Below are 265,785 nucleotides of genomic sequence, written 5' to 3'. Positions count from 1 at the left end.
CCACAGCCCCCTCCTTTGTGAGAATCGCAAAAGCACTAGTTGAGGGGGGGGTCAGTAGACCCAGGAAGTGGGAGAGAGAGAGACGTGCCGAATAGACACAGGAAATGGGAGAGACGTGTCGAATACTGCGTTCCACCGGGATGCAAAATAAGGCGACATTGACTATTGTCTCATGGAGACCACATGTAAAGCCCTCGGGCAAGGTGGGCTGGTTGAGAGAGAGATTGCATCATCCCAACCTGATTGACATCTGAGACCCCGTGAGGAGGTATAAAGGAGGGTCTGGGGGGGACAACCCCTTCAGACGCACCAGGAGACACACTAGTGATCCCGTCTCCTGACGGGAAGCCATTTTGAAGGAAGCCAAGTGTGTTAGATTCCGGGCCTGGAATCTGTGGCTGGAATCACGGAAAACCGCTTTTAGCTAACAACGGGGAAACCCGCTCCCCTGATTCAACGGATTTGCTTCATGAAGACCCGGGCAAGTTTTTCTTTTCTCACCAATCTCTCTCTCTCTCTCTCTCCAACAAGTGAAAACCCAGTGCCCCCCCCCCAAAAGCCAGAAGCCTGCAGGAACTGAGTGACTTTTGTACTTCCATTGGACACTATATTATCCCCGAGACAAACGATCAAGCTGTTTCTTATTGATGGTTATTATTAGACCCGCGCTTTTAGATTAAGTAGTGACTACGTATATTTGAGTGTTTGTATTAATCTTACATTTGTGCCCCTTTCATAAATAAAGACTTTTTAAAAATAGTACCATCAGACTTCAATGGACCTCTCTATCTTTGCTGGTAAGTGATCCCGTAACTGGATTTCATAACAATATGCTGAATCTGTACAGACTTCTAAGAAAGTAGAAGTTCCGTCATGCCTTCTTTGTAATGGCACTTAGGTGTAGGTCCTGGTCCCTCAGATATTATAACACAACAAAATTAAAGGTACTGATCCTCTCCACCTCCAATTCCCTAATGAAGACTGGCTCATGGTCCTCCAGTTCCCTCCTCTTGGAAGTCAATAAACAGCTCTTTAGTTATATTGATGTTAAGTGAGAGGTTGTTGTTGTGGCACCACTCAATCAGATGTTCAATCCTGCTCCTATATGCCGATTTGCCATCACCTTTGATTCAGCCAGTGTCAGTGATGTCGTCAACAAACTGAATATGCTTTGGAGCTGTACTTAACCACACAGTCATAGGAATAAAACGAATACAATAGGGCTTATGCATACAGCCTTGTGGAGTACTTGTGCTGATGGTGATTGTGGAAGAGACGTTCTTGCCAATCCATACCGACTGGTGCCTGCCAGTGAGGAAATCAAAGGTTCAGTCGCACAGAGAGGTACCAAGGGTTAAGTCTTCAATTTTGAGGCAATGATAGTTTTGAATGCTGAACCATGATCATTAATGGAGAATGTGTGGAGCAGGTTAAGACCTACAAGTATCTGGGAGTGCAGTTAGACGAGAAGCTAGATTGGACTGCCAACACAGATGCCCTGTGCAGGAAAGCACAGAGTCGACTGTACTTCCTCAGAAGGCTGGCGTCATTCAATGTTTGTAGTGAGATGCTGAAGATGTTCTATCGGTCAGTTGTGGAAAGCGCCCTCTTCTTTGTGGTAGCGTGCTGGGGAGGCAGCATTAAGAAGAGGGACGCCTCATGTCTTAATAAGCTGGTAAGGACGGCGGGCTCTGTCGTGGGCACAGAACTGGAGAGTATGACATCGGTGGCAGAGCGGAGGGCGCTGAGTAGGCTACGGTCAATCATGGAAAACCCTGAACATCCTCTGCACAGCACCATCCAGAGACAGAGAAGCAGCTTCAGCGGCAGGTTGCTGACAACGCAATGCTCCTCAGACAGGATGAAGAGATCATTACTCCCCAACGCCATTCGGCTCTACAATTCAACCACCAGGGGCAAGACATGTTAAAGTGCCGGGGTTAGGACTGAGCTTAAGTTACCACTCAATGCACTTTAGTAAACTATTTAAGAACTTTTTAAAAGCTGTTTATTAATGCTTTTTGGGAGGGTGATTTTAGATGCATATCATATTTATACTGAGTTAAATACTGTATGTAATTAGTTTTGCTACAATAAGTGTATGGGACACTGGAAAAATGTTGGATTTCCCCTTGGGGAAGAATAAAGTATCTATCTATCTATCTATCTATCTATCTATCTATCCGTAGTCAATGAAGAGCACCCTGGTGTACGTAGCTTCACTGTTCAGATGTTCCAGAGCCGAGTGAGGAAGCCTCTTCCGTTGTGATGGTAGGCAAGCTGAAGTGGATACAAGTTGTTTCTCATGCAGGAGTTCATATAACTCTATGATTCTGTACTCATCCTAGTTTATGAATGCCTAATAAATGCACAAAATGAGCATTTAGGAGACCAGCAGAATGGAGAGGGAAGGATGCTCTGGTACCTGTGGGGCTGCTGACATCTCTTGCTGAGCAGGACAGATCATTTCCTTGTGGATTTATCTAACTGCTGAGGCACAACAATTGGGAGTGGGGTTGAATTGAGCAGAGCTGGGAGCACTGAGCAGTCTTACTTCTTCACTTAATGAGTCATGGGGCCAACTGGAAGCAGCCCTCCTGTACTAAGTCACTCTTGTAACAGATGTTTATATCATCTTCTCCCACACATCGTTTCTGTTCATGTTTGATTTATGGAAAACAACATGATTATGTTTTTTTTAAGATGTCTGTTTGCTAGTTCTACACTCTGTAAAAAAAATGCAGCTGTAAAACGGTCATATATTACATTTTGATAATCCAGCAGTCAGTCTACAGATGCATTGCTGCCATTTGCTTCCTAGTTTAAATACTATTTTCTAAATCAATGCCAAATATAAAAAATAGTGCAGAATTTAAAAACAATTATGAGACAGATTACGTCTTTATTTCCCCAATGTTGTCATATTGGAATTCCAAATAAAACCTACAGCTCAAGATCAGGCCCTTTGCTTCAAAGTTTGTGCCAAGCACTGAGCCAAGTTAAACAAATTACTTCTGCCTGCACATGAAGAAAATTCATATTTCTCCATTCTCAGAAAATTCAGGAGTCCAACTAAAACTTTTTTGAATGCCACTATTGTATCTGCTTCTTCTATGACTTGGCAGCATATTACAGGCCCTTATTACTCATTCTGTATAAAACAACTTATATTGCACACATCTATTAAATTTTCTCCTTCTCGCCTTAAAGCTATTTGACATTTCTAACTTGAGAAAATATTTCTGGCTGTCTACTTTTTCTATACCTACCTTAATTTATAAACTCCTATCAGTTCTCCATTCAGCCTCCAAAGCTTTAGAGAAAATAACCAAAGAGGGTATTGGCTGTAAGGAGTGGTGTATGATTAGCATAGATAAACCCGTACCCATAGTAAATATCCTCTAATCCAGGCAACGTCTTGATAAACCTCTTCTTTACCCTCTCCAGAGGCTCCACATCCTTCCTGTAATGGGGCAATCAGAATTGCTGACGATGCTCTGAGTATAGCCTAAGCAAAGTTTAAAACAACTGCAAAATGACTTCCGGCTGCTTATATTCTATTCCCATAGCGATGAAGCTATGTATATAACCATTTAACTGTATCAATTACAGCACAGAAACAGGACATCTCGGCCCTTCTAGTCCGTGCTGAACGCTTACTCTCACCTAATCCCACTGACCCGCACTCAGCCCATAACCCTCCATTCCTTTCCTGTCCATATACCTATCCAATTTTACTTTAAATGACAATACTGAACCTGCCTCTACCACTTCTACTGGAAGCTTGTTCCACACAGCTACCACTCTCTGAGTAAAGAAATTCCCCCTCATGTTACCCTTAAACTTTTGCCCCCTAACTCTCAACTCATGTCCTCTTGTTTGATTCTCCCCTACTCTCAATGGAAAAAGCAGATCCACATCAACTCTATCTATCCCCTTCATAATTTTAAATACCTCTATCAAGTTCCCCCTCAACCTTCTACGCTCCAAAGAATAAAGACCTAACTTGTTCAATCTTTCCCTGTAACTTAGGTGCTGAAACCCAGATAACATTCCAGTAAATCTTCTCTGTACTCTCTATTTTGTTGACATCTTTCCTATAATTTGGTGACCAGAACTGTACACAATACTCCAAATTCGGCCTGACCAATGCCTTGTACAATTTTAACATTACATTCCAACTCCTATACTCAATGCTCTGATTTATAAAGGCCAACATACCAAAAGCTTTCTTCACCACCCTATCCACATGAGATTCCACCTTCAGGGAACTATGCACGATTATTCCCAGATCACTCTGCTTTATTGCATTCTTCAATGCCCTACTATTTACCATGTATATCCTATTTGGATTATTCCTACTAAGATGTAGCACCTCTCACTTATCAACATTAAACTCCATCTGCCATAGCTCAGCCCACTCAACTAACTGACCTAAATCTCTCTGCAAACTTTGAAAACCTACTTCATTATCCACAACACCACCTACCTTAGCATCATCTGCATATTTACTAATCCAATTTACCACCCCATCATCCAGATCATTAATGTATATGACAAGCAACATTGGATCTAGTACAGATCCCTGAGGCACACCACTAGTCACCGGCCTCCAACCTGACAAACAGTTATCCACCACTACTCTCTAGCATCTCCCATTCAGCCACTGTTGAATCCATTTTACTACTTCAATATTAATTGCTAACGATTGAACCTTCCTAACTAACCTTCGATGCAGAACCTTGTCAAAGGCCTTACTGAAGTCCATATAGACAACATCCACTGCTTTACCCTCATCAACATTCCTCGTAACCTGCTCAAAAGATTCAATAAGATTTGTCAAACATGACCTTCCACGCACAAATCCATGTTGACTGCTCCTAATCAGACCCTGTCTATCCAGATAATTATATACACCATCTCTAAGAATACTTTCCATTAATTTACCCACCACTGACGTCAAACTGACAGGCCTATAATTGCTAGGTTTAGTCTTAGAACCCTTTTTAAACAATGGAACCACATGAGCAATATACCAATCCTCCAGCTCCGTCCCCATATCTAATGACATTTGAGATATTCCTGTCAGAGCCCCTGCTATTTCTATACTAACCTCCCTCAAGGTCCTAGGGACTATCCTGTGAGAACCTGGAAATTTATCCATTTTTAGATTCCTTAAAAGCACCAGTACTTCCTCTTTTTTAATCGTCATAGTTTCCATAACTTCCCTACTTGTTTCCCTTACCTTACATAATTCAATATCCTTCTCCTTAGTAAATACCGAAGAAAAGAAATTGTTCAAAGTCTCCCCCATCTCTTTCGGCTCCACACATAGCTGTCCACTCTGATTCTCTAAGGGACCAGTTTTATCCCTCACTATCCTTTTGCTATTAATATAATTGGAGAAACCCTTTGGATTTGTTTTCACCTTACTTACCAAAGCAACCTCGTATCTTCTTTTAGCTTTTCTAATTTCTTTCTTAAGATTCTTCTTACATTCTTTATATTCCTCGAGCACCTCATTCACTCCATGCTGCCTATATTTATTGTAGATATCTCTCTTCTTCCTAACCAAGTTTCCAATATCTCTTGGAAACCATGACTGTCCCAAACTTTTAACCTTTCCTTTCAACCTAACAGGAACATAAACATTCTGTACCCTCAAAATTTCACCTTTAAATGACCACCATTTCACTATTACATCCTTCCCGTAAAACAAATTGTCCCAATCCACTCCTTCTAAATCCTTTCACATCGCCTCAAAATTAGCCTTTCTCCAATCAAAAATCTCAACCCCAGGTCCAGTCCTATCCTTCTCCATAATTATATTGAAACTAATGGCATTGTGATCACTGGACCCGAAGTGCTCCCCAACACATACCTCTGTCACCTGACCTATTTCATTCCCTAACAGAAGATCCAACACTGCCCCTTCTCTAGTTGGTACCTCTAGGTATTGCTGCAAAAAAGCTATCGTGCACATGTTTTACAAACTCCAAACCATCCATCCCTTTTACAGTATAGGCTTCCCAGTCTACTTGTGGAAAATTAAAATCTCCCTCAATCACAACCCTGTGCTTACTACAAATATCTGTTATCTCCTTGCAAATTTGCTCCTCCAATTCTCGCTCCCCATTAGGTGGTCTATAATACACCCCTATAAGTGTCACTACACCTTTCCCATTCCTCAATTCCATCCAAATAGTCTCCCTAGACGAGCCCTGTAATCTATCCTGCCAGAGCACCACTGTAATATTTTCTCTGACAAGCAATGCAACACCTCCCCCTCTTGTCCCTCCAAATTTATCACACCTGAAGTAACGAAATCCAGGGATATTTAGTTGCCAATCACACTCCTCCTGCAACCATGTTTCACTAAAAGCTACAACATCATATTTCCAGGTATCAATCCATGCTCTAAGTTCATCCATCTTTCTTACAATGCTCCTAGCATTAAGATAAATACATTTAAGAAATTCTCCAACTCTTCCTCTCTGTTTATCTCTAACAGTTCAAAGAACTTTACTTTTTCTTCCTTCTCCGATACACCTGTTCCTACACTCTGGTTCCCCTCCCCCCTCATGTCTAGTTTAAATCTACAGGACCCTCTCTAGCAAGCCAACCTGCAAGAATATTTGTCCCCCTCTAGTTCAGATGTAAACCATCCTGACGGAACAGGTCCCACCTTCCCTGGAAAACTGCCCAATTATCTATAAAATCTAAAGCCCTCCCTCCTGCACCATGTCTTCAGCCACGTGTTGATCTGCATTATCTTACTATTTCTAAACCCACCTGTACGTTGCACTGGTAGCAATCCTGAGATTGCTATTTTGGAGGTCCTGTCCTTTAACTTAGCACCTAGTTCCCTAAACTCACCTTTCAGGACCTCCTCACTCTTCCTACCCACGTCATTGGACCACAACATCCAGCTGCTCACCCTCCTTCTTGAGAATACTGAGAACCTCGATCCGAGATATCGCAGACCCTGGCACCAGGGAGGCAACAGAAAATCCAGTATCCTCGATCTCTCCCACAGAGCCTCCTATCTGTCCCCCTAACTATCAAATCCCCGATCACTACTGCTCTCCTCTTTTCCCTCCTTCCCTTCTGAGCTGAGGGTCCAGTCTCAGTGCCAGAGACGCAACCACTGTAACTTGTCCCAGGTAGGTTGTCCCCACCAACAGCATCCAAAACGGTATACTCTTTGTTGATGGGAACAGCCATGGGGGTGCTCTGCCCTTCCTGTCTACTCCCCTTCTCTCTCCTGACAGTCACCCAACTACCTGTCTCCTGACTCCTAGGGGTGACTATCTCCCTGAAACTCCTGTCTATTTCCGCTTCTGCCTCCCGAATGATCCGAAGTTCATCCAGCTTTAGCTCCATTTCCCTAACACGGTTTGTCAGAACTTCACAGGCTTTCTTTACTTTTCTATCTGTGTGTGTTGCCACTTTTGGGGATGTATGGTCTTCAGTCCTTAAATGTCTTGTTATATCAATCCCCATTAAAGGCCCTGCAATTAATTGTATACTTTTTCCTTACATTTGCCCTCCTAAAGTGCAACACCTTATATTTGGCTGGGCTAAACTCCATCTGCTGTTTCTCGCCCCTTAGTTGTAATTGATCTATGTTCTGCTATATCCTTTGGCTAATCGGTAGAGCTTGTCACTCTCACTTTCAGCTTCCACTGCTGGCTTACAGTCTTGTGAAAAGGAGAGCTGAATGTGCAAGTCTCTCCCTGCCAGTTCGTAGCCTGTAACAGCAACCCTCATGTAGTCCCTCCTCGCTGGCGGCACATGGAAGCTGAACTCTTTTTGGACTCAGGCTAAACTACAAAGCACGGGGAGGAGGTCTGGCCCCTGCTCATATAGCACGCAGTGCCACTGGTGTGTGGACACACCCTGATGCTCGTGAACCAGATCCCCAGCTATGGGTAAATAGCCCCACTGCCTTGTGGGCTGCCTCAGGAGAGATGAAGGCCACAGGAGTAAACCTGGACAGTAAATCTGGAGTGAAGCCCCTAAGGCGACTGGCCATCATTGAACATCCTTCCAGTGGCTCCTGCAGCCAAGCTGGTGCCAAACATATTGTTTCAAAAGTTTTCCTTTGGACTACACTAGTTAGGCCGAGAGGGTGATCTTGACAACAGGGCATCTCATGATCTCCATACCTTCCACCCTGGCTTGGGATTTTGATCATCCATTGTCCTTCGAGACAGATGACAACCATTTATCTATTATGTATCACAACAGCAGAGGCCCAGTACTGATCCCTGTGGAAATGATTTTGTAGTATGGTTAGAAATTGGCAGGTATGACATTGTGGGCATCACTGAGATGAAAGAAGACCAAAGTTGGTAGCTTAACTTCAAAGGATACACACATTGTATCAAAAGGACAGGCAGGTATGCATAGTAGGTAGGTGCCTCTGTTGTTAAAATCTAAAATAAATCCTTAGAAAGAAGTGACATAGGATCAGAAGATGTAGAAACCTTGTGGATAGCATTAAAAAACTGCAAGGGTAAAAATATCCTGATAGGAGTTATATAGTATAGGCCTTCAAACAGTAGCCAGGATGTGGAGTACAAATTACAACAGCAGATAGAAAAGGCATGTGAAAAGGTCATTGTTATGATATTCATGGGGATTTCAATATGAAGGTACATTGGGAAAGTCAGGTTGGTACTAAATCCCAAGAAAAAGAATTTGTAGATTGATTACAAGATAGCTTTTTAGTGCAGCTTGTGGTCTAGCTCTCCAGAGAAAAGGCAATTCTGGATTGGGTGTTGTGAACCAGCTTTGATTAGGGAGCTTAAGGCAAACAAATCCACACAAGGTTGTGATTGTAATAGGATAGAATTCACCGTGCAGTTTCAGAGGGAGAAACTAAACCTAAATGTATCATTATAATAGTGGAATAAATGGAACAACAGAGGTGTGAGAGAGGAGCTGGCCAAAGATAATTTGAAGGGAACACCAGGAGGGTTGACAGCAGAGGGAACAATGGCTGGAGTTCTTGGGAGCCATTCAGATGACACTGGATGGGTTCATCTCAAAGAAGTATTCTAAAGGGAGGATGAGATCATCATTGCTGACAAGGGAAGTAAAGGCAGCATAAAAGCAAAAGAAAGGGCATATAATATAGCAAAAATTAGTCGGAAGCTAGAGATTTAGGAAGCTTTAAAAAACAACAGAGGGCAACTAAAAGGGCAATAAGGAGAGAAAAGATGAAATATGAAGGTAAGCTAGCAAATAATCTAGAAGAGGATACCAAAAGCTTTTTTTCAGATATATAAAGAGTAAAAGAGAGGCAAGAGTGAATATCAAACTGCTGGAAAATGACACTGGAGAGGTAGTAATCGGGGACAAACTCATAAGTATTTTGCATCTGTCTTCACTATGGAAGACACCAGGAGAATGCCAGAAATTCAAGAGTATCAGGGGAACAAATGTGTGTGGTTGCTATTACTAAAGAGAAGGTGCTTGGGAAGCTGAAAGGTTTAAAGATAGTTAAGTCACCTAGACCAGATGGACTGCACCCTAAGGTTCTGAACAAGGTAGCTGAAGAGATTGTGGAGGCATTTGTAGTGATCTTTCAAGAACCACTAGATTTTGGAATGGTTTTGGAGGACTGGAAAATTAAAAATGTTGCTCTTTAAGAAGGGAGGACATCAAGGGTTACAGGGAGAAGGCAGGAAGATAGGATTGAGTGAGATAATAAAGTAGCCACAGTGAAATGGCGAAGCAAACTTGATGGAACAAATAGCCAGGTTTTTTTCCTATGTATCATAGTCTTAATGAACACTGCTCTTCACAGACCTTGTGCCAGGATAACACTTACACCTATATCATTTGTCATCAACAGGCAAGCATATTCTGAATCCAGACTAGCTAGCCCCTGTGGATCCCCTGCAACTTAATCTTCCTGACCAACCAAAACTGAGGGATTTTGTCACGTACCTTAATAAAATCATGTGGACAACATGCATTGCCCAACCCTCATCAATTATCTTCACCACTGCCTTAAAAAGCTCTATTAAATTTGTGATACATGACTGCCCTGCACAAAGCACAAGCCACGCTGACTGTTTCTAATTAGCCCCTGTTCTGCCAAACATGAGTAGATCCTATCCCTAAGAATCATCTCTAATAGCTTCTCTTGTACTAGTGTGAGGTTTGTCAGCCTTTAATTTCCTGGATTATTACTCTTTCCCTTTTTAAACAAAGGAATAACATTGGATACTCTCCATTCTTCTATGACCTCACCTGTGGTTAGAGGATGTAGAAAGAACTCTGTTAAAGCTTTGGAACTCCTGCCTCTTGCTTCTCTGAATTATCTGGGATAGAACCCGTCAGCTACTAGGGATTCATCTATCTTACTATTAGTGTTAATGTGCGAGTGGGTTGACATAGAGGTGATAAGCTGAAGGACCTGTTCCTATACTCAACAACTCTCTGACCATCTCTGCACTTCACTTCATTAGCCTTGGGGTGTTGTGGGACCTTCTCAAAAAGCAATATAGAAATGCAAGTCTTGGACTATCTGAGGAAAACTCTTCATACCATCCTGAACTTGAGAAGCCTTTCTCACAGCATGAGTTGCTCAAACAGCCAGCCGTCCCCAGCCTCAGGTGAGGTGCATTCACATGCTGGGCAAATCCACTCCCTGCCTGGTTTCTAAATGGATTTCAACTCCTGGGTGAGTACAAATTACAGATTCAGAAAAGTCTTGCTTCTATTTGGATGCTTGATGTCAATCTAAAGCAGAGGATGGCTAATCTGTGGAATTCGTTGCCATAAATGGCTGTGAAGATCACGTTATTGGGTATATTTAAAGTGGAGGTTGTTAGGTTCTTGATTATGCTTGGTCGGCATCGTCCATCCAATGGAATCCTGCCGAGGTCTTCTTGGGGAGTGCATTAATTGGAGATGTGATAGAGCCGAAATTCCAAATGAAGCTGCGATAAAAATTTGTAAACCCCATGAAGCACCATACCTGTTTAACTGTAGGCAGTTCTGGCCACTCTGCAACTGCCCGAACTTTACTAGGATCCATTTGAACATTGGATGGGGTAAACATATAGCCCAAAAATGACACCTAGTCTTTATGGAATTCACATTTTTTAGGCTTGGCGTACAAGCTGTTTTCAAGAAGGCATCTGAGTACTCTCCGAATATGCTGGACATGCTCCTGATGAGAGCAGGAATAGATACGGATGTCATCTAAATACACAAACACAAACTGGTTCAACATGACCCTGAGCACATCATTTACCAAGGCCTGGAACACAGTGGGGATATTAGCCAGACCAAAAGGCATCACGAGGTATTCATAGTGCCCATTAGAAGTGTTGAAAGCCATTTTCCATTCATCCCCTTCTCTTATGCAAATCAGATTGTAAGCATTACACAGATCAATTTTGGGAAATATGGTTGCTCCCTGGAGATGTTCAAATGCAGACACCAGCAAGGGAAGAGGGTAATGGTTCTTTACAGTGATGTTGTTCAGGGGCCGATAATCGGTGCAGGGATGGAGCTTGTCATCCTTCCTGCTCACAGAAAAAGAAGCCCAATCCTGCCGGCAAGATTGATGGAAGGATACACCCCATGCTCAATGCCTCCTTGATGTATTCCTCCAGGGTGACTGCTTCAGGAAGAGAGAGAGAAAAGAGTAGGCCTCGGGGAGGACTGGTGCCAGGTAGGAAGTCTATGGCACAGTTGTATGGCCAGTGTGGGGGCAGAGCGGTGACCTTTCTCTTACTGAAAACCTCAAGGAGATCTGCATATGCAGACAGAATCGCAGAGAGGTCCATATTAGCTGACACAGAAGGTGATTCATGGAATGGAGCTTAAGCTGGACCCAGACAGGTAAACAGGTATGCCGGACCCCACTCTTGGAGTACCTTCAGAGACCAATCAATCCGTGGGTTATGTCGGGATAAGCAGGGGAGACCAGGTACCAGTGGCAATTCAGGTGAATTAACCAGAAAGAAAGATATTTCTTCATGATAGTTGCCTTCGAGCACCATTTGTAGGGGTTGGGTGGAAAGGTGGATCTGGCTGGTTCCCAGAGGTCAACTGTCCAGCCCATTGACGTTAATCTTTTCTCTCAATTCCTGAATTGGAACTCCCCATCTTTGAATGAGAGAGATGTCCATAAAATTCCTGGCTGCACAAGAGTCAATAGCCACCTTGGATCTGAGTTCATTGAGATCTCAGCCTTGTAAAAGAACCTTGTAAAAGAGCCTTGTAAAAGAGCCTTGTAAAAGCCTTGTAAAGTGATGACAGCAGAGCAGCAATGGATGGAATATCTGGGAGCAATTCGTAAGGCCCAGGATATATGCATCTCATCGATCACGGCTGGTTTATGTCACAGTAAGTGTCAATTATACCTGTTCATTGAAAGCTAGGAGTAGGCCCCTTTAAGGAGTATTGCAGCTGCTATGTGGCCAGCAACAATGAATATAGAATTGAGTTCTCCCAAAAGGAAGAACATTATGTTCATATAACCCAGATGGGGTCACAAATGCAGAAATCTCTCTACCTCTATTCATCAATGGAACACACCAATACCCTTTTAACAGATCAATCTTCGTAAGGAACTTTGCTTGCCTGACTTTGTCCACACAATCATCCAGTCTTGGAATTGGATACACCTGTTTTTGTTACAACATTCATCTTCCTGTAATCAGTACAAAACCGAACACTACCGTCTGACTTAGTCACCACAATGCAAGGTGAACTCCAATTCAAAATAGAAGGTCTAATAATATTATTCTCTGACATATACTTAATTTCTTGTCCAGCAAGTTCACACTTTTCCATGTTCATCCCAAATGGATATTGCTCTATGGGTTTGATATCTCTAACATCAACATCATGAGAAGCTCCTGTGGTTCTTTTAGGAATATCTGGAAGTAAATCCCTGTATTTCAAAAGTAACTGCTTCTGCCTCTGCTGCCTCTGCTCTGACTGTAAATGAGCTAATTTCTCATCAATATTTTCCAGAATTGTTGAGTTTGGTAATCTGACAGAATTAATATTGGGTTTAAAATGAATGTCAGATGAATCATTCATTAATTTCCCAGTGGGATCAGACTCACTATTATTAACCACAACAGTCATAGTAGAAGACTGTTTTACACAACATGGTTTTATCATATTTATATGACAAACCTGTGTTGAATTTCTTCGATCTGGAGTTTCTATCACATAATCCACATCATTAACTTTAGATATAATCTCATAAGGGCCATGAAATTTAGCTTGGAAAGGGTTTTTTTGCACTGGGAAAAGAACCAACTGCTTATCTCCAGGCTTAAATGGCCTCATTCTAGCTTCCTTATCATATCAGATTTTTGTTTTCTCCTGAGCTGATTTTAAATTTTCACTGGTTAAGCTACAAGCTTTATGCAATCTATCCTTAAATTTCAAACCATAATCCAGCAAATTAGAATGTACCTCCTTATTAATCCATTGTTCTTTTAATAAGGCCAAAGGACCTCTAACCTTATGCCCAAACACAAGTTCAAAAGGACTAAAACCTAAGGATTGTGCACTGACTCCTGTACTGCAAATAAAATCAAAAATATGCCCTCATCCCAATCCTTTTCATTTTTCACACAGTAATAGAGTAACATTTTTCATCTAACAATAGAGAAACATCATTCACAGGTAAACTGGATTGTAGTCCTATTTTAACAGGTCCTGTAACTAACCCTGACTTTAAATTTACTCTGTGCAAATGTACAGGCATGAGGACACTCCCAACACCTCATATATAGTTTACCTCACCAGTGTCAGACTCATCACTAAACTTTAGAAAACTGTCTAACGTAAGTGACTGAGAAGCTCTGGTATCCCTAAGGATTTTTATTGGCATTGGAGGTGATCCCTCGTTTAAGCATACAAATCCTTTGGTTATAAAATGATCATATCCCCTCTTAACTTGGCGAGACTCTGACAAAGCTTCATTTGTATTTCTTGAACTCTGCAGATTTACAGGTTGTTCAATATGTTGAACATAAGCATCTGGAACTGCATTCTTCTCCTTCTTCAGTCAGAAACAGCTGTCAGGACCAAACTGTCTTTCCTTCACATGTTTCCCTTCATCCTTACCTTTCCCACTAACTTCTGATTTAATTTCTGGTTTACCTTGACTCTGTGTGCCATTTTCCCTTTTAAAAGTTCTACCCAGAGGAAATTTACTCTTATGGATTAAAGCATACTCATCTGCTAATTTAGCAGACTCCTGCAATGCAGCAGTGACCCTCTCATTTAAGTATGTTCTTACATCAACAGAGATGCACCTTTTAAATTCCTCCAGTAGAATCAACTCTTTTAAGTTATCATACTTCCCACTCACATTTTTAGAGGAAACCCATCGCTCAAAACACACAGATTTATCGTAGGCAAATTCCATGTAAGTTTTGTCCATGGATTTATTTAAATTTCTGAATCTTTCTCTGTAAGCTTCCGGATCTAGTTCATACGTTTTCAGTATACGCTGCTTCACAATATCATAATCAAGTGCTTGCTCAGCAGTTAAAGCTATATAAACTTGTTCTGCTTTACCTTGAATTACACTTTGTAACAGCACTGGCCATTTATCTTTCGGCCATTCAGAAATCAGAGCAACAGTTTCAAAATGCTTCAAATATTTATCTATCTCTGCCTCAAAAAAATGGAGGAACCAATTTAATTTCCTATCTAAGAACAAACGATTTCCTAGAACTAGAAGCTTGAGTCTGGGACCTTAACTGCTCTATCACTAAATCAAATTACCTCTTTTTATCTGCTTTTCTTTCTGTCATTTTCGCTTTATATAGCTCTAAGTCAGCTGCCAACTGTTTTTGTTTCTACTTAGCTTCTACTCTAATCTTTCCTAAAGCCACCTGTTCCAGGTGTAACCGAATCACTTCCTTACTTACAGGGAACCTATCTAACTCCACTTCATCAACATCTCCAGAATTTATATAGTGTTCTACGATTTTCCTCTGAATTACTGGCTTCATTGTAACCTTCAAAATTTCTTTCAGGTCCAACCTTCTTGCAATCTCGTATACATCATTTTTTCTCACCTTCACTAATACCGCCAGGTCTGGCGATGCCAGAAAGTCATCAATATTCATTGCTGCCAATGAATATTGTTGACTTTCATTGCTGCACTTAAACTCAACATTGATTCAGATCCCAGACAAACCCCCAATTTTTATTATTTGACTGGCAACAAAGAATATAGAATTGAGTCAGGTTTTATAAACAAGCATAAACATTTATTAAACTCCACTCAACAAAAGTGAAAAGTAAACAAATGACTAACTTAACCAGAAGTTAACTGCTGCACAGCAACTTAACAAACAGCCGAATTCTGCAATAGTTCTTAAAGTGGTAAATTCGAACAGTCTTAAAGTGATAAATCTGAAAGTCCGGTCAGTAAGGACAGACTTCACTGCAACAATAATTTCTCTGAAGAAAATGACAAATCTGCTGATCACAGCAAAGAGATGCCTTGTCCAAAGGATTCACGATGAAAGAAATAAAACAGCTTAAAGGAACTGACCTTTTGCCGCTGGAAAGTGAACACTGCACAAACCTTCCTGACCTTGCAGGGGTTTTCTCAGATGCAGGTCACTATTCTTGAATGAAGATTCAATAAGGTCGCTCCTTCATAAAACCACCGAATGACACCAACTTTACTCAATCCTTCGGAGTCCCATACTTTGGTAAGGTCTTCACTCTCCAACTTGACTGTAAAGATAAATCAAGGATGCAACAAACCAGAACCGGCAAGGATTGGTGAAATTGCTGGCACAACGGTATTTGCTCCTTACAATGGAAGGTAAAAACTCAACTTTAAAAATGAAACTGCGTCATGAGACGAATACGCGGCAAAACTAACTAACGAACTCACTATCGAACTAACCGCTGAACTAACTGCGTCACAGCTGCGGTTTCCCCTTATATACCTGTTGGAACATTACATCATGTGACCTCACACTGGTGGAAAAATTACATCACCCCACCATCACAAGATAATTACATCGTGCTCACGTTCAATTACATCATGGTCATAAGACAGTCACGAGATACCCACGGGGTATGTAACACAGGCTTTCCACTGGCTGCCGTTTAGCTCCTGCACTAGCCGATGATGTCACAGCACAGATAGAATATAAGTCTGACGTGCAGAGAGCATCCAGTCTCCTTTGCTTCGGGGGTCTCCGCTGGTCCAGGTAATGACTGGTGCCATGGGAATAGTGAAAGTGTGCTGTAGCGAGAGAGGGTCCAAGTGTGCACTTTAGACTAGTATTGGTAACTCCCTAATCTCTTCTACTACACTTATTGCTTAGTGTCTGTCTTGTCCTGTAAGCAAATTGTTATCTTACTTACGTAGTGTCTTCTGTCCCTACTCACCAAACCCGCAAACCCGATTTCACACAATAACTGGCACTGCAAGCAGGATTCAGTGAATGAACAGAAGATTCATATTTTTAAAGGCAAAAATGAGAGAGAGAATCCCCGCCCATGTGAGAGGTGCTGGCTTCCAAGGTGGACCAACAACAGTGCAGGATTTGGAAGTCTCGGCAACCAACTTGCAGGCCACATGATGTAAGTAGACTGGTCAGACAAGCTGGATTTCCGTGGGGTGAAACTGAGATGCCATTTTGTTTCTTATTTTTTATTTTAATTGGTAAGGTATTCACAAGTATTACACAAACCTTTTTACATATAAAACCTGTGTTGCCTTTATGGCAGTTATTTAGTTTATAATATTTTCACTTAGTAATTCGTTTGTTAGCATTCTAGTTAAAGTTAGGATTGTTTAATGTAAATTCATTGTCTGTGAGATATCGCGGCATGCGATGATGTCACATCCAGTTTCGCCGCGTCTTGTGGGAAAATACCGGTTTGGAGAAACAGGAAGGTGGGGGTCGAGACATGTGCGAGTGCAAGCAGCAGCAACGTTTTCTCTCTACACACCAGAAACATTGTGAGGGCAACGCTGTGAGTTATGAGCTAGTCGATATGTTGAATTAAAATGTTAACGCCGATCCTGTTAAAAGTAACGATGGTCGATAATGTTTATGTTTTTGTTAGTTAAAGAGTTGTGGATAGTTTGCAATGAAGTGTATTTAAAGCAGTCAATGGCATAGGTAGATTCTGACTGTATGCTGCACTTTAATGTAATATAGTTGTTGTAGTTTTACTTTTGCAAGTATTTACAATGTAAATGTAATATCAAGAATGAAACAAATGCTGTACAAATCTTGTATTGTTTTATCAACAGTTTTCACCATACGTTAATGTGGAAGAGTGAACAGTAAATGGTTAGTCTTACTATGATCCTGTCGTCATTGACAAAGGTTTAACTTGGTGTTTAGCTCAGCGTTATCTTAACACGCCGAGCGAGAACACTACAGTGAAAAAGCGGCATTATCAGGTGTTTCAAGTGCTGCAATGACAACTCGATCTAGCGTCAAGTCGTTGTCGCCCAGAGAGGGGGGGCAGTAGGACATCATCAAGTAAGGCCGCCCATGCAAGAGCTAAGGCAGAAGCCGTCAAGGTGCGACTGCGCTACGCCAAACAAGAAGCAGAATTGAAAATGGAAGCGGCTGCCAGAGAAGCTGAAAACCAGAAGGAAGCGGCTGCCAGAGAAATGGAAAAGGCTGCCAGAGAAGCCCAAAACCAGTTGGAAAGAGCAAGGATAGCATCAGAGTTAGAAGTGCTGACGCTGGAACGAGAAGAAGAAGCTGCCAGGGTGGAAGCAGAGTTCATAGAAGATGCTGAAGAAATGCAAGATCTGGTTGACGTAAAATCTACTTCAGAAAAGACCAGATTGGAACGCACAAGCGACTATGTCCAATCTCAAACAGACTGGAAGATTCATTCTTCCACTCCATACTTATTTGATAACGCCCCACGTCATGAGGAGTCTCCAAGAGACCCAATTGCATCACGTCCATCCGAGGAAGACAATTTACCCTTGCACCTCCGCGATGAAGTCAAGAATGAAAGGGCTGATGACAAATACTACTCAACACCACACTTACAAGATTTGGCGAGAAGAGAGGCAAAGGCTGAATTCAGAACAGCAAAGTCCATAACAGAGGTACGTCATCGGTCATATACCCGCCCACATACTTCCCCAGGCCGCATGCCACTTGCAATTGAACCCCTGGCACAGTATTTAGCACGACAAGATCTCATCACTTCAGGACTGTACCAGTTTGACGATAAACCTGAAAATTACCGTGCATGATACTCCACATTCACCAACGCTATCGACAGAATCCAGCTCAGAGCAACCCAAGAGTTGGATCTTATGGCGAAATGGCTGGGAAAAGAATCATGTGAACAGGTGAGACGCATATGTTCAGTGTACATCAACAAACCCGAGCTTGCCTTAAGCAAAGCATGGGAGAGAGTTCGGGAGGGCTATGCGGCCCATGAAATTATTGAAGCGGTGCTATACCGACGTCTGGAAAATTTTCCTAAGGTGTCAGCCAAGGACCACATTAAGTTAAGGGAGCTCAGAGATTTACTCATGGAGATTCAAGGTGCCAAAGAAGATGGCTACTCAACTGGTCTAGTATACCTAGATACTCCATCCGGGATTAGACAAATCGTGGACAAACTTCCATTTGGGCTGCAGGACAGGTGGGTGTCTGTTGCCTCAGAGTACAAAGAAGACCACAATGGTCGATTTCCTCCCTTTGAGTATTTCACTAGGTTTGTGTGCAGGGAGGCAAAGAAGTGAAACGACCCCAGCCTCATGGGTCAAGGAAGCAGTATAGTTTACACCAAGCCAGATAAATCCTCTTCAAATAATTTCAACATTAATAAACCCGTCTCAGTGCTTAAGACTGAAGTCTTTACAACTAGCCACGACCCTAGCAAGAATTGCCCATCGCATAACAAACCCCACCCCCTCAGAAAATGCAGAACGTTTAGGGAAAAACCCCTTGAAGAGAGGATGGCCCTTCTCAAGGAGAAAAGAATATGTTTTAAATGCTGTTCATCCACCTCTCACCTTGCTAGAGAGTGTACGATCTCCGTGAAGTGCCTGGAATGTGATAGCACTAATGTATGATCGGGCCATGCAACCCGGCCCGTTACCACAAATCGACAACGCTCCTTCACCCCCACAACAGGACGGCAGGGAGGGAGAGGCTCACTCCAGGACAACTGTTGTCAGCTTGAGCTGTACAGAAGTTTGCAGTCAAGCTCAGTCAAGCCATTCTTGTTCAAAGATCTGCCTCACTAAGGTGTACCCTAAAGGAGCCAAAGACAAGGCCCCAAAACCTATGTAATTCTGGACGATCAGAGCAATCGCTCACTAGTCAGTCCAGAGTTCTTTAAATTGTTCAACATTGAGAGTGAGCAGTTCCCATACTACCTTAGAACTTGCTCAGGCAACGCGGAAACTCATGGAAGGAAGGCAGAATGCTTCCAGCTCGAATCCCTGGATGGTAAAGTTATCATCTGTCTCCCTCCACTCTTAGAGTGCAATGAAATTTTGAAGAACCGCACTGAGATCCCGACGCCAAGTGCGGTGCTACACCAGCCACATTACCACATCGCCAAACACATCCCAGAACTGGATCCAAAAGCAGAAATACTCCTATTAGGAAGAGATTTCCTTCAGTTGCACAAGGTTAGGCAGCAGGTCAATGGACCACACGACGCCCCCTTTGCGCAACGCCTGGATCTGGGCTGGGTGGTGATAGGAGAGGTGTGCCTTGGCAAGGTACACAAACCGACGGTTAGCACACTCAAGACCAATGTGCTAGAGAGTGGCCGCCATTCAATTTTTCAACCCCGCACAAGTTTCATGTGTATCAAGGAAGCACGACAAGGCTTTAACAAATGTAAAGTAACCATCAAGACGTTGGGTCAGTCAGTCTTCGCTCAAACCGAGCATGATAATAAACTTGCTCCATCAGCTCAAGATGCCATTTTCTTAAGAATAATGGACACCAAGGTCTTCAGAGACGAAGCAAATAATTGGGTCACCCCACTGCCTTTCAGGGAACCATGCCAGTGCTTGCCAAACAACAAAGAGCAGGCGGGCAAACGGTTCACCCTGAAAAACCCTGAAAAGGAAACCTGAGATGCAGCAACAATACGTAGCATTTATGGAGAAGATCTTCGCTAACGTTTATGGAGAAGATCTTCGCTATGCGGAAGTAGCGCCGCCACTGAGGGAAGTTGGGGAGTGCAGGTACCTCCCAACATTTGGGGTTTACCACCCGCAAAAGCCCAATCAGATCAGGGTGGTCTTTGACTCCAGTGCTCAGTGCGCTGGTGTCTCCCTTAATGATGTGCTCCTTACAGGCCCCGACCTTAACAATACCCTTCTCGGGGTCCTGCTGTACTTCCGGAAGGAGATGGTCGCAATTTTAGCGGATAGCCAGCAGATGGTCCATTGCTTCTTAGTACAGGAGGACTATCACAATTTCCTCCATTTCTTATGGTACAAGGACAATGACATTACCAAGGAAGTCATCGAGTACCGGATGGAAGTCCACGTTTTCGGCAATAGTCCGTCACCTGCTCTGTCCATCTATGGGCTGTGAAGATCCATCAGAGCACAGGAGCACGGCGACGACACCGTTAAGTTTGTAGAAAGGCACTTCTACGTTGATGACGGCTTGATATCGCTACAGAAAGAAGACGAAGCAATCGATCTGCTCCGTCGTACGCAAGCCTCACTCGCAGAGTCAAACCTCTGCTTGCATAAGTTCGCATCAAACTGTCTCGCAGTAATGGAGGCCTATCCATACAATGACTGTGCTCCGGCAATCAAAGACCTTGATTTAGATGGAGAAACCATACCCACACAAAGGAGCTTGGGTCTCCTCTGGGAGATTACGACCGACACATTCACATTCTCGGTGCCGACCGTGATCAAGCCATTTACCCGCTGTGGAGTTCTCTCCACCATCAACAGTGTTTTTGATCCCTTGGGTCTACTGGCACCAGTTACGATCCAAGGAAGAGTCCTTCTCAGAGAACTTACCTCTGAGCTCTCCAACTGGGATACTCCCCTACCAAAAGACAAGCTAAGCAAATGGGAGGCTTGGAGAGATTCACTTCAAGATCTAAAACAACTTCATATCCGACGTAGGTACACTGCGACCTCACCCACCGAGGCAGCGCACACAGAATTGTGTGTCTTTTCCGATGCATCTACCAAGGCCATAGGTGAAGGAAGGCCAAGTCGAAGTAGGATTTGTAACTGGTAAAGCGAAGCTCACTCCCCAGTCTGAGCCAACAATTCCAAGGCTTGAACTGTGTGCAGCTGTCCTGGCTGTGGAAATGGCAGAGCTTATCCAGGACGAGCTAGACCTGGAGTTCGACAATGTCAAGTTCTACACGAATAGCAAAGTAGTGCTTGGTTATATTTATAACGAATCAAAACGCTTCTACGTGTACGTTCATAATAGAGTTCAACGTATCCGCCTGTCTTCAAAGCCCGAACAATGGCATTATGTACGTACCGAGGATAACCCTGCAGACCATGCATCGAGATCCTTACCTGTATCCCACCTGGCTCAGACATCCTGGTTCACCAGACCCCCCCTTTCTGTATCAGCCACCAATGGAAAAGACTCAAATGAGACAGCCATTTGAGCTGATCGAACCAGAAAGAGACTCGGAAATTCAGCCACAAATACAAACAGGAGCCACCTACCTCGAAGAATCGATTCGTATTAACGAACGCCTTGGACGGTTCTCCACTTTGCACTCTTTAGTGCGGGGACTTGTGTTCCTCATTCACATGACCAGATCACACAAGCATTGAACCCGAGACAGTAAATGTAGGGGATGGCACAAATGTAACTTACCTCGCACTGCGGACAAATTGGCCCAGGTGAAGGACGTCATCTTTAAAGCAACTCAAAGATTTGCTTTTGCAGAGGAGTTTTCAGCTCTCCAAGTTAATAAACCAATACCAAAGGACAGCCCTTTGAGGAAATTCAACCCGATCCTGAAGAACCATATCATCTGCTTTGGAGGTCGGTTAATACACTCCCAACTTCCAGCTGCAGAAAAGAGCCCAGTAATCCTGCCCAAAGACAGCCATGTGTCCTTACTGCTCACTCGCCATCACCATGAACAGGTAAAGCATCAGGGCCGTCACCTGACAGAAGGAGCAATTAGGGCAGCGGGACTGTGGATCTTGGGAGGTAAAACACTGATCAATTCAGTACTTCATAAATGTGTAACCCGCAGGAAACTGCGAGGCATGTTGGAAGTTCAACGTATGTCGGACCTCCCACCAGAACGCCTCGAAGCCTGTCCTATTTTTACATATGTGGGGCTGGATGTATTTGGTCGGTGGACTATCACTATGAGACGTACCAGAGGAGGACAAGCAGAGAGCAAGCGGAGGGCCATTATGTTTAGCTGCATGAGTTCAAGAGCAGTGTAAATTGAGGTCATCGAATCTTTGGATACATCTAGCTGCATTAACACTCTCAGGCACTTCTTTGCACTAAGAGGCCCTATGAAACAGTTAAGGTCTGATTGCGGCACGAACTTCATGGGAGCATCAAAGGAGCTGGGGATGAACAAAACGGTGCAAAGGTACCTCAGTCAGCAGGGATGCAACTGGGAGTTCAACACACCACACGCCTCTCACATGGGAGGCGCATGGGAGCGGATGATTGGTATCACCAGAAGAATGCTTGATTCGATGTTTCTGCAGCAACCCACCCGATTGACCCACGAGGTACTGTGCACACTAATGGCAGAGGTCACAGCCATTATAAATGCACGACCACTCCTACCTGTGTCTTCTGACCCGGAAAACCCCTTCATACTCTTGCCATCAATGCTCCTTACGCAGAAGGCAGGAGATCCCCCTCCACCAGGGGACTTCTCCGATAAGGACCTGTACACAAAGCAATGGAGTCAGGTCCAGGCTCTGGGAAATCAGTTCTGGTCTCGTTGGAGACAGGAATATCTACCTCTGTTGCAACACAGACATAAGTGGACAGAACCCTGCAGGAATCTTCAAGTTGGAGATTTAGTCCTGCTCAGGGACAAGCAAATCGCCCGCAATGGCTGGTCAATGGCCAGAATCACTGTTACATTCCCTAGTAGGGATGGACATGTCAGGAAGGTTGAGTTGAAAACTACCAACCAAGGTGATGTGAAAATATACCAAAGGCCAGTTACAGAAGTCATTCTACTTATACCTAAGGACTGATTTAGAGACTGAAGTTTTGTATTATGTTCATTGTGACCTTACGTAGCTCAAGCAGGGAGTGTGTTGCCTTTATGGCAGTTATTTAGTTTATAATATTTTCGCTTAGTAATTCATTTCTAGCATTCTAGTTAAAGTTCGGATTGTTTAACGTAAATTCATTGTCTGTGAGATATTGCGGCATGCGATGATGTCACATCCGGTTTCGCAGCGTCCTGTGGGAAAATACCGTTTTGGAGAAACGGGAAGGTGGGGGTCGAGACGTGTAAACGCAAGCAGCAGCAACGTTTTCTCTCTACGCACGAGAAACATTGTGAGGGCAACGCTGTGAGTTATGAGATAATCGATATGTTGAATTAAAATGTTAATGCTGATCCTGTTAAAAGTAATGACGGTCGATAATGTTTATGTTTTCGTTAGTTAAAGAGTTGCGGATAGTTTGCGTTGAAGTGTATTTAAAGCAGTCAATGGCGTAGGTAGATTCTGACTGTATGCTGCACTTTAATGTAATGTAGTTGTTGTAGTTTTTACTTTTGCAAGTATTTACGATGTAACTGTAATATCAAGAAGGAAAGAAATGCTGTACAAATCTTGTATTGTTTTATCAACAGTTTTCACCATACGTTAATGTGGAAGAGTGAACAGTAAATGGTTAATCTTACTGTGATCCAGTCGACATTGACAAATGTTTAACTCGGTGTTTAGCTCAGCGTTATCTTAACACGCCGAATGAGAACACTACAAAGCCTTTTTTCATTTTTTATGTACTCATAAATCTATATATATTTATACATTCACAAGTACACACTGAGGTGATAATAAAAGAAAAATAATTAGGCACTTAGATAGAAATTTATGTGCAATTATAATTAAATACTATTAAACTAATTAATATAATAGTTGCTAAAAATTAGTAATAATAGTGGTTGAATAATGATTTCCATGTACCTCTTCTGGCCCATTTCTTTCTCGTCCAAAATAATGTGTGTAACCCGATGTAACTTTCATTGTAGTTGTTTGTATCTTAACACGTTCCTGTTTGCTCCTACCCATAAACATACTTATCCAATTCCTGTGTTCTTACTTACTTCATTTTATCATTTTTTCCCCAAATCTTTTTCTTTACCTGTGTTGATTCCACATTTTCCAGAAATAAAACAGTGAACATTCAAACCAAGGGAGCTTACATTAACACTATCACTATGTTGATGAGGAAAGCAGTATGAACCATTAGGAGAGTCATCTAAAGTATGTTTGCATTGGGGTTATAAATTCAATCCATTTATTCCAAATTTGATAATTTTTTTCTTTTTGAATTCTCAGGGAGTATTTCCAAAATAATTTCATTCCAATCTTCCAAAGTAGGTGATAATGGTTTTAGCCACTTTCTGGTGACTGATTTCTTACTTGCTGCTAAAAGGGCCTGCAGCAACTTTATATCTTTCTTCTGTTCCAAAAACAATACATGCCCTAAAAAGGGAGTCATGAAGTCCAGAGGTATTTGCATCTTAAATACACTAACTAATGTTCTGTGAATTCCTTTCCAATATAAACTTAATTGAGGACAATCCCAAAATATATGGAAATGACTTGCCTTCTTGGAGCCTCTCCTTTTCCAACACACCACATTTGTGTCTTTATATTTTTCCTGGTATTGGGTCTTGAAGTATCTTATAATATTTTTCCAGCAATGTTCTCTCCAAAACAAAGAGTTAGTTGAAGACTACTGAAAGCTGCATATTTATCCTCAAACCTCCTCTGAAAGTACCAACCCCGTTTCTTTCTCCCACTTCTCTTTAATATTAAATGTGCTTTCATTTCTGGCATGAGAGAGGGCATTATATAGTTGAGAAATATATTTACTTGATATTGAGCTGTAAGCTGAATTCAAAATCTTGAAAAATTCTAATTCTACTGTTGTTAAGTCTGTATAGCTACAATGCTGGTTAAAGTAGTGTCGTACTTGAAGGTACCTAAAAAAGTTATTGTGTTAGAAAACTTTGTAATGCACTTTTAAGTGAATGAGTGTGAATTAAGTGAAAAGTCTGAATGACAGGTAGGTTGTAAGACCTTTCTTTATCCATAGTTCAAATCTTTTATCTCCACGGCTGGGAAAAAAAATCGGTATCATAAGCACACCATCTAAAAAGTTTTAACATATTGTAGATTTTGCGTAAATTAGCCACCTTCTTTCTGCCATATTTTAATGTGAGATTTATCCAGCTGTTTTTAACCTTTTCCAATTGGGCCATCAATTCTTTGTCCGCAATTAAGTCCTCTAGAGGAAAACTGTCAATCAATCCAAATTCTATTGCCTCCCATCAAGCCTTGTATTCCCCATTACACCAATATAACAGAGGGGTTATCTGTGAAGCATAAAAATCGTTTCTCAAGCAAGGAAGTGCCATACCTCCTCTTTCCTTTCCTAATTGTAAGGTGTTAAATCAGATTCTTGGTTTCTTTCCTTGCCAGATAAAGCGGGAAATCCATTTGTCCCATTCCCTGAATTGATTATCATCTACCTCCACGGGTAAAGTCCGGAAAAAGTAAAGTAACCGAGGGAGAATATTTATTTTTATGGTATTTATCCTTGAATTTAAACTTAAAAAGGGGATAAGATCCATGTATGTGTATCTGCTTTTATCTCTGAAACTAATGGCCCACAATTTACCTGTGACAACGTTGAAAGATCTTTTGGCAGGGTTATTCCTTAATATTTTAATGCATTATCTTCCCACTTAAGTTCATATGTGTCCTGCAGTTTTTCAGATGCTGTATAATTTTGGGACGCAACCTGCATTTTCTTTACATTAATTTTATAACCTGATATTTTCCTGATCTCATCCAACAGTGTAAACAATCCTACGAATTATTTTTCTGGTTCACTCAGATACTGTAGACTAAGACATCATCTGCGAATAGTGCTACTTTCTGTTCAATCCCTGCCACCCTTGATACCTTTTACGATTTCACTCTGTCTTATTAATTGGGCAAGAGGTTCAGTGTATAGTGCAAAGAGGAGAGGGGAAATTGGGCACCACTGTCTAGTTCCTCTCCCTACAATATTAGTCAGAGAGGTCCCTATTTATCTTAATTCGAGCTGTAGGGCTGTCATATTACTTTGTCTGGATTACTTTAATAAACTTTTCTTGAAAGCCGAATCTTCCTAACACTTTATAGAGGAATACCCAGCTAACTGAATCAAAAGCTCTCTCGGTGTCTTATCCCACTACCATTGTCTCCGTCCGGTTTTGAGTGATCTGTTCTAGTATGTGTAAAGTTCTCCTTACGTTGTCCTGAGTTTGTCCTTGCTGGGTGAATCCAGTCTGGTCTAAGTGGATGAGGCCAGGTAGAAGCTTTTCCAGTCAACGAGCTGATAGAGATGTAAATAATTTGTAATCCAAGTTAAGTACACTGACTGGCCGATAATTACCACATTCTAGTTTATCTTTACCCTCTTTAGGAATAACTGAGATAATCGTCTCTCTCCAGGAAGGTGGAATTTCTCCTCTGTAAGATCCAGTTAAAGATGTTGAGTAATAATGGAGCTACTGTGACTTCAGAAATTTGTACCACCCTGAGGTGATCCCATCAGAGCCTGGGGACTTTCTGGCCTTTAATCTAGAGATGTCCACTTTCAGTTTTTGGCAGTTACTGGTACTAATAAGCATTCATTTTGTAAATCTGTGAGCTAGGGTAATTCTAAAGAATTCAGTAAAGAGTCTATATGGGACTCATTGGAGGCTCGGGGGTTGAGAGTACAGCTCTCGATACTATGTTTCAAAACTCTCTTGAATTTTCCCTATAGTACTCCCAACAAGTTTTGTTTTTGGATTCTTTATTTTATGAATTGTACTGTCTGCTTGTTGTTTACTTAATTTATATGCTAATAATCTAGCTGATTTGCCTCCTACTTCATAATTCTTTTGTCTCAGGTAAAGAAAATTTCTTTGAGTTTCCATTGTGTAAATGTCATCAATTTCACTTTGCAATTTCTTAATTCCCTGTTTTAAATTACAATTAATTTTCTTGCTATCTGCAACTTGAAGTTGTTTTGATTTTCCTTGAAGGTCTGCTAAGTTTTGTGCTTTGAATTGTTTCATGTGACTAGTAATCAAAATAATTTTTCCTCTCAGTACGGTTTCAATGTATCCCATAAAATCACTGGTGATGTTTCTCCCGTATCATTAAGGTCTAGGTGTTCTTCAATTTCTCCCCTTAATCTCTCCATTACTTTTGGGTTATTGAGTATATGTGTTTTCCTCATTTTCCTTTCCAGAATCAGAGGCATAGAGACTGGGCTATGGTCTGACAGATAAATTGTTGCAATATTACACTATTTTATCATGAATCTATCTATGTTAAATATAAAAAAATTCTATCATTGTATAAGCTGAATGAGGGGAAGAGTCTCTACTAGTGGGGTGTAATTCCCTCCACACATCTATTATTCCCAATTACTCCATCAATGATTGCACTTTCCTAGTCAAAGGTTTATTCTGAATAACTGATCCTGAAGAATCTAATACGGGGTTTAACCAAATTTTAAAATCTCCTCTGCAGATTCATACCCCTTGAGAGCTGGCCTTTAGGTCAAAAATGTGTCTATAGAATGACCATTCACTACCTGGTGGAGTATAAACTTTCAGAAATGTTATTTCAGTCCCTTCTATTCCTCCTGTAATCTTTACAAATCGTCCATCCTTGTCTTTAGTCTCTGAAATATGTTCATAGTTAAGAGCACTTGATATTAAAGTAGCTACTGGTCTTTTGTGGCTCAGTTTATATGATGAATAAAATACATGCTTGAAGCCCATTCTTTTTAAATTTTGCATGTTTGCTTTGGCTCATGTGTGTTTCCTGAAGGAAAGCTATTTGTGCCTTCTCTTTTTTCAATTTAGAAATAATCATATTTCTCCTAATTGGATTCAAAACCTCATTAACATTGTAGGAAATTATTTTTAGGGTATTTTAGAAAAGGAGAGTGTTTTCTTTTCTGCTACAGAAAAATGCAAATTTTAACCAGTAAAAATAATTTCCTACAATGTTAATGAGGTTTTGAATCCAATTAGGAGAAATATGATTATTTCTAAATTGAAAAAAGAGAAGGCACAAATAGCTTTCCTTCAGGAAACACACATGAGCCAAAGCAAACATGCAAAATTTAAAAAGAATGGGCTTCAAGCATGTATTTTATTCATCATATAAACTGAGCCACAAAAGACCAGTAGCTACTTTAATATCAAGTGCTCTTAACTATGAACATATTTCAGAGACTAAAGACAAGGATGGACGATTTGTAAAGATTACAGGAGGAATAGAAGGGACTGAAATAACATTTCTGAAAGTTTATACTCCACCAGGTAGTGAATGGTCATTCTATAGACACATTTTTGACCTAAAGGCCAGCTCTCAAGGGGTATGAATCTGCAGAGGAGATTTTAAAATTTGGTTAAACCCCGTATTAGATTCTTCAGGATCAGTTATTCAGAATAAACCTTTGACTAGGAAAGTGCAATCATTGATGGAGTAATTGGGAATAATAGATGTGTGGAGGGAATTACACCCCACTAGTAGAGACTCTTCCCCTCATTCAGCTTATACAATGATAGAATTTTTTTATATTTAACATAGATAGATTCATGATAAAATAGTGTAATATTGCAACAATTTATCTGTCAGACCATAGCCCAGTCTCTATGCCTCTGATTCTGGAAAGGAAAATGAGGAAAACACATATACTCAATAACCCAAAAGTAATGGAGAGATTAAGGGGAGAAATTGAAGAACACCTAGACCTTAATGATACGGGAGAAACATCACCAGTGATTTTATGGGATACATTGAAACCGTACTGAGAGGAAAAATTATTTTGATTACTAGTCACATGAAACAATTCAAAGCACAAAACTTAGCAGACCTTCAAGGAAAATCAAAACAACTTCAAGTTGCAGATAGCAAGAAAATTAATTGTAATTTAAAACAGGGAATTAAGAAATTGCAAAGTGAAATTGATGACATTTACACAATGGAAACTCAAAGAAATTTTCTTTACCTGAGACAAAAGAATTATGAAGTAGGAGGCAAATCAGCTAGATTATTAGCATATAAATTAAGTAAACAACAAGCAGACAGTACAATTCATAAAATAAAGAATCCAAAAACAAAACTTGTTGGGAGTACTATAGGGAAAATTCAAGAGAGTTTTGAAACATAGTATCGAGAGCTGTACTCTCAACCCCCGAGCCTCCAATGAGTCCCATATAGACTCTTTACTGAATTCTTTAGAATTACCCTAGCTCACAGATTTACAAAATGAATGCTTATTAGTACCAGTAACTGCCAAAAACTGAAAGTGGACATCTCTAGATTAAAGGCCAGAAAGTCCCCAGGCTCTGATGGGATCACCTCAGGGTGGTACAAATTTCTGAAGTCACAGTAGCTCCATTATTACTCAACATCTTTAACTGGATCTTACAGAGGAGAAATTCCACCTTCCTGGAGAGAGACGATTATCTCAGTTATTCCTAAAGAGGGTAAAGATAAACTAGAATGTGGTAATTATCGGCCAGTCAGTGTACTTAACTTGGATTACAAATTATTTACATCTCTATCAGCTCGTTGACTGGAAAAGCTTCTACCTGGCCTCATCCACTTAGACCAGACTGGATTCACCCAGCAAGGACAAACTCAGGACAACGTAAGGAGAACTTTACACATACTAGAACAGATCACTCAAAACCGGACGGAGACAATGGTAGTGGGATAAGACACCGAGAGAGCTTTTGATTCAGTTAGCTGGGTATTCCTCTATAAAGTGTTAGGAAGATTCGGCTTTCAAGAAAAGTTTATTAAAGTAATCCAGACAAAGTAATATGACAGCCCTACAGCTCGAATTAAGATAAATAGGGACCTCTCTGACTAATATTGTAGGGAGAGGAACTAGACAGTGGTGCCCAATTTCCCCTCTCCTCTTTGCACTATACACTGAACCTCTTGCCCAATTAATAAGACAGAGTGAAATCGTAAAAGGTATCAAGGGTGGCAGGGATTGAACAGAAAGTAGCACTATTCGCAGATGATGTCTTAGTCTACAGTATCTGAGTGAACCAGAAAAATAATTCGTAGGATTGTTTACACTGTTGGATGAGATCAGGAAAATATCAGGTTATAAAATTAATGTAAAGAAAATGCAGGTTGCGTCCCAAAATTATACAGCATCTGAAAAACTGCAGGACACATATGAACTTAAGTGGGAAGATAATGCATTAAAATATTAAGGAATAACCCTGCCAAAAGATCTTTCAACGTTGTCACAGGTAAAGTGTGGGCCATTAGTTTCAGAGATAAAAGCAGATACACATACATGGATCTTATCCCCTTTTTAAGTTTAAATTCAAGGATAAATACCATAAAAATAAATATTCTCCCTCGGTTACTTTACTTTTTCCGGACTTTACCCGTGGAGGTAGATGATAATCAATTCAGGGAATGGGACAAATGGATTTCCCGCTTTATCTGGCAAGGAAAGAAACCAAGAATCTGATTTAACACCTTACAATTAGGAAAGGAAAGAGGAGGTATGGCACTTCCTTGCTTGAGAAACGATTTTTATGCTTCACAGATAACCCCTCTGTTATATTGGTGTAATGGGGAATACAAGGCTTGATGGGAGGCAATAGAATTTGGATTGATTGACAGTTTTCCTCTAGAGGACTTAATTGCGGACAAAGAATTGATGGCCCAATTGGAAAAGGTTAAAAACAGCTGGATAAATCTCACATTAAAATATGGCAGAAAGAAGGTGGCTAATTTACGCAAAATCTACAATATGTTAAAACTTTTTAGATGGTGTGCTTATGATACCGATTTTTTTTCCCAGCCGTGGAGATAAAAGATTTGAACTATGGATAAAGAAAGGTCTTACAACCTACCTGTCATTCAGACTTTTCACTTAATTCACACTCATTCACTTAAAAGTGCATTACAAAGTTTTCTAACACAATAACTTTTTTAGGTACCTTCAAGTACGACACTACTTTAACCAGCATTGTAGCTATACAGACTTAACAACAGTAGAATTAGAATTTTTCAAGATTTTGAATTCAGCTTACAGCTCAATATCAAGTAAATATATTTCTCAACTATATAATGCCCTCTCTCATGCCAGAAATGAAAGCACATTTAATATTAAAGAGAAGTGGGAGAAAGAAACGGGGTTGGTACTTTCAGAGGAGGTTTGAGGATAAATATGCAGCTTTCAGTAGTCTTCAACTAACTCTTTGTTTTGGAGAGAACATTGCTGGAAAAATATTATAAGATACTTCAAGACCCAATACCAGGAAAAATATAAAGACACAAATGTGGTGTGTTGGAAAAGGAGAGGCTCCAAGAAGGCAAGTCATTTCCATATATTTTGGGATTGTCCTCAATTAAGTTTATATTGGAAAGGAATTCACAGAACATTAGTTAGTGTATTTAAGATGCAAATACCTCTGGACTTCATGACTCCCTTTTTAGGGCATGTATTGTTTTTGGAACAGAAGAAAGATATAAAGTTGCTGCAGGCCCTTTTAGCAGCAAGTAAGAAATCAGTCACCAGAAAGTGGCTAAAACCATTATCACCTACTTTGGAAGATTGGAATGAAATTATTTTGGAAATACTCCCTGAGAATTCAAAAAGAAAAAAATTATCAAATTTGGAATAAATGGATTGAATTTATAACCCCAATGCAAACATACTTTAGATGACTCTCCTAATGGTTCATACTGCTTTCCTCATCAACATAGTGATAGTGTTAATGTAAGCTCCCTTGGTTTGAATGTTCACTGTTTTATTTCTGGAAAATGTGGAATCAACACAGGTAAAGAAAAAGATTTGGGGAAAAAATGATAAAATGAAGTAAGTAAGAACACAGGAATTGGATAAGTATGTTTATGGGTAGGAGCAAACAGGAACGTGTTAAGATACAAACAACTACAATGAAAGTTACATCGGGTTACACACATTATTTTGGACGAGAAAGAAATGGGCCAGAAGAGGTACATGGAAATCATTATTCAACCACTATTATTACTAATTTTTAGCAACTATTATATTAATTAGTTTAATAGTATTTAATTATAATTGCACATAAATTTCTATCTAAGTGCCTAATTATTTTTCTTTTATTATCACCTCAGTGTGTACTTGTGAATGTATAAATATATATAGATTTATGAGTACATAAAAAATGAAAAAAGGCTTTGTAGTGTTCTCATTCGGCGTGTTAAGATAACGCTGAGCTAAACACCGAGTTAAACATTTGTCAATGTCGACTGGATCACAGTAAGATTAACCATTTACTGTTCACTCTTCCACATTAACGTATGGTGAAAACTGTTGATAAAACAATACAAGATTTGTACAGCATTTCTTTCCTTCTTGATATTACAGTTACATCGTAAATACTTGCAAAAGTAAAAACTACAACAACTACATTACATTAAAGTGCAGCATACAGTCAGAATCTACCTACGCCATTGACTGCTTTAAATACACTTCAACGCAAACTATCCGCAACTCTTTAACTAACGAAAACATAAACATTATCGACCGTCATTACTTTTAACAGGATCAGCATTAACATTTTAATTCAACATATCGATTATCTCATAACTCACAGCGTTGCCCTCACAATGTTTCTCGTGCGTAGAGAGAAAACGTTGCTGCTGCTTGCGTTTACACGTCTCGACCCCCACCTTCCCGTTTCTCCAAAACGGTATTTTCCCACAGGACGCTGCGAAACCGGATGTGACATCATCGCATGCCGCAATATCTCACAGACAATGAATTTACGTTAAACAATCCGAACTTTAACTAGAATGCTAGAAATGAATTACTAAGCGAAAATATTATAAACTAAATAACTGCCATAAAGGCAACACACTCCCTGCTTGAGCTACGTAAGGTCACAATGAACATAATACAAAACTTCAGTCTCTAAATCAGTCCTTAGGTATAAGTAGAATGACTTCTGTAACTGGCCTTTGGTATATTTTCACATCACCTTGGTTGGTAGTTTTCAACTCAACCTTCCTGACATGTCCATCCCTACTAGGGAATGTAACAGTGATTCTGGCCATTGACCAGCCATTGCGGGCGATTTGCTTGTCCCTGAGCAGGACTAAATCTCCAACTTGAAGATTCCTGCAGGGTTCTGTCCACTTATGTCTGTGTTGCAACAGAGGTAGATATTCCTGTCTCCAACGAGACCAGAACTGATTTCCCAGAGCCTGGACCTGACTCCATTGCTTTGTGTACAGGTCCTTATCGGAGAAGTCCCCTGGTGGAGGGGGATCTCCTGCCTTCTGCGTAAGGAGCATTGATGGCAAGAGTATGAAGGGGTTTTCCGGGTCAGAAGACACAGGTAGGAGTGGTCGTGCATTTATAATGGCTGTGACCTCTGCCATTAGTGTGCACAGTACCTCGTGGGTCAATCGGGTGGGTTGCTGCAGAAACATCGAATCAAGCATTCTTCTGGTGATACCAATCATCCGCTCCCATGCGCCTCCCATGTGAGAGGCGTGTGGTGTGTTGAACTCCCAGTTGCATCCCTGCTGACTGAGGTACCTTTGCACCGTTTTGTTCATCCCCAGCTCCTTTGATGCTCCCATGAAGTTCGTGCCGCAATCAGACCTTAACTGTTTCATAGGGCCTCTTAGTGCAAAGAAGTGCCTGAGAGTGTTAATGCAGCTAGATGTATCCAAAGATTCGATGACCTCAATTTACACTGCTCTTGAACTCATGCAGCTAAACATAATGGCCCTCCGCTTGCTCTCTGCTTGTCCTCCTCTGGTACGTCTCATAGTGATAGTCCACCGACCAAATACATCCAGCCCCACATATGTAAAAATAGGACAGGCTTCGAGGCGTTCTGGTGGGAGGTCCGACATACGTTGAACTTCCAACATGCCTCGCAGTTTCCTGCGGGTTACACATTTATGAAGTACTGAATTGATCAGTGTTTTACCTCCCAAGATCCACAGTCCCGCTGCCCTAATTGCTCCTTCTGTCAGGTGACGGCCCTGATGCTTTACCTGTTCATGGTGATGGCGAGTGAGCAGTAAGGACACATGGCTGTCTTTGGGCAGGATTACTGGGCTCTTTTCTGCAGCTGGAAGTTGGGAGTGTATTAACCGACCTCCAAAGCAGATGATATGGTTCTTCAGGATCGGGTTGAATTTCCTCAAAGGGCTGTCCTTTGGTATTGGTTTATTAACTTGGAGAGCTGAAAACTCCTCTGCAAAAGCAAATCTTTGAGTTGCTTTAAAGATGACGTCCTTCACCTGGGCCAATTTGTCCGCAGTGCGAGGTAAGTTACATTTGTGCCATCCCCTACATTTACTGTCTCGGGTTCAATGCTTGTGTGATCTGGTCATGTGAATGAGGAACACAAGTCCCCGCACTAAAGAGTGCAAAGTGGAGAACCGTCCAAGGCGTTCGTTAATACGAATCGATTCTTCGAGGTAGGTGGCTCCTGTTTGTATTTGTGGCTGAATTTCCGAGTCTCTTTCTGGTTCGATCAGCTCAAATGGCTGTCTCATTTGAGTCTTTTCCATTGGTGGCTGATACAGAAAGGGGGGGTCTGGTGAACCAGGATGTCTGAGCCAGGTGGGATACAGGTAAGGATCTCGATGCATGGTCTGCAGGGTTATCCTCGGTACGTACATAATGCCATTGTTCGGGCTTTGAAGACAGGCGGATACGTTGAACTCTATTATGAACGTACACGTAGAAGCGTTTTGATTCGTTATAAATATAACCAAGCACTACTTTGCTATTCGTGTAGAACTTGACATTGTCGAACTCCAGGTCTAGCTCGTCCTGGATAAGCTCTGCCATTTCCACAGCCAGGACAGCTGCACACAGTTCAAGCCTTGGAATTGTTGGCTCAGACTGGGGAGTGAGCTTCGCTTTACCAGTTACAAATCCTACTTCGACTTGGCCTTCCTTCACCTATGGCCTTGGTAGATGCATCGGAAAAGACACACAATTCTGTGTGCGCTGCCTCGGTGGGTGAGGTCGCAGTGTACCTACGTCGGATATGAAGTTGTTTTAGATCTTGAAGTGAATCTCTCCAAGCCTCCCATTTGCTTAGCTTGTCTTTTGGTAGGGGAGTATCCCAGTTGGAGAGCTCAGAGGTAAGTTCTCTGAGAAGGACTCTTCCTTGGATCGTAACTGGTGCCAGTAGACCCAAGGGATCGAAAACACTGTTGATGGTGGAGAGAACTCCACAGCGGGTAAATGGCTTGATCACGGTCGGCACCGAGAATGTGAATGTGTCGGTCGTAATCTCCCAGAGGAGACCCAAGCTCCTTTGTGTGGGTATGGTTTCTCCATCTAAATCAAGGTCTTTGATTGCCGGAGCACAGTCATTGTGTGGAAAAGCCTCCATTACTGCCTGACGGTTTGATGCGAACTTATGCAAGCAGAGGTTTGACTCTGCGAGTGAGGCTTGCGTACGACGGAGCAGATCGATTGCTTCGTCTTCTTTCTGTAGCGATATCAAGCTGTCATCAACGTAGAAGTGCCTTTCTACAAACTTAACGGTGTCGTCGCCGTGCTCCTGTGCTCTGATGGATCTTCGCAGCCCATAGATGGACAGAGCAGGTGATGGACTATTGCCGAAAACGTGGACTTTCATCCGGTACTCGATGACTTCCTTGGTAATGTCATTGTCCTTGTACCATAAAAATGGAGGAAATTGTGATAGTCCTCCTGTACTAAGAAGCAATGGACCATCTGCTGGCTATCCGCTAAAATTGCGACCATCTCCTTCCGGAAGTACAGCAGGACCCCGAGAAGGGTATTGTTAAGGTCGGGGCCTGTAAGGAGCACATCATTAAGGGAGACACCAGCGCACTGAGCACTGGAGTCAAAGACCACCCTGATCTGATTGGGCTTTTGCGGGTGGTAAACCCCAAATGTTGGGAGGTACCTGCACTCCCCAACTTCCCTCAGTGGCGGCGCTACTTCCGCATAGCGAAGATCTTCTCCATAAACGTTAGCGAAGATCTTCTCCATAAATGCTATGTATTGTTGCTGCATCTCAGGTTTCCTTTTCAGGGTTTTTTGCAAGGACGTGAACCGCTTGCCCGCCTGCTCTTTGTTATTTGGCAAGCACTGGCATGGTTCCCTGAAAGGCAGTGGGGTGACTCAATTATTTGCTTCGTCTCTGAAGACCTTGGTGTCCATTATTCTTAAGAAAATGATGTCTTGAGCTGATGGAGCAAGTTTATTATCATGCTCGGTTTGAGCGAAGACTGACTGACCCAACGTCTTGATGGTTACTTTACATTTGTTAAAGCCTTGTCGTGCTTCCTTGATACACATGAAACTTGTGCAGGGTTGAAAAATTGAATGGCGGCCACTCTCTAGCACATTGGTCTTGAGTGTGCTAACCGTCGGTTTGTGTACCTTGCCAGGGCACACCTCTCCTATCACCACCCAGCCCAGATCCAGGCGTTGCGCAAAGGGGGTGTCATGTGGTCCATTGACCTGCTGCCTAACCTTGTGCACCTGAAGAACATCTCTTCCTAATAGGAGTATTTCTGCTTTTGGATCCAGTTCTGGGATGTGTTTGGCGATGTGGTAATGTGGCTGGTGTAGCACCGCACTTGGCGTCGGGATCTCAGTGCGGTTCTTCAAAATTTCATTGCACTCTAAGAGTGGAGGGAGACAGATGATAACTTTACCATCCAGGGATTCGAGCTGGAAGCCTTTTGCCTTCCTTCCATGAGTTTCCGCGTTGCCTGAGCAAGTTCTAAGGTAGTATGGGAACTGCTCACTCTCAATGTTGAACAATTTAAAGAACTCTGGACTGACTAGTGAGCGATTGCTCTGATCGTCCAGAATTACATAGGTTTTGATGGCCTTGTCTTTGGCTCCTTTAGGGTACACCTTAGTGAGGCAGATCTTTGAACAAGAATGGCTTGACTGAGCTTGACTGCAAACTTCTGTACAGCTCAAGCTGACAACAGTTGTCCTGGAGTGAGCCTCTCCCTCCCTGCCGTCCTGTTGTGGGGGTGAAGGAGCGTTGTCGATTTGTGGTAACGGGCCGGGTTGCATGGCCCGATCATGATTAGTGCTATCACATTCCAGGCACTTCACGGAGATCGTACACTCTCTAGCAAGGTGAGAGGTGGATGAACAGCATTTAAAACATATTCTTTACTCCTTGAGAAGGGCCATCCTCTCTTCAAGGGGTTTTTCCCTAAACGTTCTGCATTTTCTGAGGGGGTGGGGTTTGTTATGCGATGGGCAATTCTTGCTAGGGTTGTGGCTAGTTGTAAAGACTTCAGTCTTAAGCACTGAGACGGGTTTATTAATGTTGAAATTATTTGAAGAGGATTTATCTGGCTTGGTGTAAACTATACTGCTTCCTTGGCCCATGAGGCTGGGGTCGTTTCACTTCTTCGCCTCCCTGCACACAAACCTAGTGAAATACTCAAAGGGAGGAAATCGACCATTGTGGTCTTCTTTGTACTCTGAGGCAACAGACACCCACCTGTCCTGCAGCCCAAATGGAAGTTTGTCCACGATTTGTCTAATCCCGGATGGAGTATCTAGATATACTAGACCAGTTGAGCAGCCATCTTCTTTGGCACCTTGAATCTCCATGAGTAAATCTCTGAGCTCCCTTAACTTAATGTGGTTCTTGGCTGACACCTTAGGAAAATTTTCCAGACGTCGGTATAGCACCGCTTCAATAATTTCATGGGCCGCATAGCCCTCCCGAACTCTCTCCCATGCTTTGCTTAAGGCTAGCTTGGGTTTGTTGATGTACACTGAACATATGCGTCTCACCTGTTCACATGATTCTTTTCCCAGCCATTTCGCCATAAGATCCAACTCTTGGGTTGCTCTGAGCTGGATTCTGTCGATAGCGTTGGTGAATGTGGAGTATCATGCACGGTAATTTTCAGGTTTATCGTCAAACTGGTACAGTCCTGAAGTGATGAGATCTTGTCGTGCTAAATACTGTGCCAGGGGTTCAATTGCAAGTGGCATGCGGCCTGGGGAAGTATGTGGGCGGGTATATGACCGATGACGTACCTCTGTTATGGACTTTGCTGTTCTGAATTCAGCCTTTGCCTCTCTTCTCGCCAAATCTTGTAAGTGTGGTGTCGAGTAGTATTTGTCATCAGCCCTTTCATTCTTGACTTCATCGCGGAGGTGCAAGGGTAAATTGTCTTCCTCGGATGGACGTGATGCAATTGGGTCTCTTGGAGACTCCTCATGACGTGGGGCGTTATCAAATAAGTATGGAGTGGAAGAATGAATCTTCCAGTCTGTTTGAGATTGGACATAGTCGCTTGTGCGTTCCAATCTGGTCTTTTCTGAAGTAGATTTTACGTCAACCAGATCTTGCATTTCTTCAGCATCTTCTATGAACTCTGCTTCCACCCTGGCAGCTTCTTCTTCTCGTTCCAGTGTCAGCACTTCTAACTCTGACGCTATCCTTGCTCTTTCCAACTGGTTTTGGGCTTCTCTGGCAGCCTTTTCCATTTCTCTGGCAGCCGCTTCCTTCTGGTTTTCAGCTTCTCTGGCAGCCGCTTCCATTTTCAATTCTGCTTCTTGTTTGGCGTAGCGCAGTCGCACCTTGGCGGCTTCTGCCTTAGCTCTTGCATGGGCGGCCTTACTTGATGATGTCCTACTGCCCCCCTCTCTGGGCGACAACAACTTGACGCTGGATCGAGTTGTCATTGCAGCACTTGAAACACCTGATAATGCCGCTTTTTCACTGTAGTGTTCTCGCTCGGCGTGTTAAGATAACGCTGAGCTAAACACCAAGTTAAACCTTTGTCAATGACGACAGGATCATAGTAAGACTAACCATTTACTGTTCACTCTTCCACATTAACGTATGGTGAAAACTGTTGATAAAACAATACAAGATTTGTACAGCATTTGTTTCATTCTTGATATTACATTTACATTGTAAATACTTGCAAAAGTAAAACTACAACAACTATATTACATTAAAGTGCAGCATACAGTCAGAATCTACCTATGCCATTGACTGCTTTAAATACACTTCATTGCAAACTATCCGCAACTCTTTAACTAACAAAAACATAAACATTATCGACCATCGTTACTTTTAATAGGATCGGGGTTAACATTTTAATTCAACATATCGACTAGCTCATAACTCACAGCGTTGCCCTCACAATGTTTCTGGTGTGTAGAGAGAAAATGTTGCTGCTGCTTGTGCTCGCACATGTCTCGACCCCCACCTTCCTGTTTCTCCAAACCGGTATTTTCCCACAGGACGCGGCGAAACTGGATGTGACATCATCGCATGCCGCGATATCTCACAGACAAGGAATTTACATTAAACAATCCTAACTTTAACTAGAATGCTAACAAACGAATTACTAAGTGAAAATATTATAAACTAAATAACTGCCATAAAGGCAACACAGGTTTTATATGTAAAAAGGTTTGTGTAATACTTGTGAATACCTTACCAATTAAAATAAAAAATAAGAAACAAAATGGCATCTCAGTTTCACCCCACGGAAATCCAGCTTGTCTGACCAGTCTACTTACATCATGTGGCCTGCAAGTTGGTTGCCGAGACTTCCAAATCCTGCACTGTTGTTGGTCCACCTTGGAAGCCAGCACCTCTCACATGGGCGGGGATTCTCTCTCTCATTTTTGCCTTTAAAAATATGAATCTTCTGTTCATTCACTGAATCCTGCTTGCAGTGCCAGTTATTGTGTGAAATCGGGTTTGCGGGTTTGGTGAGTAGGGATGGAAGACACTACGTAAGTAAGATAACAATTTGCTTACAGGACAAGACAGACACTAAGCAATAAGTGTAGTAGAAGAGATTAGTGAGTTACCAATACTAGTCTAAAGTGTACACTTGGACCCTCTCTCGCTACAGCACACTTTCACTATTCCCATGGCACCAGTCATTACCTGGACCAGCGGAGATCCCCGAAGCAAAGGAGACTGGATGCTCTCTGCACGTCAGACTTATATTCTATCTGTGCTGTGACATCATCGGCTGGTGCAGGAGCTAAACGGCAGCCAGTGGAAAGCCTGTGTTACATACCCCGTGGGTATCTCGTGACTGTCTTATGACCATGATGTAATTGAACGTGAGCACGATGTAATTATCTTGTGATGGTGGGGTGATGTAATTTTTCCACCAGTGTGAGGTCACATGATGTAATGTTCCAACAGGTATATAAGGGGAAACCGCAGCTGTGACGCAGTTAGTTCAGCGGTTAGTTCGATAGTGAGTTCGTTAGTTAGTTTTGCTGCGTATTCGTCTCATGACGCAGTTTCATTTTTAAAGTTGAGTTTTTACCTTCTATTGTAAGGAGCAAATACCGTTGTGCCAGCAATTTCACCAATCCTTGCCGGTTCTGGTTTGTTGCATCCTTGATTTATCTTTACAGTCAAGTTGGAGAGTGAAGACCTTACCAAAGTATGGGACCCCGAAGGATTGAGTAAAGTTGGTGTCATTCGGTGGTTTTATGAAGGAGCGACCTTATTGAATCTTCGTTCAAGAATAGTGACCTGCATCTGAGAAAACCCCTGCAAGGTCAGGAAGGTTTGTGCAGTGTTCACTTTCCAGCGGCAAAAGGTCAGTTCCTTTAAGCTGTTTTATTTCTTTCATCGTGAATCCTTTGGACAAGACATCTCTTTGCTGTGATCAGCAGATTTGTCATTTTCTTCAGAGAAATTATTGTTGCAGTGAAGTCTGTCCTTACTGACCGGACTTTCAGATTTATCACTTTAAGACTGTGTTCGAATCTACCACTTTAAGAACTATTGCAGAATTCGGCTGTTTGTTAAGTTGCTGTGCAGCAGTTAACTTCTGGTTAAGTTAGTCATTTGTTTACTTTTCACTTTTGTTGAGCGGAGTTTAATAAATGTTTATGCTTGTTTATAAAACCTGACTCAATTCTATATTCTTTGTTGCCAGTCAAATAATAAAAATTGGGGGTTTGTCTGGGATCTGAATCAATGTTGAGTTTAAGTGCAGCAATGAAAGTCAACAATATTCATTGGCAGCAATGAATATTGATGACTTTCTGGCATCGCCAGACCTGGCGGTATTAGTGAAGGTGAGAAAAAATGATGTATACGAGATTGCAAGAAGGTTGGACCTGAAAGAAATTTTGAAGGTTACAATGAAGCCAGTAATTCAGAGGAAAATCGTAGAACACTATATAAGTTCTGGAGATGTTGATGAAGTGGAGTTAGATAGGTTCCCTGTAAGTAAGGAAGTGATTCGGTTACACCTGGAACAGGTGGCTTTAGGAAAGATTAGAGTAGAAGATAAGTAGAAACAAAAACAGTTGGCAGCTGACTTAGAGCTATATAAAGTGAAAATGACAGAAAGAAAAGCAGATAAAAAGAGGTAATTTGATTTATTAATAGAGCAGTTAAGGTCCCAGACTCAAGCTTCTAGTTCTAGGAAATCGTTTGTTCTTAGACAGGAAATTAAATTGGTTCCTCCATTTTTTGAGGCAGAGATAGATAAATATTTGAAGCATTTTGAAACTGTTGCTCTGATTTCTGAATGGCCGAAAGATAAATGGCCAGCGCTGTTACAAAGTGTAATTCAAGGTAAAGCAGAACAAGTTTATATAGCTTTAACTGCTGAGCAAGCACTTGATTATGATATTGTGAAGCAGCGTATACTGAAAACGTATGAACTAGATCCGGAAACTTACAGAGAAAGATTCAGAAATTTAAATAAATCCATGGACAAAACTTACGTGGAATTTGCCTACGATAAATCTGTGTGTTTTGAGCGATGGGTTTCCTCTAAAAATGTGAGTGGGAAGTATGATAACTTAAAAGAGTTGATTCTACTGGAGGAATTTAAAAGGTGCATCTCTGTTGATGTAAGAACATACTTAAATGAGAGGGTCACTGCTGCATTGCAGGAGTCTGCCAAATTAGCAGATGAGTATGCTTTAATCCATAAGAGTAAATTTCCTCTGGGTAGAGCTTTTAAAAGGGAAAATGGCACACAGAGTCAAGGTAAACCAGAAATTAAATCAGAAGTTAGTGGGAAAGGTAAGGATGAAGGGAAACATGTGAAGGAAAGACAGTTTGGTCCTATTTGTAATTACTGTAAGAAACCTGGTCACACGACCGCTGTTTCCGACTGAAGAAGGAGAAGAATGCAGTTCCAGATGCTTATGTTCAACATATTGAACAACCTGTAAATCTGCAGAGTTCAAGAAATACAAATGAAGCTTTGTCAGAGTCTCGCCAAGTTAAGAGGGGATATGATCATTTTATAACCAAAGGATTTGTATGCTTAAACGAGGGATCACCTCCAATGCCAATAAAAATCCTTAGGGATACCAGAGCTTCTCAGTCACTTACGTTAGACAGTTTTCTAAAGTTTAGTGATGAGTCTGACACTGGTGAGGTAAACTATATATGAGGTGTTGGGAGTGTCCTCATGCCTGTACATTTGCACAGAGTAAATTTAAAGTCAGGGTTAGTTACAAGACCTGTTAAAATAGGACTACAATCCAGTTTACCTGTGAATGATGTTTCTCTATTGTTAGGGAATGACTTAGCAGATGGACAAGATTTTCCTGAGTTCCATTTGATTATTAAGCCCATCTCTGATGAACCAAAGATAAGTTCTAACATGAGTTCCTCCTGTGTTGTAACCCAAGCTATGGCCAAAAAGATGGATATTATTTGAGGAGTGGATTGTTAATTAGGAAGTGGAGATCACCTACGATTCCTGCAAGTGAGTGAGGAATGGGAAATTGTTCATCAGGTAGTAGTTCCTAAAGTTTATCTGAATGAGATTTTAACTTTAGCTCATAGTGTGCCCTTGGGTGGACATCAAGGTGTGAAGAAAACTGTGAACAAGGTTTTTAAACACTTTTACTGGCCTGGTTTATGAAAAGATGAGGTGACATTTTGTCAAACTTGTCATACTTGTGAGATTGTGGGCAAACCTAATCAAGTTACTTTTGTAATCAAGTTGCTATTGTCATTTTTTAAAAAATGGATAGGTATATGGACAGGAAAGGAATGGAGGGTTATGGGCTGAGTGCACGTAGGTGGGACTAGGTGAGAGTAAACGTTCGGCACGGACTAGAAGGGCCAAGATGGCCTGTTTCCATGCTGTAATTGTTATATGGTTATACTCTGGTGGTCCCACTGCAACCTATTCCTGCATTTGGTGAGCTGTTTTCCAAAATTATTATAGATTGTGTAGGCCCATTGCCAAAAACTAAAAGTGGCCATCAATATTTGCTGACATCATGTGCACAGTGTCTAGGTTTCCACAGGCAATACCACTCAGGAATATAATGGCTAAAACTGTAATAAAGGCTCATAAAATTCTTTACTTATTTTGGGTTGCTTAAGGAAATACACTCTGATCAAGGTTGTAATTTTATATCTGGATTGTTCAGCAGATTGTTTATAAACTGGGTTCTAAACAGATTACCTCATCTGCATACCATCCAGAATCACAAGGAGCCATGGAGAGGTTCCTCAAAACCATGATTAGGACCTACTGTGTGAAAAATGAAAAGGATTGGGATGAGGGCGTATATTTGATTTTATTTGCAGTACAGGAGTCAGTGCACGAATCCTTAGGTTTTAGTCCTTTTGAACTTGTGTTTGGGCATAGAGTTAGAGGTGCTTTGGCCTTATTAAAAGAACAATGGATTAATAAAGAGGTACATTCCAATTTGCTGGATTATGGTTTGAAATTTAAGGATAGATTGCATAAAGCTTGTAGCTTAACCAGTGAAAATTTAAAATCAGCTCAGGAGAAAACAAAAATCTGATATGATAAGGAAGCTAGAATGAGGTCATTCAAGCCTGGAGATAAGCAGTTGATTCTTTTCCCGGTGCAAATAAACCCTTTCCAAGCTAAATTTCATGGCCCTTATGAGATTATACCTAAAGTTAATGATGTGGATTATGTGATAAAAACTCCAGATCGAAGAAAGTCAACACAGGTTTGTCAAATAAATATGATAAAACCATGTTGTGTAAAACAGTCTTCTACTATGACTGTTGTGGTTAATAATAGTGAGTCTGATCCCACTGGGAACTTAATGAATGATTCATCTGACATTCATTTTAAACACAATATTATTTCTGTCAGATTACCAAACTCAACAATTCTGGAAAATATTGATGAGAAATTAGCTCATTTACAGTCAGAGCAGAGGCAGCAGAGGCAGAAGCAGTTACTTTTGAAATACAGGGATTTACTTCCAGATATTCCTAAAAGAACCACAGGAGCTTCTCATGATGTTGATGTTAGAGATACCAAACCCATAGAGCAATATCCATTTGGGATGAACATGGAAAAGTGTGAACTTGCTGGGCAAGAAATTAAGTATATGTCAGAGAATAATATTATTAGACCTTCTAATTTGAATTGGAGTTCACCTTGCGTTGTGGTGACTAAGTCAGACGGTAGTGTTCGGTTTTGTACTGATTACAGGAAGATGAATGTTGTAACAAAAACAGGTGTATCCAATTCCAAGACTGGATGATTGTGTGGACAAAGTCAGACAAGCAAAGTTCCTTCCAAAGATTGATTTGTTAAAAGGGTATTGGTGTGTTCCATTGATGAATAGAGGTAGAGAGATTTCTGCCTTTGTAACCCCATCTGGGTTATATGAACATAATGTTCTTCCTTTTGGGAGAATTCATTGTTGCTGGCCACATAATAGCTGCAATACTCCTTAAAGGGGCCTACTCCTAGCTTTCAATGAACAGGTATAATTGACACTTACTGTGACATAAACCAGCCGTGATCGATGAGATGCATATATCCTGGGCCTTACGAATTGCTCCCAGATATTCCATCCATTGCTGTTCTGCTGTCATCACTGCTAGTGTTCTTTTACAATCAATTTTGGCCAGCTCTTCTCTCATGCCTCTGTAGTTTCCTTTACTACACTGTAATAATGATACACCTGACTTTAGTTTCTCCTTTTCAAATTTCTGGGTGAATTTTATCATATCACGATCACTTTTCCCTCGGGATTTCTTTACCTCAAGCTCTCTAATCAATTCCAGTTGATTTGTACATCACCCAGTGCAGAAGAGTTGATCCCCCAGTGGGCTCAATCATGGGCTGCTCTAAAAATCTATTTCATATGCATTCTAGAAAGTCCCCCTCTTGGGATCCAACACCAATCTTACTTTTGCAGTCTACCTGCATATTGAAATCCCCCATTGTAACATTATTGTAACATTTCTATTGTAACATTGTAATATTTCCCCTTTTAGCATGAATTTTCTATCTCCCATTGTAATTTGTAGACTACATCTTAACTACTGTTAAAGATCTGGGTCTACTTACCTTTGCTGTTCCTTGGCTCTACCCACAATTATCCTAGACCTTCCGACCCTATGCCACCTCTTTCTAATGATTTGATTTCATTTTTTACCTATAGATTTACACCAACCCCTCTGCCTACCTGCCTGTCCTTTAGCTTCAGAAATTCAGCTCCCAGCTGTAACCTTCTATTAGCTATGATTCAGTGATGCCAATCTGTAACTGTGCTATTTTCATCCGTATACTGCATGCATTCAACTGCAATGCCTTCAGTCTGTGTTCAACCTTTTCAATTTTGTCTGCTTTTTACATTGAAACTCATACTGTTGACTGTAGCTTTGCCCTATCATCTGTCTTTCCTGGCAAGCAGTCTCACTACACACTTCCTGTATTTGTAAACCAACTACCCCAACCAACACTATCACTGCTGTTCCCATCTACCTACCAAATTAGTTTAAACCCTGCCGGACAGCTCTAGCAACCCCGCCTGCGAGGATATCAGCCCCCCCCCCCCATGTTCAGGAATAACCTGTCCCTTTTATACAGGTCGTAGCATCCCCAGAAGAGATCCCAATGATCCTGAGATCTGAAACCTTGACCTCTGCAACAGTTTCTCAGCCACGCATTCATCTGCCAAATCATCCTATTCTGGCCCTCACTGGCACATGGCATGGGTAGCAATCCAAAGATTACCACCCTAGAGGTCCTGCTTTTCAGCTTTCTACCTAGCTCCCTAAAATCTCTGTTCAGAACCTCCTCACCTTTCTTACCTAGGTTACTGGTGCCAATATTTACCAAGACTTCTGGCTGCTCACCTCCACCCTCCCCTTTAGAATGCAATGGACCCAAACCAAGACACTCCTTATCCTGGCACTTGGGAGGCAATGTATCTTCTGGGTGTCTCTATTCCTCTGACAATGGAATCTTGTATCACTACTGCAGTCCTCTTCACCTGTGTCCTCTTCTGAGCCACAGTGCCAGAGACCCAGTTGCTGCAGCTCCTCCCTTACAGATCGCTTCTACCCCCCCCACCAACCCCTATAGTCTCCCATATGAGCCAATGGTCATCGAGCTGCAGCTCCAGTTCCTTAACACATTCTCTGAGGAACAGCAGCTTGGTGCATCTGGTACCAATGTGGTTATATGGGAGGCTAGAGGTCTCCCAGAATTCCCACATCTCACGAACAGAATAAAACACTGCCCTGGAGCCATTTTCACCACACTAACAGCTGAGAAATGAAGAATAAAGAACAATAAAGAAGTCCAAAAAGATACCAACATCTCTTACTTGAGCTGAAAATGTACTTCTTAAACACTTCTGAAATTAATGTGGATTTGGCATTTTCCTCCGAAGTGCAGGAATCAAAATAATCTGGGATAAGAAAAACAGAAAAGACCCAAAACAGAAAGTAAACATTTCACTCTTTCGGGTGAACTGTACATTGGCGCCTGCAAATCATATTAATTGATTTGGCTTCATATTAAAGTGCAAAGTGATTTCAGATGTAAATTTCCACATTTGTTTTCCTTTCCTGTCTCCTTCTGATGAATGTACTTGACACTAAAAAATGTGCTGAGGCTAGAGATATTACCAACCAATTATGATTGTTTTGGACCTTGGATTCGGGGATTTTGGAGCATGTTTAGCACTGGAGAATTAACAACTTAAGCAACAAGCTTAAGCGTTGGAGTAACTCAGTGGGCTGAGAAACATCTCTGCGAGGGAAGTATTGTTGACGTTTCAGGTTGAACTCCCGCATCAAGCTTGAGAATGGAGAGGTGGGTTCAACAGGTTTAAAGATGAGAAGGTCGGTGGGAGTTGTTGGGACGGAAGTCTGAGATGATATGGTGGACTGAAGAGGAGTGTATGTTGATAGGCAGGTTGTGCTAGGTAAGGGAGGAGAGTGGGGAGATCCCCTTCTCATCACTGCCATTCTCATCTTAATATTGGCCAACTCAGTTCTGATAAGGAACTTTGACCTGAAACATTAATAGTCCCAAGATATGTCATACAACAAATTACATTAAACAATCTTGAAACTTAAACTGTCAGTGCTATCTCACTAATTAAAGTTGAAATGATTTTACTTTTTAATAATGTTCCATCTTATGAACTATCGACTGTGCGATAATAGAAGGGCTACAGGAAAAAAATATTTAACTTCTTCAAGTAGTATCTACTTACTGTTAAACAAAATATCTCTTTTGATATTAAGAATTCTCTTTTGTATCTCTTTTGATTGCTCATAATGCATGATGAATGGTCCTTTAATATTTTAATATTATTTTAAATTTATTATTTCTTAAATACTGTCATTAAATTTAGACTCTCAGTTCTTCTTACCACCTCCTGAGTTTGGAGGCCTGATAAATATAATATTCATTCTGAGTTAGGAAAGCGTGTTTTAAACTTTCCGGGAGTCAACTAATTAGGAATACTATGAGTATCAGTTCTAACTGCTAACTTAGTTACTTTAATAAGATATTTAACTTTTCCAAGTAGATTAACTCAGCAAAGTTTGTTTGCGTGCAATCATTTGAAAACCTTCTTTCTAAACTGTTCAATTTTTTCATGTACTGTTTACAGAGGGAATTTAAAACTTTTATGTGCTGTACATCTGAAGGCATTTAATTCTGCACAAAAGATTTGACTTACAAACAACCCCTGCCTTCAACTCACCTAATTACTATCAACCCACTGCTATCCTTACATTTCTTAATACTTGTGTTTCTTTGCAAGTTTTTCCAATGGTCATTTACATGTAAAACAAAGTATTTTGCAAATATAGTGCCTGAAGTTTTAAAGAAGTTCTCCAACTAAGTAATTCCATAATGTAGCCTACACAATCAGGAGGTATCAGTCAGGTCCAGTTTACAACTAGAGGTATACTTGATTTCAAAGTTAAAATAAATTTATTATTAAAGTACTTCTATGTCACCATATACAACTCTGAGATTCATTTTCTTGTGGCCACTCACAGTAAATACAAGAAACACAATAAATTAATGAAAGAGCATCCCTAACAGGATGGGCAAACAATTAATGAGCAAAAGACAACAAACTGTGCAAATAGAAAGAAGAAAGAAATAGTAATAACATAAATAAGCAATAAATACCAAGAACATGAGATGAAGATCCCTTAAAAGTGAGTCTATTGGTTATGGAAACAACTCATGATGGGGGAGTGAAGCTGAGTGAAATTATCCCCTCTGGTTCAAGAGCCTGATGGTTGAGGGGTAATAACTGTTCCTGAGCCTGGTGCTGTTGATTCTGAGGCTCCTGTACCTTCTTCCTGGTGGGATCAGCCAGATAAAAGCATTGTCTTTTCCCACACAATAAGGGTCCTTGATGATGGATAATGCTATTCTGTAACAGCCCTCCATGTAGAGGTGCTCAATTGTGGGGAGGGCTTTATCCATGATGGATTGTCCATATCTGCAGTGTACTCAATATTATATGTTTTATATCTGAGAATACATGAATGGCAAACGTCATTATGCCACCACGTTATATGCCTCACTAAAGAACACTCAGTAGACATGTTTTCCCATTCCAGTGTTTCTCTTTTGATTAATTTCTGGAGTTACAAAATGTAATAGTATCCACAAATTTGTGTAGGCTTTTGCATTCAAGGGCATTGGTGTTTCCATACCAGACAGTGATGAAACCAGCCAATACACTCTCCACCACACATCCATAGAAGTTTGTCTAAGTTTTCGATGACATGTCAAAAGTTTCGTAAACTTCTAAGAAAGAACTTACTTTATTATGGCATTTATATGCCGGACCCAGGACAGATCCTCTGAAATAGTAACCCTGAGGAATTTTGCTTACAAGACACAAAGAGACAAATTTCTTCTGTTACAAATGCATAGAAGTGTGCTGAGTTTTTCAAACTACAATACCTGGAACTATTGGAAAACTGTCCAATCAACACAAAGTTTGCCAGTCACAATTGCAAACAAAGACACTAAAAAATCCATTTATTGTTTCAGCCATGTAGATGTGAATTTATAGTTATTCAGATTATATGCTATATATAAACTGTGATATTTTCACTTGGACTATTTACCCATATTTTGTCTATCATTACATTAGATCACCTGAAATCACGCTTCAATTCTTAAATGTGGAGATGTCATAAAAATTTCTATAAAAGTCACTACATATAATCATAGTAGAAGGTAAATTGTAGAATTTGGAAAGAAGTGATGAGAATGTTGGGAGACTAAATGAAAGGACAATATAAACTTCATTATGCAAAAAGGATTTTGAATAATGCAGAAAAAAGGATTAAGGATAGGATTATGTAAATTGGTGGTTGTTCTAAACAACCTTCACTTACTTTTCATAAAGATGTTAAGGCCCTACTTATCTTTCCAAATAAGAGTCTGTCAATTTGCTAACAATGGGTATGAAACTTGAAAGAGATCCCAACAATACTGGAACCTAAACATAAGAATTCATTGGATAAAACTGAAATAATGAATCAATTAAATTATGCTAAATCCAAAAGGCTACATAAGAATAACATCCCATATCAATTAGTGTCTTCCAAGTAAGACCTTTCCACGGTCTTATAATCAGAATTTTATTTTTACAGTTGGCACAATTCAGAATTGCAGAGGACGGCCAAGGACAGACTATAGCGACTCAATGCATAATTGAGAAATACATTCCAGTCTGTACTCAGGAAAACAGTAATGAGAGATACTGTTGCTTTAGTGAGATGCCAGAATAGGTCTCATCTGTTCCTTCAGCTGGATGCAAAGTCAGAATCTAATTTATTATCACTGACTTTCATGGCATGCAATTTGTAACTCTGTGGCAGCAATTTCTCCCATCCACTCAGTAATGTACTGATTAGGCACAGGAGTACATTCAGCCAGAGATTCATTCCACCGAGATGCAACATTGAGCGTCATAGGAAGTCATTCCTGCCTGTGGCCATCAAACTTTACAACTCCTCCCTTGGAGTGTCAGACACCCTGAGCCAATAGGCTGATCGTGGACTTATTTCCACTTGGCATAATTTACATATTATTATTTAATTATTTATGGCTTTATATTGCTATATTTCTACACTATTCTTGATTGGTGCGACTGTAACGAAACCCAGTTTCCCTCGGGATCAATAAAGTATGCCTGTCTGCCTATCTGTCTGTCTGTCAATATAGTGCAAACTTACAAAATTAATAACAGTTAAAAATAAATAAATAATGCAATAGAAGAAGTAATATAGTAATATTTGTCGGGTCATGGACCATTCAGAAATCTGATGGAAAAAAGGAAAAAATTTGTACATAAAATGTTGCATGTGAGTCCTCAGCTTCCTGTGCCTTCTCCCCAAAGTGAAAAGAGCACCATGATAAAAGATTTTATGGTGTCAGAAATCATCTTTTCTTTATCCAGTAAGTATAGATCAGCATCCAATTAAATAGAAGATTTGATTTTTTTCTATTTTATTATTTTCTCAGTTTATAATATTAATATTACTATTATTACAGAAACATTATTGACCTTCCAGTCAAGATGGTGCCTGCATACAATGTTCCTTTGGTCCACATCTTCCGGACAGATCATGAAATCATATGTTGCACTTCCTTTATCTCTTTTACATTTGTTTTTCATCTTGACTCTGATTCTGGAACTGCTGGAGCTCATTTGGAGGTTGTTTAGGTGTTCCAATGCTCTGTCGTCTCCAAGAGAATTCCGGGAGGCAGAAGCAACGTGCCGGAACTTCATGGAGAGAATGCTGTGTGCCAATGTTTGACTTCATTTTAGCAATTAAATCTTCCACTGTTTGCCAATTAAAGTCATGATAGATATTGAAATGATGGCTGCCTGTCTTTTTGTCACTGGTGAGATCGCTCAGTACAGAGAGGGAAGACTGCCTTTTTATCGCTGGAGAGGGAGAATGTTGCCAAGATTTTCTGCACTTTGGATGTGGACAGACTTTTTTCAGTCTTATGGGTTTTTTTTTTTGGTATTCTGTATTTCTTGCTCGATCTTTCTCTTTTTTTGTGAGTGTGGGGGAGGAGGATTTGGGGGTCAATATGCTTGTTCCATTTTTGTTCATTTTGTGTGGGGAGAAGAGATTTGGGGGTTGATGATCGTGCTACCTTTCTTTTCTTTCTTGGTTTCATTGCTATCTGGAGGAGAAGAATTTCAGAGTTGTATACTAAATGAAACTTTGAAACATGGTCTTAGGCCCACAAATCTATGCTAACCATCTTCCTTGCTTTAATGCCATATCCCTCACCTTACTCATTGAAGTATCTGTCTAGATGTCTTTTACAGTTCTAGCCACTATCATGTCCTCTGGCAGCACATTCCAGATCCAAATTACAATTTGTGTGAAAAATTTATGTCTTGGATCCCTTTAACCCTTTTTCCTCTCATCTTAAACCAACCATGGGATGGAACAACCACAACCTCAAAGGCATGAAGTTGATGAATCTGTTTTGAACTGTAAGATCAAAGCTACCCACAACAATTTAATGTATGGATGTAGACATTCTCTTGCAAGTAATAAATGTGTTTATAATTTGATCTACTCTGAGGCTACATCCACACTAGACCAGATAAATCTGTAACCGAAGCTTTTTCTCTTCATTTTGACCCTCTGTCCACACTAAAACAGCATTTTATTGCACCGAAAACAGAGCTTTTCTAAAACACCCTCCAGAGTGTGTAATTTTGAAAACGCCGGATTGGCCAGAGCAGTGTGGACGGGGTAACCAAAGAAATCTAAAAACACTGTCATGACGTGCCTGAACAGATGGTGACAGCAGTGTGCTATTTCATTGTTTTCTTGAACGCAACCTAACAATTTCAGAACAGATGGCAATGAGACTGAAGCCAGAAGAGTTAGAAATGTATTCACCAAATACTTTGACCCATAACTTACTGAATAAATAAGTATACTCACTTTGCCATTTTTTGTCCTTGCTTGTATGAAGGTGGTTTACCTATTTATGCAAGTACTTCTCTGACAGTAGATGTGTAACAGCCTAATGGGTAGCATTGTATGGAAATACAAGATAATACTGATGCAGACATGTTTTATACATTTATCAAGTGGCTTTATTAATGTAATAGAGTTAGTCAGTTTTTCAATGTTCGTCATCAGCCAGGTCATACTGTCCATGAACTCCCTGTCAGTGCCTCCGCACACTCCAGTATTTGTTTTTTTCAGTCTTAAGTCCTCCTGTGTGAGAGCCAACAGCTGTCAGTCGTTTAAGTTTTTCTGGTCTGTAACTGGACAAACGTGCACTTTCACTGTGAGATTCAACACAAAACATGTCACTTATTTTTGGTAGATGTGTCCTGCACATGCCCAGTAGGAGGAGGTTCACTGAAATATCCGTTTTAATGTGGACAGAAGTATTTTCAAAAATGCTTAGTGTGGACGCCAATCGTTTTTACGCAAAACCGGCGTTTTCAAAATTATCCGGTCGAGTGTGGACGTGGCCTGAATCTGTTGTTGTTTGTTACTGTATATTAGAAGACCCAGCTGAATGGTACATGACAAGATAATTCAACTGCTGATGACTGGCTTTTATTGACAACAATCGTTTCCATTTGTACTTCATAGCTGATCTAAAGACTTGCTAATGGTGTTAAATATTCCTGTGCTATGAATTCCCAAAGAACCCAGGGAATGCCTCACCATTCTTCTGGTCCCTGGATGTTTTTCCCAACAGAAGAATGATAAGTAGTAGGGCATTCAATAATAGATAAGGAATCATGGACTTTCGGTAAGATGGCGATTGTGTAGCCGCTTCAAACTTTTGCTCCGTTACACTTCTTACCTTTGCACTATGTACCTCCCTTTTTTCTATTTCAGTTTGTTAATTTATTTGTCTTTCTTATCTGCCTGCAAAGACATCTATTTCACAATGGCTACAAAGTTGCCTAAATCTGGGAAATAAGAAGCTTCTATGTCTCTGTCTGCCGAGATTCTCTCTGTTCTGGAACAGAATTGACAGGACATTATAATCGATATCAAGACTGAACTTAGGGCTTCTATCAGTCAGCTGGAGTCAAAATTGGATCAGATTAATGCCAGAGTGGATGACCAAGCAGAACAATTATCTCGCGCCAACCTAACTTCCGAAGATTTAAAGCGCCGCGTTCAGCAGCTGGAAACTCTGTGCTCCAATTTAACGGAACAAAACAGTAAACTTACTTCCAAAGTGGCGGATCTCAAAAATCAGAGCAGACACAATAATTTACAAATTCTCGGTTTGCTAGTGGCCACTGAAACGGGCTCTCCCGTCGAATTTTTCTCTTCTTTCCTATGTGAGATCTTCGGGAAAGAAATTCTTCCGACTCCACCTGAGTTAGAAAGAGCCCATAGAATATTTATTCCTTGAGCTGTTTTGGGTTCTAGAGCACGCCCAATTATCCTGCGTTTTTATTGATATCCGGTGAAAAACCTTCTGATCATGGAGGCACGCCGGAGAGGTACTTTGACTTACCGAGGCAATACCATTTGTATCGTTGAAGACTATGCCCCCCAGGTTTTGAAGATGCATGCCGAGTTCAAAGGTGTTATGAATGAGCTCTTTAATCGTGGATTCAAACCTTCCCTCCGTAATCCTGCCAATGGTCAAATTACTCTTACTACTGGGGATTATAAATGGTTCAAGTCGGTCAAGGAGGCTGAGAAGTTTATTGAAGGTCTCCCAGCTATTTCGACTTCTTTGGACCCGGTTTGACTTTCTAAAATGACAGATAAGTACTTTCGAAATAAAAGCTTTTTTGTGGACTCAGAACTTATTTGAGTATCCTTAAATATCTTTTGAATATCCTTAATTACTAAGAACCATAAATGGTTTTAGTTGGTTTCTTTTCGGACTTGGTGTGATTTTCTTAATTGGTCAATTAAAAAAACTTTCCTGTGGACTCAGATTTAATCTGTGTAACTTTGTTTACTTTTGAATAACGTTATCTACTGAGAACCATAATTGGCCTCAGTTTATTCAGGAGGCTTAGAGTTTTTACTGAAGGTCACCCTGCCAATTTATTATATCTGACTTGTTTTTTCAAACGGCTACTATGTACTTTCTTTATATGTAAAATTTCCCTTCTCTTTTTTCCCCTTTGTTCTTTTTTTTCCTCTTAAATTTACCCTTTTTTCACTTTTCATTGTTTCTCACAGGTAAATTATTTTTCGATTATTATTTCGTATTAAGTCTTATATTTTCTCCGATGATACTGTTTCTGTTTGCAATTCTGATTTGTAGTGCATAAGTTAGCTAGTTTTTGCTATATTATTTAAACAGAGCTTATGTCAATGTACGGATCTGGAAGTTGGTTTTTGGGGTGTCTTTTTTTTCTTGTAGAGCTAGCTGCTTTTTTGGGTAGCCACCTAGTTTTGAGTTGCGAGGGTGGGGTGGGTTCTCCAGTACCAACACTACCTAATGTTTTTGTTGTTTTTCCTTGTTATTCAGGACTTGTTTGCATCCTGATCTTACTGATTTATGTTTATATTTTTGCTCCCAAACTGTTATTTCAATGTCTGACCTTATTTATACCTACTACCTCTTATGTTTTAACAATTGATCATGGTTAGTCCATTGAAATTTGTGAGCTGGAATGTAAAAGGATTGAACCATCCTGTTAAAAGAAGGAAGGTCTTTTCCCATATTAAATAACTTAAAGCTGACATTGCCTTTCTCTAAGAAACTCATATTCATAGCTTCGACAATTCCCGTCTTATGTCAAGGGTGGGTGGGTCAGCATTTTCATTCATCCTTCCCGGCCAAAGCTGGGGGGGGGGGGGGGGGGGTTCTATTCTTATTAATTCAAATGTTCCTTTTGAACTCCATAGTAAGCTATCTGATACAAATGGCCATTTTATTACTGTTTCTGGTAAATTATATAACACTAAGGTGGTACTAGCTAACTTGTATGCTCCTAATTCCGATGATGTTAACTTTTTTGAATGCTTTTTTTCTTCATTACCAGATCTGAATTTATTCTTATACTGGGTGGTGACTTTCATTGCTGGTTAGATCCTGCTTTGAATCGATCGTCATCTGTTCCTAGATTACCTACTAAATCTGCTTTAGCTATTCATTCTTTTCTTTCTAATTATGGTATCTCCAATATATGGCGTTTCCTTCATCCTACTGAGAGAGATTATTCTTTTTTTTCACATGTTCAACATACTTTTACTAGAATTGATTATTTTTGAATCGATAATCAACTTATTTCATTTGTTCACTCTTGTGATTATCAGAGTATATTGATTTCCGATCATGCTCCAGTCACTTTGTCTTTAAATCTTCCTGGTCTCCCTCAGAGGAATAAACATTGGTGTTTTAACCCGACTTTATTATCGAATGATGATTTTGTAAAATTTATTAAGGATCAGATAACTTTTTTCCTAAACACCAATACATCATCTGAAGTTTCTTCCCAGATTGTCTGGGATGCTATGAAAGCTTATTTGAGGGGTCAATTAATTTCATATACAATAAATCTTAATAGGAAGTCCCATTTAGAGCGATTAGATTTGATTAATCAGATTAAAATATTAGATTTGATTTGATTTTTAAAGTAAAGATTAGATTTGATTAATCAGATTAAAGTAGATCAACTATACACCCAGACTAAAAACCCTGAATTGTACAAGAAGCGTGTAGAACTCCAAACTAAATTTGACCTTCTCTCTACTGAACCAGTTGAACGTCAGCTTCCTGAAAGTAAGAGTCACTTTTATATTCATGGTGACAAATCTGGCAAGTTTCTAGTTAATCAGTTGAGACGTTCTAAAACTAAGCAACACATTACAAAGATTCGGAAGGAGAATGGGGATATTACATCGAATCATTCTGAAATTAATGACCTATTTAAGAATTTTTATTCTCAGCTTTATTCCTCTGAATCCCTAAATGATAATATTTCTGTTGACCTTTTTTTAAGTAGATTGAATATCCCTTCACTTTCATCTGATTTTAAAGCAAAACTTTATGAGCCTATATCACTAGAAGAAGTATCTTTTGCTATTTCTGCTGTTACGTATTCAGGCAACAATAAATATATGAGTTCGGCAAGGGTTTTTTACAACAAACAACATGTTTATTAAACACAGAAAACAAACCCCCCAAAAGTAAACAAACACCAACACAACCAGAAACAGCTGCTGTGCAGCAGCCCAAACAGTTCTTAAAGCGATATTGCAAAAACAGTTCTTTAAAGTGGTATTGCCAAAAGTTCAATATGCTCACAGTCCATTTAAAAGGAGAGACTTTATGAGACGATTTAAATTCTCTTTCACGTCGCTTGGCTTCGATCCCCCGGCGTCGAACTTCCCACAAAGATTTTATGAAACGAAACAGCTTAAAGGCACTGACCTTTCTTTCCTCACTATCCTCAATCCTTTCTGGTAAACCCAGGGATTAACGCGAGAATAGTCAACGAAATCCTTCCAAATAAGGATCAAACAAAGGTCGAAACCCATTTCACCGTAGAAAGCGATTCTCCTCGATCTTTAACTCCCGAACTTCGATCTTCACTCTCCACTGATCTCTCAAACTAGCAGAATCATAAAGAACCTGCTGGCAATGACCTTTTAAACTTTAGGCATTAGATAAAAACTTCATCCTTCAACTAAACTGCGTCATCACTTAAATCATGCAGTGGCATGAAGTCAACTTGGCAAATCCAGCCACGAACTGCCCCTCCTCACAGGGTGGGGTTTTCCTCTTATAACCTGAAAAAAAACCTGTCACATGATCTCTACTGGTGGGAAAATGACGTCACTCCACCATCACAAGACCATTACCTCAAGTCCAGTATAGCTTCAACCCCAGTCACGTGACAAGGGTACCACTGTCATGTGTCACAAGTACATAACACCTCCCTCCAAAAAAACATTTTTAGTCTGACAAGAACAAAAATTTTTAACAATTGCTTACAAGAAAAAACAAAGGTATAAATTTTATAACATACACAATATACAATACCATCATATAACTGCTTATAACTCACAATACAGTAGGAGTGTTACAATTGAAAAAAAACACTCCAAAAAAAATTGCATTGTACATTCAACATCGAGATAGACAATCAGCAACCACATTATCTTTACCTTTAGTATGAGTTATCACAATATTGTACTCTTGTAACATCAAACTCCAATTTAATAATCTTCTGTTTTTGTTTTTCATCTTACTCAGAAAAACTAACGGATTATGATCAGTGTAAACAATAAGTGGTTTTTGAGTTGTACCAACATATACCTCAAAATATTCCAAAGCTAAAACAAGAGATAACAATTCTTTCTCTATTGTCAAATAGTTTCTTTGATGTTTATTAAATTTCTTAGAAAAGTAAGCTACTGGATGATCAACTTCATCACCCTCATTCCTTTGCATTAATACTGCTCCTACAGCCTCATCACTAGCATCCACAGCCAATGAAAAAGGTTTTCCAAAGTCAGGTGCTTTAAGCACAGGTTGTTGACATATCATTGTTTTCAATTTTTCAAATGCTTCTTGACAAGGCACCGTCCGTACAAACTTCTCATTCTTCTGCAGAAGGTTAGTTAATGGAAGGGCAACATTAGCAAAATTCTTACAAAATTTTCGATAATATCCTACCATTCCCAAAAATCTTCTGAGAGTTTTTTTCCCCATTGGAGTTGGAATCTCTAAAATTGCCTGAACTTTTGCCTGAACAGGAGCTACCTTACCTTGACCCACAACATAACCAAGGTAAGTCACAGTGGCATGTCCAAATTCACTCTTAGCTAAATTAATAGTTAAGTTAGCTTTTGAAAGCCTTTCAAACAATTTCTCCATCGCAATAATGTGTGCTTCCCAAGTATCATTTCCTGTCACTAAATCATCAATATAAGCATCTGTATCTTTCAATCCCTGAATCACAGAGTTAATCATCCTCTGAAAAGTACCTGGGCCATTCTTCATCCCAAATGGAAGAACATTATACTCATATAACCCAGATGGAGTTACAAATGCAGAAATCTCTCTACCTCTGTCCGTTAATGGAACACACCAATATCCTTTCAATAAATCAATCTTTGTAAGGAACTTTGCTTTTCCAACTTTATCTACACAATCATCTACTCTAGGAATTGGATATGCATCTGTTTTTGTTACAGCATTCACCTTCCTATAATCCATACAAAACCTAATATCTGGTTTTGGCACCATAACACATGGCGAACTCCAATTCGAGTTAGAATGTCTAATGATATTATTCTCTAACATATATTCAATTTCTTTCTCAGCAAGTTCACATTTTTCTATGTTCATCCTATATGGATGTTGTTTAATAGGTTTGGCATCCCCAACATCTACATCATGTGAAGCTATAGTAGTCCTTCTCGGAACATCTGGAAACAACTCCTTATATTTAAAAATTAACTCCTTCATCTGTTGTTTCTGCTCTAGCTGTAAATGTGCTAATTTCTCATCAATATTTTCCAGAATGGTTGAATTTGGTAACCTAACAGAAACAATGTTGGATTTAGAATGAAAGTCAGATGAATCATCTATCATGTTCCTAGTTAAATCAAACTCATTCTCACTAACCACAACAGTCACAGTATCAGATTGTTTCTTAAAATATGGTTTTATCATATTTATATGGCAAAGTTGTGTTGACCTTCTACGATCTGGAGTTTTTATCACGTAATCCACATCATTGATTTTAGACACAATTTCATAAGGACCATGAAATCTAGCTTGTAAAGGATTTGTCTGCACTGGGAAAAGAACCAACACCTTATCTCCAGGCTTAAACATCCTCATCCTAGCTTCTTTATCATACCAAGTTTTCATTTTCTCCTGAGCCAACTTTAAATTTTCCTTAACTAAGCTACAAGCTTTATGTAACCTGTCCTTAAATTTCAAAACATAGCCCAACAAATTAGTGTGTACTTCCTTACTAATCCACTGTTCTTTCAATAAAGCTAAAGGTCCTCTAACTCTATGCCCAAACACAAGTTCAAATGGACTAAAACCTAAAGATTCCTGTACCAATTCCCTTACTGCAAATAAAAGTAAGTTTATACCCTCATCCCAGTCACTTTCATTTTCCACACAAAATGTCCTCATCATATTTGTGAGGGTAGAATGAAACCTCTCCAAGGCACCCTGCGATTCTGGATGGTATGCAGATGAAGTGATTTGCTTAGCTCCCAATTTATAAACTATCTGTTGAAACAATCCAGACATAAAATTACTGCCTTGATCAATTTGTATCTCCTTAGGTAATCCAAAATAAGTAAAAAAATTTATAAGGGCTTTTGTCACAGTTTTAACTTTTATATTCCTAAGTGGTACTGCCTCTGGAAACCTAGGCGAAGTACACATGATAGTCAACAAATACTGATAACCAGTTTTTGTCTTTGGTAATGGACCAACACAATCTACAATAACTTTAGAAAATGGTTCACCAAATGCTGGAATAGGTTGTAATGGAGCTACTGGTGTAACCTGATTTGGTTTACCCACAATTTGACAAGTATAGCACGTTTTACAAAACATCGCCACATCTTTTCTTAGACCAGGCCAGTAAAAATGTTTTAAAATCTTGTCCACAGTTTTCCTTACCCCTTGATGTCCACCTAAAGGCACACTATGAGCTAAAGACAAAATCTCATTTCGATAAACTTTCGGGACAACTACCTGGTAAACAACATTCCAATCCTCACTTGCAGGAATTGTAGGCGATCTCCACTTCCTCATCAACACTCCTTTTTCCAAGTAATATCCTACTGGCACCTTCTCAATTTCACTATCTAGTAAAGCCTGCTCTCTTAATTTTATAATCTCAGAGTCTCTATTCTGCTCTGCTATCATCTCCTTCTGAGACAGAGATAAATCTTCATAGTCAGACTTACTCCCAGAATCTTGTTCAAACAACGAAGATAAGAAAGTCTCTGACACATCCTCAAAACTCGATTCCTGAGTTGAACAGTCCTGAGTAACAACCTCATTCTGCGCATCAATCTTTTTAGCCATAGCTCTAGTCACAACACAGGAAGAATCTGTGTTAGAATTCAACTCTGGTTCCTCTGACTCCATTGTCAAATGCACTTCAGGAAAAACTTGTCCACCTGCCAAGTTATTACCTAACAATAAAGAAATACCCTTCACAGGTAAGCTATGCTGTAATCCTACTTTAACAAATCCTGTAATTAACCCTGACTTTAAATTTACTTTATGTAAATTTACCTGCACTGCCGTGAGGTAAATCTCCCGGACCTAATGGGTTTCCCATAGAATTTTATAAATCATTCTCTTCACTTCTTTCATCTCAGTTACTCTCAGTATTATCTGATTCGTTTAATCATGGCAAATTGCCACCTTCATTTTATGAGGCATGTATTATTCTTCTACCCAAAAAGGTAAAGACCCAACAGAGTGCTCCTCTTACAGGCCGATTTCTTTGCTAAATGTTGATGTCAAAATTTTGGCCGAAGTCCTGGCCCATAGACTAGAAAATGTTATACCCTCTATTATTTCTGATGATCAAACCTGTTTTATTAAAAATCATCTTCCCTTTTTTAATATATGGCATTTATTCAATATCTTATACTCACCTTCAATTGGGACTCCTGAATGCGTTATTTCTCTTGATGCAGAGAAAGCGTTCAAACGTATAAAGTGGAATTACCTCTTTGAAGTTTTAGAAAAATTTAACCTCAGTCAAAATTTTATCTCTTGGATTAAATTGTTATATTTATGTCCTACTGCCTCTGTTCTGACTAACTCACAACAATCCTAGTCATTTAGCCTTAAACATGGCACCCGTCAAGGATGCCCCTTAAGCCCCTTCCTTTTCAATTTGGCTGTAAAGCCACTGGCGATTGCATTCCGAAGCTGTCCTGAACTGAGGAATCTGGAGGGGGGTGTTGAGCACAAAGTTGCTCTTTACGCTGACGATTTATTACTTTTTCTTTCAAATTCATCCACATCCTTATCCCCAATGTTTTCATTTCTTGATCAATTTAGCCAGGTTTCTGGCTATAAACTTAACCTACATAAGAGTGAACTTTTTCCAATTAATAAAGAAGCACAAGCATTAGCATTTCACAACCTCCCATTTAGTCGATAAGCAATTTATTTATCTTGGTATTACAGTTACAAGGAATTTTAAGGATCTTTTTCATGAAAATTTTGCCAATCTTTTGAACTCTACAAAACAGAGTTTGTCACAATGATCACCTTTATCTATGTCTTTGGTAGGTCATGTTAATGTTATTAAAATGTATATCCTCCCTAAATTTTTATATTTATTTCAACCTATTCCAATTTTTATTACTAAAACCTTCTTTGATTTCTTAGACTCTATTATTTTATCCTATCTATGGAAGGGTAAGCATTCTAGACTTAATAAAGCATATCTTCAAAAATCTAAAAAAGAAGGTGGCATGGCTTTACCTAATTTTCGTCTATACTATTCGGCAGCTAATATTTGTTGTCTTACCTTCTGGTCCTTTTTTCATAGGCAGTCTGACTGCCCTAAATGGGTAGCAATGGAGCTGAACTCTACTAAGGATCTCTCTATTTCTGCTTTTCTTGGTTCTGCACTCCCTTGTAATTTGCCTAGACTAATTGTTAACCCTCTTGTCAGACATACTCTGCGAATATGGGTCCAGTTTAGGAAATTTAATGGTTTCCATGGTTTTTCCCTTTCTAGTCCTATTTTACATAAACATCTTTTTTCACCTTTGATGCACAATTCAACATTTTATGATTGGTACAGAAAGGGCATTAGGCATTTCAAAGATCTTTTCATTGATAATCATTTTGCATCTTTTCAGCAACTCTCTGCTAAGTTTAATCTACCTAATGCCCATTTGTTTAGCTATCTCCAAATCAGACACTTCATTAATCCTTTATTACCCAACTTTCCTGAGATGCCTGAGAAAAACGCTGTGGACTTGTTTCTTTCTATTAATCCACTGGGTAAGGACTTAATATCTTTTATTCATGATAAATTAGTGCCTTTACGGCGTGCCCCCTTTGATAAAATTAGAATGGCTTGGGAGCATAACTTAAATATTTCCTTATCTGATGTAGTCTGGTACTCAATTCTCAAGTCAGTTAACTCAACTTCTCTTTGTGGGGGGGTGGAGTTTCAAGATGGCGACGTAAGCATCTGCCTTTTAGGCGCTCTTTATTTTTTTAACTATAATCACCCTTTAATTAGACCTTTTCGAACTTAATCATATGAGTTGCTACCTTTGATTGACCCTTTTTTCCTAAAATAATAGTTGATCTAATCTTGTCAAACCTAAAATGGCTACAAGTAAGAAATCGGCTAAGGATCCTTTATCCATCGACGCAATTGTTGGTCTTTTGGACACTAAACTGGATGTTAGATTTGCGGCTATGGAAAGTAAATTGGACAATAAACTGGATGCTAAATTTGCGGCTCTGGAAGGCAGACTAGAAGGTAAATTGGACAGTAAACTGTTAAGTTTGGAAAGGAGGATTACTTCGAAAATATCCGATCTTGAAGGAGTTGTTAAATCGCTTGAAACTAAGTTTCAGTCGCAGGCGTTAGAGGTTCAACAGCATGGAAATAAGATCGCGACTCTTGAACAATCAATTTGTGAAAAAGCACGTACAATTGAAGTGTTAGAGAAGAAGATAGAGTCGACTGCTAAAACTTTAGATCAGTACAAGTTTAAAATTACTGATCTTGAAAATCGTTCTCGCAGACAGAATTTGCGCATCATCGGAATTCCCGAAAAAGTTGAGTCCGGTGATTTAACTGAATTTTTCTCTAAATTACTGTGGGAAATTTTCGGTGGTGAAGGTTTGAAAAATGAACCTGTTATTGACCGCGCTCATAGAGTTGCGAGGCTTTCGTCTGTGTCTGATAAACCACGAGCGGTGATTGTTCGCCTTCATTATCCTCGTGAGAAAGAGCTTCTAATTCGATTAGCTCGTAAAAAAGGTATGATCTCCTACAGAAATTATTCATTTCGAATAGTTGAAGACTATTCGTATGAAGTTATGAAAGCCAGGATCGCTTTTAAACCAGTGATGGCAGAGATTCATTCGCTTGGTTTTAAACAAGCTTTAATGTATCCAGCGAAACTTAGAATGGTGCTGCCCGACAACAGTCTACACTTTTTTATCACTCCTGAAGAAGCGAAGAAATTTGTTGAAGAATATCGATCCTCTAGTGCAACTTGAACTATGAGTTACATTGAAGATTTTTTTTTTGGAGAGAGGATGTTATTTCATTTTAAGTTTTAACCCTGGAAGTTGGGTTATAACTTCTTATTTTGAACTATGGGTCTGGGTCTTTTTTTTTTACTATTATTATCGCTTATAGATGCTGTTTTAATCTTTATAATATCCTTTTTTTATATACGTTTGTATTTTGTAATAATGAATTATTTTTTTCAAAATGTCGTTTCTTCTTCCCATAAGTCTTTACTTTTTATAAGCGTTTACTTGCTTGCCTGTATTTAGAAATGGAACAAAGGTTTTGAATTCTTTTTCTTTAGTTTTTTTTTTTAAATATGTTGTAGTGTCTGTTAAATCTTTTTTTTATATAAAAATATGCTATTTTGATAACTTTTTTTACTATATTTTCTCATTAGATTGCTGAATTTATATTCATATTTTGTAATATGGCTTTCTCAAAATGTCGTTTCTTCTTCCCATAAGTCTTGGCTTGTGAAACGTCATCTTTGTATCTGAATATGGAAATTCTTTTTTAAAGGTGTATCACATTTTTAAACTTTAATGTGCATTTTTTTTTATTAATGATCTTTCTGGTTTTACTATTTTAGTTTTTTTTTTGATTTGTCTGATATGGGTGTGTATGTGTATGTGTATGTATATATATATATATATATATATGTAGGTATATATATATATATATATATTTTTTTTTTGCAACTCTATATTTTAATTGGGGTGTTATATAGTTTTTTCTTAAAAAATTTTCTTATGGAGCTGCCATCTTGAAATGGGGGTAATATTAGTATTAGTTTATGCGCCTGCCGCTTGGCTTTCTTTCAAAGGGTGGGGGGAGGGGGGAGGGATCTTTTTTCATGCTTTTGCTTTTTATTTTTTTGCTTTTAGTTTATGGGCTGACTTTAAATTGTTAATATTGTTGAGGTGTCAGGATCTCCGGTTGCTCCTGAATCAATTTTCCTTCTTCCTAAATTGTGGGTTATGTGTTTTTTTAACCTTTTATGATACACACAATTAATATTGGTATGATGGATAAATCTATTAACTTTATCTCGTGGAATACTAATGGTTTAAATCATCCGATTAAACGTAAAAAAATATTTAAAGTATTCCATAGATTGAACGCTAATATTATTTTTGCACAGGAGACCCACATTAGGAGGGAGGATAATCAACGTTTTTTTAGGTTCTGGAAAGGTCAACAATTTCACTCAAATTGTACCGCTAAAATTAGGGGTGTGTCTATTTTTATAGACGCCTCAATTTCGTTTACACATTATGAAATTATTTCTGATCCACAGGGTAGATTTTTGTTGATAACTGGTTCACTTTTTAATCGGAAAGTTGTTTTAGTTAATATTTATGCTCCAAACTTTGATTGTCCTGAATTTTTTAAACGGTTATTTACTTCTCTTCCTAATTTGAATGAATATATGTTGATTATGGGTGGAGACTTTAATTGTTGTTTGAATCCTTCGATGGATAGATCTAAACCTATTCGAACTCTTCCGAATAGATCAGCTTTACTTATTAATTCTTTTATGGTTGATTCTGGAATTACTGAAATATGGCGGTTTTTGAACCCTAAAGGTAAAGAATTTTCTTTTTTTTCACATGTATATCATAGTTATTCTAGAATTGATTACTTTCTTATTGATCATCGTTTATTAACAGATGTTATTGATTGTAAATACGATTCTATTGCTATTTCGGATCATGCACCTCTGAAGTTATCTATCAAGATTTCGGATTCTTCTATCAATACTAGATCTTGGAGACTTAATGCTACTTTACTTCAAGATCCAGAATTTATTACCTTCATAAAACAACAAATTGACTTATTTTTTTCAACAAACTATAATGAAGAGATTGATAAAGGAATACTTTGGGACTCTTTCAAGGCTTTTATTCGTGGACAAATTATTTCATATTCCGCTGGTAAAAGAAAACAAAGATATTCAGATATAGCTTTATTGGTGGATAAAATTAAAGAAATTGATAAGATTTATTCTGTTACTCCTACCAAAGAACTTTATAAGAAGAGAGTTGAGCTTCAAATGGAACATAGTTTATTATTATCTTCTTCAATTGAGAATCAATTAATTAAGACTAGGGCTCAATTTTATATTCATAGTGATCGAACTGGTAAATTGTTAGCTAATCAATTAAAAGCTATTTCGACTAAGCGACAAATTATTAAAATTCGTAAACAAGACGGTAATTTAACTACTGATTATAAAGAAATCAATAACACTTTTCAAGATTTTTATAAATCTTTATATCAATCAGAATTTGACGGTGACCGGTTTACGATGGATAATTTTTTTAATAATTTGAATATTCCTAAACTGATAGATGAAGATTGTAGCTTGCTTGATGCTCCTATTTCTATGGATGAAATAAGAGAGGCTATCTCATCAATGAATTCAGGGAAAGCTCCTGGTCCTGATGGTTTTATTGTAGAATTTTTTAAAACTTTTTCTTTATTGCTTTCTCCTTGGCTATGTGAAATCTTTAATGATGCGTTTGTTAAGAAGAGATTACCTCAATCGTTTTATGAAGCTACTATCTCTCTAATTCTTAAAAAAGATAAAGATCCTACCTTATGTGCATCTTATCGCCCTATATCATTATTAAATGTAGACTCTAAGATTCTTACAAAAATTTTAGCCATTAGATTAGAAAAGGTATTACCACAGATTATTTCAGAAGATCAAACTGGTTTTATTAGGAATCGATATTCCTTCTTTAATATTAGAAAATTGATTAACATAATTTATACTTCATCACCTACAACCCCAGAATGTGTTATCTCATTAGATGCTGAAAAAGCCTTTGATAGAGTTGAATGGACATATTTATTTAATGCATTGAGAAACTTTAATTTTAGTCCTAATTTTATATCATGGATTAAATTAATATATTATAAACCTGTTGCTTCTGTTCTTACAAATAATTATAGATCCTCTTTTTTTCAATTATCTCGTGGTACGAGACAAGGTTGTCCTTTAAGTCCTTTATTATTTAATATTGCATTAGAACTTTTAGCTATTGCTATTCGTGAGTCTCCTAATATTTTTGGTATTACCCGTAATGAGAAGTTATACAAATTATCGCTTTATGCTGATGATTTGTTGTTATATATTTCTAATCCTAGTAGGTCTATTCCTGCTATTTTATCCTTGTTGGCTCAATTTGGTAGTTTTTCTGGTTATAAGTTAAACTTAGATAAGAGTGAGTTATTCCCTTTAAACGCGCAAACTTTATTGAGTGATAGGATGCCATTTAAAGTTGTTACTGATAACTTTATCTATTTAGGTATAAAAATCACCAAGAAATATAAAGATTTATTTGGACTGAATTTTTTACCTATGCTTCATCAAATTCAGCAACTTACTACTAGATGGTCTCCCTTATTTTTATCATTAGTTGGTCGGATTAATGCTATTAAAATGATGATTTTACCGAAATTTTTATATTTATTCCAAGCTTTACCAATTTTTATTCCTAAATCTTTTTTTGATAATATTGATTCAAAGATTTCCTCATTTGTTTGGCAAAATAAAAATCCTAGGTTAAGCAAAAGGCAATTACAAAAGTCTAAAAAAGATGGTGGTCTAGCTTTACCTAACTTTAGATTTTATTATTGGGCGAATAATATTCGTAACCTAATGTACTGGAAACTAGATTTGGATTCACCTGTGTGCCCACAGTGGGTAAATTTGGAATGTAGTGAGGTTAAGGGATATTCTATATTTTCCGTTCTTGGTTCTTTTCTTCCTATTGATTTAGCCAAATTCAATAAACAGATATCTAACCCTGTTGTTAAACATACACTACGAATTTGGTTTCAATTTCGCAAATTCTTTAATCTGAAAAACTTTGCTTTGGACAGCCCTATTTTATGTAATTTTTTTTTTAAACCTTCATTGACAGATCAAGCTTTTAGTATATGGAAAAGGAAAGGTATAAAATGTTTTCGTGATCTTTTTTTTGAAGGTACTTTGATGTCCTTTGATCAACTATCCAACAAATTTGAATTACCTAAATCTAATTTTTTTAGATACTTACAAATTAGAAATTTCTTACATAAAATTCTTCCATCTTTTCCTAATTCAACTCCATCGGATTTTTCAGATTTGATTTTTACTTTTAATCCTTGTCAGAAGGGATTAGTAGCTTTTATTTATAACATGATTATGAAGATACAGCCAGAAATATCGGATAGAATTAGACAAGAATGGGAAAAAGAACTTCGATGTAATATATCAACAGATAAATGGGAAAAAATTTTACAAATGGTTAATTCCTCCTCTATTTGTGCTAAACATGCTTTAATACAATTTAAAATTGTACATAGAGCTTATATGTCTAAAGATAAACTTGCCCGATTTTATTCGCATATCAATCCTCAATGTGACAGATGTCACTTAGAAGTGGCTTCATTGACTCACATGTTTTGGACATGTCCCACTTTACATAACTATTGGAAGGACATTTTTGATGTCATTTCCTCAGTATGGAATATCGATTTACAACCCCATTTTATTACTGCAATTTTCGGTATACCAAATGAAGATGGCAATCAACTTTCCCCTTCAATCAGACGAATGATTGCCTTTGTAACATTAATTGCCAGAAGGTCTATATTACAAAACTGGAAAGAAGTAAATCCTCCTACTACATTTCAGTGGTTCTCCCAAACTATTTCTTATTTGAGTTTGGAAAAAATCAGAAGCACTATCTTTGATTCTTCAATTAAATTTGAAGAAACCTGGGGACCATTTATTCGACACTTTCATATGAATTAATTTGGCTTATTTCAGATCCTTTTCTCTACTTATACTTGTTCAGGTATGGAGTTCTGGAGTTCTTTTCTTGACACCTTTATATATTTATAAAGTGTTATTATTGCCCATGTTAGTGTTAGTTTAGTATTTTTTTTCATTATATATTTTTTCTCATATATAATTTCAATTTTTTTTTTTCTCTTTTTTCGACGATTATTTTTGTTTTTCATATATATTTACATAGACTTGATTGATTTATGTACCTTTTGTTGATGGATGTTTTAATAGGATATTATTATCCTATTACTAATGTAATCTCAAGTTTATTGAATCTGTAATCTATTCATTATTTTGTGTTGTTTTTTTTTTTATATATGAAATTTAATAAAAAGATTGAAAAAGAAAAGAACTTCTCTTTGTGCTCGCCAATGTCTTTTACAGTTTAAGATTGTACATAGAGCTCACATGTCCAAATCTAAATTGTCCCGATTTAACTCTAACGTAAGTTCTGCTTGTGACAAGTGCAAAAGTGGCGAGGCTTCTCTTATTCATATGTACTGAACCTGCCCTAGTCTAGAGAAACTTTGGAGAGAAGCTTTCCTAACCTTATCCCATATTCTGAATTACCACTTAGAACCTAACCCTCTGATTGCTCTTTTTGGTTCCTTGGCTAAGACAGATACACATTTGAGTCCAACTAAACGTCGAACATTATCTTTTGCTTCTCTTCTGGCTAGATGTTTAATTCTTCTAGGTGGAGAGATGTTGCCCCACCTACACATGCTCAATGGCTTAACGATATTATGTCCTGTTTAGACCTTGAAAAAATTCACTACTCACTTCTTAATTCAGACATAAAGTTTCATAAGGTGTGGGGACCTTTTCTTGAATATTTTCATAACTTTTCCTTAAACTAAGCTTTTTTTCAGTCCCTTTCTTTCAGCTTTTTTTTCTTGGTAGTAGGCATCATTATCTTTTGCTCTTACTTTCATGTACAGTTTTAGGGGTTTGAATGTTCTGATTTATATTTCCTACATTTTGCTGTGGTTGATCTGGAGTTTTTTTTTGCAGGGGGTGTGGGTACTAACTTTACATTACTTTAGTTTGGGTGCTTTTTTTAATCATTATTTTGAATCATATTATCATTGTGTGGTTATCATTGTGAGCGAGCAGGTAAGTGGACATGAGGCTAGGTTTAGATCAGCCATGTGATCTCCTGGACCAGTTTTCATCAGCCTGGATGGGTCGCAGAGGAATTTTCCAGATTTTTTCTCCTCAATTGGCAAATCAGTTTTTTTTTCCCCAGGTGATCACATGGGTTTGGGCGGGATGAATAATAAAATAAAATTGGCGGCATGGTGCCCTGTTGGTTGGCACTGTTGCCTTGTGGGATTCAGTGAAAACTAGAGTTAAGATTGGATCAGCCATGATCTTGTTGAATGGCGGAGCAGGCTTGAGGGGCCAATTGGCCTACTCCTGCTCCTATCTCTTATGTTCTTATGTATGTTCTTATGTTCTTATATCTTGCACTGTATTAATCTCTTATTTTGGTCTTGGGGTTTTCTTTTGCAGTAGTGTTGTAGAAATGCATAAAAAAATCAACTAAAAAAAGGAATCATGAAGAGGCTGGGGAGGACGGGATATAGACAAAACTTGAGTCTCCCTTCAAATCTTTTTATGATTAGTTTAAGGGATAGTATTTGAGGGGCCTATAAGCTGCTCACTCCTTTCCATAGACCATGAATGATATGTAGCATAGACAGAGTAAAGGAAAGAGACAAAATGTTTGTTTGTAAAGGGAATTTCACCATTTTAAAGGGAATTTTGTTTTATTAACTATGCCCAAGAGAATATAGAAACATAAATGACTGTAGAACTTTCAAACATTATGCTTGTTTCTTCATTTAAAAGTTATCAGGCTATCAGGACTGAGGCCTGGACTAAAAATCTAGAAACATGAGTTCAAATCCTGCTGCCACAATTCCAGTATTCAAAATATCAGACTTACTAAAGATCACCATAAACTATTCGATTGTCCCAACAAAAACAGCCTAGCTCACTAATGTCCTTCAGGAGAAGAAACTTGTCCTCTAACTTGGTCTGCTTACATGCAGCTTAAAACTCATAGCAATAAGGTTGACTCTAAATTAGCTTAGCAGGTTTTTCACATGCATCTCAAACTGCTGTATTAAGGCAGAAAAAGAATAAAACCATGCTAGTCATTCAACGTAAACATAGGCATTGAGTTAAATCATGACAATGACATTCTCAATCCAGTCAAATCTTCTGCTCATAATCATATGGAGACTGGAATTTTAGTTAGAAGAACTCTGCCAGGGGTGTAAAGGAACTTCAGTGAAGCGACACTTCTATCGTAGTTGTGATCACAGATTCATGCCATACAAGCATGTGCTAGGTTTCTCCATCTCAGTCCTTGGGATTCCATGGCATTTGGGTCCAACATGGAGAAAGAATCCCATCTACCATGTTGACTTAAGCGACTCATGTTGACTTTCTACAGTAAGTGTTCCTCTATCTTGAATAACCAGAAGCAGTCAGAGCACCTAATATATTTTCAGTGGGAGACTTCAATGTCTAGTCGCATGAGTGGCTCACTATTTCTGTCACTGAGTGAGTTGGACAAGTCCTGAAGGATGTATTTGCATCATTGATTGCAAAGCCAACTCTCATGGTGGTCAGGATGTTACCAAACACTCTAACAAACTTTGGGGTCCTGAATGGTCAGTGAAGGAGAAGGTGTAGGGGCAGGTATGAACTTGTTCTGCTTGCACGGATAAGTGCCAGGAGGGAGATCATTGGGGAGGAATGAATAGACAAGGGATTCATAGAGGGAGCGATTCCTAGGGAAGGTGGGAGGAGGGAAAGATGTGCTAGGTGGTGGAATCCCATTGGAGATGGAAGAAGTTGTTGGGAATTATGTGCTGGACATGGAATCTAGTTGGGTGGTAGGTGAGGACAAGACAAGAGGACCCTATCCCTGGTAAGGCGGTGAGAGAATGAGGTGAGGGCAGACATGTGGGGCACTGTGATTTGCAGTGTGAGGGCACTAAGAAAGCCCCTTTCTTTGAAGAAGGAGGACACCTCATTAGTTCTGGAATGAAAAGTCTCATCCTGAGAGCAGAAGCGGCAGAGATGGAGGAACTGAGAGAAGGGGATGGCATTGCTGCGTGACAAGGTAGGAAGAGGTATAGTCCACTTAGCTGTAGGAATCAGTGGGTTTATAAAAGATATCAGTAAATAAGCTACCTCCAGAGATAGAGATAGAGAGATTGAGGAAGAGGAGGAAGGGGTTGGAAATGGATCAGATAAATTTGAGGACAGGGTGGAAGTTGGAGGCAAAGTTGATCAAAGGTATTCTTCAAAGAAAGGGGCTTCCTTCTTCCTCCATCAATGCTGCCTTCACCCATATCTCTTCTATTTCATGTATGTCTGCCCTCACCCAAGCCTCCTGCAACCCTTCCAGTGATAGGATTCCTCTTGTCCTCACCTACCTTCCACATCCAGCACATAATTCAACATAACTTCTGCCATGCACATCTTTCCCCTCAACCTCCCCCGAACTTTCCACTTTCTACAGGGATTGCTCCCTTTGCGACTCCCTTATCCAATCATCCCTCCCCACTGATCTCCCTCCTGATATAGTGCTCATCCTTGTAAGCAGAACAAGTGCCATACCTGCCCCTACATATTTTTCCTCACTACAATTCAGGGTCCGAACAGTCCTTCCAGGTGAGGCCACACTTCAGCTGAGAGTCTGTTGGGTCATCTACTGTATCCAGTGCTTTCTGTGTGGACCCCTGTAAGTTGGGGAGACCCAATGTAGACTGGGAGACTACTTTGCTCAGTACCTGTTAGAAAAAGTCCACCAGAGAAAGCGGGAGCTCCCAGTGGCCACCCCTTTCAATTCCAATATGTCAGTCCATGGCCTCCTCTATTGCCGTGATGAGGCCACACTCAGGATGGAGGAACAACACCTTATATTCACTCTGGATAGCCTCCAGCCTGATGGCATGAACATCAAATTTTCAAACTTCTGGTAGTTGCCACCACCCCCTTCACTATTCCACCATTCCTGTTTGCCTTGCATCTTATCTCCTTACCTCTGGTGCTTCTCTTCTTTCCACTTCCTCCATGGTCTTCTAACCTCTTTTCTCAGAGTCCCCCTTCTCCATCCCTTTATTTCTTCCATCAATCAACTTCCCAGCTCTTTATTTCACCCCACCCCACCTACCAGTTTCACCTCATCTGCACACCTTGTGTTTCTTCCTCCACCGTTCCTCCCCCCCACCACCACCTGTTTGTTCTGACTTCACATCCTTTTTTTCCCAGACCTGATGAAGCATCTCAGCCCAAAACATCAACTGTTTACTCTTGCTCTTTTCCATAGATGCTGCCTGGCCTGCTGAGTTCCTCCAGCATTTTGTGTGTGTTCTCTAAAATCAGTTAAAAGTTATCAAAGAACTTCAAAGAGCTATGAACTTCAACCAAACCACTTTTCCGATGGACAAGATTGCTATGACAGTACCCTCATTCTTACAAAAAGCATGCCAGAACAAAAGGTGCCTGCGAATAAACTTGATATATTATCATGTTCTTAAGAGAGAACTTCATCCTAGTTCGCAAAGGATATACCACCTGAGCTGGATAAATCTACACAAAATGAAGAAAAATCTTCAATAAGAAAGCCATCTGTAAGGAGCATGTACATGGCATAATGGATCAGAAGTGCCGGTTCCATGCTATATCTATAATGTAAATAAAGAAAGAACAAAAGAAAGAATGGTTAACAACTACCAATTTGGAGAAGTAAGTTTATGGTCTAAGGCCATAATCCATATCTGGATTAATCCCAATGTTACTGTATTAATTATCCCTCTATACTTATCATGCATTTGTAATGTTTTTCCTTGCCAACTGTTAAATTTTTTATTAGCTTTGAATTATATCTTCTGACTCTTTTCTAGTTTCCTTTGAAATCATAATCTGGGCAGATAAGATCTGCTTTTCATTATTTCTGCACACACCATTCCCCTTGTAATCTCCTTAAAATATGTAACTTTTACAACCAGAGCAATGGATCTTTTCATCTCCTTCCCATATGCTCCTCCGAGACATGCAGCTGGCATGCATATGATATTATGCACCATTCCGATTCTTAACTATAAAGATGCCCTTCTCCCACTTATCATTCTACCTATAACATTCCAAGATCATACTTTGGAAAAATAAAGAAGAATTTCTGATTTAAATTTTTTGTTGGGGAGAACTCCTCTTCCTGGGAGAAGAGGCACACTGTGGCAATAGGGGATTTGTTTGTTAGGGGAATGGACAAGAGGTGCTATGGGCAAGAAAGAAATTCTCTGGTGGTATGATGCTTCCCAGGTGGCAGGGTCCGGAACGTCTCAGATCGAGTCCTCAGCATTCTAAAGTGGGAGGGTGAACAGCCGGAGGTCATTATCCAATAACATGGGTAGGACAAGTGCATAGGGAGTCCAGGGAGTTGGGTGCTAAGTTAATGGGCAGGACCCCCAGGGTTGTGATCTCTGAATTGCTCCCCATGCCACGTGTTTGTGAGGCCAGAACAATATAGATTATACAGTTTAATATGTGGCTCAGCAATTGGTGTAGCAGGAAGGGCATAAGATCTTTGGATCATTCCAGGGAAGGGAAGGAGTCTGTACAAAAGAGGCAGTTTGCGCTTGAACTGGAGGGGGACTAATATCCTAGTGGGAAGGTTTGTTAATGCTGCATGGTTGGGGTTTAAATTAGAGTTGCAGGGGGATGGGAACCAGAGTGTCAGAACAGTTAGTGAAGATGTTGTGGAGACAGGGTGATAAGACCTCAGACAAAGTCAGGAATCAAAAGGTTGAGCATGGTGCGATTAGTTTCCTAAGCTGCGTATATTTCTACACAAGAAGTATAGTAGGAAAGGCAGATGAGCTTAGGGCATGGATAAATACCTGGAATTATGATATTGTAGCCATTACTGAGACTTGCTTGCAGAAGGGGCTGGACTGGCAGCTCAATATTCCAGGGTTCCATTGTTTTAAACGTGATAGAGCAGGGGGAAGTAACGGGGGGGGGGTGGCATGACTGGTCAGGGAAAGTGTTACAGCAGTACTCTGTCAAGACAGATTGGAGGACTCATCTAGTGAGGCATTGTGGGTGGAATTGAGAAATAAGAAAGGTACAACCACATTAAAGGGCTATATTACACACCATCCAACAGTCTGAGGGATTTACAGGAACAAATAGTAAATAGATCGCAGACTTTTGCAAGAAACATAAGGTTGTTATCGTAGGTGGTTAACTTTCCACATATTGACTGCAAATCCCATACTGTAGTCAAGTCGTCAAAATTTTATTGTCATTTTGACCATAACTGCTAGTACAATACACAGTAAAAACGAGACGTTTTTTGCTACATGAACAAAACAAAAACTATACTGAACTATGTAACCAACACAAAATCTACACTAGACTACAGACCTACCCAGGACTGCATAAAGTACACAGAACAGTGCAGGCATTACAATAAATAATAAACAAGACAATAGGCACAGCAGAGGGCAGTAGGTTGGTAGTCCAATGGCTTGGGGAAAATCTGTTACATAAATAAACAGCTGAATGGCAGCATCCGGGATTCCATCTGTTTCTGTACTCCTGCCGAGTATTTTGTTGCCACAGATGTAGTCCAATTTAATGTCCATTGGAGAGCAGAATGGACGGGAGAGCTGGACGGCGAGGGCTTGCTTTTTTCCTGGCTCAGACTCCTGCCCACTTGCCTCTCTTCCGCTTCCTCGCACACCGCTTACGACGTCCCCACCTCCGGCCACCGGCATCAGGCGACTCCCAGGACTGCAGGCCCGAAACCCTCAGCTAGCAGACATTGGAGAGCAGAATGGACGGGAGAGCCAGCCAGCTAGGGCTTACTTTTATTCTGGCACAGACTCCTGCCTGCTCGCCTCGCTTCTGCTTCCTCGATGGGATAGAGTTTCTCAAATGTGATCAGAAATGTTTCCTTCATCAGTAAGTAGAAGTCCGAATGAGAGAGCATGTGATACTGGATCTGCTATTAGCAAATGAGATAGGCTGGGAGTCAGACCATGTGCACCTGCGTCAGACTCAGAGGTAGATAGTTCCATGGAGTTTCCAGTGCTGAGACAGACTACTGTGGGAGCATGTCCACCAGTGACTTTGCCAGAGAGAGAGATGCTGGCAGAGGGGGCAGAGTCCCCTGAAGAGGATGGACATTGTCACACGGACACACAGACCACTCTCATGCCCCCAACTCCAGATCCACTCAAAACACCCTCACCAGCGGATCACAGCGCCCTCACAAACCCTCTGATAGACTGAATCTTTGACTGGGCAGTTTTCCTGAATGTTGAATCTGCCATCTTTTTTTGTTAAGGTGTTTGTATTGTTAAACTGTTGCTGAGACACGAGTATACCCTTCAGGGGATACACAAGCTAATGGCACCACTGTTTTTATTATATTCTATTACATTTTATTACAGTTCTTTTACATTTGGGGAAGGGTAGATTTTAAAGGGGGAGAAGTGTTGTAATGTGAGCATTAATTAAAGTAAGTTAATACTAACCGGGAAGCTGTTTAAAATTTAAAACAAGGCTGGTTCTAGGGTCAGTGGGATTTCACTTCTGTTCTTTTTACTCCAGGTATGCATTGTATATGGTTCATCTCCGGTGCCGCACGAGTTACCCAAAGGCATCTGTATATAAATATTGATTTGCCATTCCTGATAAAGTTGTTCTTTTGGACATGAAATTGTCGCGTGGTCCTTTTTCAAAGTAGAAGTTACCACAAGTAGTTTGATCAATTATTTGGAGACTAGAATTTGAGGGTGTCTCCTCATCTAATGCACTCGTTTCATTTATCCAAGTAACTGGGTAATCCAACCTGTATGGACATGTGAGCGTAATGTTTGTAGTGTGAGAAAATTTATAGAATTAAATAAACTGACTTGGTGTAGACACATTTAGTGGTTCTGAGTTGTTAATAGCCAGGGGAATCCTCCAGACTGGGTGTAAGCTGGAGACAACCTGTCCTGGGGTTGGAAGCTCGTCTGTGTGTGCGGGTGGGGGTGGGAAAGTGGTTTGCTTTTTTTATTGTACCTTGTTGCATGTTGGTCGTGCATTGTTCCGCTGCACGTTATGGGCATGCTAAATTGGCACCTGAATGTGCAGACTGCACCCAGCACTTCCTCAGAATGTGATGGTTGTCAATGCAAACCACTGATTTCACTCTATGCTTTGACATACGTGTGATAAATAAATAAATTTAATTGTACAAATAGCTTCAAACATAATTCTCACTCCATGCTGTTTTCTTTTTGAGTTGTGCATCATTTGAGCTGCACCTTTTAATTGCTTCCCTCTCTGCTGTTTCCCTCTTTCACACCCACCTCCCAAAAATATAATTGCTGCTGTTACTGTTCAGAGCATGTCCGTAATATTTGATTTATTTTAGTACCTTTAAACTTAAAGTTTAATCCATGGACGAACACCTGCAATTTTTAGCCATATTTTAAAAATTTTAAGAGTTATTGAGTCATAGAGAAATACAGCACAGATACAGGCCCTTTGGCCCATCCAGTCCATGGCAAAACCATTTAAACTGCTTACTCCCATTGACCTACACAGGACCCATAGCTCTTCAGACCCTACTATCCATGTACCTATCCAAACTTCTCCTAAATATTGAAATCAAGCTTGCATGCACCACTCTCATGACCCTCTGAGTGAAGAAGTTTCCTCTCACATTCCCCCTAAACTTGTCACTTTCACTCTTAACACATGACCTCTGGTTGTAGTCTCACCCAACCTCAGAGGAAAAAATCTGCTTCTATTTACCCTATCTATACCTCTCATAATTTTGTATACCTCCATCAAATCTTCTTCAACCTTCTACATTCTAAAGAATACAGTCCTAATCTATTCAATCTTTCCTTATAACACAGGTCCACCAGACCCAGCAATATCCTTGTAAGGATACTCTTTCAACTTTTCAACTTTACTCTTTCAACTTTATTTACATCTTCCCTGTAGGGAGGGGACCAGAACTGCATGCAAACATCTAAAATAGGCCTCAACCAGTGACTTATGCAACTGCAACATTACATCCCACCTCCTGTACTCAATACAAGGAAATCTGTAGATGCTGGAAATTCAAACAACAATCCTGACGAAGGATCTCGGCCCGAAACGTCGACAGAGCTGCTCCTTATAGATGCTGCCTGGCCTGCTGTGTTCCACCAGCATTTTGTGTGTCCTGTACTCAATACTTTGATTTATGAAGGCTAGTGTGGCAAAAACTTTCTTTTCAAACCTATCTATCTTTGACACCTTCAAAGAATTATGGACCTGTATTTCCAGATCCCTTTGCTCTACTGCACTCCTCAGTGCCCAGCTGTTCACTATGTACGATCTACCCTGGTTGGTCCTACCGAAGTGCAAAATCTTGCACTTGTCTGCATTAAATTCCATGTGTCATTTTTCAGTCCATTTTTCCAGTTGATGCAGATCCTTGGCAAGCCATGATAGCCTTCATCACTGTCCACTACACTCACAATCTTGGTGTCACCTGCAAATCTGCTGCTCTAGTTAACTACTTTATCATCCATATCTTTGATATAGATAACAAACAACAAAAGATCGATCCCTACGGCACTCCACTAGTCACAGGCCTCCAGTCAGAGAAGCAACCCTCTGCTACCATTCTTTGGCTTCTCCCACAAAGCTAGCATCTAATCCAGTTTACTACCTCATCCTGAATGCTGAGCCACTGAACCTTCTTGACCAGCCTCCCCATGAGACCTTATTGAAGTCCTAACTAAAGTCTATGTAGGCAACATCCAATGCCTTGCCTTCAACCACTTTGCTGGTAACTGGTAATTGGTTAGACATGACCTACCACACACAAAACCATGCTGACTATCCTTAATCAGTCCATATCTATCTAAATACTTGTATATCCTGTCCCTTAGAATACTTTCCGATAACTTTCCCACTACTAATGTTAGACTCGCCAGCCTGTAATTTCCGGGTTTATGCTTGGAGCCTTTTTTAAACAGTGGAACAACATTGAATACCCTCCAATCCCCCGGTACCTCTCCAGTTGCTAAGGCTAACTTAAATACCTCTGCTAGGGCCCCAGCAAATTCTGCATCTGCCTCCCAAGGGTTCGAGGGAACACCTTGTCAGGCCCTGGTTTGCCTCAAGACAGCAAACACCTCCTCTTCTGTAATCTGTAGGAGTTCATGAAGTCAATGCCACTTTGCCTAACTTCTACAGACTGTATCCGTCTTCTCAATAAATACAGATACAAAAAATTAATTTAAGATTTCCCCCATCTCTATTGGCTCCACATATGGATTATCATTCTGATCTTCCAGAGGACCAGTTCGTCCCTTGCAATCCTTTTGCTCTTAACATCTCTGTAGAATTCCTTAGGATTCTCCTTCAGTGTATCTGCAACTTTGTGCCTTCTTTTAGCCTCCCTCTGTTCTTTCTGAAGTGTTCTCTTGCATTTTGTATGCTCCATATGCTCCTCATTTATTCCTACCTGCTATGCACCTCCATTTTTTTCTCTTAACCAGGGCCTGAATATTTCTTGAAAACCAAGGTTCCCTACACTGATTATCTTTACTTCTTATACTCATAGGCATATACACTCAGTATTTGTACTCTCAACGTTTCATTTTTGAAGGCCTCCAACTTACCAAGTACACAATTGCCAGAAAACAGCCTGTCCCCATCCAAACTTGCCAGATACTAGAATGACACTAGACTGCTACAGCACAGTATAGGCCCTTCAGCCCTTGACGTTGTGCCAAACCACATATTCCTTAAAAAAAAGTACTAAACCCACATTACCCCATAACCCTCTATTTTAGTTTTATCCATGAGCCTGTCCAAGAGGCTCTTAAATACCCCTGATGTTTTAGCCTCCACCACCATCCTTGGGAAGTCATACCAAGCACTTACAACCCTCTGTGTAAAGAACTTACCCCTGCTGTCTCCCCTGAACTTCCCTCCCTTAACTTTGTACATATACCCTCTGGTGTTTGCTACTCATGCCCTGGGAAACAGGTACTGACTATCCACCCTATCTATGCCTCTCATAATCTTGTAGACCTCTATCAAGTCCCCTCTCATTCTTCTACGCTTCACAGAGAAAAGTCCCAGCTCTGCTAGCCTTGCTTCATATGACTTGTTCTCCAAACCAGGCAACATCCTGGTAAGTCTCCTCTGCACCCTCTCCATAGCTTCCATATCCTTCCTATAATGAGGTGACCAGAACGGAACACAATGTGGTTTCACCTGAGATTTGTAGAGTTGCAACATGTCCTCTCTACTCTCGAATTCAATCCCCCTAATAATGAAGCCTAGCATCCCATAGGCCTTCTTAACTATCCTATCAACCTATGTAGCAGAGGGAGTGTCCTCTGAGTCGGTGTGGGTGGAAGTCAGAAATAGGAAGGGATCAATCACTGTGCTGGGAGTAGTCTATAGACCCCCAAATAGCCCTCATGGTCCTGATGTCTGCGGAAAAAACGCCCATCAGTCAGCTTAACAACACAGGAGACTGGACCACTCTGCTTAAGAATAACCCCAGGTAGCCATTGCTGATTGTTGCTACTGCTTAAGTTTCTCACATAGACATTGTCATCTGGTTTAAGCTGTCTCTCTCACGCATGTTGATCACGTCCCTCCTTCTGCTCTTTCTGTTTTCTGTCCACTTTTGCCTTCATGTCTGGGCGCAGCAGGTCCAATCTTGGCTTGGGCCTACGCCCCATCAGCATTTCTGCTGGAGTGCGTGAAGTCATAGTCTGTGGCATAAGGCAGTATTTGAACAGGAAACGTGAAAGCCGGGTACTAAGAGAACCCCCTGTCATCCTCTTCACACCTTCCTTCACTGTCTGAACAGCCCGCTCAGCCAAACCATTTGAGGCTGGGTGGAAAGGGGCAGTCCAAATGTGACGAATGCCATTCTGCTGCATGAACTCACCGAACAGCTCTCTGGTGAATGTTGGGCCATTATCAGTGACCAGAGTGTCAGGCAACCTGCGGACTGCAAACATTTGCCTGACTTTGTCTATAATTGAGGGGGCTGTGATGTTGCTCATGATGTGGGCTTTGATCCACTTGGAATGCACATCGACCATTACAAGAAACATCTGTCCCATAAAGAGGCCAGCAAAGTCCAAATGTAGCCTAGACCAGGGGTAGACCGGCCACTCCCATGGGTGCAAAGGAGCTGGTGGTGGCATGTTCTGATTGGTCTGACATTGCGTGCATGACTTTACCTTGTTCTCCAGATCCTGATCCATTCTTGGCCACCAGACATAGGATCTTGCAAGGCTTTTTATTTGAGACACCCCTGGGTGAGTCTCATGAATTCCTTCTACAATCTGTGAACAGCCAGGGGGATGCACGATCACCCTCACCCCCCAGAAAATGCAACCATCCTGCAAACTCAGTTCCATCTTGCGTTTGGCATGTCTTAATTCCTCTCCTTCCATGACTCAGGGCCAACCTTGTAAAAGAAAAGTCTTGACTTGAGACAGGACTGGGTCCCTCTCTGTCCATTGCTTGATCTGGGTTGCCTTTACAGGTGTCTCTGACAGCCTCTCCAATGAAAACACAGTCTCTGGAGGCACATATGTAGTATCAGGCATCTCAGGTAAAGGTAGTCGACACAGCACATCGGCATTTGCATTATCCCTACCCGCTCTGTACACGATAGTATACTGGTAGGCTGACAATGTGAGAGCCCAATGCTGTATCCTGGCTGAGGCATCTGGTCTCACTAAAAAGGCTCATCAGTGGTTTATGGTCCATATAAATTGTGAATACACGTCCATAGAGGTACTGATGAAAGCGTTTGACCGCAAGAACAATGGCCAGACCTTCTTTGTCTAGCTGTGAATATCCCTTCTCAGCAGCCATCAGGGTACATGAAGCAAAACCAATAGGCTTCTCTGAACGGTCCTCCATTACGTGTGAGAGAACTGCCCCGACTCCATAGGGTGAAGCGTTGCATGAAAGGGTAATCTTTTTGTCTGGTTCATAGTGAACGAGCAGCATCGCTGAGTGGAGGAGTTCTTTCACTTCCTTGAAAGCTTTCTCCTGCTCTTCACCCCACTGCCACTTAGTGTCATTGTGAAGCAGCTTATATAGTGGGGCCAAAACCTTTGAGAAGTCAGGAAGAAACTTGCCATAATAATTCACCGTGCCCAAAAATGATCTGAGTTCAGTGACGCTCTTGGGGCTCTACTTAGTACTCCACTGGGCAAACCCCCTCAGCTGTAATCTTGTGTCCCAGATAGGCCACACTCAGAGCCAGAAACACACATTTTCCGCATTTCAATTGCAGCCCTGTGTCTGAGAGCCTCTTCAGCACCTGTTCTAAGTTAGCCAGATGCTCCCCCTCCGTGGCTCCTGTGATCAAAATATCATCAAGATACACTGCTACGTGCGGAATCCCCTGCATCAAAGAGTCCATTGTCCTTTGGAAAATGGCGGGGCTAGACACCACTCCAAACTCCAGGCGATTGTATTTGAATAATCCCCTGTGCGTATTAATTGTGACATACTCCTTTGAATCCTCCTCAAGCAGCAGCTGTTGGTAGGTGAGGCTGATGTCCAGCTTTATGAACAGCTTACCCCCGACAGGGTTGCAAACAGGTCATCCGCCCATGGTAATGGGTACTCCTCCAGCTTAGGGACCCGATTCACTGTAAGCTTGTAGTCCCCACATATCTTCACCATTTTATCTGCCTTCAAAACTGGAACAATGGGAGCCGCCCACCTTGAAAACTGGACGGGCTCAATGATGCCCAGCCCCTGTAAGCGTTTCAGCTCCTCCTTGACTTTGCCTTTCATGGCATAGGGCATCGACCTAGGCTTAAAAAAACGTGGTGTGGCCTTAGGGTTGACATGGAGTTTCACTGTCACACCCTTCAGTGTGCCCAGTTCGTCCCTAAAAACATCACTATACCACTGCAGAATGTCCTCTATCATGCGTGCATATTTAATTTCATGCCAATTGAGCCGGATTTTGCGAAGCCAATCACAGCCCAAAAGACTGGGCCGTCTGCCCTTAAAAAACCAGCCTGGCTTCAGCCTTCTGACCCCCAGCTGAAATATCCATATATCACATCCATATAGGTCCTGAGTTTGAGCTTAGATGGTCTGATGGGAGGCAGTTTGGACCCCCATGTCCTCCTGTAGGTCTCCTCACTAATGACTGATGCAGTAGCCCCTGAATCAATGTCAAGCTTAATGTCCTTTCCCCTGACAGTAACTGTGGCATAATATGTTTCAGGTGGTTCCTCATCCGTTTCCGCTCCAAACATGTTGTAGGCACACGTTGCCTCTTCGTTGGCTTCTTCTAGGTGGTGTGTGGCTGCCTGAGCTTGTTGAGCTTAACCTTACCCTTTAAACTTTTTAGCTAAATGTCCCTTTTTGCAACAAGCATGGCAAACAGTGTCTTTGAATTTGCAAACATTTGCATAGTGCGTTCCTCCACACCAAAAACATTCCACCCGCTTTGCCTGATTACCAGTCTCCCTCCTGACTTGGAGTACTGCCGCCGACTGCGGCCCCCCCCCCCCCCCCATGTCCTTTCTGGATATCCTTAGCATTATTAGCAGCCATCTCAATACTTTGGGCGATCTCTAGGATTTTCTTGAACATCAACGGTGGGGTTTCCCCCAACAGGCGGCATTGTACGGCATCATTACCCCATAACCCTCTATTTTATGCAGTTGTTCACAGAAATTCCAGGAGTAGCCAGGACACTATTGTCCTGAAGCTGTTCAAGCTCTTGCTGCGTTTAAGCTTACATTGTTTGCAACACGTTGCGGTACTTCTCATTCCTAGACTGATACCTTGCATTTTCACTTGCTTGACGATAATTGAGAAGAACTGAATCATTAAAGACTAATAAGAAATGTGCTGGGGGTGATTACAACATAATAAAAGCAGAGAAAGACCATTCAGTACCTCAGCACTACCCCTACTCTGTATGAGTAACCAGATGGCTAGGCAGTGTCTCCCCTTCTGTGCCTAAATTCCCTAACATTACAAAAAATTATCGATTTCTTCTTTAACTATCATTAATGATTCGGTTGCCACAATCTCTTGCAGACAAAATTCCAGTAATTCACTGTTACCAGTGAGAAGTTCCTAGGCACTACAGTTTTAAATGACTCGCAACCACTTCCCATCATATAAGATTCTCCCATCTGTGTAAGTATTTTGACATATACCCTGCCACACTGCCATACAATCTTTAACGTTTCAGTAATGCTTTACCACTACTTTGTACTTTGTTTCAATTACATAGTTGCAGAAAGAAAGATTGGCTGTTGCATTTGACTTTGATATTGCTCAACTAGCTACTGGATTGTTTCCACTAAAAAGGAAATCCCTAATTCCACTTGGGATTATTTGTAATTTGATATTACACTTTTATTGCCAGTTTCATTCTATCTTCTTCAATCTCTGCAATAGTTTTATGACAGACCACACGCAAATATTCAGAGCTCTTCCCTGCCAGAATTACAAATCCTACTACTGTGACACACATACTGTTCTACTAATCCCATCTCATATGTCATATCAAAACGTCTGGGCAGCTTTTCATCTCAACAGAAAAAGAAAACTATATAGAATTTTAGATACTCTCTAGCTATGCAAACAACTTTATGACCAATGAAATAATTTTTAACTGAAAGCAGAAAGCTTTGGAAACAATTAGCAAACCTTACAACATTCAGTGGAAAGAGAAGTGTGTCAATGGTCAGTGAGCATCTTGAGAATTGGAAAAGGGAAAGTGCAATTGTCATAATTTCAGATTCCTGCAATTAATACAAACAAAAATTATGAAAAAATTCAATGAACTTTCCCATTGCTAACGGGTAAATCACCCTCTTACTTCTCAGTGCTTTATTTCCTGTTAAAATCTTATTGTGATTGGCAGCCTGGTTCTTTAACTCTCCCATGGGCAGTACCAAATCTGGCTGTGAAAGGAGGAGGCATGGCCAAGCAGCTAGCAACCCCATCCTTTAAAAACCATGTGCTATAGAAACACCATCAGAAGCTCCAACGACCCCATCCCTGGGAGTAGAGGGATCTTCGCTGAAAAGACGTATGAAGTCATGTGGTGAAAGCAGAAGCCACAGGGCCAATCAATCTTCAGTCTAGGTCAGAGGAGTCTGAAGTGCTGAGGTTGGTGGCCTGTGCTCCAGTAGGGGTGTTAGGCTTAAGTAGAAGGAAAATCTGGCACTTCTGACTTTTCATGTAATAACTACTTAAATAAAACAACAAAGAGAGATGCTGAACTACAAAGATTGCAGCAGACCATAAGACCATAACAGACATCCCACCCTGCAAAAACTCATTTCAGGGAGGTAGTGCCATCAATTTGCGGGAGACTCCCGTGAGAGGTGGGATGTCTACAAAAGAGTGGCTCCTTTGCAGCTACCCAGCTAGTTTAAATAATGTAGCTACGCTAATGAACGAATGACGCCTGTTAAACTCATCGCTCCTGCTCCCGCTCCCTCGCTCTCACTCTCCCAAAAATCGATTTAAGGGATATTGTATATCATTTGCGGGTGTCAGGGAACCGCTATTAATTTGCGGGAGACTCCTGGAACTTCCCAGAGAGGTGGGATGTCCGCCGTAAGACAGAAGCAGAATTAGGCCATTTGGCCCATCGAGTCTGCTCTGTCATTCAATCATGGCTGACCCCTTTTTCCCTCCTCTGCTCCGTTTCCCAGCCATCCCTCCGTAGCATTTGATGTCATGGCCAATCAAGAACCCATCAATCTCTGTCTTAAATATACCCAATGACCTGGCCTCCACAGCTGCCTGTGGTAACAAATTCCACAAATTCACCATCATCCGGCTAAAGGAATTTCTCCATATCTCTGTTTTGAATGGACTTCTCTCCATCCTGAGCTTGTGCCCTCTTGTCCTAGACTCCTCCACCATGGAAAACATCCTTTCCATATCTACTCATCCAGGCATTTCTAGATATCAATGAGATCCCCAATCATCCTTCTAAATTCCAGAGAGTACAGGCCCAGAGCCATCAAATGTACCTCATATGATAACTCTTTCGTTCTTGGAAACTTCCTCTGAACCAACTCTAATGTCAGCACATCTGTTCTTAGATAAGGAGCACAATAGTGTTCACAATACTCAGGGTGAGGCCTCGCCAGTGCTTTATAAAGCCTCAGTATTAAATCCCTTCTCTTATATTCTAGACCTCTTGAAATGAATACTAATATTGCATTTGTTTTGCTTACCACTGACTCTTCCTGCAAATTAACCTTCAGGGTGTTCTGCACAAGGACACCCAAATCCCTCTGTATCCCAGATATTTAGATTTTCTCCCCATGTAGAAAACAGTCTGCACATCTATTTTTTCCACCAAAGTGAATGACCATGCATTTTCCTACATAGTATTTCATTTGCCACTTTCTCCTTATCTGTCTAAATCCTTCTGCAGCCTTCTTGTTTCCACAAAACTACCTGCATCTCCACCATTCTTTCTATCATCTGCAAACTTGGCAACAAAGCCATCTATTCTACCATCTAAATCATTGATATACAGAGTAAAGAGAAGAGGCCCCAACACCGACCCCTGAGAAATGTCACTCGTCACTCATAGCCAACTAGAAAATGATCCTTTTATTCCCATTGCTGCCTCCTATCAATCAGCCAATGCTAGTAATTTTCTTGTAATACCATGGGCTTTTAACTTGGTAAGCAATCTCATGTGTAGCACCTTGTCAAAGGCCTTCTGAAAGCTGAAATTACAACATCCACTGTATCCCCTTTAGCTATCCTACTTGTAATCTCAACAATTCCAATAGATTTGTCAGGCAAGATTTTCCCTTAAGGAAACCATGTTGACTTTGTCCTATCTTGCCCTGTGTCATCAATTACTCCATAAACTCATCCTTAACAATAGACTCCAACACCTCCCACTGAGGTCGGGCTAACTGGTCTAAAATTTCCTTTCTTCTGCCTCCCTCCTTTCTTAACAAGTGGAGTGACATTTGCAAATTTTCCAGTCCTCCAGAACCATGCCAGAGCCCAATATTTCTTGAAAGATCATTACTAATGACTCCACAATCTCAATCGCTACCTCTTTCACAACCAAAGGGTGCAGTTCATATGGTCTGGGTGACTTATGTGCCTTCTGGCCTTTCAGCTTTTTGAGCACCTTCTCTCTTGTAACAGTAACAGCACTCACTTCTGTTCCTTCACTACCTTCAACACCTGACACACTGTTAGTGTCTTTCCCAGAAACTCAAACCATTTCTGTTCTACTGTCAAACTGCCAGTATCTCCTTCCAACTCCTCTCTCATTCCACTGTGATTTCTTTTACTCCACTGAAACACTGCTACATCAGACTTTACTCCCCATCAAATTTCAAGTTGAACTCAATCATGTTGTGATCACTGTCTCCTAAGGGTTCCTTTATCTCGAGCTCTCTAATCGCCTCTGGTTCATTACATAACATCCAATCCAGTGTAGCTGACCCCGTAGTAGGCTTAACAATAAACTGTTCTACATCTTACTGGAATTCAACAAATTCACTCTCCTGAGATCCAATCTACCTGTATGTTAAAATCTTCCATAACTATCACAATGTTGCCCTTGTGACACACCTTTTCTATTTCTGATTGTAATCTGTGATCTACATCCCAGCTGTTTGGAAGTCTGTACATAGCTGCATTCAGGGTCCTTTTGCCCTTGCAGTTTCTTAACTCAACCCACAAGGATTCAACATCTTCCGATCCTATGTCATGTCTTTCTAATGACACGATGACATTCTTTACCAGCAAAGCCACACCACCCCATCTGTCTACATTCCTATCACTTCAATACAATGTGTATCCTTGGATATTCAGGTTTTAACTACAACCATCCTCAGCCACTTTTCAGTGATGGTCACAGCATCATACCTGCCAATCTTATTGTAAAAGTACAATAAGATCATCCACCTCTTTTTCTTATACTTCATGCATTGAGATATAACACTTTGAGTACTGTATTTGTTACCATCTTTGATTCTACATCCCAAAAGCCCTGCTGGCTGCAAATTTGTCTTATTAGCTGCCTGCGCTTCCTGACAGTTTGACTGCATGCTACCTTTGCTTTTTTTACCATCTGTCCTACCATGAGTCCTTCATTCCAGTGCAACCCATCCATTTTTTACAGGTCATACCTCCCCCAGAAGTGATCCCAATGATCCAAGAACCTGAAGCCCTGCCCCCTGCATGGCTTCTCAGCCACGGATTTATCTGCCAAAGCATCCTATTTCTATCTTCACTGGCGCATGGCACAGGCAGCAATCTGGAAATTACTACCCTGGAGGACCCGCTTCTCGGCTTTCTGCCTAGCTTTCTAAACTCTCTCTTCAGGACCCCTTTGGTTTTCCTTCCAACATTATTGGTATCAACATGTACCAAGATTTCTGGCTGCTCTTCCTCCCCCGCCACTCCAAAATATTGTGAACGTGATCCAAGACATCCCTGACCCTGGCACCTGGGAGGCAATATACCATCCGGGTGCCCTGTTCATGTCCACAGAATCTTCTGTCTGTTACTTTGACTATTGAGTCCCCTCTCACCACTACTCCCCTCTTTCCCTTCTGCACCATGGGCCCTTACTCAGTGGCATTCCTCTGCAAGGTATCCCCCACAACAGTATCCAAAATGGTATACATATTATTGAGTGCAATGGCCACAGGGGTGCTCTGCTCTAACTGCCTGCTCACCATCCCACTCCTTCTCCTGACAGTCGCTCAGCTACATGCCTCCTGCCACTGACTACTAGGGGTGACAACTTCTCTGTAGTTCCGATCAGCGATCTCCTCACTCTCCCATTCAAGCTGAAGGTCATACAGCTGCTGCTCCAGATTCCTAACACAGTCTTCAAAGAGCTTCACACAGAGGTAGTTCCCTGGGAGACTCCGGGTCTCCCAGGACCCCAACATCCGGCATGAAGAACATACAATGGCCATTTAAATGACACTAAGTTCCCCTGACACTGCAAGACAAAAGGGATACTTAACAGAAACTTAACTGGACAACTTAGCCAGAACCAGCGCCTCTACTGAGCTGAAGCCTCCTTTGAGCCAAAGCCTGACACTCCCACTCTCACCTGTGGCCCAATCCAAACAATGGCCACTCTGCTTGTTCCTTCCAATATTTTGTTTACTCCTCTCTCTGCCACTCTTGCCACTGATTGAACCGCCAGAGTGACTCCAAATGCCCATGAAGCTCTCCTTTTAAATGAGTGCCGCCGACCTGTGAGGAAACTCCTCACTGCGTGCTGCTCTGTTACCAGGTAATTCCAAAACTGCTATTCTACTAAGTACACAAGTAACAGTATTGTGCAGCGATACAGGTGGACAGGGTAGCGAAGAAGGCATTTGTGAAGTTTTTCCTTGAGTGAAGAAGGCATTTGTGAAGCTTTCCCTCATCCGTCAAGAAATTGAGTACAAGAGTTGGGACATAATGTTGTATCCGTACAAGATATTGGTGACTTGGAATACTATGCACAGTCTTGGTCACCTGGGTATAGGGAGGATATCATTAAGCTGGAGAGGGTGTAGAAAAGAATCTTGATGATATTACAGGGACTGGAGAGCTTGAATCATAGGCTTTTTCTCCTGGAGAGATGTCTTTATAGAAATATAAGGTGGATACATCTTTGATCAAATGGTGAAAGACCTCGAGAATGGATGTGGAGAGGATGTTTCCTATGGTGGGAAAGTTTAAAATCCGAGGCCACAGCCTCAAAATAGAGGTGTGTCCTTTTAGAACAGAGATGAAGAGGAATTTCTTTTGGCAGAGAGTGGTGAATCTGTAGAATTTATTTCCACAGCCAGCTGTTGAGGCCAAATCTTTATGTATATTTAAGGCAGAGGTTGATCGAGTCTTGATTGGTCAAGGCATGAAGAGGTAAGGGTGGGAAGGCAGGAGATTGGGGCTAAGAGGAAAAATGGATCAGCCATGATGAAATGGCAGAGTAGGCTCGGAGGGCCAAATGGCCCAATTCTGCTCCTATGTGTTGTGGTCTTATAAGGTGGATGGTCATGATCTCAGTTTATCTCAGGAAACTCAAACTAAAAGATTTGGATTTCAGAGGAGAAATATTTAAGAAGGACCTGAGTGCAAAAGAAATTAGGAGGGCTAAAAGAATACATGAGATAGCTTTGGCAGTCAAGGTGAAGGATAATCCAAAGAGCTTCTACAGGTATATTAAGAGCAAAAGGATAGTAAGGGATAAAATTGGTCCTCTTGAAGACCAGAGTGGTCGGCTATGTATGGAAACAAAGGAAATGGGGGAGATCTTAAATGGTTTCGTTGTGTCTGTACTTACGAAGGAAACTGGCATGGAGTCAATGGATATAAGGCAGACAAGTAGTGAGGTCATGGAACCTATACAGATTGAAGAGGAGGAGGTGCTTGCTACCTTGAGGCAAATCAGAGTAGATAAATCCTCAGGACCTGACAGGGTTTTCCCTCGGACCTTGAAGAGACTAGTGTTGAAATTGCTGGGGCCCTGGCAGATGTATTTAAAATGTCGGTATCCACGGGTGAGGTGCCGGAGGATTGGAGGATAGCTCGTGCTGTACCGTTGTTTTAAAAAGGCTCTAAAAGTAATCCGGAAAATTATAGGCTGGTAAGTTTGATGTCGGTAGTAGGTAAATTATTGGAAGAAGTACTAAGAGATAGGATCAACAAGTATTTAGATAGACAGGGACTTACTAGGGAGAGTCAACATGGCCTTGTGCATGGTAGGTCATGTTTAACAAATCTATTAGAGTTTTTTGAAGAGGCTACAAGGAAAGTGGATAAAGGGAAGGCAGTGGATGTTGTCTACATGGACTTCAGTAAGGCCTTTGACAAGCTCCCACATCGGAGGTTAGTTAGGAAGATTCAGTCGCTAGGTATACATGGTGAAGTAGTAAATTGGATTAGACATTGGCTCAATGGGAGAAATCAGAGAGTGGTAGTGGAGGATTGCTTCCCTGAGTGGAGGCCTGTGACTAGTGGTGTGCCACAGGGATCAGTGCTGGGTCCATTGTTATTTGTCATCTATATCAATGATCTGGATGATAATGTGGTAAATTGGATCAGCAAATTTGCTGATGACACTAAGATTGGTGACGTAGTGGACAGTGAGGAAGATTTTCAAAGTTTGCAGAGGGATCTGGACCCGCTGAAAAATGGCAGATGGAGTTTAACGCAGACAAGTGTGAGGTATTGCACTTTAGAAGGAAAAACCAAGGTAGAACATACAAGGTAAATGATAGGGCACTGAGGAGTTCAGTAGAAGAGTGATCTAGAAATACAGATACAAAATTCCCAAAAAGTGGCGTCACAAGTGGATAGCGTAGTAAAGAGAGCTTTTGGTACATTGGCCCTTATAAATCAAAGTATTGAGTATAAGAGTTGGAGTGTTATGGTGAGGTTGTATAAGGCATTGGTGAGGCCAAATTTGGAGTATTGTGTGCGGTTTTGGTCACCGAATTAAAGGAAAGATTTTAATAAGGTTGAAAGAGTGTAGAGAAGGTTTACAAGGATGTTGCCAGGACTTGAGAAACTGAGTTACAGAGAAAAGTTGAATAGGTTAGGACTTTATTCCCTGTTGCGTAGAAAAATGAGGGGAGACTTGATAGAAGTATATAAAATTATGACGGGTATAGATACAGTGAATGCAAGCAAGCTTTTTCCACTGAGGCTAGGGGAGAAAAAACCAGAGGACATGGATTAAGTGTGAAGGGGGAAAAGCTTAAAGGGGGGGGGGGGCTTCTTCACACAGAGAGTGGTGGGAGTGTGGAATGAGCTGCCAGATGAAGTAGTGAATGCGGGCTCACTTTTAACATTTAAGAAAAACTTGGATGAGAGGTGTATGAAGGGATATGGTCCAGGTGCAGGCCAGTGGGAATAGGCAGAAAAATGGTTCAGCACAGCCAAGAGGGGCCAAAAGGCCTGTTTTTGTGCTGTAATGTTCTATGGAAGATTTTTTTTCCACACAGAGAATGGTGGATATACGGAACAAGCTAGCAGATGTGGCCTTAGAAGCGAGTACAATTACCAGGTTTAAAAGATATTTCAAGAGCTAGATGGATTTAAAAAAAGGCTTCGGAGTGCCATGCATTAGCAAATGGGACAAGCTCAAACAGCTCTGAAGAACTTGAGAGCAGTTTCAGGCTGGTTGGCAAAACCTGAGCCCACAGCAAGTCACTAAGTGGCATGATCTAGGCCTTGAGACCTTTGCAGTAGCCAGGTCCGAATTTAAATGTCAGCCCAGATCAGAGGCGAGAGATGATTTCACCCACTCTCTGCGATGGCCTCTCCTCTCTACATGACGCTGAAGCAATGAAGACTGTCCCGGCTGCTCTGCTCCGTGCCCGCTCATATGATGAACTGATAAGCAAGGCTTTGAGCCTATTCCAGGGTTTAGATCTGAGGACCCAATTTGGTTGGAATGTTGCTGGTTGGTCTTTTATTTATTTCTTTAATTGGGTTCTTTCAGGTTTATTGCTTTGTGGCTACCTGTAGGGAAACAAACCTCAAGGTTGTATAATTTACACGTTCCTCGATAATAAATGTACTTTGAATCTTGCCTGGTATGGACAAGTTGAGCTGTAAGGCCTTTTCTGTGCTGTATAACTCAATGACTACGTTGGAATTTGTGCTTCATACTGCTCAGGCAGCATGGAAATAAATACTTGAATATACATTGGGAGGCATTCACATACCATTTGAAATATCCTATATCCTGCAATGAAGCAGTTCCCTATTGGAAACATTGTTGACAATTTGCGCACAGCAAGCGACAATTTCCAAAATATTATAATGACTAGATATTCTGTTTCAGCATTGAACCGTAGGCAACTTCTCTTCTTTGAGGGTGTCAGATCTTTCAAGATTACTTAAGGCATTCGGGCCTCGGCCTAAAGGGAAAGCCGGCACGGAGAGTTCACGGCCGAACCTGGTGCTCAAGCCTGTTCCATGAGACATGAGAGCACAGTTCTCGGCACCAGCAGAGATAATGCGACCACCTCGGGCAAGGCTCGGAAATGCGAACCCACGGAACCCGGAAGCGGAAGTAGACGGAACGTGAGCGGCGCGGCGCCGGATGCGGAAGCGCCTGTGGGCCGGCTGTCGGTGGGGAAGGTGTCTTTTCCCTGGGCTTCGCCCCCCGGTCCAGCATGGACCCTAGTGCCCTGGAGCAGGATGCTGTCAAATTCGCACAGATGGCAGTGAGAAACGACCAAAACGGCCGGTTCACCGAGGCCGTCTTCTACTACAAGGTGAGGCCGGGGCGCGCATCAGCCTGGCCTCTGTTGCGGGATTGGGGGTCCCAGGGTGTGGGGAGGTCGAGACCCGGTAATGTCGTGCACGGTGTCTTTCCCACCTCCGGGCACTTCCCTGCCTCTCACAGTCGCCGCAGCCTGCTGTCCTGCACCGGCTCTATTTCGCCGGAGTTGTAAACATCAGTGCAGCTGTCTGATGAGGTGTGAGTGCAGCATCGTCCTAATGCAGATACATCGGCAAGAAACGTTTGTTTTCCCTTTCCGCAAATGTTGCCTTGAACACTTGGGTATTCTCAGCGTTCTCTGTTTTTGTTCACATCTTTTGTTTTCCGAATACCTTTTGCTTTCCGAATACCTTTTGCTTTGGGGTTACTTACTTACTGGTCGTTGCAGTTCTCACAGTGGTAGCGTATTTTTTTAAAAAAAAACAGGAGTGATAGACAGCTTTCAATCTGCAATTCAGATACGTCAACAGTTGATAAAAAGCTGCCTGATTTAGATATTTTTTCAGAATCAGAAAATAACCAAGGGTCTTATTGGATTTAGTTAAGTGTCACATACCTGACTGCATATATTTACCTGTGCAATACCTTTAATTAATCTAATGAAAAGTCCACACACAGGTGCCCTTTTGGTTTTCAGAAGCTCAAGCTCAGAGTACCATGTTTGAGTGCTCTAAATTCATAAAGTGCATTCATGTAAATTGTCCTATAGTGCTTCACGGAAGTGTTATTAAATGCTATTTCACAAGGCCCTGCATAGAAAATTCGGAGGGTCAGCAATAAAGCTTTAACAACGACAGAATTTAAAGGATAAAAATTGCAAGAGGTATAATCAAGGTATTCCAGATGATAAACCAGATGGAAGGACAGTTATTGCAAAAGTGAAATGTTTTAAAATTGTGGTGCTTTGCAAGTCAGAACTGGAGGATTCAGATATCATAAAGATATTGGGTTACTGGGAACAAGGACAACACAGTGCATCAGCTTGTAGAGCTACTTGTATGTTACTAATGGAAATGTTCACTGAGTTTGCCCTGAAGTTTGACAATTTGCTTGCTTACTCACTTTTCCAGTTCTGAAAAAGAGTCATTGACTATTGACTCAATTCTCTTTCCACTGAAAGTTGCAAAAATTTGCTAATTGTTTCCAAAACTTTCTGCTTTTAGTTCAAAATTATTTCATTGGTCATGAAATTCATTAGGATATCCTGAGATCATCTAAAGTGCCATTTGTGTTTTTTTCCGTTGAGAAGAAAAACTACCCAAACCTTTTGATTGTGGCGGGACTACCGCAGTGCAATATCATACAATAATAAAATCAAATTCGTAATATTGTTATCTATACCTGTTTTGCCAGATTTGAATGAAGCCAGTGGGTGATGATGCAGTATGCTGGGGCCAAATTTCACTCATATCTTTTTGGATATTACTAATTAAAAATTATTATCATAAAGTTGGGAATCTGGTGAGGATTCCTTTATATTATTTCTTTTTATCTTTTATGTGGTTCATCTCAGTAATTGTGCAGGAAATGAATTGGATTCATGCAGCAATGTTGAATATTTTGCAAAATTCAAAGTAAATTTATTATTAAAGTACATATATGTCACCATATACCACCCTGGGATTCAATTTTTTGCAGGCATTCGCAGTAAAATACAAAGAAACACAACAGAATCGATGAAAAAGCACACAAGGAATATGGACAAACAACATTGTATGAAAGATAACAGACAAATACAAAAAAGAGACTACTAATAATAATAAACAAATAAGTAATGAGCTGTAGAGTCCCTAACAGTCAGTCCATAGGTTGTGGAATAAGTTCAGTGTTGGGGTGAGTGTATTCCTCTCCGGTGCAAGAGCCTCATGGTTGAGGAGTCAAGCATTCTGAGAGAGGTTTGCATGAATAAACATAAGGCTATGAGTGGTATAGAGGGCTATGAGCCAGGTACAGGTCGACGGGACAAGGCAGAATAACAGTTTGGCTCTGACTCAGTGGGTCTGCTGCGCTTTAGAGTTCAATGACTTTATGACTCTATTCCAGAAATGTGCGGATTAACTGGTTTTGTTAATTGCTGGAAGTGTGTGGGTGAGTGAAAGAATCTGCGGGGGTGGGTATGGTTTGAAGTGATGGGAATGTGGGAAGAATAAGGCATTGTAAAAATGAATTCTGGAAGGTGGCACAGACTCAGTGAGATCCAAAACCTGTTTTCATTGTGTATTTATTTATCATTCTATAAAAAATAGGGAGGAGTGAGAACAGAATAAGATTTGAAAGCTAGATTGACAAATTTTAAATTAATCCTTGGGCTTTGACTCATTTAAAGAAGTATACTGAAATGGCCTATTGGAGATAGGTAGTTCAGACGTGTCACCAAAAGGATCAAGATGATTTATTTTGATAGATAAGATCAGTAAGAGGTAGTAGGAAATCTACAGAGAGTTAGGGAGCAAAGTCCTGAAGATTTATCGACAAAGATCATTGGTTGTGGTAGTACAGATTGAGAAATCTTTGTATCAAGTTTTGAATGAACTGGTGGAATCACTTTAAGAACAATTGACTTTACCTTGAGTTCATGACTAATGTTTATTCCTCATCCTAATAACAGATTATTTTCTTCCTAAATTTTAATAAAATGAACTGCTAGAGGACCTCAGCATCTTTTTGGAGTTGGTGGGAGAGAATTGTCAGCTCTTCAGTTTGAGGCCATGCATTAGTCCTGTATACAAGGCACTATAAATTTCTAAATCTGTTTGTCCCTGCTGAAGGTTTGATTCCTACTTAAATGGATATTTTTCTTTTAGGAAGCTGCACAAGCTTTGATTTGTGCTAGTATGGCTGGATCAAAACTGGATGCTATACAGGAGAAAATAAACGAATACTTGGATCGAGTGCAAGCTCTTTATACAGCAGGTTTGTGTTGTTTACATTCGGATTAGTTCGTGTTACAGTGGCCACTAAAATAAATCTAAATATATTACACTATTATATATTACACTATTTACATTGCTTGGTTTTTTTTTAAGTTTTTTAAATTATAAGTTTTAGAAGTTGGAAGGAACATTCACAGTTAAAACAATTGCTGAATTTACGTAAATGTTCAGTTCAATCACAGAACTGCAAGGGTGTCCCCCTGAAGACAAAACAGCAGATGGATTTGGAACGTGCTCACTTCCTGGTCACCCAAGCATTTGAGGAGGATGAGAAGGATAATAGTGATGAGGCAGTAGAACTATACACTGAGGCTGTTGAATTATGTCTGAAAACAGTGAGTAAATGCCATAAAATAAATTAGCACCAAAAGAAAGCATATTAACTTGTTTGTGTGTGACTAGATTAGTGGATCAAGTGCACTGCAGAAGTTTAATTAATCACTATTTTCCATCCTAGGCAAATGAAACTTATGATCAAACTCTGCAGGCGAAATTGAAACAGTTAGCCCGACAAGCCCTTGATAGGTGAGTCACTGACTGTGATCTAGCAGGACAAGATCTGGCATTTGAAACGTAATTATAGCGGCAAGCACTTTTTCTGAAAAAAAATGTGTAGGAAACTTTGTGAATGTTATGCAAAGTTTCATGTCAGATATACCTGCCGATCTATTCCATGACATGTAGTTAAAGATCAGCTTCACCTTCCTTCATCAGCTGGGGCATCGAGTACAAGAGTTGGAATATCATATTACAGCTGAACAAGACTTTGGTGAGACTGCATTTGGAATGCTGTGGCTGTTCAATTTGTCTGTCTGCAAAGCACGGCTGTAAGTTGGAAAGGTTCACCATTATGGTTACTGGGACTTGGAGAGCTCGAGCTATAAGCAAACCCTGGGTAGGTTGAAATTTTTTTCCCCAGGCCATGGGTAACTGAGGATTGAACTTAGAAATGTATAAAATCATGAGGAGAATGGTCAGTCTTTTCCCCAAGTCAGAAGTGAAAGGGAAAGAATTTGAAGCAAATCTGACAGAGAGGATGATGGGCATAATGAATGAGCTGCCAGAGGAAGTGGTAGGAATGGGTACAATTACAACATTTAGAATACATTTACACAGGCACATGGATGGGAAAGGTTTGGAGGAAAATGAGCCAAACACAGGGAGATGGAACTAGCGCAAGGAGACAACTTGGTCGACATGGACAAGTTGAGATAAATAAGTTTCTGTTCTGTATAACTCCATCACAAACTCTTTTACAATTTCATCTGAGTGAGGTGTTAATGAATGCTGAATTAACTATCTGTGCTGCTGTTCCAAGCTTGAACTGCCCATTTAGACCATAAGACCAGAGGACATTGGAGCAGAATTGGGCCATTCAGCCCATCAAGTCTGATCTGCCATTCAGCCATGGCTGATCCCTTTTCTCCCCCTCTTCAAGCCTAATTCCTGGTCTTCTCCCCATAACCTTTGATGCCCTGGCCAATCAAGAATCAATCAATCACCCAATGACCTGGTCTCCACAGCTGCCTGTGGTTAGACATTCCACAAATTTGCTATCCTCTGGCTAAATAAATTTCTCCACATCTCTGTTTTAAATGGACTCCTCTCTATCTTAGAAACATAGAAAATAGGTGCAGGAGTAGGCCATTCGGCCCTTCGAGCCTGCACCGCCATTCAGTATGATCATGGCTGATCATCCAACTCAGAACCCTGTACCTGCTTTCTCTCCATAACCCCGATCCCTTTAGCCACAAGGGCTATATCTAACTTCCTCTTAAATATAGCCAATGAACCGGCCTCAACTGTTTCCTGTGGCAGAGAATTCCACAGATTCACCACTCTGTGTGAAGAAGTTTTTCCTCATCTCGGTCCTAAAAGGCTTCCCCTTTATCCTTAAACTGTGACCCCTCGTTCTGGACTTCCCCAACATCGGAAACAATCTTCCTGCATCTAGCCTGTCCAATCCCTTTAGAATTTTATACGTTTCAATAAGATCCCCCCCCTCAATCTTCTAAATTCCTCAAAATCTTGAGCCTGTGTCCTCTTGTCTTAGACTCTCCACTATGGGAAACATCCTTTCCACATCTACCAAGTCTAGGTCTTACAACATTCGAAAGCTTTCAATGAGATCTCCCTCTCATCCTTCTAAATTCCAGTGAGTACAGGCCCAGAGTCATCAAATGTTCCTCATTTGATAGCCCTTACATTCCCGGAATCATCCTTGTGAACTTCCTCTGAACTTTCTCCAATGCCACCAGATCTTATCTTAGATAAGGAGTCCAGAATTGTTCACAATATCAAGGTGAGGCCTCACCAATGCCTTATAAAGCCTCAGCGTGACATCCCTGTTCTTATATTCTAGACCTGTTGAAATGAATACTAACCTTGCATTTGCCTTCCTCACCACCGGCTCAACCTGCAAGTTAAACTTTAGGGGGTTCTGCACAAGGACTCTCAAGTCCCTTATATTTTTGGCTTTTCTCCCTGTTTAGAAAATAGTCTTCTACCAAAGTGCATGACCTCGCATTTTCCAACATAGTACTTAATGCTACTTTGTTGCCCATTCTTCTAATCTGTCCAAGTCCTTCTGCAGCCTTCCCATTTCCTCAACACAACCTGCCCCACCACCAATCTTCGTATCATCTGTAAATTTGGAAACAAAGCCATCTATTCCAAATTATTGATATACAGCATGAAAAGGAGCCATCCCAACACTGACCCCTGAGGAACACCACTAGTCACTGGTGGCCAATCAAAGGATCCTTTTATTCTCACTCGCTGCCTCCTACCAATCAGCCAATGCTCTGACCATGCCAGTAACTCTCCTGTAATACCATGGGTTCTTAACTTGGTATGCAGCCTCATGTCGTACCTTGTCAAAAGCGTTCTGAAAGTCCAAATATACAACATACACTGCATCCCCTATATCTATCCTATTTGTAATCTTCTCCAAGAATTCCAACAGGTTTGTTAGGCAAGATTTTTCCTTAAGGAAACCATGAAACTTTGTCCTATCTGTGTCACTTAGTATTCCATAACCTCATCCTTAACAATTGACTCCAACATCTGCCCAACCACTGAGATCAGGCTAACTGGTCTATAATTTCTTTTCTGCTGCTTTCCCCCTTTCTTAAAGAGTGGAGTGACATTTGCAATTTTCCAGTCCTCTGGAACCACACCAGACTCCAATGATTCTTGAGAAATCATTACTAATTTCTCCACAATCTCTACCACAATCTCTTTCTGAACCTTAAGGTTCAGTTCATCAAGTCCAGGTAACTTATGTACCTTTAGTCCTTTCAGCTTTTTGAACACCTTCTCCCATGTAATAGTATCTTTGCTCATGCCCTCCAACTCCTGGCACACTGCTAGTGTCTTCCTCAGTGAAAATTAATACAAAATACTCATTTAGGTAATCCATGTCTTGTCTTGTCCCCCATTATTATTTCTCTGACCTAATTTTCTAGAGGTCCTATATCCATGGTCATCTTTCTTATATTTTTTCACATACATGAAAAAGCTTTTTCTATCCACTTTGATGTTGTTTGCTAGTTTGCATTCATATTTCATCTTTTCCTTCCCAATGATTTTTAATTGCTTTCTGCAGATTTTTAAAAGCTTCCCAATCTTCTCTCTTCCCGCTAATATTTGCTTTGTTGTATGCCTTCTCTTTTACTTTTACATTAGCTTTAATTTCCCTTGTTTGCCAAGGTTGTACCATTTAACTACTTCTTTGTTTCTGGAATACATCTATCCTGCATGTTCCTCATATTTCCCAGAAATTCAAGCAATTCCTGCTCTACTATCATCTTTGCCAGAATCTCCTTCCAATTTACTTTGGCCAGCTCCTCTCTCGTATCACTGTAATTTCCTTTACTCCACTAAAGTACTGCTACGTCAGAGTTTGCTTTCTCCCTATCAAATTTCAAGTTGAACTCAAGACAAGTCAAGTCACTTTTTATTGTCATTTCGACCATTACTGCTGGTACTGTACACAGTAAAAACGAGACATTTTTCAGGACCATGGTGCTACATGAATAATACAAAAACTACACTGAACTATGTAAACCAACACAAAAACTACACTAGACTACAGACCTACCCAGGACTGCATAAAGTACACAGAACAGTGCAGACATTGCAATAAATAATAATCAAGACAATAGGCACTGCAGAGGGCAGTAGGTTGGTATTCCGATGGCTTGGGGGAAAATCTGTTACATAAATAGCGACGTTCAGGATTCCTTCCATTTCTGTACTCCTGCTGAGTATTCCATTGCCACAGATGTAGTCCAATTTAATGTCCATTGGAGAGCAGAATGGACGGGAGAGCCAACTAGCTAGGGCTTGCTTTTTTCCTGGCACAAACTCCTGCCCATTTGCCTCACTTCCGCTTCTTTGCACACCGCTTAGGACATCCCCACCTCCGGCCACCGGCATCAGGCGACCTGATTTTCCCAATCTACCTGCATATTCAAATCTCCTATGACTATCATAACCTTTCCCTTTTTACATACCTTTGCTATTTCCCTTTGTAATCTGTAGTCCACATCCTTGCTATTTCCCTTTGTAATCTGTAGTCCACATCCCAGCTGTTTGGAGGCTTGTATATAACTGCCATCCGGGTCCTTTTACCCTTGCAGTTTCTTAACTCAACCCACAAGGATTCAATTTCTAATGATTTGATGCACTTCTTTACCACCACCCTCTGTGCCTACCTTCCTATCCCTCTGATACAATGTGTAACCTTGATCATTTAGCTCCCAACTACAACCATCTTTCAGACATGATTTCAATAATGGCCACAACATCATACTTAATCTGTAAAAGTGCAACTAGATCATTCATCTGATTTCTTATACTCTGTGTACTGAGATATAACACTTTGGGTACTATATTTATTACTTTTTTTGATTCTGCATCCCTAATGCACTGACACTCACCCCGTTAGCTACAATTTTGTCATGTTATCTGCCTACCCTTCCTGACAGCCTGACTGCACTCTAATCTTTTTTAGTTTTTGTAACCATCCATCCTGTCCTTAGTCCCTTCAGTCCAGTTCCCATCCCAGTGCCAAATTAATTTAATCTTCCCAATAGCTCTATAAAACCTCCCCACAAGAATATCGGTCTCCCTTGAGTTCAGGTGCAATCCATCCCCGTTTCCCAGGTCATGCCTTCCCCAGAAGAGGTCCCAATGATCCAAGAACCTGAAGCCTTGCTCACTGCACCACCTTCTCAGCCATGCATTTATCTGCCATATCATCCTGCTTCTACCCTCACTGGCACGTGGCGTTGTTAGCAATCCGCAAATTTCTACCTTTGAGGTCCTGCTTCTCAGCTTTCTGCCTAGCTCTCTAAATTCTCTCTTTGGGGCCTCATTGTTGTTCCTTCCTAAGTCTTTCGTTCATTGGTACCAGTATGTAGCAAGACATCTGACTGCTCTTCCTTCCCCCCCCCCCCCCCTGCCACAAAATGCTGCGGATGCGATCTGAGACGTCCCTGACCCTGGCATCTGGAAGGCAAAATACCATCCCGGTGCCCTGCTCACATCCACAGAATCTACCTTCTGTTCCTTCGGCTATTGAGTCCCCTATCACTACTGCTCCCCTCTTCTCCCTCTTCCCCTTCTACACCACGGACCCATGCTCAGTGCCAGTAACCTTATCTCTGTGGCATTCCCCTGGGAGGTCATCCCCCACAGCTGTATCCAAAACAGTCATTTAGGGCAATAGCCACTGGGGTGCTCTGGGCTATACTGCCTATTCACCTTCCCATTTCTTCTAATAGTCACCCAGCTACCCGCCTCCTGCAATCTAGGGGTGACTACTTAACTGTAGCTTGATCGATGATCTCTTCCCTCTCCCAGTCAAGCTGAAGGTCATCCACTTGCTGCTCCAGATCCCTAACACAGTCTTCAAGGAGCTGCAGCTAGATCCACTTCACCCAGAAGTACTTCCCTGGAAGATTCTGGGTCTCCCAGGACTCCAACATCCGGCATGAAGAACACACAACGGCCATTTAAGCTACACTAAGTACCACTGACATAGTAACTAAGAAGGAAAACTCAACAGAAAATTACAAGGACAATTTACTCAGAGCCAGCGCCTCTTCCAAACTGAAACCTGACACCCCCACTCCCAACAATTTATTTCAACTCAAACTGCCACAGGCAGCAATATTGAAAGAACATTGGCGCAAAATGTTAAATTTTGTTTTTCTCTCCAACATATGTTGTTTTTATTAGTTGCGTTACTGTAGTTTGCTCTTGCATAAACAAAGACGCAGAAGTACAATGCACTGACATCCTGAGCTGCAGTGCACCAACACCATCTTCCCACCGCCCTTTTTTCAAATTTATGAAAATGTCTTTAGTTGTGCTTTGTTGCATCTTGATATGAATAAGTGATATTGTTTAGCAATTTTTGTTCTTGAGATCCTTTTGCCGTCTAGAGATATTGTGATGAAGTCCCTTAATTGTTATTTTATTTTGACAGTAGTATTGCATTTAAAAGAAATAGCAGAATACTTTCCTGCAAGTAAATAGAGTTTTTGAAAAATAAAAATTACTTTTTTCTATGCAACTTACGCAGAGTGGCCTAAGTGATTTTATATTGCCTTTATGATGAATTGATCTCCATGGAATAAAAGTTGGACTGGAGCTTTGACTGCACTTAGAATGTTGTGAATAGCTTTGGTCACCACAGTGGCAGAGTGGTGTCAATAAAGTGTAAAAGTGATTCACTGGAATGGTGCCTGGAATAGAGTGTTGTAGTGAAACCAGGTATTGAATAAACTGGGTTAATTTTCACTGGAACTGGAAGGCTTCATGGGTTTATAAATTGATAAGTGACATTAAGTTACGTGCACCAAACTCCTGGGAGTTCACATCACAGATGACCGCACTGGTCACCTTCCTGAACAAGAAGGCACAGCAATGCCTCTCCTTCCTAAGGAGTTTGAGGCAAGTGAGGTCACCCCACCCCCCCAACCTCCACCTTCACTGAATTTTACAGGAACAACGTTGAGAGGGGTCCTGACAAGTTGCATTCCCATCAGGAATGGGAGCAGCCGAGCTGCTGGACTGGAAGTCTCTGCAAAGTCCTGTGAGAATGGCTGAGAGGATCGTCAGGGACATTTATCAGGAGCACTGTGTACGCATGGCCCTTGCTATTATCAAGGATCCCACCCATCTATACAGCATCCTTTCTGACTTTCTACCATCAGGCAAGAGAGTCCGAGGCACAAAAACAAGAATGGTCAGGCTGGGGAAATAGTTTCTTCCCTCAGGCCATTAGGTTTCTGAACTCCCTGCCGCATCGCATTCAAAATGTCACTGGCTAATATGTTCTGTACCTTACAATGTTTAATTTATGCACTTTGTTTGTTTTTGTGTAATCCATCTGTAGATTTTATCCTTACTTTTCGAAGTTACTGTGGGTTATACTTTGTGTGTATGAGTACTACTGTGCTTTCCACCCTGGTCAGGAGAAACATCTCGCTTGACAGTGTACATGTATAGAGTTAAATGACAATAAATTTGACTTGACGAAAAGGTCAGATAGTCAGAATCATTTTTCTCCAATGTATGGCAGTCTAAAACTTATGGGGAATTAGTGTAAGTTTAGAGGAAAGAAATTCAAAGGAGATCTGAGGGGTAAGCTTTTCACCCAGAGGACAGTGAATATCAGGAACAAGCTGCTAGAGGAGATTCTGGAGGCAAATACAGTTACAACATTGAAAAGGCATTTGGTCGGACACTTGGATAGGACCAGTATATAAGGACATGGACGTATTGTAGACAAGCCAGTTACCAAGGATAGGTATCATGCTCAACAGAGATGAGTGAAGCAAAACTGAGCTGAACACATCTAAGATTCCATGAAAACTTTAGAGATAAGAGTTCTTGTATTTTTATAAGGTGGTCTATTATGAGTACAGTTGGCCCTCCTTATCTGCGGGGGATTGGTTCTGGGACCCCCGCGGATAGCGAAATACACAGAGCTCCGGACCTTATTTAACCTGTTTTAGTGCGGTGGACTTTAGGACCCGGCAAAGCTCGGGACCCGCCACACGCAGTGTTTCTGTTCCGTTGACGGAAAACGATCATGATTGAAAATAAAATGGAAATAATAAAGTGATCAGAAAGAGGTGAAATTCCAACGGTCATTGGAAAAGCGTTAGGCTAGTCGGTCAACAATCGGAACAATTTTAAAGGATAAAGTTAGTATAATGGAGCACGTGAAAGGCCCTGCCCCGATGAATGCTATAATTATTACTAAGCAATGCAGTGGTTTAATTATTGAAATACATTTGTTTCTTAAAGTGTTTTATATGCATAGAAAGGTAAAATATATACTATATACTGAGACAAACATTTGACTAACTGAAGCTAAATAATACCGGACGTACCTGTTCTGACTTAGAGAACTTCCGTTTTATTTCAAATTCTGATCCGCGGTAACCTATGCACGTCCTCCTGTATAATTTAAATCATCTCTAGATTACTTATAATACCTAATACAATGTAAATGCTATGTAAATAGTTGTTATACTGTATTGTTTAGGGAATAATGACAAGAAAAAAAAGTCTATACGTGCTCAAATGACAAGTGCTGGAGAGAACTTCTGGGTTTTCCCGATCTGTGGTTGGTTGAATCCGCGCATGTGGAACCCGCTAATAAGGAGGGCCAACTGTATAACATCTGGTGGTTTTCACTATAAAAGCAATGGGGCTGTGACAAAATGTCAATAGGCTAACCAAGGAAAGTTGCATAGTTTGGATGTGGATACATTTCACTCAATTATTGTTGAACTGGAGAGTTAAAGAATATCCCTAGCAAGTCCAGAATTTATTAGTATTCCCTAATTGCTCTTTCAACAGTGAATGGGACACTTCTGTTTTTAAAGCTGAATGCTTGAGTGTCAGATGTACTCAAGACTGCTGTTAGGTCATGAGTTTAATCTCACTGACAGACAAACATCAACAATAAATGTCCAAGATGGAATGATAAGTGATACAGAAACTTGGAGATTTTGATGTTCACATGCATCTGTTTCCTTGGTTCTTTTTTAAAAAAAAAACATGGATGTCATGAATGTGTGATACGATTTATAACTAACTTGGCCTTCTGTTCTCATTTAGAGCCGAAGCACTAAAGGATTCAATGTCCAAGATGTCTCAAGAAAGAAAGCATACTGCAGCAAAAGCAAGTCAGCCGATTCGAGCTTTCCATCCTTTGGGATCAGATTTTTCTCTGAATGATAAACCACAGTTGTCTAGAACTCAAGGCAGTGACTCGTCAAGTCAGGGTCAGCTTTACTCTGCAGAAGAAATAGAAGTCTTGCGGTGAGAACATACAACAAATTGATAGCATGGCTCCAGCTGTAGAATAATGTCAGGAAATGCTTTACATTAAGGTTAAATAAAAGTCCTTTCACCTTTTGGAGCATGAGAATATCTTGAAGAGCATTTTCATCACATCAGTATCCTAAGTAACAGGAAATAAAATCATTGGACACCATCAGGCCAACTTTAGTCAGTGGTTCAGAGAAAAGCCCAAAGTCCCAGGGCTGTTTAAGATTTCGGTTATTCTTGGAAATCTGTCTCTGTGACCCTACATCAGCCAGGAACTGGCATTAGATCAGAGACTCTTCTCATCTGAATGGGGACTTATGCTGTGGAGATTAAGAAGAAAAAACAAGTGCAATTTATTTTTGTCTTCAAATATTTGTGGTTTTCTACTGATTGCAAGTGTTTTTTATTTCTCTTACAATAAAGCTAATATTTTTTAAATTAATAAAAAACACTAAACGGTCATCAGTAATACATATCAGTAGAACGAGAAACAGAGTGCATTTCACGTCAAAGGCTCCTCATCTGATGAAGGGCTCTGGCTCCTCTTCCTTCTGCCAAAGTCTATCGGAACCTTCACTGGGCAAGACCTTGTGTTTTGCTACCTGCCACTCAGGCTGCCCCACATTTCACTGCCTTACTCTTGGGTTGGAGAGGCAACTTATTTAGTCCATTGCGTCAGGCTACCTTCTGTCAGGCAGGTGGGCTCCTGAGTGACATGGCTGAATCGTAAACTGAATTTACCTTGGTTCAGCTCAGGGTTTCCCATCAGTCAGCTGTCATCAGAACTATCCCACACTTATTAATGTTAAAGGCTTCTTTCTTTGTCGTTCATACTGAAAGCCTGGACCAACACTGCTCTGCATTGAGTCCTACTTTGATTGCTTTTCATACCAAAGTGCTTGGATCCATCCACTGGATCCAAAAATATTTAATTTTGGGAAGCAACTAGATTTTCAGATATGCGCATTATGTAATGTTTGATAATGTGAACATTATCACATTTTAAAAGTTATCCTTTTATTCAATGGCTTTTTATGTTCTTTCTTTTTGCAGGAAAACTTCCAAAATCAATGGAATTGAGTATGTACCTTTCATGAGTGTGGATCTTAAGGAGCGGTTTGCATTTCCAATGCCATTCTCGTAAGTTGCTTCTGTTTCTGATTTCAAACCAGTGTTAGAAACTTGAAATATTTTGTGATCAGCGTTTAGAATATCATACATTTGTGAATGGTCAAAGACAATTGATAATAATTATGGCTGGAATTAGGTATAAACAAGTTATGGTCAATGTTGGAATATAAAAAATATGAATATTGTATTCTTTGTGGTGATTTCTATCCATGATGCTGCATAGAGTAATTAAATTTAGTATTCAGAAAAATAAGAAGCATCAGATCATTTACATTTAAAATAAAGATGTAATATTAAACTTCTGGAATGTGTTAACATGAGGGGAATATTTCATAGAAACATAGAAGACCTACAACATGATACAGACCCTTCAGCCCACAAAGCTGTGCGGAGCATGTCCTTATCATAGAAATTACCTAGGGTTACCCATAGCCAACTATTTTTCTGAGCTCTATGTACCTGTTCAGGAGTCTCTAAAAAGACCCTATTGTATCCGCCTCCACCACCATTGCCAACAGCCTATTCCACGCACTCACCGCTGTGTTAAAAAAACAACCATCTTACCCCTGTTATCTCCTCTGTACTTACTTCCAAGCACCTTAAGACTGTGCCCTCTCGTGTTGGGCATTTCAGCCCTGGGAAAATCCTCTAACGATCCACATGATCAATGCCTCACATCATCTTATACACCTCTATCAGGTTACCTCTCATTCTCCGTCGCTACAAGGAAAAAAGACCGAGTTCACTCAACCTATTCTCATAAGGCATGCTCCCCAATCCAGGCAACATACTTGTAAATCTCCTTTGCATCCTTTCTATGGTTTCCATATCTTTCCTATAGTGAGGCAACCAGAATTGAGCACAGTACTCCCAAGTGGGGTCTGACCAGGGTCCTATATAGCTGCAACATTACCTCTCAGCTCCTAAACTCAATCCCACAGATGATGAAGGACAATGCATCGTATGCTTTATTAACCACAGTGTCAACCTGTGCAGCAGCTTTGAGTGTCCTGTAGACTCTGACCCCAAGATCCCTCTGATCCTCCGCTCTGCCAAGAGTCTTACCATTAATACTATATTCTGCAATCATATTTGACCTATCAAAATAAACCACCTCACGCTTATCTGGGTTGAACTCCATCTGCCACTTCTCAGCCCGGTTTTGCATCCTATCAATGTCCTGCTGTAACCTCTGACAGCCCTCCACACTATCCACAACACCCCCAACCATTGTGTCATCAGCAGATTTACTAACCCATCCTTCTACTTCCTCATCCAGGTCATTTATAAAAATCACGAAGAGTAGGGGTCCCAGAAAAGATCCCTGAGGCACACCTGTGTTGACCGACCTCCTTGCAGAATATGACCCGTCTACAACCACTCTTTGCCTTCTGTGGGCAAGCCATTTCTGGATCCACAAAGCAATGTCCTCTTGGATCCCATGCCTCCTTACTTTCTCAATAAGCCTCGCATGGGATACCTTGTCAAATACCTTGCTGAAATCCATATACACCACATCTACTGCTCTACCTTTATGTTTGGTCCCATCCTCAAAAAATTCAATCAGGCTCATAAGGCACGATCTGCCTTTGACAAAGCCATGCTGATTATTCCTAATCATATTATACCAAATATTCATAAATCCTGCCTCTCAGGATCTTCTCCATCAACTTACCAACCACTGAAGTAAGACTCACTGGTCTATAGTTTCTGGGCTATCTGTACTCCCTTTCTTGAATAATGGAACAACATCCATAATCCTCCAACCCTCCGGAACCTCTCCTGTCCCCATTGATGATGCAAAGATCATTGCCAGAGGCTCAGCAATCTCCACCCTCGCCTCCCACAGTAGCCTGGGGTGCATCTCTTTCAGTCTCGGTGACTTATCCAACTTGATGCTTTCCAAAAGCTCCAGCATGTTCTCTTTCTTAGTATCTACATGCTTTTCAGTCCACTCTAAGTCAGCCCTACAATCGCCAAGATCCTTTTCCCTAGTGAATACTGAAGCATAGTATTCATTAAGTAACTGCTATCTCCTCCGGTTCCATACACACTTCTCCACTGTCACACATGATTGGTCCTATTCTCTCACGTCTTATCCTCTTGTTCTTCACATATTTGTAGAATGTCTTGGTGTTTTCCTTATAAGGCTAAAAGGAAGGAGCTTAAGAAAGAAATTTGGAGAGCCAGAAGACACCATGAGAAGGTGGACAGGATTAAGGAAGTCTAGATCTAGATCTCTATCATTACCTAGTTTTTGGAACTTTTCGTAAGCCCTTTTCTTCTTGACTAGATTTACAACAGCCTTAGTACACCGCGGTTCTTCTACCCCACCATCCTTTCCCTGTCTCATTGGAACGTACCTATGCAGAACTTCACACAAATATCCCCTGAACATTTGCCACATTTCTTCTGTACATTTCCCTGAGAACATCTGTTCTCAATTTATACTTCTAAGTTCCTTCCTAATAGTCTTGTATTTCCCCTAACTCCAATTAAGCGCTTTCCTAACTTGTCTGTTCCTATCCCTCTCCAATGCTATGGTAAAGGAGATAGAATTGTGATCACTATCTCTAAAATGCTCTCCCACTGAGAGATCTGTCACCTGACCAGGTTAATTTCCCAATACCACATCAAGTACAGCCTCTCCTCTTGTAGGCTTATCTATATATTGTGTCAAGAAACCTTGAACACACCTAACAAACTCCACCCCATCAAAACCCCTCGCTCTAGGGACATGCTAATTGATACTTGGGAAATTAGAATCTCTCAACATGTCAACCCTATTATTATTACACCTTTCCAGAATCTGTCTTCCTATCTGCTCCTCCATGTCCCTGTTACTATTGGGTGATCTATATATAAAAAAAATGCAGTAGAGATATTGACCCTTTCCTGTTCCTAACTTTCACCCACAGAGACTCAGTAGACAATCCCTCCATGTCTTCCTCCTTTTCTGCAGCCGTGACACTATCTCTGATCAACAGGGCCATGCCCCCACCTCTTTTGCTTTCCTTCCTGTCCTTTCTGAAACATCTAAAGCCTGGCACTCTTTCAGTAACCATTCCTGCCCCTGAGCCATCCAAGTACTTATCCACACTCTAAGCTCATCTGCTTTGTTCATTAGCACTAAAATAGACACATCTCAAACTGGTCTGAGCGAATCCCTTCTCTATCACCTGCCTATCCTCCCTCTCGCACTGTCTCCAAGCTTTCTCTTATTTGTGAGCCAACCACCTCTTCCTCCATCTCTTCAGTTTCCTCCACCCCCCCCCCCCCAGCAAACCTAATTTAAACTCTCCCCAGTAGCCTCTGCAAACCTCCCTGTTGGATATTGGTCCCCCTCAGATTCAAGTGCAACCCATCCTGTTTGTACAGGTCACTCCTGCCTCAAAAGATGTCCCAATGATCCAGAAATATGAATCCTTGCCCCCGTTCCAATCTCTCAGCCATGCATTTATTCTTCACTGCACTCTGTTCCTATACTCAGTATCGCGTGGGACAGGCAGTAATCCCAAAATGACTACCTTTGAGGTCCTGCTTCTCAACTTCCTTCCTAACTCCCTGTAGTCTGCTTTCAGGACCTCCTCCCTTTTCCTGCCTATGCAGTTGGTACCAATATGTATCACAACTTCTGGCTGTTCTCCTTCCCACTTTAGGGTATCGTGGGCATGATCAGAAACGTCCCGGGCCCTGGCACTTGGGAGGGAAACTACCATCCGTGCTTCTTTCCTGCGTCCACAGAATCACCTGTCTGACCCCCTAACTGTAGAGTCCCCTATCACTGCTGTCTTACTGAGCCACAGGGCAGACTCTGCCAGAGTCATGGCCACTGTTGCTTCCCCCAGGTAGGCCATTCCCCCCCCCCAAATAATTCTCAAAAAGGAGTACTTATTGTCAAGGGGTACAGCCACAGGGGTGCTCTCTAGCCTCTGACTCCTGCCCTTCCCTCTGTAGATTGTTACCCACTTACCTGTCTCCCCTGGCCCCAGTGTGACTACCTGCCTATAGCTACCTATCACCCCCTCACTTTCCCTGACCAGACGGAGGTCATCGGGTTGCATCTCCAGTTCCCTAACATGGTCCCTAAGGGGCTGCAGCTCAACGCACTTGGCGTAGGTGTGGCCATCCAGGAGGCTGGGAGTCTCCGGGACTTCCTACATCTGACACTGAGCACAGAACACCGGTCTCACACACATACTGTATTCTACACCGGCAACCTACCTCGCCCCGACCCGTTATTGCCAAAGCCCTCCTCCTCTGTCTCCCTGTACTCAGTTGCCTGCTCCTCTCACACCCACTCTATAAAGCTGTCTCCTTTTAAATTCTTCTTGCCTGAACGTCCCCTCAACATGAAACAGCAACATTTCTCATATTCCTACATAAAGTAGGAGACCATTCAACTGATCGAATTTTTTCCAACTCTCAGAGCAAGCACATGAACATCATTGCCCACTCACTTCCCTGTAACCCATACTCTTTCATTTACCCCTCAACTTCATCTGTACTTTCCTACCGACTACGTAAATTAAGGAAAATCTGAAGCGTCCATGTCTTCACATATCCTTGGGATATGTGAAGATATCAGAGCCCCTGGACGGAAAACGTGCAAAAAAAGAGGTCAGAATTGAACCCAGATCATTAATATGGACGTGTCTCTAGCAAAGGAGGTATAAGGTGTTCTTTCCCTCTGCTAGCCTGCAGGTCATCCTTGGGCAAGGTGTAGCACCTGCTTAGCCCCCCAATCAGGATCACATGAAGCCATGGGAGCAGGTTGTGGATGGTCGTATGAGTAGCTGGCGAATATCACAAGTACCGCTTATGTGACCACTGACGCCAGGCAGGCAACTTCTGAACATTATTGATAATGGCTGTGGTCACCCCATCTTGTAAAGACACTGCCCAGAGGAAAACAAGGGCAAACCACTCCTGTAGAAAAAAGACCACGATTGCCTGTGTCATACGACACAGTGCGTAAAGAACAAACAAGCAAATCAGGTCAGGTATCCAAGTTTTATTTGTTTTAATAAGTAACTATTGGCTTTTCCGGAAGTATTTCAGGTTTTTTGTTGGGCATGCTGAGAAAGACATTTGCTTGCTTTTCAGAAATAGATCTGCTTTTTATTCCTCAAGTCATACAAAACAAATGGGAAATTTAGGTTTTCCCTGTCTTCCAAGAATTGGTGGGCATTTTCCTTTTACAGGAATTGGAATTGATTTAGAATTGTCACATTTGCCAATGATAACTTCTCTTGCATACTGTTCGTATAATACAAATCAATACACAGTGCATTGAAGTAGAACAAGGTAAAACAATAATTGCAGAATAAGGTGTAAAAGCTACAAATGTAGTGCAGGCAGTCATAACAAGTTAGGTGCTGAGATCAGGAGTCCATCTAATTGTATTGATGTTCTGGCACTTGTAAAAACAGTCCTTGAGGCTGGTGATACACACTTTTCAGGCTTTTGCTCGATGGGAGAGGGGAGAAGAGAGAATTTTAATTTGGATTCCTGCCATAAGCAGTGTTCACATAGCAGTAGAAGGGATAATAAGTTATCTAATGCATGCTCTAAGATTTATATTGCATATTTTACAGTGCTAAAACTCCAGAAAACTAATGAAATACTTCTTGCATGTATTTACATTTTTGATTTGGTCTAAGGATCTGGATTTGACTGGCAACAACTATTTAAGACTAGTCCGGAAAGCCCTACTACAATTCATGGGGTGAGGGTATCAGTGTTGTGCTTAGTGGATTTTTTTTTAAAAACTGCAGATAACTGCAAATTGAAATTTAAAAAATAAAATAAAGTACTGGAAACCCAAGGCAAGTAAAGAAGCATTTGTGGAAAGCAAAAAAGAGGTAACATTTTTCCAAGTTACCAACCTGAAGTGTTAACTCTTGCTCTTTCTACAGACTTTGCCTAATTTATTGTGTGATTCAGTATTTTCCATTTGTAATGGAATTTCATGCTGCTGTCTGACACACACAAGCAATTCAGAGGGGAGCTGTTTGTATGTGAGGAGCTCATTATGTAGAAAGTATAAAAATTGATTTGTATGTAACTAGCCTAAGAACCACCATAAATAATTTGAAAAATTATTTGTTTTCGCCATGCTGACATTTGAATATTAGCTAAGGAATTGTTCCTCCCTTTTTTAATCACATCAGGCAATATTTTATGTCTAGGTTAGAAAGCTAGTGTTTGTCTTATAGACTGTTGGCAATGCATTGCTTTTTTAGTGCCCAGCTGTCAGCCTAGGTTATGTACCTAGTGTTTAAGTGAGTCTTGAAATTAACTCTGTCAAGTAGAATTACTGCAATAGTCCTAAAGAATGTCTTGTACTTACAAAAGAAGATGTCTGACTTGTCATGGCACTAATGCTAATGGAGATTTTGCTTTAAGAAAGAAAAGTAATGCAAATGAAGCTTTCCTACAAACGTTTGTACTTTTAATTGATGTTAATTTTCAGTTGAAAGCTTAATTTATTTTCATTAATGCAAGGACTATAACTTGTGGAGAAGTCGACTTTATTTAATTTGTTATGTTTTATTTGAAACAAATCCTGAGAGCTTCACACTACATCCATTCCATAAGACAAGGGAACAGAATTAGACCATTTGGCCTATTAAGTCTGCTCTGCCATTACGTCATGGCTGACCCATTTCATTCTCAACCCCATTCTCCTGCCTTCTTCCTGTAACCTTTCATGCCCTGACTAATCAGGAAGCTATCAATCTTCGCCTTAAATATATCTGACCTGCGTCTGGCAATGGATTCCACAGATTCACCACCGTTTGGTGAAAGAAATTCCTCTTTATTTCTGTTCTAAAGCTACATCTCTCTATCATGAGCAACACGAGTGAATCTGCAGATGCTGGAAATAAATAAAAACACAAGATGCTGGCAGAACTCAGCAGGCCAGACAGCATCTATGGGAGGATAGTGACGACGTTTCGGCCGAAACCCTTCATCAGGAGTGAAGTAACATGGGATGGTCGAGGGGGGATAAGAAGTTGGGGGAGGGATGAAGTAGAGAGCTGGGAAGTGATAAGCTGAAGGGAAATGGGCTGGGGGGTGGTGGAGAATTACGGGAAATAAAAGAGAAAGAAAGTTAGGGCTGGGGGGAGATTATAGTGAGAGGGGAAAAAGAGAGAGAAAGAGAACCAGACTGAAACTATAGATAGGGATGGGATTAAGGGGGGGGGGGGGCAGGGGTATCAACGGAGGTCTGTGAGTTGAATGTTCATGCCGGCAGGTAGGAGGCTACCTAGGCGGAAGATAAGGTATTGCTCCATCAACCTGTGTGTGGCCTCATCTTGACAGTAGAGTCAAGATGAGGCCTCTTTCCGTAACTTCCACCACCGCCTACGTGATCCCACCACCAGACACATCTTCCCCTCCCCCCCACTCTCGGCTTTACGCAGGGATCACTCCCTACGCGACTCCCTTGTCCATTCATCCCCCCCATCCCTCCCCACCGACCAACCTCCAGACACTCATCCCTGCAAACGGAAGAAGTGCTACACCTGCCCCTACACTTCTTCCCTCACCACCATCCCAGGCCCCAGACAGTCCTTTCAGGTGAGGCACCACTTCACCTGTGAGTCAACTGGGGTGATATACTGTATCTGGAGCTCCCAATGTGGCCATATATACTTTGGGGAGACCCGCCGCAGACTGGGAGACTGTTTCACTGAACATTGGCGCTTGGTGCTCCAGCAGTTGCGGGATCTCCCTGTGGCCACACACTTCAGTTCCACAGACCACTCCCACTCCGATATGTCTGTCCATGGCCTCCTCTACCGTCAAGATGAGGCCACACGCAGGTTGATGGAGCAATACCTTATCTCCCGCCTAGGTAGTCTCCTACCTCCCGGCATGAACATTCAACTCACAGACCTCCGTTGATACCCCTGCCCCCCCCCCGCCTTAATCCCATCCCTATCTATAGTTTCAGTCTGGTTCTCTTTCTCTCTCTTTTTCCCCTCTCACTATAATCTCCCCCCAGCCCTACCTTTCTTTCTCTTTTATTTCCCATAATTCTCCACCTTCCCCCTAGTCCATTTCCCTTCAGCCTATCACTTCCCAGCTCTCTACTTCATCCCTCCCCCCACTTCTTATCCCCCCTCGACCATCCCATGTTACTTAACTCCTGATGAAGGGTTTCGGCCCGAAACGTCGTCACTACCTCCTCCCATAGATGCTGTCTGGCCTGCTGAGTTCTGCCAGCATTTTGTGTTTTTATTCTCTCTATCATGAGGCTGTGCCCTCTGGTCCTCGGCACTCCCACCATAGGAATCAGCCTCTTCGCAACAACTCTATCTAGGCCTTTCAACATTTAATGAGACTTCCCCCCCCCCCCCCCCCACCACCACCAAATTCCAGCATATATAGTGCCAGAGCCATTAATCATTCCTCATACAATAAACATTTAATTATTGAAATCATTTTCACAAAATTCCTCTGAACCCTGTTCAATGTTATCTTTCTTAAATGTTGGGCCCAAAAGTGCTCACATTACTCCAAGTGAGGCCTCGCTAATCCCATATAAGGCCTCAACATTACATCCTTGCTTCTATATTCTGATCCTCTGAAGATTCAGAATCAGAATCAGGTTTATTATCACCGGCACGTGATGTGAAATTTGTTAACTTAGCAGCAGCAGTTCAATGCAATACATACCTAGCAGAGAGAGAGAAAATAAATAAATAAAATGAAATAGTGATAAATAAACAATAAATGTATTAAGTATATTGAATATAATTTTAAAAATGTGCAAAAACAGAAATTCTGTATATTTTTTTAAAAAGTGAGGTAGTGTCCAAAGCTTTAGTGTCCATTTAGGAATCAGTTGGCAGAGGGGAAGAAGCTGTTCCTGAATTGCTGAGTGTGTGCCTTCAGGCTTCTGTACCTCCTACCTGATGGTAATAGTGAGAAAAGGGCATGTCCTGGGTGCTGGAGGTCTTTAATAATGTATGCTGCCTTTCTGAGGCACTGCTCCCCCGAAGATATCCTGGGTACTTTGTAGGCTAGTGCCCAAGATGGAGCTGACTAGATTTACAACCTTCTGCAGCTTCCTTGGTCCTGTGCAGTAGCCCCTCCATACCAGACAGTGATGCAGCCTGTCAGAATGCTCTCCACCGTACAGCTATAGAAGGTTTTGAGTGTATTTGTTGACATGCCAAATCTCCTCAAACTCCTAATAAAGTGTAGCCTCTGTCTTGTCTTCTTTATAACTACATTGATATGTTGGGACCAGTTTAGATCCTCAGCAATCTTGACACCAAGGAACTTGAAGCTGTTCACTCTCTCTAATTCTGATCCCTTTATGAGAATTGGTATGTGATCCTTCATCTTACTCTTCCTGAAGTCCACGATCAGCTTTTCCGTCTTACTGACGTTGAGTGCTAGGTTGTGCTGTGGCACCATTCCACTAGTTGGCATATCTCTCTCCTGTACAGCCTCTCGTCACCACCTCTGTACCAACAATAGTTGTATCATCAGCAAATTTGTAGATGGTATTTGAACTATGCCTATCCACACAGTCATGTGTATACAGAGAGTAGAGCAGTGGGCTAAGCACACACCCCTGAGGTGCACCAGTGTTGATCGTCAGCAAGGAGGATATGTTATCACCAATCCACACAGACTGTGGTCTTCCGGTTAGGAAGTCGAGGATCCAATTGCAGAGGGTGGTACAGAGGCCCAGGTTCTGCAACTTCTCAATCAGGATTGTGGGAATGACTGTATTAAATGCTGAGCTATAGTCAATGAACAGCATCCTGACGTAGGTGTTTGTGTTGTCCAGGTGGTCTAAAGCAATGTGGAGAGCCGTGGTCTGCCATTGACCTATTGTGGCGATAGGCAAATTGCAATGGGTCCAGGTCCTTTCTGAGGCAGGAGTTCAGTCTAGTCATAACCAACCTCTCAAAGCATTTCATCACTGTCAATGTGAGTGCTACCAGGTCATTGACATACATCATAAAGAGAAGTGGTCAACACTGACCCCTGCAGGATACCACTAGTCTCAGGCAGCCAATCAATCAGAAAAGGCTCCCTATATTCCCACTCTTTACCTCCGGCCAATCAGGCAATGCTCTATTCATGCTCGTACCTTTCCTGTAATACCATGGGCTCTTGTTAGGCTCATTCATGGTACCTTGTCAAAGGCCTTCTTAAAAATCCTAAGTACACAACATTCCACCAATTCTTTTTTTGTCTAACCTGCTTGTTATTTTTTTTAAGAATTCTAACAGATTTGTCAGACAAGATTTACCCTGAATAAAACCATGCTGACTTTTGCCTATTTTACCATGTCGCTCCAAGTACCCCGAAACATCCTTAATAATAGGCTACAACATCTTCCCAACCACTGAAGTCAAGCTGACAGGCCTGTAATTTGCTTTAGAAACATGGAAAACCTACAGCATAATATAGGCCCTTCAGCCCAGAAAGCTGTGCCAAACATGTCCTTACCTTAGAAATTACCTAGGGTTACCCATAGCTCCCTATTTTTCTGAGCTTCACGTACCTATCCAGTAGTCTCTTAAAAGTCTCTATTGTTTCCACTTCAACCACTGTCACCAGCAGCCCATTCCACGCACTGTCTACTCTCTGCATTAAAAAAACTTAGCCCTGACATCTCCTCTGTACCTACTTCCAAGCACCTTAAAACTGTGCCCTCTTTCAGCCCCTGGGAAAAAGCCTCAGACTATCCACACGATTAATGCCTCATCATCTTGTACAGCTCTATCAGGTCACCTCTCATCCTCCGTCGCTCCAAGGAGAAAAGGCTGAGTTCATTCAATTTCTTCTCATAAGGCACACTCCCCAATCCAGGTGACATCCTTGTAAATCTCCTCTGCACCCTTTCTATGGTTTCCACATCCTTCCTGTAGTGAGGTGACCAGAACTGATCACAGTACTCCAAGTGGGGTCTAACCAGGGCCTATATAGCTGCAACATTACCTCTCAGTTCTTGAATTCAATCCTACAATTGATGAAGGCCAATGCACCATATGCCACAGAGTCAACCTGTTCAGCAGCTTTGAGTGTCCAATGGACTCTGACCCCAAGATCCTTCTGATCCTCCACACTGCCAAGAGTCTTACCATTAATATTATATTCTGCCATCATAGTTGACCTACAAAAATGAACCACCTCACACTTATCTGGATTGAACTCCATCTGCCACTTCTCAGCCCAGTTTGCATCCTATTGATGTCCTGCTGTATCTCTGACAGCCCTCCACACTATCCACAACACCCCCAACCTTTGTGTCATCAGCAAATTTATGAACCTATCCCTCCACTTTGTCATCCAGGTCATTTGTAAAAATCACAAAGAGTAGGGCTCCCAGAACAGATCCCCAAGGCATCTGTCACCACTGGTGACCGATCTCCATGCAGAATATAACCCGTCTACAACCATTCTTTGCTTTCTGAGGGCAAGCCAGTTCTGGATCCACTAAGCAATGTCTTCTTGGATCCTATGCCTCCTTACTTTCTCAATAAGCCTTGCATGGAGTACCTTATCAAATGCCTTGCTGAAATTCATATACATTTCTTTTACCTTCCTCCCTTCTTCCAAAATGGAGTATCTTTTGCAATTTTCGAGAACCATTACAGAATCAAATGACTCTTGAAAGATCATTACTAACGCCTCCACAGTCTTTTCAGGTATCTCTTTCAGAACTGTAGGGTGTAGTCCATCTGGTTCAGGTGACTTAACTACCTTAAGACTTTTGTTTCCCAAGCATCATCTCCCTAGTAATAGCAAATGTACTCACTTTAGCCCACTGATACTGTCAAACTTCCAACATACATCTAGTGTCTTCCGCAGAGAAAACTGGTGCAAAATATTTATTCAGTTAGTCCGTCATTTCCTTGTCCCTCATTACTATCTCTTCAGTGTCATTTTCCAGATGTCCATTATTTTACTCTTTATATACAGTTGCAAGAAAACATTTGTATATGCTTTGCAATTACCTGGTTTTCTGCATTAATTACTCATAAAATGTGGTCTGATTTTCATCTAAGTCACAATAATAGACAAACACAATCTGTCTAAACTAATAACATATAAGCAATTGTACTTTTCATATCTTTATTGAACACACATTGTTTAATCATTCACGGTCCAGGATAGAAAAAGTATGTGAACCCTTGTATTTAATAACTGGTTGAATTTCCTTTAACAGCAATATCCTCCACAAAGCATTTCCTATAGCTGCTGATCAGACTTGTACAATGGCAGGAAGAAATTTCAGACCATTTCTCCATACAGAACTGTTTCATTTCATCAATATTTCTGGGTTACCTTGCATGAATAGTCCTCTTCAGGTCATGACACAGTATCTCAGTTGAGTAAGGTCTGGACTCTGACTTGGCCATTCCAAAACACATATGTCCTTCTTTTAAATCCAAACTGTTGTTGATTTACTCTTGTGGTTCAGATCATTGTCTTGTTGCGTCATCCAATTTCTGTTATGCTTCAGGTGACTGATGTTCTGTAAAATGTCTTGATACAATTTTGAATTCATTGTCCCCTCAATAATTGTGAGCTGTCGGGGCCCTGAAGCAGCAAAGCAGCCTCAAACCAGGATGTTCCTTCCACTATGCTTCATAGTTGTGATGAAGTTTTTGTGTTGGTCTGCAGTGCCATTTTAATCTAAACGTAGTAGTGTGTACTTCTGCCAAAAAGTTCATTTTTGTCTCATCTGTCCACTGAACATTGTCCCAGAAGCTTTATGGAACATCCAGATGGTCTTTTGCAAACTTGATGTGCAGCAGTGTTTTTCTTTTGAGAGCAGTGGTATCCTTCCATGAACACCATTCTTGTTCAGTGTTTTTCTTACATTGGAAACATGAACAGAAACTTTAGAAAGTTCTAGAGATTTCTGTAGGTCTTTTGCTGTTACCCTTGATTTTTTTTTCCAATTTCCTTCAGATTTGCATTTTGAGTTCTTGGTGCAATCTTTGCAGGAAGCCCACTCCAAGGGAGAGTAGCATCGTTCTGTATTTCCTCTATTTGTAAACAATTTCTCTTACCGTGAACTGATGAACATTCAGGCCTTTAGAAATGCTTTTGTAACCTTTTCCAGCTTCATGCATCTCTACAGTTCTTCTTCTAAGGTCATCTGAAAGTTGTTTTGATCAAGCCATGGTGCACATAAACAGATCTGTCTTGGGAAGTGCAGGGCACCTCTGCAGCCTGTACCTTAAATCTCATCTCATTGATAGGAATACCTGACTGCAAATAGCTTTTGTGGAAGGCATTACCCTAGAAGTTCACATACCTTTTTGAACCTAGACTTTGATTGTTTAAATGGTGTACTCAGTATTGATGAGTAAAAGTACAATTGCTTGTCTGTTACTAATTTAGGCAGATTGTGTTTGTCTATCCTTGTGATTTAGATAAAGATCAGACCTCATTTTATGAGTGGTGCCCCTTCCAAACAACTTTGGCCAGCTTCTCTCTCGTGCCTCTGGAATTCCCCTTACTCCACTGTAATACTGGTACATCTGACTTTACCTTCTTCCTTAAATTGCAGGGCAAATTCTATCTGTTATGATCACTGTCTTCTAGGGGTTCCTTTACCTTAAACTCCTTAATCAAATCCAGTTCATTACACAACAACCAATCCAGAATAGTTGATCCCCTCGTGGGCTCACCACAATCTGCTCTAAAAACCTATCTTATAGGCGTTCTATAAATTCTCTCTCTTGGAAGAATTTGCACCCACTTGATTTTTCCAATCTACCTGCATATTGAAATACCCCATGGCCATTGGAAGATTGCCCTTTGACATGCCTTTTCTGTCTCCAATTGCAAATTGTAGCCTACATCCTGGCTTCTATTCAGACACCTTTGTATAACTCCCATCTGAGCCGTTTTACCCTTGCACTACCCACAAGAATTCTACATCTTCCAACCCCATGCTACTTGTTTCTAAGCCTCCATTCTACTCCAGTGTGGTTAAAATCTTCGCTTGAGTTCAGGATGGACCTTTAGTCATGAATCTCAAGCGCTACATCGAACTGTTCCAAAGATCCCGCCCACTGTGGAAGATTAGCCGTTTTAATACCTCTTTTCTTTCCCTAGGGACCGTGCTGGCAAATTAGTGTTGTCACCAAAACAGGAAACGTTGTTTTCCAGGTGGGTCCGTCCAGATGACCTCTGCAGCAACCCTACAATGATCTACACTGTTTCTAGTTTCAGTATAAAACAGGTCAGTCTTTTAAGGTCAGCTTTGTCTGCTTGATTTTAATGCCAAAGTTTAAGTTCATTATTGGCCATTAATGAGGCACAGCTCTGATAGAGCAATTCTAGCAAGGTAGGAAATTCTCTCCTCCTACGTCATTGTACAGTGCCCTGTAAAAGTATTCAAAATTGTAAAGTATGTAAAACTAAAAATTCAAAAACTGAAACGTCAGCATTCAGAAATATCCATTCTCCTTTGCTTGGTACTCAGTTGAGCCAGCTCTCACAGCTATTACAGCCAGTAGACTTTTTGGGTAAGTCTCTTTTAGCTTTACACAACGTGATGGAGCAAGATTTGCCTATTCCTCCCTGAGAAATTGCTCAAGCTGTGCCAGGTTAGTTGAGGAGTGGCAGTGGACAGCAAACTTGAGGTCTTGCTAGAGATGTTCATTTGGATTAAGGCCAAGACTCTGACTAGGCCACACAAGGACATTAATTTTCTTCATTTGAAACAACTCCATGGTTGTTCTGGCAGTGTCCTTTCAGTTGCCCTGCTGAAAGTCCAATTTTAAACACAAAGTACACTGCAGATGCTGTGGTGAAATCAACATGTACAAACACGCTGGAGGAACTCAGCAGGTCGGGCAGCATCTGTTGAAACGAGCAGTCAACGTTTCGGGCCGAGATCCTTCATCAGGACTGAAGAAGGAGGGGGCAGGGGCCCTATAAAGAAGGTGGGGGGAGGGGCGAAGTTGCCAAGTGAAAAACCAATCAGAGGAAAGATCAAGGGGTGGGGGAGGGGAAGCAGGGAGGGGATAGGCAGGAGGGGTGAAGAAGGAATGTAAGGGGAAAGCACTATGGGTAGTAGAAGAAGGCGGAATCATGAGAGCTGATAGGCAGCTGGAAGAGGAGACAGAGTTAAGTGGGATGGGGAAGGGAGGGGGAGGGAATTACTGGAAGTTGGAGAATTCGATGTTCATACCAAGGGGCTGGAGACTACCCAGATGGTATATGAGGTGTTGCTCCTCCAACCTGAGTTTGACCACTGTGCGGTTTATCTTCCCATCAATCCTGGCAAGATTTTCGATCCCTGCTGCTTAAAAGCATCCCCGTAGCAGGATGCTACCTCCACCGTACTTGGCAGTAGGGATGTTGTTATCTGACTGATGTGCAGTATTAGATTTACACCACATGTACCTCTCAGTGTTAAGCCAGCCAGTGGTGTAGTGGCATAAGCACCAGACTTCGAGGCGAGTGCTCCCAGGATTGAATCCGGCCGAGTCCTTGCATGCTTTCCATTTGTGCTGGGCTGAGTGTTAAGCTAGCAACTTGGCCTCCTTCAAAAAACCCAGACAAAATGCTGAAGAAACAGAAAAGTTGCTGCCCAGTGGGCCACAAGGCGTGCGGTAGAATAAATGTAATAACCATTGAGTGTTGAGACCAGAATATTCCACTTCAGTCTCATCTGAATACAAGATCTTCTTCCACATCCTTACAGTATCTCCTAAATGACAGTTTACAAAATCTTTACTGACAAGGATATGCTATTTTTTAACCAGGGCTTCTACCTTGCCACTCTTCCATATTTTTATTAGAGACTGGGGAGCCATGAACTTTATCTCCAGTAACAGCCATTGGCTTCTGCAGCCCACTCAGAGAGACCGTTGGCGTCACAGTAGCTTATCATAACAGTGCCATTCTTCTCTGGGAACTAAGTTTGGGGAGGGGAGTGTGGCCTGACACTTGGCAGTGTGGCTGTGGTTTCATATTTTTCCACTTTTTCACTCTGGAATGCACTGAGCTCCGAGGTACTTTCAGTGCCTTTGAGATGGTCTTGTACCTGTCCCGGACTTGTGCTTCTTTACTATCATTTCTCTGCCTTGTCCTACATGCTCTTTTGCCTTCATTTTGGTTTGACCTGTTGAAAGCCAACCATAATATTGCACCTTACAGATAGAGTGGGTATTTATTTTAACGAATTAATTGAAAACAGGTGATGCTCCAATTTTCTACATCAAATTAGGTGGGTTGGTAAAATAAGATACAGTTGCACCTGAGGGAAGGTAGTGTAGTAATTACAAAGGGGATGAATAATTTTTGTCAGCCTCACTATTTTGATTTCTAATTTTTAGTATACTGTTGACTGTTGTAGGTTTTTTTTTTAATTTTACTTTGATATAATACTCAACATTTTGTAGATTAGCTCAAAAATCCTACTTCAATGTATTTTACATTTAGAGAATGAGAGTAAGTCATCAAGATGGTTGTGGGGACAGAATACTTTTGCATGGAACTGTAACATTTTAGAAGAGTTTCATAATCTTTATCTGATAAAGGTGTTAAGTAATATGGAATCAAGGGCAAAAATATTGTTCAATATTTAATTCAAAAGCAGGGCGATAGAGAGGCAAATTGACTTAAGTACAGCAAAGTACTTTTTAAAATTTAAAATCTTTTTAAAATTTACCAATACCACATTTTCAACTTGCTGTATTTTGCATAAGGTTTTGTTGTGGATAGACTGTTCCTCTGGTTTATAATTTTAATGCTAGTTATTCAATAAAAAAATTCCAAAGTCCACAAATAATAGCAATGACTGGCTGCCCTCTGCTGTACGTGTTTGAGAAAGCATCTAACTTGAAGGAAGTGGAATGTACTTCTGCTCAAACACGGCAGCATCTCTTTTGGCACTTACCACTCTAAAAGTTATTTCAAATACTCTGTTTTCCAGACTGTCGTATCGGACTGCTCCTTTGTGGCCTCTCTCGCTATTGGTGCTGCATACGAAAGACGTTACAATAAAAAATTAATCACAAGGTTTAGTATGTTCATTTTAAACTTGTACAGATCTCTGGTAATTGGGCATGTGTTGTGTAATCCTCTTAGCTACTGGGTAGCTTAGATGCTACTGTTATTGTTGAGCACCTTGCATTTTGAAATGGCTTAAAATTGCATATATTGTAGTGTATATTATTGCAGAATGCAGTTTGATGTTTATGGGGATGTGGGCTCTATTTTTTAAGGGCAGTTATTTATATGAAGGTTGGAGGCACAATAATGTAGCAGCAAATGGTTCTATATAGAATTATAGTATGGCTCTGTACCAGCCGTCCGGTATTTTCCTAATTCCTAACTTAAGCTGTGGGATGTAGTGAAAATCATAAACAGATATTTGATAAACAGATGTATTGAAGGATGGTTGGCAGGAATGACTCCAGTTTGCTCATCAAATCCTGCTAATTGCAAAATAGCAAAAGTAGATGCTTTATTAACCGTTAATACTATTTCCTCTGGGCTAGTATTTTAAGTGGTTTAAAAAGGGAAAGGAAAAAGATGATGGAGAGTTGAACATTTGCGACCATGATCATACCCATTCACTACAATTTTATTTTCTCGTTATCATTTGCTCTGCAGCATTATTTATCCTCAGAACAGGAAAGGACAGCCAGAGTATAATCCTTGTGGAAAATACATGGTAAAACTTCACATCAATGGCGTGGCTAGAAAGGTAAGTTGGTTTATAAGTTTAGTCACTCTCCACTCTGGTTCAAGAGCCTGACAGTCGAGGGGTAATAACTGTTCCTGAACCTGGTGGTGTGAGTCCTGAGTTTCCTTGGGTATCTTCTTTGTGATGGCAGCAACGAGAAGAAAGCATGGCCTGGGTGGTGGGGGGTCCCTGATGATGGATGCTGCTTTTCTGCAACAGCACACCATGTAGATGTGCTCAATAGTGGGGAGGACTTTACCCATGATGGACTGGGGCGTATCCACTACCTTTTATGGGATTTTCTATTTGAGGGAATTGGTGTTTCTGTATCAAGCTGTGATGCAACCAGTTAATATACTCTTAACTACACATCTATAGAAGTTTGTCAACATTTTAGATGTCATGCCAAATATTTGCAAACTCAAGGAAGTAAAGATACTGCCTTGCTTTATTTGTAATTGCACATACATGCTGGGCCTAGAATAGGTCATCTGAAATGATAACACCAAGGAATTTAAATTTGCTGACACTGCACCTCTGATGAGGACTGGCTCGTAGGCCTCTGCTTTCCTCCTCCTGAAGGGAATAATCAGCTCCTTGGTCTTGCTGACATTGAGTAAGAGGTTGTTGTGGTGCCATTCAGCCAGATTTTCAGTCTCCCTCCTATATGCTGAATTATCACGTAATATAAAGTATATCTGGTCCATTGCATTATTTCTATTCCCACCTCACTCCAAAATGTTCTAAGGTGTTGACTAAAGCCAACAAACTCAACACAGATCAGGTACTTTAACTGCAAGCAGAGTCACAAAGAACATGTGTGAAATCTGAAACACAGATTTCAGAAAACCTCAGCAGATTAGTCAGTATCTGTGACCTTTTTTTATCTCTGTGGCTAAATAATTCTCCAGCTATAATCCAAGTAACTGGACAGAGGGCATTCTTATACAGTGGCACACAGTGAATTTGTAGGAGTCAAAGACACTAGATAAATTCTAAATAAAGTTTATAGTTGTGTACTGAATTTACAGCTCACCAAAAATATAATGTTAAGTTTATTTTGTGATCAATTTGAACAAATGGCAGTTACCGAACAAGATTCATAATAAAAAGAATCCTTGTGTTATAAATATTGTATGGCCCAAAATGAGAGCATTGAACAGTTCAGCACAGAACAGGCCCTTCATGCCAGATTAAACTGCATATCCACCTGTACGTAGTCCATTCCCTGCCTGTTGAAGTGGTTGTTTTAAATGCTCTTGAACGTTGCAATCATTTTTGTTTCCACCACCTCCCCAGCAGCCCAATCTAAGTACCTACTACTCTTTCTGTAATTGTCTTTAAACTTCCCGCCTATCAACTTAAAACTATTGGTATTTGACATTTCTATTCACTTATAACAGACAACAGAGGTCTCAGCACTGATTCCAGTGATATGCCATTGAGTGCAAACCTCCAGTCAGATTAACACCTTTTCACCACAATCCTGTGACTTCAATGGCCAAGACAATTTTATATCCAACTTACTAATTCACCATGGATCCCACCTTCAGAACAGGCTTGTCACGAGGGACCCTGTCGAATGCTTTGCTAAAATCCATGTAACAATTTCTATTGCATTACCATCATCAAAATCTTTGTCACCGTCTCAAAACAAAACTCAACCAACCATACATCACCTTCCCCACACAAATCTATGCTGACTAATATACCTGTTTTTCCAAATGTGAGTAGAATCCTTTTTCAAAGAATCTTCTCCAGTAGATTGCCTACTACTGGTTTAAAGCTCCCCAGCTTATAATTTCATTATTTGTCCCTGTTGCCCTCCCTAAACAATGGAATAACACTGGCTATTCTTCAGTCCCCTAGGACCTCACCAGTGGGTAAAGAGGATGCAAAGTTCTCTGTCAAGACCCAGCAATATCCTTTCTTTCCTCTTTCAATAAACTGGGATAAACCCCTCCCTCTCTGATCTTACTGTACTTCATGTCCTTCTTGGTCAATACCAATCCAAAGTACTTGTTTAATATCTTATCTAAAGTTCAAGTTTAATTATCATTCAACCATATATAAGTACAGCCAAATGAAACATGTTACATAGAAAATGTAGAAACCTGTTCTTCTGGGGCCAGGGTGCAAAACACAGTACCAACAGTCATACTGGTCTCAAGGCACATATCAGATAGCAAGTAACCATACAGTCTCACTAAGAAGTATATAGCCCACGTCCCTAAGCGATGTGCCCTGTAAATTGATGATATATGGGTGTTATCATCAAGAACAAGTATTTTTCAGCAGTCCACAGTCAAATGTACACACGCACACAGCCTGGCTTGGCTCCACCAAGTGAACACTAGATGGCAGCACCCAACCCAGCATGGACGCCATGCCACACCGCCTCTGGCTTCTCCTCTCCTGGACTGCTGCAACAGGTAAACCCCTAGTCCTTGCTACAGACGAGGCCACACAGCTCCCCTACCATTTATGGTGCTAGTAAGCAAGGGAAAGGGACTTGCAGCATTTTATATTACTGATGTTCTGCAGGATCTTGTGATCAGAGTAGAAGCATCCAAGGTAGTTACTCATTGTTGACTGCATAAAGTCCAGCTGCCCCACAAACAAGCACCTCATTGTGGGGTAGACCTGCTATGCATGAAGTTCTTTACATCCAGCCTTGTCTTGTGATTGCAAAAAAAAACCATTTAAAGAAGACTTTTGGTTGGATGCTGAGAAGCCACTGCATCCAAACGCACCACCATCTTACTGGAAGATTGCTGGTTCTGGCCATTATTCCCTCCTTTGTTCTTGACTGTTCCTATCCTCTCTCTGGTTATCTGTTTGTTTTCAATGCGTGGATAAAATGCATTCGGAGTTTCCTTTATCCTACTCACTAGCAGAATTTCAGGGCCGCCTTTTTAGCCGCCCTAATTCCATGTTGAAGTTCTTTCCCATTTCCGTATTCCTCCAGGGCACCGTTTCAGCTTCCAAACTTACTAAAGCTCATCACTCCTAGTGGGCCATAGGCTGCCGACAGCAGCTTGCCTGCTTTTTGCTCAACTTTATACTCTGATTATTTTGTTTCTGTGTTGCTGTGCTTTCTGAGCCATCACCACTTTCCATCATGCACCTACAACTAAAGGTTGTTGGACAAAAGAGCCCTGGCTATTCTGATTTCAACCTGGAGAAGAGACTTTTGATAATGAGCTCCAGTTAAAATAATAATGCTGAATGTTACACTTTCAACAGAGAAACAAGCCATCTGTTCCCCTCTCACAGCCTCTTCTAGCCCTTCAGCACATATTCTTTCTATCCTTTCACCTTACATTTTTTTTCTTAGTTTATGCTGTTCATGTCAATTTTTCCTTATCAAAGTGGTTTCCATTTCTGACCCCTCAATAGATACAAAAATGTCTCCTGGATAGTTTATTCAATTTATTGGTGATCATTTTGTATTTTTAGCTTTCTAGTTGTGGATTTCCCAAAAGTGAATAAATTTACGTATCTATCCATTTAAGCATCAGCACTACTTCTTGGTGCACCTCTGAAAGGAAATTCAGTCTTTCCTTATAGTTTCACTCTCTGGCATGTGATTTTTGTACAGTCTGGTTTTGCTTCTGTGTAATTGTCTTTGTGCAAAGAGAAAACATTACTTTTGTTTCCCTTCAGTCCATTATAGGATGTAGCCATTAGTTTTGTAGTATGATTTGGATTAACCAAGTTAACCGGATACTTTATGCTTTTGTCATTGATAACCAACTAATTGGTAGGAGAGCTGTGAATCTATATTATCATAGTATCATATAGTAACATCGAACTTCAAATGCTGTGGCTGCCTTTGATTAAGTCAGCAATTGTGTAACTGAATCAATTATTTAATAATTAAATATCCCAGATGTGGGTGCTTCCATTCAACTCTGTGTTTAGTGATGAGTGTTATAGTTGGTGCCAACTGGGGCTCCTGGAGACAATTAGCACTTTTGTGAAGAACTTGTCTATCTTTTGATCTATTGATTTGCGATACATCTCTACAAGAAAATGATAATTATTATATCTTCTGTACCTTGTGTCCTTAAACACAGCTGTTTTTATTTGTCATTATTTCTCATTTTTCTCAGTTAGCGTAGATGAGCTGAGAGGGTAGAGGGTGCTTCTGACTTTGGCTGTTTATACGTTTCTTCCACCCATGTATAACTAATGCATAACCCAATGACTATACCTGCCAGCTTATAACTTTTGCAGGGTCTTGGGAATCAAGTCACATGCTCATGGTCATTGTACCTCCTAGTTATTGAATGGCTGGTGGTTACGTTTATCTGTTTGCAACCACAGCATGACCTGCAGTTTGTTGACGTATGTTTTAAATCATTGACCTGCAATCTAGTGTCATTTTCCCAAATGTACTTGGAAAACAGGTAATCATTGATGACTACTTGCCAGTGGATCATAACGGTGAGCTGCTCTGTTCCTACTCCAACAACAAGAATGAACTTTGGATCTCACTGATAGAAAAGGCCTATATGAAGGTCATGGGAGGATATGATTTCCCAGGGTCCAACTCTGTAAGTATTAATTGTGAATAATATCTTAATTTTACTCTTCCCCATTACATGATGAGGAAATAAAAACATTGCTTATTCTTAAACTGGTGTAAAATTTCTTATGCTCATTACCAGAATAATTATAAAATAAAAGTTCTGACTTACTCAATCTGCAATTTTTTTATGTGAAATACAATTATTTTTCTTTTTCAATTATTAATTTTCACATCCTTGGAATATAATTCACACTTTAGCCAGTCTTTTTTTTTCCCCAGGGAGGAAATAGCTAAAATTTGAGAGCATAACTTTAAGATGATTTGAGGAAAGTATGGGGGGGGAGGCGGGTGATACCAGAGGTGAGTATTTTACAAAGAAAGTGGTAGGTGCATGTTACAGCCTGCCAGGGGTGCTAGTAGAGACAGCTTAAGGACATTTAAGAAATTCTTAGATGGGCACATGAATGATAGAAATATGGAGAGCTATGTAGGAGGGATCTTGGAGTAGATTATAAGCTCAGCTCAACATCATGGGCCAAAAAGGCCTGTATTGTGCTGTAATGTAGGAAACACAACTTCATAAGAATGGCAATAATTTCCAGTTAATGCTGTGACCACTTGTTTTTGGGTTTTTCCAATTAAAGATACTTGGATTGAGAATTCATTTTAAAGTATTGCCTCTATATTGCATGGTGGTGGTGATTCCCTTTCAGGAACGTTCTGTGAAATTTGGGACCTCTTTTATGTTCCTATTCATAAATAAGTACTGAAGTGATCTCACTCTTATGTTAATTTTCAGATGTGAAATAATTAGATAAAAGCACAGTTGTATCAATGTATCAGGTTTTAAAGCTTTGAAGTTCACTGTTTGTCTCACAATTGATTATGCGACATGATATATATAATTAAGTGTTTTCTCAACACTGTAGAACATTGATCTTCATGCCTTGACTGGCTGGATACCAGAGCGAATAGCAATGCATTCAGACAATCAGAAGTTCGACTACGAGGGCACGTTCAAAATGCTTTATCAAAGGTAAACCATTTTTAGTGCACCAGTAAGTAACTTAAATGGCTTTATTCAACAGTTTAAGAACATTGCATTTGTTCAATATCCACATCTACTAGGTTTCACAAGGGAGATGTTCTAATTACCACAGCGACTGGTATAATGAGTGAGGAAGAAGGAGAACGTTGGGGTCTGGTACCTACACACGCATATGCTGTCCTTGACATCCGGGAGTACAAGGTAACAATGTTTGTATGTGAGATAGAAGGGGCAGCCCTTACCATGTACAACTGGATCCTAAATGCAAACTACCCGTGTTAATGACTAGTCATTAATGTTAAGTATTCAGGCAACAATAAATATATGAGTTCGGCAAGTGTTTTTTATAACAAACAACAGGTTTATTAAACACAGAAAACAAACCCCCCAAAAGTAAACAAACACTAACGTAACCGGAAATCAACTGCTGTGCGGCAGCTCAAACAGTTCTTAAAGAGATATTGCAAAAACAGTTCTTTAAAGTGGTATGGCCAAAAGTTCGATATGCTCACAGTCCATTTAAAAGGAGAGACTTTATAAGACGATTTAAATTCTCTTTCACGTCGCTTTGCTTCGATCCCCGATGTCGAACTTCCCACGAAGAATTTACGAAACGAAACAGCTTAAAGGCACTGACCTTTCCTTCCTCACTATCCTCAATCCTTTCTGGTAAACCCAGGGATTAACGCGAGAATAGTCAACGCAATCCTTCCGAATAAGGATCAAACAAAGGCCGAACCCGTTTCACCGTAGAAATCGATTCTCCTCTATCTTTAACTCCTGAACTCCGATCTTCACTCTCCACTAATTCTCAAACTAGCAGTATAGTAAAGAAACTGCTGGCAATGACCTTTTAAACTTTAGGCATTAGATAAAAACTTCCTCTTTCAACTAAACTGCGTCATCACTTAAATCACGCAGTGGCATGAAGTCAACTTGGCAAATCCAGCCACGAACTGCCCCTCCTCACAGGGTGGGGTCTTCCTTTTATAACCTAAAAAAAAACCTGTCACGTGATCTCTACTGGCGGGAAAATGATGTCACTCCACCATCACAAGACCATTACCTCAAGTCCAGTATAGCTTCAACCCCAGTCACGTGACAAGGGTACCACTGTCATGTGTCACGAGTACATAACACTTCCCTCCAAAAAAAACATTTTTGGTCTGACAAGAACAAAAATTTTTAACAATTGCTTACAAGAAAAACAAAGGTATAAATTTTATAACATATACAATACACAACACCATCATATAACAGCTTATAACTCACAATACAGTAGGAGTGTTACAGTTGAAAAAAAAACCACACCATAAAAAAAATTGCATTGTACCTTCAACATCGAGATAAGACAATCAGCAACCACATTAACTTTACCTTTAATATGAGTTATCACAACATTGTACTCTTGTAACATCAAACTCTAATTTAATAATCTTCTGTTTTTGTTTTTCATCTTACTCAGAAAAACTAACGGATTATGATCAGTGTAAACAATAAGTGGTTTTTGAGTTGTACCAACATATACCTCAAAATATTCCAAAGCTAAAACAAGAGATAACAATTCTTTCTCTATTGTCGAATAGTTTCTTTGATGCTTATTAAATTTCTTAGAAAAGTAAGCTACTGGATGATCAACCTCATCACCCTCATTCCTTTGCATTAATACTGCTCCTGCAGCCTCATCACTAGCATCCACAGCCAATGAAAAAGGTTTTTCAAAGTCAGGTGCCTTAAGCACAGGTTGTTGACATATCATTGTTTTCAATTTTTCAAATGCTTCTTGACAAGGCACTGTCCACACAAACTTCTCATTCTTCTGCAGAAGGTTAGTTAATGGAAGGGCAACATTAGCAAAATTCTTACAAAATTTTCAATAATATCCTACCATTCCCAAAAATCTTCTGAGAGTCTTTTTCCCCGTTGGAGTGGGAATCTCTAAAATTGCCTGAACTTTTGCCTGAACAGGAGCTACCTTACCTTGACCCACAACATAACCAAGGTAAGTCACAGTGGCATGTCCAAATTCACTCTTAGCTAAATTAATAGTTAAGTTAGCTTTTGAAAGTCTTTCAAACAATTTCTCCATCGCAATAATGTGTGCTTCCCAAGTATCATTTCCTGTCACTAAATCATCAATGTAAGCATCAGTATCTTTCAATCCCTGAATCACAGAGTTAATCATCCTCTGGAAAGTACCTGGGGCATTGTTCATCCCAAATGGAAGAACATTATACTCATATAACCCAGATGGAGTTACAAATGTAGAAATCTCTCTACCTCTGTCCGTTAATGGAACACACCAATACCCTTTCAATAAATCAATCTTTGTAAGGAACTTTGCTTTTCCAACTTTATCTACACAATCATCTACTCTAGGAATTAGATATGCTTCTGTTTTCGTTACAGCATTCACCTTCCTATAATCCATACAAAACCTAATGCTACCATCTGGTTTTGGCACCATAACACATGGCGAACTCCAATTCGAGTTAGAATGTCTAATGATATTATTCTCTAACATATATTCAATTTCTTTCTCAGCAAGTTCACACTTTTCTATGTTCATCCTATATGGATGTTGTTTAATAGTTTTGGCATCTCCAACATCTACATCATGTGAAGCTATAGTAGTCCTTCTCGGAACATCTGGAAACAACTCCTTATATTTAAAAATTAACTCCTTCATCTGTTGTTTTTGCTCTAACTGTAAATGTGCTAATTTTTCATCAATATTTTCCAGAATGGTTGAATTTGGTAACCTAACAGAAACAATGTTGGATTTAGAATGAAAGTCAGATGAATCATCTATCATGTTCCTAGTTAAATCAAACTCATTCTCACTAACCACAACAGACACAGTATCAGATTGTTTCTTAAAATATGGTTTTATCATATTTATATGGCAAAGTTGTGTTGACCTACGATCTGGAGTTTTTATCACGTAATCCACATCATTGATTTTAGACACAATTTCATAAGGACCATGAAATCTAGCTTGTAAAGGATTTGTCTGCACTGGGAAAAGAACCAACACCTTATCTCCAGGCTTAAACATCCTCATCCTAGCTTCTTTATCATACCAAGTCTTCATTTTCTCCTGAGCCAACTTTAAATTTTCCTTAGCTAAGCTACACGCTTTATGTAACCTGTCCTTAAATTTCAAAACATAGTCCAACAAATTAGTGTGTACTTCCTTACTAATCCACTGTTCTTTCAATAAAGCTAAAGGTCCTCTAACTCTATGCCCAAACACAAGTTCAAATGGACTAAAACCTAAAGATTCCTGTACCGATTCCCTTACTGCAAATAAAAGTAAGTTTATACCCTCATCCCAGTCACTTTCATTTTCCACACAAAATGTCCTAATCATATTCTTGAGGGTAGAATGAAACCTCTCCAAGGCACCTTGCGATTCTGGATGGTATGCAGACAAAGTGATTTGCTTAACTCCCAATTTATAAACTATCTGTTGAAACAATCCAGACATAAAATTACTGCCTTGATCAGTTTGTATCTCCTTAGGTAATCCAAAATAAGTAAAAAAAATTATAAGGGCCTTTGTCACAGTTTTAGCTTTTATATTCCTATGTGGTACTGTCTCTGGAAACCCAGACGAAGTACACATGATAGTCAACAAATACTGATAACCAGTTTTTGTCTTTGGTAATGGACCAACACAATCTACAATAACTTTAGAAAATGGTTCACCAAATGCTGGGATAGGTTGTAATGGAGCTACTGGTGTAACCTGATTTGGTTTACCCACAATTTGACAAGTATGGCACGTTTTACAAAACATTGCCACATCTTTTCTTAGACCAGGCCAGTAAAAATGTTTTAAAATCTTGTCTACAGTTTTCCTTACCCCTTGATGTCCACCTAAAGGCACACTATGAGCTAAAGTCAAAATCTCATTTCGATAAACTTTCAGGACAACTACCCGGTAAACAACATTCCAATCCTCACTTGCAGGAATTGTAGGCGATCTCCACTTCCTCATCAACACTCCTTTTCCAAGTAATATCCTACTGGCACCTTCTCAATTTCACTATCTAGTAAAGCCTGCTCTCTTAATTTTATAATCTCAGAGTCTCTATTCTGCTCTGCTATCATCTCCTTCTGAGACAGAGATAAATCTTTATAGTCAGACTTACTCCAAGAATCTTGTTCAAACAACGAAGGTAAGAAAGTCTCTGACACCTCCTCAAAACTCGAATCCTGAGTTGAACAGTCCTGAGTAACAACCTCATTCTGCGCATCAATCTTTTTAGCCATAGCTCTAGTCACAACACAGGAAGAATCTGTGTTAGAATTCAACTCTGGTTCCTCTGACTCCATTGTCAAATGCACTTCAGGAAAAACTTGTCCACCTGCCAAGTCATTACCTAACAATAAAGAAATACCCTTCACAGGTAAGCTATGCTGTAAACCTACTTTAGTAAATCCTGTAATAAATCCTTTAATAAATCTGCCTTCACCAGGGAGGACACAAGCAATCTCCCAGATGTATGGATGGGCCAGGGTCATAAGATATCAGAGGAATTGAGACAGATTGACATTAGGAAAGAAACTGTGATGAGTAGACTGGTAGGACTGAAGGCTAATAAATCCCCGGGTCCAGATGGTCTGCATCCGAGGGTTCTAAAAGAGGTGGCTCAGGAAATTGCGGATGCATTGGTAATCATTTTCCAATGTTCCTTAGATTCAGGATCAGTTCCTGAAGATTGAAGAGTGGCTAATGTTATCCCACTTTTCAAGAAGGGAGGGAAGGAGAAAACGGAGAACTATCACCCTGTTAGCCTAACGTCAGTCATGGGGAAGATGCTGAGTCCATTATTAAGGACAAAATAGTGGCACATCTTGATGGCAGAAATAGGATTAGGCCGAGCCAGCATGGATTTACCAAGGGCAAATCATGCTTGACTAATCTGTTGGAGTTTTTTGAGGGTGTAACAAGGATGTTAGACGAGGGTAAGCCAGTGGATGTTGTGTACCTAGATTTTCAAAAGGCATTCGATAAGGTGCCACATAGGAGATTGGTGAGTAAAATCAGAGCTCATGGCATTGGGGGCAGGGTTTCAACATGGATAGAAAACTGGTTGGCAGATAGAAAGCAAAGGGTAGCAGTGAATGAGTGTTTCTCGGACTGGCTGGAGGTGACTAGTGGGGTACCACAGGGCTCTGTATTGGGACCACAGCTCTTTACGATTTATGTCAACGATTTAGATGAGGGCATTGAAAACTATATCAGCAAGTTTGCTGACGATACTAAACTGGGTGGCAGTGTGACATGCGAAGAGGACGTTAGGAGAATACTGGGAGACTTGGATAGGCTAGGTGAGTGGGCAGATACGGCAGATGTCATTCAATGTGAATAAATGTGAAGTTATCCACTTTGGAAGCAGGAACAAGAGGGCAGAGTATTGTCTGAACGGTGTAGAGTTAGGTAAGGGAGAAATGCAAAGAGACCTAGGAGTCCTAGTTCACCAGTCAATGAAGGTGAATGAGCAAGTGCAACAGGCAGTGAAGAGGGCAAATGGAATGTTGGCCTTTGTTACAAGGGGAATTGAGTACAAGAGCAAGGATGTCCTTTTGCATTTGTACAGGGCCCTGGTGAGACCACACCTGGAATATTGTGTACAGTTTTGGTCTCCAGGTTTAAGGAAGGACATTCTGGCAATTGAGGAAGTGCAGCGTAGATTCACTAGGTTGATTCCTGGGATGGCAGGGCTGTCTTACGCAGAGAGATTGGAGAGATTGGGCTTGTACACGCTGGAATTGAGGAGATTGAGAGGGGATCTGATTGAAACGTTTTAAAGGATTTGATAGGATTGAGGCAGGAAATATGTTCCAGATTTTGGGAGAGTCCAGTACCAGAGGGCATGGATTGAGAATAAGAGGTCAGTTATTTAAAACAGAGTTGAGGAAGAGCTTCTTCTCCCAGAGAGTTGTGGAGGTGTGGAATGCACTGCCTCGGAAGAGGCCAATTCTCTGGATGCTTTCAAGAAGGAGCTAGATAGATATCTTATGGATAGGGGAATCAAGGGATATGGGGACAAGGCAGGGACTGGGTATTGATAGTAAATGATCAGCCATGATCTCAGAATGGTGGTGCAGACTCGAGGGGCCGAATGGTCTACTTCTGCAGCTATTGTCTATTGTCTGTAACTAACCTTGACTTTAAATTTACTTTATGTAAATGTACAGGCATAAAATCACTCCCAACACCTCTTATGTAATTTACCTCACCAGTATCAGACTCTTAAACTTCAACACACTGTCTAACATCAGTGATTAAGAAGCACCAGTATCCCTAAGGATTTTTATTGGCACCAGAGTAGATCCTTCTTTCAAGGATACAAACCCTTCAGTTATAAAGTGATCATATCCCTTTCTAACTTGGTCAGACTCATTTGTGTTTATCAAACCCTGTAACTTTACAGGTGCTTCAGTATGTTGCACACAAGCATCTGGAACTGCTTCCTTCTCTTTCTTTTTCAATCTGAAACAGTTAGCTATTACATGGCCAGGCTTCTTACAATAGTTACAAATAAGACCAAACTGTCTTTCCTTCACAGGCTTTCCTTCCTCCTTACCTTTCTCATTAACCTCTGATTTACCTTGAGTCTCCATGTTATTTTTTCCTCTTAAAATTTCTGCCCTGGGGAAATTTATTCTTATGGATTAAAACGTACTCACCAGCTAATCTAGCACAGTCCTGCAATTTATCAGTATCCCTCTCATTTAAGTAGGTCCTTACTTCAACAGCAATGTTTCTCTTAAATTCCTCCATTAAAATCAGCTCTCTCAATGTATCATAGTCCCCATTTACATTTTTAGAAGAAACCCATCTCTCAAAACACATAGCTTTATCATAGGCAAATTCCACATAAGTTTTTTCCACAGACTTTTTCAAACTTCTGAATCTTTCCCTATAAGCTTCTGGGACTAATTCGTATGCGTTTAGGATATGCATCTTCACAATATCATAATCAAGTGCTTGCGCAGCAGTTAAAGCTGTGTAAACTTGTTGTGCTTTACCTTTAATTACACTCTGTAACAACACTGACCATTTATCTTTCGGCCACTCTGACATCCGAGCAATAGTATCAAAATGTTGAAAATATCTTTCCCCTTCTGTTTCACTAAATGGAGGGGCCAATTTAATTTCTTGACTAGCAACAAACGGTTTTCTTGAACCAGAAGACTGATTCCCAGACCTTAATTCCTCCATTGCATATTCAAAATCTCTCTTCTTTTGATCCGCCTCCAATTTACAACGCTCCAATTCAGCTTTACTTTGTTCCAACCTCATTTGTTCGATTTGCAACTGCATCTCCAGATTACTTATTGGAAACGACTCTGAAACCGAATCATCAAAAACACCCGAATCCACATAGTGTGACGCGATTTTCCTCTGTATCACAGCCTTAGATGTAATCTGCAAAATACCTTTAAGTTGCAATCTACGAGCTATCTCAAACACCTCAGTTTTTTTCACCTTCGCCAACAACTCCTCATCTGGAGAAGCCAGAAACTCATCAATATTCATCGTTGCCGAATACCACTCACAAGCCAATCAAACAAAAGAACGGAGTATTCCCCTTTACCAAAACACCGATTTAAAAGCTAGCAAGCATATAAACTCAAACGATCCAATCCAGACGCAGACCCGATAATTATGTTACGTATTCAGGCAACAATAAATATATGAGTTCGGCAAGGGTTTTTTATAACAAACAACACGTTTATTAAACACAGAAAACAAACCCCCCCAAAAGTAAACAAACACTAACATAACCGGAAATCAACTGCTGTGCGGCAGCTCAAACAGTTCTTAAAGCGATATTGCAAAAACAGTTCTTTAAAGTGGTATGGCCAAAAGTTCGATATGCTCACAGCCCATTTAAAAGGAGAGACTTTATAAAACAATTTAAATTCTCTTTCACGTCGTTTTGCTTCGATCCCCGGCGTCGAACTTCCCACAAAGAATTTACGAAACGAAACGGCTTAAGGGCACTGACCTTTCCTTCCTCACTATCCTCAATCCTTTCTGGTAATCCCAGTGATTAATGCGAGAATAGTCAACGAAATCTTTCCGAATAAGGATCAAACAAAGGTCGAACCCGTTTCACCGTAGAAATCGATTCTCCTCTATCTTTAACTCCCGAACTCCGATCTTCACTCTCCACTAATTCTCAAACTAGCAGTATAGTAAAGAAACTGCTGGCAATGACCTTTTAAACTTTAGGCATTAGATAAAAACTTCATCTTTCAACTAAACTGCGTCATCACTTAAATCACGCAGTGGCATGAAGTCAACTTGGCAAATCCAGCCACAAACAGCCCCTCCTCACAGGGTGGGGTCTTCCTTTTATAACCTAAAAAATACCTGTCACATGATCTCTACTGGCGGGAAAATGACGTCACTCCACCATCACAAGACCATTACCTCAAGTCCACTATAGCTTCAACCCCAGTCACGTGACAAGGGTACCACTGTCATGTGACACGAGTACGTAACATTAATAAGACTGCTTAGCACTTCTACTGTACATATTCCAATTGCAGGCATATTCTGTATTACAGTTTCACAAGGTGACCTTATGGTAATGTTACGAACCCCGTAACTGGGTCACTTACCAGCAAAGATAGAGAGGTTCGTTGAAGGCTGATGGTACTATTTTTAACAGTATTTATTAGTAAAAATACACAAAAATAATATCAATGCAAACATACAGATAATATACGTCGTCAATACTAAATCTAAAAGTGCGGGTATAATAATAATCAATAAGAAATAGTTCTATCGTTGTCTAGGGGATAATGTATTGTCCGATGGAAATATAAAAGTCACTCAGTTCATTCAGGCTGCAGCCTTTGGTTGGAGTCAAGAGAGAGATTTTTAGAAACTTGCCAGCTTTTCCTTTTTATGCTTTCGATCCTTCAGAGTCTCGTTGTCGTGGACATTCCCTTGTGGCCTCTCCTTTAGCTAAGCCGTTCTTCCGTGGTAAGCCCGCTACCCTGGCAAGGGAGGACGCACACGGGCCCCACCGGCTTTGGCTATCAAATGCTGTCATTGGATTTTCAGTGTTTCTCCTGGTGCGTCTAAAGGGGCTGTTCCCCAGACCCTCTTTTATCCTTACTCACGGGGTCTCAGATGTCAGTCAGGTTGGGATGATGCAATCCCTCAACCAGCCCACTCTGGTCATCCCTGAGGGGTTTCAATGAATAGTACAGTACTCAATACACAATTCCGTCTCCAAGAGACAATAGCCGTAATCAATGGTTCCGTCTTGCTGAGGCCAGGACACATTCCAAACCCTGTGTATTCTGGACTTCTCTCTCTCATTTCCTGGGTCCCAGACCCGAATTAATAGCGATCTTACAATTCTCAAAAAGGAAGGGGCGACTTTGTACCCTTCAGCCCCTCAGAGTTGTGGCACATTCGTAACACCCCCTTCCTTCAAAGCTTTTTTACCATCGGTAAAAATGAATTAATACAGAGTCTTATGGGTTTTTAGAATCTAACACAATACAAAAGAGTTTTTTTTTCTACTACAAAGTAATACAGTTATACATTCCATTCAGCATCTAAACAGTTAACGATTACATTGTCACTTCCTTTAATCTCTTAACATCTTTTACCTTAATAAATTCTTGTAGCATCAGACTCCAATTTAATAACCACCGATTTTTATTCCTTTTCTTCAGCAAACAAAAAACTAGAGTTGTGATCTTAGCTTACGTGTATACTACAAAAGTTCATGCAAATACTGATCTTTATTGTACTTTCAAACTTAACAGTCAATCTTCCATGGGGGTTGTCTTTTTTTATTCACATGCTTTGTCGAAATCCCTTAAAACTGGATCCGGTTAGTTAAAACGGCATCCCGTCAACCCTCGCCCCTTTTCCAGTTAACTCCCACGTGGTGAGCTTGTGCACCAGTGTGGAATAGGCTTTCGCCCGCTCCTTTCATATGAGTTATTTTATCAACACTGTGTTCCAAACTTAGACCATTTTCCGAATTTCCACACAATTCTTTAATTTTAAGCAAGTTGCTAGTTTTCTCTTCAGGACCCTTCAGGCTATTAGTTTTCAGTTTAAACTCTTTGTCCAAACAGCATTTTAAATTCTGCCTTTTCACACCACACTCTTGAATAACAATAGTGTGTGGGGCACCTTTACATTCCAACTCAACCTGTAATTGATTCACAGGCAACATGTTACCAAGCCATTGTCTCTGTAGCCTGGTTGACATCAATCCAGACAAATTTTCTTCATTCAATTTAGGAACTACACTTTTCCCTTTTCCTTCAATAATAATATTCACCTCACCACCTCTTATCTCCTCACTAACTTTTAACACACCTTTGAACACAAGCAACTGGGAATTCTCACTTCCCACTATTACCAAGGTTGCCCTTTCTTCACTGAACCAAGTCCATCTGACCCACTATGACTGCATTCCTTTTCAACTGAATCAAATACCTCAGACTTTTTCTGAGCTCCATTACTAGGTTCAGTACCACGTGCATCCACATCTTGAACACACTCAAACGGGACATTTGCCTCTTCCAGGCTTTCAATACCCGTACCCTTTTCAAATTCTAAATTCCCCTGATCCTCCCAGCTACTCTCTGGGCAACTCCCTTCCAGAGTAAACTCAACCCCGCGGGCTGAAACAACCTCATCTGCCAACCCGGCAGACTTCTTCAAGGTAATGGCATCCTTTTCATTTAGGACTGTCCTCATTTTATTATCGGGGACACCTTTAGAATTTTCAACTTCTTCAAACAGTTCTGCCAAACCAAACAGATCATCCATGTCCAACCCTGGACCTTTTAACAGCCTTATCTGTTTCTCATCTTTACTTCGTGCCTCTATAAATTTCCTCCTGGCTAAGGGTAGGTCTACCTCCTCTCCCTTACTCTCTTTCACTTTCCTATTCTCCGTTTTACCACCCTCTAAACCCTCGTGGCACAGGGTTGGTAAAAACATCTCGGCCAAATTGATACTGGCCGGATTTAAACTGGTCTCTTTCTCAGCTGCCTTTCTCAACATGCTGCGAGTGGTCACACATGTGGGATAGTTCTTGGAGTCTAGGGGCGGGACCTCAACACTCACAGGCTGGCTCGTCAGCCCCATGGCTGACCAAACCTTACCACCGGCTAAATCGTTACCAAGAAGGTTGTCCACGTCAGTTCTCAGGAATTCTGATTGCACCCCTATTTCAACTGGTCCAGGTACCAGCTCACAATTTATAATGATCCTGTGCAAGGGCACCGTTTCTGTCCCTTTTCCCTTTCACAGCTACCATTCCCGTCTTGCGACCAAAATCCAGTACCTTACTGCTAATCAATGACAGTTCAGCTCCCGTGTCTCTCCAGATCCACACTGGAACTGGTGTGTCTCCCTCTCTCACAGACACAGTTCCTTTTGAAATACATTTCTCAGACCCTTCTCGTACTCTGTCTACCCGGGGCTCTCTTGTCGATTTACTGATCACCACAGCACATCCTATAGGGACTGCTGCTTTCCATTTTCCTGTCTCCTTCCTCGGAGCAAGGCACTTAGATGCAATATGACCCACCTTTCCACAATTAAAACAGGTCAAGCCAGGACCCCTCCTCCCATCTTGCCTTTCCTCCTTATTTTTACCACTAGCTCCCGGCGGGATCTCTGCCTCAGCCGGCGGGCTTTCTCTACCGTTCCCACGGTCTCTCTGGGAACTTTTATTCAAGGAAAACTTTGTCTTGTGGGTTAGGGCATATTCATCTGAGAACCTAGCAAATTCGGAGATGGACTTATTCGGCTTCTCATTCAAATACATCCGGATATCATCCAAAACACAACCTTCAAATTCCTCAATCAGAATTAACTCCCTGAGACGCTGAAAATCTTCTTCCACCATTTCTGCCACACGTCAACGATCCAAGAGCACACCCTTCTCATAGGCAAACTCTGCATACATCTGATTCCACCCTTTCTTTACATTTCTGAACTTTTGTCTATAGGCTTCAGGTACCTATTCATAGGTCCGAAGAATTGCCTCCTTTACTTTCTCATAATTCTCAGACTCTTCCTCCATGGACAACGCCGCATATGCCCGTTGTGCCTTCCCTTTTAACGCACTTTGTAACAGTACCACCCACTGATCTCTGGGCCACTTCTGATTCACTGCCACCTTTTCAAAAAGCAAGAAATAACTATCAACATCCATCTCCTCGAACGGAGGTACTAACCTAAGCTCCTGACTAACATTAAACTGCTCCTCTCGGTCTGACCCTTGAGCTCTTCGCTCTTGCCTTAACTTCTCCATGTCCAAGTCATGCTGCCTCTGTTTCTCTTTCTCCTCATACTCTCTCTCCTTCTCGGCTCTCTCCTTCTCCTTTTCAGCTGCTTCCAGCTGTTTTAACTGGTTCATGCTCCCTTTGTTTTTCGGCTCTTTCCTGCTCTTTTTCCTTTTCGGCCCTTTCCTTCTCCCTTTCGGCTCTTTCTTTTTCCTTTTCAGCTGCTTCCAGCTGCTTTAACTTAATTTCATGTTCCAGCCTTAATTTCTCCAACTCTAACTGAGCCATCCCACTAGCTGGTACCTTTTCAGGGATATTTTCCAATACCTCAGCCGAAAACACATTCATCACAATATAATACTGAGTTATGGCCCTCCGCACCTCCGGCTTTTTCATGGACAACCTCACCTCTGCGAGGTTTAGTCCTTTCACAATATTTATCAATTCCGACTTTGTGGCCACCTCTAGCACCTCCAGAGTAGGGTTTTTTATAAATTCATCCACGTCCATCTTTGCTGGTTTCCCGTCTGGCTACCCACGCAACCAGACCCACGTTTGGACTTAAAAGCCCGATTCACTAGCCCTCCAATTTGGTATCAAATCCCGAGACGAGATCCCACTTTGTTACGAACCCCGTAACTGGGTCACTTACCAGCAAAGATAGAGAGGTCCGTTGAAGTCTGATGGTACTATTTTTAACAGTATTTATTAGTGAAAATACACAAAAATAATATCAATGCAAATATACAGATAATATACGTCGTCAATACTAAATCTAAAAGTGCAGGTATAATAATAATCAATAAGAAATAGTTCTATCATTGTCTAGGGGATAATGTATTGTCCGATGGAAATATAAAAGTCACTCAGTTCATTCAGGCTGCAGCCTTTGGTTGGAGTCAAGAGAGAGATTTTTAGAAACTTGCCAGCTTTTCCTTTTTATGCTTTCGATCCTTCAGAGTCTCGTTGTCGTGGACGTTCCCTTGTGGCCTCTCCTTTAGCTAAGCCGTTCTTCCGTGGTAAGCCCGCTACCCTGGCAAGGGAGGACGCACACGGGCCCCACCGGCTTTGGCTATCAAACGCTGTCACTGGATTTTCAGCGTTTCTCCTGGTGCGTCAAAAGGGGTTGTTCCCCAGACCCTCTTTTATCCTTACTCACGGGGTCTCAGATGTCAGTCAGGTTGGGATGATGCAATCCCTCAACCAGCCCACTCTGGTCATCCCCTGAGGGGTTTCAATGAATAGTACAGTACTCAATACACAATTCTGTCTCCAAGAGACAATAGCCGTTATCAATGGTTCCATCTTGCTGAGGCCAGGACACATTCCAAACCCTGTGTATTCTGGGCGTCTCTCTTTCATTTCCTGGGTCCCAGACCTGAATTAATAGCGATCTTGCGATTCTCAAAAAGGAGGGGGTGACTTTGTACCCTTCGGCCTCTCAGAGTTGTGGCACGTTCATAACAGTAATATCAAGGATTAGCTTTATTTGCTATAAAAGTAGATTTGCATATATTGGAGTTTGCAGTCGTGGGTTAGTAGTACATGCAATTAAAAAAACAAGAACATTCAACCGCTTTTAACCTACTCTAAAGTTAGAGGTACCAATCTGGAATAAAATGTGCATTAATAGCAGCAAGTGTTTACAGTGCAGTGGCTGAGGTAACAGATGTGGGGGGTGGGGGGGAGATAGTTGACTAGATTAACTCCTAGGGGAAGAAAATTTTAAGATGGCATGAAGTATTTGTTTTAATAGCCCCGTAGTGCTTTCCGGATGGGAGCTTTTGGAAAAGGCAGTTTGCTGAATGGATAGTGTCCGAAGTGATCCTTTTTCGTGCCTGCTGCTTTGTCCTGGACATACAACAGTGATGGTAGACTGCAGCCAATGTCCTGTTCTGTCGTCCTGACAGCTCACTGTAGATTTTGTGTGCAGTGGGAGAATGCTGTGCCAAACCAGACAGTAATGGCTGATGTGACGATGCTCTCTATGATGGCAGAGTAGAATTGCACTGGTGTGTTCCGGGGAGGATAGGATTTTACCAACTGCCACAAGAAGTACATCTTCTGCTGAGCCTTTTTGTTAATGACGGAGATCAGAATCAGGTTTATTTTAATCACCGGCATGTGACATGAAATTTGTTAACTTAGCAGCAGCAGTTCAATGCAATACGTAATCTAGCAGAGAGAGAGAGAGAGAGAGAGGGGGGGGGGGGGGGAGGAAGGAAAATAAATAAATAAATAAAATGAGGCGTAATAAATAAAAAAGTAAATCAATTAGTATATTGAATAGATTTAAAAGATACGGTTCTCCCACATGAGGTCCTCCATCTCCACTGTTCTGTGAGTATTCAAATGTTCTTGCTTACTTCCTGGTGGTACTTGGATTTGTCACTTCTGAAGATTTGTTGAGTTAGTTGAACAATGAAAACCTACACTATGCTGAAAATTATTTCCTTCCAGATTCACTGTCCCAAGTGAAAACACAACAGGTAATCTTGAACTCATAATGCATGTTTCCTACTATCTTGCAGGGTCTTAAATTCCTTCAGCTTAAAAATCCATGGAGCCATTTGAGATGGAAAGGACGGTATAGTGACAAAGATGAGAAGAGCTGGACTCCAGCCCTTCAGAAGTACTTGAATTTTGATCCCAAAACAGCACAGAAAATTGATAACGGTAAGTTTTAATGATATGAGTTGTATTTTACCCTTCCACAACCAAGGCTGCAACTTTATGACACTATTGGATACCGTGGTAGCGCAGCAGTTAGCACGATGCTGTTACAGCTCGGGACATTCCAGAGTTCGGAGTTCGATTCTGGCACCATTCTCTAAGGAGTCTCTGTATGTTTTCCCCATGGAATGCATGGTTTTTCCCTAGGAGCTCCAGTTTCCTCCCACAGTCCAAAGACATACCGGGTAGGTTAACTGGTCATTGAAAATTGTTCAGTGATTAGGTTAGGGTTTATCAGTGTCATGGGATATCTGGGGCAGTGTGGCTGGAAGGGCCTACTACGCCAGGCTGTATCACTAAATAAAATAAATAAATTGTTCCTGTGGGTTCTTTATATCTTAAATTATGTCAGTTTCATCTTGCAGTATCTGGAAGTTAACTATTTCCCAAGAGAAGAATGGGTTTGGGAGAGTGGGGGAAAGAAATGCATGTCCCAAAGTACCAAATCCAGTTTGTTGCCACTTAGAAATCAGAATAGTCTTCATCACAGACACCCAATCTGTCTCGCTCTCTATTTCCAGGCCACACTTTACTTCCTCGAACTTGGAGCAGATGTTCTTCCCTGTTGACACTGTTATCTATAAAGAAGTGAAACAGTGCCGTTTTCCAGCAAAGCATTATAAGTTGATAAGGTTTTAGGATCAGAATCAGGTTTAATATCACTGGCATATGTCATGAAATTTGTTGTTATGTGGCAGCAATACACTGCAAAAGGAAATTTTAAATATCTTTGGGCATTGAGGTTGATGGCCAATTCTTTGTCACTCATGCTGATTTTGGAAACTTTTCCATATTACAGGCATTTTCTGGATTAACTGGGAGGACCTTTGTCGGCATTATGATGTAATTTATTTGAGCTGGAATCCTGGACTATTCAAAGAGTCAACTTGCATTCACAGGTTAGTTCACTCCCTCCAATGCTTGATTTCCTTTGTCTCTGAGAGGCAGTGTGTGCTTTCAAGGGCAAAATGGTACACTTGCAGAAGACTTGAATTAGGAGCAGCAATCTTCAAGCCTGTTTTGCCACTTAATAAAATCACAGCTGATCTGATTGTAAACATGACTCTACATTCCAGCCTATTAATTATAACCTTCCATCTATGTACCTATCAATAATCTCGCTACCCCTGCTTTAGGAATACCCATACATCCTGCCCTTTGATGAATAGACTTCAAAATACCCATGACCTACTCTGAAGGTATTTCATCTCATCTCTGTAGTAAATGGACAGGGTTTCTGTTAAACAATGACTCCTTGTAGGACATTCTCCCTCAAGAGGAAATGACCTTTCCATATGAATGCTTTCAATCATCATATCTCATGCTTAAAAACTCAACAGGTGCTACTTTTAAAATAATGTATGTACTTCTTGTGAAATATATATTTATTGCAATTTAGGTGGTCGTTAGAGATCGTTCATTTTAAAGCACATCTAGAAGTTCTTCGAACAACCTAAATTCTTGCTCCACTTAATGGTCATTTTGCCCCATATGCTTGATTTGATGATTTTGCAATGGTGATTCTGCAGAAGTCACTTGTTGAAGTCCTTTGAGATATGCCTTGATATTTTAATCACCGGTCATCTGACAGGATGGTTAAGGTTGAACCAGTTGGAGCTTTAGCTGTTGCACTGTCTGTTCATTATGTTAATACTGTGTCATTGATTCTACTGCCAATTTAATAAGTAACTTTTTTTAATAGCCCATCCTTTTTTAAGATGTATTTGTAAGATCTCTTGCTATATTAACATCAAATTTCACTATCTTGTTAATTTTGGGATTTAAAAAAAATTCTACTTTTATCAATTTTTTGGGTTTTAAAAATTGCCTTGAGTCTTGGTCTGCTCTCTTTCTCTGTCAGTACTGGCATGTTCTTTGCACCCAGGCTCCACCCTCAGACCTTAACTAAATCTCTCTGAATTTCCCCCAATCCCACCCCACCAGACCACATCATCCTTGCTTCCAAGCCCCTAACTTGGATCCTAATTCTGCTCTTGTCTGTTTCTTTTTTTCTTTCTTCGTGACCATAGCCCCACCCTTCAGGAGACAGCTTTGTTCTGATTAGTCCATCAGCCACGACCCCAAACTTGGGGCACCTGTACCATCGTGGGGGGTGGGGGGAGAATAATTCTTACAGTAATTTTTGGCAAGGTATCCACCCCAGTGCTAAAAAATATGTGATAGCATTGTAGCTGTGGTAGTTTTCCGTCACAACAATGGCGAGCTGTCCGCATTCTGGATATCATACATTGACATGGCAGAGAACGTAGTAGTTGGGCTTCTGTGCACCTGTTGTGAGGGGGACTGGGAGTTACGCCTCCATGCTATAAGAACCATGATCCATGGTGCTTTGCCTGTGATAAGATGAATTATGCCAGGTACCTGTCCCCTTACTTCGCTCAGATGATGAACCTCCCACAGAAGAATCCTTCTGTGTATGAAGCCTTCAAGACAGGCCAATTCTCAGTGCAGCTGTCAAGTAACAACCCCTTTGGGCCGATCCCGGTGGACCAGGCTATTGAACAAAGACACACAGACTCCCGGAGGCACATCACGGTTCAGCCTGAATGCTGGAGCTATCAAGCGTTACTATATAACAGCTGAGCACCGCAGTGCATTCCTGGGACAGTTAAGGGAGATGGTCCAAGGCAACAAATCAGAGCTTTGTCATGCGGAGCTACAGCGGCCAAGAATCCAGGAAGATGAGGAAGCAGTTTCAGCAGTGGTTAGCCTCATACATGAATGGGTCAACCCACTTGCAGAGAAGCTGGACCTCATTAGCATCTCTACGGCAAAGGCAGCCCCCAAGGACATTGCCTCCGACCTGATGAAGGCATATGAGATTGGTGAGCAATGCTATGCAACCTTCAAGGATGAGAGACTAGAGGAAGACCCACCAGCAAAGAAATCCCATGACCCAATGAAAACCAACAAGCTGAAAACACTCAGTGATATGTGTAAGAAGAGAGATGTGAAATCAAATGGGAGGGCGATCATCTTGAAAGCAGACAGGTCTTCGTTTGGAATCATCATAGTGATGGCACAAGGGCGCAGTATACATATGGAGGATATCCTTTCTCATCCCCTTGGATCATTGCCCTGGGCCCTGTCCACACCAGAAGGATTGCTGAAAAAGACAAATAAAGCTACTTTAGCCACAACCTTGCAGAAAAACGTAGCAGTAGAAGAGCAACTCCCAGCAAACTCTGCTACAGTGATTGATGGAATGAACTTGGTCCAAAGGTGATCAAGTTACTTTCAGAGATGTTGCCACAACAATTCTGGGTATGGCTGTGAGGGAAGGAAGTCAGAGTAGCAGAACAGATGTTGTGTGCGACACATACAAGGAGAACTCTATCAAGAATAGTGAAAGATCTCTACGGGGTGAAGAGACTGGTCATGAGTTGCAAGCGATGGCAGGTGGTGAGGCAGTGGAGCAGCTTCCTGACCAAAGTCAGTAACAAAAATAGCCTCCTTAGCTTCATAGTCCATGAATGGAGGAAGGTGGAGTACAGAGAAAAGCTACAGGAGAAGATTCTGTATGCAACGGTGAATGACAAATGTTACAGAATCACATTTCAAGACGGTGAGGAGGTGTCAGCTCTTCAGTGTCAACAAGAAGAAGCAGATGGCCACCTACTTTTCCATGCTGCCCATGCCACAAGAGAGGGATAGCAATCTGTAGTGATCTGCTCAGAAGACATAGATGTCCTTGTCATGTCTTTAGCATTTTGTGACAAGTTTGAGGCCCAATTGTTCCAGAAGTGTGGCACTAGAACCTGTACAAGGCTTGTAAACATCAGGAAAGTTGCTGCTACTGTTGGCACCGAGGTTTGTAGGACTCTCATCGGTTTGCACGCATAGACTGGATGTGACACTGTAAGCGTTTTTGCAGGCAAAGGGAAGACAAGTGCCCTAAAACTTCTGACCAGCTACAGGGAAACTCAGGACACATTCTTAGAGTTGGGTCAGGAATGGGACCTCTCCCCAGAACTGATGGACAAACTGGAGGCATTTACATATCTCCTGTTTGCCCCAAAAGCATTGACCACCAAGGTCAATGAGCTCAGGTATCACCTTTTCTGTGCCTAAAAAGATGAAATCAAAAGTCATCAACTCCCACCATACAAGGACTACTTAACAAAACAGCACAGCGAGCTAGCTACCAGGCTTGTATATGGAGAAGATGTTTGGAGAAGGACCCACGAGTGCCAAGCCCTGTTGGCAGAGGATGGAAGATGGAGAGAGAAGAGGAAGCTGACAGTCGGTGGTGCACTGGATGGAAGGCCAGCCAGCACCCGATGCCATCCTGGATCTATTGGCCTGTAACTGTCCAAAAAAAGTATTCACTCCCAAGGTGTATGTGTGTTGCAAATGGCCTCAGGTGTACTGACATGTGTAGACTGGCAGACTGTAAGAACCGGGCATCCACAGAGAGTGTTGAAAGTTCAGATGAAGATATGGAAGACTTGGAAAATTATTATGATTATTAATAGGCTATGAAAGTATGGAAAGCAGTCTTTGATTAAATATATTCATTTTACAACCAAATGGGGCTTAGGTTAAGGCTGTGTGGAACCCCACATTTGAATTAGTGTACTGTAATTCTATATGCTATGACAAAAGCTGAAGATTGTTTTGATTTGATACAATATGTAAAATATAACATTGATAAAACTCCAGAAATCTCTCCAAATGAGGTTTTTCTTACTTTTTGGGGGGTGGGGTAATATTTTCTGCTGTACTGATGTTAATATGAAATATATACAAAAACTGATTACTTTTTTGAATTCCTGAATAAATTCTCTACAAATCTATTTGATTATATGTTTCCTATGGTTTTTACTGACTTTTCCAAAATAAACAACCGACAAACATTTTTCTAAAAATGAAATGATTCACTCTACTGAAATTGGGCACTGTACTGTGAGTGCCACCAATGACAGTTTTCAATGTAGAATTTTATAACAACATTTGATGAAAAGTGTTTGAACTCAGCTATCATTGTGACAAATTTCAATCTTGAGGGATCACTGATGGCAAAGTACCACTAGGTTGATTATATATGTTGTACTTTATCTTGGCCACTTTTCAGAAATGCTTGTTTTAGGGTAGTGTTATAAAATGCATGATAGCACACATAAAGCTACCACTGGTGCAATGCTATCACATTTTTCTAACTCTAGAGAGGTATACCTTTCCAAAAATCACTATGAGCATTATTCCCCTCAGATGGTACCGACCAACCCTACTGGCTCACGGACTAGATGGGCCTCCTGTTGTCCAGTCCAAGCACAGCCTACCCTCATGCCACTAAGCAGCCACCTGCATTCTCCTCCTCCACTCATGACTGACATCCACTTCAAAAATAAAACTTGTGCAGGACGTGGAAGTTGAAGAGATGTTCTGAATTGTTATTTTCTACAAACACAAGGAAGTCTGTAGATGCTGGAAATCCAAAGCAACAAACACAAAACACTGGAGGAATTTAGCAGGTCAGGATGCTGCCTGACCTGCTGAGTTCCTCCAGCATTTTATGTGTGTTTATTTTCTACAGATAATTTAATTTGTAAGATTTTTGGCATTGATAATAAACATTAATGAATGAGCTATTCTTCTCTTCCCCCTGCAGTACCTGGGATGCAAAGCAAGGCCCTGTGAAAGATGTGTACAGCCTGGCTAACAACCCTCAGTACAAGCTGGAAGTACAGTGTCCACAAGGTGGTGCTGTTGTTTGGGTTTTATTGACCAGACACATTACTGACAAGGTAGGCTGCTGATAGTAATCAAGGCATTGGATTTGTTGCTCTTGGGAAGAAATTTTAATGCCACCTTAATTCAAATATTATTTTGATTCCCCTGTCCCACCCCAAATACACTCTTCTGGGGTCAAATTGTCTGCAAATGCAGTATGATCTCCATACAATGTCAGTCTTTTTTAAAGCTATGTTAAAGTGTCTTTACATAGGGAATTCTGGTATAACTTCATTATTTTTCTGTAGTTATGTATAATGTAGAAAGTCTTTAGTACTGTTGAGGTTTTCTGAGGTGCCTATTTATTTTCTTGCCCTTTCAATTAAAATTGTGTTGGAACTTGCCATGGTGAATGGGTTACAACTATTAGTGAATTAACTATTTGGATATTTAGTATTTCAAACAGATATGCATGGATTTATAAATCATCTTGTGTCTGAAGAAATACTTATAACAAAAGACATTTATATTGAAGGGTCATCTGGTAATGATGAAAGATTCTTTTAATTGGCCATCGATTTAATAACGCATGATCTAAGTTAAGCTCATCTATTTAATGCAGTGTGATTGAAGTTCAGAACCGATTGGCTGACAGTAAATAAGATGCAGTAATTTTCTCAGTTCATCACTATAGCTCTCATTTAATGAGGTTTTCCTATGTTGTGGATTTTGGCAGTGATGTTGCTTTATAGGCAGGAATTGAAAGTGCAACTCGCTGGTGGACTTAGTCAATCACTTTCAAGAGAGCCCTCAGCAGGCTTTGCCCGTGACTGTTTATGTACCGTGGCACAAGATTGTCAGAGATCCTTACCTGTGAGATTCTGTTTTCAGTTTAGTGAGAGTTTGTCCGCAGAAAGTAACACGTCAGAGAAATAAATACCCTTGTGCCCAATTTAGAAAGTGTGTAAATCCATAGAGAGGGCACGGAAAAACACGTGACTGAAATGCTTGGGCTGTGATGAGATATCTGAGAAATTGGGGTGCATTTCAAAGAAGAGAAAAAGTTGCAGAGAGAACCGATAGTTATTCAAAATGGAGAGAACTCTTGGTGAAGTTAATGGGCAAAATAAAAACTTGTCACAGCTTTAAGGACATCAAATAAATGAAGGGACATTATATTTTAAGCTTTTTTTAAAGAATCTGGAGTGCAGTTCCAGGTGGGTCTGTTATTTTAGGTTTTGAAAAGGAAATTAAACACATTTGTTCAGATTGAGAGGTGAGGGCACTAAGGGGGGAGGGGTTCTGTGGACAATGATTATGGTGCAATAGACTTGGTATCTTGTCTGGTTGTGTGAAATATACTGTGTTCCATGTTATGCTTTATACCGTAACACAAATGTTATATTTGTATTCTAATTACAGGATGATTTTGCCCACAATCGAGAATTTATTACATTGGTTGTTTATCAGACTGGAGGCAAAAAGGTTTATTACCCAAGTAAGTGCAACATTTGGAAATTAATGTGGAATTGGCAAATTAAGTTATTGGGTACTCAAGTAGAACTGGAACATTAGACTAACAAATGGTAGTTTGAATTGAACCATGTTTTAAAGCATAGCAAAAGACAATTAATTCTGCCCGAGATTGCAATGGCTGAATAAAGATAGACTGGGCCGCTTTACTCTTTGAATGTGGAGTGAGCACAGGGAGAATTCTATCCTTTTTTGGGTTGGTGGGAATAGATACTGCTAGCCGATGTTAGAGAATAGAAGATCTGATTGAGAGCCTTATCAGCTTTGCCAGGAAAGGGAAGACATTGTCTCAGGAGCAATGTTGTAGAAATGTCTCGTCATGAAATAGGTTAAATAAAGACTGATAAAGTGGGAGAATAGAATAGTCCTTGCAAGTGGAAGAAAGTGTTCTTGAGATGGCTGTGGGATTTAAGTGGTGAAAGTTCATAACCAGTCCCTGAGAAGACAAAAATGGGAGGAGAAGATTGAGATGTAAAAATTAAATTGAGAGCAGGGTGGAAATCAGCAAAAAAAGAAGCACTGATTTGTTTTTTGTGTTTCATGGGCATGCAGGAAACAGCAGCAATGCGTTTATCATTACAGTGGGTCAAAACAAAAGAAAAGGGCCCTGAGTGGAGCTGGAACAAGGATAGTTCCATGTATCCCACAAAGTCACAGCTGTAGCTTTGATTTGGAGAAAGTGAGTCAACTTAAAGGTGAGATCAGTAGGTTCAATCTGAGAGTGAGTTAAGCTAGGTGGACAGAGGGTCTTGCTAACGTGCCACTACTGTATGAACCTCTGTTCAAGGAAGAAGTGAAGGATCCTGGTGTCAGATGGAAATATAGGGGGGTTGGATTTTCGCCGTGAAGACAGTTTTTAAATCAACTTAATACTGAGTTCAAAGCAGAAATGCCTGACATTCCAACAAAGCAAGCTTTGTGGGGTGGGGAGAAGTATGGTGAAAGATGGGCAGGAAGGATGAATGAGATCCCAAAAAATTTTGTCGATTTCTCAGTGTTGGCACCTGGAGAGCTGAGACCTGATTAAATCTTCAGATCAAGTGGAATTGGAAATGGATAGTGAAGACCTAATTGAACACTAAAGGTCATAAACGCAAAATCAAGGATGATCAGTCAACTTGAGGGTTAAATAAAATGAATGCACTGTTTTGTGTATTTGCAAAGTAGACATTTTCGTAAACTGACTTAACGATGGATCATTCATCTATTTTTGTTAACAAAAGCAGAAATGTTTTATTTGGGTTGTACTTCAGGATTTAAAGCAGAAATGGTTTTGGGGGCAAATTTGGTTTTGCAGTTGTTTTCCACATAGTGAGATAACCAAAAGAAAAGCAAGACCTATATTTAAATCAGTATAATCTTATATCATGATAGAAAAAAATGTTTAAAAATTTTGATATAAAATCTGTAAGATATTAGGACAGATGATGAACTATATCAAAAGATGCAAGTTTTAACAAATATAAAGGAGGGAAAGTGCATGGGAGGAATTTCAAGCACACAATATCTACTAAAGGTATGGGTACTGGTGGAGCAGGGAAGAAATTTCCTCAGATTTCAAATTTGAGGAAGTACGCAAAATTTTTGTAGACTAGGCAAGATTAGAGTCAAAACATGCTAAGCTTAAGACATAATTGAATGATGCAAGTTAAAATGCAGATCTTGTCCAACAGGGTGGAACTGGAAGTTCAATTCAACCAGCACTGGTGTTTAAGGAAGAGAATGGAGTCTGAGACAGGCTTCTATCTCAAGCATCACCTCTTGATCATGTTGTCAGATGTTATGATAACAGTTAATTAATTTCATTTTCCTAAGTGCTATAAGAACCACAAGTTTTTGCAGCTGGTTGGTTCAGAGTTCTAAATTTGAAATTTCAGCGTTTTTTATCCTTTCCTATTGAAAGCTGACAAGACACAGAGAAGTAGTTCATTCTGCTTTTGGACTGGTAAACTTTAACAGGTGTGCAACAAAAATGTATTGTTGATGCAACGTTGTGAACTTGCTAATAATATTCTGCCCAAAGACTGCTTTACTATAACTGAGAGCTGAGGAAATTATTAGAAATGGATTTAAACTATTTAAGTGGCACATCGAAACTATAGACACAATTTTTGTTCGAAAATACTGATGTGTGGAAATTTATGTATTGAGATAGAGCATGAAATAATTCGAACCACGCCACCCAGCAAAACCTGGGTTTAACCCTAGCCTAATCACAGGAGAACTTACAATGACCAATTAACCTACCAACTGGTAGGTCTTTAGACTGTGGTAGGAGACCCACGTGGTCACGGGGAGAACATACAGGCAGCAGTGAGAATCGAATTTGGGTCGCCTGCTCTGTAAAGCGTTGTGCTAACCACTACACTACCATGCCGCCTTGGAACTCTATGCGGATTCTATCTTTATAAGTCCATGTAATTTTAATTGTTTAAAACCTTAACGCAGCTTTAATATTCCAGCTTACTAAATAATAAATGAGCATCGGAATAATCTCCAAATTTTCACTTGTATTCTGATGCCACTTTATCTCTCTGTATTCGGATGGCTTCCACAGGGTGCACGTTCCTGTTGGTGTTATCAGATATGTAAGGTTTGCAAACAAGATGCTGGAGGAGCTCAAAGGGTCGGGCAGCATCTATGGAAGGAACAGAGAGTGTTTTGAGTTGAGACCCTACATCTGAACTGAAAGAGGGGAGATAGCCAGTGTAAAGAGCTGCTCCATCCTCTCTCTTCATCTGACTGTCTCCCTTCTTTCACTGCAGAAGAACAAAACGGTTGGTGTGCTACATCAGATCTAGAGTAACGATCATTTTGTTCTCCTTTACACTTGTGTACTGAAAATTGACAGCAAGCCATCTTGAATGAAGGTTCTTGACCTAAAACAGCGAGGGTCCATTTCCCTCTATAGATGCTGCCTGCCCCACTGAGTTCCTCCAGTTTTTTTGTGCATTGAGTATTATTGTTAGCTACTTGTGGTCTGAAAGTCTGAGCTAGTCTGATAAATTTATTTTCAAATCTCATGTAGATGATCCTGCTCCATTCATTGATGGGATTCGAATAAACAGCCCTCATTATCTGACCAAGATCACGCTGTCCACACCAGGGACAAATACGTTTACTTTAGTGGTGTCTCAGTACGAAAAGCAGAACACCATCCATTACACAATCAGGGTAAGCATATTATTCCCTCATTATTGTCGTCAGCTACAAGATAAAAATAAGATTTCTGTGAAATTTGACACTGTGCTTGATCTGTTTAAGCTGATTCCTGCCATTTGCCGTGGCACCAAACCTGATAGACAACACCATGTCACTGCAGTGTTCCCTCAAAGTTATAGTGTCAGTATAGCTTCCATATTTGGATCTCTTGTTGTGATTAGATTCAGCAGCTATGGGATGCACAATTAACCAGTTTTGCACATGTCATCTTGAAAAAGCTATAGAAGGGTGAATGGCTACTCACAAGGGAGTTTGAATAGCTCTTTGCCGAACATTGATGGCAAACCCAAGCCGCTATTGCAGCCAGACCAGAATAATAAGTTGATACTTTCAGAAAGGAAGCAACTTGAGGAATAAGATGACAATTTGGGGGGGGGAAGTAAAATTTTAAAAAATGGTGATGAACATTTTCCAAAAACTCTGATTCACGAATACAGAATACAAAGTATCTTGTTAAGCTATAGGTTGACACATGGAGCCTGATGGCCGAGTATATGAGGTCATTCTTACCCTTGGTATAAAGCTCTGTAATGAGTCAACCTATAGCCGGGGAAGTGATGACCCCCTCTTGTTAAACTGTTTAAGTTAATTTGCTTTTTATTTATTCTTCTTCTAATACTGTATATGTGTGAGCTTATAATGCTACATTGACCCTGTAATTTCCTCTGCAATCAATAATCTATCTGTCTAAGCCTTGTTTAAACTTCCTCTTTCACAACTCTGAACACGTTACTCAGCATGCTGTGTTTTACAGCAAAGAAAAACATTGTGTTATCAATCACAAGATTTCTGTTCCTTCCTACAGGTATATTCCATGAGCAAGTTTACATTTTCTAAAATCCCATTCCCTTACACACACAATAAGCGGGTGAGTAGCTTTTTTCTGCCAAGAGACAATAAATTAAAAGCTGCTTGCTTATCTATAAAATCTCAGGTATATTTAAGTATACTTATGATTAGTAATGATGTACATTGAATTAAGATGATATGTTATCCACAGAAGGGATGTCTGCCTATAATTTTGAATAAAAGTTTTATAAAATAAATCTTTGGTTCATAAAAGTAGCAAAGTGTTGGTAGATCACCATAAACACAGTGCTATTCCATTAGATGCTCTCATGTTTGGGTTTCATGAATAACTCTACTTAAAAATTCCCTGGCCATCTAAAATAAGTGGCACCCAGATAGCACGGTAGTGAATCTTAACGATGCAGCAGATCCTTGTGCCAGTGCAGCTTCTTTGAATGAAATATGTTATGCATCCCATTCCTCCGTAGAATTTTATTTGTTAGTCAATATCAAAAGTAGAAAGGAAGGGTTTTGTTTTCTGTACAATTCTTGGTTAGAACTCTCAGGATTATCTGCTGATGGAGCAGATCGGGCACTAGTGACCGTATCATCTGATTTAGGGTCATCAACCTGAAAAGCTGACTCAGTTTCCCTTTCCACACATATACAGCCTGATCTGCGTGAATGCATCTGGCATTTTCTGTAGTTGTCTTGGACTTCCGCGATTCTTTGCTCCTGTCAGCATGTTCTGGTTGGGCAAGTGACACGTTCCCATCTTGTAGCTTCAGTGCCTTCATTATTAATGCAAATTTGTGAATATGCCCTTGACAGTGTGGGCTAATGTTTTCTGTGTTTTGTTAAAGCAATTTTTTCACAATCCCATGATAAACATTAGCCAGAGATACTCTGGCAGTCACTCCTGGAGTTCAAAAACTGTTGATCCTGATAATGGCAGGGCTATTAAGATGAAAGTATTTTGTTGGTTTTCAAGATCCATCCATTAACTTTACTTCTGTGGTTAGCAGAATTTTGTTAACTGGGGATGTTTGGGGTAATGAAAAGTGTATAAATTTAGTCAAACAGCTTTGAACGACAGAACATCCTTGAACCAATAAATGTTGTGTAACTCATCTGTGTTTCCCACTGTAGCAAACAGTCTAGTGCCTGATCTTGAAATTCTGTAACCAGAAGTAATATTTTCTTTACTGCAACACAAAGTGTGCAGGGACTCAGTAGGTCAAGCAGCATCTATAGAGGGAAATGGATGGTCTTCAGTCCAGATGAAGGGTCTCAGCCCAAAATGTTGATGGTCCATTTCCCTCCATAGATATTGCCTGCCCCACTATGTTCCTCCAGCACTTTGTGTGTTGCCTCAAGTTCCAGCATTTGCACTTGTGTCTCTAAATTTGTCTTTTTACTATGTGTGTGTGATTGTGGCAGGTTAACGGTCAGTGGAAAGGTCAGTCTGCAGGCGGATGCGGAAACTATAGAGACACTTACAAAATGAATCCAATTTACCAGATCACTGCAGAGAAAACAGGGCCGTTGTTGATTGAACTACGGGGCCCCAGGTCAGTAAAGAACAAAAATAACCTGGGATTCAAGAATAACTGTTTATTTTGTTTGTTTATTTCTATGGCAGTAAGTATTCCTATTTGATATGTTATTAAAGCATTGAAGTCTCTACTGCCCTTTATGCTGCAGGTGTTTAGAGCAACAGTGAAGGTCCTCCACAGCAGGCAGTGTTCAGGGCTTTCTTCAACATGTCAGTAGCTCGGTTTTCACTACTATCGGTCGTGCAAGTCGGCTGGAGACTCAGGAATACCGTAGTGTTCAGATGTAGAAGGATTCTACATCATTCTTGCTGTTTCTGTTCCACTGTTGTTCTACCAGTCAGTGTTGTTAGCCCTGAGCTGAACCCTCCAGACCTGGAGAACCAGTGGACCACTCTTCATCTGGCCTCTGTTCTTTGACCTGTTTGCATGGGTGACCCTACCAACAGCCAAAGCAAAAAGCCCTGACTCCAGCCAACATAGCTCTCCGGGTCATCGAGGCACACAAGCCTTGAAACCCCATGACAAGTTTGCGGTCCTCTTGGAGGGAAAAGTTAGGGTATTCCACTTTCCTTTTCAAAGTAGAACTTGTACAGACTGTAGGACTTGTATGGTGAATGGCATTGTTGTGGAACAGAGGTACCTGGAGTATAAGTGCACAGTTTGATGAAAGTGGCCACACAAGTAGACAGAGTGGTGAAGAAGGTGTTTAGCAGGGTTCATTAGTCAAGGCATCAAATTTAGGAGCAGGGACATTATATTGCAGTTACATAAGGTTCCACTTGGGGTATCGTGTACAGTTTTGGTCACCCAGGTACGGGTAAGATATTGTTAAGCTGAAGAAGGTGCAGAGGAGGCTTCAAGGATGCTGCCTGGACTCAAGGGCCTGAGTTTAGGGAAAGGTGGGCCACTCTGACCCTTTATTCCCTGAAGTGCAGGACAATGTGCGGTGCCATCATAGATAGGTAACAGGAGAGATTTAAATCAGGCCTGAGAGATGACCTTTACGCAAAGGGGTGAATACCTTGAATGAGCTGCCAGAGGAAGTGGTTGAGGCAGATACAGATGCAACATTTAAGAAGCAAGAAGTTTATGGGTCAAACATGGGCAACTGGGCTTAGTGAGGAGGGGGGACACAGGAAGGAAGGATGCTTTGGTCAGCGTGGACCAGGGACCAAAGGGCCTGTTTCTGTGACTCTGTGTTACAGTGAGCTGGCCCTCATTGGCTAATTAACACTGGTTCCCAGTGGAACGCTCGACCTTTAACTGTGTAAACCAACATTAAGTCTAGAGCATCCACAATTACATGGAACTCAGCAGCAAACCTCTGTCTGCAGAGATTCGCTGGCATCCAACTGGGAAACTGTCTCTTCTGGCTTTAATGGGGATTAGAGGACCATGAACAATCAGCAGTGGAGACAAACTACATTTCAGTTACTTCTTATTGGTCTGATCTCATTGATTTTTTTTAAGGGTTTACTCTTTTTTTAATTATTTACTTCAATTTTAATAGTGTTTGTATGTTTCTGGCAAAGACATTTCAATCCCCTGAGTAATCTTACAAACCACAATTAGCTCATTTTGCAGTATTCTCTATTCTGAAGAGCTGCATTGGCAGAGTTTCCAATATACAAATAGAAACATAGAAAACCTACAGCACATTACAGGCCCTTCGGCCCACAATGCTGTGCCAAACATGTACTTACTTTAGAAATTACCTAGGGTTGCCCATAGCATTCTATTTTTCTAAGCCCCATGTAGCTATCCGGGCGCCTCTTAAAAGACCCTATTGTGTCCGCCTCCACCACAGTTGCCAGCAGCCCATTCCACATACTCACCACTCTCTGCATGAAAAAAAACAACTTACCCTTGACATCCCCTCTGTCCAAGCACCTTAAAACTGTGCCCTCTTGTGTTAGCCAATTCAGCCCTGGGGAGAAAAGCCTCTGACTATCCACACGATCAATGCCTCTCATTATCTTGTACACCTCTATCAGGTCACCTCTCATCCTCTGTCGCTCCAAGGAGAAAAGACCGAGTTCACTCAACCTATTCTCATAAGGCATGCTCCCCAATCCAGGCAACATCCTTGTAAATCTCCTCTGCACCCTTTCTATGGTTTCCACATCCTTCCTGTAATGAGGCGACCAGAACCGAGCACAGTACTCCAAGTGGGGTCTGACCAGGGTCCTATATAGCTGCAACATTATCTCTCAGCTCTTGAACTCAATCCCACGATTGATGAAGTCCAATGCACCATCAAAAGCAGCTTTGAGTGCTCTTTGGCCACGGACCCCAAGATCCCTCTGATTCTCCACACTGCCAAGAGTCTTACCATTAATACTATATTCTGCCATCATATTTGACCTATCAAGATGAACTTCTTCACACTTAAGTGGGTTGAACTCCATCTGCCACTTTTCAGCCCAGTTTTGCATCCTATTAATGTCCCGTTGTAATCTCTGACAGCCCTCCACGCTATCCACAACACTCCCAATCTTTGTGTCATCAGCAAATTAACAAACCCATCCCTCCACTCCTTCATCCAGGTCATTTATAAAAATCACGAAGAGAAGTGGTCCCAGAACATATCCCTGATGCACACCACTGGTTACCGACCTCCATGCAAAATATGACCCGTCTACAACCACTCTTTGCCTTCTGTGGGCAGCCAGTTCTGAATCCACAAAGCAATGTCCCCTTGGATTCCATGCCTCCTTACTTTCTCAATAAGCCTTGCATGGGGTACCTTATTAAATGTCTTGCTGAAATCCATATACATTACATCTACTGCTCTTCCTTCAACAATGTGTTTAGTCACATCCTCAAAAAATTCTATCAGGGTCGTAGGCACGACTTGCCTTTGACAAAGCCATGCTGACTATTCCTCTCCAAATATTATTCCTCTCCAAATGTTCATAATCCTGCCTCTCAAGATCTTCTCCATCAATTTACCAAGCACTGCAGTAAGACTCACTGGCCTGTAATTTCCTGGTCTATCTCTACTCCCTTTCTTGAGTAATGGAACAACATCTGCAACCCTCCAATACTCCAGGACCTCTCCTGTCCCCATTGATGATGCAAAGGTCATTGCCAGAGGCTCAGCAATCTCTTCCCTTGGCTTCCACAGTAGGCTGGGGTATATCTCGTCCAGTCCCGGTTACTTATCCAACTTGATGCCTTCCAAAAGCTCCAGCGCACCCTCTTTCTTAATGTCTATATGCTCAAGCTTTTCAATCTGCTGTAAGTCATACCTTCAATCGTCAAGGACCTTTTCCATAGTGAATACTGAAACAAAGTATTCATTAAGTACCTCTGTTATCTCCTCCAGTTCCATACACACGTTTCCACTGTTACACTTGATTGTTCCTATTCTCTCACATCTTATCCACTTGCTCTTCACATACTTGCAGAATGCCTTGGGGTTCTCCATAATCCTGCTCGCCAAGGCCTTCTCATGACCCTTTCTGGCTCTCCTAATTTATTTCTTAACTCCTTCTTGCTAGCCTTTATAATTTTCTAGATCTCTTTCATCACCTAGTTTTCTGAACCTTTTGTAGGCTTTTCTTCTTGACTAGATATTCAACTGTCTTTGTACACCACGGTTCCTGTACCCTACCATCCTTTCGCTGTCTCATTGGAACATACCTATGCAAAATGCCACACAAATATCACCTGAGCATTTGCCACATTTCTGGGAACATCTTTTCCCAATTTATGCTTCCAATTTCCTGCCTGATAGCTTCATATTTCCCCTTACTCCAATTAAACGCTTTCCTAACTTGTCTGTTCCTATCCCTCTCCAATGCTATGCTAAAGGAGATAGAATTGTGATCACTATCTCCAAAATGCTCTCCCACAGAGAGACCTGACACCTGACCAGGTTCATTTCCCAATACCAGATAAAGTACAACCTCTCCTCTTGAAGGATTATCTACATATTGTGTCAGGAAACCTTCCTGAACACACCTAACAAACTCCACCCCATCTACATGCCTTGCTCTAGGGAAATGCCAATGAATATTGGGGAAATTAAAATCTCCCACCATGACAACCCTGTTATTATTGCATCTTTCCAGAATCTGCTTCCCTATCTGCTCCTTGATTTCCCCGTTACTATTGGGTAGTCTATAAAAAATCAGCTGGTAGAAGTTATTGTCCCTTTGCTGTCCCTAACTTCCAACCACAGAGACTTAGTAGACAATCCCTCCATGACTTCCTCCATTCTGCAGCCGTGACATGATCTCTGATTAACAGTGCCACGCCCCCACCTCTTTTGCCTCTTTCTCTGAAACATCTAAAGCCTGGCACTCTTAAGTAACCATTCCTGCCCCTGAGCCATCCAAGTCTCTGTAATGGGCACAATATCATAGCCCCAAGTACAGATCCATGCTCTAAGCTCATCCGCTTTGTTCATGATACTCCTTGCATTAAAATAGACACATCTCAAATCATGAGTCTGAATGTATCCCTTCTCTATCACCTGCCTATCCTCCCTCTCACACTATCTACAAGCGTTCTCAATTTGTGGGTCAGCAGCCCCTTCTTCCATCTCTTCAGTTTCCTACCCCCCTGCAATTCTAGTTTAAACTCTCCCCAGTAGCCTCTGTAAACCTCCCTGCTAGGATATTGGTCCCCCTCGGATTCAAGTGCAACCCAACCTTTCTTTATAGGTCACACTTGCCCCAAAAGAGGTACCAATGATCCAGAAATCTGAATCCCTGCCCCCTGCTCCAATCCCTCAACCACGCATTTATCCTGAACCTCATTCTATTCCTATACTCGCTGTCGCATGGCACAGGCAATAATAACTCAGGAAATTTCTTTGGGACCCATACAGCCATACAAAAATATCTATTTTACTGGGAATATCTTCTGGGTAGAAAGTTTCCCATACAAAATATTGTACTTTAGAATGTGAAACGCTCTAAATTGTGCAGTGGTCTGCTTTCCCCAGGCTGTTAATGCCATTCTTTCTGTACAATATTTATGAAAATAACTTTATTCTGGAGGAGTAAACATTGAAAATAGGGAAAGCAGATAGGTTGGATATGCACCAACCATTAAATCTCCACATTGCTAACAATGGTCTACTGACGAAATAAGTGCAAAAATCCTGTGGGCAATACTTGGCGTACTGTGGATATGGTATAAGATCAAGAGTTGAAAACCAGGACACTGATTTGACCCATGTTAATTCATACCAGAAGGATCCTCACAGGCCCTTGCGTTATCTCTCTATCCAACTGTACGAAAGTCTTAAGCACTTGTGTATAGGTAGGGTGCCTAAGACTTTTGCACAGTACTGTAGTAATTTAATGCTTTGCGCTCCATTGCTGCTGCAAAGAAAAACATACTTTATGACATATGTGAGTAATGATAAACCTGATTCTGATCTGGGTCACTATTGTGGACTGAAGAATGGGAAGGGAGCAGAGGAATTATGATTGAGAAAAAGGGAAGGGAGAGGCGACACAGTGGGAAGCACCAGAGAGACATTCTATAATGATTAGTAGACTGTTTGGAATTAAATGAACATTCAGCACTTTGAGCCTTGAAGTGGTTGCACTACAGCAGCAAAACACCATGGGGAATATTTAGTAGCAATTTTATTAGATACATCCTAATAAAGTGGGAAGGGGGCAGAGAGGGAAATCATAACTAAGATTATAATCATAAATACAGTTGTTGATGTACTATTTTTAATGTTCATTTGTATTTTTCCTGTTTTTATTTTTGCAGGCAGTACAGTGTTGGTTTTGAAATTGTAACTGTCTCAACAACCGGAGATAATGAATTCCATAAAAAGACCAGTGGAGATTATAGGTATAGTTGTGTGCTTTTTATTAATATCACATCCAATGATGGTAGTTGTTTCCTAGTTCCTGAAATACTGAAAGTAAAATTAAAAGTTATTCTTGCCGGTGAGGTGCAGAGGCGGGTGCTGTTGTTGCAGCTCATCCCATGCTGATTTACAGATAGTGCCTTTACTTTTGCAAAAGAGTTGATTCTTCATATCAGTCCATTTCTGTATCCCCTCAAATAAACTCTCTTCTGGCACCAATTCATCCCGAGAAACCTCTCTGTACAATAGCCAATGTACTCATCCTTTGGATTTCTAAACCCTCCTGTCAATTCAAGCTCCTGAGTTAATGTTGGCCATTTCTTCCTGCTTAAGAAACTGGGTAGTAATCCATGCGCCATCTGGTTGCTCTCTATAAAAGTTCTATATTAGTAGAGAAGTTCCATAAACACTCAAGCATTGGTTCACTTGCTGCACTTTGCCTCAGACACAAGATTGTGCACTTAAGACCATAAGATATAGGAGCAGAATTGGGCCATTTGGCTCATCGAGTCTGGTCTTCACCATGGCTGATCTAATTTTCCTCTTGGCCCCAATCTCCTGCCTTCTCCCCATTTCCCTTCATACCCTGAGCAATCAAGAATCTATCAACCTCTGCCTTAAATATACATGAAGACTTGGCCTCCACAGCTACCTGTGGCAAAGTATTCCACAGATTCACCACTCTCTAGCTGAAGAAATTCCTCCTCATCTCCATTCTAAAAAGGGTGCCCATCTATTCTGAGGCTGTGTCCTCTGGTCTTAGACATGCTCACCTTGGGATCAATCCTCTCCACATCCACTCTATCAAGGCCTTTCACCATTTAATAGGTTTCAATCCAGTCACCCCTCGTTCTTCTGAATTCCAGTGAATACATGCCCGGAGACAGCAAATGCTCTTCATATGTCAAGCCATTCAATCCTGGAATCAATTTAAGACATTCCAAAGTCATGAGTACAATAGCCAGGTTATTAATCCATGTGCAGTGCTGAGGCAATACTGTATGCACGGTGACTTTTGGATGAGAAATTAAACCAAAATGTATTGACTTTGCATGTATGTAAAATATTCCAACACACTACTTCAAAGAGTGTAAGGCTAGTACATTCTTCACCTGGCATCTGTGAATCAGATTATCTGGAGACAATCACATTCCTCCTTGAAATTTCAATCATAAATTGGCTTCTGTCTTGCCTAGGCTACAATTTTGGCTAAAGCTTATTGTGCTGAGGTATTGTATAAATTAGCCAGTTTTTACAGTCTGTGCAATCTGTAGGCGTTAACGTGTGCATTCCTTCTGTTGCAGGTGTGGGTTTTGCTATTCAGAAGTAGAGCGTGTACCTGCTGGAGTTTACAACATCATCCCCACTACCTTCCTTCCTCATCAGGAAGGCCCCTTCTTCTTAGATTTCCACAGTACTATCCCACTCAAGGTTACTCAGTTACAGTGAGCCAAGAGCTTGTTTGGATCACCTTTACACTTAACATTTGTCAAATAATGTATATGCTAGTTATTTTTTAAAAGGAGCACTTTTCTGAGGCACCAGTCGGAATTTATTCATTTTTGCGGAATTTATCAGAGACTCTGCAAGATCTTTCTATTCTTTCACTGGAAGTCAAGCAAGATATGCAAAGTTAGTTCAATGACAAGGAAGAAATTCCACTTGTGATTGAATTTCTTGTATACTTTTTAAATGAAGGAGCCCTTAACTGTATTTTATATTTTTACATAAATCAATTCATGTATAATTTGGCTGTAGAATATAACTGGACTCTACTGGAATCTCATTTGTGGCTGCTCCTGCCCAGGATTACACGTTCGCTTAGTTTCAGATGGTAATGGGTTGTATTTTACACTATAAAGCTCTGATACAACTTGTGTTAGTCTTTACTGATGGCATGAGACAAGAATTGTTCGGGAGCCTTTAAACTACATGAAAACGGCCATCAAAGTTACTGAAGGTACTTCACGTCTAAGGGAACTGTGCAATGTATAATAAACCAAAGACCAGTTAATGTTTGTAATGTTAATTCTTTTCATTTTAACAAGGGTGAATACTGGTCTAGCAATTGTTCATTCATATTTCTATTGTAGATTATATATTTTTATCTATTTTTATTTAGTATTTCACTAAATAAGAACTGGAAAGTTATGTTTTCTGACAATGATTTGTGAGAAAGCAGAACTTTTCTTTATGATAAGTTTACTTTGAAGACAAAAACTTTACAGGTTCCTCTGAAGTGTCTGCACATCTTGGATTATGTAGAATAAAAATCAATATTTTGTCATGACTGTTCAATTGTGTGAAGTTGTTCATGCCTACTCCAAAGGGTTGGTAATGTTCAGTTACAATCTCTGTCATCCAGGCTCCTGACTCCATTAAAGGGAGCATGATGGGAACAAAGGCCACTTAGAGTGTATAGCGCCTTTCAATGCTTTGAGAGGTTGGTGACAATTTACAATCATCTTAAAATTTGTTGCATTTGCACTGGAAGAAATGTAACAGCTAATTTCTCACCATAAGATTGCAGAGTGTCCAGAGGAGGCTCACTTGAACGATTCTGGGAATGAAAGGGTTAACATATGAGGAACCTTTGAAGGCTCTAGTACTTGCTGGAGTTTAGAAGAATGAGGGCGTGATCTCATTGAAACTTATGAATTATTGAAAGGCCTAGGTGGAGTTGATGTGGAGAGGATGTTTCTTATAGGGGGTGAGTTGAGGAACAGAGGGCACAGCCTCAGAATAGAAGGACATCCCTTTAGAACAGATGAGGAAGAATTTCTTTAGCCAGAGGCTGGTGAATCTATGGAATTCATTGCCACCGATGGCTGTAGAGACCAAGTAATTGAATATATTTAAAGCGGAGGTCGACAGGTTCTTGATTAGTAAGGGCATCAAACGTTAAGAGGAAAAGGAAGTAAGAAAATAGAGTTGCTAGGGATAATAAATCTGCCACGGTGGCCAGACTCAACGGGTCAAATTGATTAATTCTGCTCCCATGTCTTCTGGTAATACAGTGGGGCACTTATTAAATATATAATGCTTCATTTATTAAGAATGAGATTTTGCAATTTAGAACAAAAGTCAGCTATTTTAAAACTCAATTTTTTAAACATTTTTTTAAACTGAAACCTCTGTGTTGTGCTGAATATGGAACAGTTATCGTTGGTGTTCATGTTCCTAATGGAAAGATTTTTTTTTAAACCTAACATGCAAAATATTGTGTTAAACCAAAATGATAGACAACTCAAAAGCTTCCAAAACCAGTATGATAGTCCATTAGGAGATCCGAGATTTTTTTTGTCCTTATTCCATATCCATTGTTTTTATTCTTGCCAAATTGGCATGAAGCAAATAGTTCATTCAGCTGTACAGACTTGTTGATTTAGAATGCAATCAAGTTGAAGTTACCTTTAGGTTAAAATGTCATAGCCACTCAGTGTCACTGTTACTATATAAGATGGATTAACACAAACACAGTAATGACTATACATGTATTTAGAATGATGAGGCATATTTAATGACAAAACCCATATTAAAAATGTGGAACTATACACAATTTTACAATACTGAATTGTACAAAAAAACTAATGCTCAAAATAGTACTTAATGATTATCAATCTATTGTGTGTGTATGTTATGTTTTGAACATAAATATAAGGCATGCAAGCTTTCTCATTGGTTACTTTACTTACAAGGCAAAAATAAAATCCCTTCGGCAAACCAGATCTCTCTTCTCCCCTGAACTAAAGCCCAGGAGCTATGTTTTACGATCTGGATTCCCAGTGCACTCATCCGGTCTGATATTTTTCTGTCAATTGCACAGGCAGATGTTTCTCAGCAGCAAAACCTGTAGTGTACTTGGTTTTATGCAAATTTATGGCCAACAAAGAACTTTAACTTGTCAGTGAAAATGCTACAATTTCTAAGCCAAATATCAATGGCCAGCTTTCTCCAGAAATCTTTTGTTTTCTTCCACGTGATTACAAGGATATGATGGAACAGGAAAGACGTTTAACAATGCCAGATCTACCTTTTCAGATAGTAAACATGTTGCTCCACTCCTGTTAAACACACACCATTCACAGGAAGTGAAGGACCCTCAGCATTGTAGTTTGTTTTCTTATTGTAAGTCTTTCTGAACAACAGGAAATAGGAGCAGTGGCTTCAGGTCTGCTTTTGCAGTGTGAAACTAATTCTGCTGTAAAGATGCACTGCAGATCCTCAATGCAGTAGCACACTTGTCAACACAAGAACACAGCAGGTCTCCGTGGGAAGAGAGACACAACGAAGTGGCACATATAAATACTGCACACAGTACGAGTGGAACAAAGCATAGCCTCTCAATTAGTGTTCCTCCTCTGCCATGTACATATAGGTCATCGATTGCAGCAAAAAAATATCAATCTTCAAATCCACTTCACCAGCACAAGGCAGTTGCTGCTACTTTGCCTCCTGTCCAAAATCAAATTGCTATGTCCAAGACTTTTCAATCCAAAAACTTCCCCAAGGCTCCTTTACATCTCAATTAGATATACCAACCACATTTCGAAGAAACCTTTCAATAAGTAGTTAGACGGCAATTAAAAGGCCTGGATTGTGAATGAGTAAGTTGGTGGCAGGTATTTTCTGGCATGTTTAAGATGCTGGTTCACACCATAGTTAACAAGTCGGGGAGCCAGCCAAATGGCAGACTTCTATTCCCGAAATCTGTTTCTCCTTTGGACTTGTGCATTTGACTGAAATTTGCGTTACTCTAATCTTCAGAGCAGTCTCATCAATGGCTTGTTGGTTAATCAGTTTGTCCTTTTCAACAGCAGCCCTGCACCCTGTCCAAATAATAGATAACATTGATTGAAGATTAGTAACTTCAATTTCATTTCAATAAATGCCAATAAAACCATTCATGGATCACTGAATAGACTATTTGTTGTGGAAAAATAAACATGACTCAATTCTAAAATGGATTTAATCATATTACTTTCACACACATGCTTTTCAATCACAATCAGGATTAACATCAGAGTGAAGTTGGTGCTCTAAGTTTGTATCCGTGAACCAGGAATGGGATAGGTAGGGGGAGGAGACAATTAAAGAAGTGTGTGGCAGTGACGGGCTGCAAGCCAATTAGACGTGGACTGGGAAATGTGAAGTGAATGACAAGTCAGCACAACCGGTTGGGTGAAGCTAAGAAGATGGAAGCAAGAGTAAACACATATAGGACACAGTCGTAGCAGGGATCAGGGAGAATCACAATGCCAGCAGGCTGATCGTTAATGGATCTGGTAAAATGGGTGTGCAATCAGCAGGGTGGACCTGAAAGGGACAGAACAGGCTACAGAGCTAAAAAGGTGAAGGCCCGACAGAGTTTAAGCAGACCTGAAAGGACGATGGCATAAGTGCAGCTCAGACGAACCTGAAGGGGAGAGGGCAGTGCACATTTTAAACAGACCTGAAAGGGTAGAGCTCAACGGCACCTGAAAGGATGAACAGCCTGTGGACTGTATAAAGTGAATCAGGGGCAGGGATTAACAGAGAGAATGGGCAACTAAACAAGGGAAGTGCAACAGTAACCTGCAGCAGTGTGATTGGAAGAGGACCTCAAAATGTAGAGATGTTCGGGGTGGCAAGTCAGCGTGCCAGCTTAGGTGAAGCACGAACAAGCTGGGAAAGCAGAGCAAAGTGACAGTGAGCCACGTGAAGGGCACAGAAGTAGCGGACACAGGGTGATCCGGACCTGGGCGCTGACCAACCAAGCTGGAGTTGCAGCAGTCCTGAAAGGCAAACGCTAAGGTGAAACCCGAGCAGACCTGAAAGGGAGAAGAAACAACCAAAACAAGGAATGTGCTGTGGTAGCCTGCCACCCGACGACTGGAAATGATGTGAATGACTGACTCTTTATTCCTGATTCTGATGCACTGAAGCTGAAGTAGTTGGAGAGCGGGATGGAATAGAGAAAGGAAACAGTGGGGAGATTTACACTTGCCTAATCCAAATTCAAGAGTTTCCCCAGAGGCCCAATACTCATTACTTATCCTTTTCCTATACATTATCCCATTTAAAATTAAACCCAGAAAATGCTGGAGCACTCAACCGCTCAGACAGCAGGTATAGAATGAGAAAATGAGTTAATGCTTTTGAATTTAGACCATCATGAACCATCAAAGGGCTTTGCCTTGAAAGAGTAACTGCTTCTCCAGCACATATTTACTGAGTTGCTGAACGGTTCTGCTTCTATTTAAGATTTTCAGCATATACTGGAAAACGCCAGCAGCGCCAAAACATCAATTGGTAAACAAGTTACCCTTCCCCCCCCAACAAAAAAAGCTAAAACTACACTCAAGTAATCACAGTTTCTTAACCTTTGGATCACCAGACTGGTTGAAACTGCTCCCAAGCACGGTTGACTGTAATGGAGCCCTCAAACATTGGCATGAACCATGCAGAGGACATCACCCATGAAATGGGGTCTGTAGTCAGTGACATAACCAAACTGTTTTGCTGCACCACAGACATTACTGCACCAGGTCTCTGGGAATTTGGGCCAGTTTTCAGTGTCCTTTACGATAAAGGCCTCTTTTACCCTTCCTTCACTGTTACTGAAGCAGGGTATTGCACTGAAGTGGCTGCACCATCTCATGCCCACTGTACTCTCAGCATCTCTCTAAACCCTGAAAAGGCCGGGTGCATAGAAGCATTTGTTACAAGACAAGCACTGTTCATCACCTCTGGGTCTAAATCCCCAACTGCAAGTTCATTGGATACAAACTTCACCAGGACTGCCCCTGATGCATAGGGTTAGGCATTAAATTCTCGGCTTCCCAGCAAGCCCACATCACAAAATAAGTGAATGGATGACATATAGTGGCACAACAATCCCATCCCTGGAAAACTCTTGCTCTTCCAGAGCAATCCTCAAGCACCACTGACCTCTTTCAGCTTCACACTCCGGGGAGGAAGCTCCACTGCATTCACTACGAGGCCCCAGAGTGGGAGAACCTGTCGCACAGTCAGACTCCGGACTCAACAGTTCCAGGCTGGGGGAACGAGTCACAGCGGGGAATGGGTTTGGCTGGTCCAGTGGGCTGGTTGGGCAGGAGCTTAAACTGGACTCCGACTGGCTCTCCGAATCTTCAGAGACAGGGTCACTGCAATTGCCGTCATCAACTATCTCAAATGTCACTGCAAAAGAGAGGTAATTACTGAAAATCAATTGGCATCTAAATAAAAATCCATCATTAAGCAAAATTTAGCTTCATTAGACTGGACAACATAATTTATTAATCAAGAGACATTTCCAATTCAATGTAACTTATCGGGATCCAGAGCACCACAGGTGAGTGGCTTTATGTCTACTTTGCTGTTTCTGATTTCGGTGTACAATACTTTTTAATTGTGTGACCTCAAAGGTCATCCGAACTATTTAATGTGCAGATCCATTCAACACTGTTCCTGTGAGGAAATGAATGTGCAAACACAACTTGAGGACATGCCCATATCCTTTAGAAGCTTCCTTTTCCATTATAAAGGACTTGGCCCAATGCCAGGAAATGAATGGCCCTCTTATAAAACCAGAATAAAACAGAGGAGGAGAATTCCGTCGAATCTGCTATGCAATTCCGTCATGGCTGATTTACCCTCTCAACCCCATTCTTGGGTTTTCTCCTAGAACTTTCGACACCCTGAGTAAATCAAGAACCTATTATCCTCCACTTTAAATATGCTCAAAGACTTGGCCTCCACAGCTGTCTGTGGCAATGGATTGCACAGATTAACTACCCTCTGGCTAAAGAAATTCCTCCTCATCTCTACTAAATGTACACCCCTCTATTGTGAGACTGTGCCCTATAGTCCCAGACATCCTCTCCATATACACTCTATCCACACCTTTCAATATTAGATAGGTTTCAATGAAATACCCACTTCCCCTATTCTTCTAAACTCCAGCGACTACAGGCCCAGAGCCTTCAAATATTCCTCATACATTAAACCTTTCATTCTTGGAATCATTCCCATGAATCTCCTCTGGACCATCTTAGATAAAGGGGTGTAAAAAGCTCAGAATACTACAAGTGCAATCCCAGCAATTCCTTATGAAGCCTCTGCATTATATGCTTGGTCTTATATTCGAATCCCCTCAAAATGTATGTCACCATTCCAATTGCCTTCCTTACCACCAAGTCAACCGGCAAGTTAATCTTGAGGAAATTTTGCACAAGGACTCACAAGTCCCTTTCACCCCTGATTTTTGAATTTTCTCCCCATTTAGAGAATAATCTATGTCTTTATTCCTTCTAACAAAGTGCAAGACTATTCACTTCCCTCCCCTATATTTCATCTGCCAGTTCTTTGCCCATTCTCCCAATCTGCATAAGTCATAATGCAAACTCCCTGCTTCCTCAACACTACCTGCCCCTTTACTATCTTCATATCAGCCACAATCTTACCCATAAAGCTATCAATTCTGTCATTCAAGTCATTGACATATGACATGAAAAGAAGCAGTCCCAACGTCGGCCCCCTGTGGAACACCACTAGTCACTGGCAACCAACCAGAAAAGGCTGCCTGTTATTTCCTCAAAGAATTCCAATATATTTGTCAAGATTTCCCCTTAAGGAAACCAGTTGGCCTATTTTACCATATGCCTCTAAGTATCCAGAGATCTTATCCTTAAAAATGGACTCCAACATCTTCCCAACCACTGAAATCAGGCTAACTGCCCTATAATTTCCCTGCTTCTGCCTCTCTCCGTTTTTAGACTGGAGTGACATTTGCAATTTTCCAGTCCTTCAGAGCCATTACAGAATCTAGTGATTCTTAGATGATGATTACTAATGTCTCCACAATCTCTTCAGCTGTGTCTATCAGAACCCCTAGGGTGTAGTCCAGGTGACCTCTCAGATTCCCAAGCACCTTAACAGCAACCACACTCATTTCTGCCCTCTGACACTCCCAAATTGCTGGCATACCGCTAGTTTTTCTCACAGTTAAGACTTATTAAGTTTGTCCACCATGTCTTTGTCCCCTATTACTACCTCTCCAATGCCATTTTCCAGTGGTCCAATATCCATTCTCACCACTCTTTTACTCTTTATATATCTGAAAAATGTTTTGTTATCCTCTTTCAAATTACTTTCTAGCTTACATTCGTATTTCATCTTTTTTCTCCTTATGGTTTTTAGTTGTTTCCTGTTGATTCATAAGACCACATATTTTGGATATATACCTCAAGAATGGTTGAAAAGCGATAAATATTTAATGAATATACTGTTGGTGGCTGGTAAAAAGACTCTTACTAGGAAATGGTTATCACAGGACAGCCCAACTTTAAATATATGGATGGAAATTACAATGGACATTTACAGAATGGAGAAGATAACAGCATCTGTTAACCATAAGCTGGAACAATTTGATTCATACAGGGGAAAATGGTTTAACTACATAATGCCTCATAGGCCTGATTTTATTCTCACAAATCAATGAATCTGTTGTAAAAAAAAGATCACTCCCTACTTGTACATAGTTCTTTCCTTTTGCTTATTTTTTCTTTCCACTTTTTTCTATAAGTGTATACCCCAGATAAATACTTTATGGAGATTTGTGATATATATGTACAATGACTGAAATACATCTTATGGAAATGTTAGTTTGATGATGAACTTCAATATAAAAAATAAATTACAAAAAAAAATTTAAAAAGTTTCCCAATCCTCTGATTTCCCACTAACCTACGCTATACTATATGCCCTCTCTCTCGCCTTTATGCTGCCAGCCACAGTGCCTCATCATCCCTTTAGAATGTAGGCCTCCGTTAGTCTCGATAGACCATGGATTTGCGCCTTGGAAAGTTTCCACAGCGCAAGCCTGGGCAAGGTTTTCTTTTAATGGAAGACCAGCAGTTGCCCAGGCTGCCTTTAGAATACTTCTTCATCTTTTGGATGTATCTATCCTGCACCTTCCAAATTGCCACCAGAAACCCCAGCCATTGCTTTCTGCCATCATCCCTGGAGGTGTCCCCTTCCAATAAGCTTTGGTCAGCTGCTCTCTCCTGTCTCTGCCATTCCCTTTACTCCACTGTAATAATGATACATCATTTATCTTCTCCCTTTCAAACTGCAGGGTGACATCAATCATATTTTGATCACAGTCTCCCAAAGGTTCCTTTACCTTATTGTACCAAACTACACCTAAAAGAAGATCTTGATCTCCCAACCACCTCATTGTGCCTTTGGACATTAATTATCCGATATACTACACTTTCTCTGTATTCTACATTTGTTGTTATTACCATCTCTACTTACTTATGTATAAGACATAGGAGCAGAATTAGGCCATTTGGCCCATCCAGTCTGCTCTACCATTCAGTCATGGCTGATCCTTTTTTCCCCTCCTCAGTCCCACAGATGTGGCATTATCTGGATATCGAATTATCTGTGGATGATGATGATGATAAGTGGAGGGGCAGGTAGTATAGAGGAAGCAGGGTGTCTGCAGAAGGACTTAGACAGATTGAGGGAATGGGCAAGCAAGTGGTAGATGGAACATAATGTAGGGAAAGTGCAGTCACGTACTTTGGCAGAAGGAATAAAGGTGTGGACTGTTTTCTAAAAGGGGAAAAAAATTAAAAATCAGAGATGCCGAGGGACTTGGGAGTCCTTGTACAGGATTCCCTAAAAGTTATCTTTCAGGGTGAGTTGGTGACAAGTAAAGCAAACACAACGTTCATTTCAAGAAGACAAAAATACAAAAGCAAAGCTGTAATGCTGATGCTTTATAAGACATTATTCAGACTGCATTTGGGAGAACTGTGAGCAGTTTTGGGCTCATTATCTAAGAAAAGATGCGGTGACATTGGCAAGGGTCCAGAGGAGAGTGAAACATATGAGAAGCGTTTGATAGCTCTGGTCCTGTACTTGCTGGAGTTTAGAAGAAAAAGGGAGGATCTTACTGCAACCTACTGAATATTGAAAGGGTCTTTATAAAGTGGTTGTGGAAAGGATGTTTCTTATAGTGAGTGAGTCTAGGACCAGAGGGCACAGCCTCAGAATTTACGAACGCCCATTTAGATCAGAGATGAGGAAAAATTTCTTTAGCAAGAGGGCAGTGAATCTGTGGGATTCATTGCCACAAATAGCTCTGCAGGCCAAGTCATTGGGTATATTTACAGCGGAGGTTGAAGGTTCTTTGTTAATCAGGGCACCAAAAATTATGGGAAGAATGCAGGAGAATGGGATTAAGATGGATAATAAATCAGCCATGATAGAATGGCAGAACAGACTGGATGGGCTGAATGGTCTAATTATGCTCCCCTATGTAATAGGCAACAGCTTTTCACCATAGTTCAGTCCATATAACAATAATAAACTAATTTACCAATGACCTACCAGCACCATTTCTAGGTTCAAAGGGCTAAATGAGATAATTAATTGCACCGAGGAGCCCCATAAGACAGATCTGACTCCAAGGGATGAAAAGGCCTTTGGCATTTTATCCCAAAGTCCCACCTTATCAATACCCTGTCAGCCATCAAACTCCGTTTAACCATTTAAAATAGTCTCTGAAGGAGAAACTCAATATCTATTCTAACACAATTAAATGTATATTTTTTTAATCAAAGGATGTAAAAGGTGAGAATGCCTGAAAATGTGTTTAAAACACTTTGAAACTAAGTAGAACAAAATGACATAATTGATACACTTCTATCCCGTGTCAGTGATCCTGGGGTGGGGGGGTCAGCCAGTTTTAACGTGAAGCTGGGAGTTGGAAGGCTGATTGCTGTGGTGAGTCCAGAAATACAGAGGGCAGTCAGCCACTGACGACCACCCGTCAAGAAAGACCTGCATTTCTGCACTGAACTTTTCGTGCACAGAAATCCAGCAATCTCAGAGTTAACAAATCCCCTTGGAAGCATGATGGAGCTCACTGAATGTTCATGAATGTAGTCTGATGTCGTGCATCAGTTACACATGAACGTTTCCAATCTCAATCAGCTCAATCACTGCAAGTCGGAACGTCCTTGTGAGTGACGCAGCACATCACAAAAGCAGTTGAACGGCTGAGCAATGACATCATGTGCAAACAGTCACCAAGATGCCTACTTCAGACTAACCAATCACTGCATGTCTATGCCGACAAATGTTTTCACATAATCTGGGATAAATCTGGCAACCCGCACAAATTTTCAGTCTGAACTGAGAAAAGGTACGGTGACTCAGAGACCCACATTTCATTCTGCATGAAAATTATCAGCTGGATTCTTAGAAGCAAGACATGTATTACGTAAGACAAAAACATAACTAAAATGAAAGGTGAAATCCCAGCTTTATCTCTGTCATTTAATTGAGATAGTAATTGCAGAGTATTTAATTTTTAGAAGAGATAAAGTGGAAAAGGAAGAGAGGTTGTGCTAATAATAACGTAAAATCAGTTTGGACTGCAGAGTCGTGCAGCTGAATGCTTCTTTCTTTCTTTTTTCAATCTTTTTATTGATTTAAAATAAAAAGTGTGTACACAAAGAGAAGGAGGATATATCTGGTATATATGTCAATAGCAGTACATACCAGAAGGTAAAATAAACAATATCAGAATCACACATAGTGTTGATCTACAAAGTATGAATTTGATATAGAATGTATAATTCTCCTCTTATCAATTTATGAAGAAAGGAAGGACTATTAGAAATTCTTATATAAAAGAAAAGAGAAAAAACCACTATCCTAAATGGAGAAAAAAGGACTGGGCAGTCCATCCTGAGAGAAAAACCAAGAGAAGAGAGACCCTCTGATCACATCCAAGGTTCTGAAAAAATAGCTGGAAGAGAATCAGTACAAAAATCAGATCATATGAAAATATTGAACCTTGGGAATCACCAGATTCCTTCAAATTTAAAGGATGTCCGACTTCTTATTTTCTCTAGACTTAAATAGGACACGATAGAGGAAAGCCAATTGTTACATACTGGTGACACATGACAGTGGAGCCCTTGTCATGTGACTGGGGTTGAAGCTGTACTGGACTTGAGGTGATGGTGGAATGACGTCATTTTCCCGCCAGTAGAGATCATGTGACGGGTTTTTTTTTACAGATTATAAAAGGTATACCCCACCTTGTGAGGAGGGGCAGTTCGTGGCTGGATTTGCCAGGTTGACTTCATGCCACTGCGTGTTTGAAGTGACGCAGTTTAGCTGAAGGATGAAGTTTTTATTTAATGCTAAAGTTTAAAAGGTCATTGCCAGCAGGTTCTTTATGATTCTGTTAGTTCGAAATTAGTGGAGAGTGAAGATTGGAAGTTGGAAGTTAAAGATCGAGGAGAATCGCTTTCTATGGTGAAACGGGGGCGACCTTTGTTTGATCCTTATTTGGAAGGATTTCGTTGACTATCTTCGTGTTAATCCCTAGGTTTACCTAGAAAGGATTGAAGGTAGTGGAGAAGGAAAGGTCAGTGCCTTTAAGCCGTTCTGTTTCGTGAATTCTTCGTGGGAAGTTCGACGTCGGGGATCGAAGCAAGCGACGTGAAAGAGAACCTAAATCGTCCTGTAAAGTCTCTCCTTTTAAATGGACTGTGAGCATATCGAACTTTTGGCAATACCACTTTAAAGAACTGTTTTGGAATATCACTTTACGAACTGTTTGGGCTGCCGCTCAGCAGCTGTTTCCGGTTACGGTAGTGTTTGTTTACTTTTGGGGGGGTTTGTTTTCTGTGTTTAATAAACGTGTTGTTTGTTATAAGAAACCCTTGCCGATCTCATATATTTATTGTTGCCTGAATACGTAACATTAAATATGGGGGCTGCGTCTGGATTGAATCTTTTGTGTTTAAATGCTTGCTGACTTTTAAATCGGTGTTTTGGAAACGGGGATTACTCGGTTCTTTTGTTTGGCTTGTTGTGGGATTCGGCAGCAATGAATATTGATGAGTTTCTGGCTCCGCCAGCTGCGGAGGTGTTGGCGAAGGGGAAGAAAACTGAGGTGTTTGAGATAGCTAGTAGATTGCAACTTAAAGGTATTTTGCAGATTACATCTAAGGCTGTGATACAGAGGAAAATCGCGTCACACTATGTGGATTCGGGTGTTTTTAATGAATCGATTTTAGAGTCGTTTCAAATAAGTAATCTGGAGATGCAGTTGCAAATCGAACAAATGAAATTGGAACAAAGTAAAGCTGATTTGGAGAGGTAAATTGGAGGCGGAACAAAAGAAGAGGGAATTTGCATATGCAATGGAGGAATTAAGGTCTGGAAATCAGTCTTCTGGTTCTAAAAAAACGTTTGTTGCTAGTCAAGAAATTAATTTGGTCCCTCCATTTAGTGAAACAGAAGTGGAAAGGTATTTTCAACATTTTGAAGCTATTGCTCGGATGTCAGAGTGGCCGAAAGATAAATGGTCAGTGTTGTTACAGAGTGTAATTAAAGGCAAAGCACAACAAGTTTACACAGCTTTAACAGCTGCACAAGCTCTTGATTATGATATTGTAAAGAGGCATATTTTAAACGCATATGAGTTAGTCCCAGAAGCATATAGGGAAAGATTCAGAAGTTTGAAAAAATCTGTGGAAAAAACTTATGTGGAATTTGCCTATGATAAAGCTATGTGTTTTGAGAGATGGGTTTCTTCTAAAAATGTAAATGGGGACTATGATACATTGAGAGAGCTGATTTTAATGGAGGAATTTAAAAGAAGCATTCCTGTTGAAGTAAGGACCTACTTAAATGAGAAGGATACTGATAAATTGCAGGACTGTGCTAGATTAGCTGATGAGTATGTTTTGATCCATAAGAACAAATTTCCTCAGGGCAGAATTTTTAAGAGGAAAAATAACATGGAGACTCCAGGTAAATCTGAAATTAAATCGGAGGTTAATGAGAAAGGAAAGCCTGTGAAGGAAAGACAGTTTGGTCTTACTTGTAACTATTGTAAGAAGCCTGGCCATGTAATAGCTAACTGTTTCAAAATGAAAAAGAAAGAGAAGGAAGCAGTTCCAGATGCTTGTGTGCAACATACTGAAGCACCTGTAAAGTTACAGGGTTTGATAAAAACAAATGAGGCTTTGTTAGAGTCTGACCAAGTTAGAAAGGGATATGATCATTTTATAACTGAAGGGTTTGTATCCTTGTAGGAAGGATCTACTCTGGTGCCGATAAAAATCCTTAGGGATACTGGTGCTTCTTAATCACTGATGTTAGACAGTGTGTTGAAGTTTAATGAAGAGTCTGATACTGGTGAGGTAAATTACATAAGAGGTGTTGGAAGTGATTTTATGCTGTACATTTACATAAAGTAAATTTAAAGTCAGGGTTAGTTACAGGATTTGTTAAAGTAGGATTACAGCATAGCTTACCTGTGAAGGGTATTTCTTTATTGTTAGGTAATGACTTGGCAGGTGGACAAGTTTTTCCTGAAGTGCATTTGATAATGGAGTCAGAGGAACCAGAGTTGAATTCTAACACAGATTCTTCCTGTGTTGTGACTAGAGCTATGGCTAAAAAAATTGATGCGCAGAATGAGGTTGTTACTCAGGACTGTTCAACTCAGGATTCGAGTTTTGAGGATGTGTCAGAGACTTTCTTATCTTCGTTGTTTGAACAAGATTCTGGGAGTAAGTCTGACTATAAAGATTTATCTTTGTCTAGGAAGGAGATGATAGCAGAGCAGAATAGAGACTCTGAGATTATAAAATTAAGAGAGCAGGCTTTACTAGATAGTGAAATTGAGAAGGTGCCAGTAGGATATTACTTGGAAAAAGGAGTGTTGATGAGGAAGTGGAGATCGCCTACAATTCCTGCAAGTGAAGATTGGAATGTTGTTTACCAGGTAGTTGTTCCAAAAGCTTATCGAAATGAGATTTTGACTTTAGCTCATAGTGTGCCTTTAGGTGGACATCAAGGGGTAAGGAAAACTGTGGACAAGATTTTAAAACATTTTTACTGGCCTGGTCTAAGAAAAGATGTGGCGATGTTTTGTAAAATGTGCCATACTTGTCAGATTGTGGGTAAACCAAACCAGGTTACACCAGTAGCTCCATTACAACCTATCCCAGCATTTGGTGAACCATTTTCTAAAGTTATTGTAGATTGTGTTGGTCCATTACCAAAGACAAAAACTGGTTATCAGTATTTGTTGACTATCATGTGTACTTCGCCTAGGTTTCCAGAGGCAGTACCACTTAGGAATATAAAAGCTAAGACTGTGACAAAGGCCCTTATAAATTTTTTTACTTATTTTGGATTACCTAAGGAGATACAAACTGATCAAGGCAGTAATTTTATGTCTGGATTGTTTCAACAGATAGTTTATAAATTGGGTGCTAAGCAAATCACTTTGTCTGCATACCATCCAGAATCGCAAGGTGCCTTGGAGAGGTTTCATTCTACCCTCAAGAATATGATTAGGACATTTTGTGTGGAAAATGAAAGTGACTGGGATGAGGGGATAAACTTACTTTTATTTGCAGTAAGGGAATTGGTACAGGAATCTTTAGGTTTTAGTCCATTTGAACTTGTGTTTGGGCATAGAGTTAGAGGACCTTTAGCTTTGTTGAAAGAACAGTGGATTAATAAGGAAGTACACACTAATTTGTTAGACTATGTGTTGAAATTTAAGGACAGGTTACATAAAGCTTGTAGCTTAGCTAAGGAAAATTTAAAGTTGGCTCAGGAGAAAATGAAGACTTGGTATGATAAAGAAGCTAGGATGAGGATGTTTAAGTCTGGAGATAAGGTGTTGGTTCTTTTCCCAGTGCAGACAAATCCTTTACAAGCTAGATTTCATGGTCCTTATGAAATTGTGTCTAAAATCAATGATGTGGATTACGTGGTAAAAACTCCAGATCGTAGAAGGTCAACACAACTTTGCCATATAAATATGTTGAAACCGTATTTTGAGAAACAATCTGATACTGTGACTGTTGTGGTTAGTGAGAATGAGTTTGATTTAACTAGGAACATGATAGATGATTCATCTGACTTTCATTCTAAATCCAACAATGTTTCTGTTAGGTTACCAAATTCAACCATTCTGGAAAATATTGATGAAAAATTAGCACATTTACAGTTAGAGCAGAGACAACAGATGAGGGAGTTGATTTTTAAATATAAGGAGTTGTTTCCAGATGTTCCAAGAAGGACTACTATAGCTTCACATGATGTAGATGTTGGGGATGCCAAACCTATTAAACAACATCCATATAGGATGAACATGGAAAAATGTGAACTTGCTGAGAAAGAAATTGAATATATGTTAGAGAATAATATCATTAGACATTCTAACTCGAATTGGAGTTCGCCATGTGTTATGGTGCCAAAACCAGATGGTAGCATTAGGTTTTGTATGGATTATAGGAAGGTGAATGCTGTAACGAAAACAGATGCATATCCAATTCCTAGAGTAGATGATTGTGTAGATAAAGTTGGAAAGGCAAAGTTCCTTACAAAGATTGATTTATTGAAAGGGTATTGGTGTGTTCCATTAACGGACAGAGGTAGAGAGATTTCTGCATTTGTAACTCCATCTGGGTTATATGAGTATAATGTTCTTCCATTTGGGATGAAGAATGCCCCAGGTACTTTCCAGAGGATGATTAACTTTGTGATTCAGGGATTGAAAGATACTGATGCTTATATTGATGATTTAGTGACAGGAAATAATACTTGGGAAGCACACATTATTGCGATGGAGAAATTGTTTGAAAGGCTTTCAAAAGCTAACTTAACTATTAATTTAGCTAAGAGTGAATTTGGACATGCCACTGTGACTTACCTTGGTTATGTTGTGGGTCAAGGTAAGGTAGCTCCTGTTCAGGCAAAAGTTCAGGCAATTTTAGAGATTCCCACTCCAACGGGGAAAAAGACTCTCAGAAGGTTTTTGGGAATGGTAGGATATTATCGGAAATTTTGTAAGAATTTTGCTAATGTTGCCCTTCCATTAACTAACCTTCTGCGGAAGAATGAGAAGTTTGTACGGACGGTGCCTTGTCAAGAAGCATTTGAAAAATTGAAAACAATGATATGTCAACAACCTGTGCTTAAGGCACCTGACTTTGAAAAACCTTTTTCATTGGCTGTGGATGCTAGTGATGAGGCTGCAGGAGCAGTATTAATGCAAAGGAATGAGGGTGATGAGGTTGATCATCCAGTAGCTTACTTTTCTAAGAAATTTAATAAGCATCAAAGAAATTATTCGACAATAGAGAAAGAATTGTTATCTCTTGTTTTAGCTTTGGAATATTTTGAGGTATATGTTAGTACAACTCAAAAACCACTTATTGTTTACACTGATCATAATCCGTTAGTTTTCTGAGTAAGATGAAAAACAAAAACAGACGATTATTAAATTGGAGTTTGATGTTACAAGAGTACAATATTATGATAACTCATATTAAAGTTAAAGATAATGTGGTTGCTGATTGTTTATCTCGATGTTGAATGTACACTTTATTTTTTTTATGGTGTGGTTTTTTTTTCAATTGTAACACTCCTACTGTATTGTAAGCTATAAGCTGTTATATGATGGTGTTGTGTATTGTATATGTTATAAAATTTATACCTTTGTTTTTCTTGTAAGCAATTGTTAAAAATTTTTGTTCTTGTCAGACCAAAAATGTTTTTTTGGAGGGAGGTGTTACGTACTTGTGACACATGACAGTGGAGCCCTTGTCATGTGACTGGGGTTGAAGCTGTACTGGACTTGAGGTGATGGTCTTGTGATGGTGGAATGACGTGATTTTCCCGCCAGTAGAGATCATGTGACGGTTTTTTTTTTACAGGTTATAAAAGGTAGACCCCACCTTGTGAGGAGGGGCAGTTCGTGGCTGGATTTGCCAGGTAGACTTCATGCCACTGCGTGTTTGAAGTGATGACGCAGTTTAGCTGAAGGATGAAGTTTTTATTTAATGCTAAATTTTAAAAGGTCATTGCCAGCAGGTTCTTTATGATTCTGTTAGTTCGAAATTAGTGGAGAGTGAAGATTGGAAGTTGGAAGTTAAAGATCGAGGAGAATCGCTTTCTACGGTGAAACGGGGGCGACCTTTGTTTGATCCTTATTTGGAAGGATTTCGTTGACTATCTTCGTGTTAATCCCTAGGTTTAACTAGAAAGGATTGAAGGTAGTGGAGAAGGAAAGGTCAGTGCCTTTAAGCCGTTCTGTTTCGTGAATTCTTCGTGGGAAGTTCGACGTCGGGGATCAAAGCAAGCGACGTGAAAGAGAACCTAAATCGTCCTATAAAGTCTCTCCTTTTAAATGGACTGTGAGCATATCGAACTTTTGGCAATACCACTTTAAAGAACTGTTTTGGAATATCACTTTATGAACTGTTTGGGCTGCCGCTCAGCAGCTGTTTCCGGTTACGGTAGTGTTTGTTTACTTTTGGGGGGGTTTGTTTTCTGTGTTTAATAAACGTGTTGTTTGTTATAAGAAACCCTTGCCGATCTCATATATTTATTGTTGCCTGAATACGTAACACAATAAAAGGCGGTAGGAGGGGTAGGGTCCTTCCATTTAAGCAAAATGGCTTTCCTAGCCAATAAGGTTGAAAAGGCTATCATCCGCTGAGCAGAAGCAGGAATATATCCTGCTTCCAATGGAATAATCCCAAAAATAGCTGTAAATAAGTTTGGTTGTAAATCCAAATCCAGCACTTTTGATAAGGTTTTAAAAACATCTTTCCAAAAATTCTCCAACTTTATAGAAGACCAAAATATGTGAGTTAAGGTGGCCTCCTGAGTTCTGTATTACATCTATCACAAATAGGATTAATATTGGGAAAAATACGGGTTAATTTATCCTTTGACAGCTCAATGCTTCAGTTGCCCAGGTTCAGTCCTGACCACTGGTGCTTTGAGTGTGGAGTTTTCACACGTCACCCTTTGAGGCCTCCCAGTGTGTTCCAGTTTCCGCCAACTTGCAATGACATATTTGGGAAGTATTGCAGTGTGTAGGTAAGTGGTTATGCCTAAGAAGAGAATGTGGGAAGAATCAGAAACAAAGGATTAATATAAATGGATGGTTAATGGTCTGTGTTGTATTTCTCACCTTGACAATGGTGAGCGGTAAGAGAATCAAGGTTCTCTCAGGGGTGTGAGAGAACAGGCTGCAGGGAAATAAGTGGAAGAGCTTGACTGTTTCTCACAGGTTGAAAGAAAGCAAGTGTCACCCCACTGCTCAAGAAGAGAAAACAAAATATGGGCTTCCATGAGAAGATAAGCAAACTGATTATATGAGGAGTGAGGTAATTTCATTAACACATACAAAATTCCATCGAGGGCTTGAGTGGGTGTGTGTGGGGATGTCAGTTCTCCTGGTGGAGGTGTCTCAGAGGTAGATAACAGGAGACACCATGTCTATAAAAATATGTTCAAGCATGGTCTCTTTTCTCCTGCTAATTAAACTAATATCATTCTCATGTTCCAGCCAGCTCTCATCCGCTAATATTTGTCAGAGCACCAAGTAAATATCATCCAGAAGTATCTTGGGAGCAAAGTCTAATTCACATTGTCTGATAAGTAATTTCAATAATACATATCGAAGATGCTGCTTACACTCTGCACCGGAGCAGACACAGAGCTCAATAGAATAGCTTTAGCTGTCTGGATAAGAATGACTCAATGAGGAATAAAAGTATTTTTGACACAAAGGTTAAACATTATACAAGACAAAAACAAAGCATATTGAATAAGGACGTACAGAATTAACCAGAGGTTAGCATTTCTGGGCACGAGAGATGGTATGACTGTGATTCACACCAGTCCGAATCACAACCCAGCCAGTCTTGGCTCAATTGCATTTATGGCTTTGAAGCAGGAGAATTAATGGATTCCAGAAATCCAAGCAGATACACCAGTGTTGTATTCAGGAAGTCCCTTTTCAGAGGCATAGAGAAAACGGGTTAAACTAAAGACCTGCCTGCCTGTCTGTCTCGGTGGATGTAAAAGAGAGGCTTTCTGACCAATTACGTTACCCACCTAAATCTAATCATTTAGTCATTACCACATGTTTTTTAACTGGACTATGCTATGGACAAACTGGTTGCTATATCCCTAAGTTATAAAGTACTTCAAAACCATCCCAGAGCTCCTGGAAGGTTTTTTTTAAATCACAAGTATTGTCTTAAAATATTTTCTGCTCTATCTATAGATGTTTCTACCACCATTAATTGTGACAAATAGTCTTTAAAGATACATCTTTAAGAGCAGGGTAAGCTGCCTCAACGATTATCACCCCGTGCTTTGAGAGGCTGGTCATGGCTAGATCAACTCCTGCCTAAGCATGGACCCGGACCCACTGCAATTCGACTATTGCCACAATAGGCCTACAGTGGATGCAATCTCACTAACTCTCCACTCAGCCTTAAATCACATGGACAGTAGTGGTACACACGTAGCCAGCTGTTTATTGGCTACATCTCAGTGTGCAACACAATCATACCCTCAGTTCTAATCCACAAGCTCCAAAGCCTGAGCCTCTGAACCTCCTCACCAGGAGACCACAGTGCGTGTGGATCAGTAAAAGCAGCTCTTCTTCGCTGACAGTCGACACTGGCGCAACTCGGGGATGCGTGCTTAGCCCACTGCTCTACTCTCTTTACACCCACGACTGTATGGCTCGAGCACAGCTCTAACGCCATCTGCAAATTTGCCGACTATTGGTGATAAGGTGGTGTACAGGAGTAAAGACAGATCAGCTCGTTGAGTAGTGTCGCAGCAACAAACCTGCCCTCAACGTCAGTAAGAACAAGGAACTTACTGCAGACTTCAGCAAGAGGAAGTTAGGGGAACACACACCACTTGAGGGATCAGTAGTAGAAAGGGTGAGCAGTTTCAAGTTCCTGCGGGTGTCAACATCTCTGAGGATCTATCCTGGGCCCAACATATTGATGTAATTACAATAAGGCACAACAGCGCCTATATTTATTAGGAGTTTGAGGAGTATTGGAATGTCATCAAATGCGAATTTCTACAAATATGCCGTGGAAAGCAGTCTGCCCGGTTGCATCACCGTCTGGAGTGGAGGGACCACTGCACAGGATCGGGAAAAGCTGCAGAGAGTTGTAAACACTACTATTCCATCATGGCTGGTCCCGGATTCCACTCAACCCCTTACACCTGCCTTCTTGCCATATCCTTTGAGGCCCCGACCAATCAGAAAACTATCAACTTCCACCTTAAATATAGCCACAGAGATGGCCTCCACCACAGTCTGTGGCAGAGCATTTCACAGATCCAGCACTCTCTGGCTAAAGAAAAATTCCTCCTTACCTCTGTTCTAAAAGGTCACCCTCAATTTTGAGGCTGTATTTCTGGATACCCCCACCATAGGAAACATCCTCTTGACATCTACCTTATCTAGTCCTTTCAACATTCAGTACGTTTCAATGAGAACCCCACGCATTCTTCCTAAATTCCAGTGAGTACAGGGCTAAAGCTGCCAAACTCTCCTCATATGTTAACCCTTCATTCCCGCAATCATCCTCGTGAACCTCCTCTGGACTCTCCAATGACAACACATCTTTTCTGAGATATGGGACCCAAAACTGCTGACAATACTCCAAGTGCGACCTGACTCGTGTCTTATAAATCCTTAGCGTTACCTCCTTGCTTTTATATTCTATCTCCTTGAAATAAATGCCAACATTGCATTTGCCTTCTTTATCACAGACTCAACCTGGAAATTAACCTTCTGGGAGTCTTGCACAAGGACTCCCAAGTCCCTCTGCACCTCTGATGTTTGAATTTTCTTCCCATTTAGATAATAGTCCGAACTATTGTTCCTTTTACCAAAATTCATTATCATATATTTCCAAACACTGTATTCCATCTGCCACTTTCTTGTCCACTCTTCCAACTGGTCTTAAGTCCTACTGCATTGCTTTGCCTCCTCAGCACTACCTACCCTTCCATTTTTGTATCACAATTTGCCACAAAGCCATCAATTCTATTATCTAAATCGTTGATAAACGATGTGAAAAGTAGCGGTCCCATCCTGACCCCTGAGGAACATCATTAGTCAATAGCAGCCAATTAGAAAAGGCCCCCTTTATTCCCATTCACTGCCTCCTGCTTGTCAGCCATTCCCCTATCCATGCCAGTATCTATCCTGTAATGCCATAGGATTTTATCTTGTTAAGCAGCCTCATGTGTGGTACCTTGTCAAATGCCTTCTGAAAATCCAAGTAAATGACATCCACTGCCTCTCCGTTGTCCACCCTACTGGTTACTTCATCAAAGAATTCTAACAGGCAAGATTTTCCTTTACAGAAACCATGCTGACTTTGACTTATTTTATCATTAGTCTCAAACTACCCCGAAACCTCATCCTTAATAATAGACTCTGACATTTTTCCAACCACTTAGGTTAACTGGCCTATCATTTCCTCTCTTTTGTGTTCCTCCCTCTTAAATTGTGGAGTGACATTCGCTATTTCCCAGTCCTCCAGGACCATGCCAGAATCAAGTGATTCTTGAAAGATCATGACCATGATCTCTTCAGCAACCTCTCTCAGAACTCTTGTATGTAGTCCATTTGGTCAAGGTGACTTATCCACTTTAAGAGCTTTGAGCTTACCTAGCACTCTTTCCTTCGTAATAGTGATGGCACTCACTCCTGCTCCCAGACACTCACAGACCTCTGGCACACTGCTCGTGTCTTCCACAGTGAAGAAGGATGGAAAGTACACACTAAGTTCACCTTTGTCCCCCATTACTACCTCACCAGCATCATTTTCTAGTAGTCCAATATCAACTCTTACCTCCTGTTTACTTTTAAATAACTGAAAAATCTTTTAGTTTCCTGCTTTATATTATTGGCTAGTTTGCCCTCATATTCCATCTTTTCTCTTCTTATAGCTTTTTTAGTTGCCTTTCATTGGATTTTAAAAACCTCCCACTCACTTTTGCTACCTTACAACCCCTTTCCTTGGCTTTAATGCAGTCCTTAACTTCCCTTGTCAGCCATAATTGCCTACCACTGCTATTTGAGAACTACTTCTTCTGTGGGACATATCTACCCTGTGCCTTGCGATCCATTCCCAGAAACTTCAGCCACTTCTGCTCAGCTGTCTTCCTCACCAGTATCCTTCTCCAATCCACCTGGAAACATTCCTTTCTCACGCCTCTGCAAGTCCCTTCACTCCATTGTGGTACTGACACATGCGACTTATGCTTCTCCCTGTCAAATTGCAGTAGGAATTCCAACACTGGCTCTGTAGACAAAACCCCTATTCTCTCAAGAATTAAATAAGAAAGAAGAAATAAGAAATAAGGAATGAACTAACCTATTTACCTTGCCTCCACCTGTTCTTGACAAAGCCCTGTTGAGCCAAAGCCTTAACACTCTGACAACAAAAGATCCCACAATGACCACTCCACAGACAGTACCCCTTTTTAATGGAGAGTGAGTTTTTAAAGCTCTTTGCTGGGCTAGCGTGGAATTGCCTCTACCGCATCTGCACAGTAGTCCAATCAAAGACTCACACTGAAAGACTTGCTGCTTTTTTGAACTCTTTACTGGACTTGCGCAGCATCCATCATTAAGGACCCAATCACCCAGGACATGCCCTCTTCTCATTGCTACCATCAAGGAGGTGGTACAGGAGCCTGAAGCCATGCACTCAATATTTCAGGAACAGCTTCTTCCCCTTCGAATGGAAAATGAACCCATGAACACTACCTCAGTATTTTTCCTCTTTTTTTTAAACTATTTATTTACTTTAATTATCTATATACTTCCTACTGTAATTTCTAGTTTTTATTATTATGTATTACAATGCACTGATGCCACATAAAAACAAATTCCACAACTGAAACCAGATTCTCTATTTTTCAGGGATATGTAGTCCTCTGAACTTCCTCATATGACCCACGGAATTCTATGAGGGGAGTCCATATAACCTCTCCCTGAAAGATGTCATCTCTATCAGTGGCCAGCGCCGCAGAAGACATGTCAGCTGAGACAACAGGTCCATTAGTAGGAACAGAAAGCACAAACATTTTATTTAGAATAGCTATGTTAACACGGAGTCATTCTAAATTTGAGACAAAAGATTGAGTCATCAGGATTACTGACTTCATTGTTTCCTCGTGGGTAGATTAATACAACATAACACATTGTTATTAAACTACACACAAAAAGATCTTTGGTGTGCAACAGAATGATGATTGATTATAATTAGACAAATTATGTAAAAGAGTGAACAAAAATGATTTGTGTAGTTGTGTTTGAGATGCTGAACTATAGAAAGTAATTCAAAGCAAAACAAAATAGTTTCATTTGTCTAAAGTCACATGAATGATTCACAATGTCCAAGTATTAAGATGAATGACACATCATTATCCCTTCATATTTAAGATAATAATTTTATCACTTCTCTTAATCTCTCGTGTGGCATTGCCCATTTTCCAAATCTCTTTGGAATGCTTTTCTACATTAAGGACTCTGCATGAATGTGAGTTGTTACAATTATATCATGGTGAGGATCAGCAAGGCACTGACTATTGACCACTGATAATTGCCTTAACGATCAACAAGAATTTGTTCACAACCCTGTCCTTTTGTATATTATCACTATTTCTGCTATCCCGCATCATAGTGACAAGTGAGTGGCTACAATTAAATAATCAAGCTTTGTGGTCAGATTTTTTTATTTCAAATTGGCATTGAATAGTTAATTGGATCTGACGGTGACTCAAATGCCAGTAAATTCTACAAATCATCCAAATGAAAATGTGCTGTCAGTTTGATCTCATCATTTTGAAGTCCAATTGCATTTGAACTCCAACGTAAGATTTTTTTTTCCTCTTTATGCACAATGAAATTAAAATTCTAACTCCAAACCACACAAAAATAAAACATCTTTTAAATATTGAAGATTAAAATCTATTTTGGAATTTTTATTTTCAATTATTAGTGTTTCAGAATTAGAAATATAAAAAATAGATAAATAAGCAATGTTAGAAGAGATTAAGATAGTGAGGTAGTGTTCATGGGTTCATGGACTGTTCAAAAATCTGATGGGAAAGGGGAAGAAGCTGTTACTAAAACATTGAGTGTGTATCTTCAGGCTTCATTATTTAAAAAGTCAATTAAAATCTGATGGAATACAGCACTGTCAGGAAATGCTCTCTTCCTGATATCTAAGTAAAGACCTTTCTGCTGTTCACCTTTCCGTAACCCCTTTTATGATCTTTACATATCCCAAATGATGTGCAGCTAATGAATTATTACTGAAAATTTAGTGTCTAATTTGCACATAAGTGAAAGGGTAGGGTTTTATTTTGATTCAGCAATGTTGTTTGAGGTAGAACTATTGATCCAGACACCCAAAAACAAAAAAAAACACAGAATCACGTACAGGATTGAGTGGGCTTCTGTGTAGTTTCCTGGCCAACAGTCAGCAACTCGTGTGGTATACCAATCCATTAGCACTCAAGCATCAGAGGCATTTAGAAGCTTGCCTCTGAAACGAGGCTCAAACCTGATTCAGAGGTGGGAGTGTCATGGCTTTCCCTGCAGACCGACTTGTCCTCAAACAGGTTGCCTTGCACATTGGTCTGTAACTGGTCCTGAGCTGCCAGTTCATGGGATGAAGAAGGTTCTTTGATCTCAAACCTAAGATTCCTTATCTCTTTCTGCAGATGCTGTCTGACCTTCAAAGCATTCCCAGCTATTTTTACTTTTATTATGATGTAAATGTCTACAGGCAGATGTGGTACAACTCATTGCAACTGATTTAGGCTGCACAAGCTACTAACAAGTATGGGTAGTTCTATACTTAACCAGGCTGACAAAATGTGATATAGCATCAGGGAAACATTAACCATTTTAAAAGCACCATCAAATCAAGGGGAAGGTTCTGATCAAAAAAAGCATGATTAATAAAACTGAGATTATACTGTACTTTGTGCAGATGAAGTTTCCCAGTAGACAGGAGCAAAGTACAAAATGGGAAGTGGGTTGAAAGTTCACATTCCGGCAACATAAAAGTCACCCAAAGCAGAGAGCTAAATACACTGTTTCAGGGGTATAAACAGACTCACTGAATAACTCTTCAGGGTCAGTCTTCAGGCTGGATATGAATTCCACAGAGTTTCCATTACCCTCAGCACCGACCCCCCGTCCTCTGGGTCCAATCACATTGGAGCGCCTCCTTTCATGAATCTCATCGGAGATCATCTCCAGGTTCTTCAGGGCTGCCTTATACTCTCCCTTGGCCAACGACAGCTTGGTCTGCAGTTCATCCACATTCTGCTTCAGTTGCTATCAAGAGGATTTAAAACAGCAATTGATTTACAGCTAGTGAGTTGAATGTGCCTGGTGGACTGAGTTCACTTCCTGTCAAAAGATTCTGGTATCTTAAATACACAGCTACAGTCAACTGAAGGAAGTGTTTTTTTTTTACAGATTTAATTGAACTAATCTAACTAAGATTACACAAAATATGCAGCAAATTTATAATAAGAGATTTGGCTCTATGACTGAGCAACACACTATCTGCTGGGGGAGCTCAGCAGGTTGAGCAGCATTAGTGGGAGGCAAGGATTTCAGTTTAAGCTGGCTTTTGACCTACAACTTTAATAAATCCTTTCCTTGCATGGACACTGCTTGACCTGCTGAGCTCCTCAAAAAGATTGTTTGTTGCTCTAGATCCCAGCATTTATAGTCTCTTATGACTCGATGCCTCTGCAAGCATTTGTACTCCCCTCCTGCCCATATCTTCTCACTTCACACTGCATTCTACAAATATCTTTGCCCTTATTTCTGCATCAATTCTCTCTACTGGTATATCAGTTTTATCTGCTTCAACCATTTAGCTTATTCCATAAGCTCAAATACGTCATGACAAGGAGGAATTATAACAGTTCTGACTTCTGACTTCTAACAGTTTTGCATACCTGCCTATTGTGTAGTACCAAGTGACTTGTAATAAAGGCAAGTCTAGAGGTTTAACAGTCCCTGTGAAGGGTTTCACACAAGTGGTACAAATTCAGCACATCACAAATTGATGAAACATTAACAATTATGCATGGCTTCAAAAATCCAGCAAAGATGACAGCAGCAAACTGGAACATCCTTCCCCAGCTCGCTGCTCCAGCAGGGTTTGGCCGTTATAAGCACCAGCACCCAGTTCCAGTAACATCACAGAGAATTTCATGGAAGTGCTCACCTCCATCTGCAGATAGTACTTGGCTTTCAGTTCGAAATAAGGCCTACACAAGAGACAGAAAATTCAAGTTTACAACTGAGATGATTCTTTCACAGAAGCAAGACTCCGCGGAGCCCACGTGAATTGGGTTAAGTGGGAAACAGAGTGCTGGGGAGTACACTGCATGCAAAGAGCTGGGGGCTAAGGTGGGACCGGACTGCAGTACTCACTTGGATTTATTAATGGCTCGCTTCAGTTTCTTCTCCAGTTGCTTCATCCTGCTCATTGCTGCATTGTACCTCAGGGCTGTTTCCTTATGTAACAGCTCACTCCTCGTCTTGGTCTGTTCTGCTTCCATAACCTGGTGTAGCAAATTAATCAGCTGGGTGAACTCTAATTTGCTTTATAGTATATTTACAAAATGCCCTACCATAAACAGATTACCTAAAAGACATGAAAGATATATCAATTTGTAATTGGAAATTCATAAAGAAAAGCATGAAAAGAGGACCTTTGGCCACTGAATTGCTCTATCAACTTACCCATGTACACTAAACCAATATTAATATAATTTTTGATTCTCTCCAAATTCTCATCAGCTTCCTCCAGATTCTACTTCTCAATTCACAACTTGTTCAATTGTTAGTGGCTGATTCACCTACCAACCCATACATCTAGCATTACACAAATACAAGGGCATCCACTGAGAACCGAAATGAGGAAAAATTTCTTTAGCCAGAAGGTGGTGAAGCTTTGGAATTCAGAATTCAGTGCCACAGGCGGCCATGGAGGCCAAGTCATACTTAAAGTGAAGGTTGATGGGTTGTTGATTAGTAAGGTTGTCAAAGGTTATGGGGGGGGAAGGCAGGAGAATGGCATTGAGGATAATAAATCAGCCATGATTGAATGGCAGAGCAGACTCGATTGGCAGAATGGGTTAATTCTGCTCCTGCGTCTTACGGATTTATGGTCTTAAAGAGGTGGGAGGAAACGTGATCACAACAAGAAAGCCCAGACAATTACAGGGAGACTCTCCGCGCAGACAGTAGCAGAGGTCAGGATTGGACCCAGGTCACCAGCTCTGCTGAGTGGCAGCTCCGGCAGATGCACAATCAAAATGCTGGAGGAGCTCATCAGGGCAAACAGCGTCGATGGAGGGGAATAAACATTTGATGTTTCCGACCAAGACTGTGTCACATACTGCGCTCAGCTTTAAAGAATGCAAGACCAGTCAGCTCCTCACACAGTGAAGGTGAGACTGGAAAAGATCAGGAGCAAGGGTTGAAATAATCAGTTTAAAATAGAGAAGGAAAATCAGTTCTTCTCCTGATCTGCAGACACTGCCCAACAAAGTCACCTTTATCAGATACCCATTGGTTTAAATATTGGCTCCCAAATCAGCTGCAAAAATCACACAGTCTTTGTTTTCCCATTGCAGTCTCCCTACTCAACCCTTATATACTGAAATTGAAATATCAAAAGCATTGGATTACATTCACAGAGTGGATATCGACATTCATGAATTCTTTCGCCGCTGATGCTTTTGCCAAGCATCGAACAGTCCGATAATAAACGTGGTCCACATTTCACAGCATCGACAGCTGTTCTTGTTTAGGATTGCCCTAGGTCGAGATTCACCTCAACATGAAGCAACAGCTGAGACCACAGAGGAAGAGAGGTTAGATATGAAATAATTGTCATTCAAGATGTGCGGTGGACATCTGCTTTCCTGCTCAGCTCCGACAGGAAATTATGCTGAGCGCAGGAAAGCTTACCCTTGACATGTGATGAGTCGAAGTTTCAATTAGAGTTTTTTAATAGACACCAAGTGGCAAAATCTAGAAGTTGGGCATACGTGTGCACATTTCTTTATGTGAAAATTACGCATAAAAATAGCTGTACTTCAGGTAGGTCATGCAAAAAATTACTCCTTGGGGAAATTGTGCCCATCAGGAAATGAGACCAAGTATTTTTGCCCAATTCACCTCAGCACAGGTGACACTGACCAGCGTCGGTGATGCACCGAATGGTATCAGAGGTCACATGCCACATTTCCTCAGCTGGGGCTTCTGAGGACAGCCCAACGCTCTTGCACGAGGTAATTGGAGGCTCACACTGTCGAGTCCACACTTTGCACACAGCATCTGCCGATCTCACTGTTCAATGAGCAGCGTTTCACGAAGCGACCTCTGAATGATCACTGGTTGGGTCAGTTTTGATGGAAGATGTATGCAGTGATCACCACTCTGCTCATCTCGGTGCCATGGCAACACTCGTCACGAGGAAGCCAACTAGTTCCAGTCCATCACGGGTGCAGTGCCAGACACACCCCTTTACCCACCATTCCACTCTCTCTATGGCAGTCTTATCTTCCCTCTATGATGTGCTGCACCGCATTCCTTAAAATACCTTCTCACTGAGTGGCTAGTTTAGATGACGCGAGTGCCCAGAGCTCCGCATTCAGTTCCCAAAAGGATGGAATTGCTTTTAATACATTTCCATCCGACTTCAAGTGATCATTTTCAGGAGATCCAAATCAATTTTTGCATCAATAAAGGTCCAAGACTCGGTTTTGAGTATGAGAAAGAACATACGAAATGGAAGCTGGAGTAGTGCCTTTTGGCCTCGTGCCTGTTCCACCATTCAGTAAGACCATGACTGATCTTAACCTCAGCACCACTTCACTTCACAAATCTTCTCCTTTAATCCCAAAGAAATCTCTCAACCTGTCTTGAATACACTCTGCAGCCAAGCCTCGAGGGTATGCTTATGCAGACAATTGTCTACACAGTGTAGAGACTGTGGGAGAGGAAATCTCTTCCCTGAACAGCTGCCCCCTTTTGTTCTGAGACGGTGAAGCCTGGTTCTCATCACGTCAGCCAGCGGAAATCTCAACTCTTTAACCATCCCATCAATCCCCTTAAGGATTTTACATGTCCATGAACTAAAGTAATGATACATCAACCTCAAAAGAGAGAAACAATATATTAAAAAAGGAGGAAATTCCTCCCACTGACCCAATAGGAAATGAAGGTTTCTCTCTAAGTCAGTGATAAAGTCCAGAAAATGTGACAAAACCAACAAAAAATTTAAGAACTTGACATACTGTGTGTTATAATTACATGGGGCTAGATGGCACAGACAGCTAATACACAGTAGATTTCCTTTTGTCTTAATGGAGGCATATCAGAAATACAGAGGCAGCTACAATGGATGACCCAATAGAAATTGCAGCTAGTAGTCAGCACATAGAGCTTTTGTGATGTCACCCGCCTCACACATTTCCTCCCCCAGACAATGCTGGTGGAACTGACTGAGACAAGGGGTGAATGCCAATGAAGGCATGATTCCAAAATGGAGCAATACCCACAAACAAGCACAAGGTATTCAGTAAATGTGCGCAAAGGTGATATGCAATATCCTCAGCAAAGACTTGCAGAGGCTAGAAGAGGGTGTAAAGTCCAAGGAATTCCATTCACAATTACCTGGATGGGTCAATGCCACTGGGAGGAGTGTCATTAACCAAGGACACGAGTGTAAGCAAACTGTGGAGTTCTAGCAGAGAGCTTGAGGCAATCTGTGCTATCGCAATGTATTGGGAATAAATGAATTGCCTGAAAGCACAGGTGTGGGACACATCCTGGAAAGAGCTGCCATGAGTACAATGGACTGAATGCCCCATTCTACACCAGGAGATTCCATAGTTTTGAAGAGCATTTCTGGGCTCTGGGCCAGGCATCCGGTCATGTGACTCTCACTTCACTACCTCAAGATCAACAACGTGTTCTTTCAACAAAGGTTTTTACACTGACGGGAGCATTTACTGAGAAGGCATAATTTGTCATTCAGTTGATGAAAGCCAATGAAGATTTCACAGTTCTTTACTAAACACATTCAACTCTACAACTGGAGAAAATAAATATCTGATTGTAATGAGGGTGATATCAGAGCAGGGAAGCAATGGGAGTGCCAACAGAGTGTTCCAAAGCTTAAGAACTAAAGATTTTGGGTATGAATTTCCTCTGCCCCATTTACTATATCTCAATTGGAGATAATACCCGTATACTCAGATAATTACCATACCATCAATCATCCATAGCCTCGGCCTAGGGATGGAGGCAGGGTATTTACCAGCGACATTTGGGTTTAACCTACCCTCTGCGTTGCATGATTAAGCATCTCCTGCCATGCAGAATCAAACTGCCGCTCTTCATCTTCCAGCAGCCTCTGCTCAGCCAGAGCAATCGTCTCCTTGGCTGCACGCAACACTTCGGTGGCTCTTTGAAAATCCTGGGTAGCTTTCTGGGCCTCCAGCTGGGCCTGACAGGAAGTAAAGTCAACAGCAAAATCATTCAGGGGACAGAACACACAAAATCAGAAGCCATTATGTCACAAGATTGGTTGAGGGACAACTGACAACATCCATTCCTTCCACCAAGAGTAAACTATGTGTACAATCTGCAGGATGCACTGTAACAAATCTTCAAAGCAACGCAATCACACCTTACAAGCTCACGTTAACTCCACCCCAGTGAAAGTCATCTCTCAAAATCTTCTCTAAGTCACACACCTCCCTGACCTGGACATATATCTCCATTACTTGATGGCCACTGAGTCAAAATTCTAGCCCATTGTGGGACTAAAGAGAAGCAGGTCATCCCCAGGTTACAAACACAGCTTATACAGTAGATACCCTACATATGAGCGAGCCCTCAGAAGTCCAATGAACATACATATCTTCATTCCCATGAACAGCAGAACCAGATTCCTCTCTTTACTCACAGTTAGTAATTGTTCTTTTTATCCTTCCTCTGTGTTCTTGGTGCCATGGGTATGGTTACCACAGAGCAATTTTTATGTATTTTCCAACTCACGGACAGAACTAATTCATGGATGTCAGTACAAAAGGAACCCAGGGATGGCTTGTTTCGATCCTGATGAAGGGCCTGTGAAATGGCAACGTCACTTCTCATTTCACAGGCACTTTCTGCATCTTCACTCAGAATGAGAAGTGCAATAAAGGAGCGGCTCCTGGGGTAAACAGGGACAGGTAACGGATACTGGCTTTACCAGTGACATTCACGCCCAATAACATTCAGATCTGAAAATCATAGCATGAAGGAGGGAGGCATGAAGTGTGGGTGTGGGAACAGAATGAAAAATGAAGCTAAGCTCATGGCTAATGAATGATTTGTGTTTCGTTACGTGAAAGCCAGGACACTAATTGAGTGCTCATTGCCTATTGAGTACCAGGTTTAATATCTCCTTTAAATTACATTAATTAGCTAAATCATCGACATCTAATCCTAAGAAATGAACACGAGAAAGGCCGGAGAGGCTGGAAATCAAAGCAACACACACAAAATGCTGGAGGAACTCAGCAGGTCAGGCAGCCTCTATGGAAAAGAGTAAACCGTCAACTTTTCAGCCCAAGACCCTGCTTCGGGACTGAGACGGATGGGGGGGAGGTGATGGCAGAATAAAAAACTGGGGAAAGGGGAAGGAGGCTGCCTAGAAGGTGATAAGTGAAGCCAGGTGGGTGAAAAAGGTAAAGGGCTAGTGAAGGAGGCATCTGATAGGACAGGAGAGTGGACCAATGAGAAAGGAGGAGAGGACCCAGGGGAAAATGATACACAAGTGAGAAGAGGTAAAAGGCGGGGGGGGGGGTGGAATAGAAGAAGGTGGGGAGAGGGGAGGGAATTTTTTACATAAAAAAGAAATCAATATTCATGCCATCCGGTTGGAGGCTACCCAGACAGTATATAAATTGTTGCTCCTCCACCCTGAGGGTAGTCTCATATTGGCACAAGAGGAGGCCATGGACCGACATGTTGTAACAGGAATGAGAATTGGAGTTGAAATGCTTGGCCACCGGCAAGTTACGGTTTTGGCGGATGGAGCAGAAATGCTCGACGAAGGGCTCTCCCAATTCAGCCGGGTCCCGCTGACGTAGAAGAGCACCCGACACAACAGACAACCTCAGCAGAGTTGCAGGTGAAGTGTTGCCTCACCTGGAAGGACCGTCTGGGGCCCAGAATGATGAGGTGAGGGAGGAGGTGAATGGGCAGGTGTAGCACTTAGGCCACTTGCAGGGATAAGTGCCAGGAGGGAAATTATTGGAGAGGGACGAATGGACAAGGGAATTGTGGAGAGAGTGGATCCCTGTGGGAAGCTAGCGGGAGGGGAGGGGCGGGAAGTGGTAAAGATATGTTTAGCGGTAGGATCTCTTTGAAGATAGTGGAAGTTGTGGAGGATGATGTTCTAGTCTAATCCTAGCCAACTCACAGGACAATTTACAATGACCAATTAACCTACCAACCATTACGTCTTTGGACTGTGGGAGGAAACGGGGTCACTCAGAGGAACCCACGTGGTCACAGGAAGAGCATACGAACTCCTTACAGGTTAGGGTGGGATTTGACCCCAGGCCACCAGTGCTGTAAAGCATGGCGCTAACCACTACACTACATGTGTCGGATGTGGAGGCTGATGAGGTGGTAGATAAGGACAAGAGGAACTCTATCACTGTTAAGGGAGTGGAAGGTGGGGTGAGCGCGGACGCTTGGGATATAGAGGAGCTGCAGGTGAGGGAAGAATCTATAGTGGAGGGATCTAAGTAATCTGAGTTTTGAGGTTCTGGATTTATATAGTACTGACAGAGACAGCTGCACTTTTTCTGTTCAGTGGATGTAATATTAAATCAAAATGTCATTTACCCGTTCAAATAGGTGTAAACTATCCAAGGACAGAGCTGTCAAACTGCTCTGACCAAACATTTATACTTCAACTAAATGCCTGAAACAACTGGTCACTTATTCCATTCCTGCTTGTGAGAGGAAACACCATATTATAGTGATTACAATATTAGTCGTAATCCGAAAGCAAAATATTGCTGATGCTGAAAATCTGATGTAAATCCTGCAGATACAGGAAACACGACAGGTTATGCAACATCTGAAGAGAGAGAAAGAGTCATTTATGTCAGGTTGAAGACTACTAATCACAACTCCTTGCCTCTCCTCAGATGTTGCCCAATCTGATGTTTATTTCCAGAATATTTTTTAAATTTTACCAGATGTGAAACACTTTAGGGCATCCTGAAGCTGAGAAGGGCACAAGGATCAGCAACAGAGTACTGACCCTTCAATCCCACTCTGCAAGCTAATAAAATCACTCTGGCTTAGACTGCAAGATCGGCTCTGCATTCCCAACGACCTGTGGCAACCTTTCACCTCTTGGTTACCAAGCATCTTTCTATATTTATTTCCTCTGACCTTTGAGAAACAGAGTTCAAGACTCACAGCACTGCAATAGGAAAAAAAAGTTGCCATATCTCCAGCTTAAATTTGTAATGATCAGTAGGAAAATCTATTTTTCATTTAGAGCTAAACTCAATCCCAGAAGAGGAAACATCCTTTCCATATCCAACCTCTCACAATGATAAAGAAACCATACGGAATCACATTCGTAAGGAAAATATGCCAGCACCTTTACTTGCTTAGGAGATTTGGCTTGTCATCAAACACTATAGCAGACTTCTACAGATGTGCTGTTGAAAGTATGCGGATTAGTTGCAACCTGTCATGGTACATCAATTCAAATACGTAGGAATGAAAGTAGCTGCAGAGAGCAGTGGATTCTGCCCAAACATCATGGGCATATCCCTCCCTACTACCGGTAGTATCTACAGGAGCCAGTGTCTCAAGAAGGCATCATCAAAGATTACCACCGTCCAGGCAAAGTCATCTCAGCTAGAGATGCAGAAACCCGAAGTCTCATACCACCAGGTTCAAGAACGGCTATTTCCATTTGGTTCTTGAAATAACCAGCAAAACCCTAATCACTACAGTTTAGCAACACTGACTACTTTGCACAAACGTGAACTTCTTTTAAAATTCTAATCATGTACTTCCTTGTAAAAAACAATGTAAGATTAATATTTTCTGTGAATGCTGGTTTTATGATGCCGTGTGCCTGCAATTATGCTGCTGCAAAATAGATTTGCATTTGACAATAAACTCGATTTTGACTTTGATAACCCTTCAAGATCTTATATGTGTCAATCAAGTTGTATCTCTTCTAAATTCTTATGGATACAAGCCCAGAGTGCTTAACCTGTCCCCATGATACAACTCACTCATTCCAGCTCCTAGTCCAGTAAACCTCCTTAAAACTGCTTCCCAAAGCATTAAGTGTTCTTTCTTAAATAAAGAAAGCAACGTAGTACAAATTCTCACCATTGTTCTATATAATTGAACAATAAACTCCATACTTTATTTTAAATTCCCTAGGCAATTAATATTCACTTTGTGTTCCCAATTACATACTTTTCCTGTACATAGCCTTTGGTAAATCGTGCACTTAGGTATCCACTATACCTCAGAGCTGTGCAGTCAATCACGATGTTTATTTATTTTTCCTGCTAGAAACACAATCTTATATTTTTCCACACCCTGTACCCCTTTTATCAGATCTTCACACATTCACCGATCCTATCTATATCCTCATGCAGCTTCCTAATATCCTTATCACTACTTATTTTCCTACCTACCATTGCAAATTTATAATCATGCCTCCAGTCCCTTCATCTAAACCATTTATTTAAACTTTCTATCACATCAGATTCAACCAGAAAAATAGCTTCCAGTACTTACTCTGTTTTCTGTTCACCAAGCAATCTTTTAGCCATAGCCATGTGATGAATTTTTTATTTTCTGCAGTATCCTTATCAAATGTTCTCTGGAAATCTAAATTATCTATAGATAACCGTTAGTTCCCCATTCTCCGCAATTTCTGACAAATTGCTCAAACATGAAACATGCTGATTCTATCAGATTACCTCATTTTTCTTAAATGGCTCCCGATAACACATTTCATAATAACTTTTAACATTTTCTCCATGGCAGATGTTAAGCAAAGTTACCTGTTTTTACTACCTTTTTCATTTTATGAATGAAGGCAATTACATTTATTATCTTTCAATTTCATGGAACCTTCCACAAATCCATGGAATTTTGAGTAGTTCAAACCAATGCATCAACCATCTCACTTTTCATTCTATGAGATCAAGTCGCTTTTAGCACAGAATTTCCACATTATTTACTGCAAAAGCTGACCAAAAATATATATGCTTCTGGTAACACACACAAAGTGCTGGAGGCACTCAGCAAGTCAGGCGGCATCTATGGAGAGGAATAAACAGTCAGCATTTTGAGCCAAGTCCCTTCTTTGGGACATTTGGTGCATATTTATTAAAATTGGAATATTGTAAAATAAAAATGCTGTCAATGTACTTCTCCAGATTGCTTATTTTACTTTAAGTTTTCACAGCTCTAAAACGAATTTCAACATTTTCATGAACTAATCACAAACTCCCACTTGCTAGTTTTTCAGATGGTTGAGGGAGGTATCAAAGGTAGTCCTTTGTAGTTTTCTATCACACATTTAAAGTTAAATAGTAGATTGGCTCTCCAAAACAGAAAATAAAACTACACTAACCTATATAACAAATATTTGATATTGCTTAATATGTAGTTTTGAGTTTTGAGTTTTAACTCAGAATCCAGAAATACGGTGATAATAACCATCAAACATATATAGGAAAGAATAACAGAGAAATTTATTACAAAGATAAATAGTCTCAAATGTAACTATCTTGAGCAAAACCTGAATGTATCAGAGTTGGTGCTGCACCGTACAAATTCCATTATTTTGTATGTAGACTGTCAGGGCTAAATGAAAAGCTTTCACTGGTGCTTTTAAATTGATTACAAAATTTTGTATGCTTTAATAAAATTTTGCAGATTTCTCTCAAAAAAATGAAATATTGATCATTTATGAAAAATTTCAGAATAAAGTTGCTCCAAAACTCATAATAGATAGTTCATTGAACACCATAAACCTGCTTATTGCTGTAAAGTTATAACATGCAGATTCAGTGACACGTGAAACTGTCGACTCAACCAGAATAATCTGCAGCACAGTGAGAATGTGCTCTGACCCTCTCCTCTAAAGAACCTCATCATAAGCATCTTGTGCTAGATTTCAAATTCTCCAAAGTGTTTGGGGAGACCCACTGCTTGGAAATTCTGCCTACAATCCCCTCACTCCACTGGGGCCAGTAGCAAGCAGCTGATATTGTTGACTCTCCAGTGGCAACCTTTGAGGAAGACTGGTAACAACAGCCACAAACATCTTGATTGTTCCTTAATATCCACAGATGAATAATTGCAAGAGAAAGTTTGTGAAGCCTTTGTAATGACCTGGTTTTCTGCATTAATCACTCATAAAAAGTGGCCTGATATTCATCTAAGTCACAGTAATAGACAAACACAATCTGTCTAAACTAATGACACACAATTAATTGTACTTTTCATGTCTTTACTGAACACATTGTTTAATCATTCACAGTCCAGGCTGGAAAAAGTATGTGAACCCTAGTAATTAATAATTGGTAGAACCTCCTTTAGCAGTAATAACCTCCACTAAACATTTCCTGTAGCTGCTGATCAAACTTGAACAGCAAGGCAGAATTTTAGACCATCTCTCCATACAAAATTGTTTCAGCTCATCAATATTTCTGAGATACCTTAAATGTCCTCTTCAGGTCATGCCACATCATCTCAACTGGGCCGAGGTCTGGACTCTGACTTGGCCATTCCAAAACATGATTTTTATTTTCTTTTTAAGCCATTCTGTTGTTGATTTACTCTTGGGTTTCAGGTATTTGTCTTGTTGCATCATCCTTCTATTAAGCTTCAGGTGACCGAATGCAAATGTCATGATACAATTTTGAATTCACTGTTCCCTCAACATTTGCAAGCTGTTCAGGCCCTGAGGCAGCAAAACAGCCCTAAACCATGATGCTCCTTCCACCATGCTTCACAGTGCCCTTTTCCCTCCAAACAGATCAGCTGCCAAAAAGTTCAACTTTTGTCTCATCTGTCCATAGAACATTGACCCAGGAGTGTTGTGAAACATCCAGGTGGTCTTTAGCTGACTTGAGATGTGCAACAATGATTTTTTTTGTGGACAGCAGTGGTTTCCTCCATGGTGTCCTTCCATGAACACCTTTCTTGTTCAGTGTTTTTCTTGTAGTGGACTTCATGAACAGAGACTTCAACAAGTTCTAGAGATGTCTACAGGACTTTTGCTGTTACCCTTAGGTTCTTTTTCACCTCCATCACTGAACATTGTGCTCTTGGTGTGATCTTTGCAGGATGCCCATGCCTAGGGAGAGTAGCAACAGTACTGGATTTCCTCCATTTGTAGACAATTTCTCTTTCTGTGGACCTATGAACACTCAGGTCTTTAGAAATGCTTTTGTAGCCTTTTCCAGCTTTATGCATCTCTACAATTTTTAAGGTCCTCTAAAAGTTGTTTTGATCAAGGCATGGTGCACATAAACAGATCTTTCTTGAGAAGAGCAGGCTCTGTCAATAACCTGTACGTCTTTTTTATAGACCAGAGAACTTCTACAACCCATACCTCCCATCTTATCTCATTGACTGCAACACCTGATATGCAATAGCTTTTGTAGCAGGAATTATTTCAAAGGTTCACATGCTTTTTGGAACCTAGAATGTGATTACTTAAATGGCATACTCAGTATTGACTAGAAGTAGTACAACTGTTTGTGCGTTATTAGTTTAGATATATTGTGCTTGTCCATTATTGTGACTTAGATGAAGATCAGACCACGTTTTATGAGTAATTAAAGCCAAAACCCAGACAATTTCAAAGGGTTCACAAACTTTTTTTGCAACCGTAAGTGGAAGGATAAATGGGTTGAATAAAAAAAAGACATAATTTCACCCAGCTTATGCACTTCTGATTGAACCCAGGAGCAGTTTGCATTGTTGATGGGTTAAGCAGACTATCACATTGAGAACAATCTTCCCAAGTAGCTTGATCTTCCTAAGTAGGTTAGTGAATTCCAATTACAAACAATAACAAGTGGCACTCCAAACAAACTAGAATTGATGTTGTGTGTGTTAAGCATAGCCCAGACATATATATATATACTTTGCATTTGTTCTCAGACCCTTATCTAACATACTCGAGTTTACATATGCTTTCTTTAGAAATGTATTAATATACTAGCAGTTTGAGAGTTATTATAGACAGAGAACATGGAACTAGAACAGAATACATTGCCTCCAAGTTCAACAGTTTGTGCAGACATTTGCTCTCCTGATAAGACAGGCCTTGGAAATTCAAGACAAAAGTCCACACATTATCTAAATCTAGATCTCTGGCTCAGCTTCTCCTTGTTGAATGTTTCCAGCAGTGTGCACATTAACACAAACAGGTGCAAATTGATTGCTAGGCAGTCACGTAAATGCACGTGAACGCAAAAATGTGGAGATAAAGATGACACTCACACACGAGTGACTTACACACACCTGAGAGAGTGGGAAAGGCATTCTTTAAAAAAACTATGTATGGGCTAGGACTCCCCAAGGCCCAAATTCCTGCCAGTGGTAGGCTAGATGTTGTTTCATTTCCAACGGATTCTTTACGTAGATTTTTCCAAAGTTGATAAAGAAGCAAACACTTTCAACAATGAAGAGTTATTGAAGGAAGGACAAACAGTTTTATTCTAAAATAGAACAGTAAGCTAACTACCTCTTCCTTTCTGAAACTAGGACTCTGAACCTTAAAGCTACCATCTGTTAAAATATGGTTCAAGTATCAATTTCATTATGAATAAATATGTTATTTGGAAATGTTCCAAATTCTACAAAACAAAAGAGGAAGAAGTTATTTTCATGGATTAGTAGATGGAAGCTCTGAACATTAAACAGCCCTAAATTAAAATTCCCACATTTTGTTCTTTTAGCCACATAATTATACTACATGACTATTATTCTTAAAAAGCACATTATTTTATTGACCCACTGACTTCAAAGTTCAAAGTAAATGTATTAGCAAAATACATGTATGTCACATTATACAAACCTACGATTTGTTTTTTTGTAGATATGCTCAGTAAATCCAAGAACTATAATAGTTCAATGAAGGACTTCACCCAACAGGGTGGACAAGCAACCAGTGTGCAAATACAAAACAGAAAATAAATAAATAATCATAATTAATAAATAAGCAAAAATAACATGAGGTTGAGATTTCTTGAAAATGAGTCTATAGGTACTGGGAGCTGTTCAATGATGGGGCAGGTGAAGTTGAGTGAAGTTATCCCCACTGGTTCAAGAACCCAGTGGTTGAGGGGTAATAACCTTTCCTGAAGCAAGAAGAGAGTGAGACCTGGGTGGCAACTTAACTCCATGGTTCTCAATTATCATTGATTAATAAGCTTCACAGCATTAAAGTACTGCCTGGCAGGACAAGCATACAGAGGAAATTGTAAGTCCATAAAATAAGTTATTAAGGTTAGGTAAAATATTAAATCTTCAAAAGTTCTGATGGCGTTGGATTTTCTGAACACAGTCAAACAAAGACTGTAAGCCCTATCTCATACAAATAGCCAGTGGTATTCTCACTAAAGGGAGATTATACCGTAACTACCCAATCTTCAAAGGCTAGTTCGCTTTCCTGTTTATTCTCCATGGTGAGTTAAACTGCCAATGCCCATTATTTGAGCAACACCCTCCCTACCAAGGAGAAGATACTTCCAGCTAACAAAGTAGTTAAAACACAGTTCATTTATTTTCAGTGATACACATTTAAATCCAAACAGTATTCCTGAAATATATTTAAACTCAGAGGATGTCCATCTTTAACATTTAAAAATAGCAAATCATTTCTAAAACACAACGCTTAAAGCATTTCCAAAGCACAAAGGATTTCCAAAACATAGGTACTATTCCTGTAAACTAATCAGCATACAGTACCAACGAAGTAGACTAAACGGTCATCAGAAAAATTAAAGCCAGAGGAATGGATTCTAGTTCACCCAGTGTTTCTTTCATAGTTTCTTGATGTTCTTCACCTCATTCTGAATAAGCCCAAATTGCTCTCTCCTTTTAAGACCCTTCTTCTTCCACTTGGGTGACTTCACACGTTGATGATATTTCCTCAGATACCCTTTTTTTTAAAACACAAATGGTTTAAATGTTTTTTGGAGCCATAGTTCTCAGCTAATCCTTAAAGCTAAACTATCTGAGTGCATAAAACTCCCTGCATTAAACACATCAGTTATTTGATATGCTAAATGATATTACCCATCTCGCCTGTAAGCTTCCTTGGATCTGTTACGTCCGTAGCCCCCTCCTTTGTGAGAATCGCAAGATCACTGTTGGGTTGGATCAAGGGGCCCAGGAAATGAGAGAGAGACGTGCAGAATGCCTCGTTTCCCCGCGACATAAAGCTACGGGACATGGCCATTGTCTCTTGGAGACAAATTTGTGGATTGAGATACTACACTACGTGAACTCCCTCAGACAAAATGGGGTGGTTGAGGGAGAGATTGCATCACCCCCAACCTGATTGACATCTACGACCCTGCGAGTCAGGATAAAAGAGGGTCTGTAGGAACAGCCCCTCAGACGCACCAGAAGAAACGTTAAGCGACCACGTAACAGCAGGAAGTCATCTGAAGGAGGCCATGTGCATTCAGTTCCGTTGCTGGAATTGGTGGCTGGAACCACAGAAAACGGCTTTTAGCTAACAACGGGGAAACCCACTCCCCTGACTCAACGGATTGGCATCATAAAAGACCTGGGCAAGTTTAAACCGCCTCACTCTTAAAACCAAAAACACTGCTGCTTGAACGAACTAACAGTGACTGTTATCTTTCCATTGGACAATACACTATCCCCTAGACAACGATAGAGCTATTTCTTATTGGTTATTGTTATACCCACGCTTTAGATTTAGTATTGATGACGTATATTATCTGTATGTTTGCATTAATCTTATTTTTGTGCCCTTTATCAATAAATACTTCTAAAAATAGTACCATCAGACTTCAACGGACCTCTCTATCTTTGCTGGTAAGTGACCCAGTTACGGGGTTTTGTAACAGACTAAACAACTAAGTCAGGTTCTCTGTTTTGAAACAAGCCAGTTAAATACCCCATTGTCTTATACTGTGCTCTTGAGCAGTAATAAACCAGGTGCAGTGCACTATATTTTACTTCTCACTGACAGAGTGTCTGCTATATACAGAGCTTGTTTACAAAGCTGTTCTATATAGTGTTTTTAACTACAAACTGATTACTACTTTCCATTTACATTTTAAGAAGTGCAGATTGACTCCCACTTATGGGAAACAAGAAATATTAATAGGAAGTTTACTTACAACTGCCTAATCTTACAAGTGGCAGCTGCCATATTTAGAAATTGAGCTTAGCAAACATGAGGAAGCGGCTCACCAGCCTAGGAGGCGAATATCCATCTCAAAGTATATAGCTTACCAATCTGCCCACCAGCAAATTTCACAATTCATTCCTTGGCCTTCACAGAATTAGTGATTTCTTGGCACGTTTATGCTTTGATATCATCAGATTTTGAAATTAGCATCAAACGTTCAATAAATGCTTAATATTTTTACTCCCATGAGAAACTAGGATTGGTACAAAACTCATGCTCAAAATAAAATTCAGAATATTTCTAAATTCACAAGTTAATTTAACATATAAAATACGCATAGCAAAAGAGCCTTAATATCAATCATCATGATCTAATTGCTCTGCCCGATTATGAATCAAGATGTTACCCTGCTTCACTGCAACAAAATGAGGTGTTAAATCAGTGACAACACAAACATTTTGTGTTCATCCTAATTCTTAAATTATAAGAGAATGACTGACTGCCTTAATCAAAAATTGAGAGCAACGATCTATAAGTTAAAATAGGATTCTGTGACTTTTTTTTAAATCCGCATTCTACATTTATTACCCAGAGAAAACAATAAAATTAACTTTTTAATGCTAAAACATGATCCAGTTTCTTTTATTTATGAATGTAGTTTCAATTCAATGGAATTTTGTAGATCAGCACTCTGCAGGTCAATACCTAAGTGCACATGACTGTGATCATTAACTAAGCATTCCACGTTTACATCAAATATCAGCTGATCCCTATAACATGGCAACAGGGATTAGGACATAACACTAAAAAGAAGACAGCCTGGACTCGGTCGGTAGGTGGTCCTTTCTTCTGTCTTAACAATTTGACAGCTCTATCGTACAGTTTTTGGTGATGACAGAATGTTCCTAAGCAATTCTGGAACACTTCACCCCATGCCAAAGGGATTTTGCACATTTAGCAGCTGAATAGCCTTTGAAAGACCACTGTGGGAATTCTGAAACACCCGACAAATTCCATGGCTCATCTCTTTAGGAAACCAAATTCAAAGTTCACATTATCTCCATGATGGTAGTAGTGAGAAGGAAGCTCGTCCTGGGGTGGTGGGAGTCCCTGATGATGGATGCTGCTTTCCTGCAACAGCGCTTCATATAGAGGTGCTCAATGGTGAGGAGAGTTTTACTCGTGATGGACTGGGCCATAGCCACTATTTTTTGTGGGATTTTCCATTCAAGGGCACTGGTGTTTCCATACCAGGCTGTGATACAGCTGACAATATATTCTCCACCACACATCTATAGAAGTTTGTCAAAGCTTTAGATGTCATACCAAGTCTTCACCAACTCATAAGAAAGTAAAGGCACTGTCATGCTTTCTTCATAAATGCACTTACATGTTTTACCCAGGACAGGGCCCTCCAAAGTAATAACACCAACAAACTTAAAGCTGCCGACCCTTTCCACCTCTCATCCTCTGATGAGGACTGGCTCATGGACCTCTGGTTTCCTCCTCCTAAAGTTAATAATCAGCTCTTTGGTCTTGTTGACGTTGAGCAAGAGGTTGCTGCTATGGCACCACTGAGCCCGGTTTTCAGTCTCCCTCCTGTATGCTGAATCATCACCATCTTTGATTTAGCCCATGGTGTCATCAGAAAACTTAAATATAGATTTGGAGCTGCGTTTAGCCACACAGTCATACTTGTACAGTGAGTAGAGCAGGGGGCTATGCACAGCATTGTGATGCACCTGTGCTGATGGAGATCGTGGAGGAGATGTTATTGCCAATCCGAAATGACAGAGGTCTGCAAGTAAGGAAATCAAGGATCCAAAAGCACAAGGAGGAATTGAGGCCAAGGTCTTGGAGCTTATTGATTCATTTTGAGGGGATGATAGTGCTGACTGCAGAGCTGTAGTCAATAAAGAACATCTTAATATATTCATTTTTGCTGTCCTAATGTTCCGGAGTTGAATGAAGAGCCAGTGAGATGGTACCTGCTGTGGACCTGTTGCTCCAGTAGGTAAATTTGAGCAGATCTAAGTCACTTGTCAGCAGGAGTTGATATGCTTCATCACCAACCTCTCAAAGTACTTCATCATTGTGAATATAAATGCAACTGAATAATAGTCATTGAGGCAGGTTACAAGGCTCTTCATGGCCATCGGTATAATTGAAGCAGGTGGGTACTTCGAAATGCTGGAACAAGATCCCAGTGAACACCCCAGCCCGTTGATCAGCACAGGTCTTTAGTACTTGGCCAGGTAGCCGACTGGGCTGGATGCTTTCTGTGGGCTCACCCTGCTGAAGGTTGCTCGCTCGTCAGGCTCAAAGACTGAAATCATACGATATTGTAATAGTTCCTCCATGTTTTGGCAGTCAAAGTGAGCACAGAAGGCCCACCTGGAAGCGAAGCCCTGCTGTCGCCTATGTTGCTTGATTTAACTTTGTAAGAGGTGACAGTATTCAAGAGGAACACCAGCAGAAGGTCACTCACCAAACCAATACCGGTATAATCACAAAAATGCACTGAGACTCCATCTCGTGTTGTCGGCAAAGTTCGGGACTCGTACCACAACATTTGCACCTTGCCATTAATTAAACCAGCAAGCAAAAATGAACTCTCTAACAATCTTAAGAAATCTAAGACTCAAAGAACACTAGGTATAAATGGCACAAGCAAAACTCTTATTCAGGAAGAGTTTGCAATTAATAGCAAACTAACCTTTGTTGAACAATTTGCATGGTGTCCTTTGCATGTTTTACAGCCAATTAACAGTTAATATTGTAATGTAGCTAGCAAGTTATTTCAAGTTATCAATGCAATACACAGTATCTGTTTAATTTATGTACATGGGAGGATAAATAGTTGTCAAGTCATCCTTGAGAACTCATGAGATAGGACCATAGATTTAGTCCTTATGTTACATGGCATAAGTGAATTCTTCACTTAAACATGGCAGATTTATTGTTCTTTTCACTGTTCAACAAAACCTGAAGAAATATCTATCCGGAGTTAGAAGCAGAATGCTCATTTTGTTTCTTTACCTGCCGTGTGACTCGTCGGGCCTCCCAGTAAGGCTTAGAATCATCCACTGCTTTTCCTACCTTCTTTCCCACTTCATCAAGCTTAATAGTGGCTTCGACCAAAACAGTCCGAAACTTTTGACGAGCCTCCTGCAAGACAACAGCGGAAGTGATCAAGGCTCAAAAAGCATTCACCTGAAAATATCTTCAGAGTTTTCAAAGGAATTCACAAAGGAAACAATGTCTCTCAATACAAGACATGTAAAAGGCAGCAGTCCATTTCCCTATAAATTAGAAGGGCTCAGTTGAATTTTCTATTGTACCCAATGAACAGTAACATCAAACACATTTTTTAGTCCAGCAATTTCTACCCATCACCACTGCATCCACAATCTCATACTTAGGGCAACCATTGTGTGAAGACCAAATAAAGAGAAGGGGAATGGGATTAATGGGATTTCACCCTAGGAAACGACATTGACCCAATAGGAATACAGTTGCCTTCTGTGCCGTTATCATTAGAAATACTGATTGAATACTCTTGTGTTTCTCTTGCTTGAAATCAATACGGCCTTTAAATTGGCAAGTATATGTTCAATTGCCCAAAATAATTGATTTGTTCAATGGGGCTTTATATTGTCTTTTCATAATTGACTCCTACTGTAATGTCAAACTGTTATCTGCCTGATACAGGGAATTGCTTGTAAATGAGTGTCACATTGTGTGTGTTGGGAATTGTATTTCTGCCTGACATCGCACTAACACTACAAAAGTGTAGTCAGTACAAGAACTGCCTTGTGTAAAACAATGGAATTTAAACATTTTTTACAATAAATTATTAATATCAAGGTGCTGATAAGTCACCAAAATCCTAGCTGATTTACACTGCTGTTCTCATTAGTGCTGCAGAGAATTTCACCTCTCAACTAAGTTTTTACTTCTGAGAAGAGCGAGAAGATGGGAAGATTACAAGAGAACAGGGTGAATAAGAATGCATTTTTAGCATGCCATTCATGAGGTTCGACTGTCAAAACATGATTTACAACCAGGAAAATGCTTTGAAGTGCAGTCATTGCTGGAAGCTAGAAAACAAGATCACAAACAGAAGTGAAATAATGGCCCAGAAAATATGTATCACTGATGGTGGGTACAGTAATTGGAGAAACACTGGGAGATTTGCCTGCTTCTCTCTAAAGTAGTGCAATATTGGAAGTGGGTAAGTCATTGATTTAATACCAGAGCAACAAATTCAGGTGTTCCATCCATTAATGAGAGAAAAACCAGGGTAAGAGAAAAGAAAGGTTTTTAGAGGGCACCAGGAGATTAGTATCCACAGAACTGCCTTGGTCAAAGGCTCATGAGCTGGAAGTTCAGAAGTACTTTAATAAGTAAATCATATGAATATTTTTTGGTAAATTAAAACAGAAGTAAATAGCAACACACAAAATACTGGAGGAACACAACAGGTCAGGCAACACCTGTGAAGGTTCAAGACCCTTCATCCAGACAGATATAAGTCGAACTGTGAGGGCATTATGACAGAATAATTAAAGACAGCTGGATTTGAATTTGCCATAAAGGCAGCCAATGGTGTTAGGTCAGGTAGCAATACCAAAGTTCTATGAATATGTGGTTGTCACTTTATCTGGAAGGAAGAACTAACGGAATAATGGTGTATAATGAAGTCAGAGGTGAATAAGAAGTCCCTTGGTGCAAAAGGAGGAAAATAGTGAGAGTAACTTTTTTGCAAAGGGTGAGCACATCATCTAGAAAGACCAGAGGGGGAAAAATCAGGCATAATTAAGAGAAGCAAAGTGCAAAAAGCGAAATACATGATGCTGGAGGGATCATTAAGGACCGCATAACACAAAAGGTGAAAGCCTTGCTCATCCATGAAATGGCATTGTCTACTCCGTTTTGGTGAAGATGATTGAAGCATAAATGATCAGCAGTTCCCTGTTCTGCTCGTTTACACCCGAGAGTTCAGAATCGACTTTAATTAATGGTTGAGAGACTGGGGTTCATTTCATACAAATTTCTCTTGGCATTTTACAACCTCAAATCCTGGAGGGGGACTTGCAACAATGAATGAGGCCCTTGATTTCTAAGCCTAGATTATTATCATTTTTTAATCTTGCATCATGCATCTTGCTCATAAAGATTTCTAGAATGAAGATAATGCAGTCTATTGTAGTCCTGTTCCTCACTGGTAATTTGGATTAATGGCAACCATGATTGCACATGACTAAGATGTGCAGAATTTTTAATGTTAAATGTATAACACTTGTAACTATCTTCTGAAGCAAATTTCTTCAGTATCTTTTATAATGAATCTTCAAAGTTTCATGTCTAATTAGGTTCGCAGTTTCCATGACATTATCTGACTAAAGGCCTTCCCAAAATACCTCTTCCAAATTGAGAACTGCTTGTTTTTGAGTTCCTTCATTTACAAAGACAAAAAAAAAATATTCTACTAAAACAAAGATAACCTCTAGTATTTTTGCTTTAGAGTCAAAATTTTGAAGGTTTAAGGACAAACTCCAAGGCAGAGTACAAAGTAAATGGCAGGATACTTGGTAGTGTGGAGGAGCAGAGGGATCTGGGGGTACATGTCCACAGATCCCTGAAAGTTGCCTTACAGGTAGATAGGGTAGTTAAGAAAGCTTATGGGGTGTTAGCTTTCATAAGTCAAGGGATAGAGTTTAAGAGATGATGCAGCTCTATAAAACTCTGGTTAGGCCACACTTGGAGTACTGTGTCCAGTTCTCACTATAGGAAGGATGTGGAAGCATTGGAAAGGGGCACAGAGGAGATTTACCAGGATGCTGTTTGGTTTAGAAAGTATGCATTATGATCAGAGATTAAGGGAGCTAAGGCTTTACTCTTTGGAGAGAAGGATGAGAGGAGACATGATAGAGGTGTCCAAGATATTAAGAGGAATAGATAGAGTGGAGAGCCAGCACCTCTTCCCCAGGGCACCACTGCTCAATACAAGAGGATATCGCTTTAAGGTAAGGGGAGGGAAGTTCAAGGGGGGTATTAGAGGAAGGTTTTTTACTCAGAGAGTGGTCGGTGCATGGAATGCACTGCCTAAGTCAATGGTGGAGGCAGATACACTAGTGAAATTTAAGAGACTACTAGACAGGTAAATGGAGGAATTTAAGGTAGGGGGTTATATGGGAGGCAGGGTTTAAGGGTCAGCACTACATTGTGGGCCAAAGGATCTGTACTGTGCTGTAATATTCCATGTTCTATGTCCTACCCCAGAAGCCTGCGCACACTGATTTTTCAGAGATGATGGTGCAGTGTCCTATCAGACATGGGGCCCTGCAATCCTGCTTAAATTTGATGAAGATTGCATTCACAGTACTGTGATACAGCATCTGGGTTTTTCACACTTAGTCCCCACAGAGTAAGAATCTGATTGAAACTTACTTAAACTTGGAAAGAACATGAACATTGACAGTATGGAAAGATGGTTGTTTAAGGCTGTAGGATACAGGTCAGTTAGAAAGTTGAGCATAGAACTGGCAGATGTAACTGAATCCCAACTAGTGTGAGGTGAATAGGACTTTGGGAAGTTAAATAAAGATAGACACTTAAATAAATGGTAAGCTTGACTTCACAGTCAGGTGTTATTATCTAAGAGTTGGGACACAAAAACTGGTTAGGCCAAACTTGGAGTATTGTATGCAGTTCTGGTCAACACTTTGTAAGAAACTATCTGGAACACGAAGGCAGAGGAAATGGTGGAATCAGATACAATGATTTCATTAGATATGCATTTAGATACTTGAACAGGCAAGGTACAAAAGCACATGATCCTAATGCACGCAAATGGGATTAGTGTAAATGGTCAAAAAATATGCTCATGGTTCCAGTGGATTTAAGGACCAACTTCTGTGCTGTATCTTTGAATCTTTGGAGACACAAGAGAATGTAGACGTTGCAATCTGGAGCAAAGAGAAAACAAACTGCTGGAGGAACTCAGCAGGTCTCAACCCAAACGTTGACTGTCCTTCTGCCTCCACAGATGTTGTCTAACCGGCTGAGTTCCTCCAGCAATTTCATTTTTGCTCTTTGGCTCAATGAGCAGAAAGACATAAAGATATAGTGAAAGATCTACAGTCTAAATTCTTTGGCAGTCGACAGTTTTCAAAGTACTACTATATTCAGATCACCTACATAGATCATCAATGGCGATATATGTTGTACATAACGCTCCATTTTACTATTACACGGTTATTTATTTCGCCAAATACATGAGATTGGAAGCACACAAAAACTTATGATCCAATTTGGCAAAAATCCAGATTGCTGGAGGATCAGATTTCAAGTCATTTTCCACAATGGATGTTCCTACTGGACCGTGGATAGTCCACCATATTCCATGGCACATTGAGTGTTAACTCCTACCAGAATTGTTAGTGTTGCTCAACAATCTTAACTTCAGCAAGTACTGGTTCCTCTCCAGTGGCAATGGTGCTGCTTCACATTTGACTGTTGGTTCTCTTAGTACACACTGGGGCTTTTCCAGGTGCTCCCACTTCTTCCCATATCCCAAAGACATGCTGGTTATTTAACTGACTAGTTCCATGTAGGTTAACACCATAGAAGAAACATAAATTAACGGGTATGTATAGGAGAGAACAAGTTTCCAGTGTAAATAGAATGAGACAGATTGGATTGTTTCTGTAAAACTCAGCCTGGGTCCAATAGGCTGCATGGCCTCCCTCTGTAATGTAATACGAACAAGTCATGTGTTGCTTGATGAAACAAGAACTCAGTGTATAATATATTATAGAGTTAGAAATGAGAGATCTACAATTGATATCCCTTTAATAGTACGATCAACAGGACTACAATACAGAATGCAGTGTGTGGAGCAGGGTTACGTTTAACTTATCTTATCCCTTCAGAGTCATGAATCATAACTACAGCAATGCCATTAACTAATCCTCCCTTAGGTACTGAGGATTTATAAACAGCAGAAAAACAGCTCTCAAAGAAACAGTCAATTATGCAATGAACTGAAGGCTAGAATATTCAAGCAGGAAAAATGTGCACGACTGAATGTGATCTCATACTGTATGTCTGCAAAAATAGCAGCAGTCAAGGGTTACATGGGCCATATTTTATGCAGTGCAAACTATTCTCAAATATACTGCATAAATTCTCAGACATAATCCTTCAATATTTTCATAAAAACCTTACCTCTAGCTCAGTTTCCTGACGATTAATAGCCTCTGTTGATTGGTTCAGCTTTTCGAGTTCCCCCTAGAACACAATTAGGGAAATTGTTTAAAGCTCAGAGTAGGCAAAATCAAAGAATTAAACATTTAACATCAGATACTTTAACTCTTCTTAAAAACTTGAACCAGTTATTGATAATGCTGTCATTGAGAGAGTCCTCTCTCTGAAATACAAAATGTAAAGACTCAGAGCAAATGTTCAGTCTATAGCAGCACCGAAACATAATTCTTGTGTTCCACTTTAATAGTTCAAGATGTACAAGTGTTTTTTCCGTCTATCATGCATATTACTGCAAGTGTGATGTGCTGAATCACAATTCAATTCTGTCAGTTTTATATAACTCACTAGTCATTTTGGATTTAACTTCTAAAAGCCTCTTTGATAATTTGGAAAAATTAATGAATAAACATTATACAAAAATAGTTAGATGACCAGATCACTCTCCATCTAATATTAGAATATTGCAAAGCAAGGAGTGAAGGGAAGTAAATGGGCCTGAAAATTAGATTTCTAAGTGGTGTAAAACTGCTGTGTGACAAATCATCAGACATGTCACACCAAGCTCACACAGCAAGGTACTGGCCCAGTTTCCAATCTCAGCTGGACTGGAAACGGAAAAAGTTACAGAGCTGGTTAACCATCACTATGTCATTGTAACCCCACCCAGTCCACCTAGAACTAATTAAAAGTTTTATCCACATGTCAAAATTTTTTACTTTAAATCAAGAAGTGACCAATTACATTATCACACACCACTTCCCTCTTCATAAACCTCAGTCGAAAGAAATAACCATATCCTTAACAAGACTTTGTATCTTACCAGGAAGTTTTGTTGCTGCGGTTCACTGGCCTAATATTAATCATTGCTATGTACAATGACTAATATTATGATTTATACAATATTAGTCACTATATGAATTATAACACTACACAGAAACAAAGTTAGAAAAGTGATTACCGCAGTGAATTGTTGATTCATCATTCTTTAACCTCATTTGTAAATGAAAGTCCACACCCAAACAGATATTCTATAACAGAAGATTCTATAAGCAAGTGTTATTTAAAAAGAATTATGCCATTAACAATATACAGGCTTCAATACTGCAGCCTATTTGACTAAAACATCTTTCGCTTAAAAATGAAATTAATTAATAACCTGAATAGTAAATGTAAATGTAGCTAAGTGAGAATCCAAAGTTTATAAAAATTTAATTGTTAGATAACATTTAAATTAAGGAGGATACAATTTTGGAATGCTATGTGTTTCTAATTCAATAGGAAACTGACAGAACTGTGAAGCAACATGCAGTAAATGGTAAAATACAGAATCCTGAGGGACTTGTAGTCCATAAAAAAGCCCATCACTTGAGAAGGCATCAGAAGTTGGCAGCAAAAGTCAGCTTATTACTCTGAAAGCAAAATCAAGCAAGTAGTGCATGCAAATGCACGGAACAAAAGTACAGAACTAATACATTCTAATCGTTCAGCAAATGGTTCTCCTAAACTGCTAAGCATTCACTTTAAGTGCACAGATTTCAAGCAGCCTGACGTAGTTTACAAACAATAGAAATGTTGAAGGAGGATCTAGTTTTTCCAAATAGAAATGTTATTCATCAACAAGGAAAATAAATAAAATCTATATGATACCACAAGTCTTTGAAGCACCAGAATTTCACATCCAACTAAAGTGTTTTAAAAACATTGAAGAAGCAGAATGTATATATCATGACATAGGTGTTTCATTTTCTTACAGACATTTACAGGTAAATAAAGCAATACAACATAATTTATGAAAAACTATACATTGCATAAACAAAGACTGACAAACAACCAAGGTGCAAAGGGCAAATATGTGGTGCAAAAATGTATATAAATAGATACTAAAAATATGAGTTGTAGAGTCCTTGTGGGATCAGTTCAGATTTGAAGTGATCCAAGTGATTCAAGACCCTGATGGTTGTGGGATCCACAGCAGATGCCATCTCACTGGCTCTTCACCCAACCCTGGAACACCTAGACTGCAAGATGCAAACATCAGGATGTTCTTTATCGATTACAGCTGAGCATTTAATACCTCATCCCCTCGAGGCTAATCAATAAGCTCCAAGACCTTGGTCTCACTACCTCCTAGTGCAATTGGATCCTGGATTTCCTCACTTGTAGACTCCAGTTCGTATTGAAAACAACATCTCCTCTACAATCTCCATCAGTACAGGTGAACCACAGGGCTGTGTGCCTATTCCACTGCTCTATTCATCTTACACATATGACTGCGTGGCTGGGTACAGCACCAATACCATATTCAAGTTTGCTGATAACACCACCGTTGTGGGCCAAATCAAAGTGGTTTTAAGTCAGCAAACGGGGGAAATTGAAAATTTGGCTGAGGGGTATCATAACAACAACTTCTCACTCAGTGTCAGCAAGACCATGGACCTGACTGTAGACTTCAGGAGAGGGAAATCAGAGGTCCATGAGCCAGCCCTTATCAGAGGGTCAGAGGTGTAGAGGGTTAGCAACTTTAAATTCCTGGGTGCTGCTATTTCAGAGAACCTGTCCCGGACCCAGCACACAAGTGAAATTGTGAAAAAAAGTTTGAACAGCACCTCTACTTCCTTAGGAGTCTGTGGAAATTCAGCATGACATCTAAAACTTTGAGAGACTTCTATAGGTGTGTAGTGGCTTGGAGTCATGGCCTGGCATGGAAAACAGCAATGCCTTTGAATGGAAAATCCTACAAAAGGTAATGGATTCAGCTCAGTGCATCTCAGGTAAAGCCCTCCCAACCATTGAGCACATCTTTATGAAACACTGTCACAGGGAAGAAACGTCCGTTATCAGAGATCCTCACCACACAAGCCATGCCCTTTTCTCACTGCTGCCATCAGGTAACAGGTACAAGACCTGCACCAGTAGGTTCAAGTGAACTTAGCGCCCCACAATCATCACACTCCGGAACAAAAGGTGATAATTTCACTCACTTGCCCATCATTTGAGATGTTCCTACAACCAATGATCTCACTTTAAGGACTCTTATCTTGTCGTTGCATGTTCTCGTTATTTATTGCTCTTGATTTATACTTATATTTGCACAGTTTGTTGTCTTCTGCACGCTGGCTGATCTTTCATTGATCTTGTTATAGATACTATTCTATACATTTGCTGAGACTGCCTGCAGGAAAATGAATCTCGGGTTGTATATGGTGACATATATGTACTTTGATAATAAAATTTACTTTGAACTTTGAATAACTGTTCCTGAACTGGATGATGTGGGACCTAAGATAGTAGTAGTGAGAAGAGAGCATGGCCTGGATGGTGGAGCTCCTTGTTGATGGATGCTGCTTTCATGTGGCAATGCTCTTTGTAACTGTGCTTCATGGTCAGGGGTGTTTTGCCTGTGATAGATAGGGTTATATCCATCACTTTTTGTAGATGTTTCAATTCCTCAATGTCAATTTGTAGATTGTTCAAGAAAGGGAGTAAAGAAAACCCAGGAAATTATAGGCCAGTGAGTCTGACTTCAGTGGCAGGCAAGTTGTTGGAGAAGATCCTGAGAGGCAGGGTTTAGGAACATTTGGAGAGATATAATCTGATTAGGGATAGTCAGTACGGCTTTGTCAAGGGCAGATCATGCTCATAAGGATGTAACAAAACACATTGATGAAGGTAGAGCATTGGAAGTAGTGTTTATGGATTTCAATAAGGCATTTGATAAGGTTCCCCATGCAAGGCTCCTTCAGAAAGTAAGGAAGCATGGGATCTAAGGAGACCTTGCTTTGTGGATCCATAATTGACTTGTCCACAGTAGGCAAAGAGTGGTTGTAAATGGTTCGTATTCTGCATGAATGTCGGTGACTAGCGATGTTCCGCAGGGATTTGTTCTGGGACCCCTCCTCGATGATTTTTGTAAATGACCTGGATGAAGAGGTAGAGGGTTGGTTAGTAAGTTTGCTGATGACACAAAGTGGCAGATTGTTGTGAATAGTCTAGAGGGTTGTCAGAGGTTACAGCGGTGGATGTAGAACTGGGCTAAGAAGTGGCAGATGGACTTCAACCCAGATAAGTGTGAAGTGGTTCATTTTGGTAAGTCAAATTTGAAGACAGATTATAACACTAATGGTAAGACTCTTGGCAGTATGGACGATCTGAGAGATCTTGGGGTCCTTGTCCATAGGACACTCAAAGCTGCTGAGCAGGTTGACAGTGTTAAGGTGTATGTTGGCATTCATCAACCATGGAATTGAGTTCAAAAGCTGTGAGGTAATGTTACAGCTATATAGGACCTAGTCAGACCCCACTTGGAGAACTGTACTCAGTTCTGGTCACCTCACTACCACCTCACTAAGATATGGATAATATAGAGAGAGTGCAGAGGAGATGTACAAGAATGTTGCCTGGATTGGAGGACATAATATATGAGAATAGGTTGAGTGATGGGAGTATGAGAGGTGACCTGATAGAGCTGTCTAAGATGATGAGGGCCATTGATTGTGAGGATAGCCAGAGGCTGTTTTCCCCCGGGCTGAACAGGCTAACACAAGGGGGCTTAACTTTAAGGTGCTTGGAAATAGGTACCGTGGGGATCCATGTTAGGGGTAAGTTTTTCCACGCAGAGAGTGGTGGGTGCGTGGAATGCACTGCCGGCGGCAGTGGTGGAAGCGAATACAATAGGGTCTTTTAAGAGCCTCTTAGATTGATGTATGGAGCTTAGAAAAATAGAGGGCTATGTGCTAAGGCAACTCTAAGCAATTTCTAGCGTAGGTTACATGGTTGGCACAACATTGCGGGCTAAAGGGCCTGTAATGTGCTGCAGATTTCTATGTTCTATGACCTGGGCATTGCTATTTGCAAACTAGGCCATTTTGTAGCCAGTTAGGATACTCTCCAATGTCCATGCATAGAAGTTCATCCAAGCAACCTTCTAAGAAAGTTGAGGTGCTGTTCTGCCTTATTTGCGATGGCACTTCTTGCTTATCCCAAGACAGATCCTCTGATATGTTAATGAATTTAAAGCCTTCGCCTCCGATCTCCTAATGAGGACTGGCTATGGACCTTCAGGTTCTTCCTCATGTAGTCAGTAATCAGTTCTTTATTTTTGCTGATGTTGAGTGAGACTTTGGTGTGGATCCATTCAATCTGATTTCCATTCTCCCTCCTATATGCCGATTTGTCACCACCTTGGGTTCGAGTCAAGATCCTACATCTGGAGACTTTATCCTCGGCCCAAAAGTTCATCTATTAATCCTCCTCCAAAGATGCTGCCTCACTTGCTGACTTCCTCCACCACTTTGCATGTGTTGCTTTGTGGATCATAAAGGTCCCACAAACTTCAATGAACTTATGACCAAGTAATTTGATTTTGTGCAACATTTGTGGATTGTTATTGGCTAAGGCACTAAGAGAACTCTGCAAATTTTTAGAATGTTGACATCTGAAAGAGGACAAACAACGCAAGGGCTTGCACAATGCTGAAATTTGAGATTAGATCATGTACACAATATTAAAGTTCCAAAACTTTCGTGAGTGACACTAAACCTCATGATGCCAAAGTCAAGGTTCAGTCCCAGATATGGTGCTGGTCTTGTGGTCTTTGCTGTGCCTTTTTACTGTTCCATTATTTGTATTACTGATACCAGTTATTAACTCAGAATGGAGACTACTGAGATAAAGAGGTGTTTGATCGAGCTCCATGGTGTTCTGTCATCAAATGACAATCAAACTTATGTGAAGCTGCAACCACAGTGCATGGTTGGCTGGCAAAGTGGAATCTAGTTGGACTCTCACATCCAGCAGAGGGAAGCAATAGCCATCCCACATTTTCTAGTTGAGTTCTGGCCGCCTGTCAAGCATTATGGAATGATAATGAAATCCTGCAATTAAACTTGGCAAGAATTCCATATTCTTTATGGTTCCATGTTCACAAGAAATAAAGAAACCCCCCACATAAGCCGTGGGGCCCATGTGTTTGCTGTAAGCGCTTGCAGAGCTTAATAGATCCTGGAATGGATTCAAACTCAGGCACAATCTGTTGTGCCTCAGAGGCTTGATGAAGGAAATTACAAGTTCTCTCTGCAGAACTGTGTGCATTGTAAGGATGTGAACATCCAACAAGTTCTGAGCCAACAAATTTCTAAAGAACAGACTTTGCATGCATTGCAACCGACACACCCAAAATGCCGGAGGAACTCAGCAGGCCAGGCAACGTCTATGGAAAAAAAGAACAGTCGACGTTTTGGGCAGAGACCCTTCGGCAGGACTGGAGAGAAAGAAAAAATGAGGAGTCAAGAGTAAGAAGGTGGGAGGAAGGGAGGAAGAAACACACAGTGACAGGTGAAAATGGAGGAAGAGGGGTGCTGGGAAGTTGATTGGTTAAAGAGGTACCTGGAATTGGATAGGAAAGGACAGAAGGGCATGGAAGAAAGAAATGCGGGGAGAGTACCAGAGGGAGGTGATGGGCAGGTAAGGAGATAAGGTGAGAGAGGGAAATGGGAATGGGGAATGGTGAAGGTGGGGGGTGGGGCATTTACTGGGAGTTTGAGAAATCACTGTTTATGCCAACAGGTTGGTAGCTACCCAGAGGGAATATAAGGTGTTGCTCCTCCAACCTGAGAGCAGCCTCATCACAACAGTAGAGGCGGCCACGGACTAACATGTCAGAATGGGAATGGGAAGTGAAATTAAAATGGGTGGCCACTGGGAGATCTCCCTTTTTCTGGCGGATGGAGCGCAGGGGCTCGGCAAAGCGGTCTTGTGTGTATTATGTCCTTCCTTGCAATATTGTGGAATTTGACAAGGAAGTTAGTTACACTGCAGATGGCAGGGAGAGAACAACAGGGACTGTCAGATGCATCAGGTTAGGCGTGAAGATTATAGCGGGGGTGAAGAATTAAGGTAGGGATATGTTGTCAAATAAGGGTAGATGTTCTAGGATTTGATCGAGGATAGGATGCTGAGCCAAGGGAATTAATCAGAGGCAGGATCATGGAACGAGAAATGAGAGATCAGGCAAAGTGGGTGAAGAGATAGGTATCAACAGCAGTTTGAAAGGGGGTAAAAGCGGATGCTAAGAAAATTAGTTAATGTATGCCCTCACTAAAGAACAATAAATGCTATGAACTCCTTGACAGCTGACTAGGTAATTTAAACCCCATAATCAACACTGAATGAGCTTCAACACTCCAGATAAGGCTGTTTGAGCTGTGAGGGGCCAAGGCACTCATGGGTTTCACATGCAGATGGAATAATTCACATGCACAATTAAATATGGCAACTGCTCTGTCCAAGGAACTGAACAACTAAGTACTTCGGGGAAACCATCCTCCCTTTCCTGGACTCTGTCTACACTTCTCACTGCAGCCAACAGAATCTACAGCAGACACACAGAGGACATGGAAGCACATTACCCATGCCCCATATACACCAGGAAGATTTTGATTAAATTCGGTGCTGTACCCTGCAAAAAAAATCAATAAATATTGAGCTGTGTTAGAGAAATTCTAGACCAAAAAGTTTCAAAGATGATTCAGAAAAAAGGACAGAAAAGGTTCAACAAATCATTGTGTGATAATAATGAAACCTCGTGTATGTTAAAGTCGCAGTTTCTGGCACGTAAAGTGAGATCATAAGGCCAGATCACAGGGGAAGTCTTCAGCAGATGAAGTTAGGGATCAGGGGAGCAGGCACTCTGGGAAGTCATTAGGAAGAGTGGGGCAATGTACCCAGTAGCAGAGTCATCCAATTAAGTGCAAGTGTTGGCCCTTAAGAACCGGGGTTCCCAACCTGGGGTCCACGGACCCCTTGCTTAATAGTATTGGTCCATGGCATAAAAATGGTTGAGCACCCCTGCTTTAGAACTTTGTTGATGAGGATGAGTGGAGGTGAGTAAGTGCCTGCTCACTAGACTCCTCCTAACAAACACACAAAAAAAAACTCCTTTTGTGAATTTGACAACTTCCACGTCCTTTGCGCATCCAGATTTTCCAAACTCTTGGAAAATTAGAATTGATATTAGATTAGAATACTGATATTAGAATTAAATTATTTTCAGTATTTTAGGAGCAGAGATTCATTTGAATTACGATCATTTATGTGTCAGTCAGGAGCACAGTCTTCTTATTCCACCACTTTGCCCTGCAGTCTGGTACATCGGCTTCTAGCAACTGACTAGCACCAGGACTGTTCCCCATCTTCTGCATCGAATTTTTGGGTGGAGTGCAAAGCTGTAGCTGTAGGTAGAAGGATTTCAGCTTCAGGATTTGACCACCGCCTTTTGTGGATTTGTAAACACAGTATTTCATATTAACTGGCTCAAAATAAAAATGAAAACAAATTCTGGAATGTTAATACTTATCAGATGTGCAGCTGCACCAGTTCATGAGATCCATTTCTCACCACAACTTCCTAATGCATCCAACACTGAATTACCAAAGAAACAAGAAGCAAACAGAGTTCATGTGTCTCTTCTGATTGTTCCTTCATCCCTTGCACTGTAGAAAATTGTACCCTCCGTCAGACTCATGTAAGCAGAGCTATTCTATTTAATTCTGTTTAAATTATGCAACCAGTTTATTCAATAGCTCTATATTTTCATTCGAAGTTCCAGCCAAGATAATTAAATAAACTAGTAAAATATTTAATCCAATTACTCCACTGCAAAAATAAAGAGATCAGTGAATAACTAAAGCATATAATTTTCTTTCAGAATGGTGCATTATTTTCTTATAGGTTGTTTAGTCAATGTAGAACATAGCAAGACTTCTCCAAGGTTAAAACACTCAAGTCGCTGATGCCCTCAAAAGAACACTTTGCAAAATGTTTTCATTTCACAAATATGGGTTGTGCTTTTGCTGTAGAACATATTCTATGAACAACGACAAGGGAACCTTGCATTCAAAGCCTACAACATGACCTCCATGGACCATGCAGTAATCTATCATTGGCAGTCTGTAAGTGGGACATAACATAACAGACAAAAATGTATTAAACTGCTGAAGCAGTATGAGGTAAAAAAATCAATGATCAGCTGGTTTAAAAATAATTTGAAAATAAGGACTGGACACAGTGGAATTGGAATTAAAATTTAAACATACACCAACAAATGCATGGTAGCAAAGTCTTCTCACGGATATATAGAGACTGGGATTATGTTCTGTAATTTACTCATAATGTAACATTCCCCATTTTAGGCCATCAGACGTTTAAAGATTAAAACACATTGGTTGACTATGTTCTTTCACTTCTCAGATTGCTATTTTTGGCAAAACTCAGAGAGAGAAACATCAGGTGATAATTAATTATTAGCCATAGCATCTGTGCCTTCTGTTCATTAGGCTAGCTCTATAAGTCTAAAATATAAAGGCCAATTTGCTTACAATTAACTTTGGCTCCAATATCTTGAAATTATTTTGTTTTATGTCTTGCTTCCATTTACTTTCACTGTTGTCACAGCCTCTGAACATCACAAATGATAATACTTTTCAATGGTAGCAAATATTACGGTGGGAAAAGACAACCACCAGTTTGGTCAAGTGAAGTAAATAGCAAAGACATAAATGACTGGAGGGTCTGGTTCTGTGAAGCTTATTCGGGCATGAGTACTGGTCAGGACATTGGTTAGAATTCTCCTGCTTATACCACAGAACCTTCTCCAATCAACTGAGGAAATCATTGGGTCTTTGTTTAACATCTCATCCAAAATATGGCAGTACTCCGTCAGTGCTCACTGAAATGACAGTCTAAATATTGGATTCATGTTTCTGGAGTGGAGTGTGATGACTAAGAGTCTACAGGGAACAGATGGATCACGAACAGTTCAATACACAGCTTTAAGATACAACTCTACAGAACACTTACTGAGATATTAAAAATGCATATTCAAGACTACAAAAACCATATATGTAAGGAATTACGAAGAATAGAGAAAAAAACAAAAAATATATCATTTTATAAATTACTAAAAAACTATTTTTAAAAACACAGGAGCTAACCTTAGTAGTGATAACAATGGACAAGTGAATTGGTATATGTATGTTATTTTATTGTCATACTAATGTGGAATATTCTTTAAGAACTCTGATTGAATTTTGGTCTTTAAGGCAGTGCATAATTCTAAACACACCTAATATTTTAGCTGTGGCAATGTGGATACAGTGGCACCCAATTTACCTCAGCTAAATCAATGCTGTTACCACAGATTCTTCCACACTCACTGGGAGGACAAACACTGCCATCTTTTCCCAGACCAACATCGTGGCAATAATGGTAGTCTGTCGGTTTCATGGAGCAACCCACGTCATTGACATGCCCCACATAAGGCTCCTGAGAAAGATGCTCTATTCCGAACCCAGCCATGGGAAATAGGAAAAGATCCAAGTACATGCTCTAAGCCATCTTAAAAATATTGTAACATTGACTCCTGGGAGAGTCTACTCCAGATGTGTTGCTATTGCATTTGCTGACTGCAGAGTTCTGAACTCAAATGAAGACCTTAAACCCTATCCAATATAAATAGCCATCAGTACTGTCACTGTAACTACCCAACCTTCAGAAGCTAGTTCACTTTCCTGCTTATCCTCCATGGTGAGTTTAGCTGCCAATACCCACTATTTGAGTGGTCGGTCCCCCTTCCTACCAAGCAGGAGATGCTTCCAGTGTACAAACTAGTGTAAAACACAATTAATTTATTTTCAGTGATGTACATTTAAATCCAAACAACATTCTTAAAACACATTTAAAACTCACAAAGGATTTCTGTCTTATATAATATTTCCAAATTACAAGCCATTTCAAAAATACGAAGGAATTCCAAAACACAGGGACAATTCTGGAAGCTAAAAAGATATTCCCATGAGCTACAGAAAAAAACAGCCATCCATCGCATGAATGGATTGCACATCACTCCATATTTCTGTCACACTTCTTCGTGCTCCTGGACCGTTCCTAATAAGCCTGAACTGCTCTCTTAATTTATATTATTTCTCTGTAATTTGGTTGACTTCATACATGTGTTACCTTTTCAGATACCTTTTAACACAAATGGACTAATAAATTCTAGAGACAGATCTCAGGTACCCACAATTAACACTGTGAAGCTGACTCTATGAGTATACAAGCCTTCCAACGATTAACAAATCAGCTATTGACCACAGACCCTCTGTTGGCCGTGGTCAACCATGTATATTGCATCCCAGCTGTCTAAGTGATATGCAAGCCAGAGCAATAGGATATCGAGAGCAAGGTATTGCCCGTGCAGCAGAGTCCCCTTCTGATAAATCCAAAAAAATGGCAGAGACCGATACAGTTTGGTGATGCAGGTGTTACCAGTCAATGCTGAACTCAATGTAGGATGGCCTTAGGGACTCCGGCTCTGGATTTTTGCTCGGGGTTCACTCCCGAAGCCTTCCCCATGAGTGAGCATAGCTGCAAGACAGCGGAGGTTTGAGATCAGAGTTTTCCATCTCCTAAGTGAGCTGCCAAACACACCTAATAAGCCACATCTGCCCAAAGTGACTTGTTTTAATGCACCACTATCTCATCTTTCCCCCTTTTCTTCTCAGTAGAAACATTCAGCCAGGCTTAGCAGCTAAGCCACACATAAAGTCCAGGAACTGGACTTGTGTTGTCAGAGGCTATTTGAGATTCACACCATTGGGAGCATTTAATAGGTAGTGGGAGCTTGTCCCAACTACCATTCCCCCCCCCCCCCAGCTATAACAAACTTGAGGAACACAGCTATTGATATGCTAAGTGATATTATCCATCTGGTCTGCAAAGCTTCCTTGAATTAAATAACTCAGCCAGCGTTGTCTAGTTTGAAACAAGCCAAATTAAATAACGCACTGACTTGCACTACGCCTCTTGAGCAGCAAGCCCAGGAGCTGTGGGGCCAGCAAGTCTGTGGCTCCTTCGGCAGTGCCAGTTTGCAAAGCAGTATTTTTAATTTCAGGCTGATTACTGCTTGCCAGTTACATTAAGATCTGTAGACTGGCTCCCATTTATGACCAGGAGCTAAACAAAGAATATTATTTGGATGCTTAATTTATTCAAAAATGCTTAGATATTGACAAGTGTCAGCTGCTAGCATTTAGAAAGCCAAGCCTGGCCAAAAATCAAGAGGCCTCCTGGCCCAGGACAATGAATATCTATCACACAGGACCACTGAATGTGTGGGAGGAGTACCTGGGATGGTTTTATGAACATCAGCCAATCCATTGAGAGGATATAGAGACAGTGTGTGGATAGAGTACACCACCTCACACAGCAGTGCTTCTTTAGTTCTACAATGAAGGGCAACATCAACAGTGATCTTGATGAATTGCAGAGCATAGTCAAAAGCACCATATCGCCCAGTCCTACTCCTACTTATTATATATTCTCATAATCCCAAAGAACTGTTTAGGGAGAAGACATCAACATCCTGTTAAGAAAGCCAAGGCCATGCTTAACTCTATCCAATCTGAACTATCCTCGGTCCTATCCTGCTGGGAAAAGTGCCTTCACATCCTTAAAGGGCAAGGACAAGGTTAGATATTATTAACAAAATAAAATAAATCACTCCAATCACACAATTACACAGAAGAAATCTGATATATATATATAAAACATTAAATTCAAGAGAATTGTTTTAATGTCATTTCCTTCACACAAGTGTTAAGGAGAATGAAATAATTGTTACTCCAATCTGACACAGCACAAAAAAAACAAAAAAGATATAAAGAATACAATAATAATTTGAAAAGCACAAAAGATATAAATACATAGGATAGCTTACATAAATACATAGATTTAATGCATGTCCATACAGAGGGTGACTGACAGGAAATAACAAAATGTGAGTGGAGTGGTTGATCGGCATTTCTGCTTGGGGAAAGTAAGTTTTTGAGTCCTGGTGTGGGTACTCTGTAGACTCCTCCCTCGTGGTAGTGGGGCAAACAGTCCATGAGCAGAGTGGGTGGGATCCTTCATCCTGTTACTGGCTTTTCTCTGTTTATAAATCCTTGATATATCTGTTTATATCATTGGGCAGTTTTGACTAGCCACTGTACAGCTTTGTCTGCCACAGTGCAGTTTCCATACCAAGCAGTGATGCAGCTTGTCAGGATGATCTCTTCTGCACACTTGTATAATGAAAAGTATGGATGTGCAAAGTTCAGCCCCCTCAGAAGGCAGGGGCATTGGTGAGCTTTCCTGACTGTGTCGGAAGTGTTCTGGACCATGAGATGTCAGAATTCTGGGACCCTTTTCATAACAAACAATGATCAAATCCAAGAAGGTCAACGCACCTGCAATTGAGGGATAATCTCAATCTTCTGAGATGATAGTTTTCTGAGGTTCTAAGCTCCTGGGGCAACTTCTTCACAGCTTGAGATTGCACATAAAATACGCACCAATAACTCTTCATCTCAAAGGTCTCAGAACAGCAGGTCAGTGGTGAAGCATAAACTCAGTGTCCTTAATGATGACATTGGACAATATCAATGAAGATGGTGCGTTCACTATCTTCAGTCAACGAATGAAAGCATATCACAAGATGTTTCAGCGAGATGGCGGTGTAACAAGTTGCAGCGGCTTCTATGGGGCCAACAAAAGGTGCTACCATTCTACTTAAACATATATCTATTGATTGCAGGTTACCGCTATTCGTTGAGAACTCAAAGGACTGCAGGTCTACACCATCAGCGAGTTGCGCGCTGGCGGAGATAATGAAGGAGCTGCGCAATGTGCTGCGCAATGTGAGTTGATAGAGGCTTACAGTCAAATAGCGAGTGGCCATCACGGCCGCTTTTCTTGCGATCACAAGACCCCTTTGGACGTCATTGATCTTATACGCTGCAAGCTTGATTCACTGATCTATTGCACATGAGCAGGGGCGGATGGAGGGGGCCAGGTCCCCAGAAGCCACAGTGTTTGCAGCTGCCCAGAGTGAGGGGGCAGCTCTGTTGTGCTTCACTGGAGACAGTGTGGCAAGCTGCCTAAAACGGAGTCGGAGCTGCCCTCCTGGGGTTTCGCTTGGCTGAAGACTAACTCTGTTGTGGTTGACTGCAGATATTTAGCGGCAGTCAGTCAACTTGGGCCTCAAGCTACAGGATCACTTGCTCTTCAGCCACCAGAGGAATGGGCATCTGAGCCATCACGCTCTACTGGGGGTGGAATAGGGCAGGTGTGGTGACTGAAGATTTTAAATGGATTGAGGAGTCTGGACTATATATTTGTCTGGTTGTGTTTTTACTAATATTCTATGTGTGCTTGTATATACAAGTGTAACCCCCTGGGTCGCCTCAGGCTCGCTCAGCTCGTTCTCGTCTAGAGGGAGCAGCCTTCAGCCCCGCCAAACTGGGTAATCAGCTGGTGTGGATGCTGTGTGATGTCCCCGCCTCGCCCAAAAACAGACAGTACACCATATGCGATTAAATGATTACAGTTTATAAAGATTACTATAACTAAGTAATCAATAACGATACAGTATACATGAAGGAAAAGAAAATAAAGAAAAGGCGCCAAACTTATCAAAGGCTGAACCACTTCATGCACAACCATTGGAGCTCAATTACTGAAGTCTTCTAGCCACCATTCGATCCCCTCCGAACTCCTCGACTAGCAGCTCAGGACCACCCAAAGTGGTCAACCAAGCACATCTATCTTCGCCTCCTCTCCTCGGGGTACCTCCTGGCCTTGGACCCCTGCTTGGGGTCCGTTCCTCGCCCAGTTTAAAGCATCGCGTCCTCTCTCTCTCAACCCCTCGCGTTGATCTCCCCAAAAACCCACCAACAATAATTTACAGACTCAGAAGAAAGAACAACATCAATCCCAATTGGTTTACAAAGGAATACAATTCTTGTTATCAGTAAATTTTAACCCAAACTAGCTTCCAGCACTCTCTCGCAACAAAGAAGCATTCCTACTTTCAAACAAAACAAAGAAGCCATTTTAATTAACATACGCAGTAACAAAGAAAAAGAAGAAATCGCCCTTTACACAAGAACTGGGCCTTAAAGCCCAGATTCGCCTAGCCGGACTCCAGTCTCACCTAGCGGGCATTGGGGGCCAGTCGACCGATGATGTCGGTCATTGATATGATATTCTGTATCATTGTACTTTTACTGATATTCTATATTGGTTTGTTGACTTGTATGTATCAAACCTCAGCATCGCAGTGGGGGATGGGAGGTGGGCCTTGGGACTTTTTATTACATGACTGTGATCTTGTGTGTGCTTACTCTGTGTGACTGCCGGTAAAGTGTCTTTTCCCGTCGGCCCAGTGGCAACACTGCCTCATTTGTCTGTATTCATGAGTATTCATATATGGTTAAATGACAATTAAACTTGAATTAAACTGAATTGAAATATCACATCCTCTAATGATTTAGCATATAAACTGCAAGATTTGTACAAAGTTTACAATGGCTTCAAGATTGCACCAAGTTCATATTTTCTGCACCAAGAACATCCTTCTGACACAGTCGTTCCACTATTACTAACACAATGCACTATAGCCACGGCTTGTGAAGATTAAAGATTAGCCTCATTTGTCATAGATACAATGAAACATCGAAGCATACAGTGAAATGTGCTGTTTGCATCAAATCAAATCAGTGAAGGTGATGCTGAAAGCCTGTAAAAGTTGCCACCCTTCCGGCATCAACATAGCATGCCCACGATTCACCAACCCTAACTGTACAAAAGCATACAATTGAAAATTGAATTGACTTTATTACTTATATCCTTCATATACATGAGGAGTAAAAATCTTTAAGTTACATCTCTGTCTAAATGTACAATGTGGAATTTATAACAAATTATAATAAATAGTATGTACAACAGGACAGTCAATATAACATAGAAATACAATTGTATCAGCATGAATTAATCAGTCTGATGGCCTGGTGGAAGAAGCTGTCCCGGAGCCTGTTGGTCCTGGCTTACATGGTGTGGTACCGTTTCCTGGATGGTAGCAGCTGGAACAGTTTGTGGTTGGGGTGACTTGGGTCCCCAATGATCCTTTGGGCCCTTTTTACACACCTGTCTTTGCAAATGTCCTGAATAGTGGGAAGTTCACATCTACAGATGTGCTGGGCTGTCCACGCCACTCTCTGCAGAGTCCTGTGATTGAGAGAAGTATAGTTCTCATACCAGGCAGTGATGCAGCCAATCAGGATGCTCTCAATTGTACCCCTGTATAAAGTGCTTAGGATTTGGGGGCCCATATCTAAGTAGAGTAGGAATGAATCTCAGGAATAGAATACCTGGCTGAGTACAAAGCTAACAGATATCCATTGTGTCAAGAAACTATAGGAAGGGATACAAATGCCAGAATTGCCCAGAAAGCCATTGATTAGAATTAATTCTGCTGACTCTGACAACCGTGTTTCTGTAATCCTTGGCAATTACAGCAGACTCTTTATTGTAAAAACCTAACAGTTCTAGACTATAATCTACTGTCCCAAACCTGAGTTGCATCTTTAGACTGTAAACATTTACTATGGCTACATGGCAGCATCGCAGTTAACACAGTGCATTACAGCGCCAACGGTAAAATCGATCAGTGAGATTGATTAGCGTTCATTTCCTGCCACTGTCCGTAAGTTCACCCTGCACCCACATGGGTTTCCTCCAGTTGCTCTGGTTTCCTCCCACAGCCCACGATGCACAGGTTAGGATTAATAAATTACGGCGATGCTATTTTGACACCAAAAGCATGGTGATGCCCCAACCTGTTCTCAGATGCATTGGTTGTTGACAGAAAGCAATACTTTTCACTGCATGTTTCGATGTTACAATGTACATGTGAGAAAAAAAAGCTAATCTTTTTCTATTTTTAATGAAAAATTACGGATAATGAACCACTGCTCAACAAAAATCACTTGATGAAATTTGCATTAGTGGCTTTGTACAGATAAAAAAAACACACCTTAGTGCATCCAGTAGTGTTACAGTGGAGAGAGACTCATCCAAACTCTTTAACAAAAGCCATCTATATGATTCATGGCAAAGCAAAATCTACTGTTTCTTACAAAACTACATTGCTTTGTCAAGTTCAACAACAGGAACACAGCAGAAGCTACTCAAATTTGCATAACTAAGAGTATGCATCTTTCAAAGATAACCCACGTGACAGAGGATCAATCATTACATATGCTTGTCAAAGCCAAGAAAAATAGCATAAAATGCAAAGAAACATTGAATTTTAGGTCTGTGCTACTACCGTATGGAAAAAAAATCACAAAAGAAAGCAAGGAACCCCATCAAAGTGATTCAATTTTGTTAGACATTTGTTTAAAACATCACTGATTCAAGATGGCTAGGATGGAAATCAGCTATAATTGTGAAACAGGCTCGTGGGACTGACTGTGGTCCTGCCCCAAAACTGCATTAAAAACAGCAGAGAGTTGCAAACAACATTTTTTTTGAAAAAGCCAACACTGGATAAAAAGGCAGCAGAATGATGTTTTGAATGATCCACTGAATGTTATTGCTGGAACATTATACTGTAAATGTTCATTTCTCATAGAATGATTGGGGCCACCTGTGAAATGTCAAAAACAGAAATGGATCTGAAAAGTTAACTGTTCCTCTTTACACATTTGCTGCCTGACTAGTAGAACCCTCTCAGCAATATCTTGTTTTAGATTCCACCATCTGTAGTTCTATTTGTTTCCCAGACATGAAAACCCATTTCCTAATTCCTCAGCTGTTGACAATCAAATTTTAAAATGCTTTTCACTCATCTTGAAACAAAAGACTTTCACATTACTCAACATCTGCACTAAAAACAGATTTCATCAAACTGAACAGCATCAAGAAAATATCAAACATTATGCTGCAATTATACTCCCTGAAATGGGGCCATATAATTGCAAGGATTTCAGAGGTAACAATTAAAAACAAATGTTGAACATACTTCAGTTCTGTTTCAATTAAATAAATGGCAAAATACAACATTTTAATGTTTAAGCACCATGAATAACATTAATTTGTAAGAGCGACTATGTGATCATATATGATTACACATTCAGCAGTCTCATTCTTTAAGCACATTGGTAGGTGCTTTTTTTCCCTTCTATTAACCATTTAAGTGTCGGCACTACGGGTCAGGTACAGACTGGGAAGTGAATGTTTGAACAGACTGTAATCATAGTGATTGCCAATGAATTTCATTGATTTTAAATGACTAACGCCCAAGCGCACCCAGGTTTCCTTTGAACATTAACATTGCCCAAGCACTCACCATTAAAAACACTACACCTCAGGTAACGTTTTAGTGAGAAACTGGAGGTACAGGCTGATCTGGTCAGGATGACAATACTCCTGAAATAGGTTAACGAAATGAATTAAAAACAGAAAACGCTCAGTAGGTCATGGAGCAGATGCGGAGAGAGAAACAGTTAATATGTTATGTCCCTTTGTCAGAAAAACAAGTTATTTTTCAGTACAAGGAGAGGAGGGATGGGTAGAACAAAGGGAATATCTCGGAACAGGGTGAGTCCAATTGAGTTAATGGTTGCAATTACAAGCACATTAAGCTTCTTTGTTTGTGTACAATGTTGTTAATGGCAAGACTGTGGAACATGCCCAGTGTGATCAGATCTTAGATCCAGAATATGAAAACTGAGCCAAAATTATGACAGGCAGAAATAGTCAGTTCTGATACAGAAAGAGTGAATTATGTAAAATTAGAATTTTTTTTAATATTTTATAAAGAATTGCAAAAAAATCCAGATGTAAGGCAAGGTGGTGTCTTCCAAACAGAAGTGGAGGCCACAGACAAAGAAGTCAGTGTGGGAGTGGGATGGGGAAAGTGGCAGACAACCCAAAGTGAGGTTCTGCATATGTTTTAAATCTTGAGCAACACACACAAAATTCTGGAAGAACTCAACAAGTCAAGCAGTATCTAATGAGAGGACATGACTTAAGTCATTCTCGACTTATGTCAATGACAGTAACATTTATTCTGAAAGAAACAGTCAATGTTTCAGACCAAGGCCCTCAAAAAGTCTTGGCCCAAAATGTCAACTGTTTATTTCCCATCTTAGATGCTGCCTGACATTGAGTTTCTTCAGCATTTTGTGTGTATTGAACTTTAAGTTTGTTGTGTTGCTGTGCTAACTAAAACTGCATTTAATTTCTCCAATGCAGAGTAGACCACATTGCGAACACAGATGGGAAATGCAAGTAATTCACTGCTTCATCTGGAAAGACTGTTGGAGTCTCTCTAGAGTTGAACATTCTCATGGTTGCATGGGAATGTCCAATAAGATAGGAAGTGGTTAGTGTTCATGTCCTTTCTAACTGAGCTTTCTAAATGGCTGCATCACTGTCTGGTATGGGAAGAGGGGGCTACTGCACAGGAGTAAAATAAGCTGCAGGGTTGTAAACTTAGCTCCATCGTGGGCACTAGCCTTGGTAGTACCCAGGACATCTTCAAGGAAGGATTCCTCTAAAAGGTGGCATCCTTCACTGAGGAACCCCATCACCCAGGGCACGCCTGTTCTCATTGCTACCATCAGGAAGGTACAGGAGCCTGAAGGCACATACTCAATGATTCAGGAACAGCTTCTTTCCCTCTGGCATCAGATCTCCGAAAGAACATTGATCCCATGAACACTACCTCACAAGTTTTTAATTTTTTTATTTTCACACTACTTACTTAACAACTTAATATATAATTAATATATACTTACATTGTGTACAGTTCTGGTCACCAAATTATAGGAAAGATGCCAACAAAATAGAGAGAGTACAGAGAAGATATATTAGAAAGTTACCTGGGTTTCAGCACCTAAGTTACAGGGAAAGGTTGAACAAGTTAGGTCTTTATTCTTTGGAGCATAGAAGGTTGAGTGGGGACATGATAGAGGTATTTAAAATAATGAAGGGGATAGATAGAGGTGACGATGATAGGCTTTTTCCATTGAGAGTAGGGGAGATTCAACAAGAGGACATGAGTTGAGAGTTAGGGGGGGCAAAAGTTTAGGGATAACGTGAGGGGAAACTTCTTTACTCAGAGAGTGGTAGCTGTGTGGAACAAGCTTCCAGTAGAAGTGGTAGAGGCAGGTTCGATTTTGTCATTTAAAAAAAAATTGGATAGGTACATGGACAGGAAAGGAATGGAGGGTTATGGGCTGAGTGCAGGTTGGTGGGACTAGTTGAGAGTAAGAGTTCAGCACGGACTAGAAGGGCCGAGATGACCTGTTTCCATGCTGTAATTGTTATATGGTTATATAGTTACTATATTTCAGATTTTTTCTTACTTCTATTTTTATGTCATGCGTTGTACTGCTGCCACAAAGACAACAAATTTCAAGACATAGGGTGATGTCACACTGGATTCTGATTCTGATTCACTTTTTACTGAAAGTTGTCCTTCTCCTCTTTCCCAGTTCTGACAAAGAGTCCTGGACCTGAAGTTTCTTTTACCACAGATATTTCTAACTTGCTGAGTGTTTCCATTATTTTCTGTTATTGTTTTTTTAACTTTCTTTTTTTTTATTATTTACACTGTGAATTAGTTGTATTTTGAAGAAAATGCAATATCTTGATGTTCAGTACAGACATGGGAGACTACCGGTGCTGGAAATCTGGAGCAGCACACAAAATGCTGGAGGAACAACGTGGGCCAGGAAGGAAATGGACGGTCAGTGTTTCAGGTCACAGTGGTGCAGCTAGCCGGACTGTCACACCTGCAACACATGCTCAGTCCTGATCTCTGGTGCTATGAAGAGATGACACCTACTTGTACCCTTCAGTACACTGACTTTCTCCCACGTCACAGACATGTATGGGTTGATAGGTTAATTTGCCACTGTAAAGTGTGCATTGGAAAACTGTAGAATCTGGAGGAAGTTGAAGGAGAACAGATTACTGGGAAAATTAATGGTGAACCGGAATGCTCTGTGGACTCTGCCACAGAACAGTGTATTTCACAGCATATGCCAGTAATACTGAAGCTGTTTCTGATCCTTCCAGATTGAAAGGGAACAAGATAATTAACTAATACAACTTTTTAAATTGCAGACTTTTAAACAAACATTATCTTCATATGAGCAAGCCACAAAGGAAACAGAATTTTCTGAAAGCAAAACAACACATAAATAATGGAAGTCCTCACAAACTGCAAGATGCCCAGTGTTTACAAAAGGAAGGTTGTTTTTACATGAGGGATGTTGAGTCTAAATTCAGGAAATAGCCAAGGGCTGCCTCACCCACTTATCACAGAGAATCTCCTGCTAGTATGTGTACTTCATGTTTATCGAAGTGACGACCATAGTAGCTGCACCATTGTTTTCTGCTGCAATTTACTTCAAGTGCAATTCATAGCAGAACAGCTAGCAGAAAATGTCTGATCAAAAAGAAATTCAAAGTCAAGTATGCCATATACTCAAGTATGACAAATAATGATAAATTAAATATAACTTTGAGTTTATTTTATATTGGCCACTTACTGCTAGCTCCTCCATTTTGGACTGAAGATAAACAACAGCAGAAAACAATAATACAGCAACATGATAATGTGGATATGTCCTCGTGAATAACCACGAAGAACAGTGACATAGAGCACATCTATTATTCAAATTTAATCAAAGTGAAAGAAAAATAATATCCACATGGACAATGTGTAAAACTTTGATAAAGGCAGCCAAATGCTCAAACAGTTAATAAATAAAAGGCCTGATAAAAAGAAGCGAAGTTTAACAAAATTGGGCAAATACAATCAGTCAGCTGGTCAAGAGGACAATAACAGAGCAACACACACAAAATGCTGGAGGACCTCAGCGGCCCAGGCAACATCTATGAAAAAGAGTAAACAGTCAACGTTTCCAGCTGAGACCCTTCAGCAGGACTCAGGGTCCTGAAGAAGGGTCTTGGCCCGAAATCTCAATTGTTTACTCTTTTCTGCAGATACTGCCTGGCCTCCTGAGCTTCTCCAGCATTTTGTGTGTGTTGCTTAGTATTTAAATCCTATATTAATTTGCAAAATACAAAAATAAATAAAGAGAACTCAATTCCAACAAATGACCAAATCTAAAGTGTCAGTCGGATCCCATTTTTAATAAAGGTAATAGTATCAGGAACATTATCAATACCGCATATATTTTACTGCAGACCACAATGCAAAGACCTTGCTGTACACAATAGAAGACACAGATTTAAAAGCAGACCTTAGGCCCTTAGTTCCTGCTTTGTCACTCAATGAGATCACGGCCACATTCTAGCACTAACTTCATGTCCATTTATTCCCTTAATATTAACAAATCTGTCACGTTTTTTTGTCCTGTCTCAGTGGCTGAGCCTCCATTGTCTTCTTGGGTAGAGAATTTATCATTTCTGTTTTGAATGGTTGTCCTCTTATTTTGAGACTATGACCCCTCGTTGTAGACAGTCCAATGAAGGGAAGATCCTTTCATCTCCTCTATCAAGTCCAACAGAACTGTGGGTGCTTTCACAAGATTATTTTCCATTCTTCTACCCGCATTAGTGTATCACCACAATCTGCTTACCCACTGCTCCCCACAGCCAACCACTAACCCAGGAATCAATCTGATGAACCTTCACCGTCTGGCCTATATTGCAAGTATACCCTTCCCTGAATCTCCAGTCTATAAGAAATTTTCCTGATGTACTACCACCAAAGCTCTATATGACAAGATACATTCATTCTGATACTCATATGCTCTTGCAGTTAAGGCCAACCTACAATTTGGCTTCCTATTTGCTTTTTATAGATAAGAAAACAGGTCTTCTAGAGTAAGATAATGCAAGGAGACCTTTTGTATATTACAATACAGGAGATTTTGAATAAAATTATGTAAGTCATGCTTTGGATTATAACTAGCAAACATTGTAGTTTATCATGCAAGGTTTATTGTACATTTTATAACTCAGGTGAACTAGTAATAGAACTGTACTGGAATAATATGATGCTTATCAGAGATTATAATGTAGGCTTTGCTGTACAATATAAAATGGGTTTTTTCTATATGATGGATTTCTGGATTAAATGAATATGAGGTTTGTGCTGTAGGTTACTGAGACATTATCACTATAAATCATTTAATGTGATGGATTAATAATGTAAATCTTAAAATATGGTTTTATAATAGAACATAATTAGGACTACTAGATGGAATATTAGAAATATGCTATTGTTATAAATAATACATGGGGGTTCTTGTAGATTGTATTCTGTAATTACAGTTCATACAATATGTGCAGTATAAATCATAATAGAGGTGATCATAAGAGGGATTCTATAAGTGTAGGATTTCAATTTTCTATCCTCCTTTACTCTGTGTCCTACTGTGAATTGTAATATTGAGCTTTACTGTAAATAATACAAGGGTCATCGGAGATGATATAATGAGATAGTGTGGGGGGGGGGTCAGTGTTTTTGCTGGCGTGTCGGGGGGGTTGATGCTACTGCGATGGTGGGGAGAGGGCTTTCAGGGCTTTCATGATCTATCACTCATTCTATGGGGTCTCTTGTTTGGTGAATGGCTGTGGAGAGTACGAATTTCAGGTTATACACTACATACATTCTCTGATACTAAAGGAACCTTTACCTAACCTAAGATTACTACATGATACAGTAAGGTCTTACGGTATTATCCTTGTTTAGATTATAATAGGGTTATTATAGGCTACAGGTATTATTATAGATTGTAATATTGGGGGTACATAGCATGGGGATCACAAGTCAAGTGGGGGTTACTATACTTCTGGTACAGGCCTTAGATTTCAAGACTCTAGGTTACAGCAAATCAGCACTACAGGGATTTTTACTGTAAATTATAAAAAGAGGTCACCATAATGTGGTGCAGGTCTTCACATCGACTGTAATGGGGGAGGGGGTGTAATAATGAGTTTTCTGTGCAGTAGAGTAGGGGGCTTTACCAAAGGTTGCAACATTGGGTTCACGGTAAATCATCACAGAGGAAACTTACTGCACATCAGAGAGGTCTGGGTAAATTACACAAATAGAATTCCCAACCCTGAATGACCTGAATTTATCATTCGGATATTGTATAAAACCTTCAAACCAGCTTCAGCCTTTTTCAATGTTACCATGCAGAACAAATCTGAAAATCTATAATTAAATAAAGATTTTACAAAAATGATTACCTGAATTCTCGGATCGACTTCTTCCTCCTCTGGCACTTCCAACTTCTCATTCCTTTTTGACAATCCGTCCATTTTGTTACTTGTATTCTTATATCCTTACAGAAGTATTTTTTTCAGTATTCCAAGATGGGACTGAAACCCCAGAAGCAGGGAAAGGGGAAATGGGGCAAACTCAATGCGATGGCCCGGGGGACTGGGTTAACAGTGAAGTCACCTTAAAGAACCTCTGGCATACATTCTGCATTGGCTTCACTTCCCGAGGGAGCAAACCCCAGGCTCTGAAAACACGCAAATGAGCCAATAACTGTAAAATGGCCAGAGGAAACACGCCGCCTTATTACAACAGCCGCGCCTCCAAGTCCTTGGGTGGAAGAATACAGACGAAAGCTAACGATACCCTTCGCTCAGCTTGTAAACTGCGCCAGTGAATCAGGCTCCGCTCTAACACAATGGGGAGGCTGCTCCACTGTTCCGCAGACAGTTGGACTGCCGCTACCACTCGCCACAGTTACCAACCCCAACCTACTGACTCCGCCTCTTCCTTCTTGCTGCCACCGCTTTGTTACAGCAAGACATTGACGTGACAAACGCCGGGGCTCTGCATCCCTCCTCCCGTCCTCCCAGCCTCGCTCGATCGAGCAGAGAAGCACTGCCATCAATTCATGCCTGACCCTGTGTTTAAAACAGAATTTTCGCTGTCCGTCTCACACCGACTTCTTGCAGAATGGGACGGGTAGTCTCGGCCTCTTTCCCCGAAGTCAAGCCAATTTGTTAAGTTTTCACTATTGGTGCCAGTAGCGAATTCCCGCACATTGCCGCAATTTATATTCATTAGATTTACATCCTTCTTTTCCTAGGGCTAGATTTTTGGATATTTTTCATTGCCTGTGTTTGGAGAAAGGTCCTGGTTTACTTTAGAAATAACGGGCGGGGATTGCATCACCATTCTTGTCAACTGGAATTTTTTCTTAATGTACTGCCAAGTGGATCGCTGATTCAGACAATCCTTAGGCATTCATGTCAAGAGTAAGAAGTATCATCTGTGAAATGCCATCATAACGCTTTGTCTTCCCTGACATCTTGTCTGCAAATTTCCCCGAGTGTAATGGGAAATAGAGGGTGGCCTTAATTTGTACGGTTTCTATAAATTAAGAGTAATCTGATACTGAAAATTTTAAATAAGGATTCAGTGGCACCTTGGATTGAAAAGTAAAGTTATCCATGTGACTTGACATCAGTATTTATTTTATTTCTAAAATATACATTATTCTTATAGTAAATATATGCAGGAATTATAATCAGTCCATATTTTGGATCCATAGTGTCATCCATCACACGTTCTTAAATGCAGCCGAGCTACTCCTGTTCCCTCTTTAAACAATACACCCTATTAAATGTTTGAAAGGCTGTTTAGATAGAAACCTGTCCTGCGGTGTCCGGCACCTGCGCTACCAAGTATTTGTAGTGGATGCGCTAAGGCTGCCTGTTACTTATCACGTGTCCTGCGCCTGTCAGTCCTCAGCTCTCATGACAGAGGTGAACGGCTTGGTGAACGGCTCATCCTCCAGTCTTCAAAGCTCGGGTCAACCGTGTGAAGGACTGCTGGATAACTGGAACGTTCACAGTTCTAAACTTGATTATTCTGTATGGATTACATCCATGGCAAAAAAAAATGCTTCTTTTCATTTAAAGATCTCAGTCAGGAAATGCAGAGGAAGGTTGACGCAAAAAGCAGAGCAGCAGAGACAATTTAGCAGTGAACAATAACTTTAATAATAGACCACAAATTAACAGGCCAGGAAGGGCCACAGAACAGGAGAGAACAGAACTTAAACATGATGGACAAGGTAAACTTTAGGTGAGTGAAAAGAGCAAGTAGTTGAGGCCAGCTGGTTCAATGAGTGATCAAGGACTGTGAATGAGGACTGGGTTCAAATAGGCTGCAGGTGATGAGTCTGAAGTGAGCAGCAGATGGATCCTTTTAACTGGGTGGAAACTGGGAGGTGTCAGCATGTGCAGGCTGGGAGGTGTCAGTGGGAGTGACAGGACCACCACTGCCCCCACCCACCTTACAGCCGGCTCCCAACAGCCCAGGATGATCCAGGCAGATCCAGTGAAACTCATCAATGAGCGATGGGTCCAAGATGAAAATGGACGACACCTAAAAACTCTCCTCTGGGCCGTGTCCTTCCCAGCCGACCAAGCATTGCAAACCCCATCCAGAGCAATATTAATCCAGCATCCAGCAAACCATGTACTGTACACGGCATCACCTTCCACCATCCTGGGATCCAGAGGTGCAAGCTCAGAGGGGCTTGAGGCAGGACATGTGGAAGTTAGGTGTGATCCTGAGGGACAGAGACATTTGGAGATGGTGAGTGGCTGGATTGATGGGATGGATGATCTTGAAGGGACTGATGAACTGGGGTGAGAGCATGCGGGAGTCGGTACACAGGGGCGGGTCTCTGATGGTCCCCAGTCCGGAGTAGTTTGGCTGGTCGCTGATGGTGGTTGGCCAGGTGGCAGTAGGTGTGGCTGGTGGATGGAATAGCCCTCCGTGCCTTCCTCCAAGCATTCTGGCAGTAGTGAATGGGGGCCTGACAGACAAGATCTCCATCGTGGGCTCCTCCATGGGGCACATTGGGGGTTGGTAGCCATGAAGCACTTCAAAGTGTGACATACCCCTGACAAAGGAGGAGTGAAGATTCTGGGATAGCTCGGCCCAGAGTAGAAACTTTTTCCATGTGGAAGGGACAGGGGTGGCAAAGCATCACCAAAAATTCTCCATTTGCTGATTGGCTGTTTTTGACCAACCATTGGGGTGAGGAGTGGGCCCACTAGAGTGCACCAGACCACTGGCACACGCACACGGTTGTCAGGTGTGTCATCTGGTGCAGACTCACGCTGTAGGGTCTGGCAGATCTGGTTCTCAAAGTCCCAGACAGTTGGGGCGAGGACCTGAGATGGTGGAATGGAGTGCTGAGGGTCAACCTCTGTTTCAGCTGGGTGCCATGCTGTGCTCACAGAGGCCCAGGTGCAGAGGAATGGGAGGATCCCCATGAAGAGACAGAAATAAGACATGGAACATCGGAATCAGAGCCTCAGAGAGCAATTGAGTAACGTCACGAGGTAATTAATCCTGTCCGACACAATGACCCCAACTCAGTCTCTGACTGAGAGTCCTCTATGAATAATCATAGACTGAGAGAAACACATACCAGCCACAATTAACCTGACAAGGTCAAACTGAAAATACAAAACACTTATCAACTGTAGTTAAAGCACGGATTAGCAAATACAGGTGTTCAAAAACTCTGGAAGGTCAGTGCTGTACAGCAAGCCACAGGGCTCATGACACCGGGTCATACGGTCATGACAGAGCCTCTGCTTTTGTGCTCTTGGAACTGGGTTGGTAAGAGATGGTGAAGTTGAATCGTTCAAAGAAGCGAGCCCAGCCAGCCTGAGTTGACACATCTGTTGTATGGATATGAGTTCTGTTGGTCAATCTGGACCTCAAGAGCTTGCTGTTTCCCATCAGCCAATGTTTCTGTTCCTCTCAGGCCCATTTCATAATGAGTAGTTCCCTGTCTTCTGTTCCATTATGGTATCATGCAGAGTTGAACTTGCATGAGCACAAGGGTGTGTAATCCCAAAAGATTCTCACCAGGATTGACGGTCCCAGCGCCCACGTCAGATCGTCTACCTCTACCACAAATGGTCCAGCAGGGTTCGGATGGCAGGGAATTGTGTGCGATGGCAACTGTCAATTGAACTCCTTGAAAGCATGGTCTGCATCAGGTTACCTGTGAGGTAGGTGACTTGATGAGGGAGTTGAGAGGAGCGGTGATTTGGCTGTAGTTTCTGATGAAACCACAGCAGAAGTTGGAGAAGTCCAAGAAATACTGTAACTGTTTGAGGGAGTGCAGTCAGGATCATTCAAAGATGGCATGTACTTTCTCTGAGTCCATGGCTATGCCTTGGGTGAAAGGACATGACCCAGGAAGGAAATGACTTGAATGTGGAACTGGCAATTTTCTAACTTGTCATACAGTTGTTTTTTTTTGAAGAAATGATGATGGCCTGAGTGGACATGACAGTCATGCTCTTGGGGGTTCTTGATGAAGATGAGGATGTCATTAGGATAGATGAATACATACCTGTGTAGCATGTCTAGGAGGATCTCGTTAATGAAAGTTTGGAAAATGGCCGGACCGTTGGAAAGTCCAAAAGGTTGGCCAGTTGGTGTTATGAACACTACCTTCCTCTCATTCCCTGGTGGATGCAGATCAGATTATACCCACTGTTTAAACCCAGAGGATAGCAGTTCTTAATAGTGATTTTGTTTGAGTTGACAGTAGTCAATGCAGATATGAAGATCCTCATCTTGCCGTTGGACAAAGAAGAATCCTGCATTGGCTGGGAATTGGATTGGCACATGAAGCCATTCTGTAGTGTTTGGGTTGAAGTAGTCATTCATGGCTTGGGTCACAGGAAGAGAAAGGGAGATCAGATGTCGTTGGGGAGAGGTGGTGCCTGAGAGGAGTTTGGTCATGCAGTCATGTGGTCTGTGATGTGACAAGGTGCTGGCTTCCTTTTTACTGATGGCAATGGCTGAGTTGTGATATTCCTGAGGAAGCTTGGTGAGGATGAGGGTTTCCTTCATCTCCATGGATTTATGGGGTGCAGGCTGTTGGGTCCCCAGCTCAGCAATGAACCAGCTGACCAGGCAAAATGAGAGTCATAAGTGGAGAGCCATTATCCCAGGATGAGAGGAGTGTTGGATGAGTCTATCAGGAGTAGGATGGACTCCTGGTGCTCTCCAATGCTCATGTGCACAGGCAATATGCATGCTCTAACTATCCCAGACCCCAAGAAACATGAGTCAATGGCCATGATGTTGAAGGGGTGAGAGGTAGGCTCAGAAGGGAGTCCAAGCTACCCACACAGTCTGATCCAGAAAATTGTCTTTTCACCAGAATCCACCAGTACGTCCTGTGCGTGGAGAGCTGATGGAGTGCAGAGGAGGACAGAGAGAATAAGACATGCCATGATGTTGGAACGAGGGGTCAGGGAGAGCTTGCCAGATAGAAAATTCCTCGTTTCTACCTGGAGGTGGCATATCCCAGACACAGTGGGCAATTGATGCGTTGGTGGCCAGCCGCTCTGCAGTAAATGCACAAGTTGTTTCTCCCCCAAAACTCATAATCAAAGGTGGTTAAGCAAGCTCTCCCTAACTGCATGTGTTCTGGAGGTGTTGGAGATGACAGATGCAAGACCCTGAATGAGATTGGCCTGGGGCTTGTACCCTGGAGTCTCCAACCAAGGTGTCAGAAAAAGTAGAGGAGGCTTGACCCAAAAGCAGAGCAATGGAGACAATTCAGTGGTGAATGAAAACTTTAATAATAGACCACATAATACAAGCCCCAAGGAACCACAAACTAGAGGGAACAGAAACTAAGCACAAGCAACGTGGTAAGCCTTGGGCAGGGATGGTGAAAGCTGGCAGCAACAGATTGAGAATGGCTTGCTTGATGAGCGAGCAAGGACTGTGGATGAGAACTGGGGTTAAATAGGCTGCAGGTGATGAATCTGGAATGAGCAGCACGTGAATCCTATTAGCTGAGTGGCGACTGAGAGGTAGCTGCAGGTGCAAGCTGGGAGGTGTCAACGGAAGGAGAACTGACAATTTCATGTTTTTTTTGTCATCGGGCTAATATATAACATCTAGACAGGAAATCAACTAGGTTTAGAAAGCTAAAGGAAAAGAAAAAAAAATCAGAATTTTTATTGTAGGTTGTCATGATTAATTACCAGATGGTTCTGCCTCTGCAGAACTGATCTTGTTTCTACACTGTCCTTGAGAAGGTGATAGTGGAACTTCTAGAATTGTTTGCAGATTCGTGTTGGGGTTAAATCAGGAGTTTTAGGTTATCTGAAAATGAAGGAATAGATAAAAATAGAAAGTTCTGCAAACACTCAGCAGTTCATGATCTGTGGAGAACTAATTCAGATAATGATTGAAGTCAAGCATTATTTTTCATCATAAAACTTTGAGGGGAAAAAAGGCATGTTTTAAATTAGTGGGTAGGATAGGGCAAAGAGAACGTGAGAATATGAAGCCCAAGAGGAAAAGGTCAGCTGAGAAGGAAGCATGTTATTGGCAGATAGATATTAGAACAGCTGAAAGTGAAACACAAGCTGAACAGTGCCAGAACATTGAGATGCAAAACACAGCAGATGCTGGAGGTTTGAAATAAAACAGAACTCTGGGAAATCCCAGCAGAAGTAGTATTCGTCCAGAGAGAAAAGCTGAGAACTGATCACAAACTAAAGTGTGGTCAAGTATCAGAAATATCTGATACAAAAAACCCGAAGAAAGCAGCAAGCAACACACACAAAGGGCTGGAAGAACTCAGCAGATCAGGAAGCATCTATAAGAGGAATAAACAGTTGATGTTTTGGGCTGAGATCCTTCAAGGCAGGCAGCATCCACAGCTTATTCAATCAAATCCTAAAACTAAGAAGTAAGGAGTTTTAAGGATAAATGTACAATTTGATCGTCCACATCTAGGAGGAAGAGGATATGAGAGGAAAGTCTGACTGTGGTACAAAGTGATCTTCCAGCTGTTGTGAGAATACTCTTCAACCAGCTCCTCCCAATGGTTGAAGACCTTCTCTCCTCATCGCTGTCCATCTCGAAGTAAGGTGAACCTGTGATAACTCTAAGAAAAATGAAGGGAAGTGAACCAGTCGCTATTTTATGGGAGACCTATTTTAACATTATCAATGGGTTTGACTCTATCAGATGAGAGGGACTGCAGAACACACTGCTCAGATGTGATTCCCAAAATAGATGCACCATTTTAAGCTTTGTTAGGGGAGATTACCAGACAGACAGAAAGAAAGAAAGAAAGATTAAAATATATACCCCAAAGCTATCTTGAAGAAGTGCAACATCAATATTTTCTATTTTTTTTCAGATTTCCGGCATATGTAGTTTTATTTTAATTTTCTCTTTACTCTGTCCTCACTCAATGGCTCAGCTAAAGGCTAAGCTTGTAGCTGGAATCCAGTGGCATCACTCACCCTAATCAGTATGAATGTCTTGTGAGCAAAAGTCAATCTGCTGAAGGAAGTCAGCAGATTGAGCAGCCTCTGTGGGGTGGTGAGGGAAGTGGCAGCTTCCCTCACCCGCAGTTGTTGCTGAGCCCACAGAGTTCCTCCAGCAGATTGCTTGATGCACTTCTTCAAGGAAGCTTTGAGTATTCTCAATTTCTTTCTCTCTCTCTCTACCTGGTAATCTCACTCAAAAGCTCAGAATGGGCAACTGTTTTGGGGAGTCAGATTTGAGGAAGGTGTTACACAATTCCTTCAAACCGATGGAGCCAAAGGTATTGGTAATGTCCAAGTAGGCCATAAAGTAATGGCTGGTGCCACTCCCTGGTTCTATTCTAGTTGCATCAGGACAAAGAATGGTAAGGGGAATGGCCAGCATAGAGAGGGGGAGGGTGGGCAGGGGGGCAAATGGAGTTGGGAAATAGCAGCAGGTAGATGATAGATGGAGGCAGGCAGACAAAAAGAAATGCACATGAAAACAAATGGGATGCTGCCAGTTTCAAACAACAAATTGCTCACACAAATTGAAGCCTTCATTCGCATTGGAAATCACTGGCATCTGGGACTGTAGATCCTGGAATATTGTAACAGCTGTGGTAGAATTAAAATCTACCCCTTATAACCCATTTGGCATTGAATTTTCATGCATGTCTTCACAGGAGATTGGCAAGTGTTGCAATCAACACCTATTTGCTGGTATGCTTTCACACATAATTAGCAGAAAACTATTTTAATGGGCAGATGAAAGGGATGCTGTGGTAATAAAAATCAGATTTTTGCAACACTGCATAAATAAATTGGTCTGTTTTAAATTAGCTCTCTATATGCCTGTGCATTAATGTATTTCCACCATGGCTGTGTACCAGGAAATATAACAATCTCGCCCATTCACGGGAAAAAAAAATCTATGTTTCTATTGGGAATACTCTACTTATTCATATTTTAAAAAGAAGATCCTTTCCACTGCATTGCCATGGTTAGTAGGATAAGTGGTTGTTGTAAATTTCAACTACTGAGTATGGTAGATAGGTGGTATGAGAATTAGAGTAAAGTTTGTGAGTATATGAGAGAGAATAGGTCACAGGGAAATAAGTGCAAGAATTAAATTGATGTGCAGCTAGTATAAACTCAATGGGCCAAATAGCATCTTTCCAAGTCATAAGAAATAGAAAAATGAGTATTTGTGCAGTAAGCACTAAGTTATGGCAGCTCAGTAGCTATTTCCTTCAGCAGTGCCAGCATCAGTTAGACACTCTCATTATCACAATCCAATAACTCTAAAGATTTGCCTAGCCAAGTGAGCTGTTCATATCACCTGTGGAAAAGGAATAGTTAATTAGTAGTCAAGCTTTGTGGCGAGCACAGCGCTGTCCTTGACAGAGATGTCAAACAATGGCTTTCGCCTGCAATGTGTGCCTGTAGATAATGCTGCTAACAATAGTCAAGACATTTATTCAAAAGGATACTCTAGCATTGGCTCAATTGCCTTCAAATTAAGGAATTGCTACAAGATCAAATCCATTTTATCTCCATGAGTAGTTCCAGAGATAGAACTAGAAGAAAATTCAACAGAGACTAAAATCCAACCACCAACTCACATTGTCCCACTGCACTCCTTCCTACAATTCACAATAGCGGCACCCCTCCCTCTCTAACCTCTGTAACCATGTCCACTGAAGAGAGACCATATCTTCATCAACACATGGAGTAGAGAAAAGAAGAGTGAGATACATTAGGGATGTTTAAAAGTCTCTTAGATAGGCACATGGATGAAGCAAGAAAGGAGGGCTACTTCGGAATGAAGGGTTAGAGTAGGTTAAAGGGTCAGAAGAACATCATGGGCCAAAGGGCCTGTACTGTGCTGTACTGTTCTATGTTCTAGAGGAAGGTGAATATTCTTCAGGGAGCGGACTAGATGCTAAAATTTCTCACTGATACATCAAAATCAAATCAGCTGTTTAACCTTCAGCAAGTCCTTTGTACACTGGCTGTGTAGTGTATTGTGGATTTGTTTTGTATTGAACCTCACATTAAGTGAGTGGTATATCAAGGCAACATAGCTTACTTTTCCTCAAAAATCTTCTTTATTCATAATATTAGCTGCAGGCATTCGCATGTCAGAGTCATCACACAGAGCAGAACATTGAAGTTAGACACCATTTAGAGTCTTGGGACTCATTCAGCATGGAAACTCTCCTTGCTGTTATCAACAAACATTATTTTATTTAGCGATACTGCCTTCGAGCCACACTGCCTCAGCAATCGCACAACCCCGGTTAACAATCTAATTACGGGATAATTTACAGTGACTGATTGTGTAGACCGCTATGTCTTTGGGCTGTAGGTGGAAACCAGAGTGCCCAGGGACAACCCATGCATTCTGCAAGACTCCTTGCAAGGAATAGTTAATTAGTAGTCAAGCTTTGTGGCGAGCACAGCGCTGTCCTTGACAGAGATGTCAAACAATGGCTTTCGCCTGCAATGTGTGCCTGTAGATAATGCTGCTAACAATAGTCAAGACATTTATTCAAAAGGATACTCTAGCATTGGCTCAATTGCCTTCAAATTAAGGAATTGCTACAATATCAAATCCATTTTATCTCCATGAGTAGTTCCAGAGATAGAACTAGAAGAAAATTCAACAGAGACTAAAATCCAACCATCAACTCCTTGCAGGATGGCACTAGAATTGAACTTTGACCTCTGGAACACCCCGAGCTGTAACAGCATCATGACAACCACTACACTGTGTTCCAATAATATACTTAATTCATAAAATTTGGAGGGTAATTAAGACAGTAAACCATACATCATTACTCATAGTACAAAATATAGCATTTAGTACTAAGCACATAGAAGAACACAGCATGGGAACAGGCCCTATTTATGAATGGAGTTCAACTTTCTTCATAGTCTCTGTTGAATTTTCTTCTAGTTCTATCTCTGGAACTACTCATGGAGATAAAATGGATTTGATATTGTAGCAATTCCTTAATTTGAAGGCAATTGAGCCAATGCTAGAGTATTCATTTTTAATAAAAATCTTGACGATTGTTAGCAGCATTATCTACAGGCACAACACTTTGCAGGTAAATATAATAAAGTATATTTTGTTAATAAAATTAACAGTAAACTATGTGCTGATTCACTGTAACTAGTATATCATTAAATTTGTCTACAATATTTACATTAACTCCGACTGATGAGTACTTTTGATAATGAAAGCAAGTTACATAACATTGCAACAAAGGATAATGGTCATTTTGAGAACTAAAACATTGAAGATAGACATAAATATGGAGTGATTTTAGTATCAACTTAGTGTATTTTTAAAGTTAGCATACTCAGAAATTGTCAGGACATTCCTCAAACAATTTTTTTGTCTCAGAATTAATAACTCTCAACATAATTCTCTTGAGTATAACAACATTCTGTCACTAAAATTGAATTTTGCAGAAGTTTACAAAAATGTTGCCGTGGTTCTCACAGTTGGTTATTTCTTCCTTACCTGATCGTACTGACCATATTGTACTGAATTTCAGGCAAAAAAAGCCTCCAATGAATTGAAAAGGTATTCTAGTATGTTCTTTGTTGGCATTTTAGTGAATTTGGACACAGCACTTTATTTTGCTGTTTTGGAATTTGAACAGTGCTTTCTTCATGCAAGCAATAGCCAATGTGCTTAGCTTTTGTCAAACTTTTTTGAAAATATTTCAAATGCTTTTCTTGCTTGCCATCAGCATTGTCTTCTCAAGATGCACTTATGCATTTTGGTGGCAGCACCATACCTTCTGCCAAACACTGTCTTCATCTATTTCTTCTCAAAAATATGTCTGTACTGATTGAAAGCAAGAAATATAATAAGAATTAAAAACAAAAGTGCTGTAAGTCACCTGAAGATCAACTAGCACAGGGGTGGGCAAACTTTTTGACTTGTGGGCCACAAAGGGTTCTAAAATTTGACAGGGGGGCCGGACCAGGAGCAGATGGACAGAGAGTTTTGGTAATACACCTCATAAAAGAAAATAAAATATCATGGGATATGTAGAAAACATGTGCTTTAATTTCAATTGAAAATGAACAAATGCATTTCAACAAAATATCTGTCATTGAAGTCCCATGGTATTTAGCTATTTATTGAAATGACTTTTAAAACACTGAAAATTAAAGGAATAAAATACAGCTTTTTTAATAGTAACAGTTATTATTTTAAAGCACTGAAAATTCTGTCATCCTTCAAGATATTATCATCATCACTCTCCTCCTGACTGTCTTTATTTCAAAAACGGTAGGAGATGCAGGTCTAGTTGTCCTGCTCCTTCTTATTCAAATGTCCCCTTTGCCAAAACTCAACAACGACCAGCACAAAGACAGAACAATGACAGCGCGCCAGTATGCGGAGCATGTTATTTGATCTGGAGCGCATTTTTTATTTTGAGAACGTACGTGCACCTGCGCACTACTCATGTCCATCACTTAACAGAAATGACATGTAACATGTAAGGCTTATTGAAAAAAATATTTTCAAATGCATTTTTTACATAACACAACGAAGAAACTTATTTTTAATTTCAGTGGGAACATTGTTGTTGGTCTCCCTTTTTAGCCAGTGCATCTGGATTTAGTTTTGTTGTGGCGATTCTCAGGATGGATCTGAGGTGTTGGTCAGTTAACTTGGATCTGTGGCTGGCTTTGTTGATGTTCATGACGCTGAACACCTGTTCACACAAATAGGTCGAGCCGAACAAAGAGTAAAGCGCAAATGTGGAGTAATACGCTGCACCTCAACAAAGGTCAATGCATATAGAGTGCATCATCTATTGGGAAAACGCCAGAATTGCAGGTAAAAAACGGTAACAAGGTTTATTAATATAATTTCATCAAGTTCTGTGGGCCGGATTAAAAAGCTTAATGGGCCGCATATGGCCCGCGGGCCGTAGTTTGCCCATGCCTGAGCTAGCATATGCGGGAAGAGAAAGAAATAGAATTAAAGTTTTTGGTTGTTGGGTTTACAGAACTGGTGAAAGGCTACTGTCCTGAAATGGAACTCTTTCAATCTCTAGGAATGCTGCCTAACCTGAAAAGAATATCTAGGACTGTTTAGATCAGGGGTTCCCAACCTGGGATCCATGGACTCCTTGGCTAATGGTAAGGGTTCATGGCGTAAAAAAGGTTGGGAACCTCTGGTCTAGATGTATTTCAGTGTTTTTGCAACGGCAGTCATTTGCTTTAGTATTAGTTTCAATGTCCTGCTGTGTGCAGCAGGTATGGAAAAATACTAACAACGTGGTTGTAAAAGAGTAAATGATTAACTGCATATCAATAATGCTTCTTTTAACTGCTCCATGGCTAGTAAGGTAGTAAATCAAAGATTTTGCTGTTAACAATTGAAGTGCTTGAGTTACTTACAAAAGGAGCTGAACTTGTAATTGAACACAGAATTAATTCCTTATCCAACCTAAGTGTCTAAGACTTGGCACATAATAATGATGATGATGAGATCCTTGCACCAACACTCTGGACACCCAAAATGTATGTTAATCAACACAGTCTCTGAGTACACAGACAGGTCATACAATTAAGCCCACGCGAACAACTTAGCCTAGGAAGACCATTGTCCTGAGCTGTATTCGTGCATATGCAGGCGTGTCAGGTCAACATGGTATTTCATGGTTTGCAATGAACCTCAATCTACAGTTTAACTTAGCCCAGTAAGATCATTGTTCTGAACTGCATTTTAGATTGAATCTACAATCCACATTCAGATCTGGAGGCTGGTTGCTGTTGAAATGATTATTTGCTGTCATCCATAACTTCAGAATATGCCATAACACAAGTGACACTGCAGACAGACTTTCTGCAGCTGTCTTTTGTACTATTGATGAGATAAGACAGACGAATGGAAGGACAGATAGAAAAGGCACCAGTCAATGTTTTCATGGTCATGTCTGACACTTATTAATTGTTTGTACTTGACAAGTACTCAAATCATTCATAGATAACACTTAAATTTTAACTAACTCAGAGTCAATTGCCTTTTTGCACAACTGTGCTTTATTGAAGATTAAGGTAAGCATGACAAAGTTTTAATTAATTTCCCTTTAAAAACATTCCTTACATTATCTGGCATTCTAACAAGTGTTTTGATCTATTCATCTCAAGTACAGTAACATTAACTGTTTTTCAGATAGTGGACCTCTGACTCATAAGTATTGAATCTTGGACTTGACATGGCAAATCAACCAGAACGTATTCTGATAAGTAACAGTAATGTCATTTATTTCTTCAATCTTAAGCCTTCCATTCCAGGAACATCAGTTATTTCAAGTTATTCTTAATTTCACCTTTTAGCAAGAGCTTGACAATTTTTATATTTAGTCACAGCAGCAGCAGATGGCATTTCTTTTGGATAACTACATCTGCATTAGAAGTAAGAAAAATATCTCTCTGTGCTTCATGGAAAGGACACAAAGTAAGGAGATAAAGGAAAAGGCCAATTGATTCATCACTCAAAATACCCAAACAAGGTGAAGCACTAATAAATGACACAAACATGCTGGATTATATTGACAGGTTGTATTTTTGATCTTTATGCTCTCAAGAGATGCTAATACTGCTTGTGATATTCCAGGTTTTCCTGGTAGCTGGGTTGTTATGTCACATAACTTTTATGTAAGGCAATATAAACAGCCTGGCAGTAGAGTAAAGGAAAGAAAGGTTGAATATTGGGGATGAAAATGAATTGTAGGGACTACAAAAACAAGGATCAGATGAATCAAGTACAGATGACCCTGGACAGAATGAGTAGTTATCATTCTACCCATTATCCTGCACAAATTCATCACTAGCAGCATTATTGGTGGTAGAATCTCAGATGGTGATGTGGAGGTGTACAGGAGTGGTATCACAATTAGAATCTCACACACAATGCAATCATAACCAAGGAATTTATGGTGGATTTCAGGAAGGGGAGGTTGGGAGAACACACACCACTCCTCATTGAGGGGTCAGTGGTAGAAGAGGCGAATAGGTTGAAGTTCCTGGGAGTCAACATATTGGAGGACCTGTCCTGGGCCCAGCACATTGATGCAATGATGAAGAAGGTATGCCAGTGGTTCTACTTCAGTTGGAATTTGAGGAGATTTGTTACATCACTCTTACATAGATGTACGATGGAGACCATTCCGACTGAATGCACTGTGTGTGTAGGCCTCCGTTAGTCTCAATAGACTAAGTTTCCAGGGGCACAAGCCTGGGCAAGGATTTTTTTATGGAAGACCGGCAGTTGCCCAAGCTGCAAGTCTCCCCTCTCGCCACCAGTGTTGTCCAAGGGAAGGGCATTAGAACCCATACAGCTTGGCACTGGTGTCGTCACAGAGCAATGTGTGGTTAAGTGCCCTGCTCAAGGTCACAACATGCAGCCTCAGCCAAGACTTGAACTGGCGACCTTCAGATAGCAAGATGAAAGCCTTAACCACTTGGCCATGTGCCAATGCATGTACTGTTGCCTGCTATGGAGGCACAAATGCACAGGATCGCAGGAGGCTGCAGAGGTTTGTAAACTCATCCTACTCCAACACAGGCACGACCTCCCCACCATACCTTCAAGAGGCAGTGCCTCACATATGGCATCCATCATTAAGAACCCTCACCATCAGGGATATAAGACATAGGAATGGGATTAGGCCATTAATCCCACCAAGTCATTTGCCTTATGGCTGATTTATAAACCCCCTTCTCCCCATAACCTTTGACAATCTTAATAATCAAGAACCTATCAACCTCTGCTTTAAATATACTCTATGATGTGGCCTCCACAGTCATCTATAGCAATAAATTCCACAAATTCACCACTCTCTGGCTGAAGAAATTTCTCCTCATCTCTGCTCTACAAGGACGTACTTCTATTTAGAGTCTGTGTCCTCCAGGCATAGATTCTCTCACTGTTGGAAACATATAGGTACTATCTAATATTTGGTAGGTTTCAGTGAGATCCCCCTGCCCTCCTCATCCTTCAAAACTCCAGCAACTGCAGGCTCAGAGCCATCAAACACTCCTCATACATTAAGCTTTTCCTTCCCGGCAACATTTTCATAAACATCCTCTGGACCCTCTCAAATGCCGGCACATCTTTTCTTAGATATGGGGCCCAAAACTATTCTCAATACTCCAGATGTGGTCTGACTAATGCCTTATAAAGCCTCAGCAGAACATGTGATACCCAGCTGGTTTCCTTGGAGGTGCAATTCTAGGGAACACACACTCCGTCCCACCAAACCCATGAGACTGAGTCAGCTCTCCCACCCCAAGCCCCAGTGTGTGTGGATGCTGTGTTGTTTGCTACCCTGTTACAACTCAGTGCCAAGAATTAACAGTCAGCACACTTCATACTGTTACGAAGGATGAACAGCTCTGATGGGCAGAAGGGTGCAGAGCTGCCCATGTCCTCCCCCCGGAAGAATCGCAAACCATTACTGTTGCTATGCTGCTAATGAGAGAGAGAGATGTAAGAGAAAACATGCTGGAACTGGAACATCTGCTACAGGTAAGAGAGAGATAAAGCAGGGGAGAGAGAATTGTTGATTCACCATATTATGACTTCTGAAAGACTTATGGCTTCTGAGAGGGTTGTTTATCTTGTACCATTCTGTTCATTAAAGTTCCTCAGTGGACAGCCAGAGTGGGCTGGTTTTATGGACACAGCCATTCAAAATTGATTGACAACTGAGACCCCGTGAGTAGGGATAAAAGTGAGGTCTGGGGAGACACCGCTCAGACACACCAGGAGGCACACTATTGAGCACTGCTTGAGTGTTGGAACCCACGTGAAGGTGTGGGGCATCGGAGACCGAACAAAGGATTGGTCAGTTTTACTCAGCAGGGCCAGTGGGGGGCTTGTGTGTGTGTCCACTCATGCCAGAGTGACGAGTCCACCACAGAAGAATGGTCTAGCTGAAGGACAGAGGGGTCATACCTGAATGGCCACAACAAAACGACGGATCAAGAACATAAAGGAAGGTTTGCCTGCCTGTAGCTGTTACTGCTCGCTCGCTCTCTCTCTCTCCAACGATTACAACACACCAACCAACATCTACCTCAGCAAGTATGAATTGAACTGAACTTTATACTTATAAATGACAATTTGTTATCCCCTAGACATCAATAGAGCTTGTTTATTATTGATTATTATTATACCCATATTTTTAGATTTATTATTACTAATGTGTATTATCCATATATTTCCATTATTGGTATTGATATGTGTATTTTACTAATAAACACTTTTGAATATAGTACCACCAGTCTCCAACGGATTCTTCTTTCTCTGCTGGTTAGACACCCAGTTATGGGGTACGTTACAATACAACTAAAGGAATTATATTTATGAAACTTACTTAACTAAAGGGTTAGTAAAGAAAGAAAAAACAAAAAGGGCCCATTATAATTAAACAGTCAAATGTGCACAAGTTGGAGCTTATCTTGAACCTCTCTGTCATTGATGTGCTGGATGCTTGGTCTTCATGAAAACTCATACCACCTTCCGAACGTTGCCTGTAATCCATCTCGAACTAACAGGTCTCCCACTGGGGACCAGTTCTTCCCAGCATCTTCGCTCTTCATCTCCCTCCGAACATAAGCTCCAAGACAAACCTTGGTTTGGGGGAGGTTTTCACCAATAAAACCTTCTCCTCCCCCAGTTCCACCATCCTAATTGTGTGGCACACATTCCTCATCATCCCTTATCTTCAACAATAACCCAAACAGGCTGAAAGCAGAATTAACAGCTCTTACAGAACAGTTAAATGAAATACCTACAGCATTAACATAAAGATTTGAACCAGGGCATTACATTCTTCCCCCACCACAAATAGTCATGTCCTCATGACTTAGAAATAATTTGTCATTTCATCATTAATAACAATGTTTTCAAAGGAATATTGTAATGTCAGAACCTCCAATTAATTTAGAAATGCTAGTGACTTATCTCACTAGGGGGATAGTCACAATGCTCTGTTCCCTTGGTGCTACATAGGCCAGCCTATCTGGGGGTCTTCTGACTCTTTGAGACCTCCTTATCCCATCATCTAATTCTTCAGTTTCAGGCGCTTCTTGGGTACGTCTGGTCTACATGGCGAGGCCTCCCCCTGTCTGTTACCTGTGCATTCCAGCTCAGGTCCCTCTGCCACTTGGCTGAGCTCAGCTGCATTAGAGCCTGGCCCCTCCTTTGTGGTCCAGCTGCAAGCCTGCCTGTCCTCTGGTGGCCCCCCCCTCCCCATTTCACCTGCCTCAGTGTTAGAAGGGTTGGGAATCTCTTCTTCGATTAGTGGGGAGTTAGCGAAAGGCAACATATACCACACCCCCACCTCCTCATCCTCCGAATTCATATCCCATTCCGGGGGCGGGCTGGTCTAATCCTTCCTGCTGTTGGTCCGTCAGTGTCCCCACATCGCCAGAGTCCTCTTACTAGGTGTAAGGTCCAGATCAGACTCTGGGTCAACACGCACCTCTTGTTCCAGAGGTAGAAGGTGGTTCTGATGGAGAATCTTTACAGACCTATTCCCATCCTCTGGTTTCACTAGGAAAACTGGTACGGTTGACATCTGACTCTTAACTCCACAGGGCATAGCTGCCCAGCGGTCAGCCAACTTATGATTCCCAAGAAGCCGCAAATTCTTTATCAGGACTTGTCTCCAGGCATGAGCTGGGAGAGCCTAACCTTTTGATCATACCTCCTCTTATTTCCTTGATTCTGCTTGGTAGCCAAGACCTCAGCTAATTCATAAACCTTTTTCAGCTCCTTTCTCATGTCAGACACATACTTCAGATAAGTCTTCTGCGGTAGATCTTCCTCACCAGCTCCAAAACAGAGGTCAACAGGCAAACTCGCCTCACACCCAAACATTAGGTAATATGGCGAGTACCCGATAGCTTCATTTTGTGTACAGTTGTAGAATATTGGACCAATTGTCCAATACGTTGACTCCTCCACTTGTTCTTTTTGCAGATTACCAAGGTTCTGAGCATGTCTAGCAAGAACTGATTCAACCTCTCAGGCTGGAAATCACCTTACAGGTGATAAGGTGTAGTCCTCAACTTCGCGACTCCAAGCATGCTCAGTAACTTATGTATTAGCTTGCTCTCGAAATCCCATCCCTGATCACTATGTATCCACCAGGGGAGGCCATAGTAAATTAAATACTTCTCCCATAACCCTTTGGCTACAGTGGGCACCCTCTGACCCTTGGTAGGGAAGGCTTGCACATATCTGGTGTAGTGATCCATAATGACCAAGACATTTGTCATGTTGCTGGCATCCGGCTCTATTGACAGGCTATCCATACACACCAGGTCAAGTGGCTCCGCACTCTGAAATTGGACAACGGAGCGGCCCTTTTAGGCAGCATCTTCCTCTGTATACATCGAATACACGACTTACAATACTCTTCGACCTTTGGCTTCATCCAGCCCCAGTAGACCTGATCTCTGAGCAATCCATAGGTCTTGTCAACCCCCAAATGACCAGAATCATCTTGAAGTGACTTCAACACCATCCTCTGATACTTCTCAGGCAGAACCAGGGGGCAACTCCGAGATGGGTCCAGAGGCAACATGGAGTTCCTCAACTCCAATCTGAGCCATTCTCTCAATAGTAGAGACACCACAGAGGGAGGGTAACTGCACAGAAGCTGATTAATGGGTGATTCACTTTAGAGTAGTCATTCACAACCCTCCAATAGTACCCACAGAATCCAAGGAACGAGCACAAGGTGCTCACAGTCTGAGGCCTTGGCCATGCGGTCACCACCTCTATCTTAGACAGATCCATAGCTACTCCATTCGTGAGACGAAGTGCCAAAAATAGTTGACAGACGTCTTGCGGAACTGGCACTTGTCCAGGGAAAGTTTTAACTCTTCAGCTTTCAGGCAGCCCAGCAACTTCAGTTGCCTCGCTTCATGTTTCTCCAAGGTGGACCCAAACACTATGAGATCATCCGGGAACACCAATACCTCAAGTAAGTTCATAGCCCTCACTGTTTTCTCCATGGCACACTGGAAAGTTGCAGGGGCTCCCAATATGCCTGGGGGCATCCTTTTGAACTGCAATAATCCCAGTGGACATATGAATTCCGTACTCTGTCAGCCTCAGTCATGGGGATTTGATAATACCCACTCCTCAAGTAAGTCCAGCACACTGAACTACTTTACACCACCCAGGCAGGCTAGTGCGCCCTCATTTCTCAGGGCCATATACTGGCTGGGGACTATATGTCTGTTTAGAGTCCAATAGTCCACACACACACCTGTACCTTCCCATTCTTCTTCAAGGCCACCACTACTGGAGATGGATAAGGGCTTCCAAACTCAGTTATAATCCCAGCTTCCTTCAACTTCCGGAGATGTTGCCAAAAGTCCCCCATCACCTCTACAGGCACCAGCTGCCATGACCTTTCTCTGAAAGAGGTGTCCTGTCACCTGGATGGTGTGGTGAGTGCTCTTGGAACAAACCCACATCAAAGTTGTCAGTGGAAAGACATCCTTCAGCTTCAACATCTTCTCTATCAACCTCTTCTTCTAATCTCCAGGTACTGACATTCTTGGCATAGAGGGAGTACAGAGAAGGTTCACCAGATTGATTCCTGGGATGGCAGGATTTACATATGAAGTAAGACTGGATCGACTAGGCTTATACTCACTGGAATTTAGAAGACTGAGGGGGGATATTATTGAAACGTATAAAGTTCTAAAGGGATTGGACAGGCTAGATGCAGGAAGATTGCTTCCGATGTTGGAGAAGTCCAGAACGAGGGGTCACAGTTTAAGGATAAAGGGGAAGACTTTTAGGACCGAGATGAGGAAAAACTTCTTCACACAGAGAGTGGTGAATCTGTGGAATTCTCTGCCACAGGAAACAGTTGAGGCCAGTTCATTGGCTATATTTAAGAGGAAGTTAGATATGGCCCTTGTGGCTAAAGGGATCGGGGGGGTATGGAAAGAAAGCAGGTACAGGGTTCTGAGTTGGATGATCAGCCATGATCAAACTGAATGGCAGTGCAGGTTTGAAGGGCCGAATGGCCTACTCCTGCACCTATTTTCTATGTTTCTATGAATGACTTGGCAATCAACTTTCCCTTTTTTGGTGAGAGTTTCTCCCCCACTTGTCTTACAGGAACACTAAACATTACCATCACTGGACAGAGGCGCACCATTGGCACCCTCTTCCACTCCAAAGTGTTCCTGACACTCACTGCCATCCTGTTCACCTGTACAACCCAGGGCTTCTGCAGTTTGGGCTCATCAGTACTCCAGCAGGTAAGCCTGACTCCTCTCAGGGGCATCCACTAAAAGGTCCTCCGTAGCAGGCTTTCTGGGAAATGTGGGGTTTCCCATCACTCTAGCTGTAACATGGCTGGTTTGGACTGGGTGTGCCACAGAGTCTCTCGTTTATGCTCATCATCCAGCCAAGGGTGGCCACACACTTCCTCAAAAGCAGTTCGGAATACAGGGTAAATGGACAATATTTTCAGAAAGCCCTCTCCACCTTTCTCCTTGCAGGCTCCCCTAGGCTCCTCACCCACAATAGGAGTATTCGTCGCCACCAGGTCCGGGCAAACTGACACTGATGTATCAAGGACTCCAACTATTCCTACCTCTGCCTCCAAAAACTCCAGCTTCACGGACAAGTAACAATCATATGAAAAGTCATCTGTACTAAGACCCAGATCTCTAGCGCACTGAATGGCATCAGTAAAACGAACGGTAGAGCAAAGTAACCCGAGAGCCCGTGTCAAATATGGCTCTAGCATAAATACCCTCAATCCGTGGCGATACACTGGAGTCTGGCCCCACTAAGCCTTCAGGAATAGGGTCTCTTTGCTTTCGGGTGTATTGCTGGGCATGTGTTCCTGCCGAGACGCCAGGCCATTCCCTCACTGGTCTCTCTGCTTAAGTACCCGGGGGCTCATTCTCTGAGGATTTTCCTGTCCTTCACACTCCCGCATGACGTGTCCCTCTTCACCACAGTCATACAGTAACCGACAATATCGGTTGCTCCCCTTCTCGCTGGACCCCGTTTACTTGCAGCCCTGTTTAGTCCGTCCCCTCAGGGGTTCCGACTCCCTGTCGGCTTCATCGTGCCGGGTAACAACGGGGACATCTCAGTCCTAAACTGTGCCATGAGCTCCAACACTCCCCGGGGTGGGCTATCAGTGGTCACTTCGGCCAAGGGGGGCTACTACCGAGGACTGTACCCTGCTGACAGAAGCATCCCACGCCTCCGTCACATTCTCCTGCTCTCTTACTTCTCTGATCAGCTCGACAAACGAGGTGGGGGGGAGGGGGGGATCATTTGGAGACCCCAAGCGATCAGGTCCTGTGACTGGGCGCCTTTCGCCACTTGGTCCATTCTTAACTAATTCACCTCAGCCACTTGAATGTCCCCCCCCTCCCCCCCACCCACCTTCGCAGCAAACAGCTCCGCTGCCTCCCTAGCCGAAAGATGTAGGCGGAAAGTTTCCTCTTCTTCTCCTGAAACCCCGTCGTAAGCACCAAAAGCATTTTCTAGCGCTTGCATGTAGCCCGCAAAGGTAGAAAAAGGGTTCTGTGTCTTTAAGGATCTCAGTACCTCCCCCTCCCCTTAAACTCTGTACTGTCTTTTTACATCTCGGAGCACTGCCACATCTGAGAGGCCTGCTCTGCCCAAGTCTCGTACTCCTCTTCCCCTTTAGAGGTGGAAGTTCTCGGGATTGAAGCCATTCCTGAGAACACACTGAGTTTACGATAGCAGGTTCTTTAAACCTGGGCATTTTGCCATTTAGTCACCAGTGAGGTGAGGGTCGCTACCAACTCGAAATGCTCAGCCCTCGCTGGAGGGCTCATTAGACATTCCACATCAGACCACTCCTTTCCCTCGCTCTGCAATTTGCAAAAACTACAACAAAGTCTCCGTCCCCAACTACAGGAAACTCGGCTTCTGATACGGCAGTCACCTACACTCCCTTCCTCCCAGAAAGTATGGTCCACCCCACCACCCTCTCCCAGGGCCACAATAGTACTAGCAGATCCACTGCCCTTACATCAGCGCTAGTCTGAATCAAAACAATGTCTTTGCCCGGCAATTGGTCTCTAACAGTACTTAGAGTCCGAATTAACAATTCATTTGGACTACGAATTTCTACCTCTCTCAATACACACGCATTCGTTACTGGTAACCCCGTGGGTTCGCATCACCGCTCAACCCGTGTAGCGTCGTAACCACGTATCCTGATCACTTTACCAGACAACAGTTTAACACAGGTTTAAACACACAACCCACCGGATCAATGCACAGGGCAATCACATGGCATCCAACAAATTCAATGCGGGACGAATTCCCCGCAAATGATACCTTGCTGGTTTCTTTGGCTGTGTAAGTCTAGGAAAGACGCTGGTCCTGCCAAACCTGCAAAATTGAGACGGCTCTCCCACCCCAAACCCATGTTTGTATGGATGTTGTGTAATTCCTGTTATAACTCAGTGCCAAGAAATAACGGACGGCACGCTCCATACGACTAAAGGAATTATATTTATGAAACTTACTTAACTAAAGGGTTAGTAAGGAAAAGGGAAAAAAAAATACAAGAAGGGCCCATTCTAATTAAATAGTCAAATGTGCACAAGTTGGAGCTCACCTTGAACTTCTCTGTCATTCACACGCCGGGCCCTCGATCTGCGTGAAAGCTCACACCACCTTACGAACGTCGCTCGCAATCCATCGCGAACAAACAGGTCTCCCACCGGATCGTATCCTATGACCAGTTCTCCCCAGCATCATCTTCCGCTGAAGAAAAGCTCCAAGAGCAACCTAAGTAAACCTCACCAAAAAAAAACCTCCTCCCAGTTCCATCATCCTAATTGGATGGCACACATTCCTCATCATCCCTTATCTTCAACAATAACCCAAACAGGCTGAAAGCAGAATAAACAGCTCTTACTGAACAGCTAAACTAAATACCTACAGCATAACTGTAAAGATGTGAACCAGGGCATTACACATCCTTATAGTCATGTGAAAACAAATGTTAACATTGCATGTTCCTTCATTATCACTGACTCAACCTGCAAGTTAACTTATAGTGAATCCTGCATAAGTACTCCCAAATCCCTTTGCACCCTTGATTTCTTAATTTGCTCTCCATTTAGAAATTAGCCTTCACCTTTATTCCTTCTACCAAAGTGCATGACTATGTACTTCTCTACACATAACATCTGCACTTATTTGCCCTATCTCCTTATCTGTCCAAGTCCTTTTGCAGACTCCCTGCTTCCTCAAAACTACCTACCCCTCCACCTATATTTGCATTATTCACAAACTTTGCCACAAAGCCATTAATTCCATCACTCAGATCGTCACTCAAATAAATAGCAAAAGGCCCAGGTTTGAAGTCCTTGCTCTCAGGCCCATATGAAAAATAGCATACCCAACACTGACCCCTACAGAACACCACTTGTATACCTCCTTTATTCCCACACTTTGCCTTCTGCCAGTTCAACAATTTTCTGTACTTGCTTTATCTTTCTAAGGGCTTTTATCTTGTTTAACAGCCTCATGTGTGGCACCTTGTCAAAGGCTCTTAAAATCCAAATAAAACAACAGCCACAGATTCTCTTTTGTCTATCCTGCCAGTTATTTCTTCAAAGAATTCCAACTGATTTGTCATTTCCTGTTAAGGAACTATGTTGCCTTTGGCCTATTTTATCACGTGGTACCAAATAACCCAACCCAATGGACTCTAGCATCTTGCTAGCCACTGAAGTCAGGCTAACTGCCCATTCTTTGCTTTTTTGCTTCTTTTCCTTCTTACAGAATAGTGACATTTGCAATTTTCCAGTCCTCCGGAACCGTTCCAGAATTTAGTGATTCTTGAAAGATCACTACTAATGCCCCCACAATCTCTTCAGCTACCTCTTTCAGAACCCTGGGGTGTAGTCCATCTGGTCCAGGTGACATCCATTTTCAGACCTTTCACTTCCCAAGTACCAGGGCGTAGTGTGTACGGTCCAAATCAAGGTGGTGGGGTTCGGACCAGAGTGAGGAATGAGCCACTGTTTGGCCATTCCCGGAGCAAACTTGGAGGCAATTCGATTTGGCAGAACCAAGGTGAGGCGAGTGGAGGCAATGGGGCCTGGACTGGGCCTGAGAGCAAGGAAAGACCAGAGATTTGATCAATTTAAGTGCTGAGCTGAATTGGAAAAGTTGGATATGGGCTGGACTGAGGTGGTGGGGCACCAACCCCCTGAGGGTGTATTGAATTAGTAGGGATTGGGTCCGGGTCCAAGAGCAAGGTCTGGATGATTTAATCATCAGGCCATATTGAAAAGGACACAGTGTCAGGACCAGAGGCGAGGCAGGGTCTAGTTCAAATTGCTGCTTTTCTCCACACCGAACTTCAATTCATTACTCCACAAGGATTATTTATCTCTGTACTGAACTGAGGTTGTGGGTACAATTATCTCAGCGTGAACACACTTTTGTGAACTTCAGTTCTGAATGCTATCTGCTTACTTGTATTATTTTCAGTCTTTTTCCTTCTCTTTTTTTCTCTGCACTTTGGGTGTTTGACAGTCTAGCTTTAATGGGTTTTATTGGGTTTATTTGTTTTTGTAGCTGCCTGTAAGAAGACAATTCTCAAGGTTATATAAAGTATACATACTTTGATGATAAATGTACTTTGACTTTGACTTGACCTTCTCCTTAGTAATAGTGACGAAACTTGCTTCTGCCCCTCCAACACACTTAAAATTCTGGCATACTCGAGGAAATCTGCAGATGCCAGAATTGTAACAACAACACACACAAAATGCTGGTAGAACACAGCAGGCTAGGCAGCATCTATAAGGAGAAGCGATGTTGACGTTTCGGGCTGAGACCCTTCGTCAGGACTGATGCTAGATGCTGCCTAGCCTGCTGTGTTCTACCAGCATTTTGTGTGTGTTGTTAAACTTCTGGCATGCTGCTGATGTCTTCCACAGTGAAGACTGATGCAAAATACTTATTCAGTTTATCCATGATTTCTTTGCTCTCCATTACTTCCTCTCAAGCATCATTTCCCGGCTGTTTTATGTCCACTCTTGTCTCTTTTACTCTTTATTTATCTGAAAAATTTTCGATATTCTATTTGATATTATTGGCTAGATTACCTTCATATTTTGTTTTATTCATTATCATTTCTTTATTTGTCTTCTGTTGGTTGCTGTCTTTGACTTCTCTTGTCAGCCACATTTGCTTCATCCTTTTAGATTGCTTCTTCTTTGGGATGAACCAATCCTGCATCTTCCAAATCATGCCCAGAAATTCCAGCCATTGCTGCTCTACTGTCATCCCTGCTAGTGCCCCACTCAAATCAATTTTGGCCAGCTCCTCCATCATGATCTCCAATTAACTTTACCAAACTGTAATAATGGTACAGCCCATTTTATCTTCATCTGCTCAAACTGCAGGGCAAATTCTAACCTATTATGATCGCTGTTTCCTAGGAGTTTCTTTATCTTAAGCTTGCTAATCAAGTCCAATACAGTTGTATTCTTTGAGGTTAACAGCTCTCATGGAAGGGGATAGACACCAATGAACTAAATTAATCTAATAAATGGTATAAATTTTCAGTTGCCTACTTTGAAGGACAAGAAGAAATGGACTAAAAGGGATTACTCATTTGAGAGCATCAGTAGCAACGTATATTTCTAATGTAGTAAAGCTAGAGATAAGTGACTACAAGAGTGTTTAAATGTCTAGAACTTTAATGCAATGCATTTAATGCAAACCTAATTGCATCAAGAACCATTTGCTGTATGCTGCTCTACAGTGTATAACCATTATTGATACCAAAGCTCTAATTAAGAAAATAAGAACTGAATGTCACTATTATAGCATGGATACAAAGCCTCTCCTCTGCCCTTTAAATAAATAATTCAGGTTGATTTGCTGACTTATTAGCAGTGTTAATGTTAGCAACTGGTATTGACAAATATATTAGCACATTGATCTACGTCAATTTTCTTATTTTGATATGGCAATTTGCATTTAAATATGTCCTTATTTCCATTCCACTGAATAATATTAATGTTCCTTGATGGAATAGGAAGAGATGATTAGTACATAAATAAAAAAAGTTAGTCAGCAGGAGACTTGAGACTCAAACAGTCAACACATTAGATATTTTATTATTTCACTTGGAACACATCGAGTGTTATGTTTAAAGCAGATGTCCAGCTTTCCTGAGACAGCAGGAAGCGTAATGGACTCATCAGAGGGAATATTGGACTTGGCTGCATTTCATAACTGCAATTTCTTGGTGTTTTGGGTAGGCCAGTTGCTAGTCCAAGCTGTGATGCATGCAGACAGGATGCTTTTTGGGGTGCATCTATAAAGCAATTGGTAAAGAGTCATCAGGGACATGTCAAATTTCTTTAGCCGGAGGAAGTAGAAGTTGGTGAAGGAAAAAATTTTTAAAAGCTGCTCAGCTACAGATCAGAGATTAAAACTAAAAAATGTTGGAAAGGTTAGACAGAATCT

The 265,785-nt window shown here is 40.9% G+C and overlaps 2 protein-coding genes across 4 annotated transcripts; one reads left to right on the top strand and one right to left on the bottom strand.

Moving 5' to 3' along the window:
• Positions 1 to 92,773: 92,773 nt before the first annotated feature.
• Positions 92,774 to 165,619, top strand: capn7 (calpain 7). 2 transcript variants are annotated; one of them, XM_059945372.1, is made up of 21 exons: positions 92,774 to 92,957; positions 95,770 to 95,878; positions 96,070 to 96,233; positions 96,356 to 96,423; positions 105,043 to 105,246; positions 106,309 to 106,395; positions 120,496 to 120,622; positions 123,326 to 123,411; positions 124,009 to 124,102; positions 128,494 to 128,640; positions 129,545 to 129,651; positions 129,744 to 129,864; positions 144,492 to 144,636; positions 145,493 to 145,592; positions 150,326 to 150,461; positions 151,810 to 151,885; positions 154,949 to 155,094; positions 155,948 to 156,010; positions 157,372 to 157,502; positions 163,227 to 163,310; positions 164,634 to 165,619. In XM_059945372.1, exons 1-21 carry the CDS (start codon positions 92,856 to 92,858, stop codon positions 164,776 to 164,778), a joined length of 2,442 nt encoding a protein of 813 aa, XP_059801355.1. In that variant the 5' UTR covers positions 92,774 to 92,855; the 3' UTR covers positions 164,779 to 165,619. The 2 variants fall into 2 exon arrangements, with proteins under 2 accessions (XP_059801355.1, XP_059801356.1); XM_059945373.1 differs by lacking the exons at positions 150,326 to 150,461; positions 154,949 to 155,094.
• LOC132378449 (SH3 domain-binding protein 5-like) lies at positions 165,491 to 239,676 on the bottom strand. Of its 2 annotated transcripts, none has more exons than XM_059945375.1 (9): positions 239,121 to 239,676; positions 214,965 to 215,027; positions 209,772 to 209,900; positions 195,615 to 195,779; positions 191,690 to 191,820; positions 191,481 to 191,523; positions 190,414 to 190,573; positions 170,260 to 170,511; positions 165,491 to 168,158 (listed from the first exon to the last, which is right to left on the bottom strand). In XM_059945375.1, the coding sequence occupies exons 1-9, from the start codon at positions 239,190 to 239,192 to the stop codon at positions 167,992 to 167,994; spliced, it is 1,182 nt and encodes a 393-aa protein (XP_059801358.1). In that variant the 5' UTR covers positions 239,193 to 239,676; the 3' UTR covers positions 165,491 to 167,991. The 2 variants fall into 2 exon arrangements, with proteins under 2 accessions (XP_059801358.1, XP_059801357.1); XM_059945374.1 differs by having other exon boundaries at positions 190,354 to 190,573; positions 239,121 to 239,665.
• Between the last annotated feature and the right edge of the window lie 26,109 nt (positions 239,677 to 265,785).

The sequence above is a fragment of the Hypanus sabinus genome, chromosome 20 (genome assembly GCF_030144855.1).
Source record: "Hypanus sabinus isolate sHypSab1 chromosome 20, sHypSab1.hap1, whole genome shotgun sequence".
Taxonomy (NCBI): Eukaryota; Metazoa; Chordata; class Chondrichthyes; order Myliobatiformes; family Dasyatidae; genus Hypanus; species Hypanus sabinus.
Note: the sequence above shows the minus strand (reverse complement) of the source record. Positions and strands in the feature narration are given on the sequence as shown.

What these genes read in the sequence shown, in the direction of transcription:
- capn7 (XM_059945372.1), top strand. Translation starts at nt 92,856, where the DNA reads ATGGACCCTAGTGCCCTGGAGCAGGATGCTGTCAAATTCGCACAGATG. An exon ending in TTGAATTATGTCTGAAAACA is followed by an intron (nt 96,234 to 96,355) that starts GTGAGTAAATGC and finishes TTTCCATCCTAG; the next exon opens with GCAAATGAAACTTATGATCA. An exon ending in GCATTTCCAATGCCATTCTC is followed by an intron (nt 106,396 to 120,495) that starts GTAAGTTGCTTC and finishes TTCTTTCCCTAG; the next exon opens with GGACCGTGCTGGCAAATTAG.
- LOC132378449 (XM_059945374.1), bottom strand. Translation starts at nt 239,192, where the DNA reads ATGGACGGATTGTCAAAAAGGAATGAGAAGTTGGAAGTGCCAGAGGAG. An exon ending in TGACCCTGAAGAGTTATTCA is followed by an intron (nt 170,512 to 190,353) that starts GTGAGTCTGTTT and finishes TCTCTTTTGCAG; the next exon opens with TGACATTTGAGATAGTTGAT. An exon ending in GGAGTGTGAAGCTGAAAGAG is followed by an intron (nt 168,159 to 170,259) that starts GTCAGTGGTGCT and finishes TTATTTGGACAG; the next exon opens with GGTGCAGGGCTGCTGTTGAA.